The sequence below is a fragment of the Pleuronectes platessa genome, chromosome 13 (genome assembly GCF_947347685.1).
Source record: "Pleuronectes platessa chromosome 13, fPlePla1.1, whole genome shotgun sequence".
Taxonomy (NCBI): domain Eukaryota; kingdom Metazoa; phylum Chordata; class Actinopteri; order Pleuronectiformes; family Pleuronectidae; genus Pleuronectes; species Pleuronectes platessa.
Genome location: NC_070638.1, coordinates 10,307,655 through 10,561,668, shown reverse-complemented (window position 1 = coordinate 10,561,668; position 254,014 = coordinate 10,307,655). Strand labels below are relative to the sequence as shown.

Below are 254,014 nucleotides of genomic sequence, written 5' to 3'. Positions count from 1 at the left end.
TGATTAAGCACAAGTAATATTTATTCTGCCTGTCGTCCAAATCATAAAATACAACCGCCACCATCCTCACACTCCCACACACACACACACACACATGTCAAGCCGGGCTAATGGGACAGAATCCTGGCACAGGCAAACACTGCTGGTATATTTATGGAGTTTGTGCCTTGTGTATTGAATCCCAAGGCTACGACTGAGTAAACGGTTTGTTAAACCAAAGCAAAAACAGAGAGTCACGGGAAAAGGGGGAAATTAAATGACTTTTAGAAAACTCAGAGATGTGACATTCCTCATCGCTTAATCTAATCTGCTCTAGTGAACACGACAAATGAAGCACCACAACTTAAAAAGACCAACACGGAAACGCAAGCATTCAAATCTCCATCATTAAAAGTGGTGCACAGAGATTCCTCGCAGTCAGATATGGACTCAGGGGCTGAATCACTGCTGGTGTAGAAGCCGCTGTTCTGAACTTTGCTTTCGTGTGTGTGAAATCCAGATCGTGCGCAAGGTGTGAGTGAGGAAGACACATGATATCATATCATATTGCAGAACAGTGCCTCAAGTTTTACACTTCACAGCTCTGGAAGCTGGGATTTAATTTAACATTCATGAGGAAAAAACGTGCACTATTTCAATACGACCTTGCCAATTATTCATGGGGAAAGTGGATAAAATAGAGTTGAGGTGCCTATACCCCTTATTTCATGGAGAGCGGTGTGTTTTATACCCCGTGGTAGGAGCTGGTTTCAGGTTTCACAGCACTTCATAAATACTTATATTTAAAGTCAGCTGAATTTCCTTTTCAGCCGTGACTTATGGACCCATTTGAAGCCAGAGTCTTCACCACCTCCTCGCAGCTGCAGCAGGTCGTCACCGGGCTCCAGCTCATATTTCACATGTTCGATTTGAAACTGCACTGATAACAACACTTTGTTAAAGCTGGGTAATATAATCACAAAACATGAGGTGGTGAAGAAAATAAGATCCAATTGAGCAACACAAGAAGAGAAAAAAGAAAAGCTGCACATGTCGGGCTCTTTTGTGTTCAACATGTAAAATACATGCGAGGATGAAGGATGAAAGTAAAGCTCATATTTGCATGCACCACAGGAGATAAGGTCTCATCCGACAGAGTAATTGCGCCGGTGAGATACCCAGGAATAATAAAGTCTTTTGAGCTATGGCGAGACCTGCTGGTTGGGGTTATAGCCGCCTCTGTTAACAAGCTGATTTTGTGCCATGACATTTCCCAGGGGTCCGTTAAACAGGTCCATGATTGGTCATCTTCCACGTACTTGTCACATTTACAGCCATGACATACACTCCTTTGATTATGGACATTGTGGCTCGCAGTAATTCAATGTAATTGCAATTAGTGTAAAAGGTCGGAGCAGTTATGGCCGTGGAGCACAGAGGTGATGCGGGGCTTCATCACGCCGACAGCAGATTAACAATGCACCGCTGGAGTTTCTTCACTTTCCTGTCCTGCAACATTTCCACTCATTTGCTAATTCCCTCCATTTGTCACCTGTCACCCGCTGGTTTGGCCGAACGTGAGCCGCCGTCAAAACCAAACCTGTAATAAAGTCTGTGACAGAGCACGGGCAAATTGAAGGAGACGTTTTAGCTTCTATCAGAAATGACAGGGTACACTTTGGTCTTTTTAACTCAGACATAGCACTAAAGGCCTACAGCACATGGATGTCTATGTTCAGAGAGAAAGCTGGATTTATTATTCAATACTGTGGGGATAATGAAAGCATCAGTTTAGGTTTGGCCTATGTAAGAGTGTCCCTACATGGGGTCCGCATCTGCTAAATTAAATTGATCAATCATAAACTGATCAGTAATAATGCTCGTACATTTCAAACAACTCAATGTGAATTGCAAGGAGCAAATCATCCTTAATAGCGTGTTCCTATTGCTTTTTCCACCGAGAGCAGCGCTGCTACAAAGATGAACAAAGATGAAACCTTGAAGAACCGAGGTTTGAAACTCGGGTTCAGATGTGACAACGTGCAGTTGAAATAATTGCCCAGTTTTATTCATCTTATATTGAGTCGGATATAACTTTTGCAATGATCTGTTGGTTTGGGAACCTTAGCATGGTCAAGAAAAACCGCCTGAGAAACCCTGTTAAACTTTTTATAGATAAGATTGGACAGATTATTGGCACTAACTTGAATGATCTCTGCCATGTTGAAGAAGTTAGGGTCACTCAGCGGGGGCAAAGGTCACCAGAGCGATCCTCAACACCCTCTTCATGCTGAATCTCGCCTTCTGCCATCAGGAAGGAGGAACACTCACCCTGGGAAGGCCGAACATTCAGATCAATTGTCCCCTCAGCTGTTGGAGTCTTAAACAACATGTAGGCCTTAGTGAAATTGCACACACACATTTTAACAAAGGATTAATGGACTATTTGTGCTGTTTTTAATCTCTTTTAAATATCTGGTTTCAATAATCACTGCATGTTCATTATGTGTATTTATGTATTTCATGTACTCTTGTGATTTTTGGTTGTGTGACTAATGTGCATACGTGCATTAGTGTGTAGCTGCTTCTGTGCTACACAGGGATGTATTCACAACTTTGTGTCCCACGACTGCTGCCAAACTTTTATGTCCTTATCCCCGCACTGATCCTGACCTTGACCAAGACCACACTACCTATCCCTGGCTGAGTGACTCAAAGGCCCACAGAATCCTCCAGCAGCACGCCTCCCTGTGGATCCCATAGATACGTACGACGGTATTTGGTATGCTCCTCAGACCAGCTCTTCTTTGAGCTCAGGGAAGGGCAGTGGTGCAAGCATATGAATAGAGAACACAACGCTGTTTGTCAGAATAGGAATGAGTCGAGGAATACGTGCGTATCGGGCCGACGGAGCGTCTTTATCAGCGCCATGCACGCCAGTTTGCAGCGGACGGAGCTCCATCAGGTCATCTGTTACAGGAGACAGGTACAAATGAAGCCTGCACCCCCGGGACCAATGCAAGAGCATGATTGGGTCCTGGATGAGGAAGCTTTAGGTGCTCAATGGTGGCTGAGGAGCCGCAAAAACCTGTGCAGCTTTCATAAACACGGCTTTCATTTACAACAAACCCTCCCCGGAGAGCCAAACCGCAGCACAGCAGTTAGCGGTGACAAATGACTGCTGTTGAATGGTGTTGTCCCCGGATGCCGGGCGTCCCCGGTTGCTTCCCCATCTCCGAATTTCATTTCGTCAAACAATATGCTATTGTCTGCCACTGCATTATCGCTCTCAATTCGGTCATTGGGTAAAGTAAACAGATAGCATCCAAACTTGCACGTAGCCTGAGTGTGTATGTGCGGATAATAAAAAAGTCGTTTTGTAAGAGCTAATAGTGGCTGTGGGCCGCAACACAAACATTTTAAGCAGGCAATTCAAAGCGCAATGGTTCAATGCAGAAATACAGAGGGCTCACTCGATGAATACAGAATGCTTTTTGAAAGGCATTTCATCTGTACATATTCCTGCTGCATACAAATTGTGCCAGGGAAAGTTTGCCTGTATGATTCCCACTCCGGGGAACCTTAAAATTCAGCTCGAGGTGCCAGCCAATCTTTGACGCGCACTTCCAAACAGCTCTGATAAAAGTTCGCTCAAAACAAATCGGATCAAACAGATTCGAGTTGCGATCATGTTTCTCTGCCAACAAACCAAATACGGATGAGGAACAACATGCGACAGGACCATGCAAATAAGCTTCTCAAAAATCATCCGCTGTGCTGGAATGTTTGAGCCTGCACTGCACCTTGGATGCTTCTGAAACATCACCATGTTGAAGAGAGAGAGCGCTGTCAGCTGACTCCCTCTCAGCAAAGCGGGGATGATGGAAGTGTTTGGAGGGAGAGTGTGGCCTCGAAAGCGTCAGGCATCAGGGAGCACCAGGGGCAGCCGCCACCACAGATCAGACAAGACACCGTAACGCAAAATATGAAGCGTAATCTCAGCTGTGTGGCATCTGAAGAACAAACGAATGGCAATGATTCCATCAGGGCCACAGTTAAATATGATTAAATGATTCTGAGTAATTGATTTAAATACATTTGTCTCCGAGATTCACTTAGAATTCTGTGTGAAAATTGCGAGTGACAGGTTGTTGGCCTTACAACAATGTGTTTTGTGTTCTTAAAATAATACAAGGTGCAAGAATCCGCCGATACACAGGTTCAAGTGACAGCCCAGTTTCCACAGAGCGTTTTCCTTTTTAGGGGGGGGGGGGGTTTCGATGTGTGTGTCCTTGTGGGAGGCTTTTCATTATGAAGGCAGTCATGGACATCTCCACAGACAACATCACAAACACTTCAACACCGCAGCAGCTGCAGAGGCAGCTTACAAGCCAGTGACAAACACTGCACAAAGATGAATGCCATGTTGTTTATAAACAACAGTAATGTGATCGTCAAAGTTCATTGATATAGCACATTTAAAAACCACTGCCGTTAATCAAAGTTTTGTATAACAATAGAGGAAATAATCGGAATACAAGAAAATAATACGATAAACATTAAATGTAAAAAGAATGCTATGATGGATACACAAAAGGATGTGACAACAAAAGTCTTCAGTCTAGTTATAAATATGTCAACAGAGGAGCGCTAAATTGTAAACAGCGAGCGTTTCAAATGAATGAGTCGGCTATACAACAAACACACCCTTACTCTTTAACCTAAAGGAACAGCCATTATTCATTCAATTAAATCAATATATTATTATATTCTGCTTTGTCCATTCCCCGCTCACAGCTACCCCGTCTTTCAGCGAAATATGACAACAACTTTTAAACCTTGAAATTAAAACTTCTGATATCCTTATTGAAAAGGTTGAATTACAAGTGATATTTAAAGAAATAAAATAAAAGATCAAAAGGGATTTAAAAACCTTGAATCGCAGCAGAGACCAGAGACTTTTGACACCGGTCTGTGAAAAGCTCTCTCTCTCAGGAGTTTTAGTGAAGACATGTCTGATTTTCCTCTTGTTTTGTGATTGAATATTTGCTCTTATCTCATGGATGACTATAGGCAGCTCAGATATTCTTTGATTTCATATGCAAATTACCAGAGATTATGGTAGAATTCAATAGGCTGTGTGTGGGAGTCCTTAGAGAGTCAGAGTTTGTCCTCAGACACTCCCATCAACTGTTTCCAATATCCAGCAGTCCAGTATCTGGTATGGTCAGAAATCACTCACACACACACACACACACACACACACACACACACACACACACACACACACACACAGAAGAGAGAAGGGGGGGGGGGGCTGATCTCTAGTGAGTGTGTGACTTTGTGCCTCCAGCAGAGGGCAAACTCACACCAGCGTGATGCTGACGTGAACACAGCAGATACCAAATCAAGTCAAAGAGTATAAATGGAATCTGTGGTGCCAGTGACAAAGGAGAGAATGGCCACAAAAACAAACACACATTCTAAAGGCACACAATTACACATCGCAATATAAAACAGAGTATGCAGAATGTTGGTATAATTCAAACTCAATCGGACTCAAGTGAGTGAAATTAGTGACAATTGTAAAATGTATGTGTAACACCCGCCAACAAAAGAACTGTGTATAAAGGGGAAGTGTAATGAGTTATTGTGTGAGCCTCCTGGTTTACATACATGTGTTTTTTTTGTGTCGCCTGTTGCTTTATAACCAGCCTCTTACGGAAATTGAAAACGTGGACCAAAATAAACAGGTTGAATGAATGAAAACGTTTCACTACAGGTTTCACACAGATCTGAAAACGTTCTTCTTGGGGATGACGTGCCCAGAGGCAGTCAGATTTGTCACAATTCCAAATTTTCGCATCTCCTTTTTGAAGCCAACCCGTGAAGTGAAACATGAGTCATGCCACCACGTATTTTTGTCCCTTATTGAAATCCACAATCAATACATTCCCCTGGGCAATTCAAGTTTACTTCCGTGTGAGTGTTGCTTGGAAATGGCATTATGGGGATGCTGCTGTATGATGTATCAGAAAGGATATTTTTTCTTTGACCTGTCTCTCTGTGTGTGTGTTTGCTGCTTTGAGATATTTTCCTTGAGAGCAAATAAAAAAATGAAGCATAACCAAGCCCAGAATCTGGCAGATGTGGGCTACAGAGCTTAAGTCAGCGCTGAATAAAAAAATTATCAGCAGACTCTTTATCCTGTCAACACATCTCACTCCCTTCAGGCAGTTTACTTACAAATGATTTGATGACACTTTCTGCAATTGAGTGTCTTTGCCAACAGAGGGTGAAAACTCATTCACGTACAAATCCAACAACACTGGGAAATAAATGTGCCAATTATGTTGTTGTGATGGCACTTGGAAATTGTCGTGCAACAAGATGTATGGACACTTTGACAAACTCTCAATCTGATGAGAAAGTGGATAATAATATTGCGAAGACAAAAGACCCAGAGGACAGAAGCGACTCGACATCTCACCAACACGCAGCATGACGGATCGTTTTCCACAGAGAAATGGAAATAAAACCGTCTCACGGCGCATCAGTGCGCATGGAAAAGTAGTCCGGCAACGCAGTGCCACCTTTGTTGATTTAAAGCTGAAAAAATCAGGAACAGCGGACGCACGTGAACAGGACGTGGAAAATAGCAGGTTTAGAAATATGAATTACCTTCTCTGCCTTGGCGGATCCCCTGCGGTAGTTCCCTGCACCTGCTGATGAGTTCATGGTCCCACACACAGCTACGGTCTGCAGCAGCCGAACAGTGTTCACCTGGAGCCGCAGGAATACTCAACTTTCAGCTCTCCCTCTCTCTTCCTCTCTCTCTCCGTCTCTCTCCCTCTCGCTCTCTCTCTCTCTCTCTCCCTCTCTCCCTCCCTGACACACGCGCATGTACGCACGGGGCTTTGCGCGCTCGGTTATCTGAACAATCCACGCGCAGGGAGTTCCATCTCTTCCACCCAGAAACAAGATGAAACTTCATCCACCTGTAGTGACGTCCTGTAGCGAGAAGTCCTGTAGTGAAAACGACGGGCGGCTGTGGCTGGGGGGGGGGGGGTTAAAGCGGTTATCCTCCAATCAGAGGGTCAGCAGTTGCTTGGGCAAGATGCTGAACCCCCCCCCCCCCCCCCCCCCCAATAAATTGCCCCTCATAGATGTTGAATGCACTTTGTAAGTGGCTTTGGATAAAAGCATCAGATAAATGACGTGTAATGTAATGTTATGTAATGAAAACAGTCCTGTAGTGACATGCTGTAGTAAAGTCCTGCTGTGGTAACGTTCTGTAGTAAAGTCCTGTAGTAAGGTTCTGAAGTAAAGCAATTTCAAAGAGTTGCCGATGCTACATCAAACTGCCATAGGTGAGACTCTCTCAAAAGATATACTGTATATAGGCTGCAGCTTTCTGCCTCCAGCAGCAGTGAGACAAAGGTACACTTATATATATATATATACACACACACTAGTGAAGTGCCTGTTCTAGACGTGCCTGTTTGAAAAGGGTTATTTTCTTAAACTGTGGTAATAGTGGTTGCAACTTTCTTTCTTAAACTGTAAAGGTGTAACACTTTGTAGATTAATTGCTAAAGAGAAATTTATTCTATAAATGTGACTGCCATGATGGAGATCAGCACTCGCAACACCCATGAGTTTCGATGTCAGTCTGAAGTGATGTATTGAACGCTTGTTTATTCAAATTTTATTAATATTAGGCGTACCGCCAATCCCTGCGATTTAAACCAAGCATCTGAAGTTTCCTCTGTCGTTTTGAGCAGCCGTGTTGCTCACAATGAGCTGATCTGTGGCCAGTTGCTTTGCATTTACAAAGAAAGGGAGAAGAGGAGAAGAGAAGCGTTCACTTTAATCAGTAAATTGTTAAATGCGGTGTGATGAGGCACTCTGTTTGCGTATTGCTATCCTTAGGTAGCTGAAACAAAAACCTTGTACATTTTTGTACTTCCACACTCACACTGGCAAGTATGGCAACGTGCAGTACATGTGTCCGGATGGTGTATTCAAACGGTCAAAAAGTTGAGTGTTAAACCTTCTGATCCCACATCAGTCGCCATCTTTCCAGCTTTCATCTAACTTTCATTTTGAAGTCAAGTGAGCAAAATAGACAGCAGATGTAGTGGTGGGAGACATTTGTGGTCACAAAATGTGATCACAAAATGTGATTCTGGATTCTGGATTATTTGGGATGACACAATGCTGACGGAATTCACACAATGCCAATTGGTATGCTGTGTACGCATCGTACTACATGTGAGTGCACTTACTATCTGATTTGGGACACAGCTCTGAGTCATATATATAGATAGTAATACATGCCCCGAGGCATCGCCACAACACACACATACTCTGCTTGTTACACACAGCATAGCAACCAAAAACAAACTGACACAAGGGAAGGACCTAAAAGTAGAAATCCAGCCAGAACTTATTCACTTTTTAGTGATTTAATAAAACAACAAGGGACGAGGATAACGGAGGGTTGAGGCAGGCAAGAGTCAAACAACCAGAGCAGTGCAAACAAGCAAACACATCCAAAGGAGCAGGCAGAAAAATGAAATCCACCGATAATGGTCCAAAAGTCCAAAGAACAGAGGTGAGCAGGCACAGCACTGGGAACTCAGACAGAGGCACACAGTAACAAACATAACATTGTGGTACTGAAGACAGGAAACGCAAGAGGGGGCTGATCATGAAAACTGAAATTGGCTAATTATTTGAGTGATCACGACAATACCGATAGAGATTTAAACCAGTGGCGAATCTGGGAATTTTTCTGAATTGGGGGCCGTAACAGGGACACAATTTACACAGAGGGGCCAATTATATGTCCAACATCCATGAACAACTCCTGATTCAGTATGGTGCACATTCCTTGTTTACTGTTAGCTCTAAAGCTTTGGGCAAAGTCACCGACATTAAATCTATCCATCTATATTTCGAAAATTGTTCCATGTTCAAGCACATTGTGTACTTAATAGCTTAAAAATAAAAATTGTTATTAATGTGTAAGACTAGTCACAGGACAGGGGCTCTTCTGGGGCCAATCAGATTTCAGCTGGGGCCGGAGCCCCCCTGGCAACACCCCTGGATACACCCCTCATTTAAACAGCATTTCCTCTGAAGAGAAGCTTGATTTGGATTTGAATATGTCCTAAATGCACTTGCTCCGTTCAGGGCCCGTAGACTCTGCACAAGTGGCTTTATGAATTGTTGGTTGCTGTGACCCACTTACGAGCTGGACAAGAGCTTAACACCATGTCATTTTTTGTACTCCGCTTCTGTTTCAGGGCCTAAACTTCCTAAGCGAGCCATGTGCTTAGAACCTTTAAGCAGTTGGGGGGGTTGATCAAAAGTGGAAAATATGTCACCCTGCAGCCCCTGAGCGATTACATTTTTTTCCATAGGCCTAATGAGGAAGTGGGATGCAAGAGAGTTCATTACAGAGAGTAAAGTGTGAATTTAGTGAAACCACAGGGAGCTAAGAGGTGGAGCATTCTGCAAATACTAATGATCCAGGACTGGGGAATTTCGCTCAGACTTCAGCTGCAGCTAATTAGAAGGAACAAAGGATAGGTTTTTTTTACATTAAAGAGAAAAAAAATATTGATATCTAGCAATGGAGAATTATGTGAATCTTCATTTTCCCCCTGACTTGCTGGATGTTGCCGTCACAGATCAGAGCTGAGGTTCATGGCTGATTACTGCATAAGTTACCGGTAAAGACCATGACATTAGTTCCTGTTGAGGAAGTGTCGAGAGAACAAGTCTGTGCTTTTATCCCCCAACTTTCTTTCTTGCAGTTATTTTTTGCCGCATTGCACTGGTGTCTGACCATTAATAATTGAACAGAGGTATATAATGCCCAAAGACACAGATTACGTATGACAATTCCCAATGGGCCTGTGTTGGCGAAATATGAACGAGGCAACAATGAACCCACTCATGTCTCCTCCGCTTTAAGGCAGATAATAAATGTGAAACAACAAAGAAACAGACAAATATTGTGCCGTGTTCGGAGCAGTCGTAATGTTAATGGTTACCTACAACCGCCAATCAAATTTCACAGTTCTGTTTTATTCAAATGTGGAAACCATGCCACCACAAATCTATTTCACTTAATTTGTTTAAAAAAAGTAAGGGATGACATCCCATGATGGTATTATAACACGGTTTTGTATTGTAGAAAAAAAACGTCATCCATGAAATGGGAGAATGTACGTGTGTGCGACAGAGGGCTGAGCAGCATGGAGGCACCCTCCATCACAGAGCCATCATTTACAGATCACCACCGTGGACAGCAGCCAGCTCTGTGGTGGTGATAATGGAAGAATAGGCAAGGGACTCCAAAGCCACATGAGACCAATTACAGTTGTTATGCCGTGGAGGAAATGTTCAAGTGGAGTGGTTTTAGACTCGGAACCGAGTTACACCCTGAACCCAGGCGAATTGGAAATCCAGCAGATGAAATGGAGTGGGGAAGGCTGAGTGAAGGAAATCTGCATAACAATCATGCCACGTGTTGTCTCCCTCCGTCTGTGTTCATGGAGCAGCTTTGTCATGTTTTATCACAAGAGACGACTCTCAGAGAACATTCAACAAAGTAACTGTTGTATTCAGAACTCGTGGTGAATTAATTTGGATGATCAATTTTCAAAAACAATAATCATGTCCTTTGAAATTTGGTAATTTATGATTCTGGCTCCAAATTGCAGCAAAACTGTGGTGAAAATGTCCCTTGGAAGACTTAATTTATAACAAGAGTGCATACCTCCGCCAAAGAGCCTTAAACAGTCCCCTCAAATTCAATCAAGCTACCCCAAATGTCACACACTCATAGGTATCAGTTCCCTAAAATCAGCATCAGCACCAAAATGTATAGATTTCTTGCCTGACACATACTGCATCCTTTCACCAAGTTTTATGGTAATCCATTCAGTAAACAAACAAACCATGAGACAAACGGACAGGAGTGAAAACATTACTCCTTTGGCGGGGCGGTAATCCCTGTGCTGTCTTTGCTCCCTGTGCCGTCATGTCAGCTCAATGATTACCTGGACTAAATTACATATTTTTTGCAAGAAAACCAGCTGATGATTACAAAGTATCGGCGCTCCCAAGATCCTGTTATCAATAAAAGACATTTCCTGTCAGATGGTACGTGGGAGCGCTGCAAATCTTGTGCTGCATATTCAGATCTGGTTTCTATCCCTGTGGTCTACAAGCTCTTCATTGTGGTAAAGCTAAATATGCTTAAAACCTCCTAAAACATAAAAAAAGACAAAAGTTATAGCACACAAGGATATAGGTCATTCTGGCGGTTCTTTTAAAATCATGCAGTTGCTCAAAAAAAGTTCTAAATCTTTTACACAATCTAACAATATTTTGGGACTTCATCTTTGACAGTTTACAAGTTCACACAGTTGTAAGACATTTAGGTTTTCCAAATGGGCTCCGTGGGTTTGAATATGACCTAATTATTCAGTTACCATTTCCGAAACAGCGATCTATACACAGAGTAAATCAGTCTTCTTGCTGGAAATCCATTTTCTTCCCAGTTCTCCTTCCCCTGCCCTCATTAGAAGATCAACAAGTTGACCACATGAGCTGTGGGGAACTCAGGGGTCGGAAGTGTAAGATGTGGGGATTATCATTGGTGGCATGTAGAAAGTCAACCCCTGTAGTGATAATGACCTGAACGACCAGCAGAACCAGGGGCATCAGCCAAAATGACGTGTGAGCTGCTGAAGGGCTGACACGAGTTGGGCTGACGTGATAATGAATGCACACAGCAGCAAAAATTCCACTGACTTTGACATTCATTTTCACTCCTGCACTTTGCCTGAATTTCTTTTAACACAGTTGCTGGCAGGAACGTCATGTGACGCCTCGAACATGAATTTGTGGCACCTGACTGGGTAAGGACCCATTAGGGTGAGTAACTTTCCGAGACGATCAGAACACCAAGAAAGACAAAAGCACCACTGTCTAAAGTTCAAGTTAGAATCCTCCAAATTCAGATTTAAATGTCAGGAACAAAACAATAATGGAGGGATTAGCAGTTCTTAGGATAATCAATAAATCAATCAAAACTTTATTTATATAGCACCTTTCAAACAAATCAATTGCACCTAATGCTTTACAAGCGATTGACAAAATGTTTAAAAAAGGATTAATAAGTTCAGATACCGATTCACTGTGAGGTTGCCATGGTACTCCTGGAAGTCTAGCACACTCTTTCTCTCTTTTTTTTGAATTTACACTTTTTTTTATTCACTACGTTACATTTTACCAATCATTGACATAATTTATCTCTGACCTCCAACCCTAAACATCCCTTATAAATTACTAACTCCTACTCTATGCTTATTCTCAATGTAACTCTAACCCTGATGCTCTCAAACACACACACATACACACACACACACGAAAGTTATTACACAGAGCCATGACCTGCATCCTCTTTCAGGGCGAGGTCTCCGGATTGCAGTGGCTGTATCTCAGGTTGTGGTCACCAGCAACATGTAGACTTCCTGTCGTATTGGGTTTCAGCCACATGATTCCACACAGCTCCTGTTTACCGCTCCACTCAAATCCACACAGTGATTAGGACTGACCCCATAATGTAAATAATTTCTCGATTCACATATATTTTTATATTAAATGATGTATACGTATTCCATACAGAATGTGCAGGAGCTTTTTGTAAAATGAATTTAAAAATGTGGGTTTTTATCTTTTCCTTTCCGTGGTGAATATAGTGAGACTTCTTCTTCTGAGCAGCTAGTGGCAGAGCTGATGAGAAGATGAGCCATTGGGATAAAGTGTAACTGTCTGTATTAAAATAAGCACTTGTCATCTATGCTAGAAACAGTGTACAGCAGGAAAAAATACAAACATTATGTGAAAGTGTGTCTGTGCCACCAGGGGATATTAGGAATGCTCAACTGCATGCAGTATGACCATTTGTACAATTAGTTTATGGGCTTATGCCAGAGCTTTCATGGGCGCCCTGTGTGGGAAATATCCATCAAATACTTTGTAATATGACAATCTTACATGGGTTTGAGAAATTCCCACCCCAGAGTCAGTGTTGTGGCTGTATTAGAAGGATACATCATGCCATTAGGGGCTTTGCTGTTACACAACGCCACGAGGAATATGTTGTCCCAGATAAATCTTCAAAATGAGCCAACAATTCAATAAGCACCACGGCCTATGTGCAAACTGTCATATTTTATTATCGAATTTGTCAACATGAGGACGAGGGGAGACAGACAGTACACAAGATAAGCCTGCAAGAGATTTGATTCGGACACATTTGTGTGGGATCGCGGCATTGTGGTTGGTGTTGAAGAGGTAAACAAACAACATTATGTGCACGCACCCCCGTGTGAGTGGCTGTCACAGAAGGACCATGCAGCATTTGCTGTGGCTGTAATGCTTCTGAAATGCTCTCAATTACATGAGTCAAGAAGCCAGGATGTCCGCTACAGTCACAGATGTGCACGCGGGAAAGGAAACCACCACTGAATCTGTAGCTCCATCACGTTCATCTGTGGAAAAGCATGTTCAGGCGTCACCTTTGCAGCTATGTATGTGTTTCCATGAAGCTGGATTCTAAAAGGGAAAAGTGGACCAATCATCTCACAACAACAGAAACACTCTGCACACATAAAAGGTCATATTCCAGCTCAAGAACATTTACTCATCATCAAAACCTTTTGTTAGCGTGTGCTTTGTTGTTCTGACAAAAAGAGGGGGGACCATTCATTACTACTTTCTTTTTTTTTACCCTACTGTACTTCAGCATATTCAGCCACAGTCTGTGCTGCCGGTTCTCTGGCTTTGAGACGGTGGGGATTTGTGTTTAGGATTGATGATACTTTGGAATTTGGAAAAGGAACCCAACCCGAATGTGTAATTGTTTCACTATTCAAAAAGGTAGGGCCTCTGTATCTCCACACTGACAACCCACCAGGTCTGTGGCTTTCCACTTTTATCCTGTTACAATCAATCCATCATGATCAAACTACCACAGAGGAGGATGCAAGATAAATCGGAGAGGTCTTGAAATTCACTCGAGTATGATGCCGCCAGTACTTATACTGGCGGCTGATCATTTATTTTTATTTGCACTGTGTATGTCACACAAGATAATGTCCTATATTTCATGCATATATTTATATATCCCAAACTTCTTCAAAAACCATAACCTTGCTTAACCGTAAGCTCTTATTGTAGCCATGGCGACAAACCTCCAATAACCCTGCCTCCATAGAAGCATTATTTCAGGAGATAGGATTTGTTTTTTCAGGTTGGAGAACATGCAGTATTAACATTATGATGTTTAGCAGATGTCATGTTTACCATATCTCGCATTCACTAATTAGAACTATTAACTGTGGAAGTACCTCACATTTTAACCTTAGAGGGATACGACAGTCCATTCAATACTTGTCAATAAGCGTCACCGATAGGTCACTATTACTACTGATCCAGGTCCAGATTCAATCTCACCTGGACCTTTAAATCAAAGAAGAGAATTGTGAAATGTTGACAGGGTTTCTATTTTAGATGATCACTCTTTGATTAAACCAGTGATGCAGAGTTCGAGAAGACATATTTTATTTTTATGCAGTCACAAGTGGAAAAAGTTTGAAAACCACTGTTCTTCTGTTCAAACGTAGAACTGTGCTGTGTTGAGGGAAGTTTTATCTGAATCGGCTGCCTGGGGTTCTTGCACATATCTCACCCACAGATCCTTTTCTTCTGCACTTCTCCGGCACTATTTTTGGTCTGATAACCACACTGTCTGTCTGAGGATTAGATGAAACCTTTATTGTTTTATGTCTGAGATTATATTTAACATCTCAAAGAGCCTGTGATCTGCAAAACTACAGGGCAGCTTTTTATTTTGCAGAACGTCAGCAGGTGAATCTGAGAAGCCCTTCTCTTCCTCTGTCGAGCTCTGTCTGTCTGTGTGTCACAGTCGCACTCACAGGTACCAAACTGTTTTCATCAACACTTTTCCATTACATCAAGCTCCGGCTTTGTCAGTTAACGCAAGGTGTAAATAAGTGAAGAAATAAAGAATTGAAAACGATAATTTTACACCATTTACTTGCCATCTCAGATACTTTAGTTCAAATTACATGAAAAAAAAAAATGTCAGGTTTTCGATGCGTGCAGTCTGCCTCATCAAACTTTGAAGTGATGCCTCGGTGGTGCCAAAGCAAATTCTGGCAATTCCCTAATGGACTTGGACGGCATGACTTATTCAGCAGCCTCTCAGTCGGCCCAGCGCCTGAATTTGGGATAGTTTTTACCCATTTCATGTTATTTCACTGCCTTTTCCCCTGGAATGTCAAATTAATTCTATAAAAACACATGAAAACACAAGGGTTCTCTGTTCGGACCTCTGACTGTTTTTTTTGTAGCGTTGTTCAAATTACCCAAATTATCCCAATTAGTCTATTTGGTAATTCCCAGTTTCTGTCACATAAGTATGGAGGTACTAATATAAAGAATAGCAGATAGACCCTGATGTATGATTTATATGTGGGAGCCTGCAGAACGTTAAACATTCCTTTCATAAGGATACCTGGGTTGGGCTGCAGACCTTAGCTCCTCCTCCATGGTGCACAATAGTTGGCTGGGAATTCAATAAAAGTTGAATTCTTTTTGATGGTGAATAAATTGAATGACATGTGCTCGACTACAGGAGCAAGAGGGGTCGACACTTGTAAACATTAAAAAATGACTTGCATTGCTTTAGAGATTAACGACGAAAAAAATCCTGTTTTGGAAGTTGTCTCTGTTCACCATTAGAAATAAACTGGAAAAAAAATTCAGAACATGACATCTGTTCAAAACAGCTATACATAAAACTTACATTTCTTTGTGGCATTGTTTCATGTAACTCAATCACAGACTGTATATAAAGATGTCCGACTCGTCTCCACTTCCTCCCGCTAACCATAAATGAAGACACAATATCCTCAATAGAAACGCTGCCATCTTGCATCAGTGAGGTTGATGCGGTGACGCTGTTACCATCAGTTGGGATGTGATGTTTTATTACTTGAAACATTTATTTATCACAATGCATAACCCCAAAAAAATCCCTTCATCGAGCAACAGAATGAATCTAAAGCTTTGTGGACAATTGTGGATTATTCAAATGCAAAAAGGGATATTTAATACAGCGACTATAGAGCTCTCAGTGGAGATTTGGTGAACCACTGAAACACAAAGCCTTTAATTGGCTCTACTGGGGCCTACGTTAGCCCTGTGGTGGACTGGCAACCTGCCCAGCATGTACCCCATCTCTCACCCAGTGTGTTCTGGGAGAGGCTCAATAAGCAGATGGCTGGATGGATGTAGGAAGTTCTTTTAGGATGCTTGTCCTTCAAAGACATATTTCAACTTCCTCCACGGAAATCAGTTAAACATATGAAAATAACTTATGTTAAAAGCATCTGTTTTTCTTTTTCCTCTCCTTATTTTTTTTTTTAAAGAGTGATTAATCTTTCTCTCTATTATGTCTGACACTGTCCCCAGTTTAGACAAGCAACAAGGAGAAATATGAATGTCGGTAAATCACTTCCAAAAGATAACCCACACTCCATCATAGCTCATTGCCATGTAAACACACAGCTTAATAACAAAGACAGCATGATAACACAAAGTATGAGCTGTATTTCCTGTCAAGTATTCAATATGAGACAAGCTGTCATAGATTTCTCCCTTCAGGACAAGCTTATTACCAGGATTCATATGAGAGAGGAAATAAATAAATAGAAGCGGAGAGAATTGAGGGATGATTTGACAGTTTTTTGGCACACTGATATTGGCGTGAGTGTAAAATGTGCTGTGATGTTACAGCATTGCACCAATAGGTTTGTCAAAGATCTGTGTAGAGAATATTCAATGCATTTGGATTCTCATCATCATGGAGAACAGACACAGATGCATCGATTTGTTTTGATTATTTAGGAAAACATCTCGGGTGGCTGTCATAATAGGCTAAATGGAGGGGAATTATCAAAAGTTTGTTGTTTGGAATTGACATTTTTGAAGTCATGAAGAGTGCAGACTTTCAATCAAAAGAGTGGAAAACAAACAGATGGATGGAAAGAGACAGCAAGTGGACTGAGTGGATCAGCCAAGTGTCTCTATTTATACACATCAACAGTCCATAAACAGAAATGTTTAATTTCAAAAACCAATAAATCAATTGATGAATATAATTAAGTTCATCATCCATGATCATAAACTCTGAAAGATTCAGTGTGTAAACCTGCCATCACTATTAGAAGATTAAAACATATTCTACTCAATTTATTTTACCATACTGCAGAATGATATGTTATGATGTGCTTTGAATGCAATCTTGACATGTACAATGAGAAAATACCTCTAAAGACCAAAATCACAGCTCAAGTCATGTCTAATCATTGTAATGAATAAATATGTCGATCTGTACAGATTCACCTCCTGATCTGTCGCTCATCAACATTCTGGGACATATTTTAGTCTTTTTAACATGATATTGATCTGACCCTCACATCTATGCTTCACCTATGGAGGAAATTAACCTTGCTCCGCATAAAGACTTCAGGCAACTGCGGGTAACAGCTAGGCAGTAAAGCTACCCACAATTGAAAACTACTTGCACCACTAAAGTTCACTTAAAGACCACTTGCACCAATAAAGATGCAGTAGTGATTCTGGACCAATCATGAGTCAGTCTCAGCTGTCATTCATGACATTTCACCCTTTCTTTAAAGCATCAAACAACTCATTTAATCAAGACTTAACAGAAAAATTAGCACATGAACATACAGCAGCGTGATAAGAAGTACCTACAATCCGAGAAACCATCTTTGAAAAAATGTGTTTGAAGTCTAGGTCTATGTCCCATCCAATAACACGGAGGTAGCTGGATTTAAGACCGATCACCAACCAACAACCAGGGGGAGATCGGGACACTTTGGCTTCACTTTTGGGGAGTGGTCGTGTCAGCCATCTTTATTTACAGTCTATGGCTGGGGTGATAGGGTGAGATTCTATGTTTTCCATCACAACACCCCCCTCCTCACGCATGAGAGTGAGGGCCATGTGTCATCAACTAGCCTGGGATCTAATGGCAAAGCCCAACTCAATATTCTCTGTCACTTTCAATTCACTCATACAGCTCGAGGACAGAGCACCAGTTCTGGCGTCTCACAGACTTTCTCTGGGGCTTATATCTGGGAACTTGAGCCCTATGAATTTGTCTCTACTACCCTGCAGCAGGCTTGAAGAATTCCATACGGCATTACGTAAGGCCTTATCGCAGTCAGACAACCGAACAAAGCGGCTGCTTTATGGAGCCATATGACCAAATGAGACTTTCTGGGATACGTGAGATAAAGATGCTGCGGTAAAGAATTTCACATGGAAGATTGCTGCTCTACTCTTTCATGCAGGAATTGGTGCTAATGCTTATGGCTCATCTGGCATTACAAGGCCCTCGCCATATTTATTTTACTTTTGACAATGGACATTTAGGTGAAATAATCTCTGACCCAAGCCAGAGATGACCGATAGTTTTCAGAGGAGCATCTCACCTTGGCTCACTGAATCACCCTGTGCACTGCTCTCTGCGTCCCTGAGGACTTCAAGTGCAGCAGAGATTCCAGGATATTAGAGAACTCTTGGGGAGGGTACTGGTATGAAGTGTGTGACAGAGCAGAGTGGGATTTATCCTTGGCTTTAATAAGGTCTCTTGGGTGTGTCTGCAAGAAATCCCACCGCCTTCCAGCTCTTTGGTGGTGAAAGTGGACAGGGCCTGAGTCTGTCCTCACTGGAGCAGAAGGGCATTTCAAGTAAGAGAGACAGAAAAGTTGTCAAACCATCTCGGACTCTGAATTAGATTTTAGAAGCTACATCAGCAACATTACATAAATAGCCTTTTTATCATTTAAGAAACATTACAAGAGTAATACCCTGAAAGGCTGCTGAGAAACTGGCCCATGATTTCATGTTCTCACGCCTGGATTTCGACATAATGCATTTTACCATTTTCGTGGCTCACCCCCCAAAAAATAATTGACTGGCTGCAACTTGTTCAAAATCATGCAGTTACAATCTAAACCAAAACTAAGAAAAGAGAAGACATCTCACTTTTATTTAAAAATAGATTATGTCTCTATCCACATGCTGGGGTCATTGAGAGCTGTCTTGTTCAACAAGCTCAAACTGCAAAATGAAATACTGCCAAGCATCGTTCTGTAACTATGCACCAAAGATTTCTAACAATCTCCCACTACATATTAGAAATGCATCCTCTGTTGACACGTTTGAAAAAACTGCTCAAAAGTATTGTAGCACTCTTGTTTTTAATTGATTCCATCATGTATTTCCTTTTATTGTAATCTGACATCAATTTAACCCTTTTTTTCATATATTTTCTGTTTTTAAACCTTGAGCTGCATGCCATGCTATGAAAAGTGCTTTAACAATAATGATTATTATTAATTAGAACAAAACATCACATTTTATGTGCTGGTATATTTTCACTCAGAGAATTGTTGCTTTAGCAAACCAGGAGGTTGAAAGTGGATCAGAGGCTCTTATTAAGTTCGTACTATTTTTGTACCCTTACCTTTGAGTTTTCATGCATTTTTTTTTTCAGCTTAAACTTAGTCTGACCTCTAATTTTTTTTCAATTCATTGAAGTATAAAGCTGCCAAAAAGCCAGAATACAAGGAAAATGACACAGACAACTGTGACACAGACAAATCTTCAGTCATAACTAATCAGAAATATGGAAGAAATTAAACTACAATACTTTTTTAGATATCAACTTGTATTTGTGCTGAATGTATGCCCGTAAATAACTTGTAACACTAATTGATCACAGATTTATTTATTTACAGATATAAATGAGAGGATGTATGGAATATATATAAATAGAGTTCTGTTACTGTAAATGGTCAGTGATGAATAGGTGGATGCCAGAGGGTTAAATAGACACTGGCTTTTTCCTTTAATGTCAATGTGACGGAAACTCATAGTGTATTGATCTGTCGACTCATGCTTGTGTCCCACTTTGCCTGTGTCCATGTGACTGGGTGTTTTAGTGATTCACAAGTCGAATCAGACCATTAATGCCTTGGTTTGTGTGGATGATGGGGGGGGGGGGGGGGGGGGGCACTGAACTCACTGGATTTTTGTGTCGGCTCTGGGTCACATCACTGCATTAACACAAGTGGCTGGCTGCAGTGAGACAACAACATGCTCATGTTCTTTGCAAAAAGCAGCAACGCACGGCCCGTTCCTGGTCTGAATCCCTGATGATGAAACTGCCAATTGCAAATTAAGATTATAGTCAGAGAGATGCACAGACCGTAATTACAATCTTTCTCATTTGATAGGCAGAAGTATCTTAATATCATCATTGGCAAATGAGTTCTGATGGTTTGATAATGAGGACCTCTGTGTAGCCGTCCCCCACGAGAGCTTCACACATGACTCGAATAGGAGCTGCTGTGAAAAAGTTTCTGAAACTTTAAAGTGATTCTTCTTCATCAGCGCCCTTATGCCCTCGTGTTACTCAAGAGCGTTCCTGTAAACTGCTGATGCTGCTCCAGTCCAGAGGAAAAGAAGGAAGTCTGGTGTGAACATGTTAATTTGGTTTTGTCTGGCGCCTTGGACGTGAACTTCTTGGTTTCAGATATCACAGAATGCACACTGATTTCACGGCACCCACTCCCCTTTAGCCCCCTCTCTTTCTCTCTTCTCTCTATCTCTCTCTCTCTTTCTCTCTCTCTCTCTCTCTCTCTCAGCTCTTTGGATATATTCCCCTCTGATTATAAATAGATTCTAATTAGCTCCTCCAGCCATGGGCAATAGAATTGTTCATCAAGTAGGGACCGCATTCAGAAGCCTTTATACATTAAAGCTTGTGCAAAAGTCAGAAGAATAGAAAATCTCCTCCGCCTCAATATCCATTTTTGGGTTTCCAACAAAGCTGGGATTCATTTTCCTGTATTTTATCAGTTCAAAAAGAATTCAGTGGGTACAATCAATTTCCGTCATGGTTCATAAGGACTAAGAAAGGTCAACCTCAAAGTCACACAAAATTACCCAAAAAATTCCTTAGGTTAGGGTGTCCAGTGATAAAGGCTAAAACATTCTATGATCTATCGCAACAAAAACAATAAAACCATGGACACTCTCGAACCCAGGACATAGCTAAGTTTAAAGCCAAATGAATGCAATCAAGTACAGGCACACAACTGATGATCTGTCCCCAACTTCTGCTGGTGATCTTTGACATCTGCTGCTGGTTAGCAATTTATCTTCAGTATAACTTTTACTGAGTGAGTTCTCTTACTACATCTGCTGCATGAGTCTTCCCGCCTGGTTTGGCCAAAAGATGAAGCTGAGGGTGGAGTCTTATTTAATACAGAGGCCCAGTAAAATGGATAAGACCAAGTGCTGCATCTGCATGGGGTGGGGGTTTCTGGTTTCTTACCATGAAGTTTTACTTGTTGTCTATTTGTTTCCCACCCATTGTTTCCAGATGGTCTGATTAACCAGCTTATATCTCTCCCCTTAAATGTAAGGTCAGTTGTTTGAGCTAATGGCTTGTTTTGTTAACAGTAGTAGTTAATGGGCCCTGTCAGCTACTAATTTGTGTATTTTTAATTTTTCATTAAGTGTCTTGCCCAAGGACATTTCAGCATGCTGAAGGGAGGAGACTAAGCTCAAACCCCAGACCCTCTGGTTAGTGGACGACCCGCTCTACACAGCAAACCAATGTCTGTACAGCTGACTAATATTTGTTTATAACATCTAAGCACATTTGATACACATAGTCTTCGGTGTTGAGAAGTTAAAAGCAGTGGAAATTGAAAAGTTCAGGCCCCAGTGAAATAACAAAGATTTCAGATATACGGCCAGAAGAGACACTGTCTCTCTCCCCTTCCATCTCTCTCGCTCACATCCACCTACACCACCAGTTTTGCCTGTTTAATAATCCCCAGTCAAAAAGTTCGCAGTTTTGTTCTTTAATGAGACCGTGATGAATGAACAGCCCCTCTCTTTTTAAAGGTAAGCAACAGTCATCCCACACTGAGTTTAAACTCCCCATTGTCAGAAGAAATTATGATGCAAATTTATCTCTGAAATATTTAAACATTTATCTCTTTGAAATTAAAGATTCAAACAGATTCCCTATCCCGGAGCCTTTTGAAGTTTGTGTACTCTCTGTGGTCTTCAGCACTCACACTGAGCCTCATTTTATTACAACATACTAGAGAGTTGTGTGCTGCATGTAATTATGGGGAAAAAAGTATTATCTCGCTGTGCAATGAATTCATATGAGCTTGGATTGTGCAATACCTGTTCTGAAGACAAAGAGCCCGGCATCTGGTATCATATTTCTCGTCTCTCCTATTATATGAATATGATCCATCTGCTCACCCGGTAGCTGTCTGTCCTGTTATTCTGCAGCTGCTGTTTGCCTACCCCGAGCAACTTCAATGCTTTACCTCTAGAAGCCACCTCTCTCTGTATGGATAAACATGCCTTGCAACACATACAATTTCAGACTTTGCTTGTAATCAGTGAAATCCTTGTGTTGCATGGAATCAAATCACCATGAGGGGAAAAAAGCATAACGAGAAAGCAGTAATTTTATAAAATATCAGAAACACAAATAAGATGCTTCTCAAGACTTTACACCCACATGATGACTTGCATGGCCAGAAAAGCGCAGGTCATTAGCTTTAAAAGAAGATTATTTTATCTCCCAGTTATAGAGCTTTTGTATTATACGAAAAATTAGTCCTTAATGCTGATAGCCAAAGGGCATCAATTAAGCTGAACAACCAGAAAAGAGCTCCTAAAGCATGTATTCATTCAGCATGTAATTATTTATTATTTTGCCCGGGATGACTTACTGTATTAAAGCACATTTGTCTGCTAATAATTATATAAACCTACGTTAGGAATTTACATGGAGATTTAAATAAAAAGATCTCATACAATGAATTCAGATGGGATATCGTTCCAAATCGGTGAAACTTTGTGGAAATTGCTGTTTTCATGAGGCACATCATTCACGCTTTAGCTTTGGGACCTTACATGTGACTTGTTACATGCTCCAACTCTGATCTTCTCATTTCCTACACAAATATCTCACAATATTGAGTTTTTGAGAAGAGGGAATTAAACTCACCACAAACCGGGTACTGATACGTTTAATAACTTGAATAATTAGATGAACACTAGCAGAAAAGACAGAAAAACACAGACAGACTGCATTTTATCATGTTGAATTCTAATTGGCAGTTTGATCATATTGTAATTCCTAGCGCTGAGTAAAACAGAGTCATGCTGCCCTCTGTCTGTAATTTACCAAAACACATCCCAACACCTGAAGGAACATGTTTGAGGCTATTTAAAAAGAAACCAGCAGCTTTAGTCTTTGTTCTCCATGTATAAAACAAATGATATACTGGTAAATCTTACAATGACGTGTATATTTGTAATTTTTTGTTAGTAGAAAGTGCTTTTGAATGAAAAAACTGATGTTTGAATCTACATCCAAGAATAAATACAAATAAGAAACACAAAATTGCCTTTTATTCATTTTCCGAAGTCAAACAAATCTCTATAGATCAGTTCTAGTATAAAGATAATTTACTACATCAGACGAAAGTGCAGTAACTTGACCCAGGAGAGTAGTAGCTACACTGTCTACACTGGGTCCTCCAGAGTATCACTGATGCATCACTTAACAGCAGCTTGGTGTGGTTCTATAGGTAATTAGGTCAATGGTGGTTAGAGGTGTAAACAAACACCAGCTCAAAGGTCATCTCTTAGAAAGTGCTGCGTCTCACACTTCTACACATCAGGCAACACCACTGACCCAAAATCAAGACCTTAGATGACACAGTGCACAGAAACGCACAGTGGTGCTCCCATTTCATCTGTGTCTACTTGTGAGTTAGCAAGATTACGCAAAAAATAACCAAACGATGTCCATGAAGGTTTTGTGGAGCGGTAGGTCATAACCAAAGGAAGAACCAATTTTGGTAGGGATCTGACTGAGGGAGCAGATCAAATCCAGGATTGTTGATTTGTCAGAGAAAATCTTTGGATCTTGATAAAAGAATCTGGGCATGCTTAGGATCATAATTCAGATCTAGTGACTTCAGATTTGATTCGATAAGGGGACTGTTGGGCCTCATCTGAGGTTTACTCTCTTCTGAGTCCCTTTCTAGTTATTTCTTTTGATAGTGCTAGGTTACTCAGATATAGCTGAATAGTAAACAAATAGACACTCTTTCCATATCATGAACAAATGAGTTATGTGATGAACAAAAAAATCGTCCCAAGTGGTCCCAAGTTACCTCAATTGTATTGGATCCGCCCGCAACACTGCTTATCCCTCAAACTCCAAGAGTAATTTAAACATTTTGGGTGAACTATCCCTTTAGTCATGTTGATTTAAAAAAAAAAAAAAAAATGTAAACACGTAGTGTGGCTTGTGGTGTGTTGGCCAGCAGGGGGAGCTCACAGTCTAAGAAGGTGGTACCATGGTGTAGCATGGCTTAACATTTAAAGGGACAGGCCTATGTTTATTCCACGTTCATTTTCTCTGGGCTTCACTCGAATGAACTCAGCAAGTTACAAAATAAAAAGCTCAACATCCCCCCAAAAAGGAAGTAGACAAATGCATGTAAACACCAATCGCTCACTGGCTCTACCACATATTATGTACAGCCACTGGAAGCCGACCCCTGGGGGCTTTTCCGAAATTTAACCCCTGCATGTACACTATGTCTGCCTGTTTGCAGGCTACTGAGCACTCGGGCCGGCCGGAGCAGGAGAAGCCGGGAGGCGATGGGATGCACTTGGTCGGCCCGCCACCCTGGGTGTCATCTGGAGGCCCGAGCCGACCTCTGCGTGTTTAAGATGCTTCATGTGTTGTGTTCCCTTCTCCCTGGAGGAGGCTGAAGTCTGCAGGACTCACTCCACTCACATTTGCATGAGCAGCCGAAGGAGCCACACGATCCTCCTCCAGCTCAAGTGAGAATCCAGACTCCATCTCTTCGAGCTCTCCGGAGCCATTATTTTATTTACTAAATGCCCGTATCCCTCCGCAGGGTCAGAGAGTATTTTGAAGAAATTGCCAAACGCTTTTTCCGTGGGATTATCTCCCCCGCGTGTGCTTATCGACGGTACCGATCCGCTGATCGATTCACCGGACACCGCTCCGTCGACGAGTCGCGTCGATGAAGGGAAAGATTCGCGTGCGGTAGTGTTTGGCAGAGGTAGGTGGGTCTACTTTTCCGAGGAGCCTAGAGGGGCTGTGCTGCGGTGCCACTTATCATTAGATATGGCCACCGTTACAGAGTCCGCCGGAGCGTCATCTTCAACTTAATTTTGTGGTTTGTTTTCGGGGTAAATTCGCGGCTCGGCCCCGGTGGCAGGCGGGGTAGTATTTCTGGCGAGCTAATGTTTGGTGCTACATGCCTCGGGGGGCGGCGGGTGCTGCGTGGCAGGCTGGCCGCGAGAGTCTCCTAACTGGCCGCTTGGTCCCGCAGCTCGTCGGTCGCAGCTGAAGAAAATAGAACCAGTTGCCAACCAAGCGGTCGGAACCCAGCGTTGACCGTGCGTTCGCCCGGGGTTCGCGTTCTAAAGTTGCGTTTTACCGACTCTTGCAGCCGCTTGGATTTTCCTGGCTCCGTTTCCTCCGCACGTAAATGGTAGAATTGTTGGCCGTACACTTGGGTGGCTAACACCAACTAGCTACATAACCCCAACTCGTGCGACGACAGCTGTCATTGGAGAAAGGAAAGTGATCTCTCCCCCACCGCCTCCGAATGCACGGGAAGCGCCATTCCGCTGGATTTACATGATCCGCCCTTCCATCAAATGGGCAAAGTTGGGAATAACATCGCAGCGTTGGAATATAATGATATGCGTGATGCATTTCTGAGAACTGCGGTGTTGCTTCATTGGAGAGAGGCTAGCTAGCGCGGTTAGCTTGCTAGCTAGCTGGGGGTTGATATAAGTGCGACGTTTCATCTCCCAGTATTTTGGACATGAAGAGGATAATTCGCTACTCATAGGGCTGGAAGGTAAGACCCGCCGAGGAGTTTTAATTGCTTTTCATCCCGGCTACATTCGTGTGGTGTTCTCCCTTGTATTTTTTGGAGTGAAGCTGAGCCGACGGTATACACCTCCAGTCTGATGTTGGGGGTTTGTCGCCGCCTCGGCTCTCATGACTCAGACTATTTAACGGAAGGGAACATTCAATAGAGCGGTCCATGGGCGCTGTGTAGCCAGGAGCAGGGGGCTAGTAGCCACTTTTTTTAATCGCTCAAAACACATTTAAAAGCACCAGTCGCTCAGAATCACCCTTTGTTTATAACAGAACGTAGAAATAAAGCTTACGTCATTGTATAGCATGTCATTTTCACTTTAAGCCTAGCATTGTAGTTCCAGCCGAACAGTTCCGTTCCGTTGAATAGACCGAGCCTTTGTGTATATGTGTGTATGTGTGTGTGTGTATTGGGCACAAATGCTCATCATCGCCTTGTATCCAGATGGAGGTGGGCTCACGGATATTGTGGTAAAAGATTGCAAGTAAAGTTTACCATCACCCAGTAGAGTATACCGTCAGCTGTGGGACAATGGGAGGCAGAAGCATGAAGGTTTGGTGTGTTTTTTTTGGTGGAGGCGATGAGTTGGCCAACTCACTGCATCCATAGGTAACCTGTTTGCTCAGGGAGCCTCTTTCAAAGTTCACCGGGAAATTGTCCATCAAATCCGAATCCAGTCGAATCACAACCGCAGTCTTGTGAAAAGATGTATTTGCTCCTTTGTGCCTTTCTCCTGTCACATCGATGTCAATCGTACTTTCTGTGTGTGTGTCTGTGGTCGCCAAAGAAAAGGCGACAGAGTTCAACACAACAGGCTAGCTATCGTTAGCTGTGTGCAGCTGCTTTGTGCCCCAGCTTGAGTTAACAAAAGCTAACGTTAGCAATTGTGCCCATGGTGGTCGTGACTGCCGGGGAGTCACCAGATCTCTGCCTCGAGTGGTTCTTTGCATCACTTTCTAGGGAGGCTTTCCTCCTTTTAAAATGCTCTGTATTCCACAGTATTATAGCCCGTGTAGTGGTCTGGGAGCAGCGTTAGCCCCTGTCCTCGCTCCTGATCTGAAGATGTAAGCCCTGACTCGTATTGTCTGGATAATTGCACTGACAATTGAACTGCTATAATGACTATTTCTCGTGGAGTTTGGTGTTGTTCGACCGCCATCTGTCCACAGAGCCCGGAGGCTGTTGGAGGCCAATATAGACATAGGAGTAAAGGGAGAATTGCCACAGATCAGCAGCAGACGATGGTATTAGTTCCACGATATCGAACAGCAAAAAAACACGAGACCTCTCCTGGCCCAGTGATACAAAATGTGGTAATCAGCCCAGGCCAATACAATGTCCTCCCAAACCACAGTGAAATTCTGCCTTCAATAGCACTGACTTTAAATAACGGTTCAGTATAAAAACATGATAGGAGCAAGTGTATGTAATGTGGGACCAAACAACAAATCATAATCACGTATTGTACGGATGGGCCATAAGCTACATTTGAAAGGACACAGCGTAATGATGCAAATCTGGTCGACCATTGTTGAGAAACCATTTTTCTGCTTTACTGGAAATGCAAAAGTTGACTTTATCATGACTCATCCAAAGTATTAGTCATAATGTAGTCTGATGTAATTGCATGTTGGTGCAGAAAAACAATCTAGTAAGATATGCTAGGTGTAGATTCTAGCATTTACTCTATGTTGAAGGCATGGTTCCTCTGCTCTACAGAGGTAGTTTGCTTTCAAAAAGGAACATGATTTGGAAAAATGGCTACCTTTTGTCTTTGTCAGATGTAAACCAAATAAGTAAGAAATATCTGTTTTATAAATATTTTACGAATAACTTATTGATGAGTAATTTATCAGAATATATTTGTCACAACCCTGCTAGGCTTTACTAGGGTTTTATGCATAGGTCTGCATTACTACCATGTCACAAGACACTGTTAGACATAAAATATTCAATCTTAGTATACAATCAAGTATTGGAGATCATGGACCAAAAATCAGAAATTTTTAATCACCAATGTCGCGTTGACATCATACATTTATATTTATTATCTGACTTCTTATTTAACGGTTGAACCCATATCTACTAAAGTTACCAAAAACAGCCACAATGCACTCTATCATGGGCTTTATCAAACAGTTAAATCTGTCTTGGCAACTAGTGACTTTCTTATCAGTAGAGGCAAACCAACATGAGCATCCCATTAGATGGTACTGTCCATGTGAGAAATTAAATTAACACTCGCTTTCATTCTAGCTATTGTTTTTTTCATTTATTGCAACAACAAAAATACTGTTAACTTTGGCCTTGTCTACATTTCATGTCGTGAAAACAGCACAACAGCTACAGCTGTAGTCAATTGTCACTGTCTAGATTCGGTTCAGATGCAGTCCTGATGTGAAATAAGCGTTTTAACATTGCTGGCCGTAAAATATTTGATCAACTGTTATGCACGTAAGTCAGAAGAAGAGAAATGCTTTGAATCACAGTGGTGCACAATTCATGAGCTGCTATGCTGACAATCTGTACTGAGAGATGCACATGAGATGGTCATGTGCATCTCATGTGTGTTAGTTGACCATGAGATGTTCAACTAAAAAAACAGTTGAAATGCATCTATTGTAGACACAGTGTTGGTCCTTTGTCATAAAAGGGATGGGCCGGTCACACAGTCTTCTGAACTGGTTGACTGGAAACGTCCTTTTACAATTTGGAGCACATCCCACCCAGAAACTCAAAAAATATGCACTTTTTTACCATTTAGCAGTTAAGCTCTAAGTGCAAAATATGATTTGTGCTGCATCACTTGCCTGCAGCACAGTCAAAGTCTTAGCTGCACTACCTTGTTGAGAGAGGCTCGATCTTAACAAGATTCAATAAGATACTGGCACAACACAAATGACAAATTACAGACAAAACTTCAAGAAATATAGAGGTTATAAAGGACATTTCACAGATGCGTTCATACATGGCACGGAGTTCACCCAATTGTTTGAGCTCCAAACAATGTGCTCTTTGCAGTCACCACATTTCAAAGCAGCTGAACACCTTCATAGAAGTACCAAATTAAGGAATATTTGTTTGAGTCTCTCCAGTAAAGTTCAAGAGACATTTAGAATCTTTGCCAACTGTTATGGCAGTTTTTGCTGTCACGACACCTTATTAATACAGTTCTTTTTTTAATTGGAATTGGAAATGGCCAATGATCATCATTAAGGTATGGCTTTTGTACTGCAGTGTCAAAAAGCAAGATGACCTTTGGAGAAGACCGTTTTGGACAGTGTGAAAATCCAGTCTGGAAAATAAAGAGATACGTTTCCCAAACAGATTTCCAATCAGTGGCTGGTAAAATATGATAGATGCAAGATAAGATTTAATAAAGGTTAGAAATTTGAACCTAGGAAATCCCTTATTTGGTCAACAGCATGATTCGTCATGCATAACTTCTGTAAATCATGGAGCGACACAATTTGATGCTAAATGTCATTTGCAAGATATAACAATGAACAACACAGGAAGGGTTGGAAAAAATACACCTTATGGAAGAATGGCCCGTCACTATTAGACATGTGATTGGACCATGTGATTGGACCAGGGTGCCACCATTCCAAAAATGTAGTAGTCGATACTGATTGCTGAAAACTTATTGATTCTCGTCATCTAATTCGATAACATGGCAAATAAACAATAAATCCCATTTTCTTCAACATACGCTCCTTTTTATAGAAAATATTTGAACATACAGAAACGACCATGACTATATCGCCTTCAAGTAAAAAAGAAAAAGAAAACACTATTCATATAACAGAATATAATAGATCAGTGTCATGTAGAAAAATTCAGATTTCAGTTATCAGGTATAGCTCAATGATTGTAAGAAAACAGCAGAGACTGCACACGCATTTGAATAACGCATGCACGCACACACCTATATACTTGAGTACAAGGCTGCACCCTCCCAGCACCAGTCAACTAGTGATTTTGCTCCTCTCCAATCATCCACACGCAGAACCAATATCCACAATAACCTGCTGATGTCACATCCAAGTTCCTGGATAAACAAGGCTTTTCTTATTCTGCAACAACGAAGTTAAAACACAGCGTCGTGTCTGCGGGAAGAACCTCTCTCCTGTCTGCAGGAGCACATGTGTGTGTCTGTGTGTGTGTTTGCTCATCACTGTCGCTAATCACACATTTAGTCAGTTATTAATCGATGATGTCAATTCATGAATAGAAGGCAGGGTAATACAGAACGGTACAAGGACACCGGAAATGCAATGCACGGCAACCATCCTGCAGTGGCGGGTGGGTATTGTTTGGTACCTCTGGTACTGTTAAAAAGAGTACCCTGACGTTTTTAAACCTTTGGGAGTACCGTTTCTTGTGATGTCCCTAGACCAGGGTATTTGAGGGATGCATAGAAGCATGGGTTTTTTCGAAGTGGAAAGTATGCACGTCATCCCATGAACAAGCTGTATTGACAAAAAAATAATAATATACTAGGGCTGCCCGATTAATCGAAATTTAATCGTGATAACGATTATGGGGTCAAACGATCTCCAAACTACTATAATCGAGTTGAAACGATTATTTTGCATTTTGCGCAATTCAGTCCTCCCCCCAAAGCATTCAGCGGCCCAGCTGACTGGCACTCACTCTCAAGCAGCAGTAAGGTGAAGGGAGGCGAGTTGTGTGTGTGGTGATCGGTGGTGAAAAAAACAGCGCGAGTGGAAAAGCAGGGAGGGCAGCAGCAGACCATATAGCGGCCGCGGCGTGCACCGCTATTCTCAAGCGCGCTCCCGCCTGGCTGTTCAGACAGGTCAGACCGGACCCGCATTTCTCTGCGCCGGTCAGTCGGTCAGAGAGTGATAGGGTTGCCATCATTAAGGGTTTGAATAACCGCGCACAGATATCCTGGTTTTACGGAGGAATAAGACACGCAGCCGTCATCAGTGTTTACCGGAACCGGAAGTGATTACAAAAATAAAGCTTAGACGTCAGAATAAGGGCACATGTTAATAATCGTTTAAATAATTGTGATTTTGATATTGTCCAAAATAATCGTGATTATGATTTTTTTCCATAATCGAGCAGCCCTATAATATACCAAGATATTTGTTGTCTGCCTTTTGTGTTCTTCTGACATTGAGTCCTATTCACTGATTTTGCAACATTACCCACAATGCTCTCAACTGACCCAAATATACAATATAAGTGGAATAGAACAATCTTTGGCTGTTAACGTTTCTGTTGTCCAATCATTAGTTTACCGTTGTCTTTTTTTCAGTTTATTTTTTGAGCCACCTAATAATTTGACTTCACATTGTAGAATGCAACTAACCGGTAGCATTTACAATTGAGCGGTTTGTAGTGGGTTTTCTTAAAGTGGGTGGGTTGCAGTGAAATAGAAAACCTGGAGCATCTGCATGTGGAGTGTTTGCAGAATGCTTGGAGAAAGATGTGGAAATTGCTGCCGCTCTAGACCACTTACATTGTTCGGAAGCTATGTTGATTAATATGTCTATGCCCAGAGTTAAACATGTTTCAGTTTTAGATAAAGAGGGTGTTTTTGCGCGAAAGGTAGGAATCTTTGGATAGAGTAATGCACCATATGCACATAAACCAGATCCAAGATACTTCAAGCCCATTGAATATGGTCAGAAGTGGATGCCCAAGGACATAAAGTATTGATGCATGATCCAACGGATCTGACAAATGGATGAAGTTTAGTGAATATTTATCAGAAATGAGTGGAGTAGACGTAATTGCATCACAAACTATTGAACTTCCTCAACCAACACAATACTGTGGTCCCATTTGTCTGAGCGATAGATGTAGCTGTATCAAATATGCTTAAAAATATATATGGACATCAGTGTTTCCCCCACGTTCACACAGCAGCGGCGCGCCGCCGCTGCTGAATTTTCTCCGCCGCTGCAATAAAAATCCTTCTCCTAATTTTTTTTTTTTTTTTTTTACGTAGCTCCTTTTAGAAAATATACAGCGCGTAACGTCAATTGCGCAGCACGCGGCACATCGTCACGTAACCAACATCAAAGAAGAGGCTACCCTACACGGATGCAAAGTTACATTGATTCCAGCAGTAGCGAGTGAAGCGGAAGATCGAAGAAAGAAGGAAAGAGAGAGACAGACAGAGAGGAAGAGACAGACAGCAGTGTTAATTTCGTTGACGAAGACTATGACGAAATATATTCGTTAACGACCTTTTTTCCATGACGAAGACGAGACGAAGACGTAACGAAAACGAATCTTTGAAAATACTATGACGAAATCTATTTTAATTTTCGTTGACGAGACGAGACGAAAATGTTGGTGGTTGACTAAGTCACAATAATTTTTAAAACATCATCGTATCAGGCCGTCATGAAGTATCAGTAGCGGGCGAGTGAGTGTGTTTGTGTATGTGTGTGTGTGCGCCCCAGATAGCGCTCCGGTCCGTAGCTCCGCCCCCCGCCTCGCGCACTCGCTCAGGGAGACACAGTGAAAGCAGAGCGCGTTCTCGTGGAGCAGCCTCTCAGTGACCGACTGCTTCTTAACTATGAAAACAGTGAAAACCAGAGTTTCTCTGGTCTCAGCTGCTCAGAGATCAGCCCCTCAGCTTCTTGATCAGAGCAGAAGCTGCAGTTGGTTTGTACAGAGCTGAAGTTTCTGTGTCCGGCTCCAGTCTGACCTGCTCTCCCTATTTGTTTTCACATTTAAAATTAAATATATATTTTTAAGCTATTAGGCTGCAGCTATATGTTTTTATAGAAAAGGAGTTTAATGTGGCTATTAAATGTGACTAAAACTAGACTAAAATGGAATTAGTTTTCGTCGACTAAAACTAGACTAAAATGGAATTTGTTTTCGTCGACTAAAACTAAGAAGGATTAAAATGACTAAAAGGTGACTAAAATTAATATGCATTTTCGTCAAAAGACTAAGACTAAGACTAAATAAAAAATAGCTGCCAAAATTAAGACAGACGGACGGACGGACGGACGGACGGACGGACGGACGTTAAAATGTGTCGCTACATGACCACCAGTGTTAAAAACCCTCTGAGCCCAATCATTTTATTGTATCTATAAACCGCAACCTCCGTGCCGTTTTTCCTCTAGTATTGTGTGTGTGCGTGTAGGCCTATGTGGGTGTTGTCGCTCTTTTTGGGATCACTCATAGCCTTGACAGGAGCTTATATCCAGTCAGGAATTTATAGCCTAGGTATTTTCGGGAACTTTGAAAAATGAATCCATACTGTTAGATCCGATGTTGTTCTTTATTGCCATATAAAATCCGTTTTCATCGCGTATTTTAGTTAGGGATTTATGCTAATCGCCTGTAAGCATGTGGTCATTAGCATAAATGCAGGGAAAAAACCTAAGGACTTCTTAAAAGATCATGAATAGTTTCTATTATGTATAACTTATATTTATTTTATAATTTTCTCATCACTTTTTGACGCCCAAGACTAAGAAGAACTGTTTTAAGCAATAACAAGCTTAATCAATTTGCCTTTTTTGTGTCATATCAATAAATAATTGTGAGATATTATTTGCTTTTCTTTTTTTACTGTCTAATTGATAATTTCCTACATTCAAACGACATCACTGCAGCACACATATTCTGATAGTCCAGGTTGTGACCCAAATAAATGATAGCTTGACAGCTATGCATTATAAGGGTGATGAATGCAATCTTAATAAGAGAATAAATCCAGGCGAACCAAAACATCTAAAAAATGGCTTAGGGCTCAGAGGTTAAAAGGCGTGTACAAGCTCTTAAGGGATGCACTGTGCACAATGTATATATGTAACATAGTTAAATAATATATATTACATTTGCATTGTCATCTGTCTTTATCAGATACACTGATAAGGAAGGGCAGCTGTTTAGCCAGTTCTTGGACCTGATTATATTTGCGTTGTGGCATTTTTTGTTTAAATATTACTATACAAAAATATAAAAATCTGTAAATGAAGACACAAAAGGCAAAGTTACAACACCAATAATCCCATCTACAGTAATACACAGGACTGTTTGAATAGGATTTAAGTGCATATTCTCCTCTCAAAGTGCACCAGATTCATGCATTCCAATGTAAAGGGTACAAAAAATGTTCATGCCCCCGGACCCCCCTAGAGGGCTCGGGGACCACACCACCGCTGCTGAAAAAAATCCTGCGGGAAACACTGGACATCTGGAAATATCCCACATTTATTCATCTAACATTCGGGGTTAACATTTTCATATATCATGTCATCTCCTGTTTCCTATTAATTCCTTAAAAGCGTGTTGAGATTATAAATTAAAACAAGGTGATAATTGGCACCTGTTTCGTCTTTCAGAGTTTCAAAATTTGTGTTATCCAAGCTTGGATGACCTGCCGTTAAAGATCCCAATCTCATCTTTCTTATCTTTTTCAGAATGTCATCAGAGGATAAGACTGTGGAGCCCTCTGACCAGGGACCCTCACCGCCCTCCAGCAGTGTAGGGGCCACATCCACAGAAAGTCCTGCCCACTCAGACAAGCGACCACGTGGCAGGCCACGCAAGGATGCTGCTGCCATCCTACCCCAGGTGCCACCCTCATCCACGCCGAAGAACAGAAAGAAGTAGGTTTTTTCCTCAACCTGCAAATAAATAATTTCGTAAAATATATAAGGTAGTGTTCGTTTTAAATACTTTAATTGGATACAATCAAAATTTGGAATGAATACAGTATTATTCATGCATTATGTATTACGTTTATACAATGAGGGTCACCGGGGGAGGTGGAGCCAATGTCAGCTGACATTGGTTGAGAGGCGTGGTCAATATCATCCCTGAGATACAATTTATTCTATTTACCGTAGTCAAGCCCATTACACTCTACAGCATCAAGTATCACATTTAATTTTAATTCAAAGCAACAATATTGCAAAGAGGCTTTGTTACCCTTTTAACTCAAGGAATTAAACCGTACGATGGATTAAATGAAAATGAAATTCTATCATCTTTAAAAAATCCCCTTGTCATGTGTTATTGATTATTAGTAGTTTTATCTCTCTTTTAAATATCCATTATCATTTAAATAAAGATATCACATAATGTGATGTGTAGGAATGAGGAAATGAATGCTGCGAGCAGAGGAAAAGAGAAAAATGACTATTGTAATAGTCGTAATATTGGAAAGATATTCACAGATTTTTGAGAAACACTAGCACAGAAATATCTTGTGCGGTATGGTACAAGATGTCTGGCTTCTTTGTTACTCCCTTAGCAACATATAATGCAGCTTAGAGCTGCTCTGTAATAAAATGCCCGCAAGGTTCTTAACTCTCCCTAGTCTGTCCTCTCAATCAATCTTAATACCCTGCTCCTAATGGATAATTTAATCTGCAAGCATCCAGATGATGCGTTAATGCCACAAGGATGACCTGGGACAGTCTGGAGTGGTTTCATGTTGATGAACAGGTCAAGATCACACCAGCCGTTCATGTTCTGCTCTTGCTGTTGTATTATTTGTTTTAATGGTCAATGTTGTCCCTCTCAAAATTTAGACTGTAGTTGTTTTTTGGGAGATCATTATTGATCCATCAGATTTGACTGGATTTGAACCTCTGAACCCTTTGAAAACAGTCCCTTAACGGTCTCAACAAAGATCAGAGCTTTATAGATGGACTTCATCTTGTAACGTCAATTACACACACTGTAATGTGTAAATCACACTATTGTTCATAAAAGCAGGTTAGTGAAAGCCCATGTTTTAAAACATTAGGAAGAAAACTGCAATTTTAGTGACCCACTATGCTCAACCACAAATGTTCTCTCTATCCTGTGGTCAGACCAACTGGCTGCCTCTTCTAATGAATACAAGCAATATGTATAAATAAATAATTAAATTAAAAATGTTAAGTGTTGAAAAGCCAGTTTCCTTGTGACAAAAGAGGACGTGTCAGAAATCACTGTTGTAGACCGGGTTGTTAGTATTTACTTGATTTGCCCACGGTCCATCTGCTAGTCACTCCACACAAGAATGACAGTGATCCGTGTCAGGTTTTCCAGGCAGCACTTTGCTAGCTGGGACTACTTACCATAGCATTATTTTCACCTTTTCTCTTTTTTCCTCTCTCCCTCTGGTGGGACTGTGAGGGGGATAAGTTGTGCATGGTATGGGGTTGAATGTTAGTCTTGTGCATTTGTCAGTATTATCACCGGCTGACTTGGTGCTGAAATTCGATTCTTTTAGCTTAGTTATATATAATTACATTTGAATCCTGTGTATTAGGCTATGTAAAGAGGTCACCACCAACTAGTCTGTCTGCACACACTAGATTGTGGTAAGAGATTGAAAATGTCACACACAGTTTATTTGTGCGTTGATTTCTGGAATTGAAACCTAATTAAACATCATAAATTATAGACTGTGAAAGTGCTAGAGAAGGTGTGGAACGGTATATGGCTGAAATATGTAGATGGTCTGTTATTCTACACATTTAGCTTGCTCTTGGTACATGGCTTCTTTGGGCCACGTATCTGACCATGTGCTTGTCAGTTGAAGTTTAGTTTGGAAATGTATATAATTGCCATCTTTTTCCTTGCGGAACGTCCCAGCTCCTGCTTTCATAAGCAGTCATACATTGAACAAAGAAATGTGCTATGAGAAAATTAAGTTGGAATTGATTTTTAGTTATTTTAAAGTGACTATTTAGTACTATGAAACTGTTGTTTTTGATTCTGTAGCTAGTTAGTGCAGATGCTACAATCATCTAAGTTGTTGTAGTTGTTTCTCTTGGGCTGCTCTTCTAATAATTCATTCGGGGATCATTTCGAATTTTTCATTGTGGGGAAAAATCCGGTTCCTCATGAGTATTTTGTGTAAGTTTAGATTTTGTTTAAATGCCAGTGTTATTTGAAAGTATAGTATGACAGCCTGTATTTGGCTCATCAGTTACTGTGTGGTAACCTAAACTCCATCAAAAATCTCTGTTAAAACTTAGTTGCTCCCACCTTACTAGGATGTCAAAGTTTGATTAGAGCTGAGAGGTAATTTTATTTCCCCAGAGGCCTCTACTCTCATTTTTGTCTTTTGTGGTTTTTTGGGTTTCTCCTTATCTTGACATGGAAGTCATTTAGAGGGAGGAGTTGATTTGGCATCCAGCCATTTGTGATTTCTCTCCAGTGGCAGTGAAAATGTAGCCCAGCCCCCTGACAAGACTCCGTTTGTGGAAGAGAAGTGTGTGTGTGTGTGTGTGTGTGTGTGTGTGTGTGTATATGTACTGACACACAGGTAGATGGTTGAATATGTTAGTTGTCTGACTTGCTGATGGAGCATAGTCAGTAAGATAATGGCTTTTCTTTTTAAAATCTTGCTTTAAGGCACTGGTGACATCTTCTAAAGAGAAAAGAGGGAAGTGGGGAGGGGAGAGCCAAGATGACATTTAACTTGGCACTCAACAGAGCGCATCTTGAAAAGAAGTAATGATGACATATGAGAAGGGATATCCCAATTGGGTTTGATTGCTTCCGCTTTTAATCCTAAATAATCAGCATTTGCTGAAAAACAAGTCAACTGTCCAACAAAATAGACGGGGGTGAAAACAACAAAGTTAACAATGGTGTAAAAATAATTCTATGATGCTTATACTGTGTTATTGTTTTTATCCAAAGCTTTAGTGAATAATGGCAGTGTATTTGGATGTGATTATGAACACAGCCGCTAATTATTGCTCAAATAACCCCAAGGAAATGTTTGTAGAAAATCCCAAACATGACGCATGCACATCCATTATTAGATATATTAAGTGTCTTAAATAACTGAGCTATTGTTACATAATACATAATGACTGCATTCCAATTTGAAATTCAGTTTGAGCATGTTTAGCTCAACTCTAATGAGTCGTCATCCCTCAAGGGACACGATAAAGATGCAATGAAGACCAACACACACATCACAATGCTGGTGTATGAGCAGTTGTACATTTGGATTGGTTTGTGAATGGCGTTACAAAAATGCCAACGGTGCCTCTTATTTCTGATTCACTCTTGACCTGAATTTAATAGAGCAGAGTTATCCAGATCAGCCATCCTCCGTCTTTAAAGATGATGCACTACCAGTCTAAATTGACTGGTAGTGCACCACCCCCCCCCCAAAACCCCCGAGCTACCACCCATCTTACCCTGCCCAGCGGTTTGTGTCTCTCCATTAAAAATCAGTGATAGCTGTGACTATAGTTTAACTAATTCATTACCGCATCACCACCCCTTCTCTTGAGGGGAACCCAAACACTCCTGTCTCCTGCTTTTCACTGCCTCTGTTAATTCCTCTGTGTCTTCTCCTCAATTTAGGGGTCGCACCAGAGGAAGGCTTGCCGTAGACGAGGAAGACAGTATGGACGGGACTGAGATAACGGAGTCCATAGGCACTCAGGACACAGGTGAGACTTTGCAGATCCATCACGCACACGCCGATTGGTACTGACGTAAGACTTGAGCATCCAGGCAGCCTCATGCAGAATGCTTCAGAGCATATTTCAGCAAAGGCAGAGGGTTCTACCTCTCCTGGAGAAGGATGGATGAGAGCTTTTTCTTGGCACCTCATGCTTCTACTTCAGTGCTATAATTGAAAGGGTTTAGCTTGAGCTGTGAAGCTGCAGTGGGTGTGTGCATTTTTTTTTCTTCCCTTACTGCTTCCATCTCTCCTCCTGCTCCGAGATTGGCATTGAGGTGCAGTGGGAAAGAGCCCAAGGCTAATGCCCTCTAAAAGCTTTTTAAAATCCCATCAGTCTCTCTAGACCCATTTATGTGCTTTTTTTATGTGTGTACATCACATCATGTGACCATGCCTACCATTCTTATACATCTCGGTGCTTGCTCTGTTGCTGTGCTTGAGATATTGGGGGGGGGGGGGTCTCATTCTGCCAGTGGCTACTCTTTCTTTTATTAGCTGTAGTTTACCTTACACCAACAACACGCAATTTTTATTTGAAACATGTGATAAAAAAAATCTAAAATAAAGGCCAGAGGATGCTCTTGGTTTTTCGCTCCATGTCTCCTCCCCGGCTTAACTTATAGACCAGTTGTTACCTCAGCAGCTTTCTTTGCCTTTAGGCTTTTTGCAAAACTAAATCCACAATTCTATACCATCCCGGTAAAGTGATATGTGTGCAGCTGAGGGGAAGCAGACTACATCTGTTTTCTGAAAAGGTCGAGACATGAGCTAAATTAAGTTATACTGTTACCTCGGATTTGTGTTAGTTAGACAACATAAAGATTTTAGATATATTTGACACCATTCCTAACCTTATATTGAAACATTTCATAGATATATTTGGTGAAGACATAATGAAGCTTGAATTTGTCCTTGTGTTATTCCATTGGATGACACAGAATTATTGTGGTATTAGCCTAATTACATTACGTTAATAAAACATTTCCAGGGCCCAAAGTCCCTGTGAGACGTACTTTTGGGAGACGTTTTGTGTGATACAGACATAGTGAACTTTGTCTTTTTTTATAATGTACTCCAAAAGCCCTCATGATGGCAACCAAATTGGGCTCAGTTGTAATTCATGCAAAATTTCCCCCATTAATATTGAACCCACTTCCTGAGACATTTTGGCAGCCATTATTCTTTTTTTTCCCGGACTCTTTTGTTGTTGGTATTCTGTACAGGAGTTTGATGTTCCCAGTGGGTTTACTGTAGTTAGTGCTTGAGCATATGGTCCCCATATTTTAAGATCCATTTCACTAATAATGGCTTTGTTTTTGACCTGGAGCAAACTGACTAGAATGCGGCCACTTTCCCCTCTGACAGCTTGTATTAGTCAGACAGTGCATGCTTTTTTTTTTCAGTTATAATTGGCGATGAATTAAAGAGCAATTGAGTGTTTAATGGGCCGGAATACACACAAATGCAATAGACAGAAGCAATACTCCTTAAATATAAAATATGCAACATCTCTTCATTAAAATGTTTTTTTAAACAACTCGGATCTATGTTTTATATGTTGTTGACTTGTGTTCTTACATTATCAAACATGCTTCCCACTATGTTCAAATCCAGAGAAATCTCCCCCTAACCCAATTTTATATAAGGTAACGGGTCTTTTTATTTGGGGTTCCTTTCCGTTGTCCTGTATCCGCTTTACTTGTGGCTTTGCCCCGTCCGTGTTATATCTCCCCAGCCAACGTATGACGACAGAAAGTTTAAGTTAAGTTCCTTACCCTGTTTGTATTAGTCACCCGTAATGTATTGTCAGGTAGATTTTCATCAGCAATGGTGGTGAAGACAACCACTCCCATGATCCCACGTTGCTTCATGACATCATCAAACTAGGTCTTTTGTCTATATGTGGATTAAGAGACCCCTAGCAACTCAAGTAACATATTGAATGTTTATTTGTTTAATGAATTACTGATTATTTCATTTGTTTGTTATCATCAGAAACACAGATCCTGCCAGTGGAGGCCGTGGAAGTGGTGACCGGTGAGGTGCCAGAGCAGGACGATCCCTCTTGCCCTCTGGCCCAGAGCCCTCCAGCTGAGAATTCAGCAGGACCATCTGTCCAAGGAAGTAGAGAAGTCAAAAGCAGGTTAGAAACACTAAACTTCCCCTGGATCATCATTGTTTGAGAAATAAAGAATACTGTGTTTTAGGTCATTTGTTTTTAAAAAGCGGGACAGATGACACCTCAGAAAACTAATGTTGTTTGACAGTGTTTTGATCTAGACAATATAAATATGGCTTTACATTTTAATGGTAAGATTGTAAACTTGCACATAACCTCTCGACCAGAGTGATACGTGACAAATTCAGGCATTTAGAGGTTAACCTGCAAGGAAAGAAGGCTACTGCTAATGTTAACAACACTCTGTAAACCAATATGACATAATTCACCAGTAAAAGCTGTGTTCTTGTTTACATTGAAGTATTATATTTTATATTGCTAAACTAGTCCAAATGTACATTTGATATTTAAATTGATGGGGAAATTAGTTTTTAGGAACAGCCCTGGTCGACATGTGGTGCACTTGAATGCAATTATGCATTTGTATTCTGCTATGTGACAAGTATGTTGGCCTTGCTGTGTGCACATGCATGGATGGATAAAATCTGCTGGTTAAGGCTGCACTCTCCTCCCAGGCGTCACTCTGTTAAAGGTTATAATCCATCTTCTGGACTGTCTCTGCTATTGATGTTAGTGATGGAGGGAAGAGCAGCAGCATCTCTGGGGAGCTTATTAACAGGGCCATCTCATCGCTTAACAACGTGATAAATATTTGCCCTTTTTTTAATTCTTACTTTTCAATCTTGTTTTGTTTATTTACCATTCTCAAAAATATCTCTCTAAAATCGACTGCAACATTTCTAAAACAACTTTAGTTTTTATGTTTTCAACTCAAAAGTCATGCACAAAAAATAATGCTGAATTAAACATTGTTTAAATTAAGCACCTTTTTCAGAACAAAGGCCTAGTGTGTTCGTATTTATGTTGCTACCAGACAGTCCCATTGCCAGAAAAAGAAGGCCCTAATTAAGGGTGACACACATGGCACTGTCTTAACTCACAGTACTTATATATAATTAAAACCCCCCCACCACCCATTTTCTTTGTTTCAGTGAGCGTCTCTGTGCCTTCTGTTACTGCGGTGGCCATAGCCTGCTGGGTCAGGGGGATCTGCAAGTATTCAGTACCACGCCTCAGCTTGAAGCACTATTCATCCAGAAGGCTGGAGGAGGCTCGACAAGTGATAGCAGTGATGGTGATAAAACCACTCAGTCAAAAATGGCTGGAGAGACCACCTCAGGACAGATGGAAAAGACAAAGTAAGTAGGCCTGGCTGACAGGGTTAAAGCAAATGGCTTGGATGCCAGTGTTGGTCAGAACTGCAATTTCATCTGTGATGTCACGCTGTTCAAAGTTAATGATCTGCATAGAAATGGAATTTGCCTCATTTCATTGATTGGTCAGCTTGAGCCTTTTTACACGATGAACGTAGGTGGGGAAATAACAGACGCTGTTGTAGGTCAAATTCACTTTGGACTTTTATGTTCGGAAAAAATTTACTTCATACTCATTCGACCATACACTCAAAGAACCATGCACACAAATGCATACACAGACCGCACAGGCCAAAGGGTATCCCTCAGTTAGCATGTTGTGTTGTCATTTTTCATTGAAGATTAGATCAATTTGCCTAGAAGCCATACTATCCGTCAGTGCCCTGAGGCTGAGGGATGCCATATCAGGTGTGTGTGTGTGTGTGTGCAAGTGTGAGAGCATTCACATGCACACATGCCATGCCAACAAAGGACCCTCCCTGGACACTTCTTGGTCAGCTGCCTAATTTGTTTTGGTCCTTTGGAACCAATTGGGTGCCTCTCTGGGTTCCCTGTGAAATAATGTAATGGACGTTGTGAGCGGTATGGGTCTGGCACAATGCCAAACCAGTAGCTGTTTATGTGTGTTGTAGCTGTGTGATTGGTCACTGGGGCCAGCCCTCGGTTGTGCCACGCAGAGGCAGGGGAGTAGGGAGCCCAGGGCAGGAGGATAAATTGTATATTGATTTGTCAGAGAAGCAGTGTTGGGTGAGGGGAACTTTGGAAACGTGAGGAGGTGGAACAACAGTATTTTGTAACCTGTGTTAAAACTTTGGCTCTAAACAATAATCTGACATGGCTGTTTGTCATGTCTGTGCCATCATGCTTCCACAACCCAGTGTCTTGATTTTGGCCATTGGTTTGTTTACTGGATCTTAGGTTCTTTTTAAATGCTAATGCTTCCTCTCCACATTTCCCGCATGCTATGTGGCTCACTAGTTCAAGCCAGGGACTCAGAGAAACACATCCTTTTGAACAGATTTTACGAGACAGAACAGCCAGCCTCTTGTGCGGACCCAAAACAAGAAGGCCCTCTTCCTCATCCTCCTCCTCCTCCTCGTCCTCCTCTCCCTCCTCCCCCACAGCTTTTTATTTGCTCTCTAACATTCCCCCCCAGCTCATTCTCTCTGTCTACATCTCCCTGCTTTTGAAAAACCCATCGTCCTCTAGCTTTTATGTTTCTGTTTTCGTTTCATTTTTGATTCATGTTGATTCAGGCTCTCTCTCTGTCTTACGTAGCAAATCCTCTAGCTGTTATCTTTTAAAAAAGAATCTGTGCTGGCATGCTTTCTTTGCTAACTTTTTCCTTTGTTCCAGTGTGTCTGAAAGCTGCGAGGAAGAACCAGACCCAGCCAGTCGAATTTGGGATGAATTGTCTCATGTTGGCCTTCCACAAGATCTTAAGATCCAGTCTGTCTTCGAGTCAGGTAAGACACTGACAATTTTATTGGAGAGATAATATTTAGATATTAAGTGCTCAATATGTTCATTTGAATTAATATACATTCTATCCAAATTTCAGGGCAATGCTGGGCACATCAGAGTTGTGCCTTGTGGTCCGAAGGTGTTTGTGAGGGCGAGGGACAATCTCTGCTTAATGTGGACAGAGCCATTGACTCAGGGAGCACAAAGGTGAGTCAGGGAAGACCATCCATGGACTAATAGGTGTTAACACCATCTTAATGTGTTGGGGCGGCAGAGGAGGGTCTGCGTCAGTGAGGCACAGCAAAGCTGATGGATCAGACCGGCTGGTAAAGGTCGGCCCGGCAGCGTGGATCTCTCAGCTGTGAAATGGAAAAGGTCATGCCACTCAACAGGGCTGAGCTCTCATGGCAGCTTAGCTCCTAGCGTTAGCAGTGGCACAGCTCACAGCTCTCCGATTGCGTTTGCAGCCCAGTGGTCATGTAGCCCATCAGCAAGTCTTCCCCTTGAACTCATGAGTGGCTGTTTGTGCACACTCGTAGAAATGAGGAATAGGAACTGTGTGACAGGATTTTGAAGTCAACTTTTAAGGCAGGTTTCACATGTCTAGGATCAAAAGTTAATTGTCCAGGTAAAATCAACAAAACATTTTTTCCGTTTGGTTTAAAAATGCAGAATACACAATTGATACAAACTAATGGTTAAATGCATCCAAACTGTGTCAACATAGAAAGTAAATACTTGTGAATTTTATTCAATTAGCTACAGTTTGACTGTTCTTTAAAATTTCACTCAGAAATTGCATTATAAACCTAAACCTTTAAATAATTTATGAGTGATGTTTATTATTTATTTACATTCGAGCCGTTACGGTCCTGTTAACCACCTCTTCATTTGATCATGAGTATTTTTTAAAATATGTTTCAATAGGAGTTCTATACGTTATAGTTGATCATTCATATTTAATAATAATGATTTCAATATTACTGCAATAAGGTGCATTTAATGAATTAATATTACAGGCACTCTTAATAGCCACAACTGCGTAATATTCGCATGTCTACATTTACACATAGTTTTAAATGTCTACCTTTTGGTGCTGAGACTGCCTCAGAAGACCAGTGTTCCTTCAAAGTGTTTGAATACGGTGTAGTTCCTACACAGTGTACCTTGATTGAAACCCGATTGGGTCAATCAAGACATTCTGAGCGTGGCGCATCGTTGGGACAATGCAGTTGTTTCAAGTCTTCTGTATGTAGAAGTTATTAATCTAAGTAATGCTTGCATAGCTGTAACAGACTGAAACAAAGGTTAAAACAGGGTCTTAATCCTGAATGGAGAAACCAGATGAATATTCTTTTTAAAGAGACAGCGAAGGATAAAGAACTTAACACAATATTTATCAGTCATGAAAATGCTGTGGTCATGATTTTTTTTCTGCTTGAGTTTATAAGGAAAATATTTGTGTTAGTTGAGCAGACATGTTTGACTTATTTTGTGATTTCTCTGTTCCTGCAGCACTGTGCATACTGTAAGCGCCTTGGAGCATCCATTAAGTGCTGTGCTGAAGGATGTGCTCAACATTACCATTACCCCTGTGCAGGGGCAGCTGGGACATTTCAGGATATCGGGAGTCTCTCACTCCTCTGCCCAGAACACATTGAATTGGCCATTGACAAATGTAAGTTGGGTACAGTAAATGTGTTCAAAAAGTAAGGTTAATATATCTTGGAGATTTGAATTTTTTTAATTTTATCAACTGCTTGTTCTCTAATAAGTTTGCCTCCCTTATTTTCCTGACTCAAAGGTGTTTCTTAAATTTTCTTCCCTATAGTTGTAGATGATTCAAGTTGCGCACTATGCGATAGCCCAGGGGACTTGCTGGACCAGCTCTTCTGCACCAGTTGTGGTCAGCATTACCATGGAATGTGCCTGGACATGGCCGTGACCCCTCTACGGAGGGCAGGTTGGCAGTGTCCCGAGTGCAAGATCTGCCAGACCTGCAAGTAAGTCATCCCCCGACATCCGGTATTACGCATCCTGTACGCCACATTTTTGTCCTTCTGTATCTTTCTTTTTTCTCTACTAATTGACTTTTTACATAGAAACCCTAGTAATTGTTGTTATATCATGTTATTACTGGAGGGTGTTTCGTAAGATTGAGTTGGGGTTCATTATATATTGTCTCAAAAATATAATGGAAATTTAGAGACTGGGTCCAAATTGTCTGAAAACTTAATACTGGACAACACAAATTATTTTATAATTCTTTAGTGGTTATACCGATATTCATTTTTATCTGTATTAACAGAGGTAGTGAAAATAATTTATATATATATTTAAAAAAATGATATAGCCAATGTTGTCCAGGGAAATGCAATTTGTGTGTTTACCGTGAAGTTCTCTTTTTATTTCTTCCAATTCCTCAGCCTTACTCATTCCCAACCCTGCAATTAGAGAAGCAGCACCCCCCACACAACATGACTCACAGCTACATGCCCTGAGCTTCTGTTTAACAGCGAGGCTAATATTGTATCATACTCACATTTCTGCAGCAGCAAGCATTACTTTGTTTGTGTTAAAAGCATGGTACCACAACTCCCCCCCCCCCCCCCCCCCCTTCTAATACAGAACAATTAAAGGGACAATATCCCCTTATTAACTTTATTAACAAGCTGTGATTACCAACACACACATTCAACTGGTGTATAAAACAGCAAAACTAAGGAAAAGACTCGTTCACAGTTTAGAGTTTCATCCCACTAATGCCTCTGAGCTGCGGGTAACTAAATACCAACTTTTCTCTTTAATTAGTAGTAGGCATTATGTATAAAATTGTCACAATAATAAGTGACGAATAAACAAAACTTAACCAATTAAATGAGCCCCCAAAAACCTACTTAGTTACTTTTTTGCTAATTCATGCGTTAATAATGGCTGAGATCAGGTATCTATAGAAACAACAGATGTGTGCACAATAACGACAACTTCTCATAGAATATGCACAGTGTTGGTAAGCCTGGGTTGTGCCTTTAATTTGCAGTATATCAAATGTCCTTTGCTGGCTCTTTTCATACAACCTTCTCTCTCTCTCTCTTTACAGCAACCCAGGAGAGGACACTAAAATGCTGGTGTGTGACATGTGTGACAAAGGCTACCATACCTTCTGTCTGCAACCTGCCATGGACTCGCTTCCCACCAATGGATGGAGGTGTAAGGTAGGAAAGACCTCATGCTGATGCTGAATTAAAAATAGGGTTGCTCTCGTTGGTATGTAGAAGTATTGAAATATATTAAGTTCAGTAGTATCAGTTACTGAGACATAATGCTGAACATGCTCAGGGTAATGTAGAAACCATTAGATAAATATATATATACGTTAATCTAAAAAATGTAGCTATGAGCTAATTTCCATTTGTACTTGAAACGTGATGAAGTTAGAGAATGAAAATCAGTGAAATTCAGTTAAACTTATCAAAATATGTATATCTGCTCTGAGTGAGTAGTATGTCTTCCATCCATGTAAATATGAGTTGTTGGTTTATATATATGTGCTTCCCGTAGTTAAGAAGTGATTCATACAGCTGGATTTTTAAAGGCATCGGTTGGCGTCAGTGCCCTAAGATAACACAGTTCGTATACACGTGTACATGCTTGTGAACGTTAATCACCCGCAACCCTCAAAGCAGCCTCAGCCTCCAGCAGCGCAAATGACGAGCTTGTCACTTTAGCAGCTGGTTAACCCACCACCCAATTTTCTGCAGTGGTCACAGGAAGCCACAGCAAATAGAGACAGCAGGTGATGAAAGGTCTTCACGCTTTGCTTCTATATCTGACTCAGTACAGGAGAAACACAACCCTCAGTCCCACACGCAACTGTGTAAATGTTGCGTCTTCCTGAGCAGCCGCTACCAACCTCTGTCTCCACTTAGACGGAGTTTCTGTTGTGAGAGCAGTTGACTTACTGAAATGGAGATCAATAGAAAATGAGTCATTGTTCCAGTTTCATTGCATGTATTTGCTGCAGAATAGCAGGCTGTAGAAAAAAAAGTGTGGGAAATTATTTGCTTGAGCCACCCTGTGGATCTGTTGCTCACAACTGTTGAGAAATTTTGCAGCACCAGAGTCATCAAGTCTACTCAAAGACATGATGCTTAACCAAAAAGCTAAATGTAAAAAAATTAATTGTGCCAAAAATGTTAAAGACGAGGCAGAGAAACATTAATATCCCAATAGTCCCCACAAATATGAACAGGATAAAATTATGAAGTGATGACAGGGTTAAAAAACTGATTTACTTTGACATCATAATGTTTGAAAATAACTTTTCTGTTCATTATTTAACTATATGTCAGCAACCGAAGGGGAGATGGCAACCATATTTCCTGCAACTTACTGTAGATTGGCAGAATTTTGGTTCAGTGTTACTACTCTGCTCTGACTCAAATTGAGTTGGATTGAGTCATGGTCTGAAATATATGCATACGCTGTTGGCCTGGACCCGTTTCATGCTTATTTCCCATTTGGTTACTGAATTGCCAAGTCTGTATGGCAGAAACGCTGTTGTTCATACCGCATTGAATCTGATAACTTTGAATTTCTTGGTACTGAGAAGTCTTACTTTGCTCCTCAGAACTGCAGAGTTTGCATCCAATGTGGAACACGTACCAGCGGGCAATGGCACCACAACAGCCTGCTGTGTGAGAACTGCGTACTAAACCAGGACCCTGCTTTGTGCTGTGCGACGTGTACTTGCATCCTGGACCCTGAGCATCACAAAGACCTACTGTTCTGCCACACTTGTAAAAGGTAACAAACATTTGTTTATAAGTGAAATATCTATGCTGTTCCCTGGTAACTTTAGGGACAACACTAGGAAAACCACAACAATAAAGATCACATTATTGACTTGTCCAGTGATCTCTGTCAAACAATCCTTTATATTCCTCTGCACTCTTTTCAGATGGCTACACCTAGAGTGTGAGCGTCAGAACTCAGGCCAAGCAGATATCCACCCCAGAGAGGACTATGTCTGTTCCAACTGCAGGTCCCCTGCTGCAGAGCAGGCGCTACAGGCAGAGGATATGGATACCGGCCCAGAGCTCAGCCCGCAGCCTGCCTCCATGCACACAGACTCTGAGACTAGCCTACAACTGGCTCAAAAGCACACAGACCTAGAACCTGGCACTCAGCAGCCTCCTGAAATGCACAATGAACCCAAACCGGAGTTACTTGCTGTTCCATTGCACTCAGATCCAGAGCCTGCTCAGGCTACTGTCCAGGAGGAGGAGCTGGCTCTGTCAGCCCAGAAGCCTGGTAGGTCTTTGTTCCAAAAGAGGGTTAGATTATACACAGGAAAATAACTGCTGTCATCTCTTTCCTTTTTTCTTAATCACACCTGGTACTGAAAAATGTTTCATCAGCATTTTAATCATGTATTTCAAGCAATTGAACCTTTTCAATACATAGGAAACAATCCACAGAAGCACTAGGTGATATGACTAAAATGAAAGGCAATCTTTGTAGCTGAGGGTTCATTGACTCAACCTCTAGGCATGCACAAGTGGTTGAAAGTTTTGGCTACACAAGACAAAACTGGGCTGAAGTGTCGGCTTATATGAAGTTCTGAAAGTCGCAGTTGTTGCTGATGAAAGGATTATGAAGAGAGTTGTTTGGAGGACGGCCAGAGAAAAGGTCTTTTTTTGGAGCATTTTTCGGAGGACTCCCCAATAAGCAGATGGTGTTCCACTAGCGGCAGATTAAAGCGACTCTATTGTCTTTGTAGCTCTGTGTATCGGAAACTGAAAGTACTTGTTTGTCCCTCCTTTCTCCTGCGGAAGCTAGTCTGTGATGATTGATATTTGAATTGAATCTTAACCATTCATAGTGAGTACTACTAATATTAAACAACATAACATTGGATTCTCACTTTGAGAATAGGTCGGACAAATATGACATAAGATTACATTAGATACTGAGGAGAGAAGGCTCTGTTTAAATACATCATCATCTTGCAGATCACTGTGTACACGTCTGCCTGAAAAAGGTGTGTGATATTAAATCAAGACACAACAAGTGGCGTCAGCAAGAGTCAGACAGTCTTGGAAGAAGTATGTTGTTAAAAGTAACCCCTCCCTTAAAAACCTTGTTTTTATATGCTTGATTTGTAAACTCTGATAGTGGCCTTTCTTTTCTATTTTTTGGCGTATGTGCATTTCTAGATTAAGAATATTTTTGCCAGGATGCACCTATCCAGTTTGGCTTGCTGGCGCTTGCGATCCAACTATTTGAGGTTGCTGGGTTTTTGCTTGTTGCAAGCCTTACCAGCACATTGAGTCACCTGATGCTGCTACATGCTTGTCTGGAGTTCAGGGCTGCACCTCCACTCTGGTTCATGTGAGGTCTGCCAGCAGCGGAATGAAGTATCAGGGAAATAAAAAGTGAGATAGGGATGCCAGTGGAACCTTGGCTGCCCACTCTCGTCTAGCCAGCCGACTCCAGTGGCAGGAGAAAATAGGTTGGAGTAGCATGATGGTGATGATATCAGATCTCCCGTCTGCAAACCTGCCTTGGAGCTACACTGGCTCATTCATGACTGCTCGCGCAGCTTGCCTTCTCCACTCACAATACACATGTGTTCTCATCTTACTAGCTGTGTCTTGTGGCCATTAAGCAACTCATCATCGGATGTAACTTGTAGGGGAATGTTGTTTTTTTTCTGTTAAGAGTGTCCATGTCCTCAGTGCATTGATTTTAAGAGGCACTTTGCAATATACGTTTCTGCAGGGTTGTGGCCCTAGACTACAGCTTGAAACTCATTTGAAAAAAAAAATATATATTCACACACATTTCAACTACACTTGAACCCGAGGGTATAAAAAAGGCAATAATATCACACAACCTATTCCACAAGCTTTAAACACATAGATAAGCACAAATTTTAACTAATCCCATCCACAACTACACTATTAATCTTACAGTGAACAATCTTGACTGAAGATGTCTGTTAGCTGTTAGCTTGATATGTTGTGTAAACTTACAGCTAGAGGGTGAGGCAGCAGCTGTCCCCTCTGTAGCAGCATTACCTGCAGGCGATGAATCCACGCTCGTGACTGATATCCGTGTTCTTCATTCAACTTCATTCAAATTTGATTGAATGTTGTCATGTCAGGAATATTATTTAATTGGTTTTCATTTTAGACCCGTTTCCTGAGACATATTAATTTAGTTTATATACAGTAGTAACTTTGTTGCTTTATCAACAAATTGTATTTATTCTAACCCCTCTCCCTCCTAATAATAATAATAATAATTATAATAATATAAATCAATACAAGTCTGAATAAGGTGTACTGTATTGATGAGATAAGGTTAATAGAACATATGTATAGATCCTTACAGAACCACCAACTAGTCACTGCTGTAACTTCAACGTCAGCCATCGTGAAACTATTGGAGCATCTTCAACATGTTAACATTTGAATGATCCGATAATGCCCTGGATCCATGGGCTATGCATTTACACCATTAGACCAATCAGATTAAACCCCATTTAGCCATCATCTGCCCTCAGATAAATTAGTGTCAGTTTAATGATGAATGAAGTTATCTAGCACGATATCTGAGGAGCAAACAGGAAATATATAGGCCCTTAACCTTTCCTCATATAGTGCAGGCTTCGACTTGACTTAAGACCTCTGCTGTATTAGTCAATGGCGAGTATTTATCTAAACCATCACTGTATTCACTGTAGGAGATACATGTATAGGAAGCGGGGTGTTAATATGAATGAGAACGTGTGTTCAGCTTGGTCAATAGTTGAAGGCAGGAGATGGTTGGAAGCCCATCTCCTAATTGACTTTCTGGCATCGGCACCGGATGAGCACCTGCAAGCTGCACAGTCATGAGCCTCGAGCACACAGACCCTGGGATGTTGGTTGTCATGGTTACTCCCTTCCCTGGCAGAGATGCTTAGCAGGTGCATGTGTGTGTCAGGATCACTGTGACATGGGAACTTGTGGATTGAAATGGAGGGTGCCTCGTTAATACTAGGCTATCTGTACTGTTAGAGGCATTCTGGCAGAATATTGGCTCGAAGTGTGGGTGCCTGATAGCCAGGAATGACTACTTCTATTCATACCAGACTAGTCAAATGCAGTGATGCCTTTTGATACAAAACCAAATGGAGAGAGAGATAGGATAGGAGGCACTACAAACACAAAGGGAAAGAAAGCGAGAGGGTGGGAATCATTAGATTAATATCAAATGTTGCCCGATACAAGCGTGTCCCGTTTATTTAAATTCAGGATTGTGACTGCTTGTTACTCGAAAGCCAGCCCCTCTAGTAACACTTCTGTCACTTCAGTTTCAAGGCTCATGCAATACCTCATTAAGTCAGTACATCAAAATTAATGTAACATCTCCATACAAGATGTCGTGGGAGGAGATATAAAGGGATATATTTCCTGCCACTAATATAGTCATTTAAAATTGCTGTGTCAGTTTATTGGCCTTGAATCTAATTGTTGATCCGCAACAAATGGTTTGATGTTTCAGCCTTTTCACCGAAAAATGCTTTGGGGTTTTAACTAGAAGGAGAAGACGCTCACATTTTCCCCATGACTTAAGATGTGAATCAAACTCTTTTTTACCTTTTATGGAACCAATGGGCTGAGCTTAAATGGCTTCTCTATTATCAATAAGTGAATCAACTACTGATACTTCAATCATGTATACATTTTTAAGCAGAAATTGGGAAAGTGTTAAACAAATTTGCAGATTTCCTGCAAAATAAGACATTTGATGTTTTTTCCTCCATCTTTGGTTTAATAAACAACAGTTGTGTAACATTATTCAGTAAATCATCAATCCCCTCCCTATATGTGTGACTGCTAGGCATCCAAGCCTTACATTTATATCTGGTCTATTTCCTTTTATTTGTGATCACCTTTCCGTCCTAATGTGTTCAAAATTCCTCCAGACTTTTTTACTTGCAAACATTCATATTTTAATATATAATCTCTTTTAAAATTAATCTTCATTCCTTTAGAAGTCTCAGTTGAAGCAGACGCTGAAAAGCAGGTTATTGAACCTTCTGTCGACGAAAGCCTCACAGAATTAAAACCAGGTTTGTACACAGATTTTTTATTTAGTACTTAATCTGCATTGTCAACCCCCACATTGAATTGCATTAATATAACATTTATTGCTGTTGTAAAATTCATATGATGTGTAATTCTCACAGTTTATTCACACTGCTTAACTGCTCTATGAACTGTTTATGGATACTGTTTAACAAGGACATTGACATAGTCTCCCTTCAAAATTCATCTGTTTATGTAAATAACATCAACATTTTTATAGTGATGCTAATCATTTGAAATCTCTAAAACATATTGATTTGCACATCTACCCATTTAAAATTGTTCATCTTTCAAGGATGTGCAGAATGTGAACATGTCATGTTTTATGACTAATCTGTATCTCCTCAAACAGAAACAAAACCAGCAGCAAGAACCCAGCTCACATCTCCAGAGAGTCCTGCTTCTTCTTCAACTCCCTGCCAGGAGTCGGAGTCTTTTCCCACCCAGCTTTCTACGGAGGCGCTACAAACGCAGAATACCACGTTACAAATCAAACCAGCAAAGACAGAGGTCTGCCCTGAACAGGACATGGCCAACCCCAGCACAAAGGATTTTAAGGCCATCATCTCTGCCACCAAAGAACCAAGTACTGCATCAGTACCTTTCACGGACCAACCAGTGGAAGTCTCACTACCCCAGCCTTCAAGTATGGATGTTGTCAGGACTTCTTTTCTGGAAACCGCTCCAAAAGACATTGATAAGGAGACGAGGGGGGATATTTTTCAAAGAAACCTGGCAGAAACTGTTACGCCCTCAACCTCTAGTACATCAGAGGAGATGGACACTACACCAGAAAGCAAGCCTAATCTCTCATTTCCCAGCCTATCCTCAGAGGAGAAACCTCTTAAGACATCTGTGGAGAGGATGGCTGAAATGGTTTCCTCTCCATCCCACTCCTCCCCTCTGCTTCGCGGGATTTCTCCCAGAGAACAACAGCAGGCCCCGATCCTACCTTCGCTGGGTGACCACGGCTGCGTGATGTCCACCACCACCACACTCATACCACTCACCCCAAAGATTGGAATGGGGAAGCCAGCTATCACCAAGAGGAAGTTCTCTCCTGGGAGGCCCAGAGTGAAACAGGTAGGAACCAGGACATCACATCAAAACGGATCACTCATCCATTTTTAGTGTCCCTGCCCAAATATTATACCCCTGGAGTGAAGGCTGATGGCCATGTTCCGAATGCGGATTTGTTTCTTTAGTTGTTTTTTTCTTTGTGGTTGAAACGGCTTGTACGGTTTAGGGTGTTTTTCAGTTTAAATTTCTCAGTCTAGTTGTACAGCAGGAGAATGGCATGGACACTTGTGCTACCTCTCAGCTCCTTGGGATGTATTTAATTGTTTGTGCACCACATAACTTGTTAGTCTCAGGGTTCATACTGTATTCAGCTGAGGTATTAATTAATTCCATTTGGAATCGTTATCTCTTTATGGTTGAAACACATTTTACTGACAGTCCTCACCATATTTCACTTCAGCAGTATTGTCATCAGTGTGTTCATCTCATATCCATGATACAAACATGTCCCATTTTATTGTCACATCAAGCATGGACTTTCATCAAGTCCCAGATGAAAGTGACCATTATCATATCCATATCCCAGTCATTTCCACATTTCAACTGCAGCGGTGTGAAAATAACTCCAGCATCCGCAAAACAAATGAGTTATTATAAGACTCCCTGGCAACGATTGCAGACTCTCTGAGACAAATAATAAGGGGAAGTGAATCATACCCATGGCTATAATACATTATGAATGATGCTGGTAAGGGTAGACTAATTTAGCATGCAAAATGTATTTTTTATCCCATCACTTAAATAAACATTATATGGCTCTAACTAATTTGTTACACAAGGCCTGAGGACATCTATTCCACAACATTTGAATGTTGCTCCTCTTTAGTCCAGTATGCTTCTGACTTATGGCTTCATGTGCTGCTGCGCTGACGCAATTCCCCTTGTTTTGTCAACATGCCAGACAGGCAGTGTTTTCATGGCGAGAGGTGATGGGGCCTCTTTTTCTGCTGTAGGGTGCCATGATGCCCAGGCAGTTCTGCCATGTGAAATGCAACTAGCACAACTGTGCTCTGTAATTTTGCCTTTACAGAGAATCTATTAGAAACTTGCTTGTGTAACTAATTTGCATGAAAATCCTAACGATTGGCTTTAACATTGAATGTAACCTAACAACTTTACCTATTCATATTAAGACCAAACTAATGCTCTCTCATATCGTAGCACTGCATAGTTGGATGTGTATTGAATTGTTCCCCAATAGCTCCATTCGAAGCTCACTACATCTCACTTAACATCTTTCTTTGTATGTTTTGTTTTTCGCTGGCTTTGTTTTTAAGTTGCTGCATTTTGTCGCCCTCCTCTCTCCCTTTCTCTCACTCTCTCACCTGCCCCCCCTTACCTCAGGGTGCATGGAGTCCCCATAGCAGTGTGAGCTCCCCCTTGTCCTGGTCGCCAGACCAGTCAGAGGGTTGGGACGTCCCAAAGACCAGACATTCCTCTGGCAGCCCCGGCTGGAGCATCAGAGTGGTAAATACTGTGGCTCACCAGAGATGGCAGGGCAGCCGCTGCCCTTCGTCAGCCCTCTGTTTACCCTAGTGACACACACACTCCCTGAGTGTTCCTGAATGTCACTGTGATCTGGGTTGTAGTCTGCACTAATAATTACCAACACCTTAGAGCGAAAGGAGAATGGTTGAGCTACTAACTTTATTAAGTGGAACTGAAAGATGTAGCTCTGATGATGATGGGTTGTGCTGGCTTCGCAGGTTAATTCAGAGATCAAGGACAAGGTGTCGTAAAATAATCCACAGTCCACAAAAATGTTTGGGTAATCATTTTCCGTGTCGGCGATAGCCTGTTACAGACAGTACGCGTCTGGTGTGTCCATCTGTAGCCTGGCCCGTCCGGTTGTACGTCGCCTTCTGAACACGATGCCTCAAGAACACCTTGAGAGAATTTCTTCGAATTTTATCATTTAAAGTTTCGCAAAAATGTTCACTTCTACTCTTACTTTAACTGATTACATATGGCTGGTCTAACTACAAGGTCACGGTGGCCCCCAAAAGACCTGTTATTTGCGTCTTGAACTGCTTTTAGGGATTTTTTTCAAACTTGGATTCAAAGATGAACTGTTAAGATTCCGTTGACAGAAGTTGTCAAGAACACATGGAGGGAGTGCACTGGTTGGCGGAGGTATAGAACCGTAGGACGGTAATGTAAATTAATTTATGTGGGCCGTTCCTGTGTCAACCGTGCTCTTCTGTGCTCTTTTGTCTCTTGTTTAACTCTAACTTAAATGAGTATTTGATTTTCTTTGGATATTAACTTAGCTAAAAAGTCTTGAGAAGTTGGTTGCCATGTTAACAGTGATGTGTATAATTTGTATGCTGTTTGCAAAGGTCAAGTCTCGGTCAAATAGCATCACACAGTCTGTGGAGAGGTGCAATAGGAGGGAAGGGCCTCAGGTTAGGATCAGGGCCAAATTTGGGGTAAATGGGGAAGGTTCAGTTAGACTTTAGTTTGACAGTCAGGGTTAGGCAGATATCTCCAGTCAGAAATGTGCCGAAGCCACTTTGGAACTTGCTAAGCTCAAACAACCTGCCAGAGGCATCTTCTCGACTCTTGCCAGCCGTCCGGCAGAAATCGTACTGTATATCTTAAAAAACTGATAATTTATGAACTATTAAAATGTCCAGAGTCCAGGTGATATATTTTTCTTTCTATTGCATTCTTGTTCAATTTCTATTTCTATCTGTCTTCAAATGTTGCAGATATCTAAAAAGTTTCAAAGCCATAGCAGTGCTGACGAATAAATCGCATATCTGTACTTGGTAGCAGCTTGTATTTACGCAAACGAAGCTCCCAAGTGCGACCAAAAGTCTGTGAAGTGCAACGTTTCCTTGGTCGCACCGATGCGCGTTACATTCTGTCTCTGTATTTTAGTGAGTCGTGTTGCTTCCTCATCTCCTCTGCAGAGTTGACACTGACACACCCACAGGCCCCGGGCTGGCCCCGCCCTCACGCACTCTCACACTGACAGTGAAGCAGAGATGAGAGAGAAAAGGCGGTGAACGAGTCAGTAAATGAACAGTGGCTACAAAAAGAGTGATTACAGCGTTTTTCCGCTATGGACCATCACTGCAAACGATTAGCGTCGCATTCAGTAGTGATACCAAGCCCTAGTTAAGAAATTAACAATATATATGGGAACTGCCAAGAAAAGGTATAATAGTTGTATACTTGTGGTGCCGAAAGGCACAGTAAAACATTTTGGGTGCACCTTAATTATGTGCTGTTGCACCTAAATGAAAAGGTTAAGTGCACCGGTGCGATGTAAAAAGTTACTGTACAACTTCCCCACAAAACGACAACTTCCCCACACACGATATTAGGTTTCTAAAACTGATCCGGGAGAGTGAACAGTTTCCCCCAACAAATCATTCAAGTCTACTGAGCAAAGTTTGTCTTGAACGAGTGCGAGTGCAAACAAACATTTATAAACAACCAAAGCTTGCAACTCCTCGGTTTAGTTGGTTAGATGAGGGTTGGTCATTGTCTAATCAAATTTTGTTTCTGCATTACAGGGTCGAGGTTCGGGCTTTCCAGGGAGGAGGAGGCCCAGAGGGGCTGGTCTATCAGGTAGACCTGGACGCGGAAGGGCCAGAGGCAAGAATGGAGTGAGTCCCAGCATTAACCCTGGGGTATGTGCTTTTAGCTGGATGTTATTTGGACATCTTAAGCAAATATCAAAATGTATGCAAATCAGTGTTTGCTTCCCCTCCAGCTAATGACATGGATAATGTTAAATGTATTAATTAACGTTAAGGACAGAAAACTACAAGTTGCCATTTATTGTGAAGGTTGCACTTTTCCTGAGGGCTGGTTCATCAATAACTCCAGAGCATGACTCAGCGGTTGTGAATAATAGATAGTAATATTTCATAGTATGTGTGTCCTAATTAGTCTTGTTAAATCATACTGTTTATGCATCACACTTATAAGTTTGTGTATTTTCTTCTGTTATGCAGATCACCACAATAGAAACGGCATACCCCATGAAAGACGAGGAGGAGAATGCCATGCATAACACAGTAGTCATCTTCTCCAGCAGTGACTGTTTCACACTGAAACAGGTATTTTCTTTTGATTTTTGATTCCTAAGAGCTGTTTATGTATTTAATTTAAATATGTCTCCTGAAATTTCAATCTGTGCTTAAAGACCTTTCCATCTGTAGGGAATACAATGCAATGTATAACACATTTGAATGTTTCTTACTTTCAAAATTCTTCACCTTTACCCATTAATGGCTCAATTGAAACCACTTGATGTTCAAAAGGCGGTTCTCTCTGGGTTGAAGCTGCGAATGTGATTTGGGCCATAAGGTGCTTGCTCACTTATCCTGGTTTGAAAAAGGCCAATGTTTCCAAAATAATTCTGTTGTCCTTTAAGTTTTCATTTCAATGGCCTTTATTCACGTTGAAAATTTAGAGTAAAGGATGACTGCACTTTCCTTTTTTACCAGGCATGTCTAGTTTAAAGAAAGCCATTTCCTTTTCATAGTGTTCAGGATGGAAGCAAACTGACCTTTAGATTATAGTGCCATTGGCACAAATATTTGTTATTTGAGCACAGAAAATACAATTATTTCAACTGAAAACTCAGTGAGATGATAACTAATGTCTTTCTTAATTCTAGGACATGTGTGTGGTATGTGGGAGTTTTGGCCTTGGTGCAGAAGGCCGCCTCCTGGCCTGTGCTCAGTGTGGCCAGTGCTACCATCCATTCTGTGTCGGCATAAAGGTACATTTCCTATTATTGACTCCACACATTGAGTATTTAATATAAATTCCATCCTATCCAACAAAGTCTGACATACAACTGTATCATTGTTACTTTCATAGATGAATAAGGTGGTGCTGAGTAAAGGCTGGCGTTGTCTGGAGTGCACAGTGTGCGAGGCCTGTGGTCAGGCCACAGATCCTGGCCGCTTGTTACTATGTGATGACTGTGACATCAGCTATCACACCTATTGCCTGGACCCTCCCCTGCAGAACGTACCCAAGGAGAGCTGGAAGTGCAAATGGTGAGTAACTTGGTCATAATCTCAACCAAATTTGTGTCATGTGACTGTCTTCTTCTTCCAAATTAAGAAATCTTTATATGTTTGTCTTACCCATCTCCATTTGAAAGTGAGAGAAAATCTTGTCCGCTATATAAAATCAGGTCAAGTTCCTACCTTGTTTTGTGTTAAATTAAGTGAATTTAAAATTACAAATGAACAGGAAATAATTCCATCTTTGAAGCATGTTGAAAGCCATGGTTTTTGCTGCTCAGTTAATTTTTCTTATCCTCTAAAACTTGTTTAGAATGACCTTTGTCCTTCGTGTCTCCTGCAGGTGTGTGTCCTGTATCCAGTGTGGTGCCACAACACCGGGCCTAAGGTGTGACTGGCAGAATAATTACACTCGGTGTGCCCCCTGTGCCAGCCTTCTTACATGTCCCATTTGCCTAGTGGACTACAGTGAGGGCACTGTCATCGTGCAGTGCCGCCAATGTGACAGGTGGGCAGTGTTACTACAAAACCTGTCGGTTCAAAATGACTAAGCTTGATTGACTATTTTAACATAATTTGCTTTTATCTAAACCTCCTCTTTTCTCTCAATACGTAGATGGTTTCACGCCTCTTGTCAGGGTCTCCATTCAGACGACGATGTGGAAAAAGCTGCAGACAGCAGCTTTGACTGCACAATGTGCCGAGCTTTTAAGAACACTAAAGGTGGGAGTGATTCTTTGAAATGTGTTTTTGTACACAATGTTTCTTTGTGGTTTTGTCTGCAGTAGAGTGAATAACCTCAGCCGTGACATTTGATCCTCCTTTTTCTGCTGCTTGTTGTTAATGGCTTTTGTGTGCCCTGTGCTGCTGCAGTTGTGACCAAGGCCAGAGACGCCATTGAGCCTGTAGTGATGACGCAGATTGTCACAAAGGCAAAAGAAATGGGTACGTTTGCAGCTTCAAAACTGACGGATTATAAGTCAAAACAGTAACTTTAATTCATTATGTAAATGCTCATTGTAGCTTTTTGGGTCTTTTCAGATTTGTCGAGGACCTACACCCAGGACGGCGTTTGCCTGACAGAGTCGGGGCTGTGTCAGCTGCAGAGCTTGTCTGCCACCGCTTCACGGCGCAGGAAACCCAAGCCGAAGCTGAAGCTGAAAATTATTAACCAAAACAGTGTTGCAGTGCTTCAAGCTCCTGTAGACCCCCTCTCAGAACATTCTCGTGATGAAGACATGGAGGACAACAGAGGTACTTGTCTCCTCTCACAAGCTGATTCTTTCATCTCAAACCTATAATCAGAGACCATCAGTAATAGCGCTGACATTGACCATCAACACTAGCTTAAAAAAAATTTTGGGCTGGATTTTTTTATTTCTTTTTAAATTATTCTCCATTTTCATATTTTTCAGTGATATTGAGCACTAATTTTTGGGGTTATAGTTTGCGCTGCTGAACTGTAATACACTATACAAAGACCTTCTTCTGTTATTTATCTTGCCCTCATTGATATAGATGGTAGACGAAAATAATACTAATGTCCATATAAGGTAATTCAGTTTAACAGCAGCACAAACGGCACCTTCCGTAATGATCATACAGTTGAACTGTAAACTCTTAAATAATTTCCTCAAAAAAATTCTTATATCTATGGAGATGGAAGTGTTATGTTACAAGGATTTAGAAAAGGTCTCAACAGCTGGTGTCTCTTATGGTCAAAATATTGCAGTGTAAAATATGAATATCTTCACAGCTCAGTAATGCTCACTGTCAATGTGAATATCATTAGTTCAAACTGCAACTACGACTGAACAACCCGTGTTTTATTAAATACATAAAAGTAGCAGGAATGGGTTGAGCTTCATAAGCTATAATCCTCACAATGCCCGAAACAGTTCTTGTAACATGCAGACAGTTTTCCTGGAATGCTACTAATTAGTAATAACAGAACTTGCATACCCCTTATTATTTACCTCAATTAAAATTCTTTCTCAAAGTTAGATAAGATTTAAACATATCTTTTCATTTAAGAAAAGTAATGAGCAGGAAAAAACCCTCTGGAAATGAAGGTCCTTTTTAATGGAACTTGTGAACTTCATTTCAATCAGTCTAATGTCCGGCCACTGAGTGGAGTTCAGATATAACTGACCCTGGTGCTGTGTTGAGGGGCCTGGCCAGGGTGCTCTCTGCTGCAGGGCTGTCACTCATCATCAATGTTCTCTCCTTCTCACAGAGGCGGAGCTCATAGATTGCGAGGGGAAGTCTGACTCGAGCCCCGAGCGAGAGCCAGCAGAAGATGACTCCAAGGGGGGCGACGGCGGCAAGAAGAGGAAGAGGAAACCGTACCGGCCGGGTAGGGCACCTGATTGAAGGAGACAGCTCCTCTGAAGCGTAAAATGGTGCAGTGCATGCCCGACGTAGCTCCTGCAAAGCACTGCCATCTTGCTTTGGGCCTCTGATGAGGGTTCTACCTAGTGTTTCTGAGCGTTCATGCTGAATGCAGTAGACAGCTAATAGAACCAGTCAAAACTTAATATATTTTGAATCATGTCACCTCTGTGATATTACATGTCATTGATATAAAACATTAATTTCTAATTTCTTCTTAAAAGGCATTGGTGGTTTCATGGTCCGCCAGAGGAGCCGTCCAGGCCAAGGTCCAGGCAAAGCCAAACGATCCCTCTGCAGAAAAGATTCCTCTGGCTCAGTATCAGAAAATCCTGTTGGAAAAGACGAAGGTTTGTACACGCATAATGTATCCTCACATCACTATAGACATTTTCGTATGTCTGTTTTAATCTCTTAATTACGGTTTAAATGTATATCACACAAGCAGAGGAGCTTATTCTGATATTTTTGATTTATTGTAGGTTGGACAGAAGCAATGCCTGATACTCCGGTAGATGAGATCCCCCCTGGACCGGAGATCCCAGAGAAAATTAAGAAACGTTACCGAAAGAAGAAAACCAAACTGGAGGAAGCATTTCCTGCCTATCTGCAGGTCTGTCACTTTCGATTTGTAATAATTTGTATAAACACTGAGGAGATACAAAAGAATGTCAGTTTTTTTTTTTTTTCATACGCGAATAGAACATTTCCCTTACTTTCTTTCCAAAATAAATGCCACATTTTTTGAATGGTTTCATTTTAAACCGTGCATAATCTAAAAGGTACACTTATCACCAAAAAAAACATTTTTGCGTATTAAATTTTATTGTTAGGCAATCCTGGTGTGCATATGCACAGATTGTCGGGTCCTGTCGTGCCCTATCTTTCTAAAATGGGTTTTATCTCACCCTTGGGAAAGTTGGGGAATTCAAAAGTACATTGCCTGGAAACCACTTAGAGAACTTTGATGCGTGGTGGCCCTTCTGTGGGCTTTTTGAAAGAGGAACAGCCTTAAGGAAGTCACAGAAGAGGAGATTCCTCTCTGATCATGCTTTTTAAATGGCTCCTGTCTGGGTTGTGAATTGACATATGAAAGCCTAACCGGAGATGACTACAAGGCTCCTTGGCTCGAGCCAGTGTCTCAGTGTCACCTTGTGTTGGCTAAAACATAGATATGTGATGTGCATTAAGCCACTGGCAGCTGTCAGTGCTGCTCTTTATCCCACTGCAGTGGAAGTGGGGGGTTGGGGGGGTAGCTCAGTCTATTATAAAGGTCCGACACAATGAAGCACATTTCATTAATTATTGAAATAGCAACATGTTGGGCTTTTAATGTCTTGGTGCAGCAGGGAGCTGCAGTTACATGTTGTGGGGGATAGATGACTTGTGGGTATAAGTAACTGTGGGAGGTAGGTGCAGACAGAAGTGTGGTCATTTCAAACATGACTCTCATGCAGCTTTCAGACTTGCACTGACAGGAAATTCTCCTAAAATTCTCCAGAGGGACTGTTTGTGAGAAAGCAAATGTTCGAGTCAGTCACTCAGGACATTTTCTGGACTTTCTCCTGAATGTTCTAGAAGGGCTGTATGATTGTGAACGTTTTTCCTGTCAGCCCTAGTGCCCATGAGTTCATTTCTGAGAGTAGTTGTAGTTGCGGTACCTCTTGGTTTCACTTTGGCCAGTTCTATGTGACATGGTGATGATTTCTATGACTAATGTCGAGAATTGTATGGTGAAAGTTTTTAAAAGTAAGTGTCAATACAGAGAATTGACCAGTGCTTTGTGTCATCATGTTCAGGAGGCATTCTTTGGAAAGGACCTGCTGGACAAAAGCAAGCAGAGCAGGCAGAAGGGGGTCGAGTCAGGTTTACTGGAAGAAGGGCAAAGCCATGTGGAGAGGAAGCACCCCACCACCGGCTTCCTGGACCCTTCATCATACACTGTGCACAGTGCATCATCAACACCCCTTCCTGCCAGACCCACAGCAGCACGTATGTATACACATTACTTTGGTACATAAGCACAAGGCACGTAATGACTCATAATTGATTCAAACCCATGCCTTGGGCTTAATATTATATATGACCAAATAACTGAGAATAGCTTGAATTAGACCAGTGGTGGAAAGGAATATATATCTATATATATATATATATAGTGGAAACTCTGACACAACAGGTGTATCTTATGTTTATCTTATGTCTTCTTTCTATTACTTTGTCTTCCTTGTCTCTGCAAGTGTAATCGCCCAATGAGAATAATTACCTGTTTCTTACAGTAGTAAATGGGTGTGATGAAAAGCCACTGACTCATCACAGTCTGCCACTACAGTTTGATTCAAAATTACTGCTGAAACAAACAATAACACAGATTCATTTCATAAACTGTTAAGAAGTGAAGATTCAGTTTTCTCTGTAAGCTTGCTCCTTCTTTCCTGCCCACTCGCTCAGTCTCTTACTCTTGCGAGATGTCTCTCATGAAATGTCACACCTCCCTAGTGCCGACCAGAATGAGTGGTTGTGCAGCAGGAAAATAAAATGCCACATGCCTGAAACAGAACAACAAAACTGAATGGTGAACACATCTTTGACATTACTTGTCACGGCTGAATCCAAATGTAAAACGTTTTTGTAATGTATGAAAATTCTATTTTTTTTTTATCCTTTTCATTAAGCTGCTGAACTCAGTTGTTACTTTCATCCAAACCTCTCATCATACGGATCTGCAGGTGATTATGATGAGATTCAATAGTGTACCTGCCACATGTATTGATTCAAGCTCAGGCCTTGTGCCACCAAACAATGGTTTAGATTTTTGCTTCACCGTCATTTGGTGCTAAAACTGGCTTAAGTATAGTAAACTAGGAATGTCTTATTATTTTAAAACCCTTAAATTCTACTCGTATAAGAAGAATTACTCAAGAAATATGGAAGTCAAAAAGGGCAGTACAAGAGGAAACTTTTATTAGCAAAACCCATGTACCACACATAGTTGTTCAATGACAACCCTTGATTTTGACTTCTTTTATGGATGTTTCAAATTGCTCTAGGACAAACCGAAGGAGTGTTAAACACCGACTTGCAAACATAGTATGGTGAAAAAAGATTCAGTATCTCAAATGCTTTCCTTGATAACTACAGATGTGGAAGGCATTTAAGTGGTCCTTGATTCCACTCAAAGCAGAATATCTGAAATGTACGGAAAGGGAAATAGAAAGCGTCCAGAATCTTCAATTGTCAAACTCCTCATATATACACAAATGAAATGGTGTGCCCTTGGCACCTTTATTGTATTTATTGATGCAAAGTTTGAGGCCCCCAACCCACAGTTAAGGTTGTTGCTGTGCATCTTCAACGTGTTTTAGTTTTGTGGCGTCCAGATATTACAATTAATATCTTTGTCAGCAACTCTCTGGGACTCACTGTTATTAGTTAAACAATGTTTATGAAAGATCATTTTAGCGAAGTACTTCTCAGTTAATTCAGTGCCACATACTGTGCAGTTTCTTCTTTTGTGTAAACTAGACCGGATTCTAGACATGGTGTCAAAAGAAATGGTTCCAAATCACACACTTCAATCCAATCAACATCACCATCAATTATGATTTGGTTCATTGACAGTTTGGTTTTTCTTTCTTTTTTGTTTCTTCCTTTTTCCCATCTACAGACTCGTCTGAGGAACCATTAGTTGATCTATCTGATGTTCTGAACACTGATGCAGACATCTTGGGAATGTTCGGAAAGCCAAGCAATGACTCTGGTGCGTCATGTATCTTACAGGCAGTCACAGCGCTAAGAATTTATTAATAGTCACCTAGTCATTGGTACACAAAATGGTTTTTCCTGCCGGTTTAGAGATTTTATCAGACATGTTTATTTTGCTTTCACCACCTACTGATTTTATGAAATGTCACATTCTTTAACAATACTTTTCAGTTCAACTTTGGTTTTATCATTTTTTTGTTTGCATTGTCTGAAGCGTGCTGTGCTTGTTCTGTCTTCACTATTGGTTCACTCATTTGATCTGGTTTTGGGTTCTTGTAGGTCTTGATTTTTGCCCCTTCCAGGTTGACAGCTCACCTACTCCTTTTGGTAAGGGTGCTATGGCCTACTAATCCCTCGCTTTAGTGCATCCTTCCTCCCTTACAGTGTGTGTCTCTATTTAAGTGTGCATGTGTTCAAGCTGCTTCGTACTTGGCTTTTCTCAACATTTCAAATTGTTCTAACACTCAAAAACTGCTTAGTGCTTTACCTAACGAAGTGCACAGTATATACTCGGATGTCTCTGTATTTGTTTATGAGCCTCCTAAACCCTTTCATAGTTGTGACTTATTTCTTTATAAATAGGAGAGCAAAGTAACAGCTGCCTTATCAAATATGTCCTCAAGATAGCAAAAAAACAATCTGACAAGGACGCTCTTGTATTCAAGAAATGAGCAGTTTAGAACCAAGAAAATTTGAGAATCAGAGACCTTGGTAAATGTCCTTCACTTCCTGAAGATGGTGAAGGTTTTCTGTTCATGGGCCTGTAGCTGAATGAAAAAGGTTCTGCAGTTCATTGTCCAATTTTTTTTTGGTAAAAACAAATTTGTTCAGCTTAAACGCTCCATGGGCTGATAAAATTACTTCTAATACAAATTTGACCAACTAATGGTTGCATACAATCCGGAAGTTGGTAGATTTGAGTTGAAGAACATTTGGAAAAGACAGAGTATAGAGTAGGAACAGTTGTTTTCATCGATAGTCATACTGTTTAATGCAGCAAACCTGTTATAGTAACCAAAATTATTTAAACCGTCTCTGTTGTGAACTGGATCTGTCTTTTAAAAATTGAAGGTTGTTTTGTCCTCATTTTTCCAAAAGAGATTAATGGATGTAGCTGATTATTTAGAACAATATTTTCCTTTGCAAACATTCAAGGGTTTATGTTTCTGCACTAAGAATAAGTTTGACCTGTCTGTCTCCTCACATTTCGAAAAACACTCCTTTATAACTCAGGCACCCCAAATAGCTGTCATCCTATACTGCTCAGTTTAGGTCGAATTCCACAGGTTGTTAAGATAACAAACATGTCCTCACTTCAAGCCTATATTTATGATCACATTCTTGGTTGGGTATCTTGTTGGTTGCTTTGTGAGTGCGTTTATTAACGTGTGTGTGTGCACGAGTACGTGCTATAATTTGTTTTTGTATGTCTGTGTGTGTTTCCACAGCTGGTCTGGACATTGGGCCCCTGGCAGACGGTTCCCCAGTGGCGGGCCAGTCACAGGCTGGCCGGAGGACACCTCGAACCCTCCAAGAGGAACCCCTGGATGGGATTCTCAGCCCAGAACTAGACAAGATGGTCACTGATGGTCAGTGAAGGAGACCAGACATCCAGATACCCATTTTACAATGTTATTTTAAAACCTAATATAAGAGGAATAATGGTCATTTCTGTATCTTTCTTTGTTTCAGAATCAATTCTCAGCAAACTTTACAAAATTCCAGGTTTGTAATTTTTTGTCAAGCTAAAATTCGATCCTGTCTTGTCCCACAATGATAAATACGACTTGCCTGTGAACTCTATGCAATGTGTGACTGATCTTGGACCACGGCCCAATAAATGGTCAAAATCAATATTATTGAAGGAAATTGATATACTACCTTTTGGAAGATGTTTCATTCTTTAAATTCTTGTCATATTTGGCTTGATACTTTTTGTTTGAATTTTTTGTAAATCACCATTACATTTTATAAATGTAATTCAAAATGACAGTTTTTGGCATCCCATTATCTGTAGCACATGGGAGCGAAAGATTCTGGCTTTGGATATTGATGGATATTAACACACAACATTCTGCTGTCACATTCTGTTACAGAGCTGGGTGGTAAAGATGTAGAGGATCTCTTCACTGCAGTCCTTAGCCCCAGCACTAGCCAACCACCTCCATCACCACAGGTGCCTCACCCCCAGGGTCCAAGGCCCCTCCCTGGCACTAGCATGCCTCACCCCAATACAGGTACATCATTATTAATCCCACTACAATCAACTTTTTTTTGTTTTTGAAAATGTATGCGTCTAATTCAGCTCTGAAAAATGTGTGTAGGGAATCCAATGTTTCCAAGGATGCCAATGATAAATGGTATGATGGGACCAAACCAACATTTCCCCACAAATCCAGGAGCAGGCCCCTGCATCCCAGAAGATTTCTCCCCCCTTAACCGTATGCCTTTCACTGACAATCCAAGGTAACACTTCTTTGTCTAAACTATTCCTTTTTTATGTTTTTTTGAAGACCATGGTGAACTCATGATCTTTTTACCTTTGTTGTAACAGGGATAGACAATTTAATCAGATGCCTAGAGAGGCAGTTGGTCAATGGCCCTCCCCTGGCCATTGCAGTGGCCCTACAACCCCTGGATCTCTGCCTGAGGGAGAGACTGAAGCCATGTCAAATGCCCAAAGGAGTACACTCAAGTGGGAGAAGGAGGAGACACTTGGAGAGCTAGCCACTGTTGCACCTGTCCTTTATACCAATGTCAATTTCCCCAACCTCAAAGAGGAATACCCAGGTTGGTATATGGCTGACGTTTTAGTGTATTTTACCCCCTATGTTATTCTAATGTAAAATTATTTTATTATTTTATATGTTTGTGTCTACCCACTGCACTTTCTCAGTCACACAGTTCAGAAAAACTACATTCCGTGTTCTGTGAGACTGTTGGCATGACAACTCCTCTTCTCACTCTTTCAACAGATTGGTCTACAAGAGTAAAGCAAATTGCAAAACTTTGGAGGAAAGCTAGTTCACAAGATAGGGCCCCATATGTGGTAAGATCAATCATACCGTTGACTTTTCCAATTTTCTTCAACTGTCTAAAGGCCTAAAAACCTTGAATTACGCCCCACATAAAACTGTCAGTACTATTTGTTTGGACATATTCGTATGCATAAAGCAGACGCCTGTATCGCATCTGGCCTCTTGTCTCTCGCGAATGCTATTTTGAATCCGACCATTCACAGATGAAGTAATTGAAGCCCGGCTCTGTGTTATAATAACAGACCTTGACTAATGCAATAAGTGTTTTTTTACTGTATTTTACATGAACTCACATGATAGAATTTTGTTCTCTTAAAACATCCAAGTTATTATCAAGCAGCTATTGAGCTATTTGATTTAGAGTTAAAGGGTGAGCTCCTTATGCAAGGTATAGAGCAAGAGAAGGGTCCTGGGTATGCCCCGTTGTAGGTTAGAAAACCACCCGCCATCTCTGAAGGAGACCCTCTCTAACTGTGATCACAAAGTCTCAACTGTTTGACATTTGAGACATTGCTTCAATCCGAGATAACCTCTGCTGCTGTTATCATTTTATATGTCCTAGCCTGCCAATACTTAATTTCCCACATATCATAGTGAGATGATGAAACAAATGCTGTGAAGGTGAATTTAACGTTACATGCATTATGATCCATGGAGTAGTATGCATTGAATTGCCCCATTAACACACTTGTAAAATAATCAGGCTTACGCAGGTATCCTTTTTTTTTCTGCAACCTTTTGTTTTATTTTTGTCTGATGCTTTGTTATTGCAACTGTGATTGATTTGCTGTTTAGCAAAAGGCAAGAGATAACCGAGCTGCCCTGCGCATCAACAAAGTCCAGATGTCGAATGAGACGGTGAAGAGGCATCATCCACAGCAACAGCCCCCTGAGGTGTTTGATCCCAACATACCACTAGACACAGAACTGCTGTTTAAAGACCCTTTGAAACCAAAAGAGTCAGAGCATGAACAAGAGTGGAAGTTTAGACAGGTAAGAGTGTATGCAATGAAGTCAGGGAATGCAGCGGCAGGTCCACTTTATATTAAGACAGCTAAGAAGTGCTGGTTTAGTAAAGCTCCCTAAACAACTTCACTATCCTCCACATTAACCCTGATGACATTGGTGGTTAGTAGGTCCAGTTCATTTTTGGCATAAGACTGATATTTCCCTCATCCCTTCTGATGTCTAATTCCTGTTTTCATGTGCCCTTCCAACAGCAAATGAGGCAGAAAAGCAAACAGCAAGCCAAAATTGAAGCCACTCAGAAACTGGAGCAAGTTAAGAATGAGCAACTCCAGCAACAACAGCAGCAACAGCAGGGGAACAACAGTCAGTCAGAGGAAGACGGCAACAACAGTGGGAACCAGAGCCCAGCCTCACTGCCCAGCAATGGCAGCATGTCCCCCATGCAGCAGATGAACTCTAAAGAAGCCTTTGCCAGGCCACAGCTACCAGGGACGCCTACTTCAGGCCCTCCAGAAGATGTGTTCTTAAGACCCCCTCCTCCCCCACCATCTGGCCCTTCCTCCCAACCTCAGTCCCCACAGGTATTCTCACCAGGCTCCTCTGGTTCCAGACCCTCTTCTCCATGGGACCCATATGCCAAGATGGTTGGAACCCCAAGACCACCAACTCTTGGGCCAAATGCATGTCGCAGAATAATGGAATCTGGTAAATCCCCCAATTCCATGATGGAGCAACAGGACAGAGGTCGGCCCTCTCCTGCTCATGAATCGTTTGGCTCTCCAACATCCATGAGCAATGATCCTTATGCCAAACCTCCTGACACCCCAAGGCCAACAGGGGATATGGACCCTTTTTTGAAGCCCATGGGTCCGCCAAGGGCAAGTCAGGCTGCTCAGGGAAGACCACCAATGGGTTCTCCAGGAAGGGAATCCTACTCTAGGCCCATGATACGAAATGAGGCTTATCAGCGCATGGCCCAGAATAGGATGATTTTGTCTGACCCTTATTCAAGACCATTACTAACACCAATCCCTGGAAGTAATGAGTCCGGCTCGGTCCCTCTTTTTAAAACACCTATGCCCCCTCCTCAGGCTCAGGATCCCTTCTGTCGTTCAGGTCCTCATCCTTCTGACAGGTTCTCCCAGAATCAGATGAATGACCCCTATGCTCAGCCTCCCAATACGCCGAGACCATCTGGGAATGACAACTTTACCAGTCCTCCTAGAATGGGCCAGCATCACTCTCAGGGGCACTCATTTGCTCAACCAGGACCAATGACTCAAATGTCTAGAAATCCTTATGCTCATGCACCTTCCACTCCAAGGCCTGACCATTTTACATATGACCCTTTTGCCCAACCGTCTGGTCCCAACAAGCAAGCTGCTGACCCTTTCTCTCAGTCTTCAGTTAACCATCGATCCATCAATGACCTAAGTGGTCAACCTCGTCCATTTTTTGAGCCATATGCCCGGCCCCCCGGCACACCACGTCCACACGACAACTACGGTCAAACATCAAACACCCCTAGCCCAGGTGGGATGAATCAGTTCACTCACCAGTCACACCCTGGACAGAGGATGTCACCTTCCCACTCAGTAGACCCTTACGCTCAGCCACCAGGTACTCCACGGCCCTCAGTGGGGGAGAGGTTTAACAAGTCCCCAGGCAGCCAGAGGGGGCCAATTGAGCCATTTACTAGCACACCTGGGACTTCACGACCAGGAAATAATGACATGTTTCCTCAGCCTGGGGTCCTTAGACCAATGCTGAATGACCCTTATGCCCAGCCTCCAGGTACCCCACGGCCTGGTCCTGATGGCCTCAGTAGACAAGGGCCCAGGCCAGGACCAATGGGATGCCAGGACCTTTACCAACCACCCCAAGGCAGGCTTCAGGACTCCTTCGTTCATCCAGGCTCACAAACACCAAAACACCTGGGTGTGTCTGAAGATGGATTTTCGCAGTCACCTTCCAGAAGACTCAGTCAGACACCTGTCCATGACCCATATGAACAAGGCCCCATGACCCCTCATCCACAGTCAATGGAGAAAATGGAAATGAAAGATCACTCAGGTGTGGGTAAAAATGGAGCTGTCCCTCAAGACCCAGGCCAACTGTCTAACAACCCACACATGACTGGTGTGTCTTCTGATGCTCAGGGTGTTGCCCTTGCTGAGAGCGAGGAAAGACTCAGACAGGTACATGATAACAGTGGTTAACATTCTATTCCAAATCTTCATCCAGCATGTCTGTTGACTTTTTTTTTTCCACTGGTCATTCATTTATTTTGAGTAAATTCCTAAAAATGTTTTTTAATTATCAAATCATTAATTTGGTAAAATTTTCTTAGATCGATTTTGGCAGGTGAAATATTATATATCTGTTGTCCTGTATGTTAATCAACGTAATCTGTGAAGCGTTTATTAGCTATTAAACCAAGAATCATACAATTTCGATACAGATTCAACATGAAACATGGACTGAATTTGTAGAAACAAAACTGAAATAAGTTTAAACTACAAATATAATCGAAACAATAAATAAAATGTAAAAATAGTATATGATCTTTATTTCATATAATTAAATATATTGCCTGTTAAGAATATATATATGCTTACTGTACTTTACTATCTTACCTTTACATTACTGTCTATTTTGTACAGTAAGTGAAAACTGTGTTGTGAGAATTGAGGTGTGCATTTGCAGGCAATGAAAAAAGGGACTTTGTTGACTTGCATGGATCCACATTAGCTGTGTAGAATGAGCAGTTAAAATATAGTTGAAATAAATGGTTAAAATATTGTGTACATCGCCAGATGACTTTGTGTTGGAAAAGGGTTAAATATATCTTCATTTGTTATGTTTTGCAGAGACTACGAATTAGAGAACTAATCCTAAAGCAGCAGCAACAGAGGAGTGCGATTCGACAGGAGAGGGGCCCTCAGGACCCTGCTGGTAACATAACTCCAGGAACGCCACGACCCTGGCCTCAGGATGTCCCTGGGCAGCAGGGGGAAATGTTCAACCGACCTCCTCCACCTTATCCTGGACAAGGACCCATGAGAGGGCCAATGAGATTTCCTGGACCTTTTCCAGGGGATCAGCGTGTCTCTTTCCCTAATGAGGGACAAATGCCTCGGGGCCCACATCCTCGGGATCCTAATATGAGACACCAGGGACCAAGGTTTGTGTTACAATGTTATTGTTTTTATTTCACTTTGTGCTTAAATGTTCATTTATTGATAACTCAAATATATAAATCTAAAAATCTTTCGCTTTTGTTATTGATCCTGTTCCAGGTTTGCATATCCACCTGGGGTTCCTGGACAACATGGACCCCAAGAATTCTTTCCCCGGGGACAACACCCAATGCAGGATGTCCATCCTCAAATGAGACGCTCCATATCTGCAGAAATGGCAAACAGCATGGGCGGCAACCACATGGGGCTTCCCCAACACTTCCCACCACGGGGTATGCCAGTGCAACAGCACAACATAATGGGCCAGCCTTTCATTGAGTTGCGACACAGAGCAGCAGAAAACAGGTCACGCATGCCATTTCCACCAGGTGCCATGCAAGGCAGCAACATCGATCCCAACATGCAGGTTCTAAGGCCAGCAGGCTTTCAGGGAGCCCCTGATTCAAGGTTCTTATTAAATCAGGGGTCAAGGATGGTAGACCCCATGGCCTTTCAGACTGGTCATCTACAGATGTCTGCCAGCATGGACAATCTTCATCATCAAGCCCAAATGTCAGGAATTAACACACTCAAACAGACTCTTTTGATGAGATCCATGAGCCAGCCTGCTTCAAATGAGACTCAGAACATGGCTGCATCAATGAACCTGACTGCACACCCTGCTGGGCAGAATGACACTATTCATATGGCCAGCAGTGAAGCTGTGGAGGAGAAACTGGATACAGAGGAATCTGCGGTCAAAGATCTTGAGGACGTAGAGGTGAAAGATTTAGTGGATGCTGACTTGGATAACCTAAATTTGGATCCTGAAGATGGTAAAGACCTCGACCTGGAGACTAATGACCTACACCTTGATGACTTCCTAACATCTGGGAAATTTGACATCATTGCTTATACAGACCCTGACCTAGATGACATCAAGAAAGACATGTTTAACGATGAACTGGATCTCAGTGATCCTATGGATGATCATGCTGACACCGGAGACAACAACAAAAGCTTGGGCACTGACACTGAGGCTTCGTCTACTTCAGCATCTGGAATGGCAAAGTCAGAGAGCTTTGGTAAGCATTCCTTAGCTGACGTCAAGCTGGAAGCCCCTGGGAATCAGGACTCTGCTTTTTTAGCACCTGGGAAAGAAATTAAAACGGAGGTCAAAGACTGTCAGAAAGCAACTGAGGTGGGAGACCAGCAAGCTGCTGGAAACACCTTAACCTCAAACCAGCAGGGAGTGCTCTCTGACTCCACCCCAGTCCTTTCTAGTTTACTCATTAAGCTGCAGCCTGAGGAGCAATCATTAAATCCAATCGGTGAATCTGTCAGTCATGGAGGTAACCTCATACCCCAGCAGAACCAAATCACCGACACTCAGCATACCTCAGGAGTCGCAATGAGTCAAACAATGTCCAACGACACCACTGCAGAAGATTCTTTGACTGGCTTTGGAGCAGAGCACCAGGTGGGGCTATCCCCTGGACTGGACCAGAGCGGTCTGACTCCGGCCCAGCAGGCAATGTTGAGCCAGGAAATGGATCAGCACGGTCAGCTACATCGTCCTCTTCTGCTGGAGGAGCAGCCACTCCTGTTGCAGGACCTCCTAGACCAGGAGAGGCAGGAGCAGCAGCAGCAGAGGCAGATGCAAGCCATGATACGACAGCGTTCCAGTGACTCCTTCTTCCCTAACATTGGTAATTGTTTTAGGCCAGAAGTTCAATGTATCAGGACAATTTAAGATATTGATCTTTTTGTGATTATTTCTGATTATTATTACAGATTTTGATGCCATCACTGATCCCATCATGAAAGCCAAAATGGTTGCCCTGAAAGGCATCAACAAAGTCATGGTTCAAAACAGCATGGGGATGACCCCGATGGCCATGAGCAGGTGAAGAGATCACTTAAAATTTCAATGCTATAAAAACAAAATGAAAATGGAAGACTGATTTAAAGCAATGGCAATACCAACTTACCAACCTAGCCTCTTGTATATTTTGTGAAGCTGTATGAAGGATTGAAGAATTACTGCTGTTTTTAATATATGTATATAATATTATATTTAATTAAATAGTGTTACTATGGTATTGCTGTATTTCAGATTTCCTCCTGTACCTGTTCCACCTTCTCCTGAAAGTGCACCACCACCACCACCACCTCCTCCACAAGCTGTTGGACAGGTAGTTAATGTTTGGTTTTTCTTAGATGTTAGGTAATGTAAGATATACAAGTTGCAATTATAAAAACAACATACTTGTCAACCTTTCAGGATGGGAAATTGACACCAGTAGTAAGACCGACTCCTCCAAACTTTGGACCAGGATTCGTCAGTAAGTCCTGTTAAGATTTATGTGCCTTTTCAACTTTGTAGTTTGAAGGTTTGTCAAGAATAGATAACTTGATGTTTTTGTATAATGCGCCCCAGATTGCTAACAAAAGTAATTTTTTCTCCTTTCAGACAATGCTCAGAGGGCTCAGTACGAGGAATGGCTCCAGGAGACTCAGCAACTACTTCAAATGCAGCAGAAGTTTCTGGAAGAGAAGATTGGTGCTCACAGAAAGTCTAAGAAAGCCCTGTCTGCTAAGCAGAGAACAGCTAAGAAGGCAGGGAGGGAGTTCCCTGAGGAGGATGCTGAGCAGCTCAAACACGTCACTGATCAGCAGGGTGTAGTGCAGAAGCAACTGGAGCAGGTAAATGCTCCGCCTGTCAAGCTCATCCATTGAATTATATCATAGCGTTAACTATTACACACAATGGCCACCCTAAACATCGCCCTTATTCCTCCTATGATGAAGGTTCATCTTTAAGTAAGGATTAGAAAATTAAAGCCTGTATGTCAAATATGGCTTCCTGCAAGATGTAGTTCTCCTCACATAGGACAACAATTGTGTTAAAAATCAGGTGTAGCGGAAGAAAACATTGAAGAACAAACCTTATTTTAATAATCTATGTTCGTATATGATCAAAAAATCAAGTAATCGGCATCATTTCACCAAATTTATATGAATCTCACACACAAAGTGACAAAAGAATATCAGATTTTCTAACGGCAAGATATATTGCAGTATCACAGTCATTAGACAATGGTAGAATAAAGGTGGGATCAACACGTACGATTTATGAACACTTCTGTTGATAGTTCATTTTTTACCGTTAGTTTTGTGGATCTCTTTAAAAGGCCTTGATTATAAATATTTATTATTTAATTATTCATGCTCCAAACAAACAGACGTTAAAACAAAAACTCTATTTCACCCGTCAACCTTCTTTGAACCAAAAGCTTTTGGCCAATTGTAATTTCTTAATGTGGCTCTAAAGTTAAATTCTTCAGCTTCTATTTGAAAGCAAAATGATTTACTTATTTCTACCTTGAGTGAACCTGTCTTCATAAGTTTGTCTTGTAAATGTGATAAAACAGCTTTCAAGCAAAACCTAATTTAATAACCTCGGTCACAGATTATGTTAATGTGTTATGTGTTTTATTCCAGATCCGCAAGCAGCAGAAGGAGCATGCTGAACTTATTGAGGAGTACAGAGTGAAACACCAGCAAAACAATATGACACCCATAATGCCTGGCATGCACTCGATGCCAGGTCCTGCAGGCATGGTCGCTAGTGGACCACCAATAGTTCAGCCTCCTATGAACCCCATGATGCAGATGCCACCTCATCCCAGCCAGACAAATGCACCTCCACGTATGTCTAACCCACCACCTGGCTGGCATCCAGATGCTCCAATGCCTATGGGTGGACCAGGCATGCCCCCAATAATGCCCCCCCAGGTACCTGTAGCAAATCCAGGCCAGCCTCATCAGATGCCAATGGGTAACATGCCTCAGCACTCACAAATGCCCGTGGAGCCCCAAGCAGCACCAGCTCCACCAGGTGGTGTAAAACCCAACCAGGGGGGCGGTTTGAAGTTTGATGACAACAACCCATTCAGCGAAGGCTTCCAGGAGCGGGAAAGGAGAGAGAGGCTTAGGGAGCAGCAGGAAAGACAGCGCGTGCAGCTCATGCAGGAAGTGGAACGACAGAGAGCCCTGAAACATCGTATGGAGATGGAGCAGCAAGGGATGATGGGGCAAGATGGAAACATGGCACCGCTTTCTCAGATGCCATTTTTTAATGCAGAGCTACCACAAGACTTCATGCAGCCTCAGAGGCCCCCTCTACAACAGCAGCCTCTCGGACCAGTGTTTCCCCAGCAGCAGGGCGCTCAGCCTGGGATGGGCTCACCACCTGGAACATTCATGCAAGGTGAAAGAAGGGCAATGATGGGCAATGGAATGATGCCCGGGGATATGGGACATGGTTTTGGGCCTGATAATATTGCCCTACAAGCTCCCAACTTCCACCAGGGTCAGCCAAGGCCTCGTCAGTTCAGTGGCCCAGGAATGATGCTTCAGATGCCAGGTGAGAGTCTGCCATTTGACTCTGCTACACCTCTACCATCTAACTTCCCAGGCTCAGGACAGTCTCTCATCCAGCTCTACTCCAACATCATCCCAGACGAGAAAGGGAAAAAGAAGAGGAACCGCAAAAAGAAGAAAGATGATGACGCCGATTCAGTCAAGACACCGTCAACTCCACACTCTGACCTAACAGCTCCTCTCACACCGTGTGTCTCGGACACATCCTCAACTCCAACCAGAAACACCCATCTCTTCGGAGACCAGGACTTGTCAAGGTCCCCATTACTGGGATCTTCCACCCCCAGTCACTCAGAGCTGGAAAGACAGCTTTCTGGAGGACAGTCTGGACAACCCACTTTCTCATCAGAGGCCGCAAGGACGCAGGCACTGGAGCATGACCGGATCCTTAACAACATAAAGCTGGAGCAGACTGATGCCAGCGACTGTCACGGGCCCATCGGCTCAGAAATGAGCTCTGTGAAGGAGGAGGGTAGTAAAGGGGGCACATCTCCCTTCCCTGCAGGGCAAAGTCCAAACAAGGGTGAGGCTGGTAATGAACTACTGAAGCACCTCCTGAAGAACAAGAGCACACCTCCACATGGATTTCCCCAACAGAGGTCAGAGGAGGACGACCCTGCAGACTGCAAAGCACTGTTGAGACAATGCTCCATGGACAGCAATGGGGTCAGTCTTAATGTTAGTCATACCTTTTTTAAAGAGCACTGAGAGGATGAAAAGTTCTAGAAGGGCTGTGATTCAGATGAGTTGTACATTATACTTAAATTGGCATTAGTTTTCAAAATAAGTCAAAGTAATGTTTAAGCCGTAATCCATCTCAAGTCATTTGAAGTTTTTTCATGCATTTTTATACACTACATCTTTTTATAATCCGTAGGCGTACTCAGACGGCACCCTTGACTTTCCGGGACCTCTGCACCCTGAACAGGAGAAAAAGAAAGGGAGGAACAAGAGAGCACCAAAAGGAGGAGAGAAACCTGCCTCTCGCTACAAGAAGAGGAAGAAGGATGGAGATGACAGGCAATTGATGCACTCAGGCCCCGACTCTGTAATTACCCAAATCAAACAAGTAAGACTAATTTGATCTTCCTCTCATACAATTATTTATGTTGATGTTTACAGTAATAATAACTGCCACAGTGGGAAATTGTCTATCAACATACCACCACTTGACTGTTATCAGGTAGACTACTTGTTTAATAATCTCATCTTCACATTTAACACAGTTTAGCAACATTTAATGAAGATTCTCACAGTACTGGTGACTTTGGTTTTGATGAAAGGAGTGATAACTGCCCACATTCAATTGCCTGTTCCAGTTTGCAGAGAAGAATATAACTGGACCAGATCTTACAAACTTTGAAGATTTTTCTTTTCTTTTTTCCTCTGATATTTATCCAAACTAAAGGTCATTTTTAGGGATAATTCAATCAGCACTGGGTTCAGCTGAGGCTGCTTTTAATAAAAAATGTACAGGACATGAAATAGCCATGTACGAAAACAATAAAACTCATACAAAATGCCCATCTACCGTTTATTTGGGATCTTTTTTGATAAAAACTTAAATAGACAACGTAAAAGAGAATTAATAAATGAAATATGCTTGCTAGTCATCTAAACATGACTGGAGAAAAATATTTTATTGGATCAGCTATTCTTTTCTGAGACATTCTATTATATTATTTTGTTTGGTGTTCCCTTTTTGCTAGAACATCTGTGGCACTATACCTGATTTTAAACTTATCCTCTTGTTGTATTTTTTTCTCTTGACACAGCAGCTCTCCCTGCTGCCCCTCATGGAGCCCTTGATTGGGGTCAACTTTGCCCACTTCGCTCCCTTTGGAAGCGGCCAGCTCAATGGAGAGAACCTCTTATCTGGTACTTTTGGCAGCGCTTCACTCGAAGGTGTCTCTGACTATTACTCCCAACTGGCCTACAAGGTGCGTACCTGCTTACTTTGCTAGGTTTAAACGGAGTGGTTTGTGTGAAGTTGATTCAAGCTGACACTGTGCTGGTTTTGATCCCCGCCGCAGAGTAACCTGAGTAATCCCCCAACACCACCGGCATCTCTTCCTCCCACCCCTCCTCCCGTAAATCGACAGAAAATGATCAACGGATTTGCCACAACAGAAGAACTGGCGAGCAAAGCTGCTGCCATGGGTAAGAAAACATTTTCTGTGAGAGGGTGACCTTTTTACCACCATCACACATTATACAATTGCTTCAGAAAAACAGAAGTCAGTTGTATCTCCATCTTAACAGGCAAGCATTGTGTGTGTCTTTCATTTAGTGTCCAAAGGCCTGGTCCCAAAGCCGCTACATGTCCCATTTAAGACTGAAGAAGATCTTCTAGCCAGGGCCATTGCCCAGGGCCCCAAAACTGTGGATGTTCCAGCCTCACTCCCAACTCCTCCGCACAACAACCAGGAGGAGCTCAGGTAACGAATAAATCAAATTCATTCTTTCAAAGAAGTAAAGCTCCAATAAGATTTTCTCAATGTTTAACCGTCTATGATAATGTTGCGATGATCGATGATTTTGGCTGCCTCGTGGTTAACTGTTTTGTCTTCCTCCCAAAAATATTAATAGTAACAGAGGACAGGAGCCTTGTAAGGACCGGGACACTCCTGACAGTTTTGTTCCATCCTCTTCTCCTGAGAGCGTGTTTGGCATGGAGATCAGTCGCTACCCAGACCTCTCTCTGGTAAAGGAGGAGCCACCATCGCCCTGCTTGTCTCCTGTCTTCCCCATGCTTCCTGCAGCTGATGGGAAAGGTAAATATTAGGGCTGTGAAATGATTACAATTTTTAATCAAATTAATCACAGGTTTCTATGGATTAATCATGATTAATCACATTACCGATTTTTTTCGGAATATTTTTGTGAAAACAAGATTTATGACATTTAACTTTTCTTTTGTGCTGCAACTCAGCAGTTCTTCAGCAGTTATCATTGCTTTTCCATATGGAACATTAATATAATCTTCATCCTAAACAGAATTCGGGCTCCTTAGCCATTGTGTGGTTGAATAAAACTTTTTTTTTAAAATTAAACAGAAATTATTTGAGCTTCTTAGCCATAGGATGGTTGACATTTTTTATATTTTTTGTCACACAGCCATTAACCACACCATGATACAATCTAATGCCTCTAAAGGCCCTCTTAGCTACTCGGTCTTTAGCCAGTTGGTGAGGCAAACTAACTTGTTCAAATTCTCTGACAGTAAAGCTGACCGCTTCTTTTGCACAATGTGTCCTGCGAGTGAGTCTGGTTTGTCGCATTCCACTTGAACGCCCCTCGCCGACCAACACATGCTTCGCGTTGCGGTGGTTAGGCGGGTATTGCTACGGTGAAACGATAACGTCTTCTCGCAGAGTGTGCATATCACCTTGGTTTTACTGAATGTTCGATCTTAGTTTTTTTGGAACACGATCTTCCCGTCCAGAATGTCCTCAGGTTCATCAGAATTATCCATGTTGTTTGTTTGTTTGAATGGCAGCTGCCGTCTGACTGCATTAGAGCGGCGACTAGTGCAGAGGCGGCGGAATTGGAAGGTCCTTCTGCGCATGCGTTAAATGCGTTAAAAAAAAAAAAACGAATTAATCCTGTAATTTAATCATTTTTCACAGCTCTAGTAAATATACAAAACTCCGCAATAATTAAAAACTAAATCCTTAATCAATGGTTGTGTTTGTGTATGCCTTAACAGTGTGGCATTTTTTAAAATGAATTTCATCCTTTTCTGTCTTCAAGGGTCAGAGGTCAAACTGCAAGATATCAAGACTGAGTCGTCTGCAATGTTCTTCGGCTCGCCCTTTGGCCCCGTGTCTAATGATTCCAAACAAAGACTGGTGTCTGTAGCCATCACTTTGAGACCAGCTGCAGCGGAGGTAAGAAATGTTTAATATGATCTCCCGAGAATATGAACAATCAAGTCTTTCGCAGGGGGAAAAGGCGCCGCTTGCGGGACGTCCATTTTCAGTGGGTTAATGATAATACATAATCACTTGTTTTTTGTTTGTCTCCTCAGAACATCACAGGTGTAGTGGCCGCCATTTCAGACCTACTGTGTCTAAAGATTCCCAGCAGCTATGAGGTCAGCAGCACCCCAGACAGGGGGCCGCTATCTATGCTCAGCGGTGCCAGGGCGGGGCCCCATGGCATGGAGCAGCGGCCTCCCATGCTCTTCCATGGACAGGGAGACAATGGTGGGCTTCACGGGCGGCCAGGGCAGATGATAAGACCAGGTGGACTGCAGGGGATGATGCAACAGCAGCAGGCTCATCATTTCCGCTTCCATCCCAACAGCCCAGGTGAGGGATTAAACTTCAATGAAACAGGAGCCTCTGTGATTCACGTACTGCAATACAGCCTTTAATTAGAAATGTCATGTCTGATTTAAAGCCAACATAACGACTTCACCAACACAATCTTCAAATGTAATTGTTTCCCTGTAAACATCCATGGGAGAGATGCTGCTTATTGACCAGGTGCTGAGAGGCATCCTCATTGATTTTATAGATTCGCTCTTCATGAAATTAAGTTGTTTAGAAAACAAACTCCTGCTTATTGATTTCAAAACTCTCGTTACAGGTTTAATGAGTGTTTCAGCACAGAAGAAAGTGTTTTTTATTTTCCAGCTAGTCTTTGTTTGCCTTATGTCAAATGTGATACGTTTGCATGTTTACAACCACAGAATGCATTTTGAAATGTATATAAAAAACTTTCTATTGCATCAGGTGCTGCTGTAGCTCGAGGACCTGACCAGAGGACCCCTGCCAGCCCCAGCTGTAAACCTCAGTGGTGCTGCCACTGTAAAGTGGTGGTTCTGGGAAATGGCGTACAGAAATCTATCAAAGATATGCCTGCTCACATGAAGGTAACAAAACAAAGTACTCATTAGCGTAGCTGGGTGGTATAATAATTTGTCCGGCTATTCTTCAACTAGAGCACTTGGATTGCTTAAAGTGTGAAGTGAGGGAAATGAGCTCCTCAGTGTCTTACCAAAAGAACACAGTAGCAGTAAATAGACAGTCAACAATATTTGGTCTTGGAGCTATGACAGCATACCGAGACCTTTATCCTAAAGGGTATATTATCTCCTTTCAGCCTGGAGGGCCACATACACACCAATATATACTCTTACCCACACACTGTACCACAGTAATACTGGCCGTGTAGCCTTCTCTGATTATGTAAATCCCGCCTGCAAGAGTTTAACCCACTAATTGATATGAAATGGATTTAACAGTATCCTATGACATCAGTCTTGAGAGTATTTTGGTTATTTAAATATTGTATGCGTTTGATGTTTATTTCATAACTTGCTTTAACGTCAGTTGAGCTTAAGAAGTTCACATGGGTCAAGTTTTGATTTAACTCCTCATTACTTATTCAGCCTGTTGAAACTTAGACGGATTTGTCTCACTAGGAATCTGAAGGCCGTTTGAAATGTGAAGAAGACCTGGTGTTCTGCAGCCACAGCTGCTTCCTTCTCTACTGCTCCTCACCACCACTGCAGTCTAGATCAGCCACAGAAACAAAGGTTTGTATCAGTGTAACACACAGAAACACCACAGTGAATCAAACATGCAGTTTTGATGACTGACTTTGTTTTGCTTGTTGTCATTCACCTGTCTTTCAGGAATCTATGTCCCTCCTCCCAGTCTCAGAGCAAATGGAGAACCTTTCTAAAGCTCAGCACCAGTACAGTAACAACATGTCATCGCTGGATGTCCATTGCCTGGCCCAGCTTCAGCCCAAACAGTCTCCCCCTTCTACCCCTATCCCCTTCCCCACAGCAGGTGAGACACCAAAGTTTGACATTAAGTCTGAAGCCATTAAAGTGACAGTGAAGCTGAAGTCCCGGCCAAGATCCAATGACTGCTGGAACCAAGGAAAACGACAGAAAGGACTCCGCTGGAGAAAGTGGACTGTCCAGGTTGTGATACCGAGAGGGAATTCCCAACTCCCAGATGAGGATAAGATCGATGAACTCCTCAAGAAGCTTGGGGCCTCCCTGCGTCCCCCTGCTTCTCTGCTGGACCACAGACGTTGCTGTTTCTGCCACCAGTTTGGAGATGGGAACACCGATGGCCCTGCTAGGCTGCTTAATCTCGATCTCGATGTATGGGTTCACCTAAACTGTGCGCTGTGGTCGACCGAGGTGTATGAAACCCAGGCTGGCGCCCTCATCAACGTGGAGCTTGCACTGCGTCGAGGTCAAGCCGTCCGCTGCGCTTACTGCCAGCAGACTGGAGCCACCAGTGGCTGCCACCGCTTACGCTGCACCAATGTCTACCATTTTACTTGTGCTCTGACATCACAGTGCACCTTCTTCAAGGACAAGACCATGCTATGTCACGCCCACAGGCCCCGGGGAACAGCAGGACAAGCACTTGAGCACGAGCTGCGTTGCTTTGCCGTGTTCCGACGTGTCTACGTCCAAAGAGATGAAGTGCGTCAGATTGCCGCTGCGGTGCAGCATCCCGAGTTGGGCTACACCTTTAGAGTCGGCAGCCTGGTGCTGCAGGCAATCGGTCAACTTACTCCTCTACAAATGGCAGCTTTCCATTCCACAACAGCCATCTTTCCAAATGGCTACGAGGCTTGCCGCATTTACTGGAGCATGCGCCATGGCAGCCACCGTTGCCGTTACATTTGCTCTGTTGAAGACCGAGAGGGGCTGCCAGAGTTTACCATCCGAGTCATTGAACAGGGCTACAAAGACCTGGTCCTGACTGACACCTCTCCTAAAGGTTTGTTCTCACTAACACAAATTCCTGTGTGTTCCAGCTTTCAGGGCATCGTCTCTAACCCTCAGTGTGCTTGTCTCATGGTAAATAGGAGTGTGGGACAAGGTTCTGGGTCCCGTCGCTGAGAAAAGAACTGAATCAGGTACTTTGAAGCTGTTCCCCATTTACCTGAAAGGAGAGGACCTGTTTGGACTCACTGTCCCTGCAGTCACCAAGATCTCCGAATCGGTTCGTAGCTGCTTTTTGTGATTTTTCTTTTTTCTTTCTTCCCCCCTGTTAAAAAAAATTCCATTTAAGACCTCAGCATGTGACCAATTCTTTGCTCATTTTACTCATTTATATCAGCTCCCAGGAGTAGAGGTGTGTGAAAGGTACTCGTTCCGTTACGGACGTAACCCTCTCGTGGAGTTGCCTCTCCTGTTCAATGCAGCTGGCAGCGCCCGCGTTCAGCCAAGGACAAACTCCACCTTCTCTTCTCTGGTCATAAGGTACCTTTGGTTGGAGTAGAAATAATTTGTGGTCACAGGCTTTGCAGCAATTCCCCAATCACAATTTTCAAAATAGATATCAATAAATTCGATTTTACATTGTTGTTTTCATGATTTCCCTCAAAATTAAGGCCACATGCACAGGCTGTATCCACCAACCACGCCAGGTCTAACCAGAATGTGGCCCAAGGAGAAGGTGGAGCCCCCCATAGTAAGCCTTCAGTAGCGCACCCCAGGTCCTCTCAGTACCGATGGATGAAGAGTGAGTGGAGAGCCAATGTCTATCTGGCCCGCTCCCGCATCCAGGTGAGTCTTCAAATAATGATAAATATTCCGTTTAATGTTTTAGTTATGATGGAGTGAAACTAATGCTCCTGGAATCTGGTGGACAACATGAATGGCTGCATATGTCATGTGTTCTCAGGGCCTGGGGCTGTTTGCTGCCAGAGACGTTGAAAAACAAACTATGATGATCGAGTACAATGGAACCATCCTCCGTAATGAGGTTGCCATCAGGAAGGAGAAGCTCTATAGATCTCAGGTATCGTATCTGTGCTAAAAACAAATATTGAGCTGAAATTCCTTTTGTTTGAAGTGACTTTCACCACAAGTTATATTCTGTCTTATAGAACCGAGAACTGTTCATGTTCCGCATCGACAGTGAACATGTCGTCGATGCCACTCGATCTGGGGGGCTTGCAAGGTACAGTGGGAATCCATATTCCTCGTCTGGGGTGCATGCATCAATTAATGTTTTTTGTGAACATTGCATGTTTATATGTTCTGGCCTGAATATTGGTAGAAAATACAAGTGTCATAAACAAATGATGACATGTTTTGATATCTAGATCTTTTAAAAAACTTTTCACAGTTCAGAAAATAGAAGTTTGACTGTTTCAAATCATTTCAAGTGTACAATAATAATAATAATACATTTTATTTAGAGGCGCTTTTCAAGTCACCCAAGGTCACCTTACAATACAATAGTACAGGATAAAAGATAAAAACATTAAAGATAAAAACAACATTAAAACAGAACATCAACATAAAAACAAGTGATACAGCTGCTTATTTCATGCTCTGATTTTCCCCTATCAGATATATCAACCACTCTTGTGCTCCGAACTGTGTTGCTGAGGTGGTGACATTTGAACGGGGCTACAAAATAATCATCAGCTGCCTCCGCAGAGTTGAAAAGGGCGAGGAGGTGAGTGTCACGTTGTCTAATTAGAAGATCAAATTAGCGACTGTGATGCTGAGAACTGACGTCTCTCTCTCTCTCCCCCTCTCCGTGTCCACCAGCTTTCTTTCGACTACCAGTTTGACACCGCGGAGGGTCACCACAAGATCGCCTGCCACTGCGGAGCTCCTGAATGCAGGAAGTGGATTAACTGAGGAGAACAACTGACAAAACCTAAATGCATTCCTTGCTATAGTGTGTGTATGCTGTGATCTCTGCACAGAGAGAGAGAAAAAGGCTTCACATTGAAATCATTTTTATGAATGAGCAGAAGGCCTGAACCCTCGGAGGAGACAAATTAATTTACGCATCGGTTCATTACGATAAGGGGGGTGGGGGGGGTGGGAGACACGGTTGGAGGAAGGGAAAACGTAAACACGGTAGCAGGATGTGACTCGTGCCATATGTGAGGGGCTCTGTTGTATGAGAGGCCTCTGTCTGTCTGTATGTATCTGTGTGTACATGGGGTGCGGAATCCACCAGCGAATGAGAAAGCACTGTGCAGGGTGCGGCCTTATTGCTTACTAAGGGCAGGCCCTTTTGTTTCATACTGTTAATGTATACCGTATGACTAAATGTAGACATCACTGAATGAGGAATGTACAGCAATGAATAATGCGAAGGGAATATTAACTTGCACTAAAAAAAGAAAATAAACAAAAAAAAAAACACACACACAAACTTTTAAAATACTTGATTCCATGAGTCAGTTTTATCATAGGTCTCTGTCATGTGATTTGTGTGGAATATGAGAGGTTTTGTATTTATTACTGAGTGAATGAATTTTATTCTCAACATGATGAGATTGAGTTGAAGGCTAGATTGCTATTGTTTTTGAAGACTGAAGAAGACATGCTGTTACTTTTGTATAAATGTACATAAAGAAAACTATAGGAATAACCGACCAAATACTACCTTAACCTTCTCGATGTTTGGGTGTTTTTGAATTGTTTCTGTTTGTCATTGAAATTTATTTAAGATGGACGTTATTTCCGTTTGAGAGTATATATTATGATTATTCTGTACAGAATTTGTAATATAACCACAATAATTCACAAAGTATTTTTGTTGTATTAAAAGTAAGGTATTGTAGCGTATTGTTTTGTGACTTACACATACTTTGACCACTCAAAAAAAGAAATATTTTTGTTGACTAACGTAACAAGTTATCAGTTACAGAATCAAAGAATAAAAAAATGACTTCAAATAGTGAGAGATCGTTGTGATCTGTTTGCTGTTAATCAGGTTTGATTTTAAAGAACTGTGAATTAGGTTTTGAAACCCAAAAAGGCAAACTTTTTAACTTTTTAACACGAATAGGAACACCAACATGTATTTATCTGTTTCTGTTTTTACTTTACTTTTAAAACAAGGTGCAAACGTCTAATGGTGTTTTGAATTAGACGAGATGTGGTGTGTGACAGAAAGAATGGGGAACTCTCGTTTGGAACCATGGCTTGTTCTACCTTTTTTTTGGACAGAAATGGCATTCTCCTCAATCAGAAATATTTCTTATACCGACACTTCACAAGTCACATGCTTAGAAACGGAAGAGTTTTTGCGTGCACAATATCAAGTCGACTGTAAAATTTTGGAGACAGTCTTAGAACTTGTAATGTATATGGCATGTATTTTTTTAACTTTCCGAAGACTCAATTGTATATATTTTCTCAATGAATGGTTGTAACAAAATTGTTTCTTGATATTTTTCTTCTCTTGTATGATATTACATCATCCTGCCAGTGTGTTTGTGCTACATTTTCTTGGTCGTGTAAAGTAGTCAGATTTTTTTTTTCTGCCTTCCTTCTTTCCTCTCTTTCTTTCCTTCCTTTTTTTTTGAAAATGCCTTTTTGAAGTGTACAGAGTATGGAGTTTGTGGAATTGAATTTAGAAACATTTACAAAAATAAACTATTTTACATGTTACCATGTTGTATGTATGGTTTATCCAATAGTTCACATATCTATCCCAAAAATGTATAGACACAGCCACTTAAGGACACTTATTTACACATTATATATATATTTATACATCTGTATGTTTAACAGAGCGTGTTTAAAAGTAAATGTTATTGACTGCGAGCAAACACATTAGTGTCTTTCACCCATTTTGGCTTGTGTCCTCTTTCACAAATTGTATTTGTTAGCAAATAAAATAGCACACAGTAGAGCGCATACCTCCGCCAAGGCCACATGAGTCAAAATGCAATGAAATCATAATTTCTAAGAAATAAAACTGAAATTTAGATTCTTTATTCCATAGGAGAAGAATAACACTCTACATGTGTATATATGAAACCGATCTAGGATTTTCCTAAATCAGATGCCATGAAGGGGCCATGTTTAACACAGAGGGGCCAATTACATGTCTAGCATCCAGGCACAACTCCGGATTCTGTAAGGTGAACATTTGTGTCATTGCAGTTTACTGTTTGCTCTGTAGCTTTGAGCAAAGACACACATCATTGAAGATATTTAGACATTTTTTCCTTGTTAAAGCTCATTGTGTTCTTCAAAAAAGCTTTGAAAATCAAAACTCATATATTTTCTTAGTATTGTCAATAAGAGACTATTTGATCTTTTAACATAATATTATTTTAGGTTAATATTTTCTAAGTTTTGCCTAGATGCTTTTCATTTGTAACCTGTATTTTGACACAAGCGCTATACTTATACTACTGCTACTACCACTACTACTAATTATAATATTAATAGTAACAATAATAAACATCATCATAATAATGTGGCTGTGTTGACGTTGTATTTGTTCCAGTTAAAATCTGTGAGGCACTGACATCTGTCGGTGGCGCCTCTGTGAACGTCAGACCTGCCTGGTGTTGTGTCAGATTTGGCTTCCCCTCCAGAAACTTGTTTTTCTGGATGTGCGCCCTGGGCTCTGTAAGGGAGAGAAAAGACGCGGAAGAACAGACGAGTAGCGTGTGGTGTATTTACAGCGCAGCTTCCTCGTAGGAAAAACACGTGTCATCGTGTCTATCCTGCTCCACCGCGACAAATAATGACGGAGGGGAGAGCTGCTGCGTCAGTAGGGGGGGGGGGGCACACATTTCACAGGGGGTACAGACTGCGACACAAATGTAAACAACGCGTGTTGGAGACGCGTGCCCGTGCCCTATCTGTTTTAATATATATTTTTTTTATCATTATTTATGTGTTTACAGTATTCAAAAAACACCTTGACACCTTTTTCCAATATTTACATGATTATTAAGAGCAAATAAAAAAAAGTGTCAGGTGTGAGGGACATTTCATTGATTCAAAACAAGTGATCACGAATCATAACAAAGTCTGTTTTGGCATTTAAAAAAAAGGGAAAGAAGTTAAATTACGATTACTCCGACACCACGTGAACGCGCAGCACTTCCTGGTGGACGGGGCCGCGGCTCCGTGGCGTCGCAGTGAGAGCAGGAGGCTGAGGAGGAGCTGCAGGCGGCTGGAGAGGAGCTGCGGGCGGCCCGAGCGGACACAAGTCGCGGTGAGGCGGTGGTGTATAACGCGCTGTGCGTAGGTTCAGCCTCCGGCGGAGTAAACATGGGCAGCACCGTGATGGAGTCCAACAAGCAGAGCGCCAAGAAGACGCAGAAGAAGCGCAGGAGTCTGCGGATCAACATGCCAGTGAGTCGGTGGAGTATCAGCTGGTTTAGTTTCTAATCGTGACTGTATTCGAAGTCAAAACTAGCGAAGAAAAAGCTCGATTTGTTGTCGAACTTTTTGCGGAATCATAACCCGCGACTTTTAGCCCTTGTTTGTCGCTTGTGCTCGCACGTGACGCACCAGAGTTGTGTGTGATTGACAGGTGTCTCTTCAGTGAATGTTTATTTCACACAAATATTATTCACTGTCGTTAAGTTTCACGACTTATGTGATATTATCAATTCAGTTTTTTTTAGCTCCTGAGTTGAGGTTGTGGTTTTAAACTCTTCGAATGACAAACACGTTTAAATCTGAGCTCGATCAGTTGTGTGTTTAGTGTTGCAATATTGTGTGTTGACTTTTGTTATATTGTCACTGATCAAAATTGCATTGTAAATAATTATTGATATAGTGTTATCACCCAGCCCAAATTATGTTATATGTGGACACGTATCTTCTCTAAACATTATCAATATATCTGACATTAACTCTTGAATGTGACGTCATTGTAGTATTGACGTTTGTCACTATTGTTGACCTCTTTAGACAATTGCCAAATTAAAATGTCAGGAAACAAAAAGCCTTGTAGTGAGGTCCTAATAGTGCTGAGCAATCAAAAATGTACATTATTGCATTATCATTTTCATCAGTAGCAATATAAGCAAAGTCTCTATATATCAATATAATGCTTATTATACAAGAAAAGTGAGGAGTTATAATGCATAACCGATTCCCCTCAGATAGGTAAGATATTTTTGCTAAAAAAAAACGTTTCTGCCATGAAATTGTTGCACATCAACTAATCTATAAGAAAACTAATCACTGCAGCTTTGGTATCATAATAAGTATGTTTAGTAATAAATATATATATCGACGTATTGTAAGGAAAAAGCAAGTAACACGACCTAAAGGAAACATTTCAGAGGGGCCGATCTCGTCCAAACCAATGAGTCATGACTCATCACGGCCACTATACTTAGGATCATGGTTTATTTTACTTCATTTAAGTCGTCAGGTCCGATTAACAATGAACTCTATTGACCAAGTGGCCCATTTGTGCCTGGGGTTGGGTTAGTCTTTTCTTCACAAGCCTCTGAGCCTCGTGAACTGAATGCTATTACTGCACAGAAGTTCTATTGAACATCTCTGGATACTGTGAGAACAGTTTGGTGGCTGCTATAGTAGCCTTAAACAGCCATGTTATATGTTGTATAGAAAAGCTTCTCGTGACAGTGCAAGAGGCATTCCCAGCTATGTTCATGCTCCCCCTACAGGTGGGATGCAGACTTTGTTGTCGTAAATATACGATTTGTGGTCCAAGCCTCTCCCTGCACTCGGCTGTACACACGTGCATTTTTGTACAGGCCGACAATTGACAAGGTAGACATTTAACACAAATATGATGTGTTAGTTTTATTTGTTTAAATACAAAGATGGAGATGAGAACTAACATAATAATGCCCTGCATCCATGGCCTCCTGTAGAACTCGCCAATGAGTGAAAATGCTCCGATATCACTCTTGATAGGTTTCTTGCTCCGTCACTTTGCCATGATGTCCACACTGAGAATGGTTAGCTAGTTGTCTCTTAAAGCTAGCTGCAAGTTTCAGCTCTGGTTGTAAGTGCGTGATGTCTGTCGTAAAGCAGGTTGTAAGGTTCCAGCCCGATATAACAGAGTTACATAGTGTAATCCCTGGCCTCCAGGGGGCGCTATGGCAAATTACAGACATGCCATTCTCTTTATTATAAGCGTGTGCAGCATCAAAATGATTTAGAAGCTGTTGTTTTACGGTATAAAAAACGACCAAGTGTTGCTAAAGGGAACTGCAGACACACAACCCTGGTATGGGGAAGGCGTGGTTTGCATTGTCTTGCAAAGGTTCCTGCTGTGGTGAAACATTTGTATCTGCAGGCAGCACGAGAAGCACTAAAGTAAAAACAATTATCACTTTCCCTCGCAGTGATGAAAAAGAGCTCTATTGTCAGTCTGGTCTTCAAACCAGATGAGACAGCGTGTGGTGGCCAAACTGGCATTGATGTTACCTGTTCTGACTTGCCTTTTTGTTTCTCTGCTCTATTTCCTGGAAGTGAGCTTCATCCTTGACACCCAGCTCTTCTCTTCCTTTTTTCATGTGCAGGACTTTGGTGCATTTACTTCTCCACAAGTGGAGACGAGCTGCTCGACAAAAAGTGGCGCTCACACGGTACAGAAATGATTTCCATGTCATTTGTTTTTGTGTCACCATTTACTTTCACTTACTTTCTATTTGTCTCTGTTCCTCAAACTGTCTTTCTCTCCCACACATGATTTACCTTGTTTGTTTATCTTCGAGCACATTTAGACTTGGATTTAGGAAAGCAAAATACTACCCGAGGCCGTCTCCTGCCAGCCCTCACTGGGTCACAGTAACTCTACGCCCACTGTGTCCAGACATAGAGAGATCACATGCAGGAATACAGGAAATTGATTTTTCTAAAAGAAAGCAGCCTCTTCCTTCCGTCTGCTCTAATTCATATGAATAGGAATACTCTTTCGGCTTTTACTGTGCGTCTGCCCGACTACATATTTGAATGACACCGCAGTAGCATTTGTGCGATCATGAAAAAAAATCAGAATTGTGACTTTTGTTGATAGACATGCAGACAAAGTTCTTCTTGTTGCTTTACTTGCCTTAACAAGCTCTTGCACAATGACAGAGTCAGAGTAGTTGGCAAACAGAGGAGATGGGTGTGTGCTTGCACTCCCATCAGATCTGTCAAAGGATTGGTTTAAAAATATGCGTGTGGAGGAGGGCAAGCCCTTAAACAAATACCATCCTGAGCAATGTCATGATTTCTCACTGTGATCAATCTTGAAAGCGACCGCAGCCTAATTCTCAGCTAGTTGTAGATATCGTGGTATTTTATGATGTCATAAGGTGGAGCAGCGCTACGTTCACAAACCAACAGAATGATTGTCAGGGGTTCCCAAACTCATCAGCTTCTGACCCATACAATAATAAATAAGATTTAATCACTGACATGCACGTGTGTCAGTGTTCCCTGTGGTGTTGTTGATCGTTCATCACATTAAGGGTCATGTGGGGACAAACAAGATCAGATGGATGAATTTGATCTTTTGTATCTAATATGGCTAAGATACACTGTTTCTATAATTGCTTTTAAATTAAAGGTAATTTTTTAATTCATCTTGGATCACTGCTGCTCTGCTTTGGCATCCAAGGTATTGTTTCTCTGCAGAAAATATGCTGCACACTGTTTTGGTCACAACAAGGTTTTGGTTGGTCCCGCCCCCAGCCTCTGACGTAGACGGCTCTTTGTACAAAACAGGCAAAGACTTTGTGCCGGCCTGGAACCAGGTTTTCTGACAGAGAGCCAGTTCTTTGGCTGGTGAAACACAAAGAACTTGTTCGAGGTATAGGCACTGGGTCCGAGTTCAGCCCTGGAACTGCCTCAGTGGGAAAGGGGTATCATCCTGTATTGACCATGGAAAATAAAAAATACCTTGTTTTTCAGTTTTTTATCTTATAATGAAATGTATTGTTTAATACCAGTTTCTGAAAGGAAAACTGAATGAGTAAAAGAGAAACTGACCCACAACAATGCTCCCATTTTCAGTTTGATGTGTTGCATCGATTTGTTTATGAATGTATTTCCCTTCCTAGAGGTACAATAGTTATTTTTGCAGTTTCAGCTGATGCGTTTAGTTGAGTAGTTTTTACTGTATACAGACTATTACCTGCCGACACTGTTACCGAAACACTGTAATGTTACTGTAACATTTTACTGTTTGTGGTAAATATGGCCCCTGATCAGTGTCAAAGCTTCACTGTATCAGAGCGCACAAATAGTTAATAGATGTGTTGATGGCGTATCCGAGCAGGCCGCGGTGGGAGGAGGCTCTCGCTGTCTCCAGCTCGATTGTCTGAGTTTTTTCTTTTTTTCTCTCTCTCTATAATCTGCACACCGACTAATGGAGGATTCCTCTGCCTGTTTACAAGATGCAGACCTCGAAAAGACAGAGTTATAAACACAGAAAGTCATCATGAAAAACAATGTCACTGATTGTCTGTTATGTACACTGTTAAGGACCTTTGCTGAAGGTGATGTGGCTGACTGTGGTGGCCTTTGATTGCACCAGACAAACAGGGCAGGATATCCTATTCACAGGGGAAAACCCTCGATTTGTGTTGTGAAAGAATCATTTCAACTCACAATATTGGAGCTGAATCAGCACAAATTGTTAAAATTTAGTTTTTTATTTTTCTTTTTGTCAAACAGAAAAGGAGACGTAAACCCGGTGTCAGATCATCACACTTTTTAGCTGCTCTATCACAGGTTTTAATGACATTCAGTGGGATTTGGTTACATGAGAAACACGTGGAACCGAAATGTCTTAACTCTCAGTTCACAAACAAAAGGGAGATATGGAGCAATGGAGGTTGAACCTTCTAGGGAGACTCTGGGATTTTGTTTGGTCATATTCCTTTAATGTAGGTCACAGGGGGTTATCTTATGGTTTTAAAGCTCTTTAAAATCATTAAGATTCAAAAAAATCTGCAGCGGTGCAGCACAAAAGTGTGATTTGATTTGACATGACCCAGGTGAAGAAAGAAAGACCGCTAATCAATATTGCTGGTTTTTCGTAACCTTTATCTCATTTGCTTGTTTAGAAACGTCAACAAACCTCATGAGAGGTCAACAAACCTCATCAGACTTTGCACCCACCAAGGGTTAAAATGTGGCTGACCAAATAAAACATAGAGAAAGGAGAAGTGACCAGACAGCAGCTCTGTCCATTGAAGTGCAATCAGTTGCTTTCATTTCTTAATAAATTGCTCATTCAATGAGGCCTTTTGTTTTGGAAATATTCTGTGCAGAGTTTTTCACATTTTAAATCTGTCTGCCTAACTCTGCCTCCTCACTTGTTCCCTCAGGAGGAGCGACTCATCCGCTCAGCGAGCCCCAACTCAGGAGTGTCTGCCAGGAGCCCGGCCAGCACCCCGCTGCCACCATGCCCTCAGTCTGCTCCAGTGCAATTGAAGATGAGCTCTGGTTCGCCCAAAACCATCTTCCCTTACCCCTCCCACCAGAGCTCCCCACCCAAGTCCCCCCGCCGCTTAAGCTTCAGTGGTATCTTCCGCTCGTCATCCGGCTCGACACCTTCGAGCATCAAGATCTTCTCTAGAGCCAGAAGAGGTGAGTCCAAGATCTCTCGTTGCATTGTCTGCCCAATCCTGATGAACACTCATGAAGCAGAGACAGAGAGAAACTGCTGTAACAGCATTTAAGAAGTTATCTTTGTTATAAGTCTGATCAATTCTGATGTTATCTTCTACTGAGAAGAGCAGATGTAGGACCCTAACCCTCTCAACGGAGAAGTTTGGAAACGCTGCTGGTTCCATTTTATTTTGAAAATGTCGGGGCTGCGTTTTCGATTTCTGCAGCTGAATTTAACACCATGTTCCGCCTCCTGCGCGCTCTACCCAGGTGCCCCTCACGTGAATGTTCCCGATTCTGCTGTTGTGGAGAGGTCAGACAGAGACCTGATCTCCTGCTGCGTTGGTTATGTCAACAGGAACCTGTACAACACCTGACTGAGTTAATGAGATCAAATGATTGGCTGCGTTTGATAGAGCTGACTTGATAGAGCATCAATCTTACAGTTGATCAGAGGGAACAATGCAAACCCACTGCTTTGTTTTGTGGTGTCCTACAAGCCAACAGGGTTAAGATCCACGTCAGACAGATGGCCGATCACTTGAGTGCCGACAGATGCTCCTTCATTCTCGTTCAACTTCTTATTGACGTCAACAACTTGGAAGGAAATGTTTTGCTTATTTATTTTCAAAAACAAATAATCTTTTTCATCGCCAAATTCCTCGCATGGAGCGCTGCGATGCAGAGCAGGTTTGTTAGAGTGAGATAGAGACGTCCCTCAGATGGGCATACAGCCATACTGCATATCTCTATGCAAACCCAAGATCAAAATAGTGGTAAGAATGTTGTGTTTCAGGAAATGCAAATGAGACAGACAAGGCAGAAAAAGGGTCCTTGTTTTATGAGGAACAGACCAATCGGGCACATTTCCAGCTCACTGTGTATTTTCGGGTGGCTGATCATTACACAACAAAAACCAGCCTGTTCCACATGGCAACAGCCCCGTTCACAGCAGCGTCCGTCCTGCACCAGGATGAGTCATATGTTTTTGGCCTTGCACTCATTCTTCACTGTTTCCTCGTAGAGTGTCGGTTTGGCACTATTTGGTGGAATAGCTCTCTGAGGGCCAGACCTCAAGCGTCAGCACGCTCGTTTGCTCTGTAGATTGTTATTGATGGAAACCAAAGTAAAACACACCGACGCACACCAATGTGTGTGTATGGCCTTCTGGGGGCCAGCTGCTCAGGATTACCAGTGTCTGATGTGGTTTGGGACCTTACGTCCTCTCCAGTGGTTCAATAACTAATGATGTCGTTTGAAGCGAATGCTTGCCAATGATAACATCAACAATCTATAAATGAATATCACACAGAAACCAAGAACAACCCCTTCTATTTTTATTAGTGGGGTGTTTTTGTAGAGCCCAGTTTCACCACAAGGGTGTGCTCAAGGCATAATCTTGACTTCCAAGTGGGTTTCAATATTTCTACCAACTACATTTTTCATTTTTCAATGTAAGCAGGGGAGTTTTATTTCGAATCACCTGCGTTCAACCCTGAGCATGTGAATTTGGAATCTGTTGCATATTATCATTGGATGGCTAATTTTCACTTAGGTGCATTTACAACAACAATAATAATAATAACTATTATTTACATCATAACTATAATGTTAATACCCTTTAATTATATATTTCTAACCTTTTAAAACACAGCTACAAGTTGGAAATGAAAAGTTGAATGCAGGAATCACGATGAGGAAAAAAAAGATAAATTAAAACATTGTAAAATTACTAAAATATATTGTAAGATCATAACTAGGAGAAAGCACATCTATAAAAATGTGTCTTTAAGAGAGATTTAAACGAGGATAAGGAGTTTTCCAGATGGCTCTCCTCAGGGTAAAGAGCCACCAAAGAGCCCTGACAGAAAAGACCAGGTCACCTTTGTCTCTATATTTGCTACAATTATGATCAGAATACCGTCCAGCTGTTCTAAATGTGTAATTTTCCCATCGCCTGGACATTGTCAGTCTCTCTCCGCTGAAGGCAACTGTAGCGCTCTCATATCCTTATCTGGAAGTGACCGGACTCTCAGGAGCTCCTCACACAACCTTGCACGTTTTTTTCCCCTCTCCCCGTCTCTCTCTCCCCGTTGCTACCGTTTTCTGTATGTTGTCAGTAAATAAAGGAACTGGGCAGTTTTGTCTTTTTCCAAATTCACAAAACACAGGCCATACAAGGCCCGGGTGATTTTTTTTTTTCTCTTCTAAGCTGCGGCAGAGCTTAACAAAAAGCACCTCGGAGACGTGGCTGTGTTTTTGTAACCCTAAACAGTATCTGAAATCCTCTTGGATCTGAAACCTAGCAACCCCCAATGCAAACGGGAGCGATTTCTTCACTGATATCACAGCTCCCCTCACTCACACTGGGCCATTGACCCACTGAGCAGACAGGAACACTTGCATAACATGTTAATTGAGATCTGTGCTGGATATGCTGCAGCCAGTGTGAGCAGCAAGTACAGAGCGGGCCATCTGTTGAGGGCAGGGCAGGCGAGCGGTATTGAATGGAAGCTCTCTGATCAGCTGACAGAATATGGGATGTCCCCTCGCTGTCATCTGATGGTGGGGGGGGGGGGGGGGGGGGGGCGCGGCCTTTGCGTTCTTAAAGGTCAGGCCCCCAAAAGTTACGGACAGCTGACTGTACAAATGACGGAGCTGCAGGATCACCTTCCCTGACTCCTGAAACCCTCAACAATATATTTACAATCCATAATAATGGCTGAGCTACGAATTTAAGAAGAATGGAATGGGGAGGAGGTTTTTTTTATATCAGAGGAAACTTTAAATGTGTGTTACATTGTGTAAAGACACAGTGAGACGGATGTGCTTGTGCTGAGTCCACTCTGGGGTGGGGGTGGGGAGAGGAGGGGAGGGGGGGTGGGGAGAGGAGGGGAGGTGGGCAGTGTAAGACGTGGGGGGCGGGGAGACGTGCAGCCCCAGCCAATCGCCGGCGTAACCTTCACAGACTGGCCTCCTTTTACAGGCTGCTGACACGGGTGCTATATTAGAGAGATGCCACCCACAGCTGCACCTGACAGTCTAAAGCACTGACACCGCTGAGCGAGAGAGGGTGGGGGGGGAGAAACGCTGTGCTCTGCCCCAGTTGTTACTTGGATCACTCGCGAGCGGGACATTTCTCTGCCGAGGCTGCTTTCATTCTCTCTCCGAGTCTTTTCCTTAAATACAGTTCACTGCTTCCTGCTGCCTCTGCGCTCTCTCGCCCGGCGGGAGCTTTTTTTCTTGAACATGCAAGCTTCGTATTCTGTGCGTACCCGAAACTGCTGACTCAAAGAACAAGGAGAGGTTTATGGAATAGCCAAAGTAATGCTTTTCTCCTGCAGATTTGTGTGAAATTAAAGAGGACCATCACATGCCAGCTTCCGACTTTCTTTAAGGACCAAACAGCCGAAGACAAAAAACAATCTCTCATTCTTGTGACTCCTCTTCAAAGCCATCCGGTTTTGGATTTCCTGCACACCGTCACGTCTGTGAAACCCTCTCCCCTTGGAAACGGAGTGACTCTCCCTTCGAGCCGTCTCTGCGCCCCCTTCTCGTGATGGTCAGATTCAGTTCTGAGCGCATAACCCCCCGTGTTCCATGAAGAGGTTTGGCAGCCTGAGGAGGAGCAAGAAGCGCAAGGAGCAAGATGGGTTAGGAGGGAGGCATCAGTCCGAGGCATCTTGTCTGTCGGGTAACCTGCTGTGCTTTTCGCCTTTATCTTTACAGTTTTCTTCATTCATCAGCCGTTAATCTCAGGTTCAGATCTTTTAACAGTGAGACAACATCTACAGTTTTTCCTCTGCAGTCTGATAGTGCAGCTTATTAAGGAGGTTATCTTTAAAAGGATTCAGGATAAGGTGTTAGAAACTCCTCCATCACAAACAAAGAGATGGCATCTATGTTTTATTTGGTATCGGTCTAATGTATGTGCTGAATGTTTGTTGTAGCCTCGGCTGCTCCATATAGTTCGGGTGTTGGTTACGTGGACGGTGTCTGGTTTAACATGACGGGCGTCAGGCAGCCGGCCAAGTGGTAAAACTGTGCAGGAGAGGTTTGCCATCACTTTGCTAGATTAGTAAACACAGATGCATTCAAACCACTGCAAATAAGCGTGCTTCATGCATTGCACTTGAAAATGATTGCAGTGATTTAAATGCTGCAGATGCAAAGTGAAGATATTAACTGAAGTCCCGTCGCATAATGCAGTGAATGAATGTCATTTTGTTTATGTTGTAGTAATACTGTCATCGCGTAGGGAGTAGTTTGTAGCCACACGATCTGAGTTCAGTGTCATAGCTCTGTCCCATATCCAAAGGGAGACTGTTAAGAATAGCTGCTCCATTTAAATAATCATAATTTACTAAAATAGACAGGAAGCATTAAAGCCCGACCAGTAACGCCTTGATTATTGCGATGGTGTTTTCTCTTCTCTTCTTTAGAAAACCCTTACAAACGTTTCAGTCTGTACAAAATTTAGCAGCCCAGCTTTTCACTAGCACTGTGTAAGATATATGATTACATCACCCTTGTTTTATCGTTTCTGATTTCCTATTTCAGGATTGATTCAAAGTTTTTACTTTTAAGGCTCTTGATGGCCTGGCCCAAGGCTATACCTTTAATCTTTTAATTCCATATTTACTCTTGCAAGGCCCCAAGGCTCTGGAATGAACTGCCTGAGGAAATAAGGCTGTCTGTTACGGTCTTGGATAAAAACGTTCTTTCTCGGAAGTTGTATTCCTAAATTAACTTTGGGGCCCGGTTATTATTGTTCTTTTATCTAATGTTATTATGACCATTATTATTTATGTAGTTCCTTGTGTATTTTAACCATTTGTTTCCTGTTGTGTAGCACTTTGTGTTGTGTAAAGTTCTTAATACTATTATTGTTATTATGAACAAACAGAAAAGTCCCGACCACCATGCAGATGAACTGGTTATTGTTGGCTCGTAATGCTTGATGGGAGAAGCACTGGGACACGGTGTGAGGTGTTCAAGTGACACTTTATCACGGTCTTCACAGCTCCTGATTTAGAGCCTCTCTGACCTCGGGGGAGTAGATGAGAAGAGCAGGGTCCTGTCATAGTGATGTACGTCTATATTTGGCTGTGTAAGATGTATGGTTAATTGTAAAAGCAGTATACGGTGTGGTGACACCTCCGCTTAAATCATCAGTCTTTTGATCCAGAGCCTCATATACCATGAGGGATGCAGCCTCGCTGCTTATACTGCTCCCCGCACCCTTAATGCTGATATTAGAGGCAACAAGTCCCCGGTTTGACTCCGAACCATTTACTGCCTGTCACTGCTCTGCTTCTTCTTCCCTGCATTTCCAGTCTGTTTTCGCTGTCCTTACAAATACAGGGACAAAACACCCCCCGAAAAAGATTTAACAAAAGAAGTTGACATTCACATGTGGAATTTCAGCCAATTAGAGGACATGTGTGTTTCTTAGCAACACTTTATGTCACTTTGAATTGCGACTGCTCGTTTAAAATGTTTCGCCGTAGCCCAGTTTGCACACGTATGTGATTTTGTGAACCTGAGGTGCTAACCCGTCACATCAGTTTCTACCGGGAGCCTGTATTATGGTGTAGCTAGCACATTAGTCTAATAAAACCATGGTACCTCCAACATATATTACCACGGAACTTGGTGGAAGGCTGTGGATTAAGGAAGAAACTGTTAAATGTTGGTGCGGATCCAAATCGGGAAGCCGATCAAGTATTTCAAAATTTTCTTCAAGATTGTGAGACATTTTTCATCATCTTGCTCAATTTCTCAGAGAATAGAGAAAGGTGTGTTTGGGACTGATATTATGTAAGTGTGTGCAATTTGGTGTTGATCCAAAATAAAATATCTGGATCCAGTGAATTTAAGCATTCAGAAGGGGGCTGTTTGGCCTTGGAGGAGCTCTCTGAGCTCTCTGAGCTCTCAGTGTCATTCTAGTTGCTACTCAGGGTCACTGACTGGTTTCTATATGACAAATTGCTTCACTATCTACACACGAGTTCGAACCAGTGCATAAGATATCTTGAGTTACTTACCAGAGGTGACACTTTCCTTGGGCCTGTGTTTGCCTCTCTACTGCTCTGGTTCTGACACTTGAGTCATTGCATGTATGGAATCTGCAGCTATATCTTCACTCTGAAAGGTCATATCAGGTCCTGTAAAGGTTGTTTTATTATATAATGCATGTAAATTTGGATGCACTGCTTAAAGCAAGGCATCCATTTCCTGTTTCCTCTGTGGTGTCTATAGCTGCCCCCTATCAACCAGGCTCAGGAGAGGGCTCCCAGTCCTTCTGTTATCTCCTCCTGTGGAATGTGCCACAACAGCGTGGCTAAAATAAGAAGACTACACGGCGGAAGCAGGGCGTGCCAAAGAGGGCCAGTGCACGCCAACTAAATGTCAAGAGATAATTTGGAGTGCACATGGACAGGCGAAGGAAAATGGTCTCACAACACACAGGGCTTAATTTTAACAAACCTTATGTTAAGAAAGCAGTAAAAGTTTATCTGTAGACATGAGGTGATGTTACTGCACTAACTGAGTCACGATCTCAGGTTGGTACATATGACTGAGGCAAGTGGGACGATTCACTGATATGGTTTTCATTCAGGAGTCCTCATGTGACATCTGAACACGACAAAAGTCTCATGGTGGAGGATTTGTAATGTGAACCGTTTGTTCCACATCATCCATGTCCCTTCGTTGGCTGCAGCCTTAGAAATACGTCAGCCAGGTGGAGCAAGGGGCAGCATGAGTGTCACATGTCATCATGCGTAAGATGGTGACATCTGATGTGAAAGAGTATGTTTGAATGTGGGGGGGGGCGGTTATGTTCCATCTGATGGACACCTTCCCCACGTGCAATGTCACAGTGCGAGCTGCGTGACGGACAGCTGACTGCTGCGATGATGCTCACGTGGAAATCGGACTGTTCATTGTGGAAAAGACAACCTGCATGATGAATCGTTTGGTCTGCTCCCATATTTGAGAGAATATTCCATAGATATTTCCTTAAAGCAGTCAGAGGGATGCAGAGTTTTTAAAGAATGTGCCAAGGGGATAATTATAGCCTTGAGTTATCAATTAAATATGATCGCTTATTTAATCAGTGCATTTAAAAACAAAAATAGGGGAAACTTCTGATGAATCTCTTTGCTGTCGTCTCATCTTGTGATTTGTTTCAAGGTTTTTCTTAAATTTCTGTTTCTTCATCATCCATATTTTATTTTCAGAACATGCAGCCAATTTGTCGGGCTAAAAATTTAATGAGGTCCCACCAGCAGCGACGTAACAGGAGCTGTCACCGGTCGCTCTTTGCCTCCTGATCCCACACAGGAATAAACCCGGCTCCTCCTGAACGGCTGCAGGATCATGTGGCACGAAATGTTTAGGAAGAGACGTGGAATTAAAAAGTGGATTAACAAAAATGAAAGGCTCTGCACACCCACATGGTTCTTTCACTTCTGGCTCATTAGACTTCAGCTCAGGATGAGGTTGGGGGAATCGGTGCTGTAATTACATTCCTACACAGAGTCGTCAGGTAACAAGCAAAATAGGTGAATGAAGGCAATCATGGATCTTCGATTTTTCTGAAACTCCCCCTAAAAGGACTTTGCCTTTTACTTAAATCTAATATTAATTGATAATACGTGGACTTCATTACGCTTTATCTAGATTTTAATTTGTGGTGGGGAGGCTTGTGTGCCTCCATGACCCTGAAGACTATACCGACGGGGGTTATACCCCTGACGGGTACCACCAAGCCAGGCAGTTTTCAGGTTAGAGGTCAGTCTGAAAGCAGCTTGCTGGGCCGATGTATTTGTCATACATATGAATGGTGTTTCGGCCTATGCAAATTAGGGCATATTCAATAAGTGTGGAGCTCATGTGCATATTCAAATTAATTTTCAAAGAAACTTGTAACACAAAAAATGTTACTTTTCATGGGTACTTTCATTGTGTAAAGTTTCATTTTGTTAGGAGTAAAGGAAAAAAATAGCCCCATTGGGGTGTATTGTTCCCTGGCCTTATTGGCAAACATCTCGGATTGATGAGATTTAAACACATTTCCTCAATTAGGATTTCTTAGGACTTTTAGTATGTTGTTCTGGACACCTCATAAAAATGATCTATGCTTATTATTTTACAACTAGTCGGTTGTAAAATGCTACTTTGCCTGGACTAATAACCCGCTATCACATAAGCGTTACTGTTAGCTGACTTCATATCCTAAATAAACAATGCCAGACAAGATGTGCATTTATGTTTACATTTCCTTTTAAAAAGTGTTACAGTCCAAGTTTTATATATATATATAGTTGATGATTAAACTATTAATATTTACCTATATGGTTGAACTGTAAAATATCAAGCTGTATACATTTTTTTGTCATTAGGGTTCGCGGTGGCTCAGGAGGTAGAACTGGTCGTACTCTCACCAATGGGCTGGTAGTTCGATCCCAGTCTCCCTTACTTCATAACCAAATTACAAACCTGACGACTGCGCGGCTAGTGTGCGATTGATGTCTGATAGAGAAAGTAGATGCACATAGATTCACTGTATCAAAGCACTTTGAGTGCTCATCGACAATAGAAAAGCGCTGTATAAACCCAGGCCACTTATCATAACAGTAGTTAAGGAGACATTGTCAATATATCGGACAATATGTCTGTATGAGAAGTTTTTTGATTCCTTATATCGGCATCAGCCCCAGACAGCCTACATCATCTGCTCTGCTATTAAAATACCAGTCTGTAATTACTTTGACAGCACAGTGCACCTGTGTATAACTTGTTCACATGGAGATTTGCAATAGAGATAAAGTTTTGATAACTTTCAAACACACTGGGTAGAAAGTAATAACAGAAACTCCTCATTGCAGTGTAGCCTCACACTAATGACAAAAATCATAATGTTTAGTTTTTAATCAGTAACCAAGTGTATCCAGTATCTTTTTGTAAACTTGAACATGATGCCTTTAATACATCTCTCATGTATATCTACATCTTACATTAGCTTATTTAAATCAGTCTTCTGGCTGCATTTGGTAATCGAGGTTAACAGACTGCATCACTGTCTGTCAGCAGCCAGGGTTTATCTCTGGTATCTGTGTTGTTTCTCAGCACACACGGCCGTCAGGCCCTGATGGATCAGATATGCATTCCTTCTCTGTTATAGCATGTGACAGCACTGATGCTATCTGCAGCAGCCACAACTTCAGCACCTCAGCCTCGCCAGCTACACATCAACAAGGTTGATCCGCTGCGGTTTAAATGTTATTCTTTACGGTTCTCAGCGTCGATTTGTTTGTTTGTTTCCACCACCACAATATCAACAGTGATCACTACATGATGATTTATATTTTTCTTAAACTGGTAAAAAATTTCCCTGTCTATCTCCTTCTCTCACGACAACTCACACATTGTCATCAGACATTTAGGAAGTGAGTTCCGATCACACGTGGGCACAGGGGACACAGTTTTTTAATTCCAGGTGTGAAAAAATGAACTTATGATCAGATCTCTCAGAACGGATGTTAACACCAGGTCTGAACAGAACCAGAGAGAAACCAAAGCTGAGGTGTTCACGCTCCACCTTTCTATCTCTGTCCGCAGCCTCTGGACTCTCCACACCACCACCCACCCCGACCCAGGTGGCCAGCCAGCCTGTGTTCACCCCGGAGGCCCAGCAGAGCGGGCCCAGCCCCGAGCGCCTGGAGCCGAGCTCCAGGTCCCGTTCCCACTCCACACCTGCGTACACAGGACAGCGTCTCTGCCTCCCCTCCACCAAACCACCGATCCCTTCCTCGAGCCCTGTGCCAGTGTACTCTACCTCACATCAAGTGAGTCACGACGAAAGAGAGAGTCACTGTTTGTAAGGAGTTGTTTAAATTGCATCGCTAGCTATTTTAAGAATTTGAGTCAGGGCGGTTCCTTTGCTGCATGTGATTTCTGTGGCTGTGACACAGTCCTTAATAGATGTGACTTGTTGCTTGAGTCGGAGATGTTGCATTCTAAACATAATGTGGAAGGCTGAGTATCGCCCATGGCTTCACAAAGTTAGTGCATCTTTCAGTGTTTATGATGCAGCCAGACTTCACAAGTAATGACCGAACTGTCCTGGAGTGTAGAATGACATAAGCATGAAAATGTTTGATTGTATTTGTTGCTTTTACTGAAAGCAAATTGAGGCAGAGTTTGCAGGTAAAAAGCTGCATCTTTAAATTTAACTTTCATATTCTGAAAGAATGATCAGACTCATTGGGTCATGGGATGTTGAAGCTGAAAAGTATTTTTCCTTTGTGGCCTGACAGGCCTTGTGTCTGTGAGTCATGTGCTGTTTATCAGTGCTGAGTCAGAAGGGTTTACTGCACGGTGGTGAGCAGAAAGCACAGATGATGCAAATGTCTTTAGTTCAAGCTATAATGCTCCAGGATGAGGTCGTGTCAACAGACCTGTGTTTGATAAATTTGTTATGAGCATCAGCTTCACGGTGGTAGGTGTCAATATTGTTTTGGCATCAAGGCAAAATCTCAACCAGCTGATAACAAATCTAGTGTTCGGCACAAGACGGTTTATTAGGATTCAGGCGTTCTGAGTCATGATGTGTGAGCAGTTTCCTGCAGCTGGTGAGGAATGACTCCACGACCATCTGTGCAGATTTAATGAATAATTATCTGCAGCTCTGTCCGACCGGTCTGCTGTGAGCGATTGTGGATTCTAGCCAGAGAAGGTAGATCGATATTTCATCACCAGCAGTAGTTACTGTTGATTTTTTCACCCAAGGACTCGTGGTTGAGGATGAGGATGAGTCGGCGTCCCTCAGCTTGTCACTGACCCTCCTCCATTATCATACATGTAAAGAAAGTTGATATTGTGGTTTACTTTTTACAGAATCCTACAGTTTAAAAGCAATCCATTCAATGGATTTGTGTAGGTCTGCCTCCCTGGAGTTTGCTGTGGTGCCTCAGCCGCTGTGCTGCAGCACGGGGAGATTTATGAAAGTGCAGGAGTAGTTTTTTGGCCAAAGAAGCGCTGCGTCACCGTCGCAGGGCGACACGTCTGCTGTTTCACATCCCGGAGCAGGTACGCAGGCTTCTCACACTGCTGCAGTGGCCTTGTTGTGAACACACCAGCAAAGTGGGAACTGAGGAAAATCATATATCAACAAACGCATAATGCGAATGCGAATCTCTCAACATGACACAGCACATTTCACGCTGGGAGCTCGCCCGTGCAGCCTGCGAGACTCTAATAAAACACACATTTGTCATCTCCTCTCGCTGCTGCTGCTGGGACTCAAGTATTCGCTGGTGTCGGCCATGTTGCTGGTTTTGTCAGATGGAACAGAAACGTGAGGATGTGACAAGGCATCCCCAGCTTCTTGCTGCTTAGCAACGCGAGGGATTTCCTAATATGGTGAGGCACCCCTCTGCATGGAGGGGCGTGTCCTCAGCGCGTGGAGCTTCCTGTTTGATTTTTCCAAGCCACCCTTGCGCTGCACGTGAGGCTGTGTGTGTGGTGTTCGGTGGATTGTTGTTCACACAGTGAGTGTTGTTGGTCTATTGAAGTGAAGTGGGTGCGTGTGGTGGTTGTTTGAGCAGCGTGCACGCGTCAGATCTCCCTCCACTGCAGCAAATGGATCAGGACTGTTCCACTCCGAGATGAAAGGGGTGTGTGCTCCAACAACAACGTGTCGCTGAAGTTGCAGCTCCGTGTTTTTGTCACGTCGCGTGTTTGCATGTGTCCGATCTCGACGCGTGTTTAACGGAACACATGAGAGTGTGCGGACTCGGGTTCTGTTTGAGTTCCGTTGTCTTTCTTTTGCTGCTGGTGCTCGCCTCCTCGGTCCGTGTGATCGCTGCCGCCGGTTGGAGAAGTGGCTTCACGCTCGTGTTCATTCACTGTTTACAGCAAAGTTTTTTTTTTCCAGTCGTGTGTCGTCGAGAGGATTCAGCGCAAACTTCTTCCTCTGTGTCTCTGTCTCAGGTGTCCGGGTTATTCGAAGGCATGCTGGAGAAACTTGAACTAGATGGTGAAGGTAAGTGCGATCATCTGCTGCTCTGTGTTGTCACTGCTCCACCGACTCACCTCCTCCATCGATGGAGTAAGAATAACTAATTGTAATGCTACATATCTTCTAAACCTGCACTGTAGAGAAGAAGTGAACGAGGGTTGTGCAATTTGTCCAGTTCTTTGTTATATGTGTTGAAAGGTTGATCAGGGCGTCATGATGGCAGTTTAGTCCAAATCACACATATCTAGATTTAAAGAGTCTGCCGCCTGCGTTCTCACTGATGGAGCCATTCATTCTGTGTGAGCGGTGTCACATGTGAGGGATTCCCTCCTCTGATAGGTTTAAAAATGTATTGGACAGATGCTGATGCAGTGTTTATATGTCTTGTCTTACTTGATTTATAAAACGTTTTGCTGTTTGTCAAAAGTCTAAAACCTTGAGGCGTCTAAATTTGTGATGAGTATCTGTCTTGTTATTTAATAAGATTAAATGTCCATCAACTTTTTATTTTTCTAAGGACCAATCTTCCCTGCAGCTGGGCTCTCAAATCAATAAGTACACATGGCAGCTATGTCTCCTAAGTCTTTAAGATTAAAAATGTCACAGAGAACAGGCAATACATATATTAATGAATTGATACAGATGTTTGGAAACATTCTAAAAGCTGCTCATACATAAGACCAGCTCCACAGACCTTTTTCTGTCTCTGTTTACAATAATGTAAATCAATGAGCGGTGGAAATCTTTACATTCACTGACCTTGGAGAGTTTCATGCTTTTTACTTTGTTCGTACACTAAATCTTCATTTGACTCTCTACAAATCAACAAGTCTGCTCAGAGTTCCTTAAGTGATTGTAATCTTCAAATTGCTGCCTTCTTCTTCTTCTTCTTCTTCTTCTTCTTCTTCTTCCATCCATGTTTTTCCACTGTTTCCGTGCTTGTTGTTGCTCATAGAGGAGCATAATTATGAGTGGGATGGAACAGTGCAGTGGCAGTAAGTGGTTCAGAGCCGTAATGGTTGTTTAGCCTCTGAGACTGTCTTTTGTTTCCCGGCTCTCATTATATATTCCTTGTGCGATTTCACCTTCCTCCTAAAAGTACTGTCCTGCCTCTTTCTTCTTCTTCCAGCTGCTGAACCTGAGAGTGATATTTACATGCGCTTTATGAAATCCCACAAGTGCTACGACATTGTCCCCACGAGCTCCAAGCTGGTGGTTTTTGACACCGCGCTGCAGGTGAGTTCTGATGTCTTTGGAATTGCACTTTTTTTTTTACTGTTGATCATTAGCAGGTTTAGACAAAAACTGTTGTATGGATTTTAAACAGAACTTGGAAAGGATGAAATGTTGGTCAGAGAAGAAGTCATTTAACTTTAGTGCTGATCCGGATCAGGGGGCAGATCCAGGAATTGTTTTCACTTTCTTTAACATTGTGAGTAAAAGGCTGTTTTGAAATCTGCTCAGATTTCCAAGAGAATAATTAATTAATCTTGATGACAAACACATTTAGTGAACTGATATCTATGAGTTTGTGAAATGTGTTTGGTTGAATTCAAGGGAACTGATGAGCTGATTCTTTATTATAGAACTTAAAGTGCTCGACATACATTTTCCAGTTCATGTCGTTTGTCAGTGTGCTTCGGCTCCTCATCAGCAACATTAGATCAACCTTCATATAATGATATTTATAATAATATGACAATAATTTTAAATGTAGGGAACCGCTACAGTTACAAACTGCTTTCCAGTCAAAAAAAGGATTAAAAGTAAGAAATCTAAAAATAAGCTTAAACGATGTTGAGATAGCGGCTTGTCTTAAGAACCTAAAAAACCTGAGTTAATGTTAAACTAAAATAAAAAAAGCAGGATTGTTGTGCCTCGGAGCAGTTTGTTTGAGATGTTGTCATAAAGCTGTTAAACAGTAATCCATTAGAGGTCTGACCGCTTTGATGTGTAGATCTTCAACCACTAAATCAACTGGAGAGTCGAGAGTAAAGAAAATACTAAAACCAACACGAAGCAGCCAGACTTTACACTCCTCTCCAAGAAAAGAGGATTTTCTATTCCCGCGAATGTGTCGCTAAACGACAATTTCATTGGAATTAAAGATTATTTTTGATTTAGACATTCATTTGTTTGTTCAGGGAGACCCAGGTGATATCTTGAAATATCCAAATCTCCGAAAGTCAGGAGAGACTTCTAAAGAAACAAATGAGTGAAATTAAGTATTTGTGAACAGAGGAATAGATTTTGTCGACGCAGTCCCATGAATTTACCGACCATGTCAGGTCATGACTGAACCTTCATTAAGCTTCCAGAGGATTCTGGTTGTTCACTGATCAGCTGGTGAGATGTTTTAGCTGTAGAACAGATCATCACATGCGCAATTATTTTGTATAATCCAGTTTTGTTTCCTTTCAAATGTTGACAGGTTAAGAAAGCGTTCTTCGCCTTGGTAGCAAACGGCGTGCGAGCTGCCCCGCTATGGGACACAGAGAAGCAAAGCTTTGTGGGTAAGAACCACAAAACCTGTCTGGAAATGCACTTTATGATCTTTATGTCCTTCCTTATCACACACTGATAGGAAACATAATATCGTTTTTATAGAGGTTTCCATATTTTTAAGAGCAAAAGATGGAATGCTTTACTTGTTAACAGTTTTCTAGCTTAATAAAATTGGTACTTTTAAGTATTTAGACCAAATTAGATATAGTATGTTACTATTCTTCATTACAATGAATAAAATCAACCAGTTCTAAGTTATGTATGTTGTTTACTTTCACTGTGGCAAATATTCAAATTGGAGAAATGCAAACTTTTATTCAAGGTAACGGGAGGTTTCATTTTGTTAGACTTTTAATTTCATCTCATCTACTTTGCCCGTCTCTGCTGTAACTTCAGAGGCAAACAACGTATGACCAAGGAAAAACACTTTCACACAAAGATGTTTATATGTATTCTTATATGTTTATTTATTTATTGCTTATTTATAAAGACAAGTAATTGGATCCGAGAGTTCAGTCCACATCGTTTTGATCCATTTAAGTTTAATAAAGGCAGATCTGTTTGGAATAGAACATTCTAGTTCAGAGACGGAAAACCGCACTATCACTAAATCAACACAGGGGCAGTGCTGTGTGTTAACGGCGCTGGTCATGGGCTAGTGGAGCATGATGCTATATTGAGCAGAAGTCATTAGAGCTGTCATAAACCATTAAGCACAGCAATGACTCCTCTGTATTGACCCTCGGGTCGGGGAAAAGAAAGCACTGCAGCGTCTCCGAAAAGTAAACCTCCTGTTAGAGTAAAATCCAAACCTCCGGTGAATTGGCTTTTGTTGTGCTGCATGGAGTTTATCGCAAGTCGGCCCTGTGATGAATAATGAATGTCCAGTCAGCGAGAGGATAAAGCGGGGGGGGGGGGGGGGGGGGGGGGGGGGGGGGCAGTGATGTGTTGTTTGAACCACACCCTTGTAAGCGCTGTCTCTTCTGCCCAATTGCACAGCAAATGGCACGGTGGCGCTGTGTGTGTTGTTTACAGATGAAGTGTTTTTCACTGTTCGTTTCCATTGCAGGAATGCTGACCATCACAGATTTCATCATCATACTACACAGATACTACAAGTCACCGATGGTACGTCCACTTCCCACCTTTGCTTCTTGTCACATTGAGGATTTCTCCATTTAGTTTTCAACGTTTTGTTTTTGTGTTTCAGGTGCAGATTTATGAATTGGAGGAACACAAGCTAGAGACGTGGAGAGGTGAGTGTCTTGTATCCGTGTTTTAAATCAGAATTTAAAATAAAAAAAAAAAAACAACAACTAAACTTTCCTCCTTGTTTCACAGAGGTTTACCTCCAAGAAACGTTCAAACCTCTGGTCAACATATCGCCTGATGCAAGGTACGTGTCTGACTGCGGGTTATGGTATCTGCTTTGGGTTTGTCTCTGTCAGCTGATCTTATCTTTACTGTGCCGCCTCTAACCGGTCATTGTGTTTGTTGTGTTCACAGCCTTTTCGATGCAGTCTACACCCTCATCAAAAACAAGATTCACCGCCTGCCTGTCATCGACCCCGTCACGGGGAACGCACTTTACATTCTCACACACAAGAGGATCCTCAAGTTCCTCCAGCTCTTTGTGAGTTCATCTCAGTCGCTGTTTACTAGTGTTACGCCTCCACAAACAAACATCACAGTGTTGCTACACCTAAACAGGACTGATCACAGGTTCTGCCTGTTTTTAAAAATGATTTATTTCCTGATGGAAGCTTCATCTTTCCTCCTCCTTCCAATGCCTGTTGCCCCCCTGTGGTCAATGTGGGTATTACCAAAATATCCATTTGCCCTGATGAACCAGGACAGCGATCTCATCTGGTGTCTCCTTGTGTTTCTGTGCGTGTCCCAGATGTGTGAAATGCCGAAGCCAGCGTTCATGAAGCAGACTCTCGGGGAGCTCGGCATCGGCACGTACCACCAAATTGCGTTCATCCACCCGGACACGCCCATCATCAAAGCACTCAACATCTTCGTGGAGAGACGAGTGTCTGCTTTGCCTGTAGTGGATGATTCTGGTAAGATCACAAACACTTGTACTGACATTACATACTCTGTTAATAAGCACTAGATAAACGTTCATGTTCTTTCTTTTCTTACAGGCAAAGTCGTGGATATTTACTCCAAGTTTGATGTGATTGTGAGTTGAATTTTCTGCAATTCCTACTGTACATTAAGAGACCAAATACTAAATATTAGAGGCTACGTGGCTCTGTGATCCATTGTCTTACTTTGATTTATTTCTATGCTTGTTCATGTTTGTAGAACTTGGCTGCTGAGAAGGCGTACAACAACCTGGACATCACGGTGACGCAGGCTCTGAAACATCGCTCTCAGTACTTCGAAGGAGTCATGAAATGCCACAAAATGGAGACATTGGAGACCATTGTGGACAGAATAGTCAAAGCTGAAGTGAGACACACTCGCAGTACATGCTTTAAGAAAGTGTCCGAAATCACTGACCACAGAGTCCACTATACACCATTTCTCACAGTATCCCACAATGCATTGTGAAAAGCAGAGTACAACCGATGGTCACTAACCGAGCGAAACCTACCATCATGCTTTGCGCTGGATTAAAGAAAAATGGGCGAGCGAATTGTATGATGTGGAGACAAAGTTGACAAATCTGATTATAGACTTCTTCATGAGTCCAAAGTTTGTGCCTGAACACGAAAAAGACCCAGAAATGTTCCACCCGACCCCGACCCAGACCCGTCTGCTTGAACAGAACAGAGAAACTCTGTCCAAGAGACATAGACCCACTCAGCACTGATCTGAATCTGATTGCTTAATCCACCCTTACCCTTCAGATTAAAAGTCCATTTATGTTCACAGTGATGGACTTGTTTACAGTCAGCTTGGCACTTTTGTTGCAATATTATAAAAATAGCGCTTGTTCTATCTTTTAAATTACACATTCGTTGCCCTGGCTGCTAGTGTTGCTAATGCTAATCATTTACACGAGACTTGTTCTTTGACCTTATGTCCCGGCCTGCATCTTCTCATCCTACAATGAGGACACAGGATTGGGGTTGGGTCTTCTCGGATCCACTCGGTTATTGCACATAATGTTAAACAGACCTAGGACCTGTGGTAATAGAACCCTACCTGGAGTCAGGTCTGTACAAAACTTGGATGCAAACCTATATGGGATTAAGATCACGGTTCGGGGGGCCCGTGATCTGTCTGAATACAAAGCCTCGGATGTCAAACAATAGAAGGCAGCGGTACAGAACAACCTTACAGCTCTTGCACACATTTAACACTATTTATACATCTTTTTTTCAGATTTTGCAGAAGAGTTAGGAGTAAATAAGGGATTGGTTTTGGACACAACCATAGCTTAACTTAATCTTTTTTTCTTTCTTTTTTTCATGCTAGGTGCATCGGTTGGTGGTGGTGGACGAGCGCTCCAGCATCGAGGGCATCGTCTCCCTGTCGGACATCCTCCAGGCTCTGGTGCTCAGCCCCGCAGGTATAGATGCTCAGCATTGCTAGCACCACCCCCACCCTCCCCCCATTCTGTCCTGGACCCTGAGCTCTCTCCCCCCCCCAACCCGCCCTCTAACCTTGCCCCAGGTAGGAAACGCACCAGGTATTGCTCGCGGCTGCTTGTGAGGAGGCACGGTGTTTGTCCTGCTGGATGCTTCTGTGTGTGGAGGTGTGTGTCGAGGCGAAGAGTCGCTGCTCGCTGACAGAAATCTGCTGCTGGTTCATCAACGAAATCACTGACTGATCTCTACCTGACGCATTGAAACATACTTGAAACATACATGGTAGTTTTCAATGTACGGTGGCTTAGAATAGAATAGATCAGTTGGGTATAATGTTGGACGGATGGAGAGAAACAGATATTCACATATAGTGCAGGAATATAAATGTTTTATTCTCTAGATCTGAACGCCGCCATTTTGTGCATTCAGAACCAGGGTTTATGCAGTGGCAATCGGGGGATGGAGCCACAGTAGCGCTGTCCTTCTGATACATGCACTTGCTATGTTTTTTCTCCTTATCTTTGATCAAAACTACGGCTGTTCAGTTGGAGAGCAGGACTTGATTTCACGCTCGGTTTTTGTTATGCTTTCACTCAAACCCCTTCGCTTGCACTCAAACAAACCCTGCTTGTGCTTGGATTTCCTGAGCTCCAGCTCCTCCACTCGAGCTCACTCTGCTTCTCTTCGCACGTGAAACCTCTGCTCTCGGATTTCTCCTCTTCTAGTCAGTGCAGATCATGTTTAACCATCTTTTTGTATTTTCCAAGTTTGAACATCAGAGGGTAAATTAAAGGATGTTGTGTCTGATGTAGTTTAAGCTGCTAGAATTTGGTTTGGTTTTAGATTTCCCCCCAAAAGCTGTTAACATGGTGGGATGTGACCTGTTGCCTGATCTGTTCATTATACACAAGACGAGTCCTTGGTAACCACAATACACTTGTGGTTCAGTTGCAATCATGCTCCGTGAGCCGACACAGAACCAAACTGCAAAATGGAGAATACTTGCACGGTGGTTTGAATCGTGAATGTGAGGTTTGAATGTGCACTGACACCCGGCCCTGTGCAGCGGCTTCACATATTATATATTCTGCTCCGTTTTGCTGGTAGCAAGCTCCACTTTGATGTGAATGTTTTGTGTTGATATGCTTGAAAGCAAAATTTAAAAGGAAAAAAAACATGCTTGCATAATTTCGATGAATCTTTAGCGTTAGAGGCTGCTGTGTGTTCAAACTGTGACTCCATCAGTGCTCTAAATTAAACATGACGCACAAGTGTTAACCGTCCACACTGGTATGTTTATATCATGGTATGTTTATATCCTGATTTATATATTTTTGCATTAACACAACCTCTGGAAGAGAATCTGCTGCAGCTTCTCACTGGCTCTGAACCAAGTCCAGTGGGGCAGCAGTTAAGAGCTTCAAATAGAATGAGAAATCTTGTTTTTGAAATCAGGCAGCTCCGTTTAGACGTCCTCATGTCTGACATGTCGTCCACATTAAAAGCTGGCAAAGTTACACCTCCTTCTGCTTTCATCGACTTAAAACCGCTGCTTGTACTTCCTCAGAGATGAGGTGTTGAATAACATCGGCAAAACTCAATAGAAATATCTGTATAATTGCGTCCAGACTTTCTCCAAAGTTTGCTCTTCACTCAAGAACAATGCAGCAGGAGATCCTTCACTCAGATGCATGCACAACAACATGGAAATCTCAAGAGCACTTATCTCAAAAAGCTCTATTGACATCATCCTGTTTCATCCATTCATGTTTTGTTACTTACCTTTTTTACGTCGGTCGTGTTTTAGAATCCACACACCCACTCGCTCTCCGTGATCCCTGTGTAGGATCCCCCTGCCGTTTTCTCACATGACCTCATTCGGACATTCTCCAGAGATCTTACTAGGGGTCTGGCCTGGAGAAACTCCAGAGAAACACTGGAGCTTCTCACTCTGACATTTGCGTTCTCTCATACAACCACTCCGGAGAATGTCAGCAGATTATCTGGAGTTCAGTGCATGTCCGAAGCAGCTTAGGTCTAGATAGACACATGCTGGTTTGGAATGCTGCAGTGAGATCCTGCAGCAGAAGTTGGAATCTGCATAATTCTTAAGGATGAAAACATAAAAACTAACCGTAATCCTGCCTGTTCCACAGTTTGCTTTTTCTCTGTCGTGTGCTAACTTTGTGCTCTTCCCTCCTTCTCGCCAGATGCCTGTAAGGAGGAGAGCCTGACTGTGTATGAGGGAGGAGGCATCAGCAGGAGCGGAGACGTGGTGGAAGTAAATAAGTCTGAATTTGAGAAAGTGTGCGGCCGAGCGAAGCCGGTCTGAAGGTCCCAAAGAGGAAGAAAGAAAGAGAGAGAGAGAGACGCCTGCTGCAACTGATGCACTATAGAGGCTTGGAAACCAAAGAGCTTGACAGCTGAGTGAAGTGGACTCCCTGCACTGACGATTGATTTTCAGATTGTTTTGGTTTGAACACTGATCAGATGCACACACATTATACTGTATATAAACACACACACACACACACACACACACCTACATACATACAGAGATACATTGTGTTTCCCACTGGGGGAACATCGAGACAGGTTCTCATGAATTAGGGCTTCAGCGTTTCGGGATCGTACGGTTACGATCGTGCTGCTGTCATCGGTTTTTGCCACATGTCGTATTTGAAGCGGAATCACGCGTCTCTTGCCGGACAACCCTCTTCTCCCTCAGTGTTTCCACTGCAGGGAGGTGATGAACAGTCACGGGTGCAGCTTTTTGTTTGGTAGCAAAACTGCACGATGTGGCCATTTTACGACTGTTTGAAAAAGCGATTAGCCAGTGTCAACATGGAGCGTTCCATGCCCAGTCTCTATTTGTGCCTTTTGGTTGCCCCGCCCACAGCAGGTTCGATTGATGTTGTGGGAACAGTGCAATTATTTGTAATTTAGAAGAAACGGTTGAAGTACAGATGTGTAATATGAGAAGTTATTGGCAAAATGTTCCCCCTACTTCTCTGACAAAAAAAATTTCTGCTGTATAAGTTTTCCTTTTCCAAGTAAAATGCAAAAACATGTCCTAAGATCTTACTCTGAAAATAATCCCAGATTAAATCGATGTCATTGTGACAGCGTTCAGATGCTGAGTGAGTTCCGCTCGCTCTTCTTACATCAGTACATATTTAAACTCACTGAGGCTTTAAAGATGCTTATTTGAAAATGATGATGGCGAGACTGAAATGTGCTGTTTAGATGTTTAAAACTTTTATTTCTGTTGTTTTGCTGCTTCAGATAATCTTTTACTCAAACATGCAAACCGACCGGTTGTTCTCCGCTGTAGCTCGACAGGACTCATCTCCATATCCGACTGTAAATAGGATTTTTTTCCTGTTTTGTTTGTTTTTTGGGGGGGGGGAAACATGTCACAGAAAGCTTTATTTTTATGAATGTGTCAACATGTTTAAAGAGACTTCAGTTTTAATGTTATTTTTGTAAATATATTGTGGCAATATGTCCAGTTCTAAGAGACTTTGTATCTGATCAACTTGTACTGTAAATGTAGACGCATGAGAAACCTACACTTCAGCAGTATGAATGTTCCTTGTTTTACTTTTTTCAATTTTTCTGGGCTGCAGAAAAATAAATGGACACTGAATGTACTTTAAAGCTGCGTTCTTGTTGTTTCGTCACCGTGCACACGCACACCCCTCAGTTCCTCCAGAGACATGTCCTCGTGTGTACATGTGAGGTGCGTTTCAGGGGAAGAATTCATCTTCCTGCAGTTTCAGGTTTCATCTCTCTCTTCTTTGTGTCTCAAGGACAGCCCGGCTCTTTGTTTTCCGGTTGTGCGTCTCTCCTGTTCTTGTTAACGTGAAATCTCAAGAGCGCCTTGAGGGAATTTCTTCAAATCCGGTACAAACATTCAGTTATTTTTCCTGGGGTTTCAGTCAATCAGTTTGTGTCGGCTATTTATTTATTACTGTTAAAAATCTCTTGTGATTTATCTGTCGCTTGTTGGATTGTTTTTCCAACACTTAAAAACGCGACACTTTTTTAAAACCACTTATTCATGTCGGTGGGAAACTGAGGCAACAAAGAGCAATAGATGTCAGAAGATGTCACCTGTTACATCAAGAAAAAGACAGTTTTTATACAAAAGAAAATGTCTGACAGAGATGAAGGGATCACTGAGCAGTAATGATGATCGAAGTATTGCCAATAAAGGTGGTAAATGTAAGTGAACTACTCCCCAATTCTTTTCATGCAAAGTGCAGAAGTGGAACCTCGTGGCCTTGTGTTCGGACTTGAAATTCAGCTGAAACTATTATTTTCTCTCAAAACAAATTATCAGACATTCATTGGCCTATTAACTGCGACAAAGATCTGACAATATTTGAAGACAATGTATAATGAATACATGTCTTTCTGACGGACAAATTTACGTTTGTATGAGACATTAAATAGTTTTAATTTCATATCAGTTTGACGCTGATAACTTGATCACAGACATGATTAGTAGTTTTCATCTCCTCACGCCTGCTCTCCTGCTGATTCCCAGACGATGTGGAAATTTGGATGCATGTCTTGCGCAGTTCTTTAAACATTTCTGAACGCCTCATCAGACCACAGATGGCCGTGCAGCGCAGTTATTATCACCAAAGCTAGGAGCTGTTGAGCTCCAGGCCCTGGAGCCTTTTCTCCTCCTGGCATCCTGCCCTGAGGATATTTTCGAGCAGGGATAGGCAGCCACGTGCCGGAGAGTGTGTGCGGGGGGGAAAAAGCTGTTTTTTATTATTTCAGACAAGCGCTGCAGCAGCTGAAAGTTCATCCTCTAAATATACATATATTCAGATGAACGGGACTTGTGCTACTTGTCAGACTTGGTTGCTGGTGTTTTGAGCTCTTGCTTGATTATTTGTGTCGTGCAAAGCAGCCACAAGGTGTCGCTGTAGCACGCAGTTGATGCAGTAATGGGGATTGAACCACAGACTGTGTTTAAAAAACAAAATCTGTTTCCCATCGGTTTCTGCACTTTTCTTTTCCATCTTGTGGTGATTAGTACCAACCACTTCCTCGCTGAACATGTTCATCCCAATAAGAGATTAATGCTGAGCTTTTCTTGACCTCTTTCCAGGAAATTGGCAGATTTCGAAGGGAAGTTTTTAATGTGGTAAAGGTTGCTGCTAAATGAGGCAGTGGATCTGATGGACTTTCAAATGAGGGATAAAAGTGGACCAGACTTACCCCCAGACAATCCGCTTTGATCAGACAATCTCCCCTGTGATGGCCACGGCTGGGAAGGCCTCCTCTACACCTTGTAGCCCTACAGCAGAAAAGGCAGGAGGGCTTCAACATCCCCCCCCCATCCTCCTCTCCCCCCTCTCCTTGCTGCCCATCTCCCCCTCTTTCTTCACACACCCACACCCACACTGGACTCTCTTTTGAACGTGGAGGGCTTGATTTAAAATTCCTCTTCAGACCGTGTCATGCATTTTATATGCATGGCGAGCAGGGGAGGGAGAGCAGGGATTGCGTCGGGGGGCTCCTGCCCAAATGAACTTCCCTATGCTGTGGGTCTCCTCAGGGACATATTCAAACGCACACACACACTCCACCTCTTTTCTTTTTACTCCTCTTCCCTCATTTTCCTTCACCCACTCCACTCTTTCAACATTAGTTTTACTGCATCATGCTTTTCACAAATTCCACCAAGCAGCGCGAGGGGCCGTGGCCTTTGAAGACAAGTGTGATCAGAACAGAAGCAGGGGGTGTTGAAAAAAAAAGAAGAAAAACCTGGCCGCAGGGCATTTGGGTTTTCGCACTCGTGTTTAGCAGCGTATGGAGGAGAAGAGGGAGGCTGACAAGTGCAGTGTTTGGGGACAGCTTTGAAGTCTGACGGGGTGCGGCTGCTGCTTCTGCACAGTCCTTCACAAGGAGACTGTCACGTTGACACAAGTGGGCTTTACACACACGGTTCACAGCTCTGGATGGATAAGAGATAATCAAAAGAGCTGTGCTGATACACCTCAACATGTCTGATTCTCTCTCTGACTCGATGGGACTCGCTGCAGAGATATAAGACTCCAGAGCTCATACCACCACCAAGGTCAAATTGCTCCCTTAAATTCATTCGAGCTGCACCAAAATACTTTTATATTTAAACTATTATAAATATTGGCCCTCTAATTGTGCCTGATATGTTTCAGCAACCTCTTTGAATTATTCTCTGAGAAAACTGTGAAAATGTCCAACAAAAAATAGAAGCTAGAAGGGCATCTAGAAGAGCTCATCCCTCTGTCAGGGACCAACAGACCCCTTATGAAATCACATTTAAATTTACTAGATCCAGATTTTTATTTTGGTCAACACTCATGAAAATCAGTCCCCAAAACATGGCAGATTTTTTCATTACAATCTGTACATTTTTACTCTGAGAATGAAAATATTGTTGAAGAAAGTGAAACAATTTATCCTGGATACGCTCCCCTGATCCGAATCAGTACCACAATTGAATGGGGTTTTCCCTGACCCATACCACATCCTTCCTGCAAGTTTGGAGGTAAGCCATCCTGTAGTTTTTGTATAATCTTGTTCACAAACCAACATCAAATGGATCTTTCTATATTGGTGGCCATAAGGGGGCACCAATTACACGTCCAAAATCCAGGCACAACCTGTCCTATCAGCCCTATAAGGCCAAACATCATTGAAAATATTTAGAAAATTGTTCCTTGCCAGGGCACATTGTGTTCTCAGAGCTTAGAGAATAACAATTCTTAAATCAACAAGTCTCATATTTGTTGTTCGTAAGTAACAGGACAGTGGGAAAAAAACGACTTCAGCTTGATCCGGCCCTGCCCGGAAACAAAATCTCCTCTGCGCAGCTAAAACCCAGAAACCACATGAACTTCAGCTGCTTGAGAAATCTGGTTTATTAGGAACAATGTGATCCCACTAGCTTATTGTGGATATAGCAGTAAACAACAGAAACACAATTCACTTTCTTTTTTTTTAAGTGCTACAGGTTTTGCGATTATAGACATAAAACAGAACAGCAACCATAGTGCCTACATTCATATATGCACAGAGAATATAAAAAAAGAAACCTTACAGTATATTGCTGTTAAACTGTTTCCTATTCCTGCTCCTAAATCAGCCTCGGTTCCTCTCTCACAGACACGTCACTGGAATATCTCACACCGGGAGCTGGAGGTGGTTTTTAGAGTGATAACGGAGACAAGTCATTTGGGTCTGGCAGGTGGACATTTTTTTTACAGATAAGCACTGAGTTATCGCCGGAGCACAAAGTTGACAAAAGGTTTAGCTGATATAGAACAGTAACACTAGACAAACCCTCCACAGAGAGAGATCACGAGGCCTCACCGAACCCGGCGGAGCCACGCGAATTCTCATTAAGCTACTTTTGTTTTTCTGTCTTCTTTTTTTGTTGTTGTTTTCTGTTTTTAAATCAAAGATTAATACAAGTTAACTTTGGTTTCCAGCTCTCTAGAACTATACTGTTAATTTGTGGCAGTTGAAGCTGTAAATAAAGGTTTAAATCAACAGTATAGCAGCCTTAAGCCGATATTAATACGACACAGAAATTCACTTTTTAATCTTTTTCTTGTTATAATAGCAGCCAGGAAAATAATGTAGTTACAGTGTGATTCCATAGAAATAGAAAAAACAAACAAGTGAAAACAAAACCAAAGAAAGTTAAAAGTCTGATCTGGTACCTCTCAATAAATAGAAAACTCAACTTCTTTGTTGTTATTTGTTATCCTCTAACCTACTCTGTTATAAATATGGTTACACATAATATTCATTGTGTGAAGACATCATCTTTCAACCATGCAACAAAGAAGTTGAAATAAAAATGGAAAAACCACTTTTCCATAACCGACGACTGTTCACAATAAAACATTGTGTGTGAGCCCCGGAACGTTTCTATCCAACTTTAAAGACAAACCTCGATGAAATCAAATATCAGGCTGAGAGGAACAAATCAATGAGTGGATGAATCTGCAGAGAGGTGACCTCTCAGGTCCCAGCCGCTCGGGACAAGCCGCCTTCGAGCTGAACCCACAGTGGCCGAGCGAGGTTTCCTCAGTCCACGTCCGAGTGGATTCTTTAGCGTGAAGACAGAGTTTCCGTGGGGCCTCAGCAGCTGTAGGACACATGTTGGCCGGGTCGTGTCTCTGAAACCCGGATGGACCGAGTGAAAGGAGGAAGAAAACTGCAACAGAGGTAGAAAATACAAAAGAACTGACGGCTTTTTCAGGGTGGCTGGGTTCCGACAGCGAGGGCGCTTTGGGGGGATTTTGAGGGGGAATGATTTAGCAGAGGAGTGTTGACACTGACTTCTCTTGAGGAGTGCACTCTTCTCGTTTTAAAATCCAAAATGCAATGTTTATTTCCCGTCTACCTCGCTGTTTTGTGCTGTGCTCATCATTTCTTGCAGTATGTGTCATTTCTCTGCACCGACAGGCTGCTCTGACAGGTTTCTCCTCTCCTTGAATAAAACCCTCTTTCTCTGCTGGGGTTTAGTGTGATGCAAGAATTCTGAATTAACATAAAAATAGCAAACAAGGAGCTTTGGAAAAAAAAAGTCCTCCACTGTCCCGCCCAGGGAGAGTATAATGGTGCAGTGTGTACAGTGTTCACTGGAGCTGTCCACAGAGCTAAAGCTGCACACAAACACACACACTCGCACACACATGCACACTCACACTCGCATGCACACACACCGTGCTGGGTTCTAGCGAGATGTTTCCATTATGGATTCTGAGCAGCTGTTCTGTGGAGGAAGTCCTTTGAAGGACGGCTGTAGGGGGCAAACTGGAGTCCACAGTTCAAACAGGGTTCTTCGTCCTAACAAGCAGGGGGGGGGGCGGTTTTGAGGCTGCGTCCTCTCCGGCAAGGGGGGGGGGGGGACGCCATCATTATCATCTTGGTCGTCCCTGCACGCCGTTCATCACAGCCTTCAAACAGAGCTCTCTGACACATGCAGCGTCTACACTAACACTCAACGTTCATGCTATAACTAGTACAGAAGCAGGCAGAACAAAACAAAAACAGAAGAACGATAGAAATGCGACTGATCCCTCCTCTCTCCTCAGTTGTGGGCCAGCTTAGTGTGATTACATCTAAGCTGTACTCTTTTCTAGACGTCATTCGCTCTGTATGGGCCGTGCATCAGGCTCCTTCAGTTGTTTTGATGCGTGTCTGTTTTGACGTGCAGGGGTCTGAGGAGGAGGGAGTTCTCCGAGGGAAGGCCTTTGAAGAGAGCCGGGTTGGGGAGAGTCTGAAGGTTGTCTCTGAGGGGTCAGGAGGAGTCTTTTAAAAAAAGGGATTTTTCAAAAAGAAGGAGAGGCACGAGGAAGAGGAGCGAGGATGCCGAGGAATAGAGTCGAGCGCGGGGCTCGTTCACTTCTGCGTCATGTAGGCTCCGATGGTGAGGCCGGCCGCCCCGAGCGCCGCCAGGCCGAAGACCGTCTTGATGGAGGGCCAGGAGCAGCTGAAGACGGAGTCCCCGTGCCGGTCGTACAGCTCCACGAAGGCCTCCTGCGAAACAGAGGAGGGATTCAGACACTTAATTGGGCTGTCACAGAAGATGTGTTTACCTCAGTCAGTTATCTGATGGGTGCAGTCGACTAGAAAATGCCACGACAGATAAGTCTGGCACGTCTATCGCACAACACGTCTAAATGCACGGTTGATTTAAATGTGATTAAATTCATTTCAAAGATCTCATGAATTTTCTAAAGCATGTGGCAACTCTGTAGCTTTCAGTGAATGCTACTTCAAACAGGAGCAGATAGTACATTTGCATGGATCATTTTCAGCAGCAGTTTAATATTCACAGAAAGGCCAATGCAAGACTGACTTAAAAATAGGCTACACAACATGTCCGCCTGTGCAAATGTGTGGCTCCAGTACAAGACACATTCATACACTGCACAGCCACGGGGCAGTTAGGGGAACAGTATCTCGTCCAAGGACACTTTGAAATGTGGAATCAGCTGGGAATTGAACCACTGACCTTCTGGTTAGTGGTTGATACTGTATGTCATCTTGAACGACGATGCGATAACGTATCTGCACTTGGCTCCACAGACAGAACCTGCTCGTATAAATCAATTAATTATTGCTTTAATAATTTGGATCCCACAAATTATAAGAATAATTTGACTTGACTTTTTATCTGCGCAAGAAAGATGGTTCTGGTTGGCTTAATGAAATAGTTCAGATTTCTCCACTCCCAGTAGAGTTGGGGTGAATAGAGTCTTGCCCTTAGCACTAAAAAATTATGTTTAAGAATTATGTTTAAAATATTCAACCCTCAACAGCAGCAACTCTTTCCAGAGGCGGTTTCCTCTTCACTCCGGATAATTCACAGACCTCCCAGGGAGCAGTTTTTATAGAGATGTGGGGGGGGGGAGTTTTTTCAAGAGAAAGTGTTCAAAGTCAGGCCTGTTCATAATTTGGCGTAACAGAAACATTATTCCGCGAAAGTCAAAATGTATGGATTTAAAATGAAAGTACATCTGAGAGAAGTCTAACACCACAAACTATCTGCACATTTTTTCTAATCTGATCTATACATCCAACCATTATTGATGAGGTTTAATTATAAAGCGCTTTTCTTAGCACTTTCCCCAGCGTATTGCAGAAACAAAAAACCATTCACTCTCCCATTCACACCTACAGTCAATTTAGTGTCTCCAGTTTTCCATTCCCCAATCTGCACGAGTGGGAGGGAGCTGGAGCACCCGGAGAAAAAACCCAGAAAGGCCCACTGATCCATTAAGATGTAAATAGTGTTATTACACCCAGGCTGCTACATCCATCCAGCCGTCCTCTGTTTATCGTCCCTCACGCGCTCCTACGCACGACCTCAGACGCTGCACGCCCAGAAACACACTGTAAACAAGCCTGGGAATCACAAAGAGCCCTTTGGCAACTGTACGTCAACTGATTTTACTTTTTTTTTTTGCAAGTGCACGAGCGCCGCAGCACTCAAGCATAAATATATTAATGTAGCCCGGACCCTCTGAGTAACATGAATGATTTCTGCTGCTCGCAGGAGTTTTTATTTTAAGACCGAGAAAGCGCGAGCGAGGCCCGGGCTGCATTTAGCTGCGTGTCTTAGACGAGGAAATACAGACATCCGCTCTTAAGAGGTGACAGCAGGAACAGCTGGACAGGAAGTCACGGTGCTAAGCCTCCAGCCCCCCCCACATCCAACCACATACACACACGCACACAAGTAGATTATCTCAAATCGAGCTACAGAGTGTCCTCCAGTGACACACGTTTCCGATTGAATATCAATAGCAGCGTGCTGAGGCTGTAGCTCATTTGGTCTTTTGAGTTCTTGCTTGTAACTTCATCTGTGAACAACGGTGAATAGTTGTGTTTATTTCCCTACAACATTACTGTGTCAGTCCCCATGGGAACTTATTATCATATTATTCTACTTTAATCCGTCTGCTTTAACTCAGGTTATCTTCTGTGATTACGTTTTGTGTGCGTCTCACTAGAAAACACACATTTCATTCGACCTTGATCCAAACAGAACTGGGTCATGATACTCCCCTTTCCATTAATTGTCATTTTCTAACGTACGATTTCCTTTCATCAAACAAAAAGCCCACACAGGACTAAAAAAGGAGACATCCATTCCAGAGTGCAGCGAGGGAGACAAAAGTATTTCCTGTTTCCCCCTCGCCTCCCTTCCCGTCCTGCGGCATTCTTGAGGTTGGGGGCCAGTCGGTGACACAGAGGAGGAAGGATCAGCAGTTTCTTCCCGCTTTAGACCCTCTGGTGTCAAAACACACTGCTCTCTTAAATCAGCTGGAAATAGCTTGAACCACACGGCATTTCCTTTGTTGCAGCTGAGCGGTTTTAATTATCCAGGGCTAAGACATGAGACACTGTGAGGCTGTACCAGAGCTAAATGCTGATGTGTTCTTGGAGACAATGCTAACAGGCCACGGAAAATCTATCTAATAATCTATCGAGCAATTCCAGAAGTCCCTGTCTGTAGGTATGAGGCTCACATATCTCAAGAACCATTCATCTTATCAGCCTTATCTCACTTGGTATGTGTTTGGGTAACTTTGAGTACTCAGGCAACCAGTGAACTGATTCTCCAGTTCAGGGTTCTGTGTTCTAAGTCGAGCTTCACTGAACTCTGGATAAAGAGGTGAACAGCTCTTTGTGCAGCAGAGGTGGTGCAGCCTCCGGGTTCTGTGGACTGAGTCCGGCAGCAGGTCGTTACTTGGCGCGGCTCAATTACTGCAGGGAGAAGCTGCAACCAGCACTAACAAAGGTAAAGCATACAGCCCATTCCAAACAGGCAGGTTTCGAACTACCATATTAGTTTGGCCTGACCCGAGCCCTGTCTATCACTGATGATTACCTCCCCCCTCTGGCCGACTGGATTCAGGTACCAATCATAGAACAAGCTCTTTAGTCAGACCTCCAGATGAGACCTCTCGACTTTATCAATTTTTTCCCCTACGTCTGGAAAATGTACAGTTTATTGAGGCAGTTACATGAAACGGCCACCAGGTCCTGCATCGGGTTAATATGGCCGACCACTTCCGGCGCGTGCTCGGCTAAATGACAAAGTCATGAAGCGTGTCCTCGGTGTGTCCCAGACAGTCGGCATAGATTATCATCTGTTTAAGTCTGAAACAAAAAAAGTGGGCCAATTACAGTAAGAGGTTCGTAAGAGCGGTGATGGATGTTTGAAAGAATCCCACAAGGACACGGATGGTAATAACTCCAGACTGACTCAGGGGAGGGCTGGGAAATAGAGCAAGGCGGGAGGGGAGGACGGGTGTCAGGTGGATATCATGAGACTGAGGCATGCTCCATTTCAGCTCCTGGAACCTTTTCACCCACACGTTAGCGAGCGGTGCTGTGAGCAGTGTGAAAAACAAACCCTGGCACTTTCTGTTCTCACATTCCTGTCTCCTCTGTCTCCGTCTCTATTGACTACCCATAATGAAAATGAAAGCCTCTGAGGGAAAATGAGGACAATAACAGTCAGCAGCTGGTGCAGGAGGACACAGAAGGTGGACCGGGACAGTAAAGGACAAAACATCTGCATTCATCACGTCAACAAAAGACAACTATAATCCTCCAAAAAAACTCATCTTTGCCCTGCAGCAAACCATCTGCCGCCAGCAGCAGGTGTGCATCTGGGAAATAAAGTCGGGGCTGCAGCTCTCTACAGTATTCACTTTTTGGATCAATGGCTTTTAAAAGGTCACAGCTGCCCCACAGAAGCCATGAATCCAGTGGGAAAGGGCCCAGCCAGGTTTACACACTCCCTTTCCATTTTTTTTGTTTTGTTTTTTACGACACACAATGAATCCCTGGGAGAGACACATACAGGAGTGAAGGCGTCAGACTGAGCAGCGAGGACTTGAGAGGATCCTGTACTCAGCCATGGGGTGGCGACTTTGCTGCCCGAGCGTCATTGTTACCCAGGCTGGAAACTTCACACATGATTTGCTTTTCCCACCAGCAGGAGAGGGCCTGTCCTCGACCTCTGATTTGTTTTTCCCATGATTTAGACCTCTGGGTGTCTCTCTCGCGCGCACAAAGGGATTCTGCCCTGTCGTCCTCCTTCGATGGCCATATGTGACCAGGAAATGGGCCTAGCAACCATTGGGCAGATTCCTCCGGGTAAACCCTGGGCTTGTGTGCAGGATAATGAGTCATCTCGTGCACTTGGCTACAGCTCCGTTAAAAACCCCAAGCAGCGCTTTGCCAAAACAGAAAAATGATTAGGCAGTCGTCTCCGCTGTGGGACGTTTCCACGGGTAATTGCGGGCAGACTGGGACAGAGAGAAAGGGGATGTGGGTTAAAGTTCAACTTGTAATTAAAGTGCCTGTTGTGGCTTTGCTGCTTTCTCCACCTCTGAACCGAGCTGCTCCCCACGCTCTGTTTATTTCTTAAGCATTGAAACAGTAACACACTTACAATATTGCATACGCTGCTGCTCTTTGATTTTCTAATGAGCCTCTCGCAGATTTCTCCGCAGCTAATTAAAGTCAAACTAAACTCCCATTTCAGGAGCCACAGGGAAGTAATGGGAGATTTTTAAAAAGCGCAAGAAAGGCATGAATGTCCTTTGTAATCTATCTGTTTTGATCGTAGTATGGGCCACACTTAAATATCCCTCTTTCATGTGTGCATATGGGTATTCTATGTACCATTGCCCACACAGGCAGAAAGAAAATATATAACAACTCTCTCCACACACAAAGGGTGGCAGGAAGCAGAGCGCTCGTCTGGCAGCAAGGTCAGGTTCGATCAAGTCAGGGGACTGAGACTGTCATCCATCGACCGGACTGGCAAAAAGGAGATGACGGGGGAGTTTGTTGCAATACTCATTACCCGGTGAATCCCCCTGCGTCAGCACCAGCACACAGCTCGGAGCTGAGGAGCCCGAGCCCTTCACGAATCTGCGACAATACTGCAACACCTTGAAACACCGACCTCACAGCCGAGGGAAGGTTGTTAATATCTGGAAATGAGTCCCAATCAACAAACAAACTTTGAGTAGATCAGACGATCAAAGATATATTAAATGTCTATGTCGCATCGTTGACCTAAGACATCCTCACAGAGGTCAAACAATTAGTCAATTCAGCGATTGGTCGATCAATAGGTAATTATTCGTGCGCTGTTTTGCATTATCGACATTCTGCATGTAAATGTCTCTGGTGCAGATTCAAGAGGAGAGAATCGAAACCTCGCTCATCTGTTGAATACAAAGTGACCACCAACAGCTGGTTAGCATTAGCTTAGCATCCAGACTGGTCCAAACGGGGCCATAGCTAGCGTGGCTCTTTCTGAAGCTGAGCAAATAAACACAGTTAAGAAAAAAGAATCTGTGTTGAATTTGTTCTTGAGAGAAGTTATTGTTACCAGCTACGAAATGAAGCTCATCCCCCAATGAAACAGCATTTTATCATTTTTCAACACAGGCTCTGGGAAATTCTCAGGGAAATGTTTCACTATTTTCTAACATGTTTCGACTAAACTATTTTCTCTAAATCTCAAAAAATAATCAGCAGGAAAATCCATCACGAAAATGATTTATAAAATCAGTTCTAGACCAGTGTAGGATAATCAATGTCATAATGTGTCTTAAATTAAGCAGAGAGCTACAACACTGCTGAGGACACATTGAACCACTTCTGAAAAACAATTCTCCACACTAAAGCCCCAAACTGTCATTAAACAAGATACTTACAATTTAATAAGAGTAATGGAATTAAGCACAAAAGGTTTTTAATATCTGGTTCCACAAGTAGCCTCACAACTACCAGCTTATTAACAGCCAGACAAGATGGTAACTCGGAAGAAACCTCAGTCTGTCTGGAAATAAAAAGAATCAAAAGGAGAGTCTCGACATCAAACCAAGGAAACAGGGAAACCGTTTTCATTTTCCTCCTCCAGAACTTCATTGAAGACTCAGGTTTCACACTGGTTTGCTTCCAACAGTCATTACACCGGACTCCAGTGTGAAGGGAGAAACAATCTTGACGTCGGATGCTTTAACCCAAAGCTTCATAAATATTCAAATTTGCGTCAGCGGCAGCGTTTGTGTGTTTACAAAACAACACGCTCCCCTGTGGGAGTGGGCCTGCTCCGCTGGAACATGAAACGTGATCGCCAGTGAATCACCCACACTCCTCATGACTCTCTGTGCTTTTTTATTATTGTCTCCATTATTTATCGTCTAAACCACCAGATAAATGAGGACTATATCTTTACACATGAGACTTTGGTTTCTTAGGAGATGAATAATGCTTCAGTAAACTTGTTTTCTTTTTCATCCCATTAAGGAGGCAGCAGAAGGACGAGAACCACTGGAGTCAAACCGTCCAATTTGTGCAGACGCTTGTAGTTTTTCGGAGGTTTTTCTTGGAGTGCAGAGAGATTTCGAGCTGGCGAACATCCCCCGATCTATTCGCCTACCCTTCACTGAGCAGTTGTCTGATCCTCGCAGGCCGTTTGTTCTCGTCGAGCCCGCTGATTTTTATTGACCAGCTTTGATCCAACGTGCAATGAGGGACTGGGTGACCTTGCGGGCACAGGGGAGCGAGGGATGCAGAGTGGGGGCTTTGCTCTCCTGTCACCTCCCTCTCCTCCAGCTCTCCTGGGTGCCTCGGGACCTCTTCACACCTTCCCCATGCTCAGAGAGAGTCATTTACAATCAGTCACATGCCCGCGCAGAGAGAAGAGACATCAGAGCAAAGGGAAAGCTACAGAGACACAGTCCCACTCTCTCACAATAAATCAGACAACCTCTTTTATTCTTTAAAACAATCCTCTCCGATGGTTTTGACCTTGAAACCCATTTCAACCTCCAGCATTCATCCCAGATCCTTTACAATTACCACCACTTGGCACAATGGCTTCCTGAAATAGATACAATGCAGCTCAAAAGACGTCTGCGCCGAACCCATCCGGGGGAGGAAGTGACAAGAGTCGAGCCGGGCAGAAAGCTGCAGCTGCTGTGATACGACTCAATATCAAGAGGGTCTCATCTCTTCCTCTGCTGCAGGCCGGCCCACTTTAATAAAAACAACTCTCTCCTGTTTAAAAGGCCACTGGTGACGTGCAAGAGCAGGGACTGGAAAAGGGGCCGCTGAGTCACTGCTCACACGTGTGGAGGCCGATGTGTTTGGAGTGCATTAAACCTGGCTTGAGTGGTTTTTCGAGAAAAGCACAGGAAGTCTGCAATGTTGGTGTCTAATAAATCTACCTTTTGTCTCCAAGGAAACCACGCATGGTGCATCGGCTGCTCTGATGACGTGTTGTTGTGGCTTAAAAAAAAAAACCATGTAAGCATCGTGAGAGCCAGAGAAAGCTGCGGTGCTTTTCTCTGGGATGGCTGAGTGAAACCCTCCGTCCTGGGTTGTTTTGTTGCTCGTACAAAGAGCCACTTGGTGGAGGAAACTAACTGAGGCATTCAAAACATGCAGAAGAATTCCACGGACAAAGAGGCAAGGCCAGTTTCCCATTCACTAAAGTTAAGGTAATCATTAAACTTTCACATTTTAAAGTGCGGTAAATCAGCGGTCTACTGCTGTGGACAGGAACTAAAACATCACTTATTTGTGGTGAAACAATGGAGCATGTGAGGCCCCCGTCGCTGGACTGCTCCGGTGGTTTGGTTCAGATAAAACAAGACGCTGATAGAGAGCGTGGGAACCAGCGGACTCCCGAGTGGCCTGTTGCCTCTCCTGTGACAGACACAGCCCATGGGAGAGGTTCATTTCCTGTGACAGGGGCGGCACGGTGCCTCCAGCCTTAAAAGTCACCGCTCAGCCCCCTAAGACCTTGAGACCACACAACCACCATCTGAGCCACAGCCACGCTGCTAATAGGCTGCTGTATCTGAAGGACCACTGTTTATGGGGTAAAGAGCGGGAAGTGTGGGAACGCCATGTGCAGCGTACTAATTCATCTGAACTCATGATGTCATCTGCTTTGGGATTTTTCTTGAAATGAAGCATTCAGCGTCGCCGCACTTGTGCTTTTGTGCGGCTTGAATCTGAGCTTTTTTCCTCCTTTCCAGCTCTTGCGTAACAGAATTACACAACCCCGATGTTCAGAAACAGGCTTCTGTTCAGTTTGTGTGAAGTCACTTCCTGTGCCGGACACTGTGGGGATGACATCACTGTCTAGGTTGGGACTATGGCTTCTCTGTGGTAGAGCCAAGAACGGTTGAATCAGTCTGTGTGGGTAACTAGGGAAAGACTGATGCAGGCCAAACATGTAGTCATACAAATGCCGCTGTGGAGAAAGGAAGGGTGGGGTGGGGGGGAGGGTTAGGCACTGTAACTAAGAGATTTGTATTTGTTTTGAACCATTAAGCGACTCCTAAATCTTCGCCTCCAGTGAAAGAACACGAAACCGTGACAAAAGGCCAGGTTTTCTTTCCCGGCAATGTTGTGATTTTGCTTTTGATGACATCCCAAGTTACAAGAAGCAGAAGCACTGCCAAACAAGTCGAGTGTAACATCATCCGACAGAGAATTAAACATGTTGGCGGTGGAGAACGTATCTGGATATCAAAGCTAGAGGGGCCAGCGCCTCTCGTGTAGTCTCCTCGTTCATACGGGAGACAACTTGTAAATTCGGCAGATAAATGAAAAGCTTGTCACTTTAGGCACTTTAGGAGCGGTTTACACGTGGCCTCTCAGGTTGAGCTATGTTCTCCATGTGCCCACGTGAATGAGAGAGGCCACAGAGGGCGAGCTGAGCAGATTGAGGATCTCAGATGTCCGATAATGTCGGAGAAAACAATCGTCTGTTTGAGGCGCAGCTAGCTCCCTCAGGAAGACGCTTGAAAGTAGGGAACAGAGGAGCTGCACATTTTCCATACAGTCACAGTGAAGGTATCTGCTGCCAGTGCTGGAAAGTACATTTACTTAAATACTGTACAGTTATGTATTTCTTCTACTCTACAACACTGTAGAGAGAAATATTTTACTTTTAATAGAGCCTGACTGTTATTGATTCTTAGGTAGTTTCTGATATATATATATAAACTTGTTCACGCTAACATTATCATGTTAAAGTCCAGATCATCTGTGTTAGTGTTTTATATAATCAACTCTTAAAAGGCTTCCCTTTTGAAAGAGACTAAACTGGTTAAATAAAGGCTAATACTTTTACTACTAATAATCATAATAATAAAGTAGATTTTGACATAGCACTTTTTTAAGGTTTTGAATGCTGTTATACTATGACTTTTACCCAAGCAAAACGATCTGAAAACTTCCACCGGCTCTGGTTTTCATATTTGCATCATGCGAAAAACATGTGGGAAGACAAAGCAAAACTCAATATGGGAAGGAAAGCAGCTTAAACCACAGGCTGAGAGCTGAAAATTGTGAAATGCGTGACCAAACATCCCGTATCCTGCATGGAGAGTGAGGTCATTTAGAAACAGGAGGGAGGGAACGAGATCATTATTCTTCGCACATTTCAACTTCCGACAGAAAAAAAGCCTAAGCCGATAACCACAGCCGCATCTTTCCAAATCACAGAATGAGCACAAGACGTTCTCTGCACAGACATCCCCCCCCTCTCCTTCCCCCTCCTTTCAGACTGGGAATACTGGGGGAAAGTTCAATGACCTCTCTCAGGCAACCAGCTGATTTTCATCCAGGCTGAGGGGGAAAGGAATGAGAGGAATGCATTGATGTGTGGTAACAAACAACTGCACTGTGCACACCAGAGAGGCCTGATGTGAGGAGGAATGAAGCCTGAGATAAGTCATCCGCATAAGGAACACGGCTTAAACGCACACACTTACATTATGTAATAAAATAACTAGAACTACACCCATCTCAAACATAGATGAATGATAATGAAGCTTCATTCGGTGGCTCAGAGCTGAGGTGGGTGTTACTTCTACTCCCTGTCCTCACAGGGACCTTGGAGAGGCTGCGCTGAGCTGTACGCTTTTTAAAAAGTAGGATTGTTTGAATTATCTGTGCAGGTTGGCTCACGCTAAGCTGTGTGACCTTCCCAGTCTGAGCACACAGACCAAAGGGAAACAGAGCCTACATGTGGAATGATAATAAGTTGCCTATTGTGACATCGTGGGTCTGGTGTTAAATGTGCAGAAAGCTAATAAGGAACACGTCAGTTCCTAATAGAGTTTTTTTAAAGCATTGTCTCCTCGGAATAATCCATGGAAAATGTCATTAGTTACATTCAGAGTCTGTTGTCAAATAACATTGATGCCATGTGAATGGAAGATGAGAGTTTATAAAATAAAGACTTTTATACTGTAGATAAATTAACAGGCCATTTTTATTTTCATATTGTATTTTATTGTGAATTCACACCTACTATCTGTCTATCCATAATCTATCTATCATCCATCTTGGTAAAGAATGCTACAGTGATATTATATATACGTATTTGTTGCTGTAATGAATGAATCTACCTGGCCTGGGATCTATAAAGTTTATCTTAACTAATCTGTATGCAGGAAGACATTTACTCATATATGAACCAGGGCGTGTTTGAAATGTTCCTTCTTTATTTATTCTTGTGCTACTTAACGCCGGTGTGCTCTTTCCTCTGCTTTCTAGTCAGGAGGTGGATCAGCTGAGAATCAGATGATTGTTGAGTCAGATGACTTGAACAGGAGACTTGAACTATGTTTGCTCTGTAAATTTCTGTGGAGTGAGCTAATCTACGCCCACTTTACTTAACAGCATGAACTCCAATGAGATCAAACCCTCTTTATCTACTAGCTACGTTTGTTTTGCTTTGGTCTTTCAACCTTGGCGGTGGAGACCATAATTACTTTTTTCCCCTGACTATCACCTTGCCAGCCTGGACCTGGCTGCGGTACATGTGGCGGTCAGAGGGTATGGACTGTGTGTTTATGGCTTTACAAGCCTCCTCTCCATGCACTCCTCCTCTACAACCCTGTTAGCCTCACCTCCTGATCAAAGACTGCTTGTGAAGTTAAGCCATTTCATCCAGGAATATTTTTCCAACCCATCTCCTCCCCGGAGTGCAGGAATGTGGACTCGTATTAATGAGAATATCGAAGGTCAAGGAGTCTGGCTGCCTCACCCTGATAGACTGGGTGGCTTCAGAGGATGAGTTTGAACCAGCCAGCTGATAATTTGACACAGTGACAATCAAAGCTCTTTTTTTCCACAATGGTTTAATGAAATTCTGTAGATTAAATGGAGAGAACACGCATAGTTATTGGACTCTCTCGCTTTTTCTTTTACAACCATGAGTGTTCATAAAGTGTGAAAGATAAATGAAGCACTTTACAGGTCAATTAGCAGAGTTGATTAAACTACGTGCGGTTACATTTGCAGACACGAGCCTCGTCTAGACAGGTCACAGAGTTAACGCTTCTCTATAAAGCAAAGGGGCGCCTGACATAACTGAATCCAGGCATCGTAATAATGAGAAAGGGGGGGGGGAAATCAAAAACTGATGCCTTCTGAGAACATACACAGACATTAATCACTGTACTGTCAAAAAATACCAAAAAATGATAAATAAAACACCTAAGAAGAAAAGGAATCACTGTCAGTTCTCCTTTTTCCAACTCTCCCCATTGCCTTTGAAGTATCTGTCATCATTTGAGAGTTGAATAACCAATTGAAGGCGGCGTTCGTAGTAGACTCGTATAACAGCGGCACGGTGCTGCTGGGATATTCCTGCCGGAGGTAGGTCAGTGTAGCAGTAGGATTTCCCAGAAAGCATCAGGGGTTATCTGGTACAGTGACAAGATGTCTTCACCACTGAAGCCGATCATCCTCGCTGCCACGGCTTCCTACCACATAAGCGCATCAACGTACTGTGCAAAGCTTTTATCTCACAATCGGAGTGTATTGCTCTTTTTTTTGCAATCAGGTGAAAGTTGGCAGCGTGAGAAAATGATCTTGTCGGGGTCTTTCTTTCACCTGCACACACAGCCACCGGTTCACTGGGTTAATTGAGTCTTTGCTGGGAGATACCGACACAGCCCCATCGGAAACGCTCAATCAATACAACATAGTCAAAGTGATATCCGAGCAACGGCTGACCTCACTCACAGCGTCGACTGAAACAGATCCGATTTCCTGTGGGACGTTTGCTGCGCTGCCCAAATATCACATTGGTTGCAGGAGGGGTGCGGAGAGTTATTTACCCCAGACCTCCACGGACCAGGCACTGAAATCTATTTACCATTATCTGGCTGTTGTCAGGTTTTGGGAGGGCATGTACTCAGCATTTCAGAGAAGAGCCAATAATGGCATGCTGTTTGTTAATGGCCAGTGCTGTGGCTAGTTGCACTGGGAAATCCCAGGGGAGATGGTGCTTGTGTGTGTGTTGGTGTGCATGTGTGTGCATTTGTTCAAGTGTGTGCGCACCGCTAACAGGAAGCTTGGGACCCCGGGGCCATCTGCTCCCTGCCATGGCTCACATGTCACCCTGTGACAACACAGCATTATTGATTCACACTACCACATCCACTTCTGTGTGTACACACTGTTGTGCCACAGTGGATGTGTGTGTGCATGTGCGCGGGTGTGTACACAGCCATTTTGTGGACGGCAAATAATTGATTTGCACCAGGACATCCGCTTTTGTGTTTGCTCGCCTGTGTGCGTACATTCATAAACTTTCAAAACCTTGAAAAGCGACAGCTCAATCAAATAACTCACTAAGTTAATGGAATAACAGTGTTTTGCTAAAGCTGAGACTTGTATTAATGATAATAGAGAGTTAACACTTGAATCTGCTGAAGGTTCCCTCAGCAGTACCGAGTATTTTAGCATTTTTCAGTTCATTGTTTTGGTTTTGCTTCATCGTCACTGGCATCATTTTAAGATGCATCAAGCAACAAAGCAAAAAAGCTCAAAAACCCAATCTATGCTACCTCGCCGGAATCAAACAGCTGACAGACAACTGCCTTAAACACAGAGTGAACATACTGGACTGATTTAACGGCTCAAGATTAAGATATTTTTTCTTGGTGGAGACCAAAGCAGAGTGAATAGTATTTGACTGGATGCTGGACAAATGAGAACAAATGAATGACACCCAACCAAGCATTACTGCTTTACAATATCTAGCTACTGCTGAGTCTTGTACCAGAATCCTAATAGTAATAATAAACATGTATTTGTTATCAGCATTGAAAACAATCATCAAATGCCACTGGTACTAAACACAAACCTCTGCGGTTACTGGGACATTTCTTTGGCTGGAAACGTTTTCAGAAGAAACTGTCAATCAATTTTGGGTACATTTTATATAATCTTATTTTGCAGGATTTAATATTTAGGTTATACTCTCCATTAACAATGCTTTCCCTTCATGAACCAGGCAGAAATAAGACATCATCTTTGCATTTTAAACAGCACTAGCCATTGTTTCTCTGGAAACTAATTGAGAATATTAAATCGTAAAAATAGAAACCTTTTGGGGGGGTTTGTCCCAAAAATATCCACAGAAGCTAGACAATGGGAGGAACCGTTTAACCTTGCCCTATATTGATATAGAGCTGCTTACAAGGGTGGGCCCTATGGCAAAGTCAACTGGTGTCTCAGTGGGCTCCTCATTATCCAGCTCCCACCATGACAGGAAAGGTGGAAAACTCTTTTATCTGCCATCTCAAACGCTTCGGTTCTTTTCCATGGAGAGCAGCAGCGGGTTTACGATAAGTGTCGTGATCGCACAGAGGCGAACAGGCCGGGGATTTACGAGTAACATGACAATTAAAGGACCACATGGGAGCAGTGATGGTAACACTACTATATTTAGAGGCCTCTCACGTGTCCCTGCATTTTTCAGGGATCCGGGGTGTTACCTGACACTGGAGGCCATGTCTCTGGGTATTAGCGTGTTGTTTGTGAAGAGGCCCGGCACGTGCGTGTTTATAAATGAGTGTTTATGGTGCTGGGAGGAGCAGACAGAAGGAGATGAGAATAAAGAAGGGAACTAGAGAGAGGTAAGCTCCTGGCGGGAGCTCAGACAGCCTTTGAGATTCTACTGGAGGGGCATCCATTTAGTGTCCGAGTTTATCTCCTCCATTTATTATTCATCAGTGAGTGTTCTGCCCGGGATAGTGGTGCTTTTAAACAGCTCAGTGTCTCTTATGAAACAGGAAGACAGCAGGTTGAGGTGATGCTGATTTAAGCAAAAATAATCAAAAAAAAACAAAAACATATGGCTGAAGCCACAAATACCAGTCTGCAGGCTACACACATTGGCTCCAGCAGCCTGAAGAGAGAGTCATAATAAACAAAACAAAAACCACACGCACACGTCAGCACGCCGGCCGACTACAGTTCAGTTCCTGAATGGAGCGCGCTCAGCTGACATGATAGCCTGTCCAACAAAAGAACCAAATCGCACACGCCCTCCGCTCAGGAAAGAAACACCCAGGTCATCTCCATTATTTATTTACAGTGGCAGTTCCCCCAGCAGACATTCCTCCGGCTCTCCTGAGGAGGCCCAGAAATAAGAACACAGGATGGGGTGGAGCGTCTCGAGGGGGGGGGAAGCGAGGCCGTGGAAAACCGGCAGAGCGCCTGCAAAGCCCCAGAGTTACGTTCCAGAAACTGAAACTGTATAACTCTGCTAATCACGTTAAAGGGAAAGTTCACACAAAAATAAAAAATTCACTAATTATCTACACAGCATTCTGCCGATGGAGGGGTGGGTGAAGCATTTGAGTCCACAAAACAGTTTGAAGTTTCAGGGGTAAACAGTGTTTCAGCCAAATCCAATAGTAAGTAAATGGGGACAACTCCTTCTTCAAACGTACAAAATCAATAGAAAAAAAACATATAAAACGCCTCCGTACTGCTCCTGTGGTAACATCCAAGTGTCCGGAAGCCCTGATATTCAAATTCTACTAAAAACTGCATCATTTACTCCCTGTTTTTCGTAAGAGCAGACATTTAGGCTAAAAACATGGTTTTGAGTTATATTTCTGTTGTTTTTATACGTTTGACAAAGTAGTCACAATGTACTTAAATTGTGTTGGATTTGGCTTAAACACTTTTTAACCCTGGAACTCCAAAAGTGGTTATTGGACTCAAACCCCTCTTACTTTATGAGTGAATTTTCCTCTTTGGGTGAACTATCCCTTTAAATGACTGCTTCCCATACACAGCGAAGGTGCTCATTTTCTGGCACGTTAATGGCTCGCATGGAATGGTAAACATGACATAGAGGCAAGTGTCACGTCGAGTTGAAAAGATCTGAGAGTGCAGGTCTGACCTCATGTTCCAGTGAAGAGAATGAGAACAAAAACATATTCTCTTTGTTTTAGTTTTGAAGAGATGCCGTGTTTCTGTGATTAAGAACGACAGCATGTCTGCAGTTTGAAGATCAACTCGATTTCACTGTCAGAAAATAAAAGAATCGCGGCTCACATTTCGAATAAATAGCTGAATTAATAATTGATGGCAAAGTGTCCAGCTGCCACAAAAGCTTTGGTTTGTTGTTGTACGCAGTAAAAGTCTGTAAAGTAATGATGCAGAGCCAGACTTGCTGTTTCTCAAAGACAATTATTTTCGGTGAGAATAGGAACAAAAAGATGTGGTAACCAGGTGTGTTTGAAGGGAATTTACGGGCCCTGGGCAGAAGGGACTATTAAAACAAAACAACCCTCCCCAAAAAAGAAACACATTAATCCCCAAAACATCATACTCGCTCCTTTAGACGTTCTAGTCTTCCAGCAAACTGCATAAAGTACAACGTTTTTGGCTTTGGTAGTGTGGTTGCAGTTTCCTGTATATAGCAGTCACAGACTATAGCTCTAACGAAATTCGTTATTGAGGAGGAACATAATCAGGAGTTTTTTGGGGCCCCCCAGCCCCATCAGCTCGGGGTCCTAGGTTCTTTGCGTACCTGCTGCATCGCCGCTGGTGGTAACATCACATGTAGCAGGTTTTTCAGTAAATTGTGCCCCAAAACTCCTGTATATATCCGGCATGAATATAAAGATCGGATAATATATATCTTTTTCAATGTAAAGGTGAAGATAAAGGTAAAATGAGATCCTTATATATGCCTAAAAGTCAACCATTAGTTTATTTTAGGCAGATACACCTCAGCAGTAGAACTGACTGAAGGAGCCTTTTTATTGTTATTCTCACCACACCTCCTAAAGAGGCTTAGACATTCTTCCTTAAGTATTCCAAACACTCAGAGAGCCAGATAGCAGCGAGACTCCAGATCTCTCCTGGGCTGCTCCTTAAAGACAGCATTAATGTCAGATTGATTCAGGAACGTACAGCCCAGAGCTGCCCGTGTCTGTAGGAAATGTTTCTGCCATTACAGTTTGCCGGGCTGACGGGTGTAAACACGGTGGCAGATGGTGAGCGACTGGGGCCTGCGCAGCAAAAGGGGTACAGTACAGGGGGGAAACCTTGGCTGCTTCTCGCCACACTAAGCCCCTTTGTCTCTATTACAGAGCCGCGGAGTCCACATCAAGAGACAACATTGGCATTGAAATCTCCAAACTCGGCCTCAGCTGCAGAGTTTTCTACTCTTGCAGCGGCTGAAATGATGTCGTTATTTCTCCGTTTGGAAATGATGGTTGGGAGTGAAAACCCCTGAATGCTATTTGCATGAGTAATCGTTCCTCTGTGTGATTGCTGGGAACACGACATCAGAGCTGGTCCCACAGTCTGGGTTGTGAGGTTGGACTGATAAAGAACATAAATGAAGAGATGGACTGTAACGTGCAGAGTGAAAAGAGAAGGTTTCTACTTGGATCGACCATGACTTATAGAGCTTATTACCGAGCACAACTCCTCAAATGTAGCATTCCCGCCATTACCAATGGAGGCTTGTTTTTGTATGTTGACAGCCAAGGGAAACACCTGAATGGGGCAACAGTGAGTGGCTGACTTGCTAAAGATAAAGAATTAGAATCAAGAGGACGCAAATTGAATGTAAGTGAGAACCCTTTAACTCTTCCATGATGGGCTGTATGTGCTTCCTTTATAATTCAGTTTGTTTTTGTTTTTTCTTTCCTCTCTTCCTCGCCGACATGTCACCTATATGGAGATTAATGACTTCCTCGCTGAACTAGATCCACTCAGCCGCAACAAGGGAGTAGAGGGGTGCAGCCAGACGCCCGCAACACCGTAGCAGCATGCAGGTCCCACCCGTTGATGGGCAGATTGTGCTCGGGGAATCCCCCACTGGTTGGACCCAAACCAAGCCAACTAGCATTGTCCTGTCCTGAAACACACACACACCTGTGAGACACACAGAGAAATAGGCCACCTGGTTAGCAGCATTCCTCAGACACCTGATCCTGCTGTTTGAGGCAAAAAAAGGGCTTTTACGCCCCTCAGCTCCTACAGGATGAAAACAAGACACGAAAACGAGACGACCGAGTTAAAAGTTTGCGTCTGTGTGATTGCCTGCTCAAAATGACAATGCTCACATCCTGGTGTTAAGTAAGTACCATGTCAGCTATGTTCACCACCCAAGGTTTTGCATGTTAGCGCTTGCTTGTTGGCACGCGTCAGAACTAACAGCTAAGACAGTTGAAAATGTGTCTTCACGTGGTTATTAATAAACTGAGGAATTAGACATTTGGACATTTTGACCTGATGCTGGCGCTAAATGAAAACCCAGTTGTTCTCCACAGTTATTACAGTTCATCCTGAGGGGCCTGTCAACGTGTGAAGCAAATTTCATGGCAATCCATCCAATAATTGAGATATTTCACAATAACAATCAAAATTTGTAAACTCATTGTGACACTAGAGGAAAAATCATTGGATCACCAAACTCTATACGATTCATCCTCTGGGCTCCATCAATTTCTGAACAACACTTAATATCCAAAAGTCATTGAGATGAACTAAATACCACAATTGGTAACCTCCTTGTGACACTAGAAACAAAGTTGTGGGACCACCAAACTGAGTAAGATTCATCCTCTGGGGACCGTCAATGTCTTAACAAAATTCCATATCCAATAGTTTTTTGAGATTAACTGAAAACTACAATTCGTAATTTCATTGTGACTGTAGAGAAAAAGTCATGGGATAACCAGACTCATTATGGTTCATCCTCTGGGGACCATCAAAATGTCATAACTATAGTTGTTGAGATATTTAAGTCCAAACCACTGAGGTAGACACACCAACTTACTGACAGACATTTGCATCTCTACAGCATGACTTTAAAAAAAACGTGGAGATGAAAAAACAGGAATCAGTTTCTGAAGCTGCTCTCACTTAACTTTCCAAAGTTGTGAAACTGTTGCTTTTACTCCACAACACATTTAGGCATTTTGCTCTGTGCTGCCCCCTCTGGCAGTAAATATAACAGAGGTCAAGCATGTAATTTCAGGAGTTGACCGCCGCCTGCCACTTTGTTCAATCATTTTTTATTTACTGCCAGCCCCAGTAAATAAACACATTTGTGCACCTCATGTGGGTGAGACTGTGGCCTCGATGCAATCGTCCCCTGATGTGAGCCATTTCTGTCACCACAAAGGTTGAGTTTAGAACCGAGCGTGAGGGAACAGTGTTTCACCCCCTGGAGCGAGGGAAGCAATCAGTGCGGAATGGCTGCAATTTCACCCTGAGCTTTGGATTTTGCAAATACAGTAAGTGCATTGTTATTTTGAATGAGCAGATAGCTGTATTTAACTAAAACTATATTTGACTCACTGGGGATGCCTAGACTCAACAATGATTAGTGGGCGCTACTGTTTCAGGCTCAAATTGTCTCAGAAACAACAGGAAACAGAGGGTGGCTGATAGAAACCTGTTTCCAAACCACTCTAACATGTCAAAATGCCAGTAATGGGTTGATTAGCTCCCACCTTTGTTTCAAGAGTGGTGGAAAACACAGGATTCCCCCCTGAGCAATAACACAACGGATAGCATGAGCGACCATAAACACAACCTGTCGCAACCATGTTTGTTCAACATTGTGAACGTTGGGAAGCTATGTCAACACCACCAAAAGAAAGTGTTTCTTGTTTTGGTCAACAGTGCAGGGACAGAAAAATGAAATGTGCTTTATTCTAATTCATTTACTTGCATTTACCTGCAGTTAATGGATGAAATGAAGGAAACGAGCCATTATAAGTGTGACCCCAACATGGATGCACAAGTCCCTCAGGCAAGTCCATGATGAGCGACTTGGATTTAGAAACGTGGCACGGTTGCTTCATTGCAATCCACTCGAGACTTTCACAATAAAACAGCTTGTTTGCCACATTATTTCCAAGCAGTGGCGGCCATTGTTCAAGCCATTCCAGGCTATAACAGATGACACTGAGGTCGTGTCCTCAGTTTTTTTCCGCAGCTGCATGGGGGTGTGCATTCTACCATCAAAAACTGATACACAAGGAGTGTTTGATTGGCTGATCCTAATATTATTGTGTAAAAGGCAAGAAAGATACAAGAATGGGTGAATAAAAAAGATTCACTGTTAATCAAAGCTTCTCTGCCCGCAGCCCCGAGATCACTCAAGGGAAATATCTCCAACCTGTGAGTTATGTGGATTCAGAACTCAGGAAGAAGTCAAATGAATCAACCAACTACACTAAGAAAACCTCGCAAAGTTGTCAGTAGAAAACCAAACTTTCTGTCCAAGCGCAGCTTTGAATAAGGAGAAAACTACCTCTATTTGGCACTCGCTGAATGACTTCATTATATTTCAAAATCCAGCCAACGAGTCCATGAAAAAGAGGATACTCAGAACACAAACCCAGTCCAGAGCGCAGACAAAGCTCTGTGCCTGCAGTGTCAGTTATTAAAGGTCAGGTAACAACACAAACACACACGTTAGGAAATTCCCCACAATAATGAAGGCATTCATATGAACATCTAAATCAACAACAGTGTCTGATCCTGGAGCTCTAAAACGTTTAGGCTGATTAGAGTGCACTGTATTAAACTGTTTTGGAGCCTCGTTTTAGCCCACTTCACTTGGATGTGGCTTTTGAGCTGTTGAGAGCAGATCTCCACCAAAGTGACCCAAACTGGAGACATATGTTTTCAAATAATCCTAAATAATCCTTTGGATTAAAAAAAGACTGTGCTTTCGCTCTCCAGTGGATGCAGAGCAGCAGAGACACAGCCCTCTCCGCCCGGATGGAAAACACAGACGACGATGATGATGACCTACATTATCTTGCAGTGGGCACAGGCTCCAGAGACAGAGCAGGCCGGCCTGTGGCAGCTTCAAGGCACAGGTCTGGGGGAAAAAAGGCAGACAAAAGAGTTCCAACCTGAATGCACGGAGGAGTGCATGTTAAACACACGGGGCTGTGGGGATGAGGGCCCTGTGTTCCTGGAGGGCTCCCCCCTCTGTGGCTGCCTTTGATATGTGCCACAACCTGCCACCTCCAGGGGCAAGGCACACTCAAGGGGAATGTTAAACGGTCCTTCCCTTTGAGAAGATATGTTCAATATGAATCATTGATGACCGTCCCCCCCATCCCTACATCTCCAAATCTGATAGCTTCCAGCTATAATAACCAAGCAGCACAAATGTTATGCTCTCATTAAGAGCATCACTGCTAATTAGAGGCTAATTCATGGCAGATTGGATTAACAGCTGCCGGGGAGCAAAGAAGTCATAGAAACAGAAATGGATTCCTCTCTGTGCCTCTGTGCAGGAAGTGTTTTCGATAGATGCCTTTCCTCGTTCCTACCTGAAGCTTGTGTGAGCTCAACCCTGACCGGCCATTCCCAGAGGCCTGAGCACATTAATTCAATAGTTTTCTCTTTGCTGACATGTGTCTGGCCTCTTCCCTTCTGCTGGGATTATGACTCGTTGCGTCACATACACCCTGCTGCAGCAGAGCTCCACAGCACATGAGGCCTCAGAGAATGAAAATGACTTTTCTCTACTGTGCCACAGGAAAATACTGGTTTTGTGAAATGGATTTTCTCCTGGATCTTTACCCTGCGCTCTCCCTGACGTCTGCTGCTGGCGATCCACTGGACAGGGCGGGCTTTCCCAATACAGCGTCGGGAGGTGTGACAGAGCACGCTCCCTGATTGGCCAAACGAGTTAAACAGCCACCGCGAACGTCCAATCGGATCAGCCTCCTGAGTAAGGCCGTCCATCTCGATCGCTCCCTAGCGCTTGTCGTGCGTAATGGACACATCTCGAGCTGGATTTGTATTAATGCTCACCACCGGACGTGGTTTTAAACGTTGTGTGACATTTAACCCAAGTAGAAGGCACGTGCTGATCTCACACACACACACGCACGCAGCGGAAATTCACTGATTAAAAGCGAAAAGAGCGAAGGAGCACTTTTGCGCCACCGTGGCACCAGAACTGCAGCTACATGGGAATCCACCTACCCATCCCCCGTTGTCTTTAATCCAGCTGTTTAGAGGTCCATTCAAATACTCTGTCATCCACTCCGCGATGTTCTCCACCTGCGATGTCATCTCCTCCCGGGCCGCGCACTCCACGCACACGGTGCCCCCGAACTCGAAGAAGGCGATAATCCGGCCCCAGTTCACCCCGTCCCGGAACAGCTCGTCGATCACCTCGGCGAACCGCCTCTGCGCCGTGTTGGAGGTGAGGTAGAGCTGCCGCGACATCTCCGTGAAGTCCGGCTGGTACAGTCTCTCAAGTTCGTCCCCAGCCTCCCGCAGGACCCGGTGGATGGCATCGTGCGGCTCGGACTGCGGGAGCCGTCTGAACAGGCTGGGGAGGCTCTGGTTGTCGGGCCCGGTGCTGGCTTCGCGGCACCGGCGCACCAAAGTCGGCGGAGGGGCAACTATCGACCCGTTATCCGCTTCATCCTCGTCCCGGACATCATCGAACCCCCACTCGAAGCCCCTCTTGGAGAGTTTATGGCAGATGTACTTTTCCACAATATAACGATTACTCTCGCTCGCCATCCCGGCTTAATTTGGTCACTTCGTGTAGACAGATGGTGTCCTAAATCAAATGCATTATGATCGAATGTGCACTGCTCCTTACGCACAAGCCTGTCCCGAAATCCGATTCCACAAATTCAAATGCAAGCGATGCAAGCGAGTAATCCCCGCCAGTAGGCAAAAAAACGCTTCAAGAGTTGAGGAAATCCTTTGATTAAAACTGTACAGCAAACGTTTTAAAAAGTCAAAAATGGACTGAGTCCGTGGAAGCAGCAATCTTCCTTTCCCGGTTCCTTGGAGGGACACGGGCGACCTTCTCTCAGCACAGAAATCCAATATGCGGAAGAGGGCTGGAGTATAGTGTGGCTCTCCGGTGCACGTTACCCAGAAGTGGTTAAAAAACCCAGAAGGACATGAATGAAGGCCGGAGTTGTGCGCGCCTGAAGGGGCGTTAAAACGCCGCCAACTGTTTTAGCAGCGTTTTTACGCACAAACCGTGCGCGGGACCGTGAGCCAGACAAGGTCGGACTGGAGTCCTCTTCCTCCGCGGCTGCTCCTCATATCCTCTTCAGCAGCCGCAGCAGCCTGCCCACCGCCGCCAGTGGGCCGCGCTCTGGCTGGTGAGGTATTCCTGACGTCAGCCGCGCAAATTAACTCCTTTGGCTGAGCTCGGAGACTCCGAGTGAATGATGAAGAAGTGCACTAAGAACCATTTACAGCGTATATTCTTATTAATATGTGTTTAAACAACGTTTTTTTTTTTTTAAGATTTCACCCAGACAGCTTTCAATCGGCTGCTCGCCCAGACAAGAGCAAGGAAAGCTGTTTACAAGATGTTAATGAGCAGCACACAGGACTACTGTGATGTGGTCCAGCCACCCCCTTGTGGAAGGAGATCCAGTGCTGCAGCACAACATTAATGTACCTGAATACAATTTCCCTCCGTCCTCTGATGCCCTTTCTAGTGTTCTTTAGAATTTATTTTCCACCACATGTCTACTTCTTATTCTCAAATGGGACAAACAAAGCATCAGAAAAACCTGCATGCTGCAAATTTTAGAGAGAGGGATGCTGCTGCTGTTGAAAGTGCCCTCATGGAAGATTAAAATCTCATAACATCAAACAGAATACTTAAATTCCCACAACCCTTCCCGAACTTCTGAAAGACACAACTCACTTGCACTGAACTGAGACTTTCAGCCAAAATATTTTCCTCAACCAGAAATCAGTCAAAGCGAAACTGCACAACACAAACAATTTAAGAAGATTGTATCTCTCAATTTCAAACCCAAGGATGAAAACAGGAATTCGATTTGATTTCTCTTCACAGGTATTTATTTTGTTTATTATGAAAGAAATTAAGACAGAGACACGTTCACTTCTCACATTTTCTTTCAATGGCACACAAGGTGAAGGTGTTAAGCATTTGTTTTGGCAAAAACAAAATTAAAAAAGCAACAAAGAAGAATGAAACAAGAGTGCATCATGACTTTCATGTTCAATACTCAGTGATCTAATGATGACACCGTTAAACAGAGGATGTTAGTGGCTGTTAGACAACTGAAATGTGGACTATATGTTTGAACATATCGTAAGCATAGGCTTCACTTGCATAGCTTAAAAACGTGTTAAACAAAACTGCTTTTTACATGGGCTACATGTTCCATCAACTACGTGCTGCTACCTTAAGGAAAAAGAGAACTTCTGAAAGCAAATAAAGTTAAGATTATGAAGTGCAGGACAGTATGCCTTTAAACCAAAGTCAAATGAGAACATCATCAAACATGGGTCATCCATTCTCACTTTCATTTCTTGGATTTCACCAAGGCTTATTTTTGTCATACAAAGCCTGGAAGTTGACAAAAATAGACAACACAAAACACTGAAGAGTCATTAAATGAACTGGTAAACCACATGTGGGTTAAGCCACATTGTTCTGTGGACATGCCATTCGTATAGCTCTAGCTTCATCAGTAGTCACGTCTTTAAGGCTTAGAATGGGTTCCCACGCTGCTCCACGTCTCTCACAGACTAACTCTGAAGATCAACAGAGCAGCAGCATGGTAATAAATCTCAAAAATTGTCTTCACACATTTTGGCATTCAGATAGTGGTGCATTTAAAAATAATATTACTATGTTCTGATTTGTATGCTCTGTATTAAAGTACATTCTCCCCGTTTGTGATGGACCAAATTAAGACGCAAAATAGTAAGAAGGTCATGTGATAAGTACAAGATTTTTCCAAAGGTTTGACAGAAACCCGGAGGGAATGGGTATTGTTATTCAGGGAGTAACAAAGTCCAGAGTGTGCATGACAGAGTGATAGCAGGTCGAAAATCAGAAGGACGAGGATCCCACTTTTCATGCTAGTCCCTTTTCTATTTTGACCTCTATGTAAAACAAATCTCTAGCGCCCTCAATAGACTCGAAGGGACATGACTCGAACCAGCGAGTCGTGCCCTCATGGCCCTGCCCTGACTTGCACCACCCCACAGTTAATGGATCCAACTCGGATCTTTGACTGGGGTGGCTGAATATGTGCACAGACACCAAAGACTGCATGTGGAAATGATACGCTTCCTTTCACACAATTAAGGAAGAAAGAAAAAAAGGTGTGCTGAATTCGATCACATGCACAGATGAAGAGTTAAATCACCTGAGCTGTCATCTCCCTCCTCCCCCCCCCCCCCCCCCCATATTTAATACATGTCTTCAACAGCCAGTACCTGCTCTCCTTTCTCAAAGAAATAAGATGGGATGAGCAGAAAATAATTTGGTGTTTAATCCCGAGACCATAATATTGAATGGCTTTTCTCTCACCAGGGGTTGGCTCAGTCACAGCAAACATGAACACACAAACACACACATGTATGCACACAAAAATACACACAAATTCTGCCCAACACCACATCTAAACATTTTGGGGAAATTGTGTTTTTGCATTAGTAATATTTAATAACAATCAAAACCTACAAATGCTTTCACTTTCTCTCTCGCTCTCTCTGATTTAAGATTAGTGTACTTTTGTCATCAAATCTTTGTCTGGTTGAGATGCAGAGCACTAAACAAAAACACTCGGCGAAGACGGAAGGTGCTTTGCCTGCAAAGACTTGTGGTACAACAAAGGTTGAGATTGAGGAAGTTTTTCATTGAAGATAGTGAAATTCTTACAGGGTGGTCCCGGTTTTTAAGTACATGTAACAAAATGGCAAAAAGGTGAGAGTTACCATTCAGATTTTCTCTATGGCCCCATGGTGGGAAGGAATTTCAAGCCATATTTAGCCCAACAAGCTATCTGCCGTTTAGCCTCTCTGTGAGGGGAAATATAAACACTGTGCAAGTAGAGGCAGGGAGGCCTGGTGTCTGAAATGAAAGTTGCTCACAAAGCCCATATGTATTTTAAAAGCAGGCTGTGGGATGTTTAGTCTGTGTGCCCCCCCCTCCCCCACAAACACACACACAAAGTAAGGCTGCTCCGACTGAAAGAAGCAGGTGGACACATTAAACGGAAAAGTCACTGGAATGCTCTGAAAGGATAGAAAGAAATGGCTGTGAAGTCAATGGAGGACAAGCAAAGAGTAAACATCTGCCATTTCTTTCATCCTGTCTGTTATGATGTTATCAGAAATGCACTCAAAGCCTGGCATATTCCCCAACTACGGTTGGGCACTTGAACAGCTGGATGAAGGGATGGGATGGGGGTGTGGAGGAGGAGGAGGAGGAGGAGGAAGAAGAGGAGCACTGGGCTGTGAAGCAGGTACGGCTGCTGTCACTCCGTCTTGTCAGCTGCTTTTAGCTGCTCTCTCTGAATCATGCAGCGGCGCACAATGCTGTCGAAACTCCCCAGGTAGAAGAGGGCGATGGTCCGAAATAATCCCATGGTAACAATCTGCACAGAAGACAAACTGAGGTCAGAAACTGTCAATCTCACCATCTCGACGGCAGCCGGGAGGAGCGTCACATTGACCAGTGTCAAAGTATCATTCATGTGCTCGGACCTGTTGAAGACCTTCTGTGATGGAGGTGACGGGCGACATCCCACAGGTGAGGGCTGATAGCATGTAACCGTCGGGTCCCACGGAGCTGTTGAAGTTCCCCTGCTGCAAAAGCAAAGACATAAGTGGAGATATGTTAACAGCAAAGGACCCATCTTTACCCAATTAGCAGTTGTTTTGACTGTATAATAGTAGAAGAAGCGTGGTGGTGGCTTACAACTGCATCGCGCACAATGATTTTGGCCACCTGGTCTGGTTGACACACTCCGGCTGTTTCGGAGATTAATTTAGTTTCTAGAGGCTGGGAGAGAAAAGAAACAGAGGAGGAACTGGTTTTACATGGGTGAAAAATTAATCTGAAATTATGTTATTGTTAATAATAATATTGTTAAATATAATAGTAAAAGAATATTGAAGAGTTTACCTTTGACTTATTTTCCTCAGCAAACCCTGGAGTGTCAGTGTCAGGGGGGAAGGCCACAGTCACATAGATATTGTACGGCTTTATCTGGAAAAGAACAGCAGGAAACACTAATCCCCTGTTTTTGACTCAATGGCTTTGTTGAAATTAAAAAGTAAAAGTACATTAAAATATATCATGGTAAACAAGTTGAACTAGGTGCCGTGCAAGTGAGCAGGAAAAACTCACCTCCATCTGCAGCGACTCAGCTAAGCCACGCAGGGCAAACTTGGAGGGGGAGTAGGCGGTGTATCCAAACATGCCGATCTGGCCCGCCTGGGAGGACACGAACATGATGCGGCCCATTCTTCTCTCCTTCATGGTTGTTATGACGGCCCGTGTTGGGTAAACGCTGCCTAGGTAGTTCACCTCCATCAGTTTCTGTTGGAAATGGGGTCAAGGTTCACATAAACTATAAGGGAGTAGTCCAGAGTCAAGTGCTGCATAAAAGTAGCTGCAGACATTTCATAACTCAAAGTTACCGTCGCCTTTTTTACGACACTCTAGAGTAAATATGAGGAGTGAATATTTGACCGAATATGACATTAAAACTTTTAATTTGAATATTGTTCACAGTAACTTACTGACATCTGACCCTTCTCAGGTACTTACTTTAAAACGGTCCACCTCCACTTCCTCAAACTTTCCAGAGATGGATGTTCCGGCACAGTTCACAAGCATATCAACAGGCCCCAGCTTCTCTTGTGCCTGAATGACAAGAAAATTCTCCTTTAGCCCTTCAGCACTGAATTATTAAAGGAAACTGAGATGGAAGAGGAGGTAACATTACCTGTTTTAAAACACTTTCCACCTGGCTATAATCACTGGAGACATCCACTGATGTGCAGAGCACAACCTGAGGACAGAAATTGTATGTGATACTCCACCTGAGCGTATACACAGGTTTAACATTTTCCATTGGGATCAATACAAAATCCATACCTGCTTGTCATTGATGGCAAATTTCTCCACTTCTTTTTTAGCTTGAACGAGTTTAGCCTGAAGGAAAACAAGCATGTTGAATATGTTAAAACTTGTGCAAACACTTAGAAATATCACCAAGTTTGATCTTTAAAAACTGAATGAAAAACAGGGCAGATCTTTTGAACATAAATGCTTTTAAGCAGGCAAAGAGTCCACAACCAAACTAGGCATATTTAGCATGTGAGTGGAGCACATCCGTCTGTTGTTACAGGGCAAATTCATGTGAATTAGTTTCACGAGCTGGCTGACAACCAACAACAAGTTCTAGCTGGTATAGGCCCAGCAGAATGATTGGTCGAATGTGGTTTGTGCTGACCTCGTCTCGTGCCACCAGAGTGATGAATGCTCCTTGCCTGTAGCACTCGATTGCAATGGCTTTCCCAATCCCACTCGAGCCTCCTGTCACCTGGAAATACAAAGGTTAGGAGGTTCATTCCTCAAAAGTTTGAAGTGTGCTAACCAGTTCTGTCACGGTGTAACCACGATACCAGCATCAGAAAGGCCTGATACTGGTGAAAATGTCAGGTTGGGCATCAGCAAGTACTGGAATCTATGCACTGATCTCAGGTCACGTCTTTTAAATATGTTAGTATCACCCAGAGAAAACTGCTATTTTCCTTTTCTTGGAAATGGCTTCTTTCTACCTCGCTCCAAATCAGCAGTGGCAACTTACTCCCACTATCAAATACTTTTTTTTTTAGCAGCAAAGAAAAAGTGATTTTTCTTTAGTAGCATCAACCCGACGAGTAAAACAGAGACGTGTAGTAAAAGACTTCAGTGTCGGAGGGATGACACTCAACGCAACAATTACAAAACTAGCTACACTTCCAGCCTTTGAAGAAGCATTACACAAATGATACAGACACAGATCTTTTTATTTATGTCACCTGCGGCTGCACAATAGGAAGCAATTTAAATCCTAAATGTATTTATTTGTGTTATTTCAATAATCTAACCTGAGCCAGGTCATAGGACAATGATGGTATTATCATCACTTCCATACAGGCTTTGAAGCAAACAGCTGCTGTTATACATTATAAAGGTTTTGATGTTTTATAATACTCGATACAGTTCAGGTATCTGTATTAGGAAGTGAAAATGGTATCAGAATATCTAGGTGGATGCAAAGGCAGTGGTTTGTAGTGATGCAGCCCGTTATACTGGGAGGTGTTTCTGATATGTAACCTGGCCTCAGGAACATTACATGACAATCAACTCAGTTCAATTCAAACATCTCCACAACTAAACCACAACAGAACTCACAAGAAGTCGTGTTCCTCCTTATAAATGACACACTGTCGTCACCTCTTCTCTCTGAATGAGTTATTCTGCTGTTAACAGCTACGACTAGTTACTGACGTTGTTGTTAGTGCAAACAGACCTGAAGCTATGCTACATAGCTCCAGGACTTGGTGGACGTTGGCCGCCCCTGTAACCAGCGAAGAGACGTTAGCTCCCCGGGGCACTTACCACGACGTGGGCCCCATTCAGTTTCAGAGGTTTGGGGCTGATCAGGGGAGAGATCATGTACAGCAGCAGCACGAAGGCCACGATGAAGGCAGCGACCACGAGCAGCATGATGAACGGCAGGAGGAGCCACCAGGAGTTGATGTAGAGCCAGTCGGCGATCGTGGAGCTCAACCCTTCCTCAGAGGACATGGGTGGACTCTGGCAAACGCTAGCTTGTTTGCTAAGTAGCGGGCCAGCCTCCGAGGTCTGATAACGCTGCTGCGCGGCGCCGCTGGAACCGAGAGGGCGGGGGAACCCGGAGCTGGGAGGAGGGGTTGGGGTCGGGGGCCCCGGCGGCGGCTCGGCGGTGTGTGACGGTCAGGTGAGCGCACCCCGGCGGACCTTGGCTCCCCGTGATAAGACGCAGTCCGCACAAACCAAAACAAGTCCAGCCGTGCACCATCGACGGACGCTTCAGGCGCGCACCCGGGACTTGTAGTCCTCACGCGAGGAGACTCTCCGGGATCGAAGCGGCGCTCGGAAAGCACGTTGACGACATCTCCCACAATGCAACGTTCTTCTTCTTATTCGTCGTATGCGCCTCAGTTCGCTAACTGACAGCCTGAGGTTCACTCTCTGACTTTTACTTTATACGTATTATATTTGTTTGCTTGATTTCTACAAATTCTTCTTGAGGAAAACAAAAAGCAGCCAAAACCCGTCTTTTTAATCCTATTATAATGTAAATGTGTTTTTTTTTATGTTTTGAGACTAATTTTGTTTTGCCTCTTTATTTAATCATGTTTAAAAATATATATATATTTACCACATTTTAATTACATTTTTCAGATGTTCTTTTATATTATCTTATGTGTGTGATTCCATGTTTGGGCTCCTCTCTGTCACCTCTTGCACAGTTTGAAATAAAAGGGAAAAACAAAAACAAACCCTGTGCTTCACTAAAGACATCCCTCAAATTCAATGTAGTAACAAGCCTCTGACTTACATTATTAACATTATTATAACAAGTATATCCCACATTCATAAAGCAGGATTATATGATTTCCTCTGGACCATTTGAACATGGCGGCATCAACCAATAACTATAGAGTGAACTCATTGTAACACTTTGGATAATTACTTTCTGTGAAAGTTATTGACCTATTAGTATTCATCGTATTTATATATTTAATTTATTTATAATTGTTTTGATAATTGATGTAACTTATTATAATTTTTTAACTATTTAATGTCAATTGATCTTGCATTGGAAATAAAATTGGGTTCTATAGTGCAAATATTTTTCATGTTAGTAAATAAAGTGAAAAAATACACTACTTACCAACTGGTAAGATAAAGTACAATAAATGTCTATTTTATCTAAGTGTGAAACCGTTATCAAAAGACCACTCTGCTCTTCTTGACATAACTATAACCTTTATTTACACGATGGAAATGAAAAAGAGAAAATCGTATGCACCTCTTCACAAAGAAAACACTGAAGAGTTGGCTATAAATTCAGACATTTACAGTAAAATAAGAGTTGTTTACCATCAAGTTTGCACAGCTTATGAGCTAAAGAGTGCAGCTGTGAACAATCTCTAAAAGAGCTTACATGAAATGTGCAAGTATTATACATTTCTTAGTTGTAGTGACAAAGCACTCATATAAGCAGTATGACCAGTTTAGAAATAAACCTAAATTAAAAAAAGAGGGAAAAAAAAGCATTCTCAGCTTTTCTGGAAGGCACATGGTGCACACTGCCACTCATGGCTACACATACTCCATGCTTGGAGATGCGTTCCTATTTGTTTTTAGTGTACGAGAAAATGATGTCTTCACCTGAGCCACCAGTGTCCAAATTCAACATCTCAGGCATTTTAAATCTAAATATGCAATGTGACTGGAATTTAAAGTAAGGCTTAGTTTTTTCGCTGTTTGTATTATGGATAATTAGCAAAGCCTGTGGACAGGGAGGGAAAAGAACAAACCATGAGCTCAGGGACAATTAATTCAAAGCTATCGAGTCTGTGAGGAATAAAAGGGTAGAATAATATTGGTACAGCACCACTGGTTATTCACCCCAATATCTGTGTTGGATTCAAATGACAACGGAGTTTGTAAATTTGTTTGGAACTTGGTTAACAATCCAAAACTGCCACAGAACATCACACAGCTCTCATCCTGAGTACTCTGTCTCAGATGCTTTAATCTCTACCACCTTGAGACGAGAATGATGTATTTCACCGACACAAATTCTGTGAATTTATGCCCCCAGCTTCTCATTCCCAGTCCAAAATGTATATATTCCAAAAAGTACAGTATACATTATAAAATGCTTGTTATTTCAATACAAAAGAGGATATATATAAGGGTATTTATTTATCTGGTGTGATGATTTGACTAGAAATTGAAGGTGCATGATATGGTCCTAACTGAAAATAGATGGTTGCGTACATCTTCTGTTGGTATCCATAAGCTGCTTGGGTATTCTGCTCATTAATACCTTTAGCCTTTAGTGCGTAAGTCTAACAACCCTCTAAATTCCCCAGTGAGGTCTTGATTCTTTCATCAGATTAGCTGTAGATGTAAGTGGTCTTTTTGGACACTAGGGTCCTTTGCATGGTTATCAGATTGGCAGAACAGAGCAGTAATCTTGCCCATTTATGAGAAACCACCTGGTCTGGTGAATATTCATGATGAAACAGAGAGAGACAAAAAAAAGGGACAGGGACAGTAAAGAGAGACAATCACAATTCCACTGCTTTGGTTTGACTTGGCCGATTCATCCCACCTAGCCTTCCTGTCCAAAGTCTTCTGTAAATTTTTTCAGTTTGTCCAGATCTTGATCGTTGACTGTTGGCTTCGTGCTGGTCAGAGACCTCTGCATGTCAGACTGAAAAGAGGAAGAAATGATATGGTAATACAGTAGTGGCTTGAAAATGCAAATATATTACACACTTTTATTTCCTTACCATGCATACTATAGGTTCCAATAGTTTCTCCCCGGGAACATCCATCCACGACATTTCAACTGCGTTGGGATCACCAGGTGAACAAGGAGTCAAGAGGTCGTCCACAATAACGTTGGGGTCTGTCCTGGATGGGCCTCGTACCTAATTTACATAATAAACAAAAAAAGGATGCTTTAACAACTCTTATATAGTGGTCGCCAACCCCATCGATCGCAATCTACCGGTCGATCTCCCAGTCTTCACTGTCGATGCCCCAACTCTCTGGACTCACTGGCTGTCGTCGGACTGCAGATCAGCTGTGTGTCCCTTGTCTGTTTAACACACTCGCTGTGTGTCCGCTACTGGCGGTGGAGTTGCAGGTTTATCTCCTGCATTTCTTTCAAGAACAAGTTGGTTTATGTACTAAACTGAATGTCAGGACTGAACGGTATGAAGATCCGCATATTTCGGATAACAATCAAAGCCCCGTTTGGAACAAATGAGTGGATTCAGAAAGTGAAACGATGGAGTGCTTTTACTTTGAAATGTCTTCGGAAGGGGTTGTGCATATATTAGTGTCATAAACAGATACACATTGTGGTTCACAGCGAAAATCATCTTACCTGAGTTTAAATGTTTATCTGATAAATTTATGTCACGAACAAATAGCTGCCACACTTTCTGTATGCCTTTTAAAAATGAAAGCACTCCGGCGTTTCTGTTAATGGAATCCATTCCCTTGTTTAAAAAAGTTTTTTATTATGAAGTATTTGAAGGAGCGGAAGATGCACAGTTTCTGTGTAGTACTGATATTTATTTGAGTACAAGGGACTTCTTTCATACGAGGCAATATTACTATTGGTGGTCATATTCAAATCAAAGCCTATATGTAAAAACATTGTTTGGTTCTCCTCTGCAGAACATGTGGAACTGAGAAGCTACATAATGTTGATTGTAAATATTAATTGATATTAATTTGAATATTGTGCATTGAATAGAAAAGTTTGCACAACAGCCTCTCTTTCTATATATACATCTCTTGTACATTCAGAAAATTATAAATATGACCCTCCTACGTGGGTTTTTTGGAAGATATCAGGGTGGTAGATCTCGTCTAACGTTTGGAATTAAAAAGTGATCGTGGGCTCGTAAAAGGTTGGTGACCACTGCTCTAATACATCACAGTGAAGCACAGAATTGTTTGTGAAGTAAAAGACTTACCCGTTTGAAGTGAGTTGCTGACTGGACCTTTCGAACTGGCTGCATTAGAGCATCTCTGACGATGACACTTATATCTGCTCCAGAGTATCCGTTTGTCTTCTTGCCCAGAGTGACATAGTCCGAATCACTGAGGCTGCTGGGAGTTGATCCCAGGTGGAGCTTGAACATGAAGGAGCGGGCGTGCTCTTCAGGCAGCGGGATGTAGATCCTTTTCTCAAATCTGAGAGAGGCGTATTAGTGCAAAGTCAGCAACAGCCAATGACAACATGTTTAGAAACAACTTTTTACAGACTAATAACAATAACCTTCTTCTGATGGCTGAGTCTAGGGTCCAGGGGATGTTTGTAGCCCCGAGTACCAGCACTCCCTCATTGTTATTCCCCACACCTGTAAAATAACAAATCCAGGGTAGGACATACTTGAGCGTGGATTTTGATCACAACAAAGCCTCTAAAATAAAGAAATGACATGTGATACACTCAAAAACATACGAAAACCATCTGGGTGTATCAGACTAGTCTGTATTCATGTTACAATACAATGGATTCAAAATAGGTTATTGAACACATGGTTATTATGTAGTGAGTGTGCACATGCCAGAAAGAGGTCTTGGAGAATTGCTTCATGAAGTTTGAATGTATCTGGAGTCTATCTATCACTTCCCTGCCCAATGTGACTCATTTAAACTGTTAACACCTGAGTTAGTAATAAGTGAATAGAGTGAAGTAGTGAGCCAACTCCTATGGCAACCAGAAAAAAGTAATGCTAGAAAATAAATTGAGGAAAAATGTTGGATGAGAACCAACAACCCAAATATTTGCAGGTTGCCCAAAAGTAAATTTTTTCACATCCAGCCATCGCAGCTATAAATTTTCCCTGTGTACATTGTATAATGTTTACACAATATCTGATCCTTGCTTTGTAACTATACTGCTGCCAGTGAAAATGTAAGCTGCAGAAAGGGATAATATATATATATATATATATATATCATCTCAGGTTTCTCATAAACCGGACCATTCCGAATTCAACACGAATAGAATATCACAACATTCAGTAGTTACAAATAGTTGTTTTTTTTATCTCAGCAGACTTACCCTGCATCTGAACCAGGAATTCTGTCTTAATACGCCGAGCGGCCTCACTCTCGTTCTCGCTTCTTGAGCCACACAGCGAGTCAATCTCATCGATGAAGATGATGGAAGGATTGTGTTCCCTCGCAAGGGTGAAAAGATTCTTCACCAATCTGTGAAGTAGAATGGAAGCTTTCAGGACATGAAATAGGAGCATACGGTCTAAGATGCAGCAAATTCTTAAGCTTGACCCATACTTCGGTGGCTTGCTGCTAAAAATGACTCACTTTTCACTCTCTCCGAGCCATTTAGAGACAAGATCAGACGAAGAGATGGAGAAGAACGTTGAGTTGTTTGCCTCCGTGGCAACAGCTTTAGCCAGATAGGACTTGCCTGTGCCTGGAGGACCAAAGAGTAGGATCCCTCTCCATGGAGTTCTCTTTCCTGTTATTCAAACACAGAGGTTACGGAGATCCGGCACAACTATCCCATATAATTTTTTTTTTCAATTTTATTTGGAACAAAGTTAAGGAGGTTTTCCCATTGAATAAGATTCCATACCAGTGAAAAGGTGGGGGAATTTGATTGGGAGAATAACGGCTTCTTTCAGCGCCTCCTTGGCTCCTTCTAAACCAGCGACGTCACTCCATTTGATGTTTGGTTTCTCCATAACAATTGCACCTAAAAAAACATTACTAGTGTGTCTAAACATTGCATTTATCATGACACAAATGCAGGAAACAAACTTACAATAAATAAACATATAAAACCTGCAGAGGGCGCAATAGTCCTATTACAAACCTGAGAGCTGATTTTGGAACTTCTTTTTCTCAGGATCATCACCTTCATCACTTTCATTCCTACACACACACACACACACAAACAGAACATAATAAAAAATGAATTAAATTGGCAAAATGTCAAGAAAAAAGTTATATTAACCCCTTACATCATAGGACATTTGATTTTTATAACCCATATCTGAGAGGCATTACATGAGCAGACATACCCCACTGCCCAACCCATAAACACACCCTTTGTCATCAGACTGTGACTCTTTGACAGGCTTAGCAGGAGGAGCTTTCTCTTTCTTCTTTAGATACTCCTTCAACTTCTCAGCTCTGTCCAAGTATTCAGCACACTTCGCCCGGATGCTATGTTTAGCTTTATCGCCCTGTGCTTCATCTGTTGGAGAAAAAAAAAGGCATTTAAAGTTTCACAAGAAGGATTTCAGGCTCTGAGTTTTGGACATTTGCACCTTGAATTTCCACCCCAGATTGATTACATACTTGCAAAACAATTCAGATATTATCAAAAGAACAATCACAAACAGGTTTGTATGGGCAATAGTTACATGTAATTCAGAGAGGAATATAAAGACTGTACAACCTTGGCCACAATAAACTACAGCCACATAAACTTTACGTTTAAGTTTCAACGTGAATATCAGGTTGCAGACACCGTGTGCTCGATGCCATTGTGCTGTCTTATGTCTTACATTTCACCACGTGAAGAAAGTACTGAACAGCAGCCTGGTAGAGACGCAGAGCTTCCTCGTAGTTCTGAGCTTTATCCTCCTGAGCCGCCTTGCTGGCGAGATCGATGGCTTTCTAGAGTTTAGAGAGACACAGAAAACTTGAAGTCACCCTGACAGCTATAGAAACTGGCCATGACAGAGACAACAACAATCAACGAGAAGGTCAATAACTCTCAGACAATCAATACAGAGCAAAATGATAATTGTTAGTACATAAAGTTATACAATTTAATTAAATGACTAAGTCAAACTATACTTGAGAGATTGTCACAGCTGTGTGCATTGTTATGATTGGTGCACATTTACCGTAATGCATTATATAATGAGCAGGTTCAAAGCTACACCTGTCAAGAGTGATGTCATGGTACACGGTGCGGTAGGAATGGACACGATCTAAGTTGGTCCACTTCCTCATAGTGACAACACACGTTTAACACAAATTGGAAATCTAACATGACCAAATGTTGCTGTCTGGTGTAAGTAGTCTTTATAAAGGCCCAAATATAACCAGTCGATAAGCTAATCTCGTTAGCGGTGTTAGTCAGTAGAAGCTACCCACTATTAAACGGTAAGCCGAAACCCTGCATAAGCCATAACAACAGAAATAAACCACCTTTATTAAATATATACGTCATAGTATACGATGTTTGGGGTCTTCATGTTGTTGACAAGTTGAACACCGCACTCATGCCCAGGTTAGCTAAGTTAGCTGAGTATGCTAACTAGCAGCTAATGTCTCAGACGCCGTTTTACCCCCTCGGAAGCATTTACGCCGAACACCAGCCAGCACTCACTGAGCTCGACAACAACTAGAGGGTTTCCTGCGCTTTATTTCTTCACGCGGGGCAACTTTGCTCTCGTATTTACGTGTTTTATTCCGCTGCGGGTCGGTCTTCAACTTACCTGTAAATTATTGTTGGTAGCCATCGGAGCCGATCACTTTTATCAGCTAACCGTAACGAATATCACACCGCCGTCACTAAGCAGCTGCTGGAGTCCGCTTCACAACTCGATCTCACAGGTTCACCGTTATGTCGATAATCGAGGTCTGATCGAAGGTTGTTGTCGTTTGCCCAGATCGCTCCCGAGTCGGATCGAGGAGGAAACTTCCGCATTGACCAGTCGATACTGGCGTAAACGGAATGTGATGACGTCAACACGTTGCCTCGGAGTAATCTGCGTCACGGCCTCAATGCCACCGAAGTATCAACTGTGTATAAAATGAAGTATAATTAATGTTTTAAAACCTGTAATATATGTATTTCTACATGAGCTACTCTATCTCTCTATCTATTATTACATTTATTTATGATTTACTTATTATTTCCTGTAAAATTTTTTCTTAGTTATGGTCGATGTGGCTTGTTATGAAGCGGCTTTGCCAAAACTACACACTACCAGATAAGTAGTCTTTCTGACATTGAATAATTTACCACATAGTGTCAATAAGTCTATTCATGCTGCAGCACATCCAACTTGCTGTGACAGCTTTTCAATGTTACTGTTGTGGGCAAGTGATGTGGAGATTTCTAAAACAAGGAACCTCTTTATTCTCGAGGTACTTCTGCAGTTCTTCCACTCTGTCCAGGTACAGTTTGCACCGATCTCTGATCTTCTGGTTGCCATCTTTACCCTGAGGTTCACCTGGTGATGGGAAGGAGAACATTGATTTGATGCCGTCCCATACTGTTACTGATGCTTGTAACTATAATATTCAATATACGATCTATTGCAAAACTTCATAATGATGGGACAAGTTAAAATTGTGATGCGGGCACACACACACACACACACACACACACACACACACACACACACACACACACACACACACACACACACACACACACACACACACACACACACACACACACACACACACACACACACACACACACACACACACACACACACACACACAGACAGACAGACAGACAGACAGACTGACACTGACATCACTTCACTTGCAGAAGCTCATTGGTAGATCAGTGATAGTGATGTACACCCTCAAGTACAGACTGATTGGAGGACTTAATAAACATCAGTTATTGTGGTGTTGTGTTGTGACATTAGATGCATTGTTCAGGGTCATTTTGACGCACGTTTCAAAATGTGCAGAAAGTACTTGACAGCGTGCTGATAGGAGAGGATGGCCTCCGCGTAGTTCCCGGCCTCATCCTCCACTGAGGCCTTCTGTGCCGTGGCAATGGCTTTCTGAAAGAGCACGGAATTGGTTTGAACCTCAAACTGGTGAGTTCACATAAACGTCACAAACCTAACATAACATAACATAAATGCAATGTATTTGTTCATGAACACTGATAGTTTGGAGTTAGTTTTTTTTTCTTAAAATAGTTTGGCAACATAACAACATACTGCGACATCAACGATAAAGATATTAGCATGCTGAAATAAAACTACAAACAAAACCAATGCGGAACTGATAACTGATGATCTATAAGCAACTTTGTCAGAATTCATCTCAGTGCACTTGCCCGTAGCAAAGACTCCGGATACCTACTGTCTGTAATTTGCAGGGCTATTGTGCAGTTCAAGGTTTATTCTGTCAACTTCACCTATGGGGAAGTGCAAGTAAGTCTGGTATTCCTTCATATCTGTTCCAGTCATTATGATCTCAGCGAGGTCTTAAAGCCTCTTACATTTGACTTTTTGAGAGTGGATAATTCCATTCAGTTAAAACTATTAATGTGCCCAAAGGGATTTAAGTGAGAGGAAAAAAATGCTTCAATATTAGAGAGGTGTCAACTGCAAGGCATCTGTTTTAGCAGATTACACAACTGTAGGAAAGAACTTAATCATTCTAGAAGAGGCTCTATGTGCAGTCCACCTGATGAAGGAACCCCCCATCCTCACATCAGGCGGGCTCCTACTACTTTGATGATGAAGAGAACGATCACCTAGCCTATATATACGGTTAGGAGGCGTATACATAACACAGTCCCCGTTTATAACTGTAAATGAATCATTTCACAGACCACCACTGAATCCACAGACTCAATGTGAGTGAGTATTTTGGTTCAACGATAGAGTTCAGTTGGCTCTAACAGAACAGAACTGTTGTAGTGTGGTGAACGGTTTCACTGAAACACCATGTAGGCTACCTTAAAGAAATACCTCAAGTTTTCTGACATAACGAAACCTGTCACAACGCACTTTCCTCCCCACACGTAATCACACTTGTTACAAACGCGGGTACTTGCACTTTCGAGGAGAGTAACTCATCATCCTACCTGAAGGTTCGTTCGATCCATGTGGCAGAGGATTCAAAACACTCACAGACTCGACCTGGGATCCCCACGAGTATTGTGTCGTCTATTGCTCTGTCTATCCCGTCACTGCATAGCCAGTTCCTGTTTGCACATGGTCACTCCCCTTTAGTAATGAGCTGCCTTCAAGATTGCTGCCTGGCCAGTCGGAGGAATGAAACCCAGTCACTGGTGGACTGAGTGAGTCACGATGTTGTGGAGCAGGTTGCGAGGGCAACACTGGTTTTCTTGAGCCACGATGACCTAAATAGAGACGGCACCGCCATTATTCCACGCTGACTTAATGGGAATCATCTGGGACAGTGGTTAGGACTCAACAACACAAGAAACACAAGGCATGAAGATGTTTTAGGCAAAAAGACGAAACACGGGCCGCTTGTGTTGTCTGTGTCTAAAAAGTCTCGTGACGGGACAACACAAAAGTCCCCTTCTCCATTGAGTCATGTGATGTCTGTCTGTGCCACTAGAGGTCAACAGAGAATCAGTGTTCGATTTCCTTGCGGGACGTCAACAGGTCTAGGGTTCCTTTATTCCAAAGAGTTAACATTCTACTGTCATACCAAAACTCTAGATATATGAAGAACGATGTTGTGTATTAATTACAAATATAAACGAGCCCAGTTTACAATCTGTTTAAATTATTACATCTTACAATCCATTTGTATTTACAGATGTTGTGGTTTTTTGGTTTTCTTAAAATACCAATCAACTGGGACAGTAGACATGTTGAGACTCAACAACACAATAAAGATAAAATAATAACAGAAGAAAAGTCGTATGAGTTGTGTCAGAATGGAAAGTTTATAAAGACGTTTTTAGAAAAAACACTAAAATCCACTTCACTACTGGGTAATGTGATATCTGTCTCTGCCACTAGAGGTCACCCCAAGATCATTGTTAGATTCTCTTGTGGGCTACTGAAATGTTTAGGGCTCCTGTGATCAAAAGAGCAACCATTACACTTTCTAAACTTAAAAAAAATATAAGGTATTAATACAAATATAAAGTATGTTGGAATGAAAACTGTCCTAACAACCTTTGCTATTGATCACAAGTGTTATTTCATAATTAAATCTTACATGTCCCTTTGTAAACTGTTTGCACAGGTTTTTGGTTTCTGTTTTGTACTATATACTTTAGATAAAGCAGAATACGTTTAAAAATACTTTTGATATATACACACATAGTCTTGTCTTTTTTTAAAAAAGAAATTGAAAGTAAAGAGGACGTGTTGCTTGATGCATTCGCGCAGTGTAGCGTGTGGAGACCTTTAACCTCATGTGGATGAACGTGGAGCTCAGCCTGACACCTGATAGCTCCAAAGCTCGGCGCACAGTTTGCGTGCAGGAAGACGCGGGGCTGGCGCTGCTGACAACATGCGGCAGAAAGAGAGCGCACCTCCAGCAGCAGAGCAGAGAACATCGACTTGACACTTTTGTTTGGCACAAGCGGATGTGTGTTGCCACTGGAAGAGCCCCGCGCGTTTCTAGCCGCGCACCCATTACGCGCGTTTCATGGAGATCTCCAAATGACAAGAACTGTGCGCTGCGGGTCGTTCTCAGCATCTACAGGGATCTCTAAAAGACGTGGAACATGGCGAGAAGGATGAGAGGAGCTCATCTTCTCCTCGTCGCAGTCTTTACTTGGTCGGTGGCGCTTTTCAGGGACGCGAATGGTCAAGAGTCTGGTAACGACGTGACCGGTTTTAGTTTGAGTCCTCCGTATTTCAACATCGCTAAGGGCTCACGGATCTCTGCCACAGCAACCTGCGGCCAGGATGAGGCTGGGAGACCGAGATATGATTTATACTGTAAGCTCGTCGGAGGACCGAACAACGATTTTCCTACTCAAAATATACAGGTAAAGAATATAAAGTTGACTCATTTCCTGCGCAGCTTCTTGTCCGTGCGTAAAAGGGGAATTACAGAACTATACATGCTGTAATGGGCACATTCTGAACTGATACACGACAGGAACTTTAACCATTGTGTGAAATTCGATTTTATTAACCTGGTCCCTTATAAATGTGTTGTGCGTCACGCTGTAGAGGACTCCACAATTCTACCCTCATGACCAAGTTGTAAAAGTGCCAGAAATAGGTGTACACAATTGATTGTGAAGTTCCAAGTTTTCTTAAGGAAATGCCTTTTCAACAGTAGTCTTACCCCTCAGGAGTTGTTTAAATGTATGGCGCTACCTTAGTATAAGAACAGTTTGACAATGACAGGAATTTTTTCTGAACTCAATATTGTGTTGTGTTTGCAATGTTTTGCATGAAGCTACACAAAAAAAAAATGTTTTCCTGACTTAAAACACTGTTGCACACAAAATGAAAAATGTTGTATAAATGTAAATCAATAACTTTAATTTCAACAAACTTACTTAATCCCGTGTTGCCAATTGAAGTAAAAGTTTAAGTTGGTCTGACATCTCCCTTTTTTCAGTGTAGATCAGGCATTTGCTGAGAAGTTGCTTTTTTCTAAGACATGAGTTTGCTGCAGTTATTTGGATGTGTGTGTGTTTGTGTGTGTGTGTGTGTGTGTGTGTGTGTGTGTGTGTGTGTGTGTGTGTGTTTGTGTCTGTTTCTAAACCTCACTTAATTTGACACCATTCAGGGTCAATTCTGTGATTCCTGCAACTCCATGGATCCAAACAAAGCTCACCCGGTGACCAACGCCATCGACGGGACGGAGCGGTGGTGGCAGAGCCCCCCTCTCTCCAGGGGGCTGGGGTACAATGAGGTGAACATTACCCTGGATCTTGGGCAGGTGAGATTGAAATACCTCCGGGATCTACTATGAACAGCTGGTAACCTGCTGCAACCTGCACTGTGTATAATGATTGTGTGGTTTCAGCAAAATATAGCACCTGGGTGTTTCAGAGGCGAGTGAGGGAAAGTGTTCAGCCTCTTACTCAGCTGGTGTGAGATGAGTTGAAATCTGTGCTGGGAGGCTGAAAATCCATTTCCCACATATTCTTCTTCTGTACTTTGGTTTGCTGCTACTATTTATTGGACATATGTCTGGAAGAAAGTTTATCTGGTTCATGGAGCTTCATTCCACTTCATTCACAAATATGACAAAGGTGATAAAGTTTTTCAGTTGAACCGTCATCACCTTGATCATGTGAATCCTGTCCTACAGTTGGATGCTCTCCAGGAATAAGATTCACGCCCCTCTGGCTGCTGGATATGCTTCCATCTTGACCTGTGTCTCTGGCAGGAGTTTGGCTCGCGGCCCCATGAAACTGTACCTCACGCTCAATTATACACTGTGAGGAAAGAGAGGAATTCTGGCTTGGGACCGGGGATCAGGAGGAAGTGAAGTGAGATTCGAGGAGTGCAGGTGGAGGCCTCGACCTCTCGTGTGAGGAGGGCCTCGGCTATGCTTTGTGGTTGATTTCAAAACGAGTGAAGGGCTCATCTCCACATGTGTTTGCATCCCCGGCTCCCAGTGGGCACTGCGTCCGGACAATGGGTACGGGCTTTTCTGTCTCTGTTTTTAGACGGACTGAGCTGAGCAGAGATCCTATGGCTAAATTTAGCTCACAAGAGGATGAACACATGCACGGCCTTTGGGGAAGTCTGGCTGTAATACGCGGTAATGCTCAGTTTATTTGGGAGCAGGGAAAGCAGCATTATTGCATTATGGTGTGCTAAAAAGAGCCCGGCTAGATCTCCGACGACACACAACACCCTGTCCTCTCTCAAACACACGCACGCACACACACCTGTCACGCACATCTTTCACATTGTACGTTGTCATTCGGTGGCATCTGTTGTCAACAATGCTCACCTGCCATCACTGCGCTTTAAGTTGCATGGTTGTTATAACGCTCAAATCTTGTTAACCTGTTGCATGAAGAGAAATGTGAGTGGATAAGATAATAATGTGTTTTGGACAGATTGTGATTTACTTTTGGAGAACTTCCTCGAGAACCTTCCCATCCTCTGGTGTATCTAAACAAGCACACTCAGCATTCTCAGCTACAGCCAACAGACAATAGATTCAGCAAGTGCTCCTTCCTGCAAGGCGAGAAAAGGCACGATATGAGTGAAATATTATATAATGGCTGCTTATGTGTGCTTTTACCTTATCATTATTTGGATTTAAAAGTGCTCTTTCTTGAGGCGTCTCCCTGAGTTGAGTTGTTTTATTTGCCTACCAGAGTGTTTTACTGCTCTCCTCCACCCTGCAAACCCACGCTCATGCTTTATCCAAGACAGAGCTGTCAGATTGTTTGACTGTTCCATGTGAGGCTTTAATATCTTTGTGGAGTTTTTTCTTTTCTTTTATTCTTTTAATCCACAAAGCTAACGTTCAGTGGAAGATGTGGGCCAGACTCAGCTGAATGGTTTCTGTGGTTTTCTTTCAAGACGGACGCAGGTGGCTGCTCTGCTGTTCGCTCTCAGTAGATTCATCAGATAATGGCTGAGTTGATGTTTATGTTAAAACGATGAGGTTCAAAGAGAGGGGCTTTTTTTCTGACAGAGCCTCTTCCGTTTTTTCTGTAAAGAGAGATTGTTAAACAACTATAAAGACCAATCGGACGACAAGTGAACTCAGGCTTTTAGTCTTGGAAAACTCGGTTGCTCTACAGTGTTGGTTTCACGAACTGATGAATGGATTTTGCTGAAATCTTTTACATCCATGATCCACAGATTGTACTTACAGGCTGTAGTGGTTAAAAAATAAAACATTATCAGGCATCTCTCTCACGCCCTGGTTAAACTTCAGTCATCCATAGATAACAAGTGAATAAACCAGCATAAAAAGGTGCGTCAATTATATCTTGTACATAAAGGGAACATAAACAGCGATTCCATCCATTTAACCCTCACTACAGCCCTGCTATGAAGTTTTGAGTTTTTTGACAACTGTCTTGACCGGCGAACGAGGGATCTTCATGAATATTTTTTGGGGAATTATTATTTATGCCCAAATCAGAATTGTGATGACTTTTCAGATCACATCATCTTCAGGTCGTAAGTTTAGTTTGACAAAAACTTTGGTTTATGACTTAAAAGTAAAGACATTCCACTGTTTGTGTGTTCAGGGTGAACGAGTGCACTGCAGCACATCTTCCCACCTCCACTGGATTTTAAATGGAAGCTCTGCTCTTTACTTACCCGTTGTCATGGTGAATTGCCAGAGGCATGCTTCATTGACAATGTTTCTCTTTTTTTTTTTCTGCACCTGCTAAATTAACTCTGAGTGAATATTCTCAGGGTTGAGATTGAAGTAACTGTATCAGCTCCTCTGGAACTTAAAACTCAGAGGTTCCCGTCTCGTCTCGTAGTCACCTTCTGAAACAGGGCTCTGTTAACCATCTTTGTCATTGTGGGCAGGTTAACATGCTGATATTAGCATTTGCCTCAAGGCCCTGCTGCAAAGCACGGCTGTATCTTAGTGCAGAGGCCCTAGTGGGGCTGGAGACTCCTGTTTTCAAACCCTGGTGCTACTTTTCTTGCATGTCTTCAGGCTGAGTGCACCAGTGACATGATCACTTTTCTTTAACCTCTCCAGATCAAAACCTCCTATGGATAATCTCTCTGTCTCAGACCAGCTGATGTGAGCAGACCAGCTTCTCCTTGTTTTTGTGACTTCTTGGCTTTTGCCCTATGACCCATGATCTTCTGTTGGCTCCTGTCTGACAGACAAAGCCAGCTCGTTTGCTTTTTGAGTTATTGGTCAAAAATCATTTTAACTGTAAGTAGATTTTTATTGGGGATCATCATGGTCAAATACTGTGGTAATTCTAAATTATTATTAAAACTCTGTCCATCCCTGTATAAACTGATGCCAAATTCATCCCCTCCGTACAGGAAAGTAATCTCACACTCACGGACCCCACTGTGCGTCTCCACCAAATCACTAGCTCCATTTCCAGGAACCTTTGCCCCTGTGAAACTATTTACAGGACACAGTAGGCAAGCCATTGTTCTGGTAAACAGTTACACCATGTATCAGACTGCCAGTCACTTCTTTTTTTGTGGGGGAATGTATTTTAGGAGCCCCGACCACATGTACTTATCTGCCTGAGTGAGCCCAGTGTGGACCATGTGAGCCGAACATGCCAGAGCTTACTGCCGTCTGTCTCCCATCGGATGAGACTTTGCCCCATCTGCTCGTGGGTGTCGGGCACCGAATGAACATCGCGCATTACTGGTTGAAATGAAGTTCTGATTCGATGTTCAGCGGACTCCACTGGTATTTTTATACGAATGTTAAGGCTGTGGATTATTCCTGTGGGCAACAGGTGTTTGTTGTGTTGATGCTGGAGCTTTGTGCAGTGGTTTTGTCGCTTTAACTGGACTCTGATTGCAGAACATCTTGTTGTTTGTCTATGATTTACGGGTGTATTTCCCCGGGAGGTTATGCCGGTGTGTATATACGTGCTTCTCCCCTTGGGGCTGTGATTGAGTGTGAGATCTGTAATTGGAATGCTGAGGCTGGAAGACATAACGATCTGGTTCGGGTTAGTGCAGTGGCTTTGGCTCTGCTCTCAGTTTTGCAATCATCGACAGACAAACCTTCCAAGAACTCAATTTTAGAGACATTTCCCTGGAACCTAATCCACTTTCTCAGGGGTCCACCTCCCACCGAAGTGGGGTTGAATGTTTTATTTGCAGCAGTCGCCTCCTTCTGTGTTGGAATCCTTCTAGGCGGTATTGTGTGACATCCTTTCTGTGCTCTCGGACTCTCACAAAGGTTGAGTTCTCTTTAAGCCTTGCTGAAAATGACCCGGTCCTCTCTTTTCACTGGATAAATGGATATAGAAATGGAGAGGTGGTGTAATTTGGTGGTGAGAAAGTATTCAAACAGAACGCACACACACACACACAAACACAGACGTCTTGACATTCCACTTTCCCCCGGCATCAGCCCTCTGACTGAATACACATTCAGACACAACCAAGCATGATGCTCGGATCATGGACGCATGGATGACCCTGTGGACACAGATCCAGTGTGCATGGCTGGACTACATCCTATAAAATCATATAGGCTATATATATAACCCATATTCCATGTGACTTCTATGTAAATCAACAGAAAAACAAGAAGGAAGGAAATTACTGTTATCTACATAATTACATTTTTAATAAAGATTTGCTCACACCATGCAGCCGGCACAGTTTGACCCTATAGACAGGTCTGGCTGTGAGACATGTCCCTATTGCAGTAGTGACGATGGAGGTGATGTAAGCGCCTGTCTTAAGCCGCGCTGCCCGAGGCGCCTGGCCAACCCAGCAGATATTTACAACTCCACTCACAGCCACCTCGTGTGGCAGCAGTAGCGGTCTGGCTTGGCGAGGGCATCACACATCTCCTAAATCTGGAGCTGCGATGAGGAAAAGATTGTGGGGTTTAACATGGGATTTATTCACCTTTTCAAGGCCCTTGTCGCTAATGCCTACATGGAAATGGTAATTAGTGGCTTCAGGTTTACTGACGCAGGCTTTGATGCAATGGAGTTTTCCGAGATCCATTTAATACAGCCGTTTCACAAATAGGATTACTTCCATCAGCATACATTCAACAGCAGGCCTGCATTTACATGGGGAACATGGGGAATATATTTAATATATTTATATAACAATAAGTTATGCTGTACAACATTTCTGTCATTCTTACATTGTCTTGTACTTGCAATTAAAAGTATTTAGGGAAAGAGGACTTTTTTTTATCCTGGGGAAATACCTATCCCCAAAAATGTTTAATGGCAAAACACAAAACTTCTAATCTGATTATTGATTTCAAGGCCTCTTCTTACGTTTTTATAAAACTAAATGCAGTCAAAAATATTTCAATTTTATTAGCCAATTAGAACCTTTAGCTAGAAATTGACTGACATGGATTTTTGAGGGCGGATGCAATATGAAGGAGTAAAGAATTTCTGATACAGATTAACAGATACAGATATTTTTGTTATCATTAAACCCTTGTGCTGGTTTCATAGTTGAACCATAAACATTACAGGCAAATATAGAAAATTCATTTAAATGTCTTTTGGGCCGCGTCTATTCTGCAGACACCAATAAATCAGCCGTGCTCGACTTTTAACTGCTTCTTTGTAATGAATTGATATCAGCGTTTCATAAAGAAGCAAAATTGAAAAAAAGCTGCTGCTGCACCTCAATGAGAACATTGCACACAAGTAGCAACATGCATGTACTGTATACTTTTTTCTGTTACAACTTCTATTCTCTTGTGACTGTTAGCCAACTGTTCTTTGATACCATACAACTAATTCTGTCATGGAGACAGAGAAATATACACAAGAATAGCCCTCTCCCCTTCCACTGCCCACCTGTCGTGCACAGACAAACAGTTGTACATTGCATTGTTACAAAGCGCAGGGCAACTGTTTCCCCCCACCGGGCTGCAGCGTGCACTGTCTGTCTGGCTGATCCACTCAAACAGGAGGAGATGCCTCGTCTCCTCTGAGTTGCATTCTTCTGATCTCGCGTCAGACTCTCAGGAGCTCACTCAGAGGGCTTCTATCTGTCAGTGCTCTGATCCCACTGTAGATGTCGGCTCTGCACTGCCCTTTGGATGGAGTTTGGGTGGAGGATTTTCAGTATGTGCCTCTTGGAAATCTACTTATATACCTTATGCTCGCTTTCTAGCCTGCGTCTCATGCCTGCTTTTATCAGATTCGTTATAAACCTAATCTATAAATCCAATCTCCATTACCTGAAGCACTTACATGTCTCAAGTCAAAGAGCAGGACTTCAGGGTGGAGGAGGCAGTGCTGCTGCAGTCCACACCTGATGGTGCACATGTATCATCCCTGAGCTGTCACACCCAAACTAGGAATTGACTCTAAGGGATCAATAACAAACACAAACACACTTTGAGCATCTAATGTAAGTCAACAACAGATTTAGAAAATGATGTGACTGACACATGTGTTTTTAAAAAACAATTTGACATGTTGCCGCGAGTGTTAAAGTGTAAAACATGTTAATATGTTGCTCTTAAAATGGTGTTTGGTCATGAGGGACGTGCTTTGGCTCCGATGCCACTCTGTGTTAAGTGGTAGGTTAGAGGAGGACTGGATACTTTATACCTTGTATATGTGTCACTACTGTAGGGGGTCAAGGTCAGGAATTTGAGGATGGGGGTGTAGAGGGTGGTTGTCAAACAGTTCGTATCAATGCGCGACCCCTGACCTCTCTGACACCTACCGGGCAGCACCCTCCTGTACTAATGTCTCTGGCATGACACCCTTGTCTCAAGCCCCAGGATGCAGTTGCAGGGAGCGGCACAGGATGGCTCTGCTCAGGTGTTTCTCTTTTCTTGGCCACGAGCCTGTCAATCGGTTTCATGTCTTTCCGAGCCTCCAGAATCTTCTGCTGCTGCGCTTAGCATGCCATCGCTATATTATTTTATGCTTCGCACAAACAATCTAGCTGCTGGACTTATTTCAAAAGTGTGTGTTTAGACTGGCAGGGCAGCAGTGGGAGGAACACGTCTTACATTAAGTAATGCCATGCCAGAACAGGCCCTGTACTCCAAGAGGTTTCTGGCTGGCTTTGTTTTCCAGAGGCAACAAGTCAGTATCACATGACATCACAGTGTTTAGGATAGATGTGATTTTTTAAGCCTGCAAGCCAGTGACAGCCGGTGGCATTATTTTCAGGTTTTTTGTGCAATCAGATTTTTTTTAACTTGATAGCTCAAGAACGCCTCCAAGGGTTTTTCTTCAAAGTGAATACAATGCTCTCCTACATGCAAAGATGAACTGATAAGAATTTGGTGTTCAAAATTCAAACGTCAAGGTCTCTGTGAACTCACTGAACCTTTTTTTTTTTTTACTCGTGAACATGTTATCTGAAGAATCCTTTCAAATGTGGTGCTAATGTTCACCTAGACTCGTGGATTAACTGATCAGATTTGGGTGTTCCAGGGTCAAAGTTAAAGGTGACATTCACCTCACCAGATTTTGGTTTTCACTTGGACTTAAAGATACATGTCGGGGATTGCAGTGGTCTAAAGTCACAGTTACCTCAAATTAGTCTAGTGTCAGTACAAGAATATTAAAAAAACTACTTTGCACAAATAGCCACAATCAAATATGAATGTAGTTGTATTCATATCCTGATCCCACCACTGCACAGCCTTTCAGATAGAGGCTCTTTAACGATTGACTGAATATCTACATTAGACAAAATACTGGAATATAGAGTTATTGGTCCTTCACCTGCATATTAGTATATTTCAATAATAATTGAAATGTCCATGAAGGTTTTCGAGAGATGCAGATTCATAGTCATTGTATTGGCACCAGAACCAGCTCCTTCGCCAGGTGCTCAAGTATGCAGAGTATGGGCTGGAACATGTTAAGTTCAATGACTTGTAAACTCCTCTGTTGTGGTATTATTTTTTATGTTTGGAAAGAAATGCCACAACTCGAACCCACTGACTGAGGACACACATTTTTGTGTCTGACTGCACTTAAGATCAGAGCGTAAGCACTTTTTACAAAAGGATAATGAGGATACTTATTATTCTTTCGAAACTGTCAAGATTTCATCTGTGTCCATGACAAGTGGTGGAGAGGATTTTCACCACTGTGTGCTGCTGTCAGGGAACAGGTTCCTGAAAGCAGTGGCATGCTCTGCTTTAGGGGCATTAGGAGCGAAGGGGAATGTGGCGCTATGTTTGGAATCTGAGATGGGTCCACATGCCAGCCAGCACGTCTCTAGCTAGCCAGACCCCCCCCCCCCCCCCCCCCCACCCCTACTTCCATCCTACCACCCTCCTGCCTCCTAATCCCAGGCCCTACTTTGACATCATCGCAAACCATGGGAGCTAAACTTCCTCCCGGTCTTGCAGCAAAACCGGCATATTGATAGTAGGCAGCGCCACTACAAAACCCATGGCTTCTATTTTTAGCAGGATAACAGCCCACGCCTTGTTTGTGTGGTTGTGCGCCGTTCACCTTTTTTTGTTTTATTGTTCTTTGAGCATCCTGTTCCATTTGGGTGGAAGTGCACTCTGATTAATTTCAAAACACACCCAATTCAAAGACTAGGTCAGGAGGAGGTGTTTTAAGCTGTTGTGTTAAATCACAGACCGACTGCACGGCTCATCGACCACAAACGCCGTCAAGTCAAAGACTGATCCTGATGATTTTGCTGCTGTGCAGTTAGGGATTGTTTACAGGTTTTAGGGAACAAGACCAGACAGTTCCTCAGCTGACCTCTGCCCTGTCTCACAATCTGTCAACCTGAGAACTACTTGAACCTGGGGCCATTACTTCTCAGACGGAGTCCATGACTCAACAGCAGAAGGCTTTGCCGCGTGTTGCTTTGCTTTGATATGTTCTCATAGCTCCCTGCCTCATGTGGAGAAAGAAAGACAGAAATATGAACGCCTCAAATGCCCACTGGGGTTTTCATTTGGGTTCTGAGGGATGAGAGGCAAGCGTGGGCCTGCCTGTCATTCTTCTGAAGAAAATGTATATTTCTAAACCTTATTTCATTTGAATCCAAAACTTTACAGTTTCCATTCAGCTTTCAAATCAGGGGGCACAACCACAAGCTTAGCAAAACGTGTCATCTTCCATGTTTTTGAATGTAGCTCTAAGTTAAGATAAATTAAGATGATCCTTTATTAAATGCAGGGAAATATAAAAATTTAAATAGAATTTTAACATACACAGTGAATAATATAAAGAGTTGAGCAGAATATATCGCACAGGTAGAATTGAGTATTGCACAGTTCGATGAGTTCAACCTGTGCGAGTTTATCGTGCGTGCCAGTTCTGAAATTGCACAGAATAAACTGTGGTTGAAGACTGGGCGTGGTGGTCAGGTGAATGGTTCAGGCCTGTTGTTGACACTGTAGGTGTTATGTGCAGAGATTGAATTCCAAGCCATACAAAGTCCATACCATAGGGCTTGACAAAGAGATCCCTAACTCTTTCACAAATCACCTCTCCATAGAACAATGTTCAATCAAGCGGAAGTCGCCCGCGTTCAGGGCTTGATGAGGATGTTGGTGATCTGCAAAGAAAACTGCTGTGAGCTTCAGAGCCTCACAGAAAGCTCACTGTTGGTTGAAACAATAACTGCACTATGTTCCCTGCACTTGAATGCCCTGTATACTCTGATGGAAGTGGGAGATAGGGAGTTCAGAGAGCGGACGTGGATCATGTGGGCTTAGCTGAAGTCTTTTCACCGACCTGGCTGCACCTGCACCACTTTTATTACTAAACACTTTTGTTTGAACTACACTCAGATACGGCTGTTGTCCAGCATCACAAATGAAAAAGCTCAAAGCTGGACGCCCTTACCTTGATTTAATTGTAATGTTCAAATCCCCATAGGTACTTTAGAGCTGAATTAGTTCCCAGGCTTTAACAAGGAAGGAAATAAGTGTTGCTGGCCAAGAGTGAGACCTTTCCTAACAGAGCAAGGAAACGACAACATTTCGCCAAAATCCGTTCAGAGCATTGACTGCCTTTGTTTATCCTGCTATTTGTGTTGTTGTTCTTTTTTCAGCTCTTCCATGTGGCGTACGTCCTCATCAAATTTGCTAATTCCCCTCGTCCTGACCTGTGGGTGCTTGAGCGCTCGGTGGACTACGGGAGAACCTACAGCCCCTGGCAGTATTTTGCACGTAAGTCCCTGTGGTGATTTTTCTATTTTGCAATGCCTTCATTTTTGTTGTTTTTCCGATAAACAAAACGAAACCACGCCTCTTGCACAACACTTTTATTTACTTATGAATCAATCAAATGTTGAAACACTATGACTGAATTATATTGGTATGAGTAGGTGTAAGAAAATACAAGTTTATTTATACAAGTCTAGTTAATCCCAGTTTTATAGCTTTTAAAGAAGATTCCCTTTTGCATTTTGTTTGTCTTTATATGTATGTTGAGCCAACATGCATATTAACATATGAAATATGAATTGTACTATTAAAATACAATAAGTCTGATTGATTGACTGATGTAGAAATGAGCAGCTGTTAAAACCTTATTAGCTGCTCTTGTTAAAATCGTCAAACTCCTCTACAATATGTCTTCTTCTTGGCAGACATGTGTGTGGGACCACCACGGCTCAGATCTCTTTAGGTGTCCCACTAAACTATTTCAGCAATTCATCACATACAATACCAGAGGCCCGGGAAGTCTCACAGCTAACATTGAACTTATTAATTACACACCCTTACCTGCCAAGACAAGTCAAATGTCTGCAGGGGGAAAAAAGGTTTGTTTACTGACACATTTTTAAACCGTCCTCACTGATCAGCCTGCTTAAAGGCAGGAAGAGTGTCAGTGTGTGTGTGTGTGTGTGTGTGTGTGTGTGTGTGTGTGTGTGTGTGTGTGTGTGTGTGTGTGTGTGTGTCTGTGTGTGGGTATGAGAAAGATGGAAAATTAAAACTGACAATAGAATATTCTACCTTTGAATGAACATGTCTCAGTTATGATGACTTCTATCTGGAGGGGGACACCTGTGCACACACATTACTTCACTTCGTAGAAGCTAAATGCAGCCTTAGGTTTTGCTTTTGATGGATTTGTTTCCTCATTTATCAAGTTTCAAATTCAGATTTATTTATTTGAATGTCTGATGAAGGGATACAATACTTTTTTTGGCACCTAACACTCAAATATCAGATGCCGGAGCTTGACGTAAGCACTTGAGCACAACAACTGTCTGTGTGTATGTTCACATGGAAACCAAATATTTGACTATTGACCTCATTCTGAATAAGACATTATATAAATTGCTCTAAGAATATTTCTTAGAATATTGCCGATATTGGGAAATTCTGTGAAAACTCCTGCAGAATGTTATAATGGAATTAGCAAGTACATTGGGGATTAAAGGTAACTGTACAGAATTCATACATTTTTTGCAGATTCCAAACGTGAGTGTTTAGAAAAGTTCAGAAAGCAGCCCAATGCTCGTGTGGTAAATGATGACGACCAGGTGTGCACCACAGAGTACTCACGGACTGTGCCTCTGGAGAACGGAGAGGTAACATATCACATCAAACAGTGAGAAACAAAACCACCTTTGTCACATTCTATTTGGTAAAAAATATCTATTTTATCCAGATTGTGGTGTCTCTGGTCAACGGTCGACCGGGGTCCAGAAACTACACCTACTCACCAGTGCTGCGAGATTTCACGAAGGCCACCAACATCCGCCTACACTTCCTCCGCACCAGCACCCTGCTGGGCCACCTCATCTCCAAGGCCCAGAGAGACCCCTCTGTAACACGCCGGGTGAGAGCGCAAACTCCACGACTTCACAGAAAGGTGTCATGCTGGCAGTTGCTGTTTTCCCATTTGGGGAGCCAATTTGACCGCTCTGACCCCCGACAGCCTCCAGCGTCCTTTCTGCTGACACATACAAAGAGGCCTGTCCTCCTCCGCTCGCACATTCATCCTCAATGAGGCCTGATGCCAGGCCTGTCCGTCCAATCATCACAGTCATTCCTCTGAGGTTACTGGTTTGGACAGCTCCAATGGGCTGCAGGTGCCGAATATGGCACCTTTCCTTAAAGTATAAACTGTATGTTAGTAAAAACCAGCAGTGACAGAGTGATGACACTAAAGCCGATGCTCCTTGTTGTATATGTGAGCTGTGGCTTCACAAGGAGGTTGTATTTTCCACCTCTGTGTGTTTGTTTGGGCCTATGCGGAGGTATGTGCTCTACCGAGTGCCTCTTGATCGATACTTTCTTAATAAATCAGTGATGTCAACTGTTGGTTATTACATTTATTTTTTTCTTGTTGTTCTTATCATGCACTGATTCGCCCCATGGAATCCAGCCTCAGCTCTTGGCTCATGGTTTAAGTCTGAACTTGTCAACCTGCAGGATTCTCCTTACGCTGACAAGCGGAGGCAGACATGTGTTTTGTTGTGGTGGATGTTGCTGGGCTGCCGATGACACGGCCGTTATTTTAACATGGCGTGGTGATGATAACATTTTCCTCCTGTGTTGACAGTACTACTATAGTGTCAAAGACATCAGCATCGGCGGACGCTGCGTCTGTCATGGACACGCACAGGTGTGTGGCGGGGGGCGTAACCCTGATAACCCTGACAGGTAAGAAATGCTAATTATCATTGTCATCATCATCCTCACTCCAGGTTTCTTTGTTATCACATCAATACTTTCATCACTAATTAATTTCCCTGAACCGGTTTGTTTTGGGTGTTTCAAAAATGTAAACTTTGAAGTCAGACTGGAGCTGGTTAATCATTTCACTTCTAAGTTTTCATTAACAGAGTCGCTCTGTGCTCCACTGTTTTGCCTTAAAGAGACAAAGACCACACAGATAGTGAAGGGATTGTTCGTGAGGATGCCCTCATATGTTTGTACACTGACATCCACCTTGTAAAAAGCAGCAGATTATTTTAGTCACTCTGATTACACATCCTGACTTTGTAAACAGCGGCGGAAACAAAGAGATGAGGGATTACGTGCTGTTTAGGACCAACAGAGCAACGTCATTTTCATGAATTCCTCATTGTGGTTGATTATTACCTCCATAAAGGAGGCTATGTTTGCGTCTATTTGTTTCTTAGTTAGCAGGATTGTGCAAAAACCCATCAACCGATTTCCATGGGATTTTGTGGAGGGGTAGGGCACAACCAAGGGAAGAACCCACAACTTTTTGGTGCAGATCCAGGAATGTCTTTTTTTTCCACCTTCGCTAACATTGCGAGATGGGGCGTTCGTCAACACTTTTGTTTTCATTTCTCTGAGGAACAATTCATGGATCTCGATGGAATAAATCTGGCATGTTCAGGGTACCGATTTTAACGAGTGTGTACAATTAGGCGCAGCTTGATTGAATTTAAGGGGACTGTTGGGTAGAGGTATGCACTCCAGTGACTGGTTTTGTGGTAACTTGGGGAAATTTGAATGATAGCTCTCAGGGGTGGGATCAGGGGAGCATTGGTCCCAGAATAAATCTGATTGGTCCCTGAAGTGTCCTTGTCCTGTATAATTAAATTACTAAATAAGGGCACCTCACTAACAATCCATACAACACATATGACCATTTTTTAAGAATTTTTATTATCCAAGCTCCTTTGAAACTTGTCCTTGGAACTAGTTTTTTAAATATATTCCAAGATGTGATGATTTGCTCAAGGACATAGTGACAACCTTGGTGTTGTGTTGTATCACAGCTTGTGTCTGTGTGTACCCAATGCTAATGAGAATCTAAACACTCAATCCATGTATCTCATCTCCTGCCTCTAGACTCCAGTGTGACTGCAAACACAACACCTGCGGCGAGTCATGTGACCGCTGCTGCCCGGGTTTCAACCAGAAACCATGGCGTGCCGCAACCGACAGTAGCCCGAATGATTGTCAGCGTAAGTATACATGTACAGCACTCCGGTTGACGCGTAAACAAAACCTTTGAATAATGACCCACACTAACCCCCCCCCCCCCACACACACACACACACACATTCGACTGAATTGTCCTCTTTGATATTTAAGCCCTGTTTGGTGTTGTACAGCGCCTCAGTAGTGTAGAGAAGACATTCCTCAAGTGGCATGTGTAACAGCACAGTGTACAGCTAGCTCTATAGGATAACTGCTTCGTGTATTCTTAGCCAGCTAGAGAGCCAGCTAACCAGGCCGGCAACAACCTAGTGAGACCATCCCCCATGCCAGTTTATCTGTGATCCACCCAGTTAGCCAGCAGACCATGTATCAGCTGGGCTCTGATGGGTTTGGACTACTTACCCTTTGTGAAATACACGTGACCTTGTAGCAACCCTAAAAGCAGAGTGTAAAATGAAGAAGCCCTGTAATCCAAACAGTGCAGCCATGCAGTGGAAAGACATCCGCACCGTTCATAAACATTAATGAGACACACGGGCGGGAGACAGGAAGAGGATGTGCCGTCCTGTTTGGTTTGGATTTTATAGTTTCACTTTATACTTAACAACTACACTTATAAGTCTCTTTTTGAAAAATAAGTAGCACAAGGTGCTCAAACAAGGACAAGGGAGTCGGAGGGGGGGGAATTTGCTGGGGCATACAGAATAATTATATGTGTGTGGGTGTGGGTCTCGGGGTTTTCCTCCTCAGCCTGCAAGTGCTTCTCCCATGCATTTGACTGTTATTATGACCCAGAGGTGGAAAAGAGGGGAGCAAGTTTAGACACCTTCGACAGGTACGACGGAGGGGGAGTGTGCATCAACTGCCAGGTATGAAATGCATATCAAGTCCAAACTGATTCCTGTGTGTGTGTGTGCATACTTGCGGTTGAAGGGGTGGAACATGGCACACAAATTAAGAACTGCATGTTGCCTGTGTCTCATGGGATTGTGAGGTCAAAACATTCTTCTTCTTTTTTTTTTCCATTTACACACTTTCCTCCTTCCACTCCAAGAATTTATTGTTGTGTCAAAATAAAGTAATGTTCGGTGTTGTAAAAGTATAATGTGGAATACTGTGCAGAGTATTTAAAAAATGCTGTGTCCTTTAAAATGCAGGTCGTGCAAGTATGTAAATAAATCGAAAAACTAGAAATTCGAACTCAGTGAAAAAATAGTCTTGTGATCCTCAGCTGTCTCATTGTCTTGTGGCTGATGCCTCACACATTATTTTGTGTTCTTCTTTAGCACAACACCGATGGAGTGAATTGTGAGCGATGCATCGAAGGCTTCTACAGACCTTATGGCGTCCCTCCTGAGTCTCACCATGGATGCATACGTGAGTCACTTTCTCACTCATTGGTTGCTCAAACTGATAACTCCGAAGTCTGGAGATGTGAATGTGTGATTGAAGTGGTTTGTTTTGATTTGCTGAGACAAAATGCAGAATTTCCTCAGTTTCTTTTGCTGCTTTAATAAAAGCATTAAAAACAAATTGTGTGCATTCATTCTGTTTCAATCAAAAAGCACCAGATTGTTTGGGAACTACGTAATATCTCACCATGCAGCTATTTGACACACGGTGCATGACTAACAAGTGAAGCCAAAACATTGCTCAACTCAAAGGAGAGGCATCAGTGTCTTTTTTGAGACAGACACAAATGGCACCATTGATCAACCACTGGCACCACCGCTTGTATTATTGCTAAACCGGGCTCTGCTCTTGTTTACATTACTTTAATGGCCCGTGGCTGTTCCTCGCCATATAAATAGCGGCCAGTTGTGTTTAGACACGAGAAAGTAGTGGATTTAAACCGGTTGCACTGAGCACTTTGTTAAGTAAACCTCAGAATCCCAAAACTCAATTAAGTGAGCTCATCAGTGGAAACACTGCTTGTTTCAGGAATCATTGTTTGATATTGAGATATCTCGATTTGAGATCTTGCATGGTTGAGTAGTTGAGTATTTGAGTTTATACTTCCTGCTGAAGACTTTATCCTCTTTATTGATGTTTCAACGGCCAGTAAAATGGGTAGGATTTCTGCTGGTGCTGCTGAAGACCTATGTTACTGTAGAATGTTCTTCACACGCAGCACTCCCTGTCAAAGGGGATAGGGGGGTGGGGGGTGGCTGAGAGGGAATAAGAGTTGTTAGAGGTTATCAAGGGGCATGCAGTGCTGGTCACATGGTTTAAAGGGAATGGCCTCCCCCCTCATCACCCTACGAATCACTGACAGTGTTTATGGCATTCATTTATATATACGTCTACAGTAATGCACTCGTAAATATGTGGTCATATTTTTTACATTTATATAACTGCATAACCTGATCTCCCCCAGCCTGCAGGTGCGATGAAAGGACAACAGCCGGTTGTGAAATGGGCTCTGGAAGGTGTATCTGCAGGCCACAGTTGGCTGGAGAAAACTGTGATCGCTGTGCTGATGGACACTATAACTACCCGCAGTGCATTCGTAAGTTTGAATCTTTCGAATTAAGGATATATTCATATTACTTAGTGTATATAGATAAATTGAGGGGGAAGCCTAGGAGTGAATGTGCTAAAGTTTGTATTTTATTGTGCAAATCTCGAAAGTCATATAGCACACTGTCAAACTGGAAGGTGCAGGTGGTCTTACCCTTGTACCCCTGAGTCTTGGATGAGTGACAACTTCAATGTTTATTAAGATCTTTTGTCTGTGTGTGGGAGCTCGGGGTGTGGATGTATATGGGGTCAGGAGAAACTGTACCTGCCCTTTGATGGGTGGGTACAGTTTCATCACCTTTTGTTAGCCTTTTATCTTTCAGGCTTTTAGTTTTCTCCTTCTTTTTTTTTGACAAAGCTTTTTTGAAAGTGGTATGCAGAAGGTTGTCTATACATGTTACTGTATTGACTAACCATTACTGCACATTCCACATACCATACCTCCATCCAAACAAATATATAGCATGCAGATGTAAGACATACATAATTTCCCAATCTTATCTGATTCTGATTCAGGAGGCTACAAGAGTATATTGAGATAAGATGGCCAGTATTTCATCTGTTAGATTAATGAATACTCCCCCCTCCCCCCCCTGGCTTTGACTAAGCCTGTTGGATTTCTTTATATGAACTCGCAGGGTTCGACTTCAGTGCTCCTGGACTTTGAATAAACATCTAACTGACATTCATTGGTTTTCTCAGAGATGTGATTTACATCGTAATTTTGCTTTAATTTCACTGAATTAGTTAAAATATTCCATATAAAGATCACATTTCTTTTTGCTTTAATATTAGTTTTATAGAGTAATTTAATCTGCCCCAGGTGAACTTTTTCTTATGTCATACAAACTCTAAATTAGTTGTACGCCGATCCAGACAATTTATGAGCGTTAGATTTATTACAAGAGGTTATTCTTAACGGTGGGTCTCGTCTCCAGCCTGGTGCACTGACAGACTGGTCTAAACATGTAGATGCAGTCATTAGGAGGCTGTCTGTGTTTTGGGAGAAGCTTCTCTGCTGTTTTTATAGTTGTATAGAATTTCTACAACTTGTGTATTTTAGCATTTAAACCAAGATTTTACCCCTTTTGCTGTAAATGGCCGTTGTTGAGAAAAGTATGGGAAATGTTAAATGCTAGGAGACGTTAAGTAACAGTAGCACTAGAGAAGAATCGTGGTTAATGGGTGAAAATTATGAAAAATACTTACAATGTTGAAGAAAGTGAAGAAAGTGAAGAATATAATCCTGGGTCTGACCCATGATCAAGATCTGAACCAGAATTTGATGTATTGAAGTTTTGTGAAAATCCATCAACCTAGATCTGTGACTGTGAGTGTATCAATCATCCAATTTGATCCCTCTGCAAGAAAAGTAAAGCAGTTCTTTTCTCAATATTTATAACAATATCTTAGTAATAATGTTTGTTTATGTATGTGTTTAGCTTTTTGTGCTTTTTAGTATTTGCAGCAAAATCAATTATTCTTTATCTTTACTTTGTACCTGTCCTTTGAAATCAGGATATCCCATATACCCAGTGACCACCAAATCCCCCGCAGGTCCTTTTGTGGGTAAGTAGATTTAGTAATTTCTAATTGAACAATCATTTAAAATTCTCTAAGTTGATCTTCTTTTCTGATTATTTTTTCCATCTTTTTTTTTGTCTTTGCACAGAGCCCACAGTCTGTCCTCTGGGGTATTTCGGCTCACCATACTGTCAGCGTGAGTCTTATTCCATCTGATATGTTTTGCTGCTATAGAGTTGATTATATGGTTATGCTGTGTTTAGTAGTTTTATTTTTTTACGGTGCAGTCCTTGACTGTCTTGCATCATATTTGGTGCAGGTTGTTAGAAAGGACTTCAGACCATTTAAGGCCCCACTGAGTCTGACTGAGTTAAATGTAAGGAGCATTTGACAGGGGTCAGTCAAGCAAGTCTTAAACAAATACATAGGGTAGGTCATGTTCTCAGGTTATGAAAACAGAACTGGCACTATTCTGTTTTATGACTGGGTTTGAAGGGGAGGGTTAAAATACTTGTATGACATATAGTCAGACTGTGTAAATCTTCTGCTCACTGACAGCAGAGCTCTAGCAGTTGTTACACATAACAGTCTGATGGTCCTAAATGTTGTTGTCCGTCAGTGAGGATTTAAGCTCAAGTGTTCCCGTGATAGCGTTAGTCAGTTGGGACTGCAGTGAGAGCAGCGAGAACAGGCTATTATTAGTTATGATCCCCCCTGCTAAATTCCCTTTTCTGGTTTCATCTAACAAAATATTCAAATTTTAATAGTGATTAAATTAGTTTGGACTTTTATTGATGAAATAAATATATGCGTTTGTGCACAGAGTGTGAATGCGACTACAGAGGAACTGTGCCTACAGTCTGCGACTCTTCGGGGCGCTGCCTCTGCCGTGAGGGTGTGGGGGGGGAGCGATGCGACAGCTGTCAACCTGGTTACCATGTTTACCCCAACTGCCAGGGTGAGAAGGAATCATCATCCCCATTCGCCTTCACAAAATGCACAAGCACAACCTCATCATAGTTACTTTTCAGACTGAAACATGACCTTTATTTTGAAATAAATAAACCATAATGTTTATTACAGAGTAAATAATAATAAGACTGAAATTATACAACACCAGCATGTATCATTGTAAATAAAGCAAGTGTAACCTCTAAAAAGCCATACAATTATAAAAACACTTAATGTATACTCCACGCAGAGACATGCTTTGGTCATTTTAAAGTCAGAGCTGAGGACTTTTGGCGCTCCAACATTATGGATCTAAAATGATCTCAAAAACCCAAACCAACTGCATATACACTGTGATATCCCATGATCCACTTTGATTTGTTTGCTATTGACATCTCTTGTTTTGAGATCTTGCATGGTTGAATAGTTGAATATTTGAGCTTATACTTCCTGCTGAAGACTTTATCATCTTTATGGATGTTTTAACAGCCAGCAAAATGGGTAGGATTCCTGCGGGTGCTGCTGACGACCTATGTAGCTGTAGAATGTTCACCTGCACATATGAATTTTCTATCTTCACACGCAGCTCTCTCTCTCATAGGGGATAGGGGGTGTGGGGGGGGGGGGGGGGGGGGGTGGCTGAGAGGGAATAAGAATTGTGAGAGGTTATCAAGGGGCATTCAGTGTTGGTCACATGGTTTAAAGGGAATGGCGTCCCCCCTCATCACCCTACAAATCGCAGTCTTTGTTTATGGCATTCATTTATGTATGCGTCTACAGTGATGCACTTGTAAATATGTGGTCATATTTGTACATCTATATAATTTCATCATGCAAACATGATCTCCCCCAGCCTGCAGGTGCGATGAAAGGACATCAGCCGGTTGTGAAGTGGGCTCTGGAAGGTGTATCTGCAGGCCACAGTTTGATGGAGAAAACTGTGACCGCTGTGCTGATGGACACTATTACTACCCGCAGTGCAGTCGTAAGTTTGAATCTTTCGAATCAAGGATATTCATTTTACCGAGTGTATATAGAGAAATTGAGGCTGAAGTAAGGAGTGAATGTGCTAAAAATGTAATTTTATTATGCAAATCCCGAAAGTTTTGCCACTGACAGCAGAGCTCTAGCAGTTCTTACACATAACAGTCTGATGGTCCTAAATGTTGTTGTCCGTCAGTGAGGATTCAAGTTCAAGTGTTCCCGTGATAGCGTTAGTCAGTTGGGACTGCAGTGAGAGCAGTGAGAGCTGACCAGGCTATTATTAGTTATGACCCCCCCTGCTAAATTACCTTTTCTGGTTTCATCTGAGCTGGGAAACTCATTCTTATTAATATGGCATCTCCATCTTAACAAAGACCTTTGGCCCTTTACTTTTTCTGGCTTATAATTTGTAAAACAATGTACGCTGTCTTCAAACCTGTCTGTGTAACTGTGAACTGAGTGAGAAGGAATTTCATCTGCAGCCTTTGAAAAAGCTGATTTTAATGTTGGAGCCGCTTGTAGGGACAAAGAGACTTCTCTCTGGGCTGGTGGCTGTCCTGTATGAGTGCAAAGTCTATTCACATACCAATACCAGGCGAAGCTTGGCAAGATGTGGGCACCAGTAAGGCTGTACCACTGTGTGCCACAACAGGAGAATAGTTCAAGTGCTGAAAGTATTTGTCATTCCTTCTGCATCAAAGAAAAAAGCTCAGGCTCATTTGTAAGCAGGCTTCAGGATTCAACAAAATAACTTTGAATTTTAATAGTGATTCAATTAGTTAGGACTTTTATTGATGAAATGAATATATTTAATGTGTTTGTGCACAGAGTGTGAATGCGACTACAGAGGAACTGTGCCTACGGTCTGTGACTCTTCGGGGCGCTGCCTCTGCCGTGAGGGTGTGGGGGGGGAGCGATGCGACCGCTGTCAACCTGGATACCATGTTTACCCCAACTGCCAGGGTGAGAAGGAATCATCATCCCCATTCGCCTTCACAAAATGCACAAACACAACCTCATCATAGTTACTTTTCAGACTGAAACATGACCTTTATTTTGAAATAAATAAACCATAATGTTTATTACAGAGTAAATAATAATAAGACTGAAATTATACAACACCAGCATGTATCATTGTAAATAAAGCAAGTGTAACTTCTAAAAAGCCATACAATTATAAAACACTGAATGTATACTCCACGCAGAGACATGCTTTGGTCATTTTAAAGTCAGAGCTGAGGACTTTTGGCACTCCAACATTACGGATCTAAAATGATCTCAAAAGCCCAAACCAACTGCATATACACTGTAATATCCCATGATCCACTTTGATTTGTTTGCTATTGACATCTCTTGATTTGAGATCATGCATGGTTGAATAGTTAAATATTTGAGTTTATACTTCCTGCTGAAGACTTTATCATCTTTATGAATGTTTTAACAGCCAGCAAAATGGGTAGGATTCCTGCGGGTGCTGCTGACGACCTATGTAACTGTAGAATGTTCACCTGCACATATAATTCTTTATCTTCACTTGCAGCACTCTCTCTCATAGGGATAGGGGGTGTGGCTGAGAGGGAATAAATGTTGTTAGAGGTTATCAAGGGGCTTTCAGTGTTGGTCACATGGTTTAAAGGGAATGGCGTCCCCCCTCATCACCCTACAAATCGCCGACTGTGTTTATGGCATTCATTTAAATATTCGTCTACAGTGATGCACTTGTAAATATGTGGTCATATTTGTGCATTTATATAATTTCATCATTCAAACATGATCTCCCCCAGCCTGCAGGTGCGATGAAAGGACATCAGCCGGTTGTGAAGTGGGCTCTGGAAGGTGTATCTGCAGGCCACAGTTTGATGGAGAAAACTGTGATCGCTGTGCTGATGGACACTATTACTACCCGCAGTGCAGTCGTAAGTTTGAATCTTTCAAATCAAGGATATTCATTTTACCTAGTGTATATAGAGAAATTGAGGCTGAAGTAAGGAGTGAATGTGCTAAAAATTTAATTTTATTGTGCAAATCCCGAAAGTTTTGCCAATGACAGCAGAGCTCTAGCAGTTCTTACACATAACAGTCTGAGGGTCCTAAATGTTGTTGTCCGTCAGTGAGGATTTAAGTTCAGGTGTTCCTGTGATAGCGTTAGTCAGTTGGGACTGCAGTGAGAGCAATGAGAGCTGACCAGGCTATTATTAGTTATGACCCCCCCCGCTAAATTCCCTTTTCTGGTTTCATCTAAGCTAGGAAACTCATTTTTATTAATATGGCATCTCTATCAAAACAAAGACCTTTTGGCCCTTTACTTTTTCTGGCTTATAATTTGTAAAACAATGTACGCTGTCTTCAAACCTGTCTGTGTAACTGTGAGCTGAGTGAGAAGGAATTTCATCTGCAGCCTTTGAAAAAGCTGATTTTAATGTTGGAGCCGCTTATAGGGACAAAGAGACTTCTCTCTGGGCTGGTGGCTGTCCTGTATGAGCGCCAAGTTGATTCACATACCAATACCAGGCGAAGCTTGGCAAGATGTGGGCACCAGTAAGGCTGTACCACTGTGTGCCACAACAGGAGAATAGTTCAAGTGCTGAAAGTATTTGTCATTCCTTCTGCATCAAAGAAAAAAGCTCAGGCTCATTTGTAAGCAGGCTTCAGGATTCAACAAAATATTCGAATTTTAATCGTGATTCAATGAGTTAGAACTTTTATTGATGAAATAAATATATTTAATGTGTTTGTGCACAGAGTGTGAATGCGACTACAGAGGAACTGTGCCTACGGTCTGCGACTCTTCGGGGCGCTGCCTCTGCCGTGAGGGTGTGGGGGGGGAGCGATGCGACCGCTGTCAACCTGGATACCATGTTTACCCCAACTGCCAGGGTGAGAAAGAATCATCATCCCCATTCGCCTTCACAAAATGCACAAGCACAACCTCATCATAGTTACTTTTCAGACTGAAACATGACCTTTATTTTAAGTAAATAAACCATCATGTTCTCATAAGCATAGGCAGCAGACCGGAGGAGTAAATGTTGACAGTGTAGCTACTTGATATTTTGGATTGATTACAGGAATGACACAGAAGAGCTTTGTGTGCAAATAATGGTTTATTCTGCAACTTTGTATTTAATGATTCATCTTTTTGACTGCATGAGACTACGTGCAGTAGTTACTGGATTAATAATCCATTAATCAAACTTCATTATATAGCACTTTTAAAACAAATTAATTGCAATACAAAATGCTTCCCAAGCAATTGTCAAAATTATAAAAGATTATGAATAAACCTATGCGCTCATGCATTTTAAAAGATAATAAAACAGTTAAAATAATCAATAAACAATACAGAGTAAATAATAATAAGACTGAAATTGTACAACACCAGAATGTATCATTGTATATAAAGCAAGTGTAACTTCTAAAAAGCCATACAATTATAAAACAGTAAATGTATACTCCACGCAGAGACATGCTTTGGTCATTTTAAAGTCAGAGCTGAGGACTTTTGGCGCTCCAACATTATGGATCTAAAATGATCTCAAAAGCCCAAACCAACTGCATTTACTCTGTGATATCCCATGATCCACTTTGATTTGTTTGCTATTGAGATCTCTTGTTTTGAGATCTTGCATGGTTGAATAGTTGAATATTTGAGTTTATACTTCCTGCTGAAGACTTTATCTTCTTATGAATGTTTCAACGGCCAGCAAAGTGGGTAGGATTCCTGCGGGTGCTGCTGACGACCTATGTAACTGTAGAATGTTCACCATCATATATAATTCTCTATCTTCACACGCAGCTCTCTCTGTCATAGGGGATGGGGGGGTGGCTGAGAGGGAATAACAGTTGTGAGAGGTTATCAAGGGGCTTTCAGTGTTGGTCACATGGTTTAAAGGGAATGGCGTCCCCCCTCATCACCCTACAACTCGCAGACTGTGTTTATGGCAGTCATTTATATATTCGTCTACCGTGATGCACTTGTAAATATGTGGTCATATTTGTACATTTATATAATTTCATCATTCAAACATGATCTCCCCCAGCCTGCAGGTGCGATGAAAGGACATCAGCCGGTTGTGAAGTGGGCTCTGGAAGGTGTATCTGCAGGCCACAGTTTGATGGAGAAAACTGTGACCGCTGTGCTGATGGACACTATTACTACCCGCAGTGCAGTCGTAAGTTTGAATCTTTCAAATCAAGGATATTCATTTTACCGAGTGTGTATATAGAGAAATTGAGGCTGAAGTAAGGAGTGAATGTGCTAAAAATGTAATGTTATTGTGCAAATCCCGAAAGTTTTGCCACTGGCAGCAGAGCTCTAGCAGTTCTTACACATAACAGTCTGATGGTCCTAAATGTTGTTGTCCGTCAGTGAGGATTTAAGTTCAAGTGTTCCTGTGATAGCGTTAGTCAGTTGGGACTGCAGTGAGAGCAATGAGAGCTGACCAGGCTATTATTAGTTATGACCCCTCCCTGTTCAATTCCCTTTTCTGGTTTCATCTAAGCTGGGAAACTCATTCTTATTAATATGGCATCTCAATCTAAACAAAGACCTTTGGCCCTTTACTTTTTCTGGCTTATTATTTGTAAAACAATGTACGCTGTTTTCAAACCTGTCTGTGTAACTGTGAACTGAGATAGAAGGAAATTCATCTGCAGCCTTTGAAAAAGCTGATTTTAATGTTGGAGCCGCTTATAGGGACACAGAGACTTCTCTCTGGGCTGGTGGCTGTCCTGTATGAGCGCCAAGTCGATTCACATACCAATACCAGGCGAAGCTTGGCAAGATGTGGGCACCAGTAAGGCTGTACCACTGTGTGCCACAACAGGAGAATAGTTCAAGTGCTGAACGTATTTGTCATTCATTCTGCATCAAAGAAAAAGCTCAGGCTAATTTGTAAGCAGGCTTCAGAATTCAACAAAATATTCGAATTTTAATAGTGATTCAATTAGTTAGGACTTTTATTGATGAAATGAATATATTTAATGTGTTTGTGCACAGAGTGTGAATGCGACTACAGAGGAACTGTGCCTACAGTCTGTGACTCTTCGGGGCGCTGCCTCTGCCGTGAGGGTGTGGGGGGGGAGCGATGCGACCGCTGTCAACCTGGATACCATGTTTACCCCAACTGCCAGGGTGAGAAGGAATCATCATCCCCATTCGCCTTCACAAAATTGACATCTCGACCTCATCATAGTTACTTTTCAGACTGAAACATGACCTTTATTTTGAAATAAATAAACCACAATGTTTTTTACAGAGTAAATAATAATAAGACTGAAATTATACAACACCAGCATGTATCATTGTAAATAAAGCAAGTGTAACTTCTAAAAAGCCATACAATTATAAAACACTGAATGTATACTCCACGCAGAGACATGCTTTGGTCATTTTAAAGTCAGAGCTGAGGACTTTTGGCACTCCAACATTACGGATCTAAAATGATCTCAAAAGCCCTAACCAACTGCATATACACTGTAATATCCCATGATCCACTTTGATTTGTTTGCTATTGAGATCACTTGATTTGAGATCGTGCATGGTTGAATAGTTGAATATTTGAGCTTATACTTCCTGCTGAAGACTTTATCATCTTTATGAATGTTTTAACAGCCAGCAAAATGGGTAGGATTCCTGCGGGTGCTGCTGACGACCTATGTAGCTGTAGAATGTTCACCTGCACATATGAATTTTCTATCTTCACACGCAGCTCTCTCTCTCATAGGGGATAGGGGGTGTGGGGGGGGGGGGGTGGCTGAGAGGGAATAAGAGTTGTGAGAGGTTATCAAGGGGCATTCAGTGTTGGTCACATGGTTTAAAGGGAATGGCGTCCCCCCTCATCACCCTACAAATCGCAGTCTTTGTTTATGGCATTCATTTATGTATGCGTCTACAGTGATGCACTTGTAAATATGTGGTCATATTTGTACATCTATATAATTTCATCATTCAAACATGATCTCCCCCAGCCTGCAGGTGCGATGAAAGGACATCAGCCGGTTGTGAAGTGGGCTCTGGAAGGTGTATCTGCAGGCCACAGTTTGATGGAGAAAACTGTGACCGCTGTGCTGATGGACACTATTACTACCCGCAGTGCAGTCGTAAGTTTGAATCTTTCGAACCAAGGATATTCCTTTTACTTAGTGTATATAGAGAAATTGAGGGGGAGGCATAGGAGTGAATGTGCAAAAAATTTAATTTTATTGTGCAAATCCCGAAAGTTTTGCCACTGACAGCAGAGCTCTAGCAGTTGTTACACATAACAGTCTGATGGTCCTAAATGTTGTTGTCCGTCAGTGAGGATTTAAGTTCAGGTGTTCCTGTGATAGCGTTAGTCAGTTGGGACTGCAGTGAGAGCTGGGTTAGGGTTAGGATCCACTTTGATCAAGTATGATAAAAATAATGCTTTATTGTGTATTCTCTCATCATGTTATGCCATTTGCTTTATCAGCTGTGTGCATTAAAGAGCCATATAATGATCATTTTGGTTTCTGTGAGGAATAATAAGAATCTAATAATGTATAATGGCATCAGCTGACGTCTTTTTCCTCATCTTCCAGGATGCGTTTGTGATGGAGCCGGTGTGGCGGACAGGGTCTGCACTCCGGAGGGTCAGTGTGTTTGCCTGCTTAACTACGAGGGGCAGGAGTGTGACCAGTGTGCACCAGGCTACTACGGCTACCCGGACTGTGCTGGTGAGTGGGATCCAGCTCCCTCAATACCCCACCAGTGTAATCATGATCGACAAAACCAGTGGGTGCCTGTAACCTCCGCTGGTCTGAGTGGTGGTGGAAAAAATGTGAATGCTGGTTTCACGGGACTTAACTGTGGCCTCTTCTCATGACTCTGTGGAGCGAACGTCCTCGCTCTCCCACAGTGTCCCATCAAATCCCACCGCGTCATCCAAATTCATGTAATCTGCACAGCACTCAAATGAACTTAAACACGAGATATATTTGGATTCCTTCCTTTTATGGAATTATATTTGATAACAGTATAGCTATTATTATCTAATGTTCTTAGCAAAGTTGTTTCCTGTCACCAGCCTGCCAATGTTCACCCGAAGGATCCCATGGCAACATATGCAACCCAGTGTCGGGTCAGTGTCTGTGTTTGGCAGGGGTGGTGGGGCAGCAGTGTGACCGCTGTGTGTCTGGACTCAGGTTCCCTCAATGTGCAGGTAAACACACAGCACCATACATGCAGCCTTTTTTTTGCACCGAAGCTATAGTTATTACTTAAGCAAATTATTTAGGAATGTAAATTTTATTAAGTTGTTCCATGTGTTTTAAAATATTTGAACAACCTTGTTCTATATGTCGGGGGTTCGCAAAGTGGGGGTTAGAGATGCCATCCAATAGACTAAAACAATTTTAAAATAATTTATATGAGTTGTGTAGCCGAGCGTTTTGTTGTCATATTATATCAGGCCTCAGCCGAAAGAGGATACAAGAGAGGGTCATTACCTCGGCACATCACACCCGTTTATTATCCGTTTCTTAAACAACTCTTCTCACAGAACAGTTTTGGGAACCCCTGCTATATTTAACAGTGCAGAAAAAGGCATGTAATGCACTTATTCTCATGTTTTTCTTTAATTCTTCCCTCATTTTATCCTTTTAGCTCCCATAAGCCGTTGCAATGTTGCAGGGACCGAGGTCGCCAATCCTCAAACGGTATGCCACTCTCAATAAAACTTTAATTTTTTTACCACATCCCAACCTTTAACCAACTGAAGAGGTTACAGCCTAACGTCAGCACCGGCCCTCTGGGTGTGGTTTTACACAGACTACAACAGTCCTAGATGAAAAGAGAACTTTGCTGCTGATTTTACAAGGACGTGTGTTTTTTCCCCCTGAAATGTAAATGTAATTAAAAGAAGGAAAAGATACTTCCTGCCATTTAGAAGAGGAAGGAAAAACCACAACAACTGATCTAATTTCATGTCAATCTGGAAGGTTGTGTTCTTCCTTTTATTTTTGGCACGTATTATGTTCTTGTTTGAATGAAAGAAAAGCAGCCAATTTCCTGCTATATCGTAAATTCTGAAGACATTCGTGATTAATTTCAAAATGTACTTATTAACAAATATAATTCAGCATTCCAAAGTAGCCGCCAGTTATCTTTATGTTCCTTATCTGTTGATTCAGGGCCACTGCCTGTGCCTACCAAACGTAAAGGGAACCTTGTGCGACATGTGTAAACCTCTGTACTGGAATCTGGCTACCGAGAACCCTCGTGGCTGCTCAGGTAAGTGACTGGAATTAAAACGGACAACTCAACCAGACTTAAGAGTTAAGGCGCATTAGTTCTGGTCACTGACCCCATTTTTTCCCACTGTATTAAATCGCCAGTAGTAAATACAAATCCATCCATCCAGTAGCAATCTGTCACGGTACTGATATGGGTCTCGACCTCTCTAACCCAGAGGATATGTCAACACAACCCTGTCAACAAGGCCAGGTCTGCCTTCCTGTCCCACAGAGGGGAGCTGAGGAATAAGACGTTAATACAGGCCAATTCCTGCTGAGTAGTTCCAGTGTGGAGCTGCTGGGATTCAAACTGTGACAGAGCAGTAATGAGTATCTGGTGGCACATTAAAAACATGTAATACCTCCGGACTGGTGCTTTGTCCATTCTCCACGCGCATAAAAAATACTCCACTGGAAATACTTATTGTTCAGCCTCTGAGGAAAGAGTTTCAGGCTTTGTCTGGAGTTCCTGTCTAATGTTACAGTTCTGCTCTCCAGCAAGAATGTTATAGCTACCACGCTGCCTGAAGACACAAGAAAAGAAGGGAGCTTTTAATATCCTAAGAATGCCTCTGGTTGACCGGGGGCCGGACATTTTTCCTCTGGGTTGAAAGCGAGCCCTGGCAGTAAAGCTCTTCTGGACCTTTTGATGTACAGATCTTTGCAGATTGGAGGGTTTTGTGCGTTTGCGTTTCACCCATGAAAGTGTCAAAATCCTGTAATCAGGGTCTATTCACTGTAGATCCCCCCCCCCTCTTTCACGTTTTCATTACCCTTCACCCCTCTCGCTCTGTCTCCCTCTCTCATACCAGAGTGTGGGTGTGATTTGAAAGGGACGCTGAGTGGTGTTGGAGAGTGTGAACAGGTGAGTGATACAGCACAAGCAGTGATAATAATACCGCCGCCGGTGACTGACACGGAGGAATTAATCAAATTGAGTTTCATTGAAGTTCAAAGTCACATGCTGCACTTCTTACTGCTCTGCTTTTCCACAATCACATTTTCTCCCGATGATCTGTTGGCCTAGAAAAGTGGACAGTGTCACTGTAAGCCTTTCGCATGTGGACACTGGTGTGACACCTGTAAGGACGGATACTTCATGCAGCAGAAAAAGAATTACTTCGGCTGTCAGGGTAAGAAAAATATCCTAACATCCTATTCACTTGCATTTACTGTCTACCATTTTCTGGCACATAAACAAACAGGCTGTGTATTCTTATGGGGCAACTGCGCCAGTCTATGACATGGCCACTACAAAGGGGTTTTGTCATCAATAAAAGGCGTAAATTGTTATTCTGGGTCTTTGCTAAGAGTCTGGCAACATTACTCACTCAGGTCTCATGAGACTTGTTGCAGGAAGATGGAAGAGTTTCACTCAAATAAACCATACCTATGCTGTAGTAAAGAGTCGAACCTGTTGATGCCCGATACTGGTATTCAACATCTGTCCACAGGTGATTCCTTGGACACTACACAATGCTGTGTGACCACGTCGGAGAATGTCCCCGTCTAATCAACAGGGCTCTGCTGGGGACATTCTTCACTCATCCTCATTTTTTGACGGGTTTTAGTGGACATTTCATGAACTGTGGCAGTTGCCCCATAAGATTAGATTGTAGCCACTGCTGTCATGTCGCAGCTGCTAAACTTCACTTATCAATCCGAGAATCGTGAGCCATAGAGTCATCTATAGCTTAAATAGATTTGTCAGGGTCCTGAGTGGTTCATAGAATCAACATTGAGAAAATAGATTTCATCCCTACAAATAATAACCTCCTTTTTCTTTGCCTGATAGGTTGTCAGTGTGATGTAGGCGGGGCCATTGCCATGGCGTGTGATGAGACATCAGGGAAGTGTCAATGTCGGAAGAACATAGTTGGCCGGAAATGCACCGAGTAAGACACGGCAGATTTTAATTCATTTCGATTCTGACAAAACTACATTTTGTGCCATTGTGATTAACGTAATGGTTTTTTTTTATTTATATTCTCGTGTAACTTGTTATAGGCCAGCACCGAGCTACTTCTTCCCTTCTTTGCACCAGCTGAAGTTTGAGGTTGAGGATGGCACTTCTCCAAACGCCAGACCGGTGCGCTTCGGTTATAGCCCACAAGAGTTCCCAGATTTCAGCTGGCGAGGTTATGCTATAATGTCCCCCGCACAGGTGAGTACGTATTCAAATGAGCACCTTAATGAATTGAATGACTTGTGATTATAAATTCCATTATGGCTTGGAAATTCTTTTATGATCTACCACTTCAAGAACTTTGTATCTTCCTTTTTTTAATCCTTTTTCAGTCTGTTCTGATCCCACTGTGATTCTTTTAGCTTTTACCTCTTCACTGATTTTTCTGCTTTCAAGACACAAGCCTCTCTTTATATCAGGGCTGATGTAAGAATGTGGATACCAGCTCCCCTATATCTAACCCTATCTCTCTTCAGCCGGACGTGATCCTAACACTTTCCCTTGGCTTTCCTGGCCCTTTCCATATTGTAATGCGCTACGCAACCCCCAAACAAAGGGGGAGAAAACGAGTGCGAGCAAGGATCTTGGTGGTGGATGAAGCTGGCTATCAGTCTTGCTGTGACTGTAAGTGAAGGGCCTGCCTCCATTTTTGGACGTATTTCCCTCTCGTCACCTTGCTCGCTGCCTGTTGATTAACCAGCCCTTGTCTGTTTCCCTTCTCCGTTCACCGGACATGATTTTTAACCCTCTCTGTTACACCCTCATCATCGTCACCTCCAACCTGTGTGTGCTGAAGCAGTCAGTTGTGTGTCGCTCTCGCCCCCCCCCCCCCCCCCCCCCCCGCAGAGTGACGTCAGAGTAGCAGTGCATGTTGACCCAAGGGAAGGGAGGCAGCACTTGTTCCGTGTGGTTCTGCGATTCCTTAACCCAAGCAACTCCAGTGTGACTGGTAGCGTCAGGGCTACCGATAACAAAGGCACTGCAGGTGAATCATCTTTTTCATTCCACAAACTAACCCATCATTAAGAAAAAAGTAAATCATTCCCTTACTGACAGTTACATGTAAGCTTACATGAGTTTCTCTGATATTATTGCAATCAGCAGTGGTGTATTTCTGTTAAGTGTTTAAAATGACTCTTTGGCCACAGGGTCAGACCAGAGTAAGGAAGTCATATTCCCAGAGAGTCGCTCGCCATCCTTCCTCACCGTCCCAGGAGAGGGCTTTGCCGAGCCCTTTGCTTTGACTCCTGGGAAATGGATCATTCACATCAAGGCCGAGGGGATACTGCTGGTGAGGAAGACTCTGATGTAGAAGTCATCGTTTAAAAAGTGCATTTTACCCAATTTGGTTTTGATTAAAAATAACCTATACTGAACTCCTAATATAGACAGTATCCCTCTCACTTCTCAGGACTATTTAGTGCTGCTGCCCAGGGAGTACTATGAAGCACCTCTGCTGCAGGAGAAGATCACAGAGCCCTGCACTTACCTGCCCTCCGCAGACAGGAACGCAAAGTAATTATTTAATAATTCTGTTCAGCAATTTGTTGCGGTCCATTCATACTCACCACTTAGTTTTCAGACAAAGATTTCTAGATTGATTTATCTTAACATGGTCCTACAGAAGTCATATAATATTATAATCATAATGGAGATGAGGGTTTATAATGCCTCCGACAGTAACAGCCATTGGGATGAGATTTCAGTGGTCAAAGGTTGCATTCATCACATACAGATGAAGGGGAAGTAGAAAAATCCCCCAGTGCTCTGAGCAGACAATCAAAATGGGACAACCATCAAATAGCAGCTAAAATAGGATGATGATGAAATAATCTTTTACCATTCATGCTGAATCTGACTATGTCCGTGTGTCTCTGTCTCAGCTGTCTATTGTACAAGCATGTGGCCATGGACGGCTTTAGCTCGGCACTGGGTTCACAGGGAAGGCTCTCCAGCCGCAGTGGGCGCAGGAGGAGGCAGGCTCGTGTGCGGCGTCCCACCCCGGATCACCCGGAGATGGCTGATCTCAGTGGCAGACAGGTGGGAAGCCACGACTTAATACATCTGCAATGTACCCACCGATTTCGGTATTATAGACTCTACCTTTACAGTATAAAAGGGTTGAACACTAAACTAAGGTCCAGAATCAAAGATTATACCTGTGTCATCTTTCAAGTAACTTCTTGAACTTCCTTTTGACCTTTCCTCGTAATTTTAATTCTCTCAAAATCATTCCTAGTCCATTTTTTGTTCTGTTCATGCGTCCTATAGTCTCAGCTTCAGCTGAGTTTGCGTGTTCCTCACTCTGGCCCATACGCTCTGGTGCTGGAGTACGCCAGCGAGGTGGATGCTGTCCAGAATGTCAACATAGTCATCGGCGGTCAGCTAGAAGGCCAGATCCCGGCCAGGGTTAATATTTACAGTTGTGCCTACAGGTAAGTCCTGCACTTGTTGCTCCAGCTTCTAAAGAGATATGTTGTCATGGTCTATTCAGTGTGTGAAAAAAATTGCAGGTAATTGCAGTTGTAGATTATACATGTTTGTAGCTGTAGTATCTTTGAACCCCTGTAGCTTCCTGTGCCGGAGTGTGGCAGTGGACAGCAGTAATCAGGTGGCAGCGCTGCAGCTCTCTCATAGGACAGACCTTCTCCTGCAAATTTCCACAGCCTCATTCCTGCTGGTGAGAGAAACGTTTCCGCAAAAAAATCATTATGGTTCATAAAGCAGACTGCAACGTAATTTTTTTTTAAATAAACACGTTTTCTCCTGATAGTACAAAGTGTATGCAGTGCCTGCGGAGGAGTTCTCCATTGATTATGTTGACCCCAAGGTGCTTTGTGTCTCCACTCTTGGCCGCTTCAGCGAAGACAGGTAATTCACCTTGAATATACCTCATTGCCTGTTTTCAACAACACACTTCTATAACACCCATAAATGGAAGCGGCAATTTCGGAGATGATCATACAAGACTGGTCCTTTCGTTGTTGTGCAGAGACACATATGATTTCCAGGTGTGATTGCATTCCTGCATCTGGGCAAGGTCATTTACCTGAGGCTAAACGTCAGGTCAAACTTTCTCTGTCTCTCACAGTAAATTTACTGTCACTCTGAACCTAATTGCAAGGTTAGATGTTACAGTTACACGTGTCTATAAAAACTTCTCCTAAAGCCAAAATACAACATAGAAAAAGCTGGAAATGGCTTAAAAGCAAAATTAAATATTAATGATAATTAAAAACTGTGAGAGAATAAAGTAGGGATCAGTGTTTCCCCATGAAAACAAGAAAATGTTACTATATCAGTTAAATTTCTAAATCCGGAAAGACAAGTGCACATTTAACCATGTTCCAATACCATTTTTAGAAATACCTCTGATAGCGAGTATACAAATCTAGGTACTGATCCAATACTACGTCTTTAAAGTGTATTGGTTTCAACCAGATAAAACTGCATTTTTCTTTTTCACTCGATAGTACAGTTTAAGTCTGTGATGTTTAATCCCGGGACGTATGTGTATAGATGAGAAAAGACTGCGATAGCCAGAGGATTTCCTGACTGACATTTTAGGTGTGACAGACCCCCCAAAACACTTGAACACAAATCAAAAGGCTTTAACTAACAACAGCTTGTTGCTGTTTACTGTTTCCAGTGAGCACTGTGTTCTGAGGCAGTTCGACAAGCCAACGTCGGCCGAGATTTTGTCAGCTGCCCGTGACGGACTCCTGTCGTCCCCGCCAGTCGTTGCTCCCCAGCCAGAATACGACGAGGACTCGAGAAGGAGACGACAGACGACGGTTCTCCCCGTCCAGGAAGGTGTCGGGGTACTGCTCAAATTCCCTCAGGTATTAGATTACGAAGGAAGCAAAATGCATTTCTCCTAACCCTTTTAAATATATTTGCTGTGTTGAGCTTGAGATGTTCAATAGCAGTTGTCATTCAGTGTACGTTAATGTATTTTGGGAGCGTGGCTATGACAAGAGGGCTGATAGGAGGACATTTATAGCCTTTGCTGGCTAACTTTTCTAGGATTACCAACCCTAGCTTTAAGTCTGCTCGCCTTTTTTTCTTTTCCAGACGGAGATCAGTTTCTCTCCCAAGGTGCCCCTCCCTGGCAGGTATGTGGTTGTACTCCATTATCACCAGCCTGAGCATACCTCCTTCCCTGTGGAGGTCCGGGTGGACGCAGGGCGTGACTGGAGGGGTGAGTGTGTTTGAGGAAATCCGGCTGAATAACGTGAGGTCAAATAGAATTAAGGAGTTTATTTGCTCCTGTTGGATAGAAGCATGTTTACTTTAGAAAAGCCTTTTTAGGTAAGGGGGTCGATTCCTCCTTAAGATTTGATTAAATCGCTGGCCTCATGACAATATAATGAAAAGACTTGGACACACTTCCTTATATGGCTTCAATGGAGACTCTGATTATTGTGTTCTCCCTCTGACACTCAGCTTCAAACTCTGCTTCTCTCTTGCAGGTTCAATAAACGCATCCTTCTGCCCCGCGGTGTCAGGCTGCAGGGAGGTCGTCATCGCTGAGGGACGCATCGCCCTCGACATGGACCAAAATATTTGGCGGCCACCCTCCATTTCTGTCATCGTGCCACCTAGGAAGACCCTTACTCTGGTCAGTGGTGGATGTGACACGTCAGGCAGGGTTTTGATGAACCTTGTCCACTTCATTTATAAGAATTAAATGAGAAAAATCATTTTGAAAACATTGAGTGTCTCTTCTGTGTAAAGTCTGTGTGTCTGAGAAGTTGAGGACTTGGCATGCTGAGGTCCTCTCTCCTCAGTGTTATGCCAAACCCCTAACAACAACAATGAAGGGCCTGTGTTCTCCCTGGCAGCCCCCACAAAGCTTTACACAAGCTAAGCTTCCATCCTCTGGGGCAGGTCGGTTGTGGTTTGCTAGTTTTCTTTTGCTTCTCCAGATACAATTCAACAGAAAAAAAAAATAACCTGTCTGAAACACCTGAAAACACGAAGATTATCCATTTATCTCTTTCTCCATCTGACGGATGAATATATTTTAAGAACAAAACAATCCGAAGTGGATGTTTTTGCTGAGCCTGTGTGTATTTCTTTGTATCATTTGTGTAGGATTATATCTTACTGGTTCCTGACAACAGTTACAGCCCAGATCTGCTGAAAGAGAAGCCGCGGGACAAGTCTGCAGATTTCGTACAGCAATGTCGAGGAGATGGGTTTTATATCGAGTAGGTATCCACCATGTCAGTAAAACAAGCTGGACTCAAATCCATTAGATATCTTTTTTATCCGGGCAGTGATCTATTTATCCTGCGGCAGCAATGGCACAGTTTTAAAATAAAAGTACCGTGGACGTTTTTGTAAATTGTGCCTTCTAGCTGTAATAATCTGGCGTTTAACCACATCTGCATTTTACGGAAGTACTTTTCTTTCTCTTTTTCTTCAGCCCGAGAACTTCCTGCCAGTTCTGCAGGGACTCAGCCCGCTCGCTCGTCGCAGCCTACAACGATGGAGCTCTGGCCTGCGACTGCGAGAAGTCCGGCTCGACGGGAGCTGCCTGTGATCCTGTTGGAGGACAGTGTCCCTGCAGGCAGCACATCATTGGTCGACGGTGCACGAAATGTGCCACCGGCTACTATGGCTTCCCCTACTGCAAACGTGAGTAAACATTCAATTTCTATTCAGTTTTATTTGTATAGCACCAAATCATAATATACATTATCTCAAGGCACTTTACATAGTTGGTACCTGTGGAGAGAAAAAACCCTCATGGACCGGAAGAAACCTCAAGCTGAGAAAAATTGGGAGCAGAGGAGAGATGGGTGGAAAAGAGGGGGGAAAGAAAAGAGAGAGGTATAGGGGGGAGAGAGAGGAGAGAGAGACCAGGGACAGTTGTGCACCATCAGATTTCAGCTCTGCCAGAGTAGTTGTTTTAATGAAAACAATATATATATTCTCTTTTGACTTGTGTTGGGATGTGAGCGTAGACACCTACCACATAAAGCTCTCTGCCTAACTCTTCTTTAAAATCACTTCATCCCTCTAATTTCCACTCAGGATTACGTTATTTCACAAATGAATTCCGTTCTCTCCACTGCAGCGTGTGAGTGTGGTCGCCGGCTGTGCGACGAGGTGACGGGACGCTGTATCTGCCCTCCTCAGACGGTCAAACCAGCCTGCGACGTGTGTCTGCGTCAGACCTTCAACTACCACCCTCTGCTGGGCTGCGAGGGCTGCGAGTGTTCCCCGAATGGCATCAAGGCCAACGCAGGACCGGACTGTGAACGCACCACGGGACAGTGCAGGTGAGAGGAGAGCAGGGACTATAGCATTATTATTATTATTATAAAAGTTATTACAGTTGAAATGTTACTAAATGTTGTAATTTTTTATTGTAGATTTTTAAATTGTTCTTGATTTTATCATTTTACAATTTCAGTTTAATAGAGTATTTATAAAGCAGATGTTCTCTTATATGCACAAATTTTTAGAGGGATATAAAATGATAGGTGCGTTTTACAGTGAAAGTGAAACGTGACACCAAACCCCTCAAAGAGGAGATTTGTTCACAGTCTCTTCAGGCTGATGTACAGCTTGTCTGTTTCTGTCCTGCAGGTTTTCCATCACACAGTTGACGAAAAACAAAACAATTGAATGAACAAGTAGCAGCAACATACAGAGCAGCAACACATGCAATGTGGTTAAACAGTATTTTGCATATTTACGAACAGCATAATTAAATAAAATTGAGTTTAGTCCTTACATTTCCCGGTAACAACAGGCACAGAATGAAGCAACAACGCTGTTTTGTGGATTTAAAATCTGACTGAAGCTAATGTGCGTTTTGTGTAGTTGCAAGCCTCGGATTTCAGGCCGCAAGTGTGACCGCTGTGCTCCAGGTTACTATCGCTTCCCCGACTGTGTGCCATGTAACTGTAATCAAGGCGGCGTCACACCGGACGTGTGCCACCCAGACACAGGGAGGTGTCTCTGCAGGGTGAGCTCACTTCATTCAATCGTCCTATAGTTTCCAAAACTCCTCTTACTCATTTTTTTTGTCTATTTCTCTTTCCTCACTCTGACCTCTTTTCTCTCTTATGGCTGCCGTGTTGTTTTTAGAGGAATGTAGCCGGTGTCAGGTGCGATACCTGTCGGGAAGGTTCCTTCTATTTTGACCCCTCCAACCCTCACGGCTGCATCAGCTGCTTCTGCTTCGGAGCCACTGACCAGTGTCAGAGCTCCAGCAAACGCAGGGGGAAGGTGTGTGTTTGCTTTTCGTGCTCCTGCAAGTCTGTGAATGCAAATGTAATGCCGACAAAACCCTCTGGCTAATGGAGGCTAATATATGTGGTGAAATGTTGGGTGTTTAATGAAAGATGCATATACAGGTGTTGTTCTGGAAAAGGACAAACACTGGCATGATAGACAGCAAACATGCCATGGCGATGGCACGTTACCTCATGAGGATTCATAACTTCAAAGATTATATCATGACGTCATCATGCCAAACCTCGCTGCTCTAAATCTCCAGCTTTGGGAGGTGTTTGTCTGATTGTATTAAACTAACATTACTTCAAAACAAAGTCAAAAATGTTTGGAATAACACAGTACAGCAGAGTTTTAGGATGGATGTTTCACTGGTTCCTCCTCATACTCCCCGTTGTCAGTTCGTGGAGATGCGGGGCTGGCATTTAGAAAGACCTGACCAGGGGGAGGTTCCCTCTGTGCTGAACACAGCCAGTAACACGGTGGTGGCAGACGTCCAGGAGCTTCCTCCTACTGTGCAGACTCTACACTGGGTGGCACCACAGTCCTACCTGGGAGACAGAGTGAGTCAATGGAGGGAAAGAACATCCTGGCAACAAGATCTGCTGTTAATAACTGTTTTATTAATGATTAAATATGTGAATAGATGCCGTGTTGTGTCTCCATAGTGAGAGATTAAAAGATATTATAGAGAACGATAGATAGAAAGGTGAAGTTAAAGTCAATACATATAAAAAAAATTACATTTCTTTTTAGAGTGTTATTTTCAGACCTCCAAATAGTTGAGATCTGAGGATGCACTAACTCTGGTTTAAACGACTCAGCTGGAAGTTTTTATTAATATTAGTGTTTGGTTTTTAGCTTCTTTATGGTACGTCACCAGTGTTGTCTAATGTGCTTCACATCTCCAAGGTGTGTTTTCACTTCTGAAAAACTGGGTTCAGATAACTGAGTTTAACTTATTTCTTTTGCAATTCTGCAACATCCCTGAATTCAAATGAACTACATTAACTAGTCAAATGTTTTTTAAGTGATATATAAATAATGGTTCTTACTATCCTTGTTGATAAATAAAACAAAGAATAAACATTTATTATCTGTATTTACAGATAAACTTGACGGATTTCTCCTTTTCTCTAAGGTTACATCTTACGGTGGTTTCCTCACCTACCAGTCCAAATCCTTCGGGATCCCCAGCGAGGGGATGACTCTGAAGGACAGACGACCTGATGTCGTGCTGACTGTGTGTATATTCTCACCATATCTTCATATCCTTTCTTTTGTTGTTTTCAGTTTATTAATCCAAGTCACTATTTCTCCCTATAGGGTCGGGATATGACCCTGATCCACATGGCTACTCAAGTCCCACTTGCAGACAGGCTGTATCAGGGCAGAGTCCATCTGGTGGAGGTAAAGAATAATTCAAACATATTAAATATACATTTTGGCAGGAATGAACTAGATAATAATTTAGTACATTGTTCTGCAATAATGTGTTGGACAGACAAACAAATAAGTTACTTCTGAAACATATCAAATCGGAAAAACACTGATGTTTAAGAAGAGTCTCCACCTTCAGATTTCTAGTCCCCACATAACAAATCCATCGCCTGCAGGGAAACTGGCGTCACGCTGTCACCAACAGGCCCGTGTCCAGAGAGGAACTCATGATGGTCCTAGCCGGTCTGGCGGGCCTGAGGATCCAAGCCCTGTACTTCACCCAGAGCCAGCGTCTGAGCCTGGGGGAGGTGGGCTTTGAGGAGGCGACCAGCACAGGGACGGGGAGTCCTGGAAACAACGTGGAGTATTGTTCCTGTCCGCCCCAGTACACCGGAGACTCCTGCGAGGTGAGACACTAAAAAGGCAGTTTATTAAATACAATTTAAAGGTCCAGTGTGTAAGATAAGGGTGACAGGGATCTAGTGATTTTTCATGAGTGTGTTTCATCTCAATATAGAATTGTTGTTTTATTTACCCTAGAATGGGCGACTTTATATTGAAATACTTTATATTTACATCGGGGGGGGCTGCCATGTTTCTTGTTGTAGCCCGGTCTGGACAAACTAAACATCCTTTGAGTTTTTATGAAACATGAAGGTTACCACATGTTCTCTTTCATGTTTGGAAGGGGAGGATGAGGTGAGGGGTTTTCAACTGCCACATTTAACTTCACCACTTTGTGTCACTAAACTCTACAAAGTGCAGCTTTTAAGGTGTGTAAATAATTTGTTAGAGGAGTTTATGATTTTTAGGCAAACAACCAAACTTTGGAAACGGAACCTGAGAGGGTACGCTGCTCAAACCCATAGATGGCATGTATAGTTGAGTCTGAGGGAAAAAGTGGAAAATGAAAAAGAAATATATTACGGGAAGCCATACGGATCATCTTGTCAGGTCTGACAAACAGCTAAGAAACAGGGTGGAGCAACGATTGAGGAGTCGGACCCCGTCCTCATACTTTTTGATTGTCCTGACACGCCTGAACCGAGCACCACACCCTTCACCTAGAGGAAATGTTTGTCAGCTGAGGATCCTTGGCTGGAATGGATACTGGAAAATACCGGCCGATGAGCTGTGCAGCCCAAACTGCGTAGCCCCGGGCTGGGATGTGATGCACAATCACGCAGACATAATATTAGTGATCGTACCGATATAATCACTGGCGTGGCTGCAGCTCACAGGGACGTTGTACAAACAAGCAGGATGTAGTTGCCAAGGGTAAAGATTTGCCAGAATAATTTTCCCCCTGGGAGTAGTGCTGTCTGGGCCGAGTGTGTTTGTGCTTCTCAAATCAGAATCCTGTTCACAGTTTGGCTCACAGAACCAAAATAAGACTTTTAATTAAACATTTGACAGACCATTAATTAGCAGAGAGAAAAAGTTATATTGTTATTGTTCTATATTATGGGAGTGCCACTGTGGTTTCCAATATGAGCAGTGAGTGTTTGGGGCTGTTTGAAGGAAGGTCTATTATGCGTGCCCCGAGGTGATATGACAAGAGCCTCACCCTTACACATTGGGTGAGGCCGTTGGCAACACTGTGTTGCTCATAAAACTGTGTGGGCCTGACACACCCAGTTCTGTCTCTTGTGTGTTTGAGCAGCGTGATTCAGGTGTGAGTTTGTCTGCGTTGTCTGAGGATGTCTGACTTTTCCTCTCAGCCACATATGCTTACCACACACACACACACACACACTGACACACACACACACACACACACACACACACACACACACACACACACACACACACACACACACACACACACACAAACACAGAGTTGTGTCTTCATGACTCCAGAGGTCATCATATTGACGCACATTGATTTCCTGGAGACTCAATCTAATCTTACTAATACTAATTACCTCTTGCCTAACACTAACCTTAACCTTACCTAAACTTAAGCCAAACCAAACCTTAACCTTACCATAAACATGTTTTCATCTTAAAATGAATGTCCCTGTAATGTGACAGTGTTGATTAAGGTCCCCACAGCATTAGTAGTACCTGGACCACACACACAAGTTTACATCAAGATAAAGGAGTATACAGTATTGAGGATTTATCTTTTTACAACCTGTAGTATTTGCCAAACTGTAGTTTTCCTTTTCTCTATTCAAAAAAGCTAATAGTGGATTTTCCTGTGTGTTGTCAGTTGTGTGTGTTTGTGCACATTTAACTGTTTCAATACAGTATTTATTTTTTTCAAGTGTATATGCGGGAATGAAAAGGAGAGCGAGAAGGAGAGAAAGCATGTAAACGCATGCATGTGTGTGCTTGTGTGCCTGCATACACTCATAGTGATCTCCAGGTCTGACTCAGGTGAGAGATGGGGCGTGTCCACACTCTCTACGTGTGTGTGTGTGAGTTTGTGTGTCCTTAAGAGGCTGAGGCAGGGCAGTGTGGAGCATTATTTCACACAGACTTAACGCCTGGAATGTCAGATTCGTGTATGGATAGACAGCGGCGTGCGGGGGTTCTGCTGCGGACCCTGATATGTTGGACTTTGATAGGACTGTGCTGCGGCGGCCACAGGGCCTACAGCAGGGGAGAGAGAACTCGCTTTGCCAGGCACCACGGCCGATGGGCTCAGTGGACCGAGTTTCCATTACTCAATGACCAAGGGGGACGCCACCACTCAGGACATGGCAGAGGACAGTCCGTTCGGTTTCCCTCTGTTAATGACGATGCTAGTATTCAGATTCAGGTAACAACCCATGGAGATCTGATCTTGTTGTTTGTTTTACAGCTCTTGGTGTCTCAGGTGTGGTTTGACGGGGACTTGAAGGATGTTATCTCTGAAGGCAAAGTCCGAGCTTTGGCTCTTCCGTGTTAAATCTTAATGTCAGCGCTCACACAATTATTTAGAGGCAATGTTGCAGATTGATGAGCAGGCCTGTTTTTTTCTGTTACATAATTTATAGGAATTTCACATCATGACAAACAACACAAGTTTTGAGTTATTGAATTAATTCTATTAGGCAGAAACGTTTCCTCCTGTCTGGTTAATTAATCTCTGAAATATTTTCAAAAAATCACGACGTCATTACGTATATAGTGCGATAAGTGTGTTATCAACCCCAAGAAACATACTTGTTGACTCAAATATACAGGGTAATTTCAGGGTAAACTGTAATTTCGGTAAACCATGTTTTTATATTTGTGTTTTCTTTTCAGAAATGTGCTCCTGGTTTCTACAGAAACAACAGTGGGTCTTCCCTGGGCCGCTGTGTGCCCTGCGAGTGCAACGGTCTGGCCGACGAGTGTGAGGACACGACAGGGAAGTGCCTGGTAAGTGATAAACTCTCGTTAATGACCTCAGGTTGACAGAGCAGACAACCACACATACCTACCACCAAGAGGGATTAGTTTAGTTAGGCCGACTCTAGTGTAAATCATGCCAAAGTTTATTTATATAGCACGTTTAAAACAACTGCCCAAGTGCTGAACAGGCTTTAAACAAAGATTAAAGAATGTAAAAATATATCTGAAAAACAGAGAATAAATAGAAAAAGCAATAAAGCAAGTATCATAAATGATTATGAATTAGAATATGGCACAGTAACAGATCAAATCAAGGTCTCAAACTCAAAAATTGGTCTAAGCATTCATTTAAAGGTTTTTAGGGTCTGAGATGTTCTATTATGTAGCGGTTCTATTAGAAAACAGGAAACTTTTGATCCTATTACCTTTAAGGTACATCTGTGGGCACATCGGTGTCTCCTTTGCATGTGAAGTCTTTTTTTTATCACCATATCAGAGGCATTATTTAATATGGCCTCCTGATTTCCTGTCATGGAGCCTGACTCGCTAATTATCCTCCTTGTTGGAAGGATGAGCCTTTACGCATTTCTAAATCTCCACCATCTCCGCTGTGTTGTTCTTTTGTAAGTTGCTCAAGACCGGGCCTGTGTGTGCAATGCATGCATGGATCCACGCCCTCACAGCAGCGGCTGAAAAGAGGGCATCAAACACACTGTTTGAAAACTAACCTTCTCTGTGCCCCCATGTGTAAAATCAATATAAAGTACAGTGTGTGTGTGTAAATGTCTAGCATGAGTACACACTTTTTTTAACAGTGTCTCATATTTGCTTCTTGACATCCTTTGCTCATTTGCCAGTGTCTTTAATTAACACATTACATCATTTTCAGAAATGTCAGAAAAACACAGCCGGGGACCGATGTGAACACTGTGAAGATGGTCACTACTACGCGGGCGGGACATGCAGAGTGTGCCCGTGCCCGTTCAGCGTGGCCACAAGCAGGTGGGAGGGAGCAAGTGGTACACTCCTTAAAACAGCTGTGTAATAATCAAAGGGGAAAATGGATTAAATCGTAATTTTCGCTGTCACTCCACAGTTTCGCTGTAGGCTGCAGAGAGTTTTTTGGAGATATCACCTGCATTTGCAAATCAGGCTACACTGGAGACAAGTGTGAGAGGTGAGAGTCTTCACGGACGAGTAATGGAAATACTGTCAGCTCATTCTCAGCTGTTCTGCCTCTTATTCTGACTTATTCCTCTTCATCTGAAGATGTGCTCCTGGTTACTACGGTAATCCACTGGCCCCAGGAGGACGTTGCAAACTCTGCCAATGCAGAGGCGACGGGGGCATCTGTGATCCCCGGACCGGAGGTTAGATCACTGACAGCCACAATTCGATATTCCCAGATTTTGGTTAGTTTAATACAATGATTTTTCCTCTCCTCAGTTTGCAAGAACACCCTGGAGCCTGGAGACACCAACACACATGAGAAATGCCAAGGTACCTAGAGAGCTGTTACCTTTGACTCCGCGACATGCATTTTACGCAAAATGTATTTATCTGTCAGTCAAATCGTCCTTTGTGTTCCAGAGTGTGACAGCTGTGCCCAGACATTACTACACGACCTGGAGAAGCTGGACGATGAGCTGGGACGTATCAAAGCCAAGCTGGACAACGCCAGCGCCAGCGCCTCCTCTAGGGACAAGCTGAAGAACCTGGAGAAGGCCGTGGCCGACACCAAGGTAACAGACCTCTCCTGAAACCATGCTCACTCGCTGCGACAGCCACAGAAAGGGCTGATAACCTCAGAGACTTGATCACATTCAGAAAATGCCAAATACTAACATCAGATCCACGGCCATGGGCACTGATATCTTTGTACTTTGCAGGCGACCACTTCCTACACATGCACACACTCACACGTACACACAAACGGTAATCCCCCGCTGATAAGCACCACAACCCCGTGTGTCGAGACGAGTTAGAGACTGCACCACTGGATGCCAGTGTCTGTCGCAGCAACTTGTCGAGTCTCGTCCCCTCAAAATCTATGTGTTGGATCCACCTCACTTGACTGTGCATTCTTTCTACTTTTTTCATGTGTAGGCCTCATGAATAATTCTCAGTGCACCAACTACCACGTATGGATTTCTGCTGTTATAAAGCTGTTGTTACATCTCTGTTTTTTAATTTTTTTTACAGATTCTTGTCAAAGAATTCAACTCTGCCATCACCGCCCAAAAGTCCCGGATCAGCCAGCTGGAGGAGGACACGAGCACTCTGGTAGACGACGTCAGCGGCCTTAAAGGAAAGGTAGAGTGTCGGAGCCAATACTTATAGGATCACCATTCAACAAGTGAGAGGGACTTGTGTGTAAATGTGTATTTTGTGTACGTGTTTGTGTTCAGGCAGATAAAAGGTCCGTTGATGCCGACAAAGCAGTGGCAGACGTTGAGAAAACCCACAGGAGGGCGAAGGAACTGGACTTAGAGATTAAAAGCATGCTCAAGAAAATCCAAGGTGAAGGGAAACTTAAACTCAGTGGCAGCACAACAGCGCTTGTTATACGTGCTGTTGTCTCAAGATGTTTTACATGTTAATAAATGGCAAATTTCTGTGTGTTTGCAGCTCTGCTCGATCAGCTGAAAGAGTCGGGCACCAGCGGCGGCACGGTGCCCAATGAAAGCCTGGGTAAAATGCTTGCAGATGCCCAGCGTATGGTGAAGGAGATGGAGAACAGGGACTTCACCCCTCAGAGCACGGCTGCCGAGAAAGAGCTGGACGAGGCTGAGAAATGTACGACACTGGAGACAAATTCTGTAAACATCTCCCAAAACCAAAACAAAGTCTCTTGAAGACTCTAGTTTCTTCTCTTCTCTTCTCCAGTGCTTGACCACATCAGGGTGAATGTAACTAAGCAGTCTGACCAGAACGACGCTGCGGCAAATAAACTCCGCGGCCAGCTGGAAGGTTACGAAGCGAAGCTGAAGGACCTGGACAAGGCTCTGAAGGAGGCGACGGACTTGGTGAAAAAAGCCAACGCTGAGAATGGACTCAGCGCTAAGGCCCTGGCGGAGCTGCAGGTAACTCACAAGTTATAATAAAGTCTTATTTTTACGAGAATATTTCAGTCGAGTAGGACTTAGAAATTACTGGGGTTACCTTCTTACACATTTCCCCAATATGGCATCATACAATAGTCTTTATTATACATCTAAATGATAAAATATTAATCAGAATCAGAATCAGAATCAGAAGTATTTTATTGCCAAGTAGGTTAACACCTACAAGGAATTTGCTCTGGTAATTGGTGCTTACAATTAACATAGAAACATAAAAACGCAATAACATAAAAAACGCAATAAATACAACATACATAGGAAAAGCAATAACAAATAGAAAACCAGTATATATTTACTCACTGTTTACCTCTTATTTACTCACTTTTCTCCAATATCTATACAAAGTAACATTTGCACATACTATACTAGTAATTACATAGTCATAATGAAATGTGTCCATATGCTTCCTACAGAAACGTATTGAGAACCTAAAAATGGAGCGGAAGACGGTTGAGGAGCAAATGGCCCTGGCAGAGGATGAGCTCCAGAAAACGGTGGATTTGGTGAAAACGCTCACCGACAGTAAGACGGTAAACACTTGCCTGCTTTGTTACAATAAATGACCTCATCTCCAATCCCACACCGACGGGCTCTCGGGTCCTAACACGCCGTCCCCTCAGATAACGATCGCTGTTTTATTCACTGTTCACTGAAGTGTGGTAAACAGAATTTTTCTGCTGCTGTGAATAACTTGCACCCATCCCCGCCTTCTTCACATCAGGAGTACGAACAGCTGGCTGCACAGCTGGACGGTGCCAAGACCGATCTGACCAAGAGGGTGAACAATATTTCCAAAGCAGCCGACCAGGAGGACATTGTGGAGAGAGCGGAGGAACATGCCAAGAACCTCCTCAAGATGGCAAAGGCGCTTCAGGAGTAGGTTTATTGTGCAAGTAACAAAGACGCAATAACTGTCTGTTGCTTGTGCTGAGATTTCCCTCCTGGTTTCAGTGCTAGGCGAGCATTAACATCACTGCATGAGATTATGTGGTGGTTGATTTCTCCGTGTGTCTGTGGTTTATTTTTCTTCCCTTGTTTCTTTGTGATAGTTCTGTGAAGAATGCAAGTGGACGAACTGAGGTGCAGGACGCAAAAAACGCCATCGACGCCTACAAGAACATCACAGATGCCATTAACGCTGCTGAGGCCGCAGCAAAAGAGGCCAAAAATGCAGCGGACAAAGCCTTGAAGGTAAACCACAGTAACTTCTTTTTAGCGTTATATAAAATATCACTAAGCTTTTGACAGAACAAAGTATTATTGAGTCAGTTTAAACAATTCGTTTTTCTTAATTTAGAACGTGAGGAGCGAGAACCTCAATAAAAGAGCAGAAGAACTGAAAAAGTCTGGTGAGGCCCGGGTGCAGGATGCTCGTGAGGCCGAGGAAAACCTTCAGGGTAGGCTCTCTTTTTTTAAACTGTTAAAAATCTTATTTAATCTTTTTACTTTGAAATGCCCCCCCCCCCAAAAAAAAGCTCAGTCACCAATCTTAGTTTTTTTCTCCAACAGAAGCGACCAACCACCTCGCTGACCTGAAGAAACGTCTGAGGGACGCTGACAACAAGAAGAAAACTCTCAAGACAGACCTGCTTGATGCAGCGGACCAATTAAATGACATCAACAGAGGTAGCGCAAGTAAAGGCATCACATGATGAGCGCTCAAATGAATCTGTTGCCAGAATTCATTATTCCTCTCTTTGTTTTTTTTCCGATCAGATGACATCCGTGTTATGATTGACGAAGCCAAGGAGAAGGCAGCTTCAGCGAACAATAAGGCGAGCGACACTATGGACAAACTGGCCGCCATCCAAAAGGAAATTGACAAGATCAGTGTCACTCCTGTGGACTCCAACCTCGGCAATATTTTGGAAAATGTTGACAAAACGGGTTAGAATTTGAAAAACGTTTTTACATTATACACATGTAGAGTTAAAAGTATGGCCTTTTTAAACCCATTGCATTTATCTGACTCTTGCAGTGAAGGACTTATTGAACACCATCCCATCTCTGACCAATAAGATCTCAGAGGTGGAGAGCCTGACGTCAGACCTCTCATCCATTGGCAACATATCTTTGAACATCAAGATGATCAAAGAGCTCATCGAACAGGCGCGAGACGCGGCCAACAAGGTGAGGCTCCACATCTGGCCACGTCTCGTTTACACCTCCAAGCCTAAATTTAACCAACCAGTACCCCTTGTGTGGTATCCCTCTCTGTTGGCTCTAATTCTCTACATCCTCTCTTCAGATTTCAATCCCGATGAATTTCAACGGCAACGGCCACGTGGAGCTGCGTCCGCCCTCCAATCTGGAGGACCTGAGAGCCTACACTTCGCTGTCTCTGTCGCTGGCGAGGCCCAAAGGCAGAGGAGACGGACGGCGCCGGCGCAGACAGACGAAAGAAGAAGACATGTTTGTGTTGTATCTCGGCAGCAGAGATGTAAGTGAATCCCAAATCAGCAAGTCAATATGACACGAGGATTTTTGTTGTTGTTGTTGTTCATAATGCATGAACCAAACTCTGTTTTGCAGTCTTCGAAGAACTACATAGGTATGGTTCTGAAGAAGAACGTGCTGCACAGTGTGTACAAGCTCAACGGAGTCGAGTACGAGATGAAGTCGGGCTATATCTCCAAGTCTGATCCCCAGACGGCCACGTTTGATAAAGTGGATCTACACAGGTGAACTAGCACTGCAGTTCTGTGTAGAAGAGTATTAATGCACATTTATGCCATCACTCTTATCCTGACTGTGTTTAACCTAACTTTAATCTCACGATTCAGGATTTACCAAGATGCTCAGATTGTCCTCACCAAAGACATCACGTCGTCTACTCCCGATACGCCGATACTAAGCAGCAATCTAGGGGAGGAGAAAAAGAACCTGCTGGACCTCAGCCCCAGTGATGTTGTTTTCTACATTGGAGGCTACCCTGCCGACTTCAGTGTAAGCAACATTTAGATAGCAACATACCCTAGATTATAAAAATAAAGTTTAACTAGCGTGAGTTTTATGAATACCCTTCTCTGTTTGGCCTCTCCTCAGCCGCCAGCTTCTCTGAACCACCCCATGTACGAAGGCTGCATCGAGTTCTCCTCCTTCAACGACAAAGTCATGAGTCTCTACAACTTCCAAAACGCGGAGAATATAAACCAGATGACTCCGTGCAAGAGGTACTTCCTGACATGATTTGCATTTACAGACACTCAAATTCGAGATACAGAATGTGTGAGTGATTTTAACACAAACACAATCGGGGGGCTGGGGGGGGGGGGGGTATATGACACATTGCACACAGTTCCCCTTTTTTTTTAACAATTGATGCATTATACAGATATGTCGAATGAATATAGAGGCGCTATGGATACAAGCACATTAGATGCATTGTGGGAGTAGATGCATACACACAAATTCCCAAAGCCACGGATACATGCACATTACATGTATGTATGTGACTATATTGCATTGCACACACTTACAATTGTGTACAGGGGTGTGAGAACAGCTGCGTGCACCCTCAGCTCAAGAGTCACCTGATAATATCCCAGTGACCATTCAGGCCTCTGTCAAAATCTGTCAGTGAATTAGCTGCTCTCTCCGTATTTCCAAAATCGAAATAACCAGATTTAAAGAAAAACATATCTTCTGATTCTCCACTCTGTCTAGGTATGTAAAACCGAAGGATCACTATTTCTTTGAAGGCACTGGATATGGCAAAATGTTCATAGATAGGACATCCTCCAACCTCCTCATCTATATGTCTGCCTTCGCGCGGTCAGAAAACGGTCTCCTCTTATATATCGGAAGCGAGGTAAGCTATTCTTTGTATTGATACTGTTTTAATCTAATGTCCTTATGCTTTTGAATTTGAATTATAGCTATCGTTTGTTTTCTCTTCCAAACAGGACAAATACTTCACAGTAACTGTGGAGAAGGGCTTAATTTGTATAAATAGCAACTTGCTACAAGAACAAGTAAAAAGCACAAAAAGATTATTCCCGGTAAGAAACTTTTTTTTATGATCGCTCAAATGACACAGATAAATAAAGAGTAAATTATTGAACAACACCTTGCTTCTCTCTCGTTTCTACAGAGTAGCGATTATGTGGATATCCTCATCATTATCAACAACAAAGGACAATTTGTAATCCGTGCCAACAATTTAGAAATGGCTAAGGTCAAAGCTGAGTTCACCAACAGCGAATTTAAAGAGTACTATATCGGCGGTTTGGTGCAAGACCTGAGGGAAAAGTATGTGGTTTTCCCTCTTAGTCATTTTGTGCCATCAGTGTTTCCTCACTGTGCAGAAATAAATAGATTTTCTGTTTCTTCTTCACAGACACAACATCACCATTCAACCATTCACAGGATGCATGTCGAATCTGAAGCAAAATAACGACTTTAAACCTATAGATGAGCAAGTTGGCATCGGCAAAGGATGCCCCAAGGATTCCCTGGTAGGAAATCACAGTTTTATATCCCTAATTTGTTTGTACATTCACATCAGAGCGTGAACCAATGTGACGTTAATTAACTGATGCATAATGTCGCTGTTCCCATCTAGAGTTCTCGTAAGGCAGAGTTCAACCTGGAGAGCTCCCTCTCCGCTAACCTCCCAGGCTTTACCCTGGACAACGATCTCACGGTCTCCCTGGGATTCAAGAGCACGGAGAATCAGGGTCTCATTCTACAAGATAAAAAGCTGGTAAGTCTTTGCTTGTGTTTTAAAATCAAATTTTTGTTTCGCCCCACAGCAACAAGGTTGCTGGTTTGAATCCCACTTCCCTCTGTGTGGAGTTTGCACTCCCACTTTTCCTCCCACAGTCAAAAGATTGTGGTTAAGTTAGACTCTAAATTTACCCTAGATGTGAATGGTTGTTTGTCTGGTTATGTTGCTGCTGTGCTCACCCAACAGCTACAGCGATTAAAGACTAAGCGGTGTAGATAATGGATGGGTTTGTATCTGTGACTGATCTGTGAGAGACCACACGTAGATCTCAGCTTTTAAGAACGTGTTTTTTTCTACTCTCTAGCCTAATGGGATTATACTCTCACTCCTCGATGGCCACGTTGTTCTCAGTTTCAACGACAAGAGGCTGAAATCGAACAGACAGTACAACGATGGCCAGTGGCATTACCTGACTGTGAAGAGAAGAGCTGGAAGGTATGACCGAGCCAGTGAATATAACTATAAACATTAATAACGATATATTAATGTCACAATCGACGCTCAGGCATATGTATACTGATGAAAAGAAACAAGTGTATGGACTGTGATACCTGAAGATTAGATCAAACTTTGGTCACATTAAATGCAAGAAAAAGTGAATTTACATGATTTTTCCAAACAGGATCGAGCTGTATATTGACGATGACGATGAGGGTCAGACGCTGAGCGGCAGCACTCCCATTCCTAACACAGATGGCATCCTAATCCTGGGAAATAAACAGTACAAAGGTTGCATCTCCAACCTCTACACAAGAAGGTAATCTTTCCTTCCCCGTGCTTGATTTTAAAATGGATGTCCTGCCCAACTGTTATTATTGTTTTATTGTTTATTTTTCTTTCCGTCTGTTTGCAGGCCAGCGAACATGTACAAGGCCGAGGACTTAAGCCCCTTCGTCTCTTCTGGAGACGTCCTGGTTGATGTTTGTACCTCTGACAGCCCCGCTCAAATGATGCTGGACCGCATTTCTAAGAAGGTGAGTTACAAGCTCCCACATTGTGTGATCCATTGTAGTCATCTGTTTATTCAATTATCTTGTTATTATGGAATAAAGCTGCATTTCACCTGCAGGAATTTTCCTCAGAAACTATGAACCTTTACAGGAACTTGAGATGGTAATACTTAACAAAGGTCAGGGATGCATCCAGGGGAGGGGCCAGGGGGACAGTGGCCCCAGCTGAAATCAGTCTTAAAAAATCTAGTCACTTACTAACAATAATAACAATAATAACTTATGATTGGCTTATGACTTAGAGAAATCCTTGATCCACCACTGACAAAGGTAGAGAAACATTTGGGGTGGGGCTTGCAGTGTTGGAGAAGCCTGATTGGTCGAGTACTAATTTCTTGTGTATTGAATGCAATTTACCTGTGGTTGTCATTTTCCAATCAACAGCAGCAAGATCTGAATTTCCTCAATATTTACTGTTAGTCAGTCATGTATGCTCTACAGTCCTTAATTTACCACCATCTAGTGGACTGGAGAGGAACAGCTTGTTGTAGCTGTCAGTTGTTCTCATGTAAGGGTACTCTCCCCTGGACCTTTGTTTAAATTGCAGCTTTAATGGCACTTTATTTGTAGATATGACTCAAAACTAATATGTACATTATGAACATAGTGACATGATGATTATTGATTCTAGCTGTAAGTCACACCCAGCTTTCATTTTATCCTTCTTAAACTTTCGTACACTTGAATTGTCAAATTCGGTGTTGGTGTGTTGTTCACATTTTTTAAATTATATTTTGCTGCCTTGTTTCCAGAGATGAAGAAGGAGGAGCCCTAAAGAGCCGATGATGCTGACAAGAATCTAACATTGACACGGAAAAATGGCCGTTTGCACCACGATGTTCATTTGCTTTTGCACAAGCTCATTCATTTGCAGTGTACTTGAATAAAAAAAACAGCAACTTGCATGAATGTTCCAGTAATCATCATAAGAATTATAAATTGTATTGTAACCTTTGTGTCTTCTATTTAAAAATCCAATAACGACAAAGACTTGTGAATAACAAGCTTGAAATCATTTCACGTCTCTTCTCTTTCTTCCATGAGCCACTTTTTAACAGTCAATCACAAGCACGTTCCCTCTAACTCACCACTCATCTCAGCGCTAAAGCATCACAATCAACAACAAACACGCCTGATTATCATCATTATCATCATTATCATATGGTAGAAGCAGTAACTTTAACCATCACATAAAATGACTTCTAGTCATGATCATTGATATCAGTAACTTTCACTTTTAAGACAATTATTATCAATCAAAAGATGCATATGGACTTGAATATTAGTTATTCTACGTTTAAACTGAATCTTCCTTTTTGAGTTGCAGTTGGGTCATAATAGCCTCATAAAATAGTGTAACAATACAAATAAATGACTAGATATTGAATTTAAATGGGGTCCAGGCATTCAGAAATATTGGTATTGATATAACATTAGTAGCAAAATGAAAGAATTTCCTGAGATGAAATGCAACTAATTTAGTCCTTGCAGGGGAAAATGGGAGTACTTCTGGATCTTAAATACATAAGTACTCTCATCGTATCTTTTCAGAAGTATCAGTGTATTTTTACAAATCATTGTGGATCTTGCATGCGCACCATCATTTACTAAACTCTGTTACTTTATCCTGATCATCTGATTGAAGGAGTTCATCTCACAATTACAGTCTGTTCTCCATTAACCTCTTAAATTATCTACATTAAATAATAGATTTACAAGTGTTGCATGAGTCCAGAGAAGTGCACTGCACTGGTTCACTATGGTCCAGACGTGTAGATCACCAGCAGGGAAACAGACTTCTCATAATGAAGCATGTGATGAAAAAAAAGGATATGTCAACTATTAATGATGTTTCTTTATTATATCAACACCTCGTGAGCCATTTCAGAAAAAAAAATCTCAGATTTTGAGATTTTTTTTTTTCTTTAGAGTTTTAAAGTTCATCACTTTTAACATGAAGTCGACACCAAATAAATCATTTAAGGAACTATTCTCCTGGTCATTGTTAACCAACAGTTGAAAAGCCCACACAGGAAGTTTATGGGGTTTATGCTAACTCCAGGATCAGATACAAATATCAACTGATGTCTATATATCAAACTGAGCATCCTGTTGTCAGTTCTAAAAACAAATGTTGAATATACCACCACAGGGTTTTCTTTTTCAATTTCTGGGAGTTGGAGACATCTAGTGTCTTTCTGGTCTGCAAGGCAGCAGCAGTTATTCATGTGGCCATTGATCTGCAGCTATTTTGATCACTTAAGTTCAAGTCAACTATTCAGCAAGCATCTTTTTGAAAAAAATCAATATTTTTAAACCTAGCAATTGTGAAATTAGGAGGACATCTAGAATTTTTTGGGGGGGATGTCCTAAACCTAACCCCAGAAATTAATCTAAGGAGTTTGATATAGAAAAGAATTGGCTGATCTAAAAAACTATTTGCAGATCATTTAAATAATCATTGTTTGAAACTTAACATCCTTTCATACACGTCCTTAACACTGGAAACAATTGAGGTTCTAATGTTTTTTATTTGCAGAGTTTTCCCTGACCTTCCGACAGAGATCATCAAAAAGCTGTGATGTAGCAGAGATTGATGCACCAACCCTGCACCTTGTGTGTTTTGTGTTAGCCGTTTCAGGATGGTGTAATGCAGCCCATAAATGACAGTGGATCAGCGTGTGCACTGCCAGCCCAGGTTCCACACGCTTATCGCATGGGAGGCCCTGTGAGCAGCCTGAGCTACAATCTTCCACTGCCGGTGCAGCTGTCCAGGTCAGAGAGCAGCCGGCACACATGAGACATCAAGTGGACAGACACACACACACATACACACACACACACAAACAGACACACACACACACACACACACACACTGATGATGATGGTGCTTCTCTTATCTTCATCCCCAGAGCTCACTTCTCTCTGGATGTCAGGACCGAATCTTCTGAAGGTCTGCTGTTCTTTGCTGCTACCAAAGGAGGGCGCTCTCATCTTGCTCTCTACATGTCCAAGGGCAGGATCAGACTGTCTGCAGGCACAGAGAAGAAGATCTTCAACAGGGAGAATTACGATGATGGAAAGTGGCACTCGGTCAGTGATCACTTTGTATTTCAACAAAGAACAATACTCATAACAATTTCATAACTAATAGCATGGAACCAATAAACCAACATGAAGGAAGGAAACTACACACTTTATGATTCTTTATGTTTGATCTTGTTGTTTGTAGATCGTATTCAGTTTAGAGAAGAAGAAATTCCGATTGGTTGTGAATGGGATCAGAGCTCAGGATGGTCAGCTGACAAACACTGAGCTGACGTCCATGCAGCAGTATGTGCATCACTTGTACCTGGGCAGTGTCCCCGAGTCCCTTCACAAACAGCTACAGGTATAAAAAACATCACACACACAAACACTGGTAAATTCATACAAACCCAGTAACACAACTTGATTGACAGATTATCTATCAATGTATTTGTTTTTACTTTTCCAGTTGAAGTTCCTTCCGAAGCAGAGTGTGTCTGGCTGCATCCGTGGTTTTAGAATGAACGGAGTGCTCATGTCCAAGCCAGCCTCAAACCTGGGTGCTGGCCCCTGCTTCAAGGGACCCACACAAAGAGGGGCCTATTTCTCAGGGAATGGAGCACACGTTCTAATCAGTGAGTACCCACAATAGTCACAATCAGATAGATAACACTCTGATTGTGTTGCGCAAAGAAGCATTTGTAATGATCACAATGATTTCTAAAATATTCTGCATCAGGAGCAATTATACACAGCCACACAATTTGTGTCTCTCTGGACATGACACGAAAACTATTACAAATTAAAGACAAAGCTTTAAGAGGTGATTAAGGTTGAGGATTTGTTCATTCAAAGGTTCCATGGATTATTCAAGATTATGGAAATAAAAGATTATGTATGAAGAACACAGTTAAAGCACTACAGGAATTTCTTAGGAAAAAAGGAAAATCTTAATATCTGAAAGAAATCTTTCTTAGATTTCCTTGTATTATAGTAATGTGCACGTACACAGTAAGACAAATTCTGTATTGCATTTTTAACAAACGTTTGAACCAATTTCCCACATTTCCAAGTTGTGTTAATACCTACAGTCTAAATCAAATCTCTGACAATGACAATCCATGATGTTTTCTGTTTTCAGATGACTCCATTGCCGTGGGCTCCAACTTTGAACTGCTGTTTAATATTCGTCCACGAAGTCTGACTGGACTCCTGCTACATGTTGGTGATTTGACCAGGACACAAAGTGGAGCCGGGAGGAATCACTATCTCACTATCTACCTTCTCAGAGGAGAGGTGAGACTCCACTCCACTACCTCTAGTTGTTGCTGTCATGTTAGTGGATTTAAAAAAACACCTTTTTGTGTCTGCTCTTACACCAAGGATGTGTTTATTTAATAAGAGTCTTCACTCCGTCATAATATTAAAGTAACACTAAGTAACTTTGAATGAGGAACAGCGCCCCCTGCAGCCACACGTCATGATTAATTCTGGGATCTATGTCCAAGGGTTTTCATGAAAAGAAAAACATGGCCGATCAATCTGTTGACCAGAGCTCTAATTGGGTGCCACTCACTGAACTAACACACAACTGAACGGTGGCTATTACCCATGATCACTGGCTTCCTGATCTAGGGAAGCTGCCACTGAAACAAATAGACCAAACTCTATTTAGAGTTATTCATATTTTAAAAGTTTCATCACTTCATTTTAGAGATAAATACTGGTTTTTAATTACTTATTTTAATGTCTTTTTAACTGATCTACAATTCAGGATGACTCTTGAATATATGGGCCTGACTCATAGTCAGTTACACACTTCTCAAAAGAGCTGATCACTAAATTAACATAGAGCAGACATGCTCCTTGAGTCAAAATGATTTTGAAGCTGTTATTTTAAGGTATAAAAGTAATAATATAGTATAATAATAAAGGGACATGCTGCGCCATTGACATTCACAGGTGGTGGTACAAGTTAACAATGGAAACGGGAACTTCATGGTGTCTGTCAAGCCCAAAGCTTCTTTGTGTGATGGAATGTTTCATAAAGTTTCAGGTAAAACACACACGCTCACATTCAGAATGAACAATCCCTGCTGTTAGGACTCATTAGGAGGCTGTTTTTGAATGGTGATTAAGTCATGAAGCCATTGTCCATGTATCTTCCAGTAATCAAGAGGAAGAATGTTGTGCAACTACACGTAGACACAGTGGACAATTACAAGATTGGACCACCGTTCTCCACTGTCCCGCAGACCAAAGCACCCCTGTATGTGGGTGGCGTTCCAGGTGAGTGTAATCTCAGTGTTAATCTCTTAATCTCGGATTCTAAAACATGAGATAAAACCACGGCGACATGTTGACAAATTCTCCAGTTTTGATATCAATAGCAGTTTGAAACCCCTCACCTGTTTTCCTGCAGAGACGCCAACGCAGCAGACGCTCCCCCTCACGTCGTCCTTCGTCGGATGCATCCAGGACATGAGGATCAACGAGGACCCTGTCTCTTTCCAGAGGCTCCCCGCTGCGTTCGGCCCCGTCAACCTCAAAGAGTGTCCGGGTTGAGCACACGCGTCTCACTGTGTCATCACCACACAAACCTTGGGACCACATGATCCACCGTCAACCACGTGCAATCTGTTACCGAGACAGAGAATGTGTTTTGTATGTAAGAATGTACATATTATGAGGAGTGTGTGTCAGTGAGTGTGAACGTGAGCGTGTGTGTTTGTAAATTAGAGACATGAGCAGCAGTTGACAGTTTCATAGTAGCTGCCTCTTTATTCTACGTTTCTGTATTTATTCTGTGACACCAAATCATGATTCATTCTCTGAAGACAATCAAATGCTACTGTAAATGCTGGTGACGGGTCGGAGAGAACAACCCAGCACTTGAAGAAACGAACAACAAATGATGCCTTTTGTGATTGTGATACGCTTATGTTGTTTTTTTTTATGTATGAATCAAACGTTTATACCCTACTTCAAATTATATTTACACCACTCAGAGACAATGCATATGGAGAATTCTGTATTTGAACTGGTTCATTCTTCACACAGTTTGTTCCCATATTACTGCTGTTCTGAATTCATTTTCCAGTTTGCATTCCTTCTGCATGCATGACAATGTTCTGTGCTGCTGTTTACATCAGTTACACCAGAAATCAGCTTGTACTGAATTTTGTGGAGCGTTTGACTTTATGTTGAAAATCTACTTTACATAAATCTGGTCTGTAATGCTTGGGACCATTTATCCCCTTTTAACGGTGCATGATGTCTCACACAAGGTCATTCATGGAAAACATGAATGTGAAAGTGATAACACAGCTGAAAAAAACATAACACACTGCAAAAAGCTACAACCATACCGCAAAAGCTACAACACGTATGCAAAAGCTATACAGCACAAATGAAAAGCTACAACACAAACAAAAAGCCACAAGAAAATGGCAAGAGTTACAACAGAAATGCGGAAGAGCCTACACAACCGCAAAATCCACAGCACAAACACAAAAGTCACACAAACGGAAGCAACAGAAGTGAGTAACAATGGGTGTCTGTGACTGGCTTGACAGGTTCACACAAACAAAATCTCACTCTAGTCACTCACTTCCGATGACATAATGTTTCCGTTGCGTGTCTTTTGTAGTTGTTTTGTTGCTTTTGCGTTTGTGTTTTTTTCAGTTAATGCACATGTGTGAGACTTATGGGCCACCATACGTATTTTTATACACATACAATTCTCCACCAAGTGTTTATTTACCTGCCTTTTACATTTACACCAACATTTGTGATATGAGAAAAATAATATGCATGATGATTGGTAATATTGTACGTGCATTCCTGTGTTGTGACCACTGACTTGTAAAGGATTTTGTAATCTGTTCGTTATAAATACTTTGTTTTGTGCCATAAGTAAAAAGATCTTTTGACAAAACAACATTATTTTATGTTCTGACGTGTGTTTACTTCTGATTGTAAGATATCGATAAAAAAAACTTGAAATATACATGAATGGGTCTCATATTTGATTTAGAAAAATACCTACAATGTCTATGTTCCTCCATATGCCTCCGTTATAGCAGGTGGATTTTTAACAAGCGTCTGAAATCGAATGAGTTTAGATGAAGTGGTGTTGATCTTTGTCACAACACAGTTCTCTGCCCCTCAGGGAAACATATTATTCTTATTCTATGACGATTGAAACCTGTTACAACCTTTACAGTCTATGGTTAGAGGTTCGAACACGCAGCAGGCTCTGCCACACACATTCCCCTCGAACCTCATTGGCTGACAAAGTAAATGCACCACGCCCACTCTCGTGCTGCCTTCACTGACTCATTGAGATCTTCTGAGTGAAAGTTGTAGAAACAGGTGTTGCGACTAATTGCCACCTCGAATTACAATAGCAACAATATTCATACTTACAACTTATTCATCCTTTTTATAATCCCATCTCTGTGGTTATTGCCCCGTAGGTGTCATTTATTTTCATCTAATCAGAAAAGTGGAGTGAGGCTGAAGTGAAAATCTTTATTTTTAATCTGTTGCTGTGTTTTCTTCTATTTTGCTTAGTTTTTTTATGTGTTCATGTTTTGTATTACTCCCTGTTGTGCTTTTTAATGTGTTGCTGTGTTTTCGTACTTTTGTTATGTTTGGGGATTTGTTGGTCGTGTTGTGAACTTCAGGGCCACCGTACACACAGCTATAATTCCGGTGGCTCTTTGAATGCATCACGTTTCCGGTGTGAACGCACTAACGCACCGGGCAGACAGAGGCAGGCGGGCGGCGGGGAATCGAACAGTGACTCCACCGCTGTGACAACCGACAGCTACCGACTACGCTCATGTTGTCATGTCACCTGCACCTGTTCCCTGTTTAGTGAGACAAACATGGCTCTAACCGCGGGTTCTCTGACGGGCTCCAGCGGCTGAGACTCTCCAGCCTGGAAGTGAACTCACCGGACCCTCCTCCTTCCCTCCTTCCGCCCGTACTGCTCTGCTCTCAGGCCGCGTTCACTCCGTGGCTCGGCTCCCTTCCATGGCGGACCCTGCGGACCCAGCCCCGGGGGGCGAGTCCAAGGAGAAGACGGAGCGAGTGGACGACGCGGAGCTGGCTCTGCAGGGGATCAACATGCTGCTCAACAATGGCTTCAAGGAGAGCGACGAGCTCTTCAGAAAACACAGGTCTGTCTGCCTCCGGGTTTGTCCCGTTCTGAGACATCACGATGTTTCTGCTTCTGTTGCTAACTCATCTCAGTGAAGGGAGCATGTACATGGTGCATCTCATGCACCCCCCCCCCCCCCCCCCAGCAGCACAAGCTGTACTTTGCAACATCCATGTCACGAATCCTGTTTGATTCCCCCATGTCCGGACTGTGACCTGTGGGACTCCTGCAGGACCGTGATGGACACCTTCACTGTAAATGTCCCGAACCCCAGTGAGCAGCTGGTCCTTCCTGTCAGGCCAGTTCTCTTGCTTCCAGATGCACGGGTTCAACATGTCAATCCTCGCTCAGCTCCCAGCACATGGAGGCTGTCCGGATTGGCTGCACCTGCCTCAAGGGATAGTTCACCTCGAAAATGAACTTTCACTCATTGTCTATAACCGCTGGATGGAGGGGTGGGTGACGTGTTTGAGACCACTAAACACTTTGGGAGTTTTAGGGGTAATCAGCGATAATTATTGATTTTTTCATTTACAAAAGTATTTTTAAATTTTTTTTATTAATTCCCGGTGAAAACCAGCTAAACAAACCAACCAACAAACAGACGGGGTGAAATGATAACCTTAAAAAAAGGTTTGGGGAACCCCTGCTCTCACTCTTGACCAACCAGAGACCACTTGATTGCTCATGCTGTTCTGTTATTGGCTCCCACCCTTGAACGTTGAAGCCACAGCAGGGCAGCCCCTGTGTGGCCTCGCCCCCCCGGGGTCAAACCTAAATGTCACCTCTCTCACTAATTGAGTGACGCTCTGGGTGTCATCCTGTTTTGATTGCATCAGCAACAAAAAAAAAATAGATGAAGGGAAGTAAAAAAAAAACCCACATTGGCAGTAAATGAGAGAGGCCGTGAAACTGACTGTGTTGACCAACTTCCTACTCGCACTGTTAAACAGTGTGTCGCATTATGGATGAAGGATAGTATTTACCAGGAGGTTCAGTGTATCTGTACCATATGAAATCACTACATTTATTCTGAATCAAGTTATTTATGTTTGTGACCAGAGATGTTTCCGTAGCATGTTTCCTTCCTCATAAGAAACCCGGACTTTGCACATTTATCGTTACAAAGTACAGATCTGATGCCAGAGCATTTAAAACGAAAGCAACTTAAACAATAAATTTGATAGCTGTATGCGACCAACCCTGACATTAAATAGGATGATTGCTATTCTTGTTTTCTGGCCTGGATCACGTTAAGCCTTTTGAAAGAACAAATGCATACATTTGTAATTATTAAGCTTGACATGCTTGTGCCACCCCTCTGAACTTTTACTTGTGGGACATATTAGCTAGTTCAGGGCAACTCTACACTACCAGAAAGAAAGTTGCAGTTTTATCTCGGTGAAACCAATAAACTTTAAAGACGTGGTATAATTCAGAAGGAAGATTCCCGTTCTCCCTGTTGCCCGACGGCAGAATCAGAAGAATTTCTAATGCTGGTATTGGAGCATCTCCAACTGTGACACTGTGCTGTCTGTCAATCAGTCCAGTGTTCGATGCCTTGTCACTCCGCCTCATCTGTCACTGACATGTCAGTCGTCTCATCACTTCTCCTGTATCATCTCTTTCAGGAACCACAGTCCGCTGATGAGTTTCGGGGCCAGTTTCGTGAGTTTTCTGGTGAGTGCAGGAACCGGATCCTCAACGTGGATCGTGGATACGTGCTGCTGACTCAAATGACTGATGAATTCCTCTTTTAAAAGGACCAGTTCCTTTACATAATGACGTTCAAGGAATTTCCCTTTCTCCCTTGTGTTTCTGTCTGGGGGCAATGCCAATAAACAAAGCCTCAAAACAGAAGCAAGACTAACTGCTGATTCTGTCCAAAGCAACTTATAATAATAATAAGTTAATTCACACATAACAGAAGCAAGTAATGTCATTTAACACGTCATTAAAAATCCCTTGTCACTCACCCTTTGACAGTATATCTAGTTCTTTGTCAGTAGTTGCTGTACAACGAGACAAATACACTTGTCTCCCTGTGGCTGGAGTTTTAAAGTGTTAATTTTTGCAGATTCTAAGTTTTTTGTTGTGTGTAGGTGGCTGCATGCTCTCTTCATCTGTGACAAGCTGATCTTAAACATGTTAGAAGGAAACTGGGATCCAACTGTAAATAGTTTGTTTGAAATCTGTAAACTGTTTTCTAGCTGTCTGGTCTTCGGGATTAATCCCAGGATTAAGATTTCTGCTTTCTAGCAGTTGGCTTTATTTGAATATCAATGTTAAGCCGTTGTTGTTCTTCTGGCCACCTCTGTGTAGAACGCCATGATGACGTTTGAAGAGGAGAAAATGCAGATGGCGTTCGAGGACCTCAAAGCTACAGAGAGAATGTGCGAGAGCGAAAACGCCGGCGTCATAGAAACCATTAAGAACAAGATCAAGAGAAGTGTGAGTAACCTCTTAACATTAGATAGAGTGTCTTCAGAAAGTATTCAGACCACTTCCCTTTCTGCAGTTTATTCTGTCGTAGATTTCTAATGACAAATTGAAAATATGTTTTAACAAATTAATTGAGCATCAAAAACTGATGTATCTCCTTTTATAGACGTATATAAAGCCATTATAGAAGTATAGTCCTACTATAATACTTATTTATTATCCTATCTACTGAATGTAGAAATGTATCAAATTCATGTAAAGTTACTGTATATAGAACAAGTATATTTACGTATATTTAACCTGAAAAGGAGCATTTTAAAATGGACCACAGAGTCCAGGCTTACTTGTCAGCTCGTCACATCGTTGGGTGTGTGTGTTGGCAGATGGACTCCCAGAGGTCAGGGGGCGCTGCAGTGGACCGACTCCAGAGGCAGATCATCATTGCAGACTGTCAGGTTTACCTTGCCGTGCTGTCTTTCATCAAGCAGGAGCTGTCAGGTACAGCATCTAACTGCACTGACCGCACGTTTACTGGTGTGAGATGAAAACAAGATGTTTGTTTATCCAGCAGGTGATCAGCATTGATATCATCCGCTGTTTCACTGACTGGACTTGAATTCTCCTGACAGCGTACATTAAAGGAGGCTGGATCCTCCGCAAAGCCTGGAAGATGTACAACAAGTGTTACAGTGACATCACACACCTGCAGGAGGGCGGCAGCAGGAAGAAGGAGTCGGAACACAAAGCCAAAGCGTCTCCGTCGTCCTCCTCTGAGCCGTCGGTGCAGAGCCACTCGTCTTCACCCGGGCCGAGCCCTTCCCAGAGACTGGACGGCATCAGCTCGGAGGCTCTGGACCGGCTCAAAGGTTCGGTCAGCTTTGGTTACGGCCTCTTCCACCTCTGCATCTCGATGGTGCCGCCGCACCTGCTGAAGATCGTCAACCTGCTGGGCTTCCCGGGCGACCGTCTCCAGGGCCTGTCAGCGCTCTCGTTTGCCAGTGAGAGTAAGGACATGAAGGCGCCGTTAGCTACGTGAGTACGTGAGTGAGTAGTTTAATAGGGCGGGGTTTCTATTTACACGCCGCTGCTGATTGGGCAACACCTCTGACACACCAATCTATTCAGAGAAAACATTCCTAGGTGGGCGAGCTGGCCAATCAGAGGAGACAGGACCTTAGAGAGACGGGAGCTAAAATAACTCGTTTCTGTCAGAGGCTGAAAAGAGGATCTGCAGCAACAGACAGTGTAAGGACAGTGATGTTTTCTGAACATTGTCTGTGCTTCCCCTTACAGCCTGGCCCTCTTGTGGTACCACACAGTAGTGCAGCCCTTCTTCGCTCTGGATGGCACAGACACACAGGCCGGCCTAACAGAGGCTAAGTCCATTCTCCAGCAGCGGGAGGCCACCTATCCAAACTCCTCCCTCTTCACGTTTTTCAAAGGCAGAGTCCAACGCCTTGAGGTAAATAAGAATCAGCCCCTTTTTTTTATATCCGATGCTTTGCTGATTGTTCTCCTAAGATGAGAAAACTCAATGTTGTCCTCGCTGTAACTCACACCATAAAGTTTTCCTTTCCAGTGCCAGATCAGTGGCGCCTTGACGTCCTTCAGCAATGCCTTGGATCTGGCTTCTGACCAGAGGGAGATTCAGCATGTGTGTTTATATGAAATAGGTACTATTTGTAGTCTTCACCCCTCAGCTTTTAAACCACCTTCCTCTGCACTGGTCTGCATCCTAACTCCTGTTGGTTCACGTTTTAGGTTGGTGCAGCATGATCGAGCTGAACTACAGAGAAGCCTACAGGGCCTTTGAGCGGCTGAAGACTGAGTCTCGCTGGTCGCAGTGCTTCTACGCTTATTTAACTGGAGGTGATAAAACAACAGCTGACTTGGGTTTTATGTTCATTTAGTACTTTCTCCTGATTCCTGCTCTGTGTTGCGTAGTTTGCCAAGGAGCCACGGGCGATCTTGAGGGAGCTATCGCCGTTTTCAAGGATGTTCAAAGACTTTTCAAGCGCAAGAATAATCAGATAGAGTTGTACTCCATGAAGAGGGTGAGTATGTTTCCAGCTGATTGTGTAGTGCAAACTCTTCCTAAACAACTATGTGTCAATGTGCATGCATCTGTTTACGTGTCTTATCAGGCTGAGAAGCTGAACAGTCCCTGCCTGACCAAAGAACTCTGCATCCTGTCTGTGATTGAGATACTCTATCTGTGGAAGGCTCTGTCAAACTGCTCCAGTGCCAAGCTGCAGACCATGTCTCACGGTACTGGAATGTAAAAGAGATACTTTCAAGGTCTCGCTTGTATCAGGAATAAACGTGTAAGCTTTGTTATTTTGTTTCCTTGCTGTAGTCCTGCAGGGCATCGAGGAGGCCTCGTGCACAGGCCTGAAAAACCTGCTTCTCGGAGCCATAAACAAATGTCTTCAGAATACCAAAGATGCTATTCAGGTAAGCACACGTCGTGTTAATGATTCAATGTAGATTCTGACTGATATTTTGGGGATCTGGTGCCGATTCATTGGTCAACATGTATCTAAATACATGTAAAAAGAAGAAAAAATTGCAATGATACCCAGGAAGGCTTGATATTTTACAGTTTAAGCATGAACTTTATTCTAAATAATTGAATGAAAACACTAATACAACCAAATAAATATGTAAAACTTGAATTATGAATATACAGAAAGAAAATGTAAACATGGTTTTTACTTGCAGGTACTGCTACAGGCTACAACCAGTAAATCCCCCTTGACAAGCTTAGATTACCACCAGCTCACACCACAATTCATAATCACTTCTGCTTATATGAGTCAGTCTACGATGAAGAGAGGAGAGCGTGGTGGTTGTTAATCCGTCACGGAAAGTCTTTCGATCTACTTTTCTGCGTTTGTTTATCAGTTGTATTATTATTATTGTTGTAAAATAAGTTTGACTAAACAGGAGCTGATACAGATTTGTCAGTCAAAGGTTCCTAACGTCCAACTGATATCGGCTGGGCTCTAATACAATGTCTAGAGCCTGGACACCTACGAACAGCACGATTTGTTATTGATTAACCGGATACTCATCATTTAATAATCAATACTGAGGTGATAACAGCTAGAATTGATTTATTTCAGTGGGATGTGGCTGAGTTGTTCCTCTTGTATTTGCAGTATTTCCATCTGGCCGCGAGGGACGAGGTCGGTCGCCTCACCAACTCCTATGTTCAGCCCTACTCCTGCTATGAACTGGGCTGTGTGCTGCTGAACAGCCCAGAGGCAAGTTGTGTGTGCGTGATCGAGTTTAATTGAGATGGTGGAGAAGTCACGTTATCTAAATGTGTTTTTCTTTTTTTCCCTTCTCTAGTCTGCAGGGAGGGGCCGCATGCTAATGCTTCAGGCCAAGGTACAGTAGGTCTCTTTGTTTTACACGCTCTGAAGAGTTGTACAAAACACTTTGTTTGCGTAGATTTCAAGTTGTTGCAGACATTTGTTTAGTCACAGCAAACATACATGGTTCCAGTAGGCTAATCTAATACAGTGAATACACATTTTACTCACTCTTGTCTTTTCTATTCACATGGATGATGCAGGAGGACTATGCTGGCTATGACTTTGAGAACAGGCTCCATGTTCGCATTCATTCAGCTCTGGCCTCTATAAGAACTGCAGCTCAGCCGTGACCCCTGCACCTCAGAGAGACCTGGAAGAATGGGTCTTTGAAAAAGCCACAATTTCAATCTGGGCACTAAGGTTCTACTGTTTTTAATTTATTTTTCATATGAGCCAAATGGATTTTTAAATGTGTGCAATGTAGGTGTTTTACAGAAGGACAGTTGCAAGAGGAGTTTTACTGATCTGTTACTGTCCTGAACAATAGATTTTTTTTTTTTATTGTTAATTACAAAATGACATACCAGTAAAACCAAAACACAGTTTATAATTTTGAAAAGTCAGGTCAATAATGTAAATGGCACAAAGAAATGACTACTCAGTTGTCTTTGAGAAACTCTTCTTCTTACCGTTGCAGTGTTTGTTGTTGACTTGACATTTGTTCTGTTGAGACTTTGCTACTCCACTGGTATGACCACTAAGCACTGACTTTCTATTATTTTAACATGCCCCCCTTTTTTAGCAGAGTTGTCCTTGATGTAAATACGTCTTGCTCCCATTTTAAACGTGTGCCAACATCATGTGGCTCCTTCTGCTGTATACTGGTTCCCACTTTATATCTGTTTGTTTTGACATAATAAAAAAATGAATATTGTTTTATCCAGTACAAAAATGTGTTTGTTTTGAAGTTGCCTACACATGCACATATCACTGCCTATTAATTCTAAAAAAACATTAACAGGTCGTTGCGACAAAGTCAACATTGATGAAGCCAAGATATCCACAATCTCAACTTATTGGGAGTCTCTGACGACGTTTTAAAATTGCATCAAATAATATATAAAGTAGAGTAAAACCAAACCTGAAGGAAAATGAGCACTTACATCATAACTAAAGTGACAAACTATCTTTTAGAAATTGACGTGTACTTGAATTTATTAGAATGTCCTATGTCCCATTCACTAACATGGAGGAGAAAGGGTTTATAACCTAACCGTATTGCCACCAGGTGGCACGTCTTGTCTTTTCCAGAACTTTACATCCACTTCTTGAAAAATGTCAGATTTATTATAGCTTGTCTAAACACACAATTAAATGTTAAGCTGTCGTGTTGCTTTAGAACTGGGAAGTCGTGTTTTAAAGAGATTCTGAATTGCAGATTCATTCTTTTCACTTCTGAATATCCAACTGTGCTGCTTACATTAGTAACATTGCTGTAAAAACATGGGTTTGGTGGCTTTGAGTTTCACAGCCAGTTATTTACCAATGCTGAATTAATTTGGATTCCCAATACACATCCAGCAATTCATCTAGATTTAGGATTTGATCTGATCCCTTAGGGTTCTGTGGATGAAATGCAACCCTCTGAAAAAAAGGAAAATGGTAAATCACAAAGCTAGGAGAGCACGGACAGGTTTGGATAGACAGCAGCACGGTACAGTAGCAGCACAGACCAATGTTTTCATTTTGATACTGGCAGGTTTTTACATTAAAGCAAAAAGCACAAAACAATGGATGTTCAATTAATATTCAGCTTTTATTTAGCAACAATATAAATTCAGTTTCACTGATAACCAAAGAGTGGTAAAAGAAAACTTCAACTCACATCAGCTACAACAACATAACAGAATAAATATCCAGTGCTCGATTGTGAAGGAGGTAAGGCTTGCATAGTTACAGTGATGCACATGCATTTATTGTTATAGTTGAGTTTGATACAAGTAGCAATAGGAATATAATTATACAACACACGCACAAACAAATCTATAAGTGCAGAGCCAGTGTCCCTGCTTTAAGTGTAGTTAGAAAAAAGTGCTACTGTGGCCACAGAACCAGGTAGACGTGTGTGCAACGACTGGTAGTCACATCTATACAGTTACACATTTCAGAGCTTAATAATATTTTATACATTTATTTCATTTGTAAGTCTTACTGCTACAGTCCTGGCTACAGATGGAAACATTTTACTTGCAAACACCATTGCAGGGGAACAGATTTACAACCGACTGCAGGGGGCGTTGCTAACAAGCGCTGAGGCAGATTTCAAACGTAAATCATCTGCACCATTTATTATATGAGGGAGTAAAAACAGGCAAGATTTAATACTTTGCATTGTGTTACAGTTTGCTAGTAGAACCAGACTATTGTCGTGCTCTTGCCTCCTGTCTCTGCGTTGATGAGTTAAATGTTTTCATAACCAGTAACAACTCTGAACAAACTACAAACAGTAAAACTGAGGTTGCTGCTCAAACACTCCATCTATTTAACATGACATATTTCTAATATACATTCTAGTTTTTCCTGTATATGCTTAGACCGTACTCGAGTGGTCCACAACCACAATAAATTAGCAAAAAAAAGAGTTCCTGTGCTTTATTATCCACACACACATTGAAGAACATACACCAAAGGATCCATTCGGTGTTTCGCTGCCTTTTTTAAAAAGATATTTTGAGACTATTTTCTCACATTGAATCCTGATCTCTACCTGCTGCTCCAAACCCAGGTACAGCAGATCAAGTCCAAAGGTGGTAACAGTGGATCTCCACGTGTGTGTCTACTTGTTAGTAGATGTCAGGCAGCTGAGTGTAGTTTCTGTCCCAGTAGCCTTTCATGTAGATCCAGTCCTGAGCTTTATTGTGAGGGTTGGGCCCTTGTTGAAACCACCTGCAGAGATTTAATAAGGACAAAATCATTTAATATAAATAGACCACATGTGGAAATTCCACTAGAATCAAAACACAAAACCAGCACAACATTACTTCATGGAAAAGTGGGAAATGTTCCAAGTCTTCTTGGGAAAAACTCCAATGCCAGTGTATTTGCCAGTGTTTCAATCAGTCAACTTAAAAAGAAAAAACACCACACAGTTGTAGTTGTGTATTTTGTCCTGGAGAGGGTGCTGCAGCACTTCACACCCAGACAAACGACAGTGAAAAGAGCAAAGCTTTGAACCAAACCTTGGGCCGAGAGCAGCGTTCCTTCTCAGTTATAATAAAGGGGCGGGGCCAGAGGACGACACAAAACAATAAGGAGGCATTTAGTCAAAACAGACCAATAATCAGCAACTGACCAATGACATCACACAACATTTTCTCTGGGACTCACCTCGTTTTCCACTCGTCTGTCGCCTTGGTGCGATTTTTCCGGGCTATCCTTTGTTTTTCCTCAAGCCTCTTCTTCTCGGCACTCGCCAAATCTATAAGGTCACAAAATGCCCCCAATTTTTTTAACTCTTTACATGGAATTTAGCTGGTGTTGCATTAAAAGAGACTCAAACTGAGGTTGTGTACTGCACCTATATCTCCATTCTCCATGGCGCTGATGTCCGGTCTGAGGCGACTGTCGGTGGGAGGAACGACTCCCTCCATGCTTTCCTCCAGCTCGTTCAGCTCCATGGCGAATGTGGAGAATGCGTAGAACTGCCACAGACACACACACACACACAAAAAAAAGATAAGGATATGCCGCAAAACAACACAACTGCCTCGTCTACTTTAACTTTTACTCAAACATTGTTCTCGCTCTTCTTCCACCCTACCTTGGCTGAGTTCTCCGGTCGAGGCGTTATCTTCCAGATGAGCTCGCTGCCTGGGATCACCTGAACCGTCTCAGCATCAGGTAGAGGCATCTCTTCTGGCTCCTCATCCACACTGCTCTGGGGCCCACAGACACAGACACACACTCGCACGTAAGTTCAAGTGTAACTCAAAGCAACGGACACAAAACAAAGGTGACTTGTGAATTTCCGTTACCCGTTTACTGGCCTTTTTATCATCTGAATTCTTTTTGTCAGACTTTTTGTGGGCGTCGAAGGTAGCGGGGTCAACGGTGTACAGGCATTCGGTCCATTTGCCGTATATCGCACAGAGCTTCTTTTTGCTGCAAATAACAAATTATACACAGTTACTTTCAGATGCCTTTGATGTTTGACATACTGACACAGCTATAAAATCAATGTCCTGGTACGTTACATGTGACAAATCAAAAATAGAGCAATTTATGACATTGCTCATAGTTTCAAGCATCTCATAGATTGTAGAATCAGTGTTAATTCAACAAAGACGATACCTTTTATCCAGGATGTATCCCTCCACTTTATGGAGCTCTTTTCCAAAGAGGCCACAGGGCTTGAACGTCATGCAGCATCTCTCTCCAGTCCTGCCACAGAATGACACACTGCTTACCAATTCCCTTTCACCATTCTCCTGCTGCCAGCCGAGGCTTTCAAACATGAATTATCCTGCTCACGCTCTTCTATTCTAATGGCAACTGTCCCAGTTCTGCTCCCATGATCAATACGCTGAATCTGAAAGTGGATCAACACTCCAGTGCACAGAGAAAGAGATTCCTGCACCCAAGTCTCTGTGCAGGCAAATAAACGACACAAGCTCGTTTGCAGACAAACAAACAGAGAAGACCATTAAGAGATTTCGTTTTTACTTGTGATTGATCACTTCCACGTTGCCGTACTGCTCGATCCAAAGCTGACCCACAATGATGTTGTGGACACAGCAGGTGGGGTTTGTCCAGGTGTAGGCTTCATTATACCTGCAGAGGGAGCAATAATGTGAGATGACAAATACCACTAAATGAATGAATTCAGAAGTACAAAGAACATCTTTCGACTTTGAACTCACTTCGGGAGCTCCAGTGTGATGATTCCCTTCGGCTCTGCTTCGATGCTCTTTCCCCAAAATTTGAGTTTGGGGTAGATGGAACCGTGGAAGACGAAATCCTCTTTGAGGCCTTCAGCATGAAAGGCACTGACAGGAGGGTGATGGCTCACCTGCTCTGATACCCACCGAAAGCCCAATTCGTCTCTGGTGGAGAACACAGACATGTCTGCGACTGCAGGGAGGCTCACTACAAGAGCAACTCTTCACTAAATGTAAAACATGTTTGTAGGTAGGCTCCTGACTTACCTGATGAGCTCAAAGGTCTCCCCCAGTAGTGGATTGAAAGGCTTCCCAGTCCTCTCCCACTGTGATGCTACAGCTGACACAGCAAATGCTGCAACACACTATACAGCAGGGACAAATTAAATCATTAGTGTTTATATAATATATATTATGAAGTCCCACAATAGCTTATGCATATTTTAATAAAAAACGAATGGTAGCACTTGATTCAAATAAATAAAGATGTCACCGTGGAAATTAACCGTTAAAATGTTTGTTTATCCATTTCTATTATTTTTGTTGAAGAAGGTAAACACGGGATGACGATACCTTCATCCTCTCAACAGAGTCGGTTGTGGTGTTGGCCTGGTGGATGAGGTAGGTGTGCTCCATGTACTCCGTCAGGCGCTGGAGAAAGCTCAGAGGCTCGTTAAATACCACGGGCATGGCGATCTTTGACAGCTCCTGAAAGAAGAGTTGGAGAAGATTAAAGAAACCGCGAGGGAACAGACTTGTGCATGAGCGGCGAGGACGAAAGAACGCATAAGGGCTATAAGCTTCTAAATATGAAACATTTAGGTTTGATAAATGCGGGAAAAGACAGAAACCATGTGCAAGCTTCAAACATCCACTAAGAAGCCACCCAGCTTCCTAGTGTGTTGTATTAGGGAAATATACAGATATGGTCGGGAAGGAAGGTCTCCAGGACACTTATAAATACTAATAACAAACATATAAAAAGGTTATGAGGAATCACTTTAACTTAAAAAACTAAATCTCAAGTCTTCAGTTTGCAAACTGCCACAAGCCCCACAAATGAAAGGTATGTTTGCCGAAGCCTCGGTCCTCTCACCATGCCGATGCATTTTTTCAGGATACTCCAGATGCTGACGTCATTCCTGGAGAACATGGGGGACGGCAGACATGTTCTGTGGGGCAGCAGGAAAAAGACAGGATTACATTGAGAATTTCCTCACTGTCCAAATCAGGTGCCGTTACGTCCATAGAAAATAATCAGATCTAATTGTAATGCGATTGTAATCTTTTTTTTTTTTAAATAAACTAGTCACTCACTAAGAATAGATATTTTCTAAGCTGTCGAAATTCTGCTGAACAATTTTCAAAATGTATTCATTGATGTCTGGCTTTTCTTCCAACAGTAAACAAGGAATGACTGAAATGTGAACGTTAATGAATCAGAAACTGTGCATGTAGAGGCTGGACAGAATTGTCCCCTCCGTGTAAATTGGGGCCCCCTTTATGGCCCCTGATTTAGAACAATTCTAGATCCGCCACTGTGTCGGGGCAGAGCAGGAAACATAGCTTGACCCCCCATTTGGAAACAAAGTCACCTGACACCTTTAAGCTGATGAGCGGCTCCAGCCTCATGCAATATCCATGACTGGATCTACAACTGCATGTGTGTTGGTTTTCAAGCCTCGTCATGAGACACAATCCTAACATTTGTCTTTTCTTCATATGAACTCGCATAATTAAAGTTTGCATTCCTATTAGTTAATATCTGGACTTTAAAGTTAATTCAAGTGTGATCTAGAACTATAAAACACACAGACACCTTTCTAATCTCGCTAAATCTCAAGTCCCAACACAGCGGCGTTTATCTTCCAGTCTGGCTGACAGCTGTCGGGTGGGGTGATTTACAGGTATGCCGGCTGGAGGCAGATGGTGTCCTTGTTTGGAAATGAGTGCAGAAGCAGCCACACAAATAAAAGAAATTACTTCAGCTAAATAAACAGAGGTAGAGAGTAGCGGGGGGTAGTTACTGCTCCAAAATGTATTTCAGCATGGAGGATTTCTTTCATTAGGCTGAAATGAAACTGATATCATTCACCTACTCAGAAATTCAGATAAAAATAACTTCTTAAACAAAAGCCTTGCTCAGCAGAGGCCACTTGAACATGTGAGATCAATACCTGAGTCAAACAGTGGTTATTTGTACAATTCATTAGAAGATTATCTATAACAGGTTGTTATTATGATAATGTGAGTGTGTTTGAAGCTTATGGATGCAAGATACCAGATCAATAAAGTATCTATCGGTAAGAACATGAGCAGAATGGCAAACAACTAGATTTGAAAACACACAGGCAACCAGTGTCTTTAAATGACAGAAATTTCAAATAAACAGACGCCTCATAAATCTTTAATACAAAAACAAACCCACGCACGCACACCGAGCCAACCAGCCAGCCAGCCAGTGCCCCTTTCGTCCAACTCCGACTTGGAGCCAGCACATGCTTTAATTATTCATGGATCACTTGTTGGATTAAAGCGAGGCCGAGGCAGAATCAACATTGGCAGAACAGAAAGAGATGACAAATCCTCCATGACACAGAGCATCATCACACACAGAGCGGCGTGACAGGTTGACTCCTCACTTGGTGAGTGGGATCGTCTGGGGGAAAAACACAACAGGCTATTCTCTGGGGGTTGGGTGCTCAAAAACAAAAAAACACTCAACGACAACAACAGAGCAGACTGCAAAGGTGGTATCTCATTACACCTGCTCTGGCCTGTCCGCTATCCGGTGGATGTCTGCAACCTGTCATCAGACGTGCGTACTAACAATCACATGAAGAAGAACAACACTGGTTTTTAACTCCGCTTCCAGCTGTGATAATTACCTCAGCATGCACATCTTTGAATTACCAACCGACTCATTACCATGGTTTATGCCAGTAAACAAGCATGACATCATAACTGGAGCATGTCCCACCTGTGCTTCTGGACTCCGTTGAGCTGGTTGCCATGGTTACACTCCCCTGACATTCCGGTAGGCCCCCTGAGCGAGCTGGGATGGCGGCGGCTGCTGCTGCGAAGGGGGGCGTCTCTCCCCTCGTCCTCTTCACACGAGAGACTGGCCACGGACAGGAAGCCGCTCACTGAGAGCTCCGACTCGGAGTCTGCAGGACGATGACAGGGGGCAGACGCCGGGTCATGCCAAACACAAACATACGCATGCACAAACAAACAAACAAACAAACAAACAAACGCGGGGTTGAGTGTCCGGCCTCGGGAAGCTGCAGTCACAACAGTAAACGGTCTGAGAAGAACTACCTGCGCTCAAGTTCCTCCCCAGCCTCCCCCTCCCTGCTCTGCAGCAAGCCAAACCCCACCTGAGGATTGTGTTCCAGTGAGAGGCGACGCACAGGTTTCATTTCCTGCAACATTGTTTGCTCTGTGCATGCTGCTCCTCCCCAAACCAGCGCCGTCAGTGACATTACAGGTGCATCCCATACACAAAGGGAGGGAGAGAATAGTGGTTATTTGTTTACTATGATGGTCGACTGTATACGAGGCTGCTTATTGTAAATCCACGACCCTGTGTATATTGTTTGTGCTGACAGCAGCTGCGTGCATGTACCAAGAGGTAGCAGACACAACACACACTGTATTAAACAACATGCGGTTTGGATTTAAAAACTCTCCTGTAAAGCTTCTCTTGTATCCACTGGGTCTTGGTGTATAGAGTGTCTCTGGCCAGTAGATATCTCAGGCCTATCTATGAATAATGCAATGATTCCCGAGGAGGATGTCTCCATGATGCACAAACATGTTGTCGACAGCAGTCTGCTGTATATAATCACCATGGTGATGCTTTTGGAAGCAAACTTTGTGCTTTACTTTACCACACACAATGTTTGCTGATGGAAATACTGCAGATGGCAAACATTCTGCTCAGAACCACTGTCTAATTCCTCGATTAACTAATAGTCTGAATTGTAAACCCTGTCAACCTGAACACTATCCTATTACTCTTGATTATGAGAGACGGGAACATTGTCAGTGTGGTTTAGGGACACACACACACGCACGCACGCACGCACGCACGCACGCACGCACGCACGCACGCACGCACGCACGCACGCACGCACGCACGCACGCACGCACGCACGCACGCACGCACGCACGCACACGCACGCACACGCACGCACACACACGCACACACACACACGCACACACACGAGTTTTCATGTAAACAAAGTTATGCTCACATTAACTGTTACTCAAGCAAGAAAGCTTTATGTTTATGACTGAGACCTGGTAAATGCTTTCCTGATAAAACAGTTGCAAAATATGATTCATAACATATGACTTTTGTGCAAATTTAACAAAATTGCAGACTTGCACTCCTTTTACCTCCTGCTATTGTTGGTGTACATATTGTCAACCAGCAGAATAGTGTGAAACAGACAAGAGTGTGTATCACTATGGGAAAGTGCACCTAAAACATTGCTACTTGTCTAAAACTCTACAGGGTCCCTTTAAAGAGCCCGTAACATGGATCTCAGAGTGTTTCTGTATATTTGTGTGTATCCGTCAAAAACATGTAGCCTATGGTGTCAATTGTGTGTCACGTCCCTGCTCCGGAATAAAACTTCAATTAAGTCATGGCAACAACATTCTCTGTTGTTGAGGACTCTTCACAACCACCTTCGCCTAAATCAGTGGATTGAATCATGAATCGGACACCATAGATCCCTGTGCAGTGGTCGGTAATGAAAATAATTTTTAATCATGAAAAAGCATGAGCACAGACGGATGCAAACCGCTTTATAGAAAAATATATTATACATATATTCATTGATTTGTCAAGAGATGGTCGAAAACCCAGTGAGACACTTGCTTCTTGATTACTTCACTAACCGAGCAGCTACAGTAATGGCTGCTGACCTGATTCAGCATCATAGAAGTCATCTTCTGTCAGGGTACTGAGGACGGACCACCTCCTGCTCTTGCTGAGGGACTGCTTGAGTTCGTAGTGCTCAGTCGCCAAAGTTTGCAGAGCTTCCGTCAGAGCTTTGTTCTTCTCCAACTCCTGCTCCAACTTTAGGCTCCACACCTGCAAACACAGTGACACCAGACAGACAGTTTAACTGGGAAGTAATATGACTGACTGATTGTTTCACTGTCTAAGTATTTCTGATGGCAGCTGATTGTTCTATTGCTGCCTAAAGATCTGGTTTCCTCCAGTCGGAACCAAACACCCCGGTCTCTGAGAGCTCTGCAGCCCAGAACTGTCCCGAAGCAACCTGAGCCAGGCCAATGTGGGATAAACTAGATCAGTGTTTCCTACTGTCTCCCACTGCTGTTGTGCGTCTTATTCTAATGGAACAGAAGACAGTCACTACCACAAATCATAAAGAAAGAGATAATGACTTTATAAAGTAAATTTACAAATGACTTGCCTTTTAATGTAGCATAAACAGGAGCTGGAAAATGCACATTATAAATCAGAGAATGCTAAGTAATGCCACTGTCTTCTTCAAAATACATTAAATTATTTCTCATAATCTCTCCTGCCTGAAATATTCAATGTGGTCACCACAGCCATGCACATAGGAAAATCTTGTCATCTAATCTGCTCATGCGCTCAAAGTGGGTTTAAAGCCTCAGTGTGTAAGATTTAGTGACATCTAGTGGTGAAGTTGCATGTTGCAGCTGAATACACCTCACTCTCCCCTTCCAAATATGAAGGAGAACTTGTGGCAGCCTTCAGTTGTCTTAAAAACCCAAAAGGTGTTGTCCAGTTTGGGTTAATGTAAAAAACATGGTTGACTCCGTAGAGAGGATACACTGCTGATGTTGATATAAAGCATTCGAATATGAAGGGTCCATTCTAGGGTAAAGAAAACAATTTCGATGAAACACACTATTTTACATTAAAAATGTTGCCAATAGATCCTTTCACCTAAATCTTACACACTGGACCTTTCATTCCCCGGCTCTACCCAAGTGTATCTGCTTCTCACAGTTTCCATCTCAGATGTGCCTAGAGCCATCATGGAGACAATGTTTCCATGAGTTCCACTGAGATTTAAACGTGATGAACGAGGTTGAAAGAGTTTGTTTTGGATAAATGCAAGAATGTGACTCCAAGATTTTTTTCACTTTGGATACTCCCATTAAAGTCCCACTGCACTCAATTTGAATTGTATTCTAGAAACATAACTAATGTCTTCCCCCATATATTTCTTTTGTTATACTAATGTCAAATTTTCAATTTTATACCAACTTTATAACTTGTATTGTAGATTTTCTCTGTTTTGTGGCTGTGCGAGCTATTTCTTGCTTCTACTAAAGCTCACACCTATTTTTTACATTTCATTTTTGTATTTATATGTGAAATTAACTAAACTATCTCAGATGCCTGTGTGGTGGAGCTGGATGAGACACTGAAACACTCAGCAACATTTATTTACTTAGTTTTTTTTCTGATCAGCAAACTTCAAGGGAGCCAATTCAGCCGTTTGCATTGAATAATGATCCGATTTAAATTAGTGCAGCCCTAACAAAAACAAGGGGTTTAGTGTACTTTTGGGAAATAGATGATGTCAACTTGAATTTATTTTGGGCCTCAGACTTCACCTTACAAAAGGCGAGGATGACTTATGTGTAACAATGTGCAGATCCCAACTCTGTGACAGTGCAATCACAATACAGGATCACAACACGCCAAGCTACATTAACTTTCTTGACCGTTTATCTGAACCGACGGATTCGTGACATTACCCGTTCCAACAAAGACACACATTTGCTGTAACCACAAACCCACACTCACACTTTTATATAGACTTTTGTGTAACAGAGAAAAAGCTCACGAGCAGTTTCTTTCACACGAGGTTCAGAAGCCGTCTGGCACCTGAAGTCGAGGACAAACTAAACACTTTCAGTTATGTTGTCATCACAGTACCAACTCAGCTGCTTGAGCAACTTCCGTCTCTGTTAAATTCATATTTGATAAACACAGATCCTTTAAGTTTCTCCCCACAATTAAAATATGTTCAATACAACATAGGAAATAATTTTTTAATCAAGATTAAAGTGACAGGTCAAAAATTCTCTTGTTCTCTTTACTATCTGTTTATCTTCCCAACATGAACTATAATATGAATCCAAGTCAACAGCAGAAGGTCACATAATGACAAGCTAATAACAATTACACATATCAAAGACATGTCAATAAGAACATTAAACTGAAGTTTCTACATATATTTACCCTGTTAAAATGTTTTTTAGTAGTTTTTCCTCACTCCTGCTGAGGGTTTAGTACAGAGGATTTCACACCATGTTAAAGGCCTATGAGACAAATTGTGATATATGGGATATACAAATAAAATTGTATTGATTGATTGATTGAACCTGGAAAGACTATTTTAATTCACACATATTCTCAGTTAAATTGTTCACCGAGTAAATTAGCTCAATGTGAGGACGCCAGTGTTAACACTCCCTGTACCAGGCACTTGGCTAAAGAGCGAGTCCATGAACAGAACACTTTGTTGTGTAACTATCCCGGGCAGCTCTCTCGCTCCCGCTGCATCCTCTCGCCTGAGCACAAACAGCGCTATTTTAAGCCCTGCTGAGGCTCTGTGTGCTGGAGCTGTTGCTGGAGCCTGGGAGGGATGCTTCTCCTTGGCCACCACCCCAAAGGGAAGAGCTTTGTATTTTGTTCACAAATGTCCTTTCACTGCTGAAGAGCAGGCAAATCTCAGAGGAAAAATGTATGATAAGTCCACACAGGAGTCTGTAATGACTGTATATCAAGCTGTACATGAATCATTATGGCAGGGAGCCGAGAGACTGGAAAATATTTAACTTGAGTGTGACGTGAGAACTGCATAGAGATGTGGTAACCATCGCAGAGAAAGAGTTCTGGGTATTTTTCCATACACGCACACCTTGAGTCTCAAGAGACCAGACTGCATGAGCACACACCTGAAAAAGGACAGTGCAGAGACCAAGGAAATTAAACCATTAAGGAGGCAAAGTCCTTCTCTCCTGGGTAACACATGAAAAGCTTCTCTTTTAAGGATTTGGATGTGATCTTCTTTCTCACACCAGGTAGATCCAATTTCACGAATAACAGCTGAGACAGAAATAATACAACAGTGCTATTCTCCAGCCCTCAGAGCTATACAAGACTGATCTGCTTCTCTATGGTTTCATGCTATAACCCTCCGCTTGTTTTCCCAACAGTTGTGGAAGCCTGCTGCCTGGGAAACACCAGGACAGGTTGGCTTTATGTATCAGGTTTGTCTGAGTTTCTGTCCAGGATTGTCTATTTTGCAGCCAAATCTTCATTACAACATTTTGTAAAAGAAGGATAGCAGCAGAAACCTCCTCCTATATGTCACGTAACCAGTCATATAGTGTGGTCCTGTGTGTAGTGTCATGTGGCTACTCCCACTAGCATTCATTAGTTCTGCAGCAGCTGCTGAAATGGGTCAGACCACATCTACTGTAACTGCCACAAAAGCCCTCAGATGATCAATCGTGTTACACATCTGCCTAGAAGTAAAACCACAATTACTGCAACACGTGACCACTTCATGTTCTGTGGGGGGATGAATGTGTAAGTGGCATCGACAGAGGCTTCTGTGGCAGGACAAAGGGAATGTGGGATTAAACTTAATGCTGATTAATACGGCCAATCTCAGCACAGTAGAAAATATAATCCAGTTAGTGAATGTAGTAGCAGGAGTTTAGCGAGAGACCAGCAGCTGGGACATGCTTGTTAGGACATTTTCTACTGAGTAAACTATCTGGCATTTAAAAATGAATTCAGTGTCCACCGCTGTGACATTTCCAGAGCTGCTTGGGTGATGAGACGGATAAATGCTCCAACAGCCCTTTTAAAAATGGCGTTTTATTTCCCCGTCACTGGACGGCAGCTGTTGCCAAGTCCGACTGAAGATAATGAGATTTAGCACCATACAAGCTAAATATGTTCACATGCTTGGGGCATTGCAATATCACATGTACGTCTGTATTTATTTATATATATATATATACAAATATAGCCTAGTTCTTTTCTAGGCTTGATAACCACTCAAAAGTCAGTTCAGTAACTTGCCCAAGGACACTTCAGCACTGGGGATCAAACCACTGACCTACTGGTTAGTGGGCTAGGTGACGACTAAAAATGAGTTGTATTGTATTCAATGCAACTCATTTTTCAGATATTTACAATTACACACAACAACAAACATGTGGACACAGTTGTGCATAGTTGCATTTCTATTTGAAGAATTGTAATCCTGCTTTACACATGGTCTTGAGTTGTACTACGTATCCAACAATCATTCCTCACAGTTTCTTACCTGCAAAGTTTGAGACCAATATAGGATCTCATAATTCTTCATTCATGTTCTACAGTTCCCTGGAAAAAATATCTACAAATCTTAACTTCAAGTATCACACCATCAAATATAGGTCCTCAATGCAAATTAATCTATTCTCTCCATTCTCTGAATTCATTAAATTATACCATGACCCCATTAAAATAATCATATCTTATGAGTCTAGAGTTCAAACAAACCAGCTCCATTGCACATAATTAAATCCATTGTATCCTGCACATTTGGCTGAGTCTCTCTCGTTTATACCAGTGCCCGAGTCCAACCCTCCCTCAACACTAAAAACATCAGAATGAATCCAGTTGATGCCAAACTTCAAACACCTCACATTAAGTCAACTGGGACCAGCCCACTGCAAACAAAGCCATATATTCAGCTGACGACAGGAAGAAAAAAAACAACGAGAGGAAAGCCGAGAATATAGAAAAAGATCTGTTTGTTTTGTACCTGTGCAGATTCTGGATGGAAGTGCCGTCACTGTCTCGTCTTCCGTCCTGTGGACAAACGCTCGGATGATCTGGCATGTGGGACTGTGCCTGCGAGCGTGCTTTTCACTGTGCGAGGCTGAAAGCATGTATCGCCAGCTGAGCCTGTGAATATGCATGCACTTGAGTTCTCTCGCTCAATGCACAGCCTTTCCCTAGAGCAGGAGTGTGTGGCTGCAAATCCAACTGTGTGTGTCTGTGTGTGTGTGTGTGTGTGTGTTTGTGTGTCTTACACTGATCTGCAAGCTGAATGCAGACCTAAGCATAAAAGAGGATCTGGCCTGTGTCCTTCCTACAGACATGCCAGTGATTACCACACTATTCAATTGCTCCCCCCGCCCCCAAGGGCACAACACAACCACTGAGACAGGTGGACAGGGACACTCACACAAAAAAACACAAACTTTTAACCTGATTGCAATGAAGGTGTGAACGTAAGGGGGAGGGGCTTGAGGATTTTGTAATCATTCAGAAAAATCTTTCCAACCAATAGGAGCACAGCACATGGGTGAGGGAATCACTGAGATTCACAGAAGCTCAATGAGCTGCAGCTAATATAAAAATAAAAGCAACATCACAAACAGTTACATCAACATTCTCCCTTACTAAATTAAATTAGACAGTTTTCAGGGAAAGGACTTTGCATCAGGATATGAGACGGACTCTCGCAGATGTTTAAGGTTTTGATTGTATTTAAATGAGTGAAAAGTGGTGTGTTTTAGTTTGGATGAGCGGGTGGCTCCATACCTCTTCTTGTTTTGACAACAGTTCGAGGCACAGCTGGAGGGCGGCACAAGTTTCACTGGAGAGCTCACTGGTCTCTTTGGCTTTCAGTAGGAGAGGAGCGGCCAATGCTTCAAAAAGGAAGAACATATAATTGCAGGTGTATGATTGACTTCAATGATTATAATCATTTGTGATTCTTTTCATTAATAATATTTATGATTGTTTACTCTACTAAAACAGCTCATCACATCCTCAAATGTTCAGTTTTCTCCACGGAATACAACTCAAAAAACGAATGTATCATCAGAAGGACAGACGATAATTGCTGGTAATGTAAGTATATCTATACAGTTGATGCAGTGGCCCAAAATATATTAAAACATGTATAGACTGCACTGGTTTGAGACAAAGTCTGGGACACTTACAAAAATTCTCCTCATTCTTCACCATGGATAGAAATGTTGACACTTCACTCTCCAATTTCTGCTGGCAAGTGCTGGCTACCTGCAGGAGAACAGGACAGAGGCACTTTAACAGGGGAACACTCACCGCTCAGCAAATGTCGGATTTCTTTTAAAAAGCACTGAAAGGCACAGCTACCCTAGAAGACCTTTTAAAAAAGGTACTTGGTCTTACCTGGACTGCGTGGGTCAGGTTCCGTACTGCCACGTCACCGTCCTCCTCATTGCTGACGATCTGTTCTTGTGTGCAGTGACGAGTGCTGTAGGATGAATGTGCCTCAAAAGCATCCAACCATTTCTAAGTGGGAGAAATACCAGTAACATTTACATATTTATCTACTGGCGCAGAAAACACTCAGGAGTAAAAGTATCTCATCTCACTTTTCTCGTTGCCACTGAGTTCGTCCTTGACGGGACCTTAAAAGAATGCACGGTGTCGTCAAAGCATCGGAGCGTGAAGAAGCAATGATCCCACGGTTTGACCTGCAGTGACAAACATGAGGTCGATCGCTGCTCTTCATGTCAAATATCACGGTGTCATTAGTGCAACGTGATCGCGGCTCAAACATCTGAGGACTGAGCATCCTTGAAGGGTAATCAATCACAATGAGCCTCTAACCTCCTCTACCCACCATGCAGTAGGCTTGTGTAAGAGATGTACACCCCTGCTTCCTGACACCAGCCACTGCGTCAGCCCTAGAAAAAGAACCGGGGCAGACAGAATAGAATACAACACAGCAGTAATCTAAATGCGTTACAGAAGCTCAGCTGCATGTTTGGTGACCTACATCTGAGTTCTCATCTCGCTAAAGAAGGACTGAATAAGAGACTTCCATAACAGTAACTGTATATACATTATAAACAGTAGACATGTCCAGTTCATGCTACATTTTCTTCCGTAGGATGACTGCGTACAAAATAAGTTATCTCACTGTCTGTGGAACCAGGAGAGAGTTCCATTCTCCATTACCACCCAGTGGGATCGCCATCCAAGAAACCGCGAACTCTGTCAGAGACACATGAAGTCAACGTGTTATTGTCAAAAATAATCATTTTGATTTGTAGTTATTATTTAATCTTCTGTGTAAGTAATCTAGAAAATCTGAGATTGAGAAGAAAGTCAAAATTTAACGAGGAAAATAGTTCAAAAGTGAAAGAAAATGTTTTTTAGGAAATAAGCAGCAAGGAGAACTTGTGCTTGCCGGAGTTCCAGTAATTCTTGATCCAAAATCATCATAACCAATCTCATAGTTTTTTGTGAAACCCAGCAAAATAACACAGACGTAATCTGTTCCCCTGCAGTCGATCACTACCACAGTTTCTCCTCCACAAAATTTTGCAATTTCCTCCCAGTCCATGAGGTTCTTTCTTCTGAATAGAGACAGTTCCTTACACAATGATAATGTGGCACCAAAAAGATGAGGTATTTTGTTATTTGTGAAACCTATTCTGAAACCTAACTTCACAAAATGTTTTAGCACAGGGAACAGTAGCCTAAAATTATGACTTCTTACTCTTGATATCATTACTTTTCTTACATCATAGCTTTATTCTCGTCATATTAGCCAACGACTTTATTCTAGTATATTACGGCTTTATTCCATAGGGTTGCAAAGGAATTTTGTAAATAGAAAAGAGATCATTATGTGTTGACAAGAAAAAAGAAAAGTCAATATCATCAAATGTGCAGGAGTCTGGACAAAGACATTGCCTGACATATCAAGAGTAAACAACAACACACTTGAACATCTGGGTACCTTCCAAAGAGGACCTTCAATCTTCTGCACCCCACTGTTCAAGTCCTTTATGTGGAAAAGAAAATAATGATTCTTAGACAGTGTGCAGACACAGACGGATTGACAGTGAAGAAGAGTTTTGAGTGAGACCAGAAACACCAGACTCAGACTCATTTTGTGTTACACTAAACGGTGCATATTTTGAGGGGTAAACATTCTTAATTAATGTGACAGCTTAGTGCCTAGCCCCTTAGTGTAATTTACAAAGTGACTATGCAAGGTTTATCAAGCGTCTGAGCACGAGCAAGGAATCTGACTCGCAAGGCTTTTTCTCCACAGGGGCCTGACCCTAAATGAACAGGAACATGAGAAAAGAGAGAAAAGACCAATTCATGAGATTTAAAACAAGTTCTAGCTAAATTCTAACCTGATGACGGCCAGAGAATAATCAAAAAATAATCAGAGGAATGAGTTTTCCTTTGTGGACCATGAATCAGACACTGATCTGGTGAAATAGTGTATGTTTATGTTGTCTGTTTTGGAACTAGAGGGAGTTGAAGATTTAAAACCAGCTCACTGCCCTCACCTTGTCTTGATAGGCCGCGACTATGTGCTTCAGTTCATCACTGCGGACCAGGTCCAACACTGTCTGCCCTGCAACATTTACATAAAGGCAAATTACTTTACACATTTAGACACAGCCAAGGAAATAAGCAAAACATAATATTTACCAGGCACAACACAAATTGTGAATCCAGTACAACTATCCTAAACTTTAGAGTGAACTAAAAAAGATGTGATAATAAGAACACAGTAAATCATTTACCATTGTTGTTCTTCATACTCGGGCTGGCTCCAGACTTGAGCAGCTGTAAAATGCACAGCTTCTGCCCCCTGTAGGCCGCACAGTGTAAGGGCGTGTTACCCACCGAGTCCCTGCAGTGAATATTCGGTGTGTCCTTTCCACTGAGCTGAGGAGAAGAGAGTTGAACCGGAGAAAACAGTTCACCAAAGCTCTGTACACTTTAAGTCAGGAAAAGACTATACAAAATAAAGGCAAATCACAAACTAGATCAAATATTGTATGCATTGTTTCATAATTGATCCTGGAAATTAAATGTACCCACAATTGACCAATTCTGTAAAATGGTGCTCGTTGTCTTTGGTGATGTGGACAGAGAATGATGCAAATTTATGTTGTTACATTCTTGCTTAATCAAGTGAATGAGTTCAATCAAAAACGATGCTCTGGCTAATACAGGTATTCGGCCATGGCTCAGGCAAACGCTCACACCACAGGGTCAGTATATCCCCCTCTCTGGCTGCTTCCAGGAGCCTCTCCTCACGCCGCCTCCTCTCCCTCCGCTCTGCGGCTGCACACATAAAAAACACTATCTGAGAAAAGGACGGCTGCAAAGAGTAATGAGAAGCTATCAGCGAATATTCCAGTCATTTCATACCCTCCAGCATTGTAATGATTTCATCATCTTCTGTGACATCTTGAGGGATTTGAGCTGTTCCATTGATTATGTTGGCACAGGCATCGAACCGCAGCAACAACAGAACAATCTCCTTCAGGGGCCAAAGTGAAAAGCAACAACAAAAAGGAAATCTGACCACAACTTGTCATCACTCATACGCTTCGGTGGGAGAATAGCAGAGGAGACCGGGGACATTATAACACAACTCGTTTTACTCCAGTCAGACAGTCATTTTTTATAAGCAGCATTTTGTCATATGGTCCTGATCATTTACATGAATTAATCAAAACGTATATTGATCTTTTGTTGACTTGTAACTGACATGTATCAAGGTCAGTGTGTCCGGCTAGCACACATTGTTTTGTCTCGGCTGAGCAGCAATTTAAAAACAAAATACAAAACAAATGTTCAGTAAAAGTAGCTTTTTAAACAGTTTTTAAAACATGGATATTATACAATAAATCTGTTGAATGAAGATTTATTGCACTGCTTATTGTTCCATTCTTCCTTTTTCCCCATTTAAATATAAAGATTGAATAGCATCTGTAACATCTGCACGTGACCCTAAGGTGGATTTTACATATTAACAAAAGGCCATAACAGTTATCTGATAAATATGATTAAATAAATAAATAATAGGTGCGTGTGATAATATTGTAAAACCATATTCCGTGCATATTTTCAGATTGCTGTTGTTATTGAGACAAAGGGCAGAAGTTTAAATCGTATTTCTAACAAGTTTCAATCGTCCCAGGGATGAAGTGCAACATCTGACTTCTTTCATTCAATGAAATATTGCAAATGATACGACATATGCATCGTATAATAGTGTGGATTTAGTTGGTCTAAACCAAATAGGGTTTGAGTTGGAGCATTTATTATCAATTATTATTATAAAGTGGTGTCATTCCTTTACCTTCCTTCCAGTGCAGGCCGCTTTGTGCAGAGGTGTGTCCCCCATGTTATTCTGCAAATTCACATCAGCACCCGCCTGCAGATGAGATAAGTGTAATTAAGATAATTCTTTATTAGTCCCACGAAGGGGAAACTTGCAGCAGAACAGACGACAGTCAAAAATAAACTTCATTAATAAATAAGTAAACATGCAGTGCAAACACAAGGGAAAATAAAAATGGAAGATAATACATACACAGTGAAATGGATTGTACATGAGCCACTGGATTGCAGGTGCACCATTATAACGTACAAACACCAGTGAACAGGTTCATAACAAACAGAACGATACGTGACACCATCTCTGACCTTGAGCAGCTCCTCCACCACCTCTGTGTGTCCAAAGTAGGAGGCCATGTGCAGGGGGGTCCACCCCGAGGAGCTCTTCCCTGAAGCTGCAGTGACACAGGGACAACATGAAACATCTGAACTCACCGCTGACTAACGGTATCGGCTCATTGTTCCTCTACGTACACCTGCAGTTGAGGTTGAGAGAAGATCCCTGGTCGGTCCTTGCCCCGAGGAGCCTCTGAATGTGAGAGCAGCTTCCCTCTTTGGAGAAGAGGAGAAGCTGCTCCTCACGTGTGTCCGCCGCCATCGCTGCCACCTGTGACCTGCCGTCCCGCGGGCCCAGATAATCCAGAGGAGACGTTTTAACTCGACGGTTAATTCGGTCACCGACGTTAATTCGGTCTTCGAGGCAAATTTAAATGTTGAAGAACTCGTCCACAAGCATTTTGAACTTGATTTGCAGAGACTTTCTTCCAGTTCTTCCTCAGGGTGAAGTGACACAACTTCCCTGCAGAAATCTGAGCACCTCCATCAGCTGACAGCTGTTGGCAGCCATCATGTGACCTGAGCAGGGCCGCAGCTATGGAGTCCACACACCCCGACAAACTGCCAACGGAGTGCATATCCACTCCCCCCCCCCCCCCTTCAGAATAAAATAAATAAAAACATAATAAAAGTAAATAAAACCAAAATCAAAAGCTTGAGTATATATGCAGGAGTTTTACCATCTTCTGAAGAACTGAATTGGGGACAGCACAGGAGTCTCTCTGGGAAAAAGCAGGAATTAAACAAAACGTGCTATTTGTATTTATTTATTCATGTGAATGGCTGCTGGTGTTGACTGTGAGATATTTATATACAACACAATGTTTTTATTTAGCACAAAACATCACTGTGTTGGTTCAGTGGTGTATCATCACTTATCAATACGTATATTTTGTGTAATTGTCCGTTCAGGATTGTTGATGTTGGTGAAATGAAAACATTACGTATGCACCACCAGAGCCCATTTTCCACGAGTCAGGAACAGAACTACCGATGATAATTATTACTTTGCTGTTTGTGTTTTCATGACAAATGTATTCTGGCTTATGGACACATTTTATTTCCTTTGCAAGTAAAGTAGCTTCAAAGTTAGAAGGACTCTATGTTTTTATCAGACAGTGTTCTGAATATTTTGTGTTTTCCTCTAGATACAGGGTGTCACTGCCATACAGCCATTCTATAGCATTTGTACCAAATGTCTACAGCATTTGTACTGCAGGGCTAGATGTTGCAACGGAACTTTGATTCCAATATTATTTCAGACTTCATACTTTTATTTTACACATTAAAAGAATTATGTATGCCAGTTACATTATGGTAGATCCTTTGAATTATCTTCATCCCGACTGTAGAGTGTTAATGAACTGCTGAACAAATTATTCAACAGTTTCTAATTCTATATTCGTACACTAGATGGAAGCATTTACTGCACCAGGTGAGGTCTGCAAGTTGAGCTGTGTTTATTTTCTAAGTGTCTGTCAGAGAGACATTTACAATGTATGAGTTACATTAACACAACTCTGCATGTGGCAGCCACATATTAAACCTCTCCCCTTAACTGTATCTTCACATGTCATTCATCCAATACATTTTGGCCTCTATTATCCTGTAGCTGGAGACGTTTTCTTAAGATAATGGTCTCTGTGTGGCTTCGAAGGCCCTGCTTACTTCAAGCAGTTATCTCCCCTGAGATATGTTTATATCTGACATGGAGGGGAGGTGATTCTGTAATGAAGGTACCCGTCAAAGATGAGTTACTGGGTCACTTGTTTGAGGATATATGTATTTTTCAGAAGGTAGGTTGCTCAGGAATCTTGATCACAGGAAGGCTAACCCACAGAGCTGCAAGGGCTACAGACGAAATAAGACAAATACCCAATGGAAAAGACTTGAATGCTGAAATGACCAAATCACATGCAGAAACAATGCCACAGAGGTGAGTCGATTGGGTTTTAATAACAGAAGCAACGTTTACCAGTAAAATAATGAAACTGTGGTGGGACAAAGTCGAACATGGCAGGTCACCACAGTCTAGATAAAAGGATGGCCCCTTCTAGTTTGTTTGTTTGTTAGCAGGATGACATTTTCCATGAAATTTTGTGGAGGAGTGGGACGTGACCCCCATTTTTCGTTTTATATAAGAGAGAAAGAGTGAGATAGAGTCGCTGAGAATAATTAATGGATCTTAATGATAAATCAGGAATTAAAGGGGACATTTCTGACTGTGTTCCATTCTAGTTCTGTAAGATCACTGCTGTTGAGCAAAAATGGCATTGCTGACCATTCAGGTCTTCATGTGCTTGAGGCCTTTCACTCGTTTATACAGACAAAGTCATTTGGACCGCTCCATGCTGGGTACAGAAAAAGCCACTTCACAGCTTCTTTTTATTTTTCCGCCTGTGTACGGTTTCTTCTTGAAGACTATAATTATTACTCCCCATTCAGCTCTTATATCGTTGATGGATAGGTATGATTCCTTCACTCACGCTGATCAGAATTTGCTTCACAGTCCAGTAGAGTTTGTATTGATCTCCTTAATTTGTCCTTCAAAAAGCATCACCCAGTACATTTGATTTGTTAACACATATCAGTCGGTCATTATTCCTGACAGTGTTAATTACAATGCATCTCAAGTTATGGAGACATGGCTGCAGACGTTAATCAAAGCATATTCATCAAATCAGGTCTGGAGAGGGAAAGAAGCACACTGGGCTAGTTCCTGCTAATTAGCATGGCAATTATTGTAAGCTGTCACAGTTCTTAAGCAATGGGGTGGACTGTGTGTGCTCCAGTGCGTAATCCCTCACAAATTACAAGATAATGGAAGTAAAAAGAGGCCACTGCTTCAAAAGGGAACCGAGAGATAGAATCCCCAGCAGGGACATTTTAGGGACAGGCAGCAAGAGAGAGAGAGAGAGACAGTGAAAGGTGGGAGAGAGAAGTACAGCATGTATTCCCTGCACATAGAGCGGACTGAATTTGAATGCTTAGTGGAGTGATCGGCTGCAAAGAACACAGGTCTGAGGAGGGGTTCATCTAATGACGCATTTTTTAATGTCATTTAAAAAACTCTCACAAGGTCATATTCACTAATAAAACCCTTGTGTGTTTCATGATGTGAAGCTTGAGCTTGTGCGGATGCTTCAGCTGTACTTACAGATCAATAGTCCTTTCTCTTGGAGCACATGTGGCATCATGCATGCTTAACTGTGGTGCAACGTATAATGTCACGAGCTTTTATTATCCAGGATTCACCAAATAGTGTCTTAGAAATCTTGGAAGATTAATTATTTTACAAGGAATAAGAAAAATAAAAGATGCAACTCAACTGGCTCCAAATGCAAACACATGATGGATGCAGGACGGTGCAGTGAAGACGATTTCATGTGCAATTATCAGGCTTACAGTGGATCCAGTTTGTGGACGGGCAGTCAGATTGAAAAAGGAAAGTTGACTCCAAATCATATGGAGGCTTAATAGCAGCAATGATAATCATTAAAGTGTGGAGAACAACAGAGGCAGGAAGTAAAGCAACAACAGACACACAAGGTCAAATAATGTCAAAAGAAATTAAGCTAAAATATCACAGATCCACCAAGTTCTTGCCAAAGTCTGTGCTGTAGTGATCAGAGAATGAAGCCAGGTCACGGTCCCATCGATCCACATGCTTGACCAATCATCACCATCACCGTTACTTAACTGACTAAAACATCTTATCAGAAAAGTTCGCATTTCCCCAAACATCGACGTAATGAGAACTACCTACAATTACAGAATCGGCTTTGAGAAGAAATGAATTTGACATCTACATTCACTTTTTAGTTTGATCCATATCGCACCCATGAATGTGGAGCGGATGGGATTTCAGACCTGTACTGCAGCCAGCCACCAGGCGGCGATTGATTCAATTTGGCTCTACTTCTGGGGAACTGTCAGGTTGTCCATCTTCATACACTGTGTGTATACACAGACCAAAGTTTGCACCTGATTCATTTCAAGCTGGAAAGACACATCTGAACTCGAAATCCTGGAAATCATCTCAGGCTCTAGTCTAAGAGAAATGTAGTTTCTCTTAATCAGGAAATACGGTTTATATTATCATTCTATAACCGCACCATTGCACAGTGAAATGAAACGAGCAGTAGAGATGCCGTTTGTGATTGAAATCTGGAAATACAAGAGTCTGGAACTCCATATTTGTCTTTGTGTATTTAATAAGGGGCTTTCTGCAGAAAGGATCAACACAGAGTCACAAGGATCTCAAGTGAAGACGTAAAACAGTTAAATGCAAGGATCCTATATAGTAGGACCAAGGCTTTCTCGAGGCGCAAGAGGAGCCAGGAATCTAAACACACACAATTGATTTAAATTTGTTTCCTTTGGAGATAAGATGACATACATTCAGTTTGCTGGTGAGTCTAAAGGGTCTGACAGTTTTCAGGTCATACATAGTTCAGACCATTAAAACAGTCCCGGTCATAAAGTATTTGGACAGTTTGTATTTGTATGTAGAAAGTTCATAAAGTATTTAGTAGACAGGTAACATAGGTATCTAGATACAGATCATAAAACTTACTTTTCAACTATAACATTTAACACACTTAATTTAGATAATTTTCCACCACATGTTTTACTCAAGTGACAGAGGATAGCTTGCAGCTTTAAATACAATATGTTTAAAGTGCTGTATAAATAAAGATGTAATGTGTAAAACCACAATATTTGCAGAGTGCTTTCGTTACCAGCGATACTGGCTCCTTCACTTTATATTTACAACCCCAAAACCCTCCGGTGCTACTTCCTGTCCCCTTTACGCTTTTGGCAACATCATGCAAGTAAATTCCTCCTGGCAGATTTTGCTCTGACTCCAGTTTAAGAGGGTCAAACAGCTTTCAATCAAGCACGCTGTGAACACGCTCACTTTCCTTATGAGGTCTGGGAACATAAGTGTACACAGTGTGTGTGGACCCTGGGTGCGGGGGGGCTTTATGGGACGGTAATTTTGTATTGTCTGCCTTCTCTTTTCTGTGTTATTGCTTTTTATATGGAAATGATCCCAGGTGCCATGAGTGATCAACGCTTAATGAAGTCAGTCTTACTTGAGATGTAACATGGCCTCATCAGCATTGTCTCTTGAAACATCAAACCTAGTGGATCTTCAGGTTTGGCTCATTATTATAATCAGAAGGTGTTGAGACAGTGAGGCATTAATATTCTTTTCAGGATTACGATTCAGATACAATTGCTCTAATGCTGCAGATAGATGCCACCTTGTTGAAGGACAGATTTGTCTTTCAGCTTTAGTGGGAGAATCTAGTTTGTCAAATTTGAATGTACATTTACATCCAAATCAGAGAAGCTACTCAAAAGCAAACGGTTCTCGCCAAAGCTCAATTTGAAATAATACCATAGTGCAAAAGAGAAGGCAGGAAATACAACATACAAGAAAGTTAACTAGTTAACTAACTAGTTAACAGGGCCAAACCTCTCATCACCTGCAAGCCTTCATAAACCAGCTCAACCCATCGTGCAGTTTGTTCCCGATTTCTCTTTCCACCCTTTCCCTTCCCTTTATCCATTCATCCTCCTTCACTCATCCCAACCCACATCCCATCATCCTCCATCCCTCATCCCTTCATCCTCCTTTCCTACACATACTTCCTCCCTCATCCCTACGCCCATCCCCTCAACCTCTCTTCTTTCCTTCCCTTATCCCTACCCTCATCCTTTCATCCTCTCTTCCCACCTTCCCTCTTCCCTACCTACATCCTGTTAACCTTTCTTCCCTTCTTCCATCATCCTTTTTTCCTCTCATCCCTCCTTCCCTCATTCCTACCTCCATCCCTTCGTCCTCCTTCCCTCATTCCCAAAATG

General features: G+C 42.5%; 8 protein-coding genes across 27 annotated transcripts; 4 read left to right on the top strand and 4 right to left on the bottom strand.

The window, feature by feature from the left end:
- The first annotated feature begins 25,173 nt into the window (after positions 1-25,173).
- On the top strand, positions 25,174-86,868 carry kmt2cb (lysine (K)-specific methyltransferase 2Cb). Of its 13 annotated transcripts, none has more exons than XM_053438463.1 (62): positions 25,174-25,334; positions 34,595-34,783; positions 38,499-38,587; positions 40,597-40,744; positions 41,773-41,979; positions 43,351-43,460; positions 43,556-43,665; positions 44,974-45,136; positions 45,290-45,461; positions 46,559-46,673; positions 48,089-48,264; positions 48,419-48,771; positions 52,505-52,582; positions 52,951-53,681; positions 55,023-55,145; positions 57,203-57,319; positions 57,647-57,751; positions 58,315-58,419; positions 58,521-58,702; positions 59,016-59,180; positions 59,289-59,395; positions 59,546-59,617; positions 59,714-59,926; positions 60,909-61,028; positions 61,288-61,413; positions 61,546-61,676; positions 62,863-63,055; positions 63,739-63,792; positions 64,731-64,823; positions 65,108-65,155; positions 66,277-66,417; positions 66,521-66,553; positions 66,925-67,065; positions 67,153-67,294; positions 67,383-67,618; positions 67,804-67,877; positions 68,662-68,859; positions 69,087-71,033; positions 71,706-72,019; positions 72,135-73,723; positions 73,809-73,920; positions 74,131-74,209; positions 74,299-74,359; positions 74,488-74,720; positions 75,519-77,138; positions 77,338-77,529; positions 78,236-78,400; positions 78,494-78,620; positions 78,751-78,898; positions 79,050-79,234; positions 80,214-80,350; positions 80,491-80,773; positions 81,200-81,339; positions 81,892-82,005; positions 82,105-83,218; positions 83,307-83,443; positions 83,561-83,703; positions 83,835-84,009; positions 84,128-84,244; positions 84,333-84,406; positions 84,802-84,910; positions 85,006-86,868. In XM_053438463.1, the coding sequence occupies exons 2-62, from the start codon at positions 34,596-34,598 to the stop codon at positions 85,096-85,098; spliced, it is 14,967 nt and encodes a 4,988-aa protein (XP_053294438.1). In that variant the 5' UTR covers positions 25,174-25,334; position 34,595; the 3' UTR covers positions 85,099-86,868. The 13 variants fall into 13 exon arrangements, with proteins under 13 accessions (XP_053294438.1, XP_053294441.1, XP_053294446.1 ...); XM_053438466.1 differs by lacking the exon at positions 25,174-25,334 and adding an exon at positions 25,379-26,144 and having other exon boundaries at positions 57,203-57,295; XM_053438471.1 differs by lacking the exon at positions 25,174-25,334 and adding an exon at positions 25,379-26,144 and having other exon boundaries at positions 68,662-68,760.
- Positions 86,869-88,351: 1,483 nt separating this feature from the next.
- LOC128454082 (5'-AMP-activated protein kinase subunit gamma-2) lies at positions 88,352-115,551 on the top strand. 5 transcript variants are annotated; one of them, XM_053437255.1, is made up of 16 exons: positions 88,352-88,575; positions 90,732-90,797; positions 93,531-93,792; positions 103,441-103,667; positions 105,814-105,865; positions 106,971-107,077; positions 108,273-108,354; positions 109,416-109,474; positions 109,557-109,602; positions 109,688-109,742; positions 109,853-109,979; positions 110,247-110,412; positions 110,497-110,534; positions 110,660-110,806; positions 111,779-111,872; positions 114,102-115,551. In XM_053437255.1, exons 1-16 carry the CDS (start codon positions 88,492-88,494, stop codon positions 114,221-114,223), a joined length of 1,734 nt encoding a protein of 577 aa, XP_053293230.1. In that variant the 5' UTR covers positions 88,352-88,491; the 3' UTR covers positions 114,224-115,551. The 5 variants fall into 5 exon arrangements, with proteins under 5 accessions (XP_053293230.1, XP_053293232.1, XP_053293233.1 ...); XM_053437257.1 differs by lacking the exon at positions 90,732-90,797 and having other exon boundaries at positions 88,353-88,575; XM_053437258.1 differs by lacking the exons at positions 88,352-88,575; positions 90,732-90,797; positions 93,531-93,792 and adding an exon at positions 96,771-97,507.
- Positions 115,552-118,799: 3,248 nt separating this feature from the next.
- Positions 118,800-143,879, bottom strand: bcl2b (BCL2 apoptosis regulator b). Of its 2 annotated transcripts, none has more exons than XM_053437254.1 (2): positions 142,765-143,879; positions 118,800-121,449 (listed from the first exon to the last, which is right to left on the bottom strand). In XM_053437254.1, exons 1-2 carry the CDS (start codon positions 143,311-143,313, stop codon positions 121,312-121,314), a joined length of 687 nt encoding a protein of 228 aa, XP_053293229.1. In that variant the 5' UTR covers positions 143,314-143,879; the 3' UTR covers positions 118,800-121,311. The 2 variants fall into 2 exon arrangements, with proteins under 2 accessions (XP_053293229.1, XP_053293228.1); XM_053437253.1 differs by lacking the exon at positions 118,800-121,449 and adding an exon at positions 130,646-138,658.
- Positions 143,880-144,604: 725 nt separating this feature from the next.
- Positions 144,605-150,497, bottom strand: kdsr (3-ketodihydrosphingosine reductase). Its single transcript, XM_053437251.1, has 10 exons — positions 150,203-150,497; positions 149,049-149,138; positions 148,691-148,747; positions 148,539-148,604; positions 148,361-148,456; positions 147,938-148,129; positions 147,713-147,796; positions 147,506-147,589; positions 147,292-147,393; positions 144,605-147,182 (listed from the first exon to the last, which is right to left on the bottom strand). Exons 1-10 carry the CDS (start codon positions 150,389-150,391, stop codon positions 147,063-147,065), a joined length of 1,080 nt encoding a protein of 359 aa, XP_053293226.1. The 5' UTR covers positions 150,392-150,497; the 3' UTR covers positions 144,605-147,062.
- A 1,101-nt stretch (positions 150,498-151,598) lies between these two features.
- Positions 151,599-160,414, bottom strand: vps4b (vacuolar protein sorting 4 homolog B). 2 transcript variants are annotated; one of them, XM_053437249.1, is made up of 13 exons: positions 160,218-160,414; positions 159,069-159,180; positions 158,510-158,610; positions 156,928-157,039; positions 156,464-156,614; positions 156,231-156,289; positions 155,991-156,110; positions 155,717-155,873; positions 155,454-155,602; positions 154,662-154,743; positions 154,357-154,576; positions 153,157-153,297; positions 151,599-153,077 (listed from the first exon to the last, which is right to left on the bottom strand). In XM_053437249.1, exons 1-13 carry the CDS (start codon positions 160,236-160,238, stop codon positions 152,976-152,978), a joined length of 1,527 nt encoding a protein of 508 aa, XP_053293224.1. In that variant the 5' UTR covers positions 160,239-160,414; the 3' UTR covers positions 151,599-152,975. The 2 variants fall into 2 exon arrangements, with proteins under 2 accessions (XP_053293224.1, XP_053293225.1); XM_053437250.1 differs by lacking the exons at positions 159,069-159,180; positions 160,218-160,414 and adding an exon at positions 157,870-158,176 and having other exon boundaries at positions 158,510-158,608.
- Positions 160,415-161,600: 1,186 nt separating this feature from the next.
- LOC128454079 (laminin subunit alpha-3) lies at positions 161,601-219,413 on the top strand. The gene is made up of 84 exons (XM_053437252.1): positions 161,601-162,113; positions 162,869-163,021; positions 172,768-172,885; positions 174,137-174,255; positions 174,336-174,506; positions 175,233-175,333; positions 176,498-176,613; positions 177,341-177,459; positions 177,877-177,967; positions 178,968-179,099; positions 180,629-180,679; positions 180,783-180,830; positions 181,458-181,592; positions 182,439-182,570; positions 183,398-183,532; positions 184,354-184,485; positions 185,312-185,446; positions 186,610-186,741; positions 187,569-187,703; positions 188,540-188,671; positions 189,131-189,265; positions 189,616-189,750; positions 190,194-190,246; positions 190,721-190,820; positions 191,635-191,687; positions 191,850-191,955; positions 192,618-192,717; positions 192,830-192,986; positions 193,635-193,773; positions 193,937-194,079; positions 194,200-194,303; positions 194,672-194,828; positions 195,060-195,223; positions 195,360-195,468; positions 195,562-195,659; positions 196,438-196,630; positions 196,863-196,989; positions 197,261-197,409; positions 197,886-198,001; positions 198,220-198,431; positions 198,874-199,078; positions 199,626-199,770; positions 199,893-200,033; positions 200,441-200,602; positions 201,181-201,282; positions 201,366-201,449; positions 201,656-201,886; positions 204,717-204,830; positions 205,693-205,805; positions 205,900-205,980; positions 206,073-206,173; positions 206,250-206,303; positions 206,394-206,545; positions 207,006-207,116; positions 207,212-207,323; positions 207,432-207,599; positions 207,690-207,886; positions 208,339-208,455; positions 208,647-208,801; positions 208,975-209,116; positions 209,223-209,322; positions 209,435-209,551; positions 209,642-209,812; positions 209,904-210,055; positions 210,174-210,365; positions 210,458-210,606; positions 210,709-210,871; positions 210,971-211,098; positions 211,592-211,736; positions 211,831-211,926; positions 212,019-212,176; positions 212,265-212,382; positions 212,490-212,630; positions 212,959-213,089; positions 213,277-213,411; positions 213,508-213,628; positions 216,306-216,439; positions 216,577-216,757; positions 216,897-217,055; positions 217,161-217,326; positions 217,833-217,987; positions 218,654-218,747; positions 218,861-218,980; positions 219,114-219,413. Exons 1-84 carry the CDS (start codon positions 161,847-161,849, stop codon positions 219,254-219,256), a joined length of 11,160 nt encoding a protein of 3,719 aa, XP_053293227.1. The 5' UTR covers positions 161,601-161,846; the 3' UTR covers positions 219,257-219,413.
- A 2,014-nt stretch (positions 219,414-221,427) lies between these two features.
- LOC128454076 (tetratricopeptide repeat protein 39C) lies at positions 221,428-228,559 on the top strand. 2 transcript variants are annotated; one of them, XM_053437247.1, is made up of 14 exons: positions 221,428-221,877; positions 223,490-223,538; positions 224,181-224,309; positions 224,684-224,798; positions 224,930-225,332; positions 225,594-225,762; positions 225,880-225,973; positions 226,062-226,169; positions 226,245-226,354; positions 226,445-226,568; positions 226,657-226,754; positions 227,462-227,566; positions 227,655-227,693; positions 227,881-228,559. In XM_053437247.1, exons 1-14 carry the CDS (start codon positions 221,732-221,734, stop codon positions 227,968-227,970), a joined length of 1,779 nt encoding a protein of 592 aa, XP_053293222.1. In that variant the 5' UTR covers positions 221,428-221,731; the 3' UTR covers positions 227,971-228,559. The 2 variants fall into 2 exon arrangements, with proteins under 2 accessions (XP_053293222.1, XP_053293223.1); XM_053437248.1 differs by lacking the exons at positions 221,428-221,877; positions 223,490-223,538; positions 224,181-224,309 and having other exon boundaries at positions 224,699-224,798; positions 224,872-225,332.
- A 948-nt stretch (positions 228,560-229,507) lies between these two features.
- Positions 229,508-248,402, bottom strand: LOC128454727 (oxysterol-binding protein-related protein 1). Its single transcript, XM_053438227.1, has 28 exons — positions 248,279-248,402; positions 248,114-248,199; positions 247,767-247,841; positions 246,830-246,941; positions 246,662-246,742; positions 246,379-246,383; positions 246,196-246,340; positions 245,956-246,023; positions 245,391-245,435; positions 244,566-244,639; positions 244,266-244,329; positions 244,015-244,116; positions 243,809-243,931; positions 243,598-243,676; positions 243,194-243,300; positions 237,496-237,664; positions 235,538-235,724; positions 233,654-233,729; positions 233,131-233,265; positions 232,825-232,922; positions 232,540-232,722; positions 232,343-232,450; positions 231,971-232,060; positions 231,655-231,781; positions 231,441-231,557; positions 231,198-231,321; positions 231,008-231,098; positions 229,508-230,566 (listed from the first exon to the last, which is right to left on the bottom strand). Exons 1-28 carry the CDS (start codon positions 248,400-248,402, stop codon positions 230,464-230,466), a joined length of 2,898 nt encoding a protein of 965 aa, XP_053294202.1. The 3' UTR covers positions 229,508-230,463.
- Positions 248,403-254,014: the final 5,612 nt, after the last annotated feature.

Coding starts and splice junctions, on each gene's coding strand:
- vps4b (XM_053437249.1), bottom strand. CDS start 160,238: ATGGATCGAACGAACCTTCAG. Junction 156,615..156,927: donor CTTTCTTCACGTGGTGAAAT/GTAAGACATAAG, acceptor TTTCTCCAACAG/ATGAAGCACAGGGCGATAAA. Junction 154,577..154,661: donor GACTCAGCCATCAGAAGAAG/GTTATTGTTATT, acceptor CGCCTCTCTCAG/ATTTGAGAAAAGGATCTACA.
- kmt2cb (XM_053438463.1), top strand. CDS start 34,596: ATGTCATCAGAGGATAAGACTGTGGAGCCCTCTGACCAGGGACCCTCA. Junction 38,588..40,596: donor CATAGGCACTCAGGACACAG/GTGAGACTTTGC, acceptor TGTTATCATCAG/AAACACAGATCCTGCCAGTG. Junction 41,980..43,350: donor GGACAGATGGAAAAGACAAA/GTAAGTAGGCCT, acceptor CCTTTGTTCCAG/TGTGTCTGAAAGCTGCGAGG.
- bcl2b (XM_053437253.1), bottom strand. CDS start 143,313: ATGGCGAGCGAGAGTAATCGTTATATTGTGGAAAAGTACATCTGCCAT. Junction 138,659..142,764: donor TTAAAGACAACGGGGGATGG/GTAGGTGGATTC, acceptor TGTGTGTTTCAG/GACAGGACAATGCTAGTTGG.
- LOC128454079 (XM_053437252.1), top strand. CDS start 161,847: ATGGCGAGAAGGATGAGAGGAGCTCATCTTCTCCTCGTCGCAGTCTTT. Junction 191,956..192,617: donor GAATTACTTCGGCTGTCAGG/GTAAGAAAAATA, acceptor TTTGCCTGATAG/GTTGTCAGTGTGATGTAGGC. Junction 213,412..213,507: donor TCCAACCTCTACACAAGAAG/GTAATCTTTCCT, acceptor GTCTGTTTGCAG/GCCAGCGAACATGTACAAGG.
- LOC128454076 (XM_053437247.1), top strand. CDS start 221,732: ATGGCGGACCCTGCGGACCCAGCCCCGGGGGGCGAGTCCAAGGAGAAG. Junction 225,974..226,061: donor TGTGTGTTTATATGAAATAG/GTACTATTTGTA, acceptor TTCACGTTTTAG/GTTGGTGCAGCATGATCGAG. Junction 227,694..227,880: donor TGCTAATGCTTCAGGCCAAG/GTACAGTAGGTC, acceptor TGGATGATGCAG/GAGGACTATGCTGGCTATGA.
- LOC128454727 (XM_053438227.1), bottom strand. CDS start 248,402: ATGGCGGCGGACACACGTGAGGAGCAGCTTCTCCTCTTCTCCAAAGAG. Junction 247,842..248,113: donor TGGTGGAGGAGCTGCTCAAG/GTCAGAGATGGT, acceptor TCTCATCTGCAG/GCGGGTGCTGATGTGAATTT. Junction 237,665..243,193: donor TGTTGTCAAAACAAGAAGAG/GTATGGAGCCAC, acceptor CTGTGTTTGCAG/GTGTGGAGCCTAAAGTTGGA.
- LOC128454082 (XM_053437255.1), top strand. CDS start 88,492: ATGGGCAGCACCGTGATGGAGTCCAACAAGCAGAGCGCCAAGAAGACG. Junction 93,793..103,440: donor CTTCTCTAGAGCCAGAAGAG/GTGAGTCCAAGA, acceptor CTCTGTCCGCAG/CCTCTGGACTCTCCACACCA. Junction 110,535..110,659: donor ACTCCAAGTTTGATGTGATT/GTGAGTTGAATT, acceptor TCATGTTTGTAG/AACTTGGCTGCTGAGAAGGC.
- kdsr (XM_053437251.1), bottom strand. CDS start 150,391: ATGTCCTCTGAGGAAGGGTTGAGCTCCACGATCGCCGACTGGCTCTAC. Junction 148,605..148,690: donor TTGCCATCAATGACAAGCAG/GTATGGATTTTG, acceptor TTCTGTCCTCAG/GTTGTGCTCTGCACATCAGT. Junction 147,183..147,291: donor TCACAGAAGGTCTTCAACAG/GTCCGAGCACAT, acceptor TCTTCTGTGCAG/ATTGTTACCATGGGATTATT.